This window comes from Dermacentor variabilis, chromosome 10, assembly GCF_050947875.1.
Source record: "Dermacentor variabilis isolate Ectoservices chromosome 10, ASM5094787v1, whole genome shotgun sequence".
In the NCBI taxonomy this organism is placed as follows: Eukaryota; Metazoa; Arthropoda; class Arachnida; order Ixodida; family Ixodidae; genus Dermacentor; species Dermacentor variabilis.
In genome coordinates this window covers 36,797,583-37,085,940 of record NC_134577.1, presented here as the reverse complement: position 1 = coordinate 37,085,940, position 288,358 = coordinate 36,797,583, and the positions used below count along the sequence as shown (strand labels likewise).

Genomic DNA, 288,358 nt, shown 5'->3' with positions numbered 1-288,358 from the left:
CGCGGAGCTCCTGCGCATGCTCGGAGTTCTTGCGCATGCGCGGCGGTGCGCCGTCTCAACGAGCGCGCCAGGCACGTAAACGGTTGTGCCGGTGTGCGGTGTCTCCCTGAACGTTGGTGTCTGTGTATGCGTGTCTTCTTTGTGGCATCACAAGTCAACTACATTGAATGGTAAGCTTTATCAAAGACGTTTTGCGTCAATACCTCATGATTATGTGAGCGCATTTCGTAGCGCGAACCGGCTGCACATAGCGCAGGCGACTCGGGTATAGTGTCGGTTTGTCGTTGACATGGTTTGATAACGCGCTCCTGTTCTCGCTTCTACTATACGGAATGTTTTACGGCGAGCGATCGCTCGTGCTTGTTGATTTTATCATTATAGCTTAGGTGCGTAAAAAAGGAAGTACACCATGTTTTAACTTGATACTGAGCTACCACTAAGCGGATTGTGTGTGTTGGGCAGCCAGTGTGGTAGATCTCATTTAGTGGCGCTTGATCCGGCCGCGATAAATGCTGCACCGTATGTGTAGCGAAATTCTCGTGACACGCTTTACGCATATATCTCGAAATTGTGTTAGCATCAAGAATTTTCAAACAGACAGGCATAGTTGAATAACTGCTAGCGTACTAGGATGAAAGGCCGTGTTTGCGGGGCATGCATCAGCAGTGTGTGCGCTGCCGTTTTCGCATAGTTTAAAAGTAGCAGTATTTTTAAGGTTCCTGGCAACCAATCTAAATAATTTTGGGAAGTTACAGTAAGCAAAACACGAGACTTGAAGAAATATCTAGTAGAAATCTCTAGATTCACCCAATCTATTTATATGCAACCACAAACGCTTTTGGAGCATGAAACCTGCGATAAGCTTAGTCACTTGCAGCTCCGCAACTTAGCCGAAAAAATTAGAGAACAATAAATTAGTCGCTCCGGAAACACCTTTACACGTTTCAAACTGAAGGCATTGAGTTTGACGGTAGTTGGAAGATTTGTTTTTTGTCTCTTTTTTAAACAATTTAGCAGCAGAAGTTATCTTTCGAGCTATATGAAAAGCGCTAAGCGGCTTCCGATGCTTCGGCGTTCTGTAGTTTACGTGCTCTTAATCACAAGGCAGCTGCTGGCGCAGATTCGCATTGTGCTAATCGTGCATGGTATGAAGCCATTGTCGTGCGTAATAAGTGTTCCGGTTTTCATTACTGTTGCATGTAGCGCCGTCGTCTTGGACAGACTGCATACAATATGCGCTGTACAAAAGAAAAAAAGAGCCAGATTATCAATTTGGTGGTCTTTTCTAAGTAGATAACGCAAGATTATTCAAATAATTCAGTGGGCATTGCATTTGTTCTACTCTTATCAACACACCTAAGAGATCGTAACATGTTTTAGTTGATAAGTAACCTGATCAGTACGCCCCCATTCATGTGCATTCTACTGAAAGTGTGGCAAATGTATTCATCTCGAAGTATGAGAAAAGAGACATTGCAGACTGTTCTAAGCGGAAGTAAATTGCAAATCTTAACGTGATTGTTCAAAACTGCAGTCAGTATGCTGAGCATGTTCGTTCGGCACGGGCATATTGTATTAACACCTGAAAAATGTGCACAGTCCAGCCAGGTATCTTTGTTTCAACAAGTATTATTATAGGAATCGTTTGGGATTCTCGCATTTCTTTTATTTTTATAAGTACACTGTGTGTCACATGAACCTGTCTTAAAACGAAACGTACCGTTGCTGGCACCGGCGACAATTACGGTTGTCTAACTGCTTATCATACTGTAGTATAACGAAACATCATAATGGTACTGATTAATATTCCCATGTAGTCTTTAGTCAGAGGTAAACAAAGTTAACTAGAGGCATAAGTGATGAGAGCAAATTATATTGAAAGCTACTACTGAAGCGTAAAAATAACTAATTGTATAACTCATTGTATAGTTTTTCCTCACATTGTTGCATTTGCTTTACGTGTGTCTCTGTGTCTTCCGTGCTGTACTCGTGTGGCCATCAATTACGAACTTGCCGAAGCCCTTGTCAGCTTTATTAATCAAGGGATTCAAGTCAGTTGAATCTAACACTGCATGTCAAGTGACTGACGTGTTATTCGTTTTATCTAAATATTATGGACTGGCAGTACTTGGCAAGCATTAAACCACAATATTTTTTTTATTGCACTTAAGCTGCAGGCGTCATAGATTGCCAGAAAATTTTCATGAGAACAGCCAGGGAAGGCTTGGAAAAAGATCGGGAAATTTTAAAATGGCCACATAGGTATGCTGTCTTGTTATATGTCATACAAAGTTTCCAGAGAATCTCTGAGTTAAATATATTTTTAAAACGTTTCACCTGATAAAAATTGAAGGAAATTGGTTCCATTTATTGAAAAATAAAAGAAAGTCAAGCTTACTGACAAGGCATTTCTTACTCAATATGTGTTTTTTTTGCGTTAACTAAACGTCCTGAACCTCGATAGCCTAGAAAAAATTTTCATCTTTCAAAGCACCTTAAATAATTTACTGTAATAGAATTCATTCGAACTATACTATCAGTTCTGTTTCCTAGGAGGTGCATATCTGTCGTGCCATGACACAAAGTGCTCGTGTGGTATTTCGGGTGCTCATGTGGTATACCTAACTTGGAAACCTGTTAGCACGCCCAAGAGGCCTCATTAACTGTAACAAATTAAGTGACCATATCGATACAATCAGCCCATCTGCCTTCCGTTGAAGTTATGGCCAATCACCCATTCATTTAAAAGTATGAGAAAGACATTTAAATGTGTATTAAGCAAAATAAATTACAATCTTAGGCATGATACTGTGAATATTCCAGTCACGTCTTCTGAAAATATCCCTCTGCACGGGCATACTTAACTACCAGCCAAAAAAATGTACAGACAGCCCAACTGGGTAACGTTTCAGCAATAAATATAGAGACCATTTGGGATAAGTACAATAATGCATCATATATGAACGTGTCATAAAAGGGAACATACTGTTGCTGGAACGAGCAGCAGTTGTGACTGTTTAATTGTTCACCATACCATGCAATAAAACATTCTATAAAGGTGCTGATTTGTATTGACAAGCAGCCATTAGTCATAGTTAAACCGCATTAAGTATTGACTTCGATGGTTTGAGCAAATATATTAAGCTGCTTAATGAACACACAAAGAATATACACTTGTTATTTTTGCCTCATATTGCTGCATCTACTTATTTGCAGCATACACCTGCAGCACCTTTGGGACTAATGACACAAAGGTCAAGGCCAGCCTGGCGACCATGCTTGCCAAGGAGTAGTGTAAATATTTAATCTGTTTCCATAATAGCATACGACATGAATTTAAGGAATTCATCTATTATATCGAGCAATAAAAACGGTGAATGCATTGCTGGCGCATTTGTTTTATTTTTCGCACTGCATGATTCAGCACTATATAAATTCTTTCTGTTTGTGCAACATATATGAAAGTACAGCTGGTTCAGAAGCATTATTAATCTACTAACGGTAATGCATAAGTGCAGATGAAAAGGAACAGGTGCACATGCATAAATACCTTCAAAACTTTTTGCTACCGCATGTAAACAAAAATGTAAACTAACTTGTAGATAGCCGCTATGGAGTTATGGCCTTATACACTCTTTGTAGACTTGTCTATAAGATGTCTGTGTATATAGAGTGCCTATAGATTAAAAAAAATTCATATTTGTTAACAAATGTCTGCAGAATGTCATAGAAAAAAAGTGTATCGGACTATAAAGTTCTGTTTTCGTAGACTGAAGTCTATAGAATGTCTATAGACTATCTATATACATTTGTATATAGACATTCCATAGACTTCAGTCTACAAAAGTAGAACTGTATATATAGTTCTACTTTTGTAGACTGAAGTGTATAAAATGTCTACGGACAAATCTCATCTGTAGACATTCTATAGACTTCAGTCTACAAAAGTAGAACTGTAAGCCTATACACTTGTCCATAGACAGTCTATAGACAGTCTATAGACAGTCTATAGACTCAGACTTCTTATAGACTAGTCTATAAAAAGTGTATGGCCATAAGTCTATAGACCGTCTATAGACAGTCTATAGACTCAGACTTCTTATAGACTAGTCTATAAAAAGTGTATGGCCATAAGTCTATAGACAGTCTATAGACAATCTATAGACTCAGACTTTTTATAGACTAGTCCATAAAAAGTCTGAGTCTATAGACTGTCTATAGACTGTGTATAGACAGTCTATAGACTCAGACTTTTTATGGACTAGTCTATAAAAAGTGTATGGCCATAAGTCTATAGACTGTCTATAGACTAGTCTAAAGAAATGTCTATAGACAGTCTATAGACTCAGACTTTTTATAGACTAGTCTATAAAAAGTGTATGGCCATAAATCTATAGACTGTCTATAGACTAGTCTAAAGAAATGTCTATAGACAGTCTATAGACTTCATAGACAAATGTCTATAGACTGTCTATGGACTTTCTATAAAAATTTTTGTAAGGGAAGACTGTTTGTTGGTGTTCACATTCGGTGCACGCATGACGTTCGCTATAAAATATACACGGGAACGTTATACGCAACGTTAATTTTTACAAGCCTGCAATGAGAGCGTAGTCCTCGCGGAAGGATCCTACTTGAGACAGGATCCAAGTTACTTCTAGGAAGGATTGTCCTTTTCTCAACATCAAAATTTCTCATAAAGTGATACTCACGACCACACAACGATTCGTCAGCACAGCGTAAGTAAAGAAGTGCAAGTGTCGACAGGACCTTTTAGAAAAAAAAAACCTTTCGCGCTCTGAATTATAAAACAGGCACTCAAGACAAGCTACAACTACAAGTGGAGCTGGCGAACGACAGAAGAGTATCCATGCATATCCCTCCCTTTCACCATGCGAAAAAAAATACAGAAAAAGATAAACGGCAAAGCCAACTGCAGCTACAACGGCAGAAAAGCCGGATAAAATTAATATCGCAATAGAACGGGGTAGCGGTGGATGCGAACACAGCCGCGACGGCATAGGCACACGCGGCAATGGGAGGAAATGACAGAGGGTGAAGCATACAATGGCGGGAAGGAAGGAAGCGACTTGTTCCGCGGGGGAATTCCCTTTTAATTGGGGCACGTCCCTGTCGTCCCGGAAACAATAAAAGAGATTGACGGCCCTGACTCGCCCTCGGGAAAGAGACGCGACGCGACGCACGGCGGCGACAACGCGACGGACACGACAGGCGGTAATCAGGCGGACGGGAGCACTTCTACCTGAGACGCCATCTTGTCGCAACTGAAGAGGGAAAAAAAAAAGAAGTGGAAAGTCAGGGAACAACAACAAAAAAAGAAAAAAGGGTGGGTTGTGAGTAAGCACGCTCTGCGCATTGTAAAAAACAACAGCGTGCATTTTTTTCATTATTTCTATCTCTGCTTTTATTCCCGTGAGTTTTTTTTTTTTTTTTCTTGAACGTTCTCAGCGGGTGAATGGTAGTGTGGTACTCCTCAGGTGGGACGCTGAACTGCGGGGACGTGAACTGAGAAGTGCTGAACTGATGAGTAATCGCACGAGGAGGTCACCGTGCTACCCGAGAAAACGAAAACCTTATAGGGGCCCGAAAAGGAAAAAGTTACGGCACACAACTCTTCCTATCAGGATGAGACACATTGCCTATTCTTTCCTTGTCTATTCTTTATTCCCCTTAGATTCCTGCTCTCTCACTTCTTTCTTTTCTTCATTCCATACTTCCTATGTTCTGCCTTTCTGTGTTGTTGTTGTTGTTGTTGTTGTTGTTGTTGTTGTTGTTGTTGTTGTTGTTGTTGTTGTTGTTGTTGTTGTTGTTGTTGTTGTTGTTGTTGTTGTTGTTGTTGTTGTTGTTGTTGTTGTTGTTGTTGTTGTTGTTGTTGTTCGGTTTTTTTCTACCGCACCCAGTGAACATGAGCAGCAGTGCGGAGCCTAGCGACAGAGTATGGCGTGAAGACAACTGAGAGGTGCCAGTGTTCGTCCGGTGCTGTGGTCGTCCCAGCAAGAGGTATCACCATCAGCTTTAGGACTGACCACCCAACGACATCTACATCTGCGGAACTAGCTGCTCTTCGCGCTGCACTTTGTTTCGTCAATCGGGAACCACCTCGACAATGGTCAATTTTCAGTGACTCAAAAGCAGCCCTACAATCTATGCTATCAGCTCTGCGTCGCGGGCCATTCGAACAGCTCGTGCTCGATATTAGATGCCTCCTTCATATATCACATGAGAAAGGACATCACGTGACGTTTCAGTGGCTGCCAAGTCACTGCGGCGTCATAGGAAATGAAGACGCCGATAAAACCGCTCGGACAGCTCTTGAAGACACACAGGAAGAGGCCATACCACTTTCACGGTCCGACGCAGCCAGAAGCCTTCAAGTGCTTACACGGGAGATCACGCTCTCTCTATGGTGCACACCAAGCAGGCAGACCAACCGCAGCAATCATCAACACGACCTACCCTCATTGATGCATCTGTGTATGCCAACTGGACTCCGCCGAAGTGAGGCCACCCTGCTTTATCGCTTATGGCTAGGGGTGGCCTTCACGAAATCCTACTCGTTTCGCATTGGAATGGCCGACAACGCTCTCTGCAATGCCTGTCTTTGCGAGGAGACGCTGGAACACATTCTGTGCGACTGTCCTGAATATAATGTTCAGAGACAGTCCATGGCGTCCGTTCTAGCGCACCTGGACAATAGACCATTGTCAGTTGCAACCATTTTCACATATCGCCGACAGAAGACATCGCAGCTGAAGGCGACGCAGGGACTACTTCGGTTTATGAAGGATACGGGCTTGGACAAGCGGCTGTGACAGTGATGTCGCGTACCGCGCAAGAGTGACGGACTGTAATTGACGATGTGTTTGCTGTGTTATGTGCTCTCTCTCTCTCTCTCTCTCTCTCTCTCTCTCTCTCCTCCCATCTTTCATCCCCCCCATCCCGCTCCCATGTGTAGGGTAGCAAACCGGTTACGCTACACTGGTTAACCTCCCTGCCTTCCTTCTCCACTTTTTCCTTCCTTCCTTTTACCTTTATTTTTGCCACATCCGAAATTTGATTATGCACACCTGACAACGTGTTAATGTTACTCTAAACTAAACCCGTCTTTGTTCGGACCCACTGCTGTAGCTCAATGGCTACGGCGTCACGCTGTTAAGCTCGAGGTCGTGGTTTCGAACCTGGCGGTGGCGACCACGATTCTATCGCCGACGAAATGCGCGAATGCTCGTGTAGGTAAATATTGGTGCACATTAGCTGACCGCACCGTAAAAATTAATCCGGAGTCCCCATCTATAGCGTGCCGGATGTTCAGGAGCGCTATAACGTAAAGCTATTCCAAAATTTTTGAGCCACCACCAAGTGCTCCTGTCTGTCACGCAACCACGAAAACGCCCCATTTGATATAACATGTGCACACTGATTATGCATGATTGGACTGAACAAAAAAAATAATTTCTGATTCGACACTTTTTCACCACTAGCGAAAAAGGGCGTCGTTTGACGAATTGCCATTGGTGGAACGTTTTCGGGTTACGCTCACTTTACCTGTCTGTAACGTGACGTCACAAAACCACAAGAGCTCACCACGTCAAAGTGACGTGCACGCGTTAAAGACGCATTAATATCCCGAACAAAACTCAAAGTTTTTTCTGAATATCTGCAGACCGCCCCGTTCCAAAAGGAATAGAAGATGGCTGCCCGCAGAACGCTGTGTCACTGGTAACTCGGAGCTGCCGAGGAGCATGCATTTATCTGCGTATAATAAATGATTTTGCGGGTAAGTATAAGGTTATCCAGACCTTTCGGCACGTATATGACATCACTCTGCCAACTCTGTTTTGCTGAGGATCCGTTTTAACAGCATTTTTAACCTTCGGTTGCACGCCGCCGCGATTTTCGACCAGCCATCGCAAGCTAATCAAGGGGAAGTGGACCAATCGCAGACGCTGGCACCACCCTCCTCATCAGGCTGTCTACTTTCACTGCGCTGGCTCGGCCCCATCAAAACTCTCTGCGCATGAGCGTGCTCCTCGCCTCTTTTTTTAATTTTTTTCTAAAGTTTCAGTTGCTTTATTGATGCGTTTGAAATGTTGTACAGAAGTAACTCTAGGATGTCCCATAGTCAAAGACTGGGGAGGGACCTCCAAGCCAATAAGATAAGAATAGCTTCTGAATGCACGCAATGCTATTCGATTTCAAAGGAAAATAAAATGGCAACCTATAAACAAGAAGCGTGTTTGATTGGGCTTCTCAAACAAGCTCTGGGTTACCGCCCGATGCTTGCGTCAGTAGTTGCCTAAATTTGACGTCAGGAAATTGGAATAAAAGCAGATTTGAATAGTCTTAGGTTATAGGGCCCCAGATGGTGGTTTCGGCACGTAAAGCCCCAGCATTTAATTAATTTAATCGTCTTTTTTTTTCTGGAGAACGCCCAACCTTGGCCATTCTCCCACTTTGGGTATGCACGACAGTAACGCACCTGTTTACAGTCAGGTATGTGGCTATACTTTTGCTAACGATTAGACGAAGCTCACAGTTATTAGTTATTATAAAGAGTTCGCGAGCGTACAGAATGAACGGCTGAAACGATGGCTGATCAGGAGCTGCCGGAAATATATCGTGGGAAAAGGTGCTCCACCAAGCAGCAATAAATCAAGTAGTGACCTAATTCCGACCCTATGGAGTATGAGAGCGAAAAAACTTAGATCACATATAGGGGCCCGTAGATATGACCTGTATAATGCACACAGGAGCTTCATATCGCGTTTTTTGCTGTGGAAGAGTACGCAAAGACCACAGGACGGAAGATGCCAAGGGGTACCATCATTCATTTACGAGAATAGACTCAGATCTACTTCAAAGTTAGCACCAACAAGAAAAAATAAGAACTGCTAGTCGCAACCGATACCGTCTTCCTATACAGCAGCTTTCCGCGCAGCTGGTAGTGTCCATATCTCCTTTCTTTTTTATGTATTTAGCGTTAGTTTGGTTAAGGGAGAAGTAAGGCCCCATATTCATGCGCATATTATGAAACTTCGGCGCATTCAAACGAGGTTTCAATGTGCATGATAAATGAAGGCGCTCTCGCAGAGAGGTTGCTGGAAAAAGAAAAAGAAAAAAAGGCTGCAAGAGTAGGGGATTAGGCAACCGCCGAAGTGAACTGTTCTTTTTAGCCAACTCGCATTGGAAGCGACGATAAGAAGAAAGATATCCGAAAACCGAAGAAGCAACGTCGCTGTGAAATAAGGAAAAAAACGTCGGCTTCTTTCTATACTTAATGAAGACGTTTAGAGGAGTGGAGCAGATAAAACGCGCGCGACTTCGCGGAGAAGAAAAATGAATTTATAACGCGAACAAAATTCTACTCCCTCAGCTTTTCGTCGTCGTTAGGCGATGCAGTCAAAAACGAAACACGAAAGTCTAGTGACCAATGGCTGCGGAATGTCGATTTTAGGGTCTCATACATCTTACACGCATAGAAAAAGATCAAAATTTTTAGAGATTGTGAAAAGCGAAATCGAGACCGTCACGACTCGTACAAACACGCAGATAGCGTAATTTTATGAAACTGTGCCAATTAAGATTCAAAGATCGAAGTTGTGGCGCGTCCTTCGTGGCTTTAACGAACACCGGCATTTTTGCGAACGTAACTTTCGCGGCACCCACGTAACTGATGGAAGACGTCGCCTGTAAAAAAGCTTAAAAGATTTCTCTTGCGTGTCAGACGTGACAAGAGCATTAACGCCGCGACACGTTTATGAGACAAAAGACGCGGGCAAACCACGCAACTGTAAAAAAACGCGAGGAAAGCACTGCAGTGCACATGAAAGAAACGCAAAGACCAGAACACGAGACACCAGTGGCCCTGCTTTCGCCAGGGGAGACGGAACTTTTAATTAATACTAATGGCAACACACACCCGCCCGCACATTGTATGGCTCGCAAGTGTGAGCCACTTTTTAATTACGTTAGAAATTACGGGGAGGAAACAGATACACTACAGGACGCGAACTTTTTCGAGGTCTGTCATATCATGAGAATGGGCGCAGATTCCCGTTAGCGATGGTTCTGTTTTTTCTATTTGAAAGCAACTACTCTTCTTCTTTTATTTTCTTTGCCGATGAACCTGTACGTGTGCGCAATAATATACACCTTTCTTTTTCTGATCTTCTAGGAGCTGTAAGACTTCATTTGTGAGTGCACCCCCCACGGTATCCTGTCTTTTTTTGTGTGTGTATGCTTGTTTTGTATGCGCTACAATGGCTGCGCCGCATCAAGTGTACCAAGCTGTCGCATACGAGAGCTCATTGGCCAGTTGCCTTCTGCCAATCTCGCGCACCAGCTGACGCCTGAGCTATAGAAATTACGTTCTGCACACTCCGCCGTGCTCGTGAGTTGTGTCGCTAGTTAACACTCCCAACGTTTCGTAATGTACACATGCCCAAATACCCAGGAAAGTAGTGCAATTTGGAAGATCGTAGCCCGCTCAGTGCAAAGACGAGAGTTTGAACCCGCGATCTGGGGCTAGTTGTTTTTCTTTCGTCCGTTTTGACTTTCCTTTAATTTACTATGTCTACGTTTCAATTATTAAAAGGGCTAATTTGCCCTAAGCTTTCCTTAGTTTCATCCTCTGTTGGCTTCATGTGATAGTGGGACCCCGCTCCTGTGTCCTCGTTCATTGCCCAAAGACAAGTATTTTGAGGATAAAACAACGCGTTCCTGGTCACTTTTCGACAAAGCGCCAAAGGGGCGAAGGCACTTTTCTCTGTGGAGTAACTCTCGAATGCAGAGAAGAAAAAAACGCCTAGGAGCCTGCGCCCGCATAACGTGCGAAAGTGGGTCTACTTCTTCGCACGACGACGAGGAGTAGGCGTATAAGCCGGCAAGGCGGAACCGGAAGTAGGCACCCGGAAGTGATGAAACAAGATAAAAAAGAGAGATAAATTTTCAAGGAAAACGCCCAATTTTCGTCGGTTCTTATCATCCCGAGTGCGTTGATTTGTTCCTGTTCGCAACCCAGACAAAGCAAACAAGGAGTTTAAAAAAAAAAAAATCTTAGAGACATGTCTCGTCCTCCCCTTTCTCAGCATCTGTGCTGGAGGATCTAAGGAGGAAGCTTCGGCTCGAGCCCAACTCCGACGCCGCCTATTCAAACACTTGCGAAATGCAAAAACGCTTTTCTGAGATCATCCCACGGCCGATTTCAATAAAATTTGTTGCGTTTGAAAGAGAAAGTTAAGTTCTAGTGACTGGTGGAAGCTAAATTTCGATTTAGAGCTTGAACATTTCTATAAAGCTTTCGAAAATTGGTAGCTCTGAAAGAAAGGAGAAGCACAAAGTTTATAAATTCGTAGCTCCGCACTTAGTACAGGAATCGTAGTTCTGTAAATGTATCCATTAGAGCATTCAAAGCGGACAAATTTGATACGTCAATTTATATTTTACGTGAATCTTTCATTGTTTACGAGGGTTTAGCAAAAGTTCTACTCACAACTTAGTGACTTCTTGAAAGCCATGTATAATATCCCCTTTAAATGTACTATCAGGTGCCATTTACAGAACTGTGATATCATTTTTCATTGCTGAGTTAAAGAGTTGTGAACTTCATAATTTCGTTTTTTTTAATTCACGATTTACACCAATTTCTATTAAAAAATTCACGAACTAAATAAAAAATTGGAAACAAACACTCACTAGATTTTAACGTTTTCTTTTAAATGCAACAAACCTCATCAAATTTGGTGGCGTGGTTTCTGAGAAAACCAATTTCTCATTTCCCATGTATTTAGATAGGGGGCTCGGAGCAAAAGCTTCCTCGTCAGTCTCAGTCTCTTGTGTTCTCAATTTCTAGAGCTCCTCCTCACTTCTCGAAGGATTTTAGCAGACGACGCTCCTGGGGGACTTTCGCAACAAAAGCACGAATATATCGCTTTCTCTATTTGGATCCCGCAAGATACCGGCTACATTTTGTTCCTATGAAGCCGAACGGAATATAATTGGAGGCTTTCTAAAGAAAAGGCTAAATAAAAAAGGTGTCTTGATTCCTGAAGAACTGGTACTACAATGGGGAAAACAGTAACAGAGTGTGGAGTCCTTATAGCAGCGACAAGCAGTATTCTTAAAATGAAAGAAAGAAATATTTTTTTCGAAAGCTACATAGTTAGTATGAAAGCAGGTTCTGTTTCAGCCATGCCTACAGCGGACGATGTTGGTCTCAAAAGACGGGATATCTCGAAAACAGAGTCTTGCTTCAAAAGCCTCACTTAATAATGACGTGTTTCATTATTCCTACTTTCTGTGTTCGATTGGCGAATGAAATAGCCTTCCGTCATTAATTATTTCCTCTTTATCAAATGACGCTCCTTATTATGCGTTAACTGTTTAACCTTTACAATATTCGCGATGTGTTAGATTTCCTAGTCAAGCCCTCGACCTCCTCCTCTGCTTTAACGCCTCTGCAGGTGATACAGGTCGAAACATCAACAAATATTACTTATTTGTCTACGTTGGACATGTTTTAGCTTTATGAATCAAGGCAATGAAGGGGACAAGGTCTGAGATTTCATGCAAATATTTGTAACTGCGAAACGAAGTGGAAAGAACGCTCTATGCGGTAGGTCGTGCTAGGTGGGCAGAAAATAACAGGAGAGAACAGGGGGAAACAGGGGGGGGGGGGGGGGGGGGGGGTTCATTTTTAGCGGTCCAGGAAAAAACATTATCCGTAAAGTTCCGGTATAGAATTCCCGTTTACCGAAAATGTCAGGCAACTAAGAAGCAGCAGGAAGCAAAATTAAGCTGCAAGCATTTATAACACAGTGAAATTGTTTCGCCTTCTCAAAAGTAGGCAGCCGCTTGCAAATCAGCTTTTAGTATTTCAATCGAAGGATTGAAATTCAGTAATGTGGGTTGGGTGGGTTGGAGACTACGTGAGTACACGCGAGAGAAGCAATGGTGTTTTGTGTAGATTGTAAAATGCTCAACAAATCTACATACGCTACAAAGCATTTCTTTTCCCTTTCATAAGAATGAGACGTCTCATAAGAATGAGGCGTCTCCTCAAAGGGGAGGAAACAAATAAAAAAAAATTACGTCGATTCCACGCACTGTGTGAATCGATGTTAAACTAAAAATTTTGTATCTAACTGGTTGTTTAGCGATCGGAAGTGTAAGTTCACAACCCGGTATTATCTAAAAGAAATGGAAGCAGATACTGCAAATCGGATGCGAAAGATTGAAACAAAAAAAAAGTCATGGAGATTTATTAGAACGGCAAGCAACAAGTCATGAAAGAAAATTTTTACGATAACACGAAGGGCACTGACTTTCTTCTCGTGACCCAAGCAGGCTTTCCTGATAACGAAGCTTGCAGGAGCAGATATTCACAACAAGATGCTGAGGCACATACGACTGCTGCAAAATGAAAACCGGAGGTAGATCACCATATTAAAATGGAATTCCAAGATTTTCACCCGGTCAGGACCACGAGGAACATCTACCTTCCAGAGGCGGTGAAGTTCAAAGCTCATGGGAGCTTCAATTGGTAAGCCATAAAGTCTTTGCCAAGTGACAAGGAGTAGCCGGTGCCACCATAAAGGCGCCAACCTCTCCTAATATTCATTTCAAAAAAAAAAGGAAAGGCACAGATGTTCACGCTGTTGGTAGAAAAAAAAGAAGGGCAGAGGGTGGGCCGTAGTCGTTACAGGCATCAGTGACTTCACAAGATATAGTAGAGCTATGTAAAAAGCTAGACTGCAAATCAGTATTTCTCATTAACTTTTGTAATCTATCTATCTATCTATCTATCTATCTATCTATCTATCTATCTATCTATCTATCTATCTATCTATCTATCTATCTATCCACTCACCCACCTCTTTTTTTCTCGACTATGCAAGTCTCAAATCCCACCCTTATGTCAATCCATAGAAATGTGAGCATTTTCACTGCTAGTTCCCATCGTTCTCTTGTCAATTTCGTGAAAAAAAATCGAAGCCTAAGCGAAAGCGTCCACAACCTTTGCCTCGCCGCTTGCGTTCTTTGTTCATGAACGCGTGCCGCATCACGCAGACGCATTCCAGTCTATCGATCCACACACGCTGAGGCTCGCGCGTTACGCGAGAAAGCCACGACGAATCGGTAAATGGTAAATCAAATTTCCGCGCCGAACGACAAGTTGTTCTTCTTGTAGCCTCAAAACAGCAAAGGCAAGCAAAGAGGTACCCGCATCCGTTGCTCATTTTTATCTTCGCTGCTGTCCTCGTCTGCTTTCCGCACGAAACCTTGTTTGCCACACTTTTCAAAACTCGGCCAGCGCCGCATACGGACTGTTCGCGTCACCACTCACCGTTTCATACCCGACAGCCCTTCCCGACAACCGCCGCGCGCCTTTTCCGCTCCGCCGCTCGAACTGGATACAAGCTTTAGGGCGTTTCACTCGCCAAACGTGGCCGCCGTGTGTCGTCCACAGCTTCGATGTTTCCGGTTTGTGTTTACCCGCTCCTGTCACTCTTCCCGTTTTTATCGGAAGAAGCTGCCGGCCGCGTCGGAAACGTTCCTGGGGCATTTTTTCGCCTCGCGATTCACGTTTTGTTGTTTCGTAGTTGTCAGGTGTTAGCAGCAAGTACGCTTTCGCAGCAGGGGATTCGTTCGTACCGCGCGGTTATCTTCGGAAACATTGCGGAGAAGGAATCACGTCCCCCTTTGCCGTTAAATACTCGCTGGCAGATGACACGCGTTACCGTCTTCTCTTCGGGCTTCAGCTCGGCTGCGTATGTAACGTCTTCCCCGTCGCATTTCAGCTTCCGGTTCCACAAGCCGACACGCGGAAAGGAAACACAGGACACCAGGTTTATAGCCACATTTCTTCTCGTGAGAAAGCGCGCACGTGGGTTTACTAGTGTACCACCAGTGGTGCTTACAGTTCGCGTAATATTTTGCTGCGTCAGTAGTCGTTCCGCACCAAGGTTCCGGTGAACATCGACGAGGGTGGCGATATGGGCTTGTTGGTCGGTCATCATTGAAAGGTATATCATCTGTATAGCGCAACAAAGCAAGGACACAATGATTAATATCGCTGTGCACGTGGTGGCTTGGGGGTATAAGTAAGATCGATCCCGGAAGTAAATTTTCGTTGTTGATAGTTAGCACTTGTCTTCGTCTTCGTTTCTTTCTGTGTCCTTGCTTTGTTGCGCTATACGTATACCTTCCGGGGAACATATCTGTCGAACACTTAACGACGGTAATCAGTTCCACCGAGAAACAATTTAAAGTGTCCACAGACATTTTCTTCAAAACGCGTTTTCTTTAAAACTGCTATACGAGAGATACAGTCTTGTTAAGTGTAATCAATGTACATCGGTTAAAGAAAGACTGAAGCAATGTGCTTTAGATAAATCTGCTTTTCTGAATGTTTCTGTTTCCCTTTTCCAAGAGCACAGCGACACCTTAAAAATAAGTAATAGGATAATAGGATAATGTGTGGTCGACAAAATAGTGTTGATGCTCGTACAGTAAGCACGACAAGACGCACGGGCTTTCATTAGTCGCCTCGGGGGACAAATGATGTCTATCAGCTGGAACAGTTACTATAACAACGCGCAAGAGAGAGAGAGTGAGAGAGAGAGAAAGAGAGAAGACTACAGAGAAAGGCAGGGAGGTTAACCAGAGGTAGTTCCGGTTGGCTACCCTGCACGGGGGAAGGGTTAAGGGGGATAAAAGGAAAAAAAGAGTGGAAGGGGAGATAGAGAGAAAGAGAGACGAGCACAAACAAAGCGCGTGCACTATAGAGCGATAGGGGGCGGCATTCTTAATGTCTATCGTGAAGCCCCGTGGACCCCAGCCACCTTAAAACGCGAGTAAGGCCTTCAACGCGGATGTTCTTTCGGAGCACTGGCCTGAAGCTTTCAGTTCTGATAGTGGACGATTTTCCAACTGGTCCAGTACTTTGCACATCACTTGTCTCTGGGCACTATATCGCGTGCAGACACAGATAATATGTGTGAGTGTCTCATCGATGTTGCATGTGTCGCACATGGGGCTATTGGCCATTCCAATGAGGAAAGCATACGAGTTCGTAAAGGCAACGCCTAGCCACAGACGGTATAGCATGGTCTGTTCACGTCGTGGTAACCTAGGGGGGAGGTGCATCCGTATATCCGGAGACAGCGAACGCAAACGACACATGAAGAAAACGTTCGAGTCCCACAGCGGCAAAGTACAATCACGGGACATCAATCGCCGCCCAGCCGCAGCATCTGTTCGCGAGAGCGGAATGAAGACTCGTTGACCACTTTCATGGGAACAACGCGCAAAAGCTCTGTAGGAACAAACGGCAGGAACGTATGCGAAGTCGTGCGGAAGCCTAAGGATTCTGAGCAGCAGAGTCGGAACTGCCGGTCCGCCTTCTCTCTGACGACGCAGGTTAGGCTCAACAAGGATTGCATTTGAGTTAGCTTCGAAGAAACTGAAGTCACTGCTCCTCTTACAAGGAGAATTATTTAGTGTTTATCAGAGCTCTGGAAGTACTACAGTCGGGCCTTTCCACCGATTTAGATCTTCCCGGCCCTTCGTCTTTGCCTGTCGTGTAGGTTAATTGGTTACCTCAAACAGGCCAGGGGACTATTCGTCGACTCCCTGTTTTGAAGCCGATGCCAATGACTCATAATCATCTATCAGGAAGCATTCAGGCAAATCTTGTTGGTCGCCCAAAATGATCCTAAAATACACTAGATCCATTTAGATGAGTAAAGTACTCTTTCAAAACTGGTTTCGCTCATATTGCAGGAAAGGGTTGGTTTGTAGCGAAAGCAAAGTTGGCGAGATGTTCCTTTTAAATAGCATTTATATAGACGCTCGATGCCCGCTTACACCACCACCGTGCTGTCGAGATATCGACAGCGCATGCGCAGCCCTCGCGTGGTGGGTTAGATCTCTAGAGACGCGAAGTACCTTAGGCTCCAAAAACAAAGAGGTCAGTGCAAGTCTAACCAAGAACTTCAAGGTGGCTTCGATCGCCGTCTCTGGTCTTTTATGTCTTTGCGAGGCTTCCACGTGAGCTTAGGCTGATATTTTTTTCGTGTCCCAGAAGTGTAATTTGGATACCCAGGCCTAATTGAAATTTATTGTTAGTGTCCCAATTTGTTATCGAAGCCACCACTGGTAAATCTGTTTAAAAATAGTTCTGGGGTTTTATGTGCCAAAACCACGTTTTTATGATGAGATATGCCGTTGTGAGGGGCACCATATTAATGTTAAACAGCTGGCGTTAATTAATGGGCACCCAATGCACGGTGCACAAACTTTCTTTTTTCATCCTACCAGAATGCGGCTGCCGCGCGGCCGCGATCGAACCCGCTACCTCGTGCGTCACAGAACAACGCCGCGGACATTGAGCCACCGCGGCCACTGGCAGCTTCGTCTTGACGGTTTCGCAAAGCCCGTTCGCAGGTTTCACCCAAACAATCGTACGAGAAAACCGAAGTTCAAGAGCCACGCGTAGTACGCATGTGATGCATTACCTGTCAAGGAGTCGCGTCATTTGTTTCTGTCATCACATCCTGTGCGCCAAAGATGCAGCCACTCACATATTTGCTTCTTACATGCAACGGACGCCCCTTTCTTTCTTTCTTTCTTTCTTTCTTTCTTTCTTTCTTTCTTTCTTTCTTTCTTTCTTTCTTTCCCGAAGAACGACACCCGGCCTGCTTTGACATGCTCGACAACCGATGTCACTTGTTTCACAAATCCCGTCAACCCTGAGTGACCTCAGGGTCTGCCTTTCCTTTCGTTTTGTACTAGCCGCCGGCAGACTGGCGTCGTGTGAAACACGAGAGTTTCTTGTTGCGTGGACACCGTCTTGGTGTTTGCTCTTCTTCGCGTCCGCCACCGGAGAAAGCAATTACACGGCGTAGTTTGCGTCTTTAAAATCTTGCCCCCTACGCGCGCCAGCACTCCTCCTGCCGCCAACGCTTCTTTCATTATATGCGGTTTTTTTTTTTTTAAGATCTAGCCATCGCGACCTCCACTGACCGTGCAAGAATTCATCAACACTCTACCCGAACAGCCCTACCCTCGCTTCTTACCCGGGCAACTCGAGATGTCCACGAGCGAGCAAACTTTTTTGGCCCTTCTTCCGGTCACGTCTTCCAGGCTACGGAACGAGATAGGTTGTTTGCACGAACGTGGACACAGATAAATAGTGTCAGGGAAGGACATCGTATGTTCGAGAAAAAAAAATAGGGACGAGAGTGTGGAACCCCCTTCTTTAACAGTTTTGTTGGCGTCGCTAAAGTATAACTTCCCCGTAATGAGCTATAGTCCAGCTTTCGTCACGTGGTCGCCCCGCTGAGTTTCTCACCGAAGAAATGGTCATCGTCTGTTTGATAAGTCTGTGCAAAAGTTCGCACATTTACTCTTAAGATCGCTTTTCAAAATGCAATATCCGTTCTTATCGTTAATATCTGTTTAGTGGGCAACATGCCAGATAGCTGAGACTCAACTCCTTTTCCTTAAAGACGTCTCTGAGAAGACAGCCTCATGCTTCGGGCTAGACCACGAACCCTAGAGCTCGCGTTGCCGGAATTCTTCATGCAACACCGCAACAGCAACCGCAAGAAAACTACATTACATAACGATGTTACATATTCAAGAACTCGTAACAAGACTCAAGCAAAGCGGCAGTGATGGTTTCTGCCCGAAAGCTCGCAACAAACGAAATAAGATGGCCGGTTGTCCGTGTGTGCGCCTGTGTGTGTGCGTGCGTGGTGTGTGTGCGTGTGTGTGAGTGTGAGTGTGAGTGTGAGTGATCGCAGGCGTGTTTACCATTTCGTGTCGCAACCATGTATTCTAAGCAAGCATGAATTCTGGCCTCTCCCGTAGGCTGCGGACTCGCCATCCATTTATCAACACAAAGCACATGCCTCACCGGTTTCGCCGAGAGAGGCGCAGGCGAAGCGAGACGCTTACTCGTTGCGAGTCTCGTCCGCCCTTTCGAAGTCGTCGTCTGCTCCTGTGCACTTCTTCTAATCAACGCCAGCGCAAGCCGCTCGCCTCTCAACCATGCGTGCATTACGCAACGAAAGAAGTGCGCCCATGTCGCAACGACCTCCCTGCGGAAAGCACAGAAGCAGCGGTGCCCCAACTATGTGCGCGAACGTACGTCTATCTGCTCTGCACGTTTGTTTTCGTACTCTGCTTACAGCGTCAGCCAGCCAACTTCATAACGCGCCAAGCGCGCCCTTCGTCTCTTGGAGTTGGCGTGTCTCGAGCGAAATGAAATTTCGGGCGACCGCGCTTTGGTTGTGCGAGCTGCGTTTCTTTGTGCGTCATCGCAAGCAAACCCGGCGTTCACGCGGCGTCGGCTTGCGACGGACGGCGGCCGTTCTTGCTCTGCAAAGCGTGCTTCTCCTGAGATGTGTGCTCAATGTGGCAAAACCAGCTTGCCGTGTCGGCGAGCACGCTGGTGCAGAGGCTGGTGCCAATGCGTCCGAAACTCGCATTGTTCGTCGAAATCTGCCCCTTAGTGACGCCCCGATGAAAACGAGATACCACTCATTCTGCCAGTGCTTCCTTTAAAAGGCGTGTTGTCGTGAAAATGTGGGCATCGCAGGCATGGTTTAGTCTTACATACTACAACCTCCTGTACAGGGTGTCCCAACTATTATACACCAGGTGCAAAGAAGACGAAGACGAAGTTACTCAGTGCTAGAACGCATCTGTCCCAGCTAGCCAGTTTTCGTCAAATTTTCATCAGTCTCTGGGGCATTTTCCGCGTCCTGGCTTGAGGCGATGGACGCGGAACGTTCCGCAGGCCCGTGCTGCCAGAAGTCTGCAACGGCAATCTCTTCTATGAGTCAAGGCACCTGGTCAACCACCAGTGACCACTCAAGAGAGACTCCTACTCCTGTGGCCATGGATGCAGAGCCTATTGCCGGCCCGTCTGGCAAGATCACTACATTAACAAGTTCCTCAAGGAAACGAGGCACCTGGTCCAGCACCAGCGAAGACACAGAGGTCTACTCAATCACAGGTGACGACTCATCTGATGACAGCTTCGTGTCGGTGAGGAGCCGAAGGGCTAAAAGGAGGCTTATCAAGGCGTCGTCACCAGCGAGTACGTCAACCATGCAGGCAGGTAGTGAACGCTGGCCGCACACCATCCTCTTCATGCCAGTGGATTCTTCTGTCAACCTTCGAGTATTGAACAGGCAAGCTCTCTCTGTTTTTCTTGAGGGAAAGGCGCCAAACGAAATCAAGGAAGTCCGGCTGAACACACGAAAGAATGTTCTAGCTGTCGACACAACCCGTGGAACCACGCTGGAGACGCTACGACAGATAACAGATTTGGGCAACATAAAAGTACGATCGGTCATACCTATGGATGGGGCCTGCACTGCAGGTGTGACCTACGATGTTGACTTGGCTATTTCGAACTCGGACCTGCCAATTCTGATCAAACCGGCATACGAAGGAATGGTCATCACGCACGTATGCCGACTTGGCAACAGCCGTTGTGTGAAGATTGTGTTCAAGGGGGATTCCATCCCTTCGCACGTAAACGTCGGTCACTTCCGACATGTCGTACGACGGTTTATCCCAAAGCCGCTTCAATGCCACAAGTGCTTTAAGATCGGACATGTTAAGGGCGCCTGCACAAACTCCCCAATATGCCCCCGGTGCGCGGAGTCACACACGGTAGATGTCTGCCGTGCCACAAACTTAAGGTGTGGCACCTGTGAAGGCACCCATGAAGCGACGTCTAAAGAATGCCCAAGAATCAAAAAAGAGTTCGAAGTTCTGAAGCAAATGGTGAGGGATAACTCAACCCATAGAGAAGCCTCAGAAAAGATCCGGCGTCGACGTCGTCATCGACGGAAACGCTCAAGACAGGGTGGCGCTCGTGCGCCGCTTGCGCCAACGTCATCATCTTCATATGGAACGCCCGAGAGCACAAGGAGGCCTCAGAGGGGAACTGCTGCCCCCGTGGAGGAGTGGCCGGCGCTTGCAATCTCTCAGTCTTCTAAGGAGCCTACACGCTTGATCATCCCACCGAAGCCCGCTTCTGTTGGTGAGGCTTCAACAGTCGACTGCCAAATGATCCCGGTGCTGCGATCCATTGTGAATGTCATCAGGGCCATGTTGACAAGCATGGACACTCCATCTGCTCGTAGTGGACTACAAGTGCTCGACGCGCTGAGCCCCGTCCTAGCAAGCCTTGAGTGAAGCCATGACTGACAATCACAAGTCATTTCGTAAGGAGGTCAGAGAAGCGTCGATCCTTCAGTGGAACGCGAGAGGTCTAAGATCTCGCATCGCCGATTTTCGTCAATTTGTTCTCACTAACCGCTTTCCAATCATTGTCATCTGTGAACCAAGATTATCCCATCCAATGAGACTATCCGGCTACGAGACAATATTCTCATCGAGCGACATCAAAAGTAGCAAGGTGGTCGTGTTCATTCGCCGTGAACTCACTTACGTCGTCCAACCGGTGCAACATCATGACGACAATCAGTATGTGTGCATGACTGTTAAAAATAGGAAAGTCACCTTTGCACTCTTGGGGGTGTATCTGTCTCCATCAAGTCGATTTGACACCAAAAGACTAGGAGACATCTTGAAAACACAACCTGGTCTATGGATTATCACTGGGGATTTCAACGCTCACCATACCATTTGGGGAAGCTCAAAGGTTAACGCGACGGGAAGACGACTAGCTTCCTTAGCTTCCAACAATGGTCTCTACCTGCTGAATGACGCGAGTCCAACATTTCTGCGGGGAGTAACATACAGCAGCTGCCTCGATTTGACTTTCGTCTCCCACCGCCTCGCCACACATGTTAAGTGGTTTTTGGACATTGAAACGCATGGAAGTGACCACATCCCCACCTACCTCAAGATCAAGGGAATGTCTGACACGTATACGTTCACCACGATACGAAGAATAGATTGGTCTGTCTTTAAATCCCAGATTGAGGACGCTTGTCACAAAGGCCTCTCTTGTGGACTTCAACAAGCTATTAAGAAAACGGCACATACTGCCACGCGCACACTTACGTGTTCTCCAAGGTATTCTGAATTCGACCTGGAATTGGAGCGGCTTCGTGCGATTCGCCGTCGTGCCGAAAGGAGATATCGACGCACTAAGTCAATTCAGGATCTCAGAACAGCCAGGCGAATGCAAAAGAAGATACAACGGCGCATGGATAAACTAGAGGCTCAGCGTTGGTCGAAGTTTTGTGCGTCGCTAGATCCCCGCAAACCGCTATCTCAAATATGGAGAACTGTGCGAGGTCTACGTTCTGTTCCGGAACAGCGTTTCCCGTTTAAGGCCCTAGCACTATTCCAGCGCCGACAAGACATTGATGTGGCGGAAGACTTCTGTGCTATGATTGCGGGCCAACCAACTCGCACAGGTTCGCTTACATTGAACCGTATTCCAGATTCACGCGATTCACGCATGGATCTGCCTTTCACGACGCAAGAGCTTGACGCGACGCTCGCCCTCTGTAATCGGTCGTCGTCGCCTGGTCCGGATGACATATCTTACCGCATGCTATGTCACCTTGGTGAACGGGCACGAAGTGCACTCCTTCATATCTATAACGAGTCCTGGCAAGAGGGCAAAGTTCCTCAAGATTGGAAGCTCAGCCGCCTGGTACCGCTTCTTAAGCCTGGCAAGTCTCCCTTAGAGATTACTTCATACCGACCGATTGCGCTGGCAAGTTGCGTTGGGAAGGTAATGGAGCGAATGATCCTCGCCAGACTTGAGTGGTATCTTGAACATTACGCAATCTACCCGGACGCCATGGCTGGTTTTCGACGTCACCGATGTTCTATCGACAACGTTATCGATCTGGTAACCTATGTTCAACACCAAAAGACGTGTAAGAGATTATCTGTCGCAATGTTCTTAGATATAAAGGGAGCCTACGACAACGTTCTTCATGACGCCATACTTGAAGCATTGGAATCGGTGGGCCTAGGCGGTCCATTATATCGTTGGACTCGCAGTTATTTACATAGGCGGTCTCTATTTCTTAACACTGAAGCTGGCCCAACCTCGGAATATTGTACGCACCATGGAGTTCCACAAGGTGGTGTCTTGAGTCCAACGCTTTTCAACCTTGTACTCATTGGTCTCGTGGAACGACTTCCGAACACAGTTAAAATTTCAATGTATGCCGATGACATCTGCGTGTGGGCATCTGGTGTGACACGGCCGCAAGTACGCGCCAGGCTTCAAAAAGCTGCCACGTCAACATCGGCCTACTTAAATGAACAAGGCCTCAAGATCTCGCCAGAAAAATGCGCATTGGTCGCGTTTAGCCGGAAGCCAATGAGATCATACGATGTCTCTATCGACGGTCAAAACATTCCTTATGTCAGGACGCACCGATTCTTAGGAGTAATCATTGATCGCGACCTCTGCTGGAGTCCTCATGTGGCCTACCTAAAGAAGCGCCTGACGGATATCTCTAATGTGTTTAAGTTTCTTGGAGGAAATGTCTGGGGTACTTCAGTACATGCAATGATGCAACTGTACAGGACGCTCTTTCTTGGGTATTTGCGATACAGCTTGTCTGTGCTGACCAACACCAGCAGAAGTAATATCCGTACACTCGAAAGCGTCCAGGCCCAGGCGCTAAGAGTGTGTCTTGGCTTGCCGCGGTGTTCGTCAACGGCTGAAACCATTGCGATTGCACACGATTTCCCAGCCAAGACCCATATAGTCATGGAAGCACTCAGAGCACACGTAAGACACCTTGCTCGAGCCCCTGCCCATCATCTAGGCTCACTGCCAGAGGATCGACCACGTGCTTCCTTTTGTGAAACTGTCCTGCCCTATCGTGCGTACCTTCCATCAGGTTATACAGCTCCAGCGAGAGTTCCGTTTCCACCATGGTGCTTGGCTCAAGCAAAGGTTCGACTTGTCGTACCAGGCATACGAACAAAAGCCCAACTCTCGTCTCCAGCACTCAAGCAGCTTTCACTGCTCTTGCTGTAGGAGACGTACAACGATCATCATCATCTGTATACTGACGCTTCAACCACGGTGAATGGGTCTGCAGGATCGGTGATCTTTCCTGCAAAACCTTCCACCATAAAGATTCGACTCTCTCACCAGACTACATCGACTGCCGCGGAGCTTGCTGCTATTCGTTGCGCACTTCGTGTAATTTCTGAAGAACTACCCAAGAAATGGAGCGTGTTCACTGACTCCAAGGCTGCACTTCATTGTTTGGTTTCTGCCTTACGCCGAGGACCCCACGAACAACTAGTTCTAGAAATCAGACTGCTGCTTCACCACCTCGTCGAGCAAGGACACGACATCACGTTGCAGTGGATTCCAAGCCACTGTGGCATAATGGGCAATGAACTTGCCGACGCAGCAGCACGACCTGCACATGAGGAGGGCTTCCAAGACTCCATTCCATTCTCAAGAACAGACGCTGCAACGAAAATTCGTGTGCTTGCAAATGAATCCATCAAAACTTTATGGAACACACCAAGCTTACAGCATACACGTCTACACCGACTGGACCCATCCCTTCGACTTCGACCCCCATCTGGACTCTCTCGACTAGAAACAGCAGTACTTTGCCGACTGTGGCTTGGTGTCGCCTACACAAGATCCTTCGCCTTCCGAGTCGGTATGGACGACAGCGCGGCTTGCAGACACTGCGGCGGCGAGGAGACCATCGAACACGTGCTCTGCCACTGTCCTCAATACAGCGCGCACCGGCTGTCACTAGCGACCACGTTGGCACGCCTTGACGACAGGCCACTTTCAGAACAGTCAGTTTTGGAATGCCGACGTGAACTGTCGTCGCAGCAAAAGTCGGTCAAGGCTTTGTTGACTTTTCTACGTGACAGTGGCCTATTAGAAAGACTATAAGGACCCCATTTCATCCCTTTTCATATTTTTTTTCTCACGCTTTTATTTTTGTCACGCTCTTCTTTCCGTCTTTACTTCCCCTTTCCCTTCCCCTAGTGCAGGGTAGCAAACCGGAGGTTTTAAGTCTGGTTAACCTCCCTGCCTTTCTCTCATTTGCATCCCCCCCCCTATTATACACCAAGATTTAAAAACATGCAAATGCCACGTAGCTGGACAGAACCAACGTAATGTTGTTTGCCGTCGCTTGGAGATACTCAGATTATTTTTGCATTCCGCCTAACTACATAATTAGTCTTACAACTATTGAACATCTAAAGTATTGTAATTAGAATATAAGTGTCAATGAGAAAATAAAAGGGCAACCTGAAAAACTCCCGATACAGCTTTCTGTTGCTCAATACGTGCTATATAAATGTGTTTTTCAGAGTGGGAAAAAAATTCGGTTAATACACGCAGAATTGCCGCGCGACTGGCCGCTCGAGCACTTTGCACTTTCCTGAATAAATTATCCCCACAATTATGCCACAATTATGCTCTGAAGCCACTCCAATCTTTTCCAGGCACAAATTCTCTTATTTCGTTTTACTTTATTATGTCTTGTATTCTTCTCGCGTAACGAATATGGGATTTTGGGATAGCCGGCTCTGATTTAGCTTACCTTTCCATGCTTCTGCATCTAAACAAAAAAAACGTACCTATTCCCGATGATGATCCCTAATGGCAACACTTTGAATTGGGATAGCGACAAATAGTCGTCTAGCCTGTGTGGGATAACCATATGCCACTGTATGCATTTTATTCTAGCGTTCTGTATGTTTCTAATTCATCTTGTAAAGTTGAGGATGCCTGTGACGACTATGTGCCATCTTCTTCCCAGGTTTTCTTTCATGATGATGGTGACTTACTGGCGTCCTGACCTATAAGAGGCGGCGACAAGCTGCCTCTAAGCCTGCTTGATCTAATCAAGTTTTACTACATCTACAGCAATCTAGAGTTGTGCCTACATCTTAGAGTGATCTTTTCCGTCTTCATTAAAACATCTACTTTTTATATTGTACCGTAACCTATGCATGTAACGACGCCGGCTTTATTGATGTCTTCCCTGCTTTTTTTCACGAATACTCTAAAGGTCTCTTGATTATGTCGACCGCTAACCATCCAATGCTTCTATTCGCGTTGAATCCCAGCACTTCTGGAAATTGAGACGCCGGAATTTGATTATTATTATTATTATTATTATTATTATTATTATTATTATTATTATTATTATTATTATTATTATTATTATTATTATTATTATTATTATTATTATTATTATTATTATTATTATTATTATGGTGGTGGTGGTGGTGGTGGTGGTGGTGATTATTGGCATCTCCTTTGAAACGGAGCGTAGGCGGCTAGCCACCTAGCCTGCTTGCTTTAATCAGATATGCTGTACATGTTTTTCATTCCAGCATTTTTTGTAGACACCTCCATATTCAGTTTCTTTTTCTTTTCCTCAATACTTCTCTACTTATCTTGCATCGCTACCTATGCCGGTAATCGATCCGGTTGTATCAATTTCTCCCCTGCTATTTTTCTACCAATGCTCTTACCGTCTCGCTTATCTCGACAGCTGACCAGTCGATGTTTCTGTCCACGTTAAATCTAAGTGCTTCTGGAAGGTGTACGTTACCTTCCGGTCTCAACTGGGTAAATCCCTTCGCATTCCATCCATTAGGATGTGCTGAGTGGTCTCCGGATTTTGGCTACAGCGTACACACGTCTCATCTTGTTGCGAATATTTGCTCCAGTATGTTATTGTTCTTAGCCAACCATATCGAGCCTCAAATAGCAAGGCACTTCCCTTTGTGTTATCATAAATATTTTCCCTCCTAATTTTTTCCCCAATTCTTCTAGATTTCCATGGTCATTTTTGTTTTCGTTCTTTGTATCCAATTCACTGTCTCTTTTTCTCTTACTTTCTTTCTGATGACTCCTGGTTTTCTATTTACACTTTCAATTACCTTGTACTTCACTGCCAACTTTCTGTACCTCTTCCTCCACTCTGTGTCCAGGATTTTGAGGTACAGATTCTTGTGCACTTTAGCCGACAGCTTATTTTGAGTCATGTTCCTGAGTCTTCCTTCAAAACTAGTTTTCCACTGCGCTTCAAAGAGGCCCAACCCACGTTACCCTTCACTGCCTCGTTTGAGGTTTTGTGGTGGGCTCCCGACGCCAGTCAGCCCAGCGATATTTGGTTAACTTCCAACCCCGACAAGCCGTCCAGTTTGAAGCACAGAACGGCGCTTGCGAACGTTTGCACCAATGAGATGATGGCGCCGTCTAGTGATAGAGAACGATACCACAGCGTCGACACTGTGCCCTCCGAGACTGGACGACGCAAGAAGTCGCGCCCCGTGATCGCGACGTCGTGCCGAGACGAAAGCTCGGTGCGATTACGGGTGCAGTGTGGCTACGAGGGTTCCCCAAGGTAACGACCCTGGGGTACGGAAACGGCAGCATTCGATTGCCGGAAACTCTGTTCGTACCAGGTGCATTCTTCTTCTTTTCATTTCTTTTTTTTTGAAGGGATGGAGGGAGATAGAGAGACATTTGACTCATCCTAAACGTGTGATGAAAGATGATGCAGAGACCCTTCAAGTGGGCTGGATTTGATGTTTTGCACAATTTACATAAATAGGTGAGGATCGGCAATTGTAGTATTCTTTTCTGTATTGCCTTCTTATTCAGTTTTGTACGCGTATTATGTCTCCATCGCTTCAAAATAATCCCTTGTGTGCATTTCATGTATTATTATTATTACTTTATTTTGTATGTTCACTTAATGCAGCGCTATTGTTGAATTCCGTATGCTCTCCAGGTCTTATCAAGTAGTCTGTGGCAACTTCTTGCCTGGGGCAACCCAAATTTGCGCGTTGAAATTAAGGTGGTTCGGCTTGGTTTGGACCATCATTTAAGAACACCGAGTTTGGGACGAAGGGCAAATTCAAGGTAACTTGATTTCACTTCGAAAGTGACTAATATAATGGCACCTCCAACGCGCAAAGATCCGTAATGTAATATTGCTACTGATCCAAAAGTTCCCCTGCTTGATAACCTGCGAATTGTTGCATACTGTACTGGACCAGCCACATTGGGCTATTGGTGTAAATGTAGTGTGTGTACATTTTAGTGTGTTCTTGAACATATGAAAATAAACTTCCATTCATTCATTCATTGAAAAGTAGTCAATAATGTCACTATAACGCAATTCAGCGAAAGCCATGGCATGTGTGGACGCACATTCACAAACCTCTGTCAAGTACACCCTAAAGCATTCTCCCAGCCACCTGAGATGGCATAGTGCTCCCAACATCACGCGACAAAAAAATTATGGCGTTTAACGTCCCTAAACTGCACAACAAGTTAGATGACTAACCGTCATGTTCTCAAACCATCTTCGACTTGAAGGCCTTCCACCACTCCAAGGGTGGATGGATGGATGCTATGAGCATTTACGTTGGAGCGGGGTGGTGGGTTGCGTCACCAAGCTCTTGTTAATATATTGCCTAATGTCCTAGCTATCAAAAAAGAGAAAAAGAAAAGGAAGAAACCCCCACGAGGAATTCCCATCGCCAACTTTCTCAACCCCTATTGGGAAGTTTCTTTCTGCACGCCTCCACTGTTTATCGTTTGCCTACTTTTCTTCCAACAATCTTCCAATTGACTCTTACTTATCTCTATTACAGACATGTTTACTTTCCACTTGCTCTCGCTGAACCCAAAGACTTCAAGGAGGCCAGAGGTCTCTAAATCGACCACTGGGCACATATATTCACATTCTAATAAAATATGCTCCATCGTTTCCCTAGATTTACCGCACCAAGCACATGCTGTGGTCCTGAAGTGGTCCTCATATTACTCTATGAAGATTAACGAAAATAAAACAAAAGCAGTCATCTTTCAGGCCAAAAATAAGCCAGTCGCTCCTCATGCCGATATTATTTTTAACTCTCGTCTTCTTGATATTGTTGACCATTTCAAATGCCTTGGTGTGACATTTACTAAACACATGTCCTGGGAATTTGATGTTGACTTTCTCGTGACAAATCTAGCTAGAATAACTGGAATAACCGGTCGTCTCTGATGCATTCTTTCTGCAAAACTTAAAACATTGATTTATAGTTCTCTTTTGCATTCACGTTTTAACTACTGCCAACTTGTTCGGGGTACAACTACATTCTCCAACCTACAAAAAAATTTACGTTATCCAGTAACGATACCTACGCCATGTTTACAATGCTGGTTCTGATTCAACATCTGCAGGTTTTTTTTCCATAGTGTGCATGTTATCACGGCTCAGAAACTATACCACTACCGTTTGAGTACTACATTTAAATATGATGTGATATATAACATAAACAACCTGCGTACTCTGGCACATTTAGAAAAAAATGAGCAATATTACACTACCAGACACGGTGAATATTGGAATGCTGTTGCACCTCGTTTGAACTCTGGCATAAAACGCCTATGTTATTCTTTGCCATCACTGTTAAACCATTATCAATCTGCTAATTTTGATTATTTATTTGTTCCCCTGCTGAACTTAGATCTGTGTATGAAGAATAAGAAAACTGATTTTACCTATCCTGGTACCTATTATTTTGGAACATTATGTTTTGCTTTTGTTTTGCACTGATCAAATGCTTGCATTTGTTCATTGAATGTGTCTTTTTTTTCATTGTTGTGGCCCAAACGCCACTCATAACGTGGGGCTGCGGACTCGTCAAGCTGCCTGCTAGCAGCTTTCTTTTTTCGATGTCCTGCATCTGTAATGTACATGGTGTAAACAAACATTTTATTTGATTTGAACACTGTTAGTCCCTTCAAACGCCCCCCCCCCCCCCTTCTTCCTGTGACCCGTTCTCGTGTTTTTAGGTCTAACAGTCATCTAGTTAAAATTAAGAAGGGGGCCGACAGAGGGAGTAGCACACTGTTGTATAAAAATTGCAAGCAGGGATAACATGCGTCAGAAAGGCTGTCCCACGTTTTGATATGTGGACCTATATTCGTCAAGAGATGGGCCCACCTACCGAAACGTAGGCCAGCCTTTCTGAGGCACCTTATCATTGTTCGTAACTTTTATACCACAGTCCTCAGGTCAAATCATGAGAAGCCAACAAACACTGACACCAAGGACAAGATAAGGGAAATGAGTTGTGCTTAATAAATGGAATGAAGAAACGATAAATTAATTAGTCATATCATGAGAAGCCAACAAACACTGGCACCAAGGACAACATAGGGGAAAATAATTGTGCTTAATAAATGGAATGAAGAAACGATAAAAGTTAACCCCCTTTCTTCTCGTTTAGTCCTCTAGTCAAGTAAGTTAACTGGGATCTTCACACACGTCCAGCACGTCCGGCAAGTAATTTAAGTACGTTTACGTGCGGGTGTCCCCAGCCCTAATAGGCAAAAAACTACGAGGCTTGTGATTGAAGCTTATCACATTACGCGCAGTAATGCGTGCATCAATCAGTCATTCGTCATCATCTCGGGCAAGAAGGTGCGATATCTATCTAAGCATTAATTTCATATCTGTGTTTACACATGCCCTGATGTATCTACTGCACTTGACTACATTTATCTGTTAGATCTAGGGTGTCGTAGTTTTTGTCATTTGCCAGATGGTTTCGCTGATAAGTATATATGGAAAATTTTCCCTGATTTACTTTTAGTTGTGACTGAGCGCTCGTTCGTTTTTTTTTTTTTCTACCTTCGTCTCTTTTTGACTTAATAGTTCTGCGGAAACTTGCAAGGCGGAGAGAGGTAATTAATAAAGGGAAAATCAGATATCCACCCGTTTGTAGCAATTGCTACAAAGGAAACCCATACGAGTATCCTTTGTAGCAATGGCTACGAACCGGTGGATGTCTGATCTTCCCTTTATTAATTCGACCCTTTTTGCGTTGCGCGCATTCGGCAAGGGTAGAATCACACACCTTCACATATGCCGACTGCAAGAATGCCACGAAGGTAAGTAACGAATGTCTTCAAACAAAGTGGCCTATACAAGTCAACGCTATGTAGAGAGCTAAAGCTTGGATGTTGCTTCGCACTGCCGCCCTCCATTCATCGACGGAGGACTTCTCACATATGGTTGCATGTGGTGTCCCGTACATTTCCTGCCGCACAGCTGCTCGGTCATGCGATGCCAACACATCTTTAAAAAACGTGTGCTCGAAGCCCGCATGTGGCTGCCGTTCGTTTTCATTGTTTCTGCACACATGCGCGTGGGCTTCTCGGCGGGCGATGTGCGGCTGCTGTGCCGCTGCGTGTTCCGGCAGAAAGGCATGGAAGTTGAGACCGTATAAGCTACCCAGATGTCGGACATCCATCTCAACGGACTAACAACATCATTCCGGCCAAGTTGACGTCCCCACATCAATTGGAACATTGCGAGGTATTCTTTTTTTTTTCTCTTTGCGTCCATCTTTCATGCTGAAGCAGTGTCGGAGGGCGTTTCTAAATCGCAGCCCACAGTCACCGAGAAGACCAGATTTACAACTCGAGCCATTCACGCGGCATGGACTGGTGACTGCAGTTTCGGAGCTCGGTTACCGCTCAACTATTCGCGTAAAAGTGCGAACGATTTGGATGAAGGTAAGCGTGTTAGCTGTTAAAATATGCATTTAATAGTTTGTGCAGACAAGTTGAATCTTTCGAGAGTGCAGTAACTGTTAACACGACTGCACGCGTGTACATTTTCTGTCCTTCTTGTCGCTTCGATTGATAAGATTCAACGTCCTAATACAGCACACTGCATGGTTCATAAGGGACGCTTTATTGAAGGGATCCGGGCCAATTTTGCCACCTATCGAGATGCGGCCGCCGCCGGCGGGAACCGAACCCGCGACCTGGTGCTCAGTTGTGCAAAGCCACAGCCACAGACTCAACACGGCGAGTAATTTTCGTATTTCACCTAACAAGATACGTGTCCGTGTTTTCTTCTTGCGTTATGCACAGATTTAAAAGACGAAAGGACGGCCGCAGTAAACACGGACTTGATTTTACTCTTGCCTTTCAATCTGATTTTTGGCTTTTTATATATGCACGACCTGACACTAATAAACCAGTTGTAACATTGCGCAGTATTCGTTTGTCCGCGTTCTTCCGAACCCATAATTTCGTCATTCCGGTTTGTACACAGCGCAAGAGGAAAGTATAAACATCCGCCAACTAGCCCCTGTCATCGTCCTCTTGAAGATATCTGTACATGAAGTGGCGCAGTGAAGCACTAATATTAGCCATTCCTCTTATTATTACTTCCTGTCTTCTCTCCTATTTTCTTTTTTCTCATTTGGTTTGGTTAAGATCATGCGAACGCACTGACTCTACACTTCTCTGTTATCCTGTGCGAAGTCAATAAAGCGGGGAGGGGGAGGGAGGAAGAGAAGAGAGAGAGTTGCCCGAAAGCTTCGCTTTAAAGCTCTGCGACGTCTGTTAATGTTGCAGGGAGAAAAGTATCAGGCAGGCAGAACTTTGCAACTTGTTGTGCCCGCAGCAGATGTCACAGACACGCCCCGGCCGGCCAGTTCATGACGTCACGCTACGAAACACGCCTACACGTTACTCTATGCCTCCACCATTAGGCTTCCTACAAAAATTACTAGACAGAACTCTGACGCTATAGTGTCTAAGGCAGCTGCAGACAGAGCGGTTCAGTCAGCAAGGAAATGGCGGTTAGCACTTGCATTTGCCTAAACTTTGTCTTTTTGGCTTCAAGCGTCTTATTTGGTTCTCTTTATTATTATGAAATGAACGAGAAGCTGGTACCATTATGGGCGCCGGCAGCTTCTTTCCGCAGGACAAGCAAAACATAAAGCACAAAAAAGTGATATGCACTGGTGACAGTCAAATACCACGAACACTTGCAAAGTTCTATCCACACAAGAAAGCAAAGGGAAACTAGGAGACGCCTTTGTGACTTCACAAACTGCTCACTTCAGCAATATATTTCGCTATAAGTGCAATCAATCTGCAGTGATTATGCATGTACCGAGAGTCTTATTGCCTTCTACGCTCATAAAGATGGGATTTCTTCTGAATTCATGTCAATAAAGGCAAGTGAAGCGTTGTAGAAGCAGTAACAAGAGCGTCCGAAGTCGTACGCACGAAAATTAAACAAAGCTACGCACTAATCATAATTCCCATAGTAGCTGCGCGATTGCAGCGTCAGAATTCCTTCTGGTAGATTTAGTAGGAAACTGCGGGGCCTCCGACACGGCCTCCGAGATCGGGCGCACTGAAGCAATCCCGAAGGCCATGCCTCCAACATCGGGCTCGTGCCATACCCGCCCAGAAAGAACGACGCAGAAGAAGGGACATTCTAAAACGCTCGTGCGACGCTGTCATCGCGGAGCAAGCAAGCAAGCGTTTGCGGTTATCCTGCCGAGCGTCGGTCAGATTGCACGGTGGCGTCTCGACGACCGTATGCGTCAAGATGATGTTCCTCCAGCCAAAGCGCCGTTACGCGCCCAGCCACAAACGGCTGTTCCCCGAAGCTTGGAGAGATTCCACATACAGCGAAGATGAGCGTGCCATGTCGGTAAGCGTATATTACGGGCACTGAATGTGACGATCACAACTCCCGTTTCGGAAACTGTGTCGTCAGTGTGGCTTCGCTGTGCAATTTGAATTATTGCCACCTCTTTATAATTTTGAGCAATTAAGTGTGGTAACTCCTTATTTCACAGAAACGCACTTGGGCGGAGATGGGGAGGGGTTGGTTGGGCAGCTTGTATGCTAACACAGATACTTCGGGGGGGGGGGGGGGGGGGGTAGTTGGATGTTCACACCCCGACCGGGTCAAAGTTTAACAGTCGCGTGATCTTCACCCAGCCTGTCGGCCCATAATCAAATATAATTATCCGAAATACAACCTTCCTAGCTCTTAACAATCCGCAACTTACAAAGGCGTCACGCGCCTCTATACCTTTAATAGTGAGGCCGTTCTATGATTGGTTAAAGGGTTCCTGAACCACCCATCGGGCTTGAAGAATAAATATAGACCGAGGATAGCATACGCTGCAGTGAACATCGATCTCAATCAAGTTTTGCAGTAATGCGCGGTGCATGGAGCTGGCAAGCGGAGCGGGAAGTCACCTTTCTCTCAAACGCTGTCTTTTCAACAGAAGGCTGCTCTTTTCTGGGCACTTTATTTCGCAATATAGCAGATTTCCATGCGTGGCTGTTATTGGCCGATAGTGGACATCGATCAAGAAGGATGTTTGGATCAGTGGGCTTCTTCCTACTCCTACTATGCATATTTATTGAAGAAGTTCAGTAAACATACCGAAGTAAGCGATAATCTGCCTTCGAATTTCGATAATGATTGCGTAGTTCCGGAAGAAGTCGACTATCGTCTGCTCACGCTCGACCGCGGGCGCCCACGTAGGAATTAAACTTTAGCGAACCTGCTTATCAGTGCTGTAACCGCCGGGTGACGCTAATTTCGACTAGTTTCGAACACCGAACTAGCCTCGAATGACGAGAAACTTAAGGTCAAGTCGCACGCACACTTTCCAGCGCGCGCTCACTCCTGTCCGCTCCTGGTTAGATGGCTTGGCAGACTTATTGATGGCGCTTCGAAATGCGCAAGTTGGATGTGGTGTTACGATCGGCCTGCAGGGGTACTGAACTGCAAACCATTCACAGCCCGCTGCAGTTGTTTCGATCAACCTGCAGTGTTAGCGATCTTCGGAGAAGCGACCTTCGAACCCTTCCCGGCCCGCCGGGACGATTCGCTTTGTAAAGACAGCAACGCGCCTCCTCGACAGCCCAACGGCACCGGCATGTCTAGCCATGTTCGGCGGACCGAGTATTGTTAGTTTATTCTCTATCGCCTTCACGGTTTGCTTGGAGCAAGATAACTCCTGGAAAAGGGTGTTTTGCGCTGCTTTCTCACGGGCCCCAGAAGTCGTCACAGTCAACGGACAGACGCGGCGGCTATCGGCGGGGTCAGCTCTGGGATCAAGAGGCGCCTGCTTGGGTCAAGCGTATCAACCCCTGTCTACGAGAACACTCTCACCTCGGTGTGTTCAGTGAAACCAAAGTGCAGAAGTGAGTGTGTGAACCCTCCCCCTCAAAGGCTACGATGACTTTGGACGCTCCCATTGGACGAAGGTTGAACGGCAGTTTTCCCTCACCTAGGGATCTAAGGAGGACAGAGGGTTTTTAAGCAGCCGTTTCCGGCTGGTCGGTGTGCTTTCTTTTTCAGTCATGCTAGACTGATGAAATGTAACGTTCTCCACCCTTCATGTAGATATTGTAAATAAATCCCATATTCCTCGTTCTCGATGAGAACAAGTCCCTCCCTTTAACAACGTCCTTAGCGTGGATGAGTCGGACGACTGCAGGGGCCAGCTACCGCTTATTTCATGCCTGACCCCAACTCTTTCAGTGGCTACTATCCGTCTCAAGCTGCTGAATGACAGAGCCGGTCCGCACTACGTAGCACGGTCAGACTGGAGAATACAAGCGTGTGAGCACGCACTCAAACCTTGCTGTGCACAAAAAAAATGCTGCGCATACGCACTACAGTTTCTTGTAGCTGCGGTCTGCTACGTGGCATAGATACCGCGGCCGCCGCGGGGTGCCGCCGTGAGTCTACCGGCTAAGTGCACTGCAGTACGCTGAGGACAACCACACTTGGCTTACGTTTTGGTGCGTTGTAGAGGCCAGAAGCGGGAGTAGTGGCATATATTTACGTTAACACGAAAAATCTCATTCTGAACTGCGCGCCATGATGATGTGCAGTATGCAGAGCGTTATGGGCACGTCCCGCTCCGCCATAGCCTTCGCAATGCAAGGGTTTGAAAAAGGAGCAGAAGCACCGCGAAGCGCATGTTTGATTTGCCAATAGCTCCGCTGCTGCTTAAGTACTTTTTGCGGCGAACTACTTGTGAAATAGCCTAACTTCAAATGGCATTTCTCCAACTTCGACAGAAAGCGGTTCAGGGCGCCTTTAAACATGTGTTTTAGGGCTCCTTAAATGCAAATAACAAAGCACGTCCAGGATGTCATGTCGCTAATATTTTAACAGCACAATTCTACTCCCCTTCCCAGGGTCCCCTGTGCCCCGTCTTCGTCGGCGTTCTTCTGCTGACCGCGTTCTACGTGATCAGGACGTACGGCCCCGTTCAGACCTCTCCGCGAGAGGGCGGCACCTTCAACCGTGCGGCCGCCGCGTCGAACGGCTCGCAGAGCTCGGTCGCCGACACCGAGCTCTCCCCGTTCTGGCTGACCTTCGAAGAGGAGAGTCGCACCGACTACGCCGTCTGGCGGCTCAACGCGTCCATTCGCTGGCGTCAGACCCATTCGTGGGCCTACACGTGCGGTGTGTTCGTGGACCAACGCGTGAGGCCCACGCTCGTCCGCTTCCTGCTGCTGGCTCCGACAGAGCAGCTGGTGCCTTCGTACGGCCTCAACGGCACCAACTACGGGAAATACGAGTGCATCTTCCTCAGAAGGTGAGCGGGGCACCGAACGCGTTTGACTGCGATAGCAATGATACGGTGTCACCCGAGGCGCGTTCGCCGTCGCCGTGCTGTCACAGTATCGACGGGGCACGTGCGGCACGTTTTGACGGCAACGCGAAAAGGGAACGCCATGCAGAAATTATCCTGGGCTGACCGCCGAGACGCAGATGCAAAAACGAAACGACGCTTGGCGACCATGACGTATATGTGTTTTTGGCTCCGCCAATCGCTTCCGGTGCTTGCAGTATATAGAATAGCGTGTATTTCGAGATCGGCTTCCGTTACTCCGAATAGGCCGTTTCCGGGGGGTGTGGTTTCATTTCTTCACCACTTGGTGTTGCCACATTGCTGCTTTGCGTCGAAATGCGGCCCCCGTGACCGGGATTTGATCCCGCGCCTTCGGGCTCAAGCAGCGAAACGCCAAAGTCACCACGGAGGGCATAGCCGCCCCCTTTTAAAGCGAAACCTTCATCATCATCATCAGCATCAGCATCATCATCATCATCAGCCTGGTTACGCCCACTGCAGGGCAAAGGCCTCTCCCATACTTCTCCAACAACCCCGGTCATGTACGAATTGTGGCCATGCCATGCCTGCAAACTTCTTAATCTCATCCCCCCACCTAACTTTCTGCCGCCCCCTGCTACGCTTCCCTTCCCTTGGGATCCAGTCCGTAAGCCTTAATGACCATCGGTTATCTTCCCTCCTCATTACATGTCCTGCCCATGCCCATTACTTTTTCTTGATTTCAACTAAGATGTCATTAACTCGCGTTTGTTCCCTCACCCAATCTGCTCTTTTCTTATCCCTTAACGTTACACCTATCATTCTTCTTTCCATAGCTCGTTGCGTCGTCCTCAATTTGAGTAGAACCCTTTTCGTAAGCCTCCAGGTTTCTGTCCCGTAGGTGAGTACTGGTAAGACACAGCTATTATATATTTTTCTCTTGAGGGATAATGGCAACCTGCTGTTCATGATCTGAGAATGCCTGCCAAACGCACCCCAGCCCATTCTTATTCTTCTGATTATTTCCGTCTCATGATCCGGATCCGCCGCCACTACCTGCCCTAAGTAGATGTATTCCCTTACGACTTCCAGTACCTCGCTGCCTATTGTAAATTGCTGTTCTCTTCCGAGACTGTTAAGCATTACTTTAGTTTTCTGCAGATTAATTTTTAGACCCACTCTTCTGCTTTGCCTCTCCAGGTCAGTGAGCATGCATTGCAATTGGTCCCCTGAGTTACTAAGCAAGGCAATATCATCAGCGAATCGCAAGTTACTAAGGTATTCTCCATTAACTTTTATCCCCAATTCTTCCCAATCCAGGTCTCTGAATACCTCCTGTAAACACGCTGGCAATAGCATTGGAGATATCGTATCTCCCTGCCTGACGCCTTTCTTTATTGGGATTTTGTTGCTTGCTTTATGGAGGACTACGGTGGCTGTGGAGCCGCTATAGATATCTTTCAGTATTTTTACATACGGCTCGTCTACACCCTGATTCCGTAATGCCTCTATGACTGCTGAGGTTTCGACAGAATCAAACGCTTTCTCGTAATCAATGAAAGCTATATATAAGGGTTGGTTATATTCCGCACATTTCTCTGTCACCTGATTCACTGGCCTTCACTGGCCGCGAACTTGCGATTTCGCCGTGACGGTGCTCCGAGGAGGCACATGACGTCACACCGGGTTCCTCGTCACACCGCGTTCCTCGTCGTTGCGTTCGCCTCCGCTCGCTTCGCCAGCTGCGTCGCATGCCTGATAACATGTCGGAGGACTGAAAAGGAGAGCTCGCGTGCGTCGCAACCACAGTTGAGGCGGCAGTATGGACGGCGACAATTCCGATAAGCAACAGGAGGCCTGGAATGGACATCGGAACGAGATGAAGAGGAAACTAATCGCCCAGGAAACAGACGAACAGCGCGCCGAACGACTGGCTAAACGCCGCAACGTAGCTAGACAACCAGGCTAACCTGGACTTGCAATCAAGATTAACCAAGGCTAACCATACTATGCATTAGCTTTCGCTACGTATATCCTGGCATGGCCGAGCTAAGCCACTGCCAATTTTTTGGGGGCTTCTTCGTACGACACGATCCCTAATCGACGTCCAGACGCTGTGAATCGCAGCGATAACGAGACGGCGACGATGCCTGGCGCAGGAACGTCACGCCCCTGCGAGGCACGTTCTTGGTCGAGACGCGCGGTCGCCACCCGGACGAAGCGCACGTGCCGGTCTACCGGAATGGCAGCGCCAGGATCGAGCTCTGCGTCGGCGACAACCCTCGGACCAACAACTGCTCGTACCTGTGGAGCACCGAGGTGGTGGCGAAGAGCGCGGCGAGCGTGCCCGTCGGTGGACTCGCGAGCGCCCCCTACGAACCTGTGCTCGTCACATGCGCGGTGCCCGAGGACGCCAGTGAGTAGTGCACACAAGCGTCCCGTTCGCGTCTTCAGTTTCAGTTTCAGTTCGTTATTCTTTAAATGCAATGCATACATAGTATGCACGTACGCCATTCAAGGATACTCCGCGACTTCCAGTTTACGGCCGCGACTATGCGCGCACCTGTTGATAAGGTTCCCCAAGATGGCGGAAGGTAGCGGAAGCAGACGACAGCAGCGGATGTGACGTCACGTGCATACTATGTATTGGTAAGATACAGTATACAGACGAGGGTCCCAAAGTCAAAGAGTGCAACGGGACCCTCGGTTAATAGTAAGAATGTAGGGATGTGTTAAAGAAGAGAAAGCTAACTAAAAGAAACGAACACGAAGAAACGAACACAGCCGTTCAAGCTCAAGTTTACTAAAGCTTTACTTTTGTTTTTTGTTACAAAATGAACATAATGCAGAGTAAAGTTCCAAATTAAAAAGAAAGAAGCTGTCGAGTCGGCCTCCCGTCAGCACACTTCTAAAATTAAGAAGGTGTACGGTTAGCAATAGAGGTTTAATTAAAGCAGCGAGTGAATACGTGTCAGCATACTGGAAGTAAGTAAACAAAACAGGTAGTTCAAGAGGACACGGGAACGAGCAAAAACAATTTCTACGTAGCATTGTACATTTATAAGGGCGACACTAGTGGTACTAATCTAGTAGCGTAACTGTTATGTGAAATCAAAAGTACACGAACATTGCAACACAGCCACAACGCAGTTTATAGGCAAATAATTATTCACGAACACCAGTTGAGTACAACAATAAAGCAATCACACAGTGATAGTTCTTTTTTTACATAGGTAAATTGGGCAGTTAGTGATAACTGTTTTAGAAGCCCACGGAAATAGTAATGCGATAGCGGTTATTTATTGATCAGTGGCAGAGAATTGCAAGGTGAAATGACTGAACGAGGGCTTAAAGTGACACTAACAGAAATACCAAGTTTATTTTGTTACAATTTTTATGCTCCTACTCAGTGGTTATGTAACATGTTTTTCTGACTCAAATATTACTAGTTAAAAACCCATTGAAACACTGACAGCCTTCACGAATTTAATTAGGTTCTTCGTTTCGACTAGTACTCATTCCGCAAAAAAAGTTGAATGATATGTACTGTTGTATTGTAAAATACGCTTACCTCATTTTTCATACATATTACAGAATAACAAGCAGTTCACAGTTCAAACCGCTTCGCAAGTTTCACCCCGATAGGTTCTTCTCCTTCAAGGAAAACGTAGGCGTGTATTGTTACGTTTCGCCTACGACGCGCGGTTTAGCCGGCGCGATTGCAACAAAGCGGCAGACATTTTGGCCCGTTCGGCGTCGCCGCTACGCTCCCCGCCAGGCGTTTCCAGGCGTTTCCAGGCGTTTCCAGGCATGTTCCGATGCCACGTGTCTTCATGTGCGTGTGTGAGTGTATGTGCCATTGTGCCCGACCGGCGGCGATGCGACAGCAGGGGGTCACCTTCTCCTCCCAGTCATTGTGCCCGACCAGAGGCGCTACGAGAGCCGAGGTTACCTTCTCCTCCCAGTCATTGTGCCAGACCAGAGGCGCTACGAGAGCCGAAGTTACCTTCTCCTCCCAGTCTTTGTGCCCGACCGGCGGCGCTACGACAGTGTGCGTCACCTTAGCCCATTGTACAATCACGTGCTCGTCTATTGAGGGGTTCCTTCTTGCCCTCAACTGCGAGAGTATAAAAACAGCTGCCCCCGGACGCCAAAAGGAGGGCTCCGATTTCTTCTGTTGAGTAAAGTGCTCTCCCGTCTCTCTACTTCGGTCAACCTGACCACCAACTCTTTGCGATGTTAAAATAAACAAGTTGTTTTGTTGTTACCAGTCGACTCATGCTTTGCCGGGACCTTCGGATGCTTCCAGTTGTACCCCAGGCCGCCAGGCCAACGCTACCCTTGGGGCTTGCGACCCAGGTACAACCACGGGCGTCAGCGCCGAGTTCCCAACAAATCGTACCAGCGGGTACGACCACAACAACTCGTACCAGCGGTGCGATTCAAACAACTGTCTGCCAGCGGTGAGATCGCGACAACGGAGGCCAGCAGCGAAGAGATGCAGTTGACTGTATGCTGAGCAGCTCATCGACGATCCGGGAGCAGTGCAACGAGCCCTGTGTGATGACTGGTTGCCTGCAGCGGAACGACTGCGCTGGACTCTTGGCTGCGAGGTTTGGTGAGTGCGGGACTTTCTTCTTCTGAGCTTTGCCAGGCTTTTGTTAGTGTTAGAAACAGAGCTGGTAATTGTGGTTGTCGTTGCTGCCGGGTTAGTTTGCGGCAAGACAATAGTAAGCAGTAGAGAAAGCAGCATTCAGAGCAGCCATGGATTTGAAGTCGTTGCGCAAACCGAAATTGCTGGAGCTTGCAAGAGAGTTGGGTCTGAATGTCTCGGACAAACTCAGAAAACCAGAACTGCTAAGGGCTATTCTTGAGTTACAAGCTGAGGATGACGAGCTGTCGGAATGCCTTGAGACCATTGAGGAAAGGGAGACTGCAAAACGACAGGAGCGCGAACTTAAAGAACAAAAAGAGAAAGAAAAAGAAGAGCGCGACCGTCAACACGCTTTGGAAATGAAGCGTCTCGAGATAGAGATAGAACGCGCTCGTAATGGAAGTCAGGCACACGGTGCAGGAGAACGCGTATTGTTCAAAATGACTGACCTGATGCGGCCGTTTAAGCTTGGAGAGGACATTGGTTTGTTCCTGGTTAACTTTGAGCGAACGTGCGAGAAGCAGGGGTTCTCTCGGGAAACGTGGCCACAGCGCTTGCTCACTTTGTTACCCGGCGAGGCGGCCGACGTAGTCGCTCGCTTGGATAGAGAGGAGGCAGAGGATTTCGACACAGTGAAATCGAGTCTTCTAAAAAAGTACCGGCTGTCTGCGGAGGCGTTCCGTCGGAAGTTTCGGGAAAATGAGAAAGGCAAAAGTGAGTCATATACAGAGTTTGCGTATAGGCTTATGTCAAACATGCAGGAGTGGCTCAAAGAAGAGAAAGCGTTTGGTGACCACGATAAAGTTCTGCAGTGCTTCGGGCTAGAACAGTTTTATAGTCGGTTACCGGAGAACGTGCGATACTGGGTCTTGGATAGGCCAGACGTTTGTACGGTGGCTAAAGCCGCTGAGCTAGCCGAGGAGTTTGTGACGCGTCGGGCTCGCGGAGCTAAGGACGGTCAAAAGGGTGAATTTGGCTCGAAGTTTGAGAGGCCGAAGTTCACACCCATGAGAGCAAAGGGGGACACGCGTAGTGAGGATGCGAGTGAAAGCAGTCCGACCAAACGTAAAGAGACGGCGGCAGCCAAACGCAGAAAGCGGTTCGAGATGAGGCGAGCGCGCGTGTGTTATACGTGTCAGAAGCCGGGTCACTTTTCGGCGCAGTGTCCGGAAACAACACCAAAAGTCGTGTTTTTTTCATTAGGCAGCACTGACGAGAACATGAAGCTTCTCGAGCCTTACATGCGAGACCTCCTCGTGAACGGGAAAGAGTGCCGAGTACTTCGCGATTCCGCAGCTACGATGGATGTAGTTCACCCCTCTTACGTAGAACCCCATATGTTCACGGGCGAGTGCGCATGGATCAAGCAAGCCGTGGAAGCTCATAGCGTGTGTCTGCCGGTAGCAAAGGTGCTTATTGAAGGACCTTTCGGAGCGCTTGAGACGGAGGCGGCAGTGTCATCTATGCTGCCCCCCCAGTACCCGTACCTATTTTCAAACAGGTCCGATCACCTCCTGCGCGAGAAGGGGCTTTTGTTTGGTGAGGCTAGCGTTCAAGCCTTAACCAGATCGAAGGTTCGGGAGCTCGCTGCAAAGGCGGTAGTTGCGGGGCCGATGTTATCAAACAACGAAAAAGGGTCAGAGGCGCAGCAAGCCGATATTCAGAGCACGCCCGAACTGAATAAAATTGAGCCTGTAGCGTTGAAGGCGCCAGATACTGGAGAGGAAACGCCCGACACGGGAAAGTTAGAAGAGCTATCTACTGATTTGCTCATCGCGCCTACGTCAGACGGACTTGATAGGTTGCTAAAAGTCAGCCGGTCGGCTTTGATAGCCGAGCAAAAGAAGGATGGTAGCCTAGAAAACATACGCTGCAATGTCAAGGAAGGTATCGCCAGGAAAAATGCGCGTTTTGTGGAAAGAGGTGGAGTCCTGTACCGGAAGTATCTAGACCGCAGAGGAGTGGAGTTCGATCAGCTGATCGTGCCTCAATGCTATCGTCAGGATCTGTTGCGCTTGACGCATGGGGGTTCGTGGTCCGGACACCTAGGAGTTAAGAAAACTAAGGACCGTCTCTTGCAAGAGTACTATTGGCCAGGGTGTTTTCGGGACGCAGACCACTTCGTGAGGTCATGTGACACCTGTCAGCGGGTGGGCAAACCAGGGGACAAATCGAGGGCGCCGTTGAAATTGGTACCTATCATTACGGAGCCTTTTAGACGGCTCGTTATTGATACAGTGGGACCTCTGCCGGTAACAGCCACGGGGTACAGACACATTTTGACTGTGATCTGCCCAGCGACAAAGTTCCCTGAAGCAGTGCCGCTTAAAGAACTCAGCTCAGTTGAGATAGTCAATGCACTACTGTCCATATTTGCGCGAGTTGGTTTTCCTGCAGAAATCCAATCAGATCAGGGCACAGTGTTTACTAGCGCTTTGACGACAACTTTTCTCGAAAGGTGTGGGGTAAAGCTGCTACACAGCTCAGTGTACCACCCACAGTCGAATTCCGTTGAGAAGCTCCACTCCGTCATGAAGCGCGTGTTGAGAGCGTTGTGTTTTGAACATCGAACTGACTGGGAGCTGTGTCTGCCTGGGGTGATGTTTGCTTTAAGGACCGCGCCGCATGCGGCTACGGGGTTTTCGCCAGCTGAACTGGTGTACGGTCGCTCGCTTCGATCTCCGCTTCGCATGCTTCGAGAATCATGGGAAGGTAGGGGCGACGACCCAGTCGTGGTGGAGTACGTGCTTAAGCTCCTCGAACGCTTAAGAAGGGCACAGGAGTTGTCAGGTGAAGCAATGGCAAAGGCCCAGCAGAGGGCCAAGGTTTATTATGATCGGACCGCCAGGGCCCGTCGTTTTGAGGTGGGCGATGAGGTCATGATATTGCGCACATCGCTAAACAACAAACTAGACGTGCAGTGGGAGGGCCCAGCACGAATTGTTCAGAAACTGTCGGACGTTAACTACGTGGTAAGTCTGCCAGGAAAGCGGAAAGCACAGCAAGTTTACCACTGTAATCTGCTCAAACCTTATAGACAAAGGGAAGCAGTGGTGTGCATGATGGTAAACGTTCCTGAAGAGCTTCCGGTCGAGCTTCCGGGACTAGGCTCAGTGACGAACAGGGAAGACACCGGTCAAGTCATTAGTGACCTTATCAGTAAAGCACCGCTGTCGCCTGAGCAGAAAACCGAACTACACCAGCTCTTACAAGAGTTTCAAGGTCTGTTCTCTGAGAGGCCTGGTAGGACTTCTGTACTTACTCATGATATAGAACTTACCTCCCCAGAGCCAGTACGATCCAAGGCGTATCGGGTGTCACCCCGCCAGAGCGATATTATGGAGGCTGAGGTAAAGAAAATGCTACAGCTCGGTGTTATTGAGGCAGGTGAGAGTGATTATACCTCCCCTTTGATTTTAGTTGAGGTACCGGGCAAGGAACCTCGTCCTTGCGTCGACTACCGCAGGCTTAATTCCATCACTAAGGATCAAATTTATCCGATCCCTAACATCGAGGAGCGCCTTGAGAAAGTTAGTAGCGCTCAGTTTATTTCCACCCTAGATCTTGTCAGGGGTTATTGGCAGGTTCCCCTCACAGAAGAGGCTAGTAGGTATGCGGCGTTCATTTCACCAATGGGAACATTCCGTCCTAAAGTGTTGAGTTTTGGTTTGAAGAACGCGCCATACTGTTTTTCAAGCCTCATGGATAAAGTGTTGCGGGGACAGCAAGAATTCGCTTTACCGTATCTAGACGACGTAGCGATATTCTCCGCATCCTGGTCTGAGCATATGGCACACTTGCGGGCAGTGCTAACCCGCCTGCGCGAAGCGGGCTTGACAGTAAAGGCTCCTAAGTGCCAGTTAGCACAGGCCGAGGTTGTCTACCTCGGTCACGTGATTGGTCAGGGTCGTCGCCGCCCCTCTGAAATAAAAGTGGCCGCTGTGCGAGACTTTCCGCAACCGCGCACAAAGACCGATATTCGGTCGTTCTTAGGTGTCGCCGGCTACTATCAGAGGTACATCCCCAGGTACTCTGATATCGCGGCTCCCCTGACGGATGCTCTAAGAAAGTCAGAGCATCAAACAGTCGTCTGGGACGAGACAAAAGAAAGAGCTTTTAGCGCCCTAAAGAGTGCCCTAACAAGCTAGCCTGTGCTACGATCGCCAGACTATACAAAAGGGTTCGTTGTTCAGTGCGATGCTAGTGAGCGAGGCATGGGCGTTGTACTGTGCCAACGGGTAAAGGGAGAAGTAGAACACCCCGTCCTGTATGCTAGTCGTAAGCTGACCAGTCGTGAGCAGGCGTATAGCGCCACCGAGAAAGAGTGTGCATGTCTCGTGTGGGCCGTTCAGAAATTGTCATGCTATCTAGCCGGCTCGAGGTTTATCATTGAGACGGATCACTGCACTCTCCAATGGCTGCAGACCATCTCTCCCAAAAATGGCCGCCTCCTGCGCTGGAGCCTCGCTTTGCAACAATATTCCTTTGAGGTGCGTTACAAAAAGGGGAGTCTCAACGGTAACGCCGATGGCTTAAGTTGAAGCCCCTAACGTAGGAATCAGCCTCAAAATTGTTTGTTACTGATGTTTTTCTTCCTGAGGCAGGATTGTTTAACATATTGCTTTTGTTTAGTGTTTCAAAGTGATGATATGCTTTCTAGTGCAATTTTCCAATTTGTGGACGCGTTCTGAGTGATGCTAGACTACTGTAAGGAACTAGGCAGTGGTATAAAAAGGGGAAAGAGCCTGGCAGGGCTTAGTGAGGGTTGTGCCGTGCTTGCTGACTGAGCGGTTGAGTTTCAGCGTAGTTCTAACGCTTGCCGGGAACGAGAACAAGAATGTGAACTCTCCCGAAGTCACTTTGCAGTGTCCTGTGCGAACCTGAACGAGGGAACGAGGCCTTCTCTGTGCGCTGCGCTCAAGAAACGTCGAGGGACGCCCGACTTCTGTTATGAGCATCATCGAGCGACATCCCTCCGGACAGCGGATGCAGTCCCCTGTCCATCGGGATCTCCTTCCCCCGGCGGGGCGGTCTGTTACGTTTCGCCTACGACGCGCGGTTTAGCCGGCGCGATTGCAACAAAGCGGCAGACATTTTGGCCCGTTCGGCGTCGCCGCTACGCTCCCCGCCAGGCGTTTCCAGGCGTTTCCAGGCGTTTCCAGGCATGTTCCGATGCCACGTGTCTTCATGTGCGTGTGTGAGTGTATGTGCCATTGTGCCCGACCGGCGGCGATGCGACAGCAGGGGGTCACCTTCTCCTCCCAGTCATTGTGCCCGACCAGAGGCGCTACGAGAGCCGAGGTTACCTTCTCCTCCCAGTCATTGTGCCAGACCAGAGGCGCTACGAGAGCCGAAGTTACCTTCTCCTCCCAGTCTTTGTGCCCGACCGGCGGCGCTACGACAGTGTGCGTCACCTTAGCCCATTGTACAATCACGTGCTCGTCTATTGAGGGGTTCCTTCTTGCCCTCAACTGCGAGAGTATAAAAACAGCTGCCCCCGGACGCCAAAAGGAGGGCTCCGATTTCTTCTGTTGAGTAAAGTGCTCTACCGTCTCTCTACTTCGGTCAACCTGACCACCAACTCTTTGCGATGTTAAAATAAACAAGTTGTTTTGTTGTTACCAGTCGACTCATGCTTTGCCGGGACCTTCGGATGCTTCCAGTTGTACCCCAGGCCGCCAGGCCAACGCTACCCTTGGGGCTTGCGACCCAGGTACAACCACGGGCGTCAGCGCCGAGTTCTCAACCGATCGCACCAGCGGTGCGACCACAACAACTCGTACCAGCGGTGCGATCCAAACAGTATTCAAGGTTGAGTGACTATTTCTAAGTCGGCACAGTGCCTCTTCATAAAACCTCTTACGATTTCTGCCGCTTTCTCATTCTCGAAGTGTGACTTTAATCAAGTGCCGCATTTATTTCACTCAGCTAATCCCATTCTGCCCCAATCAGGAGAGGTTGCTTGGAGCACACCAGAAAAGACACGAAAACGAAAAGCAAGCAGCAACGCCACATCAAGGTTCCAGCAAGCAGTGGATGCCTGTGACGGCACGGATTCTTACGGCGTCTCCTCGAAAAATTGTTTATCTTGTGGCGACGAGCGACCACGTAGACTGGTAAAGTCTCGGGCTGTCGCAGGAGAGGAAAAACCGACGCTCCTTCTCTTAGCGTAGCGTTCTTTTAATCTGGTTCGGAACGCTAGCCCGTGCCAGCCGCTCGTGCCTCGTGTAGACGCGAGCGACTACGTAATTCTCATGCGACGCCGATGCTGCTGCCGCTGCAATCTATTTAGACTGCGGAATTAGATCGCATTAAAAGTAAACCTGCGTTTCAACCAAGTAAGTTGGGGCAATGTGAGCAAGTACAAGAAAATTGATTCAAATTCGTGACGTCACACTGACCTATCGGCGCTCATGTTTCCGGTGCGAAAAAAAAAAGAAGGTTGAATAACCACTCTTTTCCCATCTTGTTAATAAAAAAATTCAGTCACTTTAGCATAAGCTAAAGAGGATGAAGGCGAAAGCATGCGAGCCCAAGAGGCATACATTACATTACTTGACATTTTCATTCTAATGCGTTGTTGCTTCCTATTACTTGTTTTCTCCCACCAAAGGTAGTGGGTTCGAGTGCCTTAACTCTACCTTAATTAACTGTTCCTTAATGAAATTCGCCTTAATTAACACCAAAGAGCGTGCGTGCGAGTGCCTTAATTAACTGTATATTAATGAACGGTGCCTTAATTCACCTTTGCCGTAATTAACACCAAAAATCGTGTGTTCGACTTCCGCCAACGGTCGAGGGTTTCACCGCCAATTTCGGGGTCATTGAAATTTGATACCACAACGCCGGACGGTCAAATTTACGTTCCATGAGCCGTCTGAGGCTTCATAATAAATAGTGTTTTAAAATGATATTTTACCAATCTACAGCATACGTTACTGTCATTCTTTAGTGCCGCTTATGGTTTCCTTATAGTAAGTCTCTCTTCCCACGTGGCCTCCATGCTGCAGTGTACTAGAATACTTCTAGTACAATACTTCTAGAATGCCTCTTGTTCACTGTATCCGTGCTCCGTTCTTTAAAATGGCGGTTCGTCTCTCTCCGCAGGCGCTCGCCTGGTGTCTCTCGTGTACCGCCGCGAGGAGAGCGCCTTCTGGTTCGTTCCCCGCAAGCTCCACTTCGGCGTCAGGAAACAGAGAGCCTCGGTCGGCGTCTGCGTGCCGCCCTGGATCTCCGAGGATGGCGTTAAAGCACAGCGCGACCTGCTCGAATACGTGGCCTACTACGCGGCGCTAGGGGCGCGCCACTTCAACGTCTACGTGAACGCGACCGACCAGCGGACGTTGGCGTTCCTCCTGGCGCTCAGGAAGCGAAGCCCGGTTCGTGGGAAAGCGATTTTCCGGCAGCGGCCGGGCACATTTTAAGCGTTCGCTTCTTCGCGACGTTCCAATCGTTCACTCAATGGATGGTTGGTCGGTCTCTGACCGCGAACGTTGAGAGACAGGATCATACCAACCGGCTTACATAGAAGTCCGTGCTACTTCTACAAACGTATCGGTGACCGGCTCCGTTGTCTAAGTAATTTCTCAAAGACACAAGAAACTGTGCCTTGATGTGCTCGCTGCAACAAACGTACGCCTTCGTGCGCATAATTCCTTTATTATAACGAAGCTTTCTCTTGCCTTCTGCTCCTTGGTTTTGCGTGTCAGCTCGGTCGATTTCTCGCCGAGTAGCGGGGGCCGATTCCGAAACAGCGTAATAGTACACTGCGTCGATCTCGGAGATGGCGTAACCAAAAATGGGCCAATCCTACGGACAGCGAAATTAGCGGTGGCGCGGGTCGCGTGGTGGGGTCACGTGGTGAAGTCGCTGGGTATCAGCCCACTCTCGCTCCGTTTGCATGGTGCGCTCTCGCTTGCTTCGTCCTTTATGCTGTTTATAAGATGGCGCTCAACGGAATTACTGTGGATTGAAAGAAGCTTACGCATTTCACAATCATTATCAATTATTTCTAACACAATTTATAGCCTCGTTTCTCGAACATAAATGTGCTGCGCTGCTTGCCTAGGATAGGAACGACAGAAAGGGACCTGTCCTGCACAAATGGCATATGCGCAGAGAAACTGTGTGATCCTTAGTACGATTGTATGGTCGTACAAAGAAGACAAGACACCCACCAAAGTTTTAAAGAAAGAAGACTTTGCATCCTTTAACTGGCAATTTACTTCGTAAGAAAGTGTATAGCTTTCTTTTATTGTTATTACAGCAAACTGTGGCAAATTATGTGACGATTCGAAGTATTTAATGCTGCGTTTAGCTCTTATATATTGACCCAAAGTATTAATAGAAGGTGCATGCTCTGAAGAAAAGACTCCGCCTCAGCAGCACACGTGTAAGGTTCCAACACAGTTCTCTGAACCGATGATAACGAAATGAACTAAAGCCACCGAAGAATACGGTAAAAGGTCAAAACTTTAATGCAAGATCCAAACTGAGCTGACAAACGCGACTCGGCTGCAAGCAAATCGGAAACAGCTGTGACATGGATGAGTATACGGCTCCTCTTTGGTTGATATAATTTCAAACGCCACGACGGGTACAGCTCAGTCTCGGTGGTAAAAGTGTTAACCAGTTTCGAACAGTTTATTTAAAAAACGTATCCAATAGTCTGACGAGTAGTCTGACAGACAGGATTGACGACACGATTCCGGAAGTACGAGCTTCAAAGTACGTCCGGCAATCCCATCCAACGAGTCTCAAACAGGATTCACAAATCTAAGCAGCCATCTTTCTAACGCACCGCAATTCGTGTTTGGACGCCGTGTCCATACTATACGTGACTCGTGCTTGAAATGCGGAACGCATGTTTGTCGAAACCATTCGAACAATCGGACAAGACGTCAGAAATATAAGCCGGTGTAACGATTTATTCCGCTCAATTCTATTCCTTTCTTTTATCACTCGCTGCTCACGACTCGCAAATCCTAGTGGCAAATCACACGCGGCGCGCCCTTTTTAACTGCTGACGAAACGCAACCAGGAAGATAAATGGAAAAAAGAATTAGTACCTCATCTCGAACACGTTGCTCCGACCCAAGAAGCCTGCCGAACGCTGTTGGAACCATTCTCTTACCACGGCGAAACTTTGCATATTTAACTGCTATAGGTTCAGAGTCACACGTGCGAGTTTACTGCATAGATTCCTGCAAATCTCCCATTGCAGGAAATATTTCGACCTCTAGCAGTATGCGTCGTAGCAGATTGCGTCCGTGTTCTCTGTCCCAACAGGTGAGCCTCACCTACCGGTCGTGGCCCGGCGTTCCGGCTGGCAGCAGCCTGGCTTTCGCTGAAGCTGCGCTCGTCATGGACTGCGCCTTCAGCTACGCCGACACGCCCATCGAATACGTCACCACAGTCGCCCTGCGAGAGTTTGTCGTCCTACGTAAGGTACGCATGTGTCTACACACCGCCATTTATAGTTCATGCTTGCGCTAGCAAACCATACGTCAAGTACATCGCCAGCCCTGTGACTGCGCGACGCGTTCAGTGACTTTTCACGAGTTGAGTCAGTAAGCGAGCCGTTCTATTTTTAGCCGCTTACGTCACATGAATATTCGCACTCCGCTACGGGGGTTCTGCCAGCGAGCGCCTCGCTAGGATTTTGGTATTAATTGTTTAATTAAATGGTTCACCGGCGTTGTGTGAAACCACTCGGTATGCCAGTATAGCGACTTTGGTAATTAATGGCGGCTTTAAAGTTTCTATATTTCAAAACTCCTAGCAGTATATGTGCCCAATGGCTGCATCGCTTCCTGCAAAGTGACTTAGTAATAACTCCTTTTTCTGTGACACTCGTTTGAACCGTTGAGTGGTGAAAATTGCTCTTTATGTTGATGGCCTGCGAAGTGGAGCATCATCGCATTCGTCTGCTCTTTATGCCTGCACCTAGTATATCAATGGCCGCACAAAAATTTTTGATGCCAAGTTAGCTTCTTTGATGAATGAGACCTTACGTGACTAGGACCAGACTGTATACCACGTGCGTCACCACGCCTCATGTTTACGAATACGAAGCGTGTCTAAAAACGGCGCAAATTATTGGAAATTTGTTTCAATTACATTTCTTGCACCTTTCTGGTCACCAAACGAGTATACTGCAGCAGCACAGACAGATAACTTAAGATTCTTCAGCGATAGCTTTGTGAGTTGTACGAAATGTTGACGGCATGCGTTGGCTACAGGAATGTCAAGTACGAGATGAACCGTACATGTTGTTCAGCATACTTGGAAAGCAGTCCAATTAATGCCACTTGCAGAAACATGCCCGATGTAAAACACCGTCAAAAGAAATGAAGCGAAACCCACCACATGACGACACACTGGCACCGAGAGCCGGCACCAAGGCGTCTATACCTTCCGACTCCGTTCGTTAAAGCACTTAGTGCGTATTATTCAGACAGCACTAAAGGTGTAATCGGAACTTTCTCAAAACGAATGCGCCGCGTTTTAGACGCACCTATTTTCGTGTGCCCTCTCTGCTGTTCTTAAAGGGACACTAAATAGAAAAACGATTTCTTCTGCATCAGTAAATTGCCTTTCTATGGCACTAAAAACAACACTCTTACCCCAATAAGACGATTGGCAAGCAAAAAAAAAAAAAAAGCGCAAGAACGAAAGACCGGTGGCGACGCTTCCTTGAAGTTTCCGCACCTGGTCGCTGTGACGTCATGAATTTTGATGGCATCTTCTAGGGCCTACTTGCTTATATAGCGGTACAGATTAACTACATTGTGTTCTAAAGGAACCAAATATTAAACATAGCAAGCTTCGGGAACCTTTACTCAGCCAACGCGGCCCAAATGCGAAAACATACTGACGTAGCGGCGTCGGTCTTTCGGCGCGAAATTCAAATACTGATATTTCGACCTTCATTTTCTCAACTAATAATCAAACTGTTATTTTGAAATGACTGCCTGCGGGGTTCTCAAATGACGTTTTATTAGTCTAAACTGATTTGTTGTTTCGCTTTAGTCTCCCTTTAAGCGCTATCTCGGCGTATGCAATTGTGCACACAGCGCCTCAAGAACCTGCACTCAGGGATGTCTGGCGCTGCGTGCAGGCGTCGAGCTTCGGTGACTTCCTCTCCAAGGTGGCGTTCGCCAACGTGACCTCGTTGACGCTGCTCAGTCAGCCCTTCACCACAGAAGGATCGCTGGGCGTGGACGACATGTTGCTAGCACAGCGAGACAGGCTGCGCGTGCGACCCCTGCTGGATCCACCGGGAAGAACCTCGAGAGTATTTCTCAAGGCCACGCGCATTGTGGAGGCCGACGCCGCCCAGGTCTACCACGCACTACAGGTGACGAGCAGCGTGCGCAAATACCTTTTCTTGTTTAAAAAAAATATTTGGCTACATGAACCCGACGTGAGCACGTCGATTCGGATGTCGAGCTCGGACAGCCCGACTCGACAGTGCTGACACGGACTCGTACATGGTGGGTCGAGGTTGCTTTTACAGCCTGTGTTGATTCGAGAGGATTACACAGCGTGTACTGTTTCATCGCTGCTTACTCCGGACCGCTGATTCGACTTCCCTCCGCGTTTACATGCCGTACCCGTTGGGTCGTGCAACCTGTGCGATCGGGCTGACTCATGGCGACTCGACGCTCGCTGAGCGGCCCGGCCGGCTAGCGTTCGATGAGGACGACAGCAAATCTCAGCCCGACAAACCGACTCGATACGCTTTCGTCGGGTTCACGCGAGCGCCCCGTTTGTCAAACGTTTCGAAGCAACTCCGCCAGCGCCAAGAACGCCAGTGCAGCCACCGTACGAGCCGTACAGTTTCCCACAAATTTTACTAAAGAGAACCCTGGTACTATAGTGTCTGCGGGAGTTGCGAGTGTGGAAGTTTATAGCCAGTGCGGCGAATGATTGGTAGCACACGGATTTCGTCCAACGGCCTTGCGACTCTGCAGAAAATATTCCATTATAAATGCAACAATTCGCAATGCTAAGGCATGTGCGCAGAAACTTGTTGCCTTCGTGCGCTTAGAAAAATATGATTTCTCAAGTATCTGGAAAGATGAAGCGTAAGAAATAACACCACAACGTCTGAAGCTACTCACAAGCGCGAACTATATGCAAATTACTATATAAGGGATGTGATCGCAGCGCCGAGCTCCACCTAGTAACTTATGTGAGAAACTAGAATAGTGTCTACAGGCGCCGCCGGTGCAGCACTTCATACAGTAAAGGGATTCGTTTAAACTTCGTCCTTCTGGCTTCGAGCATTTCGTTTTACTGCAGTAGTGTCATATAAAAATTGGGCGTGTGGCGTCAATTAGCCTTCTGTACTCATCTCCATAGATTATCTGCCATCGTATTGCTTTTATAACGTTACATATAAATACAACTCCTTAAGATCACTAAGATAGTAGATGACATGGCAACTGTAACTGCCCAAAATCCATCCATATTTAGCGACACTCATACTCGGAAGTGCCGATTCATAATGATGCCTAAATGTGCATAGTTTCGCGCTTAAATGCCATTTTAACGTAGCTCTAGACGTGGAGTTGTTAAGAAAGATCCAAATAAATGCTATATGACAGGGACGCAGTATACTTATCCAAAAATAACAATGAAAGCTGCCGCAGTTTGATTTCTCAGCGAATCCATGCCAAATCCGCTGAAAATTCCACGTATTAACCATCATTTGTATGTTGGTTGAAATACTTTATAATAGCATCATTTTAAATTAAATAAACAAGTTACTTCCCCTAAGCCTTCCTTGGTGTCATTGGCTGTGGCCTTCTTGTAATAGTAACTTAAAGCTCAGACCCCTCTGTTTCCTTTCTTCTCGTTCATACCTCCAAAGTGATTGAAATCGGCCTATAACGCTATCGCATTAAAAGTAAATCACTCTAAATAGCAATGCCTTTTGATTATGTGTTCCCCACCTTTACGCCAGCAATAGGTGGTGTCCACATCACACACTCCAAAGACGGCTCTTTCAGAGTAACGGTAGCAATCTCGAAGGTCATGCTTTTGCGTATTTCAGGCGCCGGAAAAGCATCGCGTGTCGCTGCCGTAGAACGCAAAATGGCACCCGAGATTACGCAGCGCAAATAGGTCACGCGTGAATTCGGAGGCCACATTAACTTGGAGCAGTCGACATAAATGTCATCCAGTTCTCGACTGTTTGATTTTGAACGAATGTTTTTTTTTTTTCTGTAACCGGCCTCGTCGCAGCCCAATCCAATCACCGTGGACAGCGAGGAGGCAATCGTGCTGCGATACGTGACGACACCGAATGACGTCACCGGAAGGGACGAGGCTGTCGCCTACGTTGACTTCTCCAACTACACGAACGAGGACTCGAGCCTGACCAAGTGGCAAGCGCAGATGTCAAGCCTGTCGCCGCTTCTGTGGTTCCGTTGGAACCCGAGGAAAAAGAAAGACTGGCGCTTAATTCCAGACGGCACGCCCCTCTAAATGGCAAACTATATAGACAGACCGTTGGGACACGCCTACAAAATGCTCCACCCAAATTGTTAGCGGAAGGAAACAGTTCAACGGCGGACATTTATTTATTACCGCGGCTTGAAGACAGAAAGAAAACAGAATACTTGGTCTTATCAATGACCGGAGCTTCCGATCTCTTTTTTGTTAAGGTAAGTATCACGACGCTACAGCTTTAGAGTGCAGTAGAGCTCAGTGCTATCCGCTGCTGAATCAGGCATTCAAGTTTCGTAAATGCAGTGAATTCGGTCTGTTGCAGACGAGGACAACGAAAGGACTGGACCGCTTGCTCCGTGAACTGGGCATACTTCTGTTCAGTTACTCCTTTGTCCGTAACGCACTGCGTTTACCACTAACAAGTCCAAAGAACAACACTATTCGAGTTTTCGTATATATCAAGAACCGTGTGCGACCTTTTACTCATTGCGCCAAGGGAAGTCGATTTATTGCCTTTATAAAATTTGAGCTCGCCTGCACAATGATCCGCCCATAAATTCTTATCGGAGGCAGTTCAACAACTGATCATTTTCAACGCGACTCCTTAAAGACAAAGAAAAGAGAATACAATTGCAATACCTGAAACACTAGAATACTTGCAATATATATACTTGTAGCTTTAATAACCAAAGCTGCCGAGAACCTGTTTGTTAATGTGTGTATCACAACATTGCGGCGTTAGCGTGCAGTCACAGTTTGCAGCTATCCCCTGCCGAATCGAGCGTTCTGTAGTTTCGTTAGAGCATTGGCAGTAGCACTTTACATAGAACGAGACACAAGAAAAAGAACCGAACGACTTGCTCCGTTAAACATGGGCACACGTCTGCTCAATTCCTCCTTCGTTTGTCCTTGTCTGCAACGCGCTACGTTTGCCACACTTATCGATCACCGACAAGTCCAAATAGCAAGAAGTACAGCGAGACAACTGTGGGCGTGTCACGTGCACGCATTTAGGGACCGGCTATATATATATATATATATATATATATATATATATATATTGTAGCGAAGAGATTGTAGAAGAGACGCTAGTGGGTTCAGCGCTACTGGCTCTAAACGCTAGTGGGTCGAGCGCTCCTGCTCAGCAACGGCTCTCGTGCTTGGAAGCTGTGACTGCCCTGCCCGTCGACGTTGCGCTGCTCCCGAGCTCTGCCAAATAAACACCTTTAGAATATATATATATATATATATATATATATATATATATACGGTGAGAAAAGCAAGAGTGTGTATTTATAGAATATGTCCAATAGTACAAAGCAGCCAAGCCGACTGCGAGCTCTTGCGGCGCTTCTACACCAACTCGTCGCCTTTGCACTATAAAGGCATCGTTGTCACGTCCATGCGAAAGCGCCGTGTAACAATGTAATTAAGGTATTTATTAACATCCCTTAAGGTAGCCTACCTAGAATTAAAGAATATCAAGATTATTAATGATCTCCGTACGTCGAAGGCGGAAACTTACCATTAATGTTTATCCAATCAATCGTACGAAAAAAAATTCTGCAGCCTCTTCTTAGTGATTGTAACCCGATAAATCTAAATGCTGCTTAACTTAAAAATAGTTAGCTTTGTCACTTAATTATGTGACAGTTTGAAGGATGTTTGAGTCATTGTAGCAGTAATTCCGGACTTCATTCGTGAGGCTTGTCTCGTCGGGAAAAGCGCTCCTACAAATTACCAGAGAGTTCCATAAAGCTATAGAATTTCGTACAGCGGTTATCGGAGGGGGCTGTAACCACTGTGATCCACCATGAACTGTGCAACTGTGAAACTGTGATTCACCGTCACAAGGGGTGCTGAAGAAGCGCGGTTGGTCCATGTTGTTCTGAATAGCAGTCACTGCGACACTTTCCTTCCTCAATTTCAACGACCGTGTTCATTAATGTGCCCGGCTCCTAAGAGCCAATTTATCATCAGGCCGCACAGAACTGCTCAGTCGGATACCGATATCGTGGCCATTTTATCACGCCCAGCGCTGATGCTCCATACGAGTGAAACAGTACTGCATAAACTCGATTCAAGATGGCTAAGCGGAGTCTCCAGAAGTCGCCTTCGTTGAGCGGAAAACCACCGGCAGCATAAAAAGTGATAATCAATTCTAGTACATTGGAGGTTATAAAACACAAAAGACCAGATTTGCGTAATTAAGCGATGAGTTACGAGAGCGCAAACTTGTCAGAGGGGCCTTGCACCCCTCAATTATGCAGGTGGTTTTTATTCCACGTTTGCTTGCTCCGGGACTTGGCGATGCCTACAGCGCCAGTGGGAACGCTGAAATCTGAGTCATTTGATATTTTAATTTGCTTCTGAGGTCAGCTTCCGCGCCGACCACAGTGTCATACATTAACCCTTTTTGGCAGCGGGACTGACGCAAAGGCAAGTGGCTTATGCTGTTCGTTTTTATTGCTTAGGCACGAAGAATTTGTGCGTGTTTATGCTATACATACAGCTACGACTTCAAAAATAAAGATACACTGACGACTACGATACTCCCTAATGCAAAATTTGAGCGCAGCTCTGTACGTGTTTTCGTTTCGCGATATATTGGCTGGCGCGGACAGTGTATGTCTCGCGCGGCACGTTCCAAACGGTGCGAGGTGCGGCGCTACTGCCACGATAATCTGGAGATCGCGAGAGGCAGCGCGTGGCTGAGTGAGTGAGTGAGTGAATAAACTTTGATTTGGTCCAGCAAAGCGCGATAAAACGCGCATCCGGCTAATCCCACGACGGGACTGACAGATCTAGTCTGCTGGCCCGATCGCGGGCGCGCTGGACGGCCAGGATTTGGTCCTCAAAGACGGGACTTACGCTTGGGCGCGATTCGCAGCAGCCGCTGCAGACAGACCTCCGCTCATGCAGCGCTTTGGTGAACAGACGACGCGTAGAGTGCCTCGATGCGCGCTCCTCCCCCCCCCCCCCGCGAACGGAGCGGAGACGAGCTAGCGCATCGACGCACGATGCGCGCCACTCTGGCGCTGTGGCGTAGTCGTCATGCGTGGCGCGGCACTACGCTTCTCACGCTTTCGCCATGCCCTCCTCCTTCGCCTTTCCTCCTCGCGCTCTTTCATCGCCCGCTGCGCTGCGCGTTCGCTCTCATCTTTCGCTGTGCTCGTTCGCTCGGTTACGAGGTACGACACCGACGCTTGCCGCAGAAACGGGCACCTAAGAGCTGCGCTATAAAGCGTGTTCTATATTTTCTAACGCTAAGAAGAGGGTGCACATTTGTGCAATACCAGTTAACTTCTTTTGCAACTGACACTAGGTGTGTTGTCCAACGGTATGCATTCGAAATGTAGTAGCGCAAGAATAATTTGCTCGTAACAAGTGCGTATGAACAGTGTGTAAGGTTCATTCTGTACATCTTCAGCCTCGGTCGTGTCGGCGTCGGTGTTGGTGTACGAAAAAACATACATTACCTACTCTATATTAATGATCCTATTTAAGCTATTTGTAACGTGTACAGCAAGATATTTATATGACATGACGGAATCTAAAGGAATGTTGTTAAGCTGGTAAGTACTAGGATCAGAATTGGATCTGGAAACGCGCATTATTTTACATTTGTTAATTACAAATTGTTCATCTACAGTTTCTATGAAATCAATAACAATTAAGGCTATACCTGCACCGTAAGAAATGGCTAGAGAAAGTAAGTTCACACAACCGACCTACTCCCCACTTCTGACAAATCGCTAAATACAATTTTTCTTTCTCATTAAACAGCAGATGACAAACCTGAGCAGAGTGTATTCCAAAAAAGTTTTTGAAACATATTCGAAGTAAGACTGGCGTAACACTCAGCCAATCAGCAGTGGACGAGCAAGGGAAGCCTCAGCGTGGGAACTTGTCTTTGTCACGGTCCTCACAAATGTGCTTGCTTGTTGAGACGTTGGCTCCAGGCTGAGGCTTCCATTGCTCACTCTGTTACTCAATTGAAGTGTTCATCTCCTTGCAAGCTCTCTTCTTAGTTTAAATACACAAATCGAGATCTTTTTTTTCAACTTGAAACTGCAAATTGCATTTTACAAAGATCCGCGAGCATTAATTGGGCTTGCATATATATGTTTATTTAGCGTACCTGTTTGTTCACACAGTATGTGCTGAAGGCCTGTAAGCATTGTTGTCTCCATGAGGCTCCTTGCTTTCCTGCGAGTACTGTACTTGCCTGAAAGCCTTTACTGCCGCACCTGAACACTAAATGTGCAGCAGAAGCAGCAAGAGCAGACAATATGCCCTGTAATATTTATCATAACGGCAATCCCCCGCCCCTACACTATGTGCATCTTGCCAATGTGTATTGAAAACAAAGGCGCATTGCAGCTCGTACTTATCTTGCTCACAGTACATATTTGCTTCTTTGCCAAACACTTATGTTTCTCTTTTTAATGCAGCTGAAATTGTTGGACGCAGACAATATACGTACAGTATGTAACACGTCAAGCAGCACTGTACGCAACTACAAGTATGAGGGTATACCCCAGCATAAATTTCGTTGTCTGAAGCTCCGTTCTGCCTGCTTTAGCGTCACGCCGAACACGATCAGAAAACTTCACTCGATTTCAGCTTTCAATTGCATTAAGTAGATGGCTCTCTGTGTTTCTGTATGTTGTAAACTGCGTGACTGACAGCATTAAGTCCACCCGACCTGTACGAAAATTGTCAGCATATACTACTTCATTCACCACTGACAATAAACAATGTACGCTTACTTGTTTGAAGTGTATTGTTTTTTATTTTTATTTTTTTTCACCAGTTGAGGCGTCTCGGTCAGCTGGCCACATAATAAACATATCTGTAGTCGTGTAAACTGAGTGACTGACAGCATTAAATCCACTTGACCTGTACAAAGAGAGAGAATAAAAAAATTTAGTAAGCCTTTGAAATGAGAAGGTCGGCGAGTGGGATCCCATTGGCGCGGGTTTCACGAGGTTTCACGAGGGCCTCTTGGGTCTTCGGATCCGAGCTGGACCAGAGCTGCCTCCCACCCTTCTCCTGTAAGGTTGTTTCCTGCGTTGTCTGGATGGATTATCTTGACATTCCTATACCATGTGACACAGAGTGGCTGTTTGATTGTCGCAAAACCCGCGCAGTGTTGTGTATGAGTGTCCGGATTTATCTTAGCATGTATGGGTTGGGGTAAGAGTATGTGTGCAGGCGATGCCACGCTACCTGGAATACTTTACTGAGTTTGGGTCCCGGGGGCGGTAGTTTCCGTCTTTCGAGTCTTTGGTGATGAATTTCGCTGTATGTGAGAAGCGGGTCCATACGCATAGCAGAGGGAGGGTGCAATATGACGGTGTCGGAGGCTCGGAAGAGTAATTCTCGGGCCGAGGCATGAGCGAGCTCGTTGCCTCTAACTTCGCAGTGACCGGGTATCCATATCAGTTGTTTCCACTCTCCCTCTGAGCGTCGGGAAGGTAGCTGTGTGAGAATTCGGTGCGCAATGGGATCAACCTGGCCTTCGCAGAAATTGCCGTAGGCTGCTTTTGTGAGTCCGCAGGACGAAGGTAGATCTGGGGTTTCGTAGGGCAAGAGCAATTCCTGCTTCTTCCATGCTGGTTGCGTCTGTGTATTGGAACGATACGCAATCAATCTGTTTTCCTTGGTGAATAACGTTTGCTGTGTATTTGCCGCAGACTGGTCCAGCCGCATCGCCAAAGAAGGCTAGTGTCTGGATATTTGTCGGGAGCCCTGGCGCGGGCCCGACGTCGGTGTTTGTGAAACCGCGGGTGCATGTTGCGTGGTAGTGGTTTGATGATGACATCCCGTCTCTATTCGGGTGGGATGCGTTGTTTCCCTCTCGTCTGGATGGGGGGCGGGGGGGGGGGGGGCTCGATGTCAAGTTCTGATGGTGCTTTCCGTCCGTTTTAGCGATGGCCAGGCGTGCATCACTAAAGTGCCCACATACGTACCTAAGTTTTCGTTTGGTTTTTTATTTTATTTTTTACAAGGCTAAAGCTTTCTATAAAGGGCATGTTGCTGGTGCATGCGGACGAGCGAGTGAACTGAACGACGCGGTGATGTTATTCCCCGGCTTATTGCTCGCAGCCCCAGCGTTGTTTTTGACTGTTTGCGTGTACGATTTTCTCTGCGCCCACTGGCTATATTTGCGGCAGATGACCGATTGACAAACGCTGAAAGTCGGCGTTTCGGCTTGTTTGTATTCACGGTCCACGTTCGCTTTCGCTAACACCAATCCTTTCAGTAAAAGCCCTCTCATACAGAGTGGCCTTCAAATCTGATCTTCCTCTTTTTTTTTTTTTAATCGCATGGCTAAAACCTATGGCTAAAACATTTGCTGAGCGTTCCGGTGTTGCAAATAACGCATCTTTCCATTCTATGTTCTCCGAAGAACTATCACCCTTCATAGTAAAGCATATCTGAGCTGCAAACACTTCGTGATGTTTGCATCGCGCATTACATTAAAAATTAAAACGCGATGCAAAATGACCGAAACGCGCGTGCTAGCTGCCGTGCGCCGCCCCCTTCAAACGCCGCGAAAGCTGCCCACCAGCTGCACATAGCGCCACCTATAATTTCCATCGCTCCTCTGTGCGCTCTGCCGGCTCCGGTCTGCTGCACTTCCCACTTCTACCACTTCTAGCCATCATAGTGGTAGTCATAATATTCTCTACGTAATGATGATGATATTAGTTTTGATTTTGCCAGCGCCATTTTTTGCTCGTATACTTTAGCTTACGACGCCACCACTACTTTTATTTTTGTTCTACTGTGGCAGGTATAGAGTTTCCTATTTATGTAGGAAACTCTATGGTGGAAGGTACAACTCTCATTCTGAAAGTTTACATCTGTTCTATGATATGCTCTCCACGTAATGATGATGATATCAGTTTTGATTTTTGCCGGCGTCATTACTCTATCGTATAGTTTAGTTGACAACATAGAGTTTCTCAGCATAATGAGAAACTCTGTGGTTATTTCCGTTAGATTGTGTAATATGCAGTTTTTCTACTCTAATTTTATATAAGTGTACTGTGATATTGCTTTTCACGTGATGATGATGATGATGTTATTAAATAAATGGATGGATGTTATGAGCGTCTTCTTTAAAACGGGGCTGTGGGTTGCGCTACCAAGCGCTTGCTATATTAGTTTTGATTTTACCAGCGCCTTCTCTCGATTGCATACTTTAGTTTGCAACGCCACCGCTAGTTTTGTTTTTGTTGGACCGTGTAAGGTAGCGTGTTCTGTGCTCGTACACTGTGGTCGCCGTGGTCGCATGGTGCTCGCAAATGCTTCTTGCGCGAGTTCGTTGTCGCCTGTAGGTGTTCCGTGGAAGCCCTTGTCAGTTTGTGACCGCCGTCTACACCCTCGTTTCGCGTTTCCGCCGCTGTAGTTCCGCTGTCAGGAACACGGAGCAGGCGCTATGAGATGCGTCGCCGTTGGTTGTAAAACAGGAAGAAAAGGAGGTTTGCGCATCCATTCATTCCCGCGTGATCCCAAGCGCAGGCTGGAATGGGCTGTGAAAGTGAACATTGCAGAGAACGGCAAACTTTGGGTGCCAACGAAAGACAATAGCTACGGTGTGTGTGAGGTAGGCTCCTTGGTGTTTGTTTCTTCATGTGGTAGGCTACTTATGCTGCCATTAATACTTCATAAAATATCAATTTTGATCCACCTTCTACTCTAGAATTGGGAAATTGTCGTTTTGAGTCGCCGCTGTCGCCGTCCTAGTTTCGCGCCACCTGGTTCTTGGCCAATCACCCAGAGCTGGTAGTATGTGCCACTAACAAGCCGTGGCCTCCAAGATGACCGATGGTCGCGGTGTTTTTCGTACTCTTCGCTGCGCGGTCTATCAGGGATAGATAAAGGCATGGATAGGTAAAACGATATATCAAGTTTCGAGCGCGAAATATTCGCCGCGTTCATCCTTTTCGAATCGAGCCCGATCAGGGTCGAATGTCTTGGCCGCGATTGGCTCCTTGGTGCAAGCTGCCGGAGGGACCCAATGGCGGTCGAGATTTCGATCCAGATGCGCCTCGATCGCGATCGAAAGTGGCCGGGTGACACCGGTCAGTGGTAACAAGCTGCGAATATATGTGCATGTTACGTAGCTCCTTGGAGTGACCATAGCGAACGGCTTATTACTTAGTTCGCAAGGGTGCTTTTGGGTCATTACTCAATCATTCTAAAAGAACCGTTGCTTATAAATGTGCAATAGCATGCGGAAAACAAAATACTCAAACGTGTGCCTCAAGTGAGCACGTAGAGCATATGTGCTCAAAATTAGTTATGCCACTTTTTCATGTCCGCACGGATTTTCACTGCTAACCACAGCTTGCACAATGCACAGTACGAGGTCTACTTCACTGAACTGGTTTCAAAACAAACTACAACTTTGTTTAAACATGCTACTAGTAGTGTGCGAGTAGTAATTTTTCATACCAAATCAAATACAATTTGAATATTGTAAAATTGTGTAAGGAAAGCATATTTAAAGGTCGTCTCAAATGCCACATTGCTGATGCATCGGGCAGGTGGGTGCTCGGACGTTGTCTTACTAAATGATGGAAACGAAATGCAACACTTTAACACAACTTCTCGAAGCTTACTACACTGACCACAAGACAATGATAACATACAAAAACGAAAATAAACATGCCGCAACAAGATTGTAAAAGCAGTCATATTCAAATACTAAATTATAGGGTTTTACGTGCCAAAACCACTTTCTGATTACGAGGCACACCGTAGCAGAGGGCTCCGGAAATTTTTACCACCTGGGGTTCTTTAACTTGCACCTAAATCTAAGTATACGGGTGTTTTCGCATTTCGCCTCCATCGAAATGTGGCCGCCGTGGCCAAAAATTCGATCCCGCGACGTCGTGCTCAGCAGCCCAACACCATAGCCACTGAGCAACCACGGCAGGTAATTTTCAAATACTAAAATGTTGGACAGCTCAGAACAAAGAGTATTAGCATAACCCTTTCGCCAAACAGCTGTAAACATAAAGTTCTAAGAAGCTATGCAATTATCTAAATAAATCAGCTCTGCTTAGATATAAGGAGTCAGAAATTGCTGTACTCTGTCCATGGAGTAGAAAGAAAGCTGTGTACATCACAAGTAGGATAACATCAAAACTCATTGATCTAAAGAACACTTTTTTTTTGTTCTCTCAAATGTCACAGAAGTTATAGTTATCATTCAAATGTTATTTTAAGTATTTTATTAGTTTTTAATTATTGTTTTAAACTTATACATTATTCTTTGACCCCCAGAAACAAGAACACTAACCACTGGTTTCTTGTCCCTTCCGTAGTGAGTGAGCACTCTCATGTAAGGAAAAAAACGCACTAGCAAATATGGTGGTCTTCACTGTGGGGGAAGGCTGCTGTCGCAGTAAATGAGCTCCAAGCCAAGGGAATCGCTGAAGTCAGCTTGCTTTTTTTTTTTTTTTCTTAGCATATACTTAGTGGAGTTTGACTGCCGTTATTATTAGCTCCTTTTGCAGCAGAATCTATGCAAGAAAAAGTTGGTGCACTGTTTACAGGCCTTAAATGTCTGTTTGCTCTATCAGATATCTATTGTCCTGTTGAAGTTGACCTTAGCAGATTTTCTATTGTTCTTTGACGCAGCCTTTGCCGGGGAAAATGAAAACACCGAATGCGAGCGCCATTTTTACGAAGATATTGAATTACAAGAAGCAGCTATTTATCACAAGTACATCAGTGGTGGCTCATGGGATGCTGGCAAGGACATATCTGAAGGCTGTTGTGCCCTCTACTGTTGGGCAGCCAATAGTCATGAACTATGAACATACAAATTTATTTATTCATTTTTGTTTTGTTCTGTTACCGTATTCTGCAGGCACACTTCGAAGAGGACCAGTATGAGCCCAGACGCACGGACCGTAAACTCAAACCATTTGCTGTGCCCACTCTGTTCAGCCACCGGAAAGTTCCGAAACAGCGCCGAAGGCTTGTACGGGGTGGTCCCACAAGCAGCATTACGAATGTTACTACTGCTGTTGACGCCGTTGCTAAGGTGGATACGGTCATCTCCTCAGCCACAAGTGTTGCAACGGTCTCTACGGTCATGACACCTGTGGTTTCGTCATCAGTGGCCAAAAGTCAGCCAGCTCATCTGCAACCAGGTGGACATACGTTTTTAACCTTGCAACAGCATAGGCTCTTGTCCAGATGTTTTGTAAATCTGCAATTAGCACTTCATCTGGAATGAAAGTCAAGCTAAATAGTTCAGTCAGTGGCTGTTACGAGTGCCCTTGAGGTAGAACAAAAATAGGCCTCTGTATTATAATAATAATTAGTTACTGAAACCTTCCTTTCAGTTCTTTGTATGGGCGGAGACAGAACCCGTTGTTTTTCTTGGGTTGGGATAACTTGACGGTTCTATTACAATGCCATCTGTCTCATTATCCACTTGCGACATCAAGTGGATCAGCTGTGAGGGGAACACTGGATGATAAAAGTGGCATAGCATCAATTGAAAGGATTCACTGCATTATACCAGCCTAGGCCGTCATTGATTATATTTATTTTACCCTTACTTAGGGCCTTTAGGCATTAGAGATAAGAGTAGGTTACAGGAGAACCAACAGAAGGGTAATAAAGTATGAGACTATACACATTATTAGCTCATTATACCACATTAACTGAGAGTTTGTTAAATACAGCGCATCGTAAGAACAATTAACATTAGTTCATACATATGCTTGTTATGAGTACACTATACTAGCTAATGCTTTTTGAAAATTCGATATAAGTGGGAAGCTCAGTGCATTATTTTGATGTTTATGCAATAAATTTTGGTATTAAAAAAGCATGCTGCGTCACACACACAACATTTAACTTGATGCCGATGATCAGTGTGCCGAGGTAAGTAATGTGATCGTGAGATGAATTGCCGATGTAGAGCAGGGTGATGATATAGCTTATGAAAAAAAATGATAGATGAGCAATCCTGCATAGTGTTGCGAGTGAGTGAAGACTCGGACTTCATTTCATCAAAGATATGCTTGCAGCACCGTTGTAGTCCCAAAGAATGAAATGAGGTATTTTGTATTTGTTCAAGACAATGTATAAGGTATTTGCGAAAAGTGTTTCACATAGCTGTAGCACTTTCTGATATTGGCCTTAACCGATTTTTAATAAGCAGTAATTCTAAAAGAGATGAAGCACTACCTAGTCTTCTGCCGTCCTTGACTGCGTTTGCCTTCTCTTGGTACCCATTCTGTAACCCTGATGGTCCAACAATTAGCTAACCTGCACATTACATGACCTGCCCAGCTCCATTTTTTTCTCCTAATGTCAATTATGATATCGCCTAAACCCGTTTGCTCTCTGATCCAAACCGCTCTCTTTCTGTCTCTTAATGTTATGCCTAGCATTCTTCGTTCTACCGCTCTTTACACGGTCCTTAACTTGTTCTCAAGCTTCTTTATCAGTCTCCAAGTCCTTGCACTATATGTCAGCACCGGTAAAATGCACTGATTGTACACATTCCTTTTCAATGATAATGGTAAGCTTCCAGTCAGGAGCTGACAATGTCTGCCGTATGCAATTCAACTCATTTTTATTCTTCTATGAATTTTCTCCTCATGATCAGGGTTCCCTGTGATTAATTAACCTAGGTAAACATACACCTTCACAGACTCTAGAGGCTGACTAGCAGTGCTAACTCTTGTTGCCTTGCCCAGTTGTTCATCATTATCTTTGTATTCTGCATATTAACCTTCCAACCCCACTCTTACACTCTCTCTGTTGAGGTCCTCAATCATTTGTTGTAACTCATCTGCAATGTTGCTGAATAGAACAATGTCATTGGCAAACCAATGGTTGCTGGGATATTCACCGTCAATCCTAACTCCTAAGCCTTACCAGTTTAATAGCTTGAATACTTCTTCCCAGCACGCAGTGAATGGCATCGGAGAGATTGTGTCTCCTTGTCTGGCCCTTTCCTTTATAGGCATCTTTCTGCTTTTCTTGTGTAGAATTAAGGTAGCTGTGGCATCTCTGTAGCTATTTTTCAAGCTATTTACGTAAGCGGTCTGTACTCCTTGATTACCTAATGTCTCTATGACTGCTGGTATCTCTACTGAATCAAATGCCTTTTTGTAATCTATGAAAGCCATATGGAGAGGCTTATTATAGTCTGCAGATTTCTCGATTACCTGATTAATGACATGGATGTGATCCATTATAGAGTATTCCTTCCTGAAGCCAGCCTGTTCCCTTGGTTGGCTAAAGTCCAGCGTCACCCTTATTCTATTGGAGACTATTTTGGTGAATATCTAATATAATACTGGGAGTAAACTAATCAGCCTATAATTTTTCAATTCTTTAACATCTCACTTTTTGTGGATTAGTATAATGTTTGCATTCTTCCAGTTGTCTGGGACCCCTGCAGTCGATAGACACTTCGTATACAGAGCCGCCAGTTTTCCAAGCATTAAGGTTATGGCACAAATATCTCGGAAAGCAGCTAGCTTTGTTAATTATATATTCAAATGATGATTCAACATTTGTTTAGTGTTATTGCATGCTTAAGTATATATATATGAATTTGTCATTCTCATTTCTAAAGCTATGTTATTCAAATAGTACACAGGCACGTTACTGTTACATCGAGATACTCTCATAAACTTACATTTCTTAATTTTAAATTCCATTTGTTAGACATGGCACCAGTTACTGACGTTATTAAGGCTGGCCCAGGCACGTACCCAGGATTTTTTTTTTCGAGGGGGGGGGGAGGGTACCTTTACTAGTACAACCGTGACTAATGCCCATCGTTCGGCATAAAATACGAATAAATCTGCAAACGAGGAATAAAATAAGGTGTCCTGTGAGATACATCTATCCTTTACTTGGCAAACAAGGGACCACATCAAATGAACTTATGCAGAAAAGAAACAGAGGCAGGACACTACCAAGAATAAGTATACAAGCGACAGTTTAAAATAAAGATTTCTAGTAGTGTTCTTTGCGTTAGCTCTGAAAGAATTAGAGAAACACGTATTTGTGGAACAATCACAGTTCTTTGGATCCATCGTTTACTGCTCTGCCAAGTCAAGTGCCAAAACCGACTTGTATTGTTATTTGGGAAGTTGCGTAATGATGTGTGACCACCACTCCCACACAACTGTATAGAATGCAGGACACTGTGGTTCTAGACGTACTGCACCCAATCGGAGGGTTAGAAAAACACCCACATGAGCATAGTAGAGAAGTGCCTACATGGGGCGGCTCGGCTGATAACTGTAGAAGTGTCATTCAAGACATACGGAATCGTTGCCCACTTGCGGTAGATTTTTTCTAATTCCTTTTTAAATATAAAGGTTGTGATCCATAAATATTTTCACAAGCAACAGCTAAATTTACTCATTTTTGTTTTTCCTTACTTTGTGGCTGTTGCCTCGGCTCTCTCCCTTAGTAAATCGCTTAATTTCTCAACTCCTTGTGACTCTTGTTTCCCGTTGCCAATTTTGCACGAAAAGTGCTGCACAATTAGGGAAAAACCAGACAAGGTGACGGGTTACTTTCATATTGCTTATGGGTTTAATGGTTATTGCGGGGTTTGATAATGGACGCTGTTTCACCTGATTGTATTTTCCACCTTACTTAACCCATATCACGGGTATCTGGTTCCGAGGATCTGCCACCGTCGCGGTGAGCCGTCACTCGAGGAAATAATTAAGCGAAAGGAAAAGTTAAACTCAACTGGCCTTTTCTCCATTCACAACTCGTTCCACCAGCATACAGACCAGCTGATTACGGTCCTTAGTTCAGTCTAGGCAAAGAAGGTTGAACTAACGAAGCAACAGAGATGCTTGTGACCGTTGCAATAGACGGTGACAGCTGAATTCATCTCGACCTAATCGCGCAGGCACCAAATCGATGAGAAAATTCGTCTTCACACTCCAGGAAATGCCAATAACTACCGCCATCCAAAAGGTGTGGAAAAGGCAGTGGAATCCACATATAGGGGTGCAAAATTCCACCAAATTTTTTTGCTGACGTGGACAAGAAAGAGCTGCCTCAGACAAAGTTTCGTGCTCGAAAATCGTTTGGGATGCAACATTGTCACGTATACAAAGCCTCAAACTAAGACGAAAAAGAAGCACTGAGCTAATTACAAAAACCTTGACTACAAAAAAAAAAAAAATAGAGAGAGACAGATCTTTCTACCCCATTTCACACAAGATCGTAACAAAATTATTTAATGAAGCAAGCACGAAGTCCAAATAGGAGTAAACTGAAACTTGCACAGGGGAAAAGCAAAATACAGTGCTTCATTATTGTGTTACATAGTATGCACCATCTTTGCCACATACATTAGTTACGCAGATGAAGCCGCTGCGAAGAATATACACCGAGAGACACGCATACAATATATATAATTGAAACAATGAAATATTAAGCATTGCACACACATCAGTAAACAGTCCCGTCACCAAAATGGACAATTTAGCAATACTAAAAAATCTATACCCTGTTACAGATAAGCATTAGCATCAGCACTGCAGCTTTATGTCACTGGCATTTTATAAATTAGAAGAAAAGAGCTAATCACGTCGGATTAGCCAGTGATGGGACCTCATCGCCTATAGAGTGCAGCTTCAACATGCATCAGCAGTGCTTACACGCCGCCTACTGGTTTGTTTGGGTGTCACCAACTATAAAAACTGCTCTACAAAGCGGCGCAAAAAGGTAACGACGTCGACGGCAGAATCTCCCGTTGGTCGCACGAGAGCCACACCAGCGCTTTCTTTCAGTCATTTATACCTCGTACAGCAGCAGAGTGGATGGAATCACCTTCCCGCACCGACAGCCACCATCAAAGATTACCAGCTTTTCAAGAACGCCTTAGCTAATATTGTATGAGTAGAGACACCTGTTAACTTTTTATTGCAATACTCCTATTCCTTGTATCACATTTCCTATTTTTTCTTGTTTTGTATGCCTGTAACCACTCCCCTCTCCAATGCCAATGGCCCTGAGGGTACATAAAATAAATAAATAAATACTGTAACAGCAGCCCAGTGTTGACCACCGAATAGCTGTAAAGTCTCAAGATTGATTTGGCGGTGCTTTAGGAATGTGTTTGAGGAGTGGTGGCGTGGGGAAGGGGAGGGGGAGGTGTGCTGCTTAATTTTGGAGAAGGGGAACCTCCCCCCCCCCCCGGGTTACGTGCCTAGGCTGGCCTGATGCAGGGCAATGTCATGTTCGGTAATTATTTCTCTGAAGATAAAACAGTCATCTGCAAATAGATGGATGTCAGCTGTTATTGGTTCAGGTAAGTCATTAATGTAGGTAAGGCATAAAAGATGTCTCGGGGCAGAGCCTTGTGGCACTCTAGTCTTTAACTGTTACGAACCGGAACTTATGAATGAGAAATGACTCAATCTGCTTTAGAAGGTTGTGATCAAGGTTTAATTTGCTTAGTTTATAATGTAATTGTTTATGGCGCACTTTGTGAAAGGCTTTTAAAAAAACCTAAAAAGATATAATTGACAAGGAAAAGAGGATCAAGTAACAGTGTAGTTTGCAAGTAGAAGTTACTTATTGCAATTCACATGAGAATGATTTGCAAAACCCATGTTGGGGTGGCCTGAAAAATTACTTATGCTCAAGAAAGTCTACAAGTTTAGCAAATGCTATATGCTCAAATAATTTGCAGCAGGTACTGGTTAATGATCAGGGATGATAATTTGCAGGTGACGTCCTACTGCCAGTTTTATGCAAAGGAACAGTTTCTTCCTGCTTTTCATTCACATGGAACAGCGATTGCTGGAATAATTTAACTAATATAGTGAGCTATAAGAGCAGGTATTATTCAGAAATTTGGCACTGACTTTATCAAAATTGGGTGATGAATGTAATAGAGGTTCATCTATTAGTCAAATCACACTGGAAGTTTGAACAATTGCTGGAGGTATGGTCAAATAGTTAGTAAACACAGTTCAATATCGTCAATGCACGAAAAGTTTTTAACAAAAACATTATTCAAGAGAACTGTAAAACTGTAATCTTGGCATGGAAATTTGCAGCTGCTTTCAATTGGGCAAAATTGGCATCAGCAGTGCTGCTGGAAAAGTCACGGTGATCTAGAGACACTGTGTTGCTCTTCAGTTCCTGCTTTTCAAGTTGCTGCTGCTTTGTGTGCCGTGTATCAAAGTATAAATACTATTTGCAAATGAAGCGTGCTTGCACCTCGCAAAAAGTGTGTGCATTGGCCAAGCTTTTAAGAAAAATATGGATGCTAGACCCCATATCCCCTCTCACCTGCTCTGTCATGATGTGGGATTTTTTATGATCGTTATTCACAGGTCGGCTGGTATGCATACCGCACTGCACAATGTACATGTTCTGATATTGTGGATGCCGCCGTGATGCCCTTTCTCATGCAGTTGCCGCCACCAACCATGCCAGCCGAGCCAACCAGGCACAGCCCACGCAAGTCACTCCATCAGCAGCGGCAACATTGGCGAAAGCACCCATGAATACCGGTCCAGCCTTCACTGTGACCACTTCGGGTGGCAACATCATCCTGGTTCCCACCACTGCGCAAGGCGATCACCGTTACGTTGTCGGCAATTCTCCCGTTGTTCCACCTGTTGTGGTGCCTACAGTGGTGCCCAACACCGGTGCTCCAAATGCTAACCCAGGTTAGTGGTACTTTCTGCTGCTTCGTGATCACAGTATTATACTTGCCATGTGCAATCGCTGCTGGACCTCGTTCGTTCACCTTGTCCGCAGGTCTGTGCTCCATGCTCAAGGCACCTCAACCCTAAACTTCAAGTTGTGGGTTGATTCACCTTAGCTCTGTGATCTGCTAGCCTTCTGGTTACCTCAGATAGTAGAGCAATGGCCCTGGAAAGGCTTTGGTCCCAGGTTCAGTCTGTGGACCAGGTCAATCTTTTTGTCAGCTGCAAAGCTTCATTTTCTAAGAAAGCAGTATTAGGTTTCCTTTGTAGGTTCAGCTACTCTGGCATGTGCAGGCTTGTATGTACATGATAAATTACATGTAATTAATTACTTGTAATCAAATACATTTTGGTACTTATGTAATTGACTGATTGCTTTATTACCCTGAAATACTCCCTATAATTCAGTTACTTTCTTCAGTAACTAATTACACGTAACCAGTTACTTTATTGATGGGACAAGCTGCAAAAGGAAACGTACATTTGAGCACTTCAATTTGGAGTGAACTGCAGCAGAATGCCTGCGGGCATGTCACGCATCAGTCTCATGGATGTGCAGTGTTCAGAGAGGTAAACCCAAGTGTTCAGTACTATTTCTTTCCTCATCTTAACATTCTACCAGCTGTTAGCCGACAAAATGAACCAGTGTTGCTCTGACTGGATAGTGATGGCCACTTAAACATTAATCTCGGGAAATTGCCTATGCACAATTTTTTTTCACCTTTTCATTCACCCTACCAGGAGTGCCTTCTCCGAGCTCCAGCAACAATAAAGCACTGCATCTCATAGAGGACCCAGATGCGAGCATAGTGCCATTGAGCAACATAGTGCCAACATAATGACTGAGTTGTTAAGGATCAGTAACTAGACCATTGCAAACAAGTTATCGTTAAATTCTGAAAAACATAATGCGTTACTTTCCTGTATAGAAGAAAGAATATTGATACGTACTTCATCAATTAGTCTCTTATCTACGCAACAAGCCAATTGAACAAGTTGCCTCTTTTAAATACTTAGCAGTGTTTCTTGACCAGCGCCTGCACTGCAAGGAGCAAAACCACTGCATATGCTGGAAGGTGCCACATGGTTGTCATATGCTAATTAAGGCATGCCAATGTTTTCCCCATTCTGTGTTTCAGTCGCTGTACTTTGCATTTTGTCATTCCCGCATAAATTATTGTATAGGATCATGGTTTGTAACATATATGACGCATCTAAAACCACTACAGCGACTACAAAAGGGAGCACTAAGCATATTACATAGTAACTGTGTGAATGCTAAAATTGTAGCACGGTGGCTAGCTTGGCGAGTCCATATGTCTGCATTATTATTACTTACAGTGCACACCAAAAACACGGACAAAGAAGAGAGATTAAACATGAGCGCTGACTGACGACTGAAAGTTTATTGCATTCAAACAGCCGTATAAATAGAAACTCACACATGTATACACTGTTGTGCCATTACCACAAGCCCGGATTCCGAATCTGCAAGATGGAGAATTTTCCTGCGAGCGCCCTTTGGACAAACCCGGGGCTGCGCCGAAAGGCACAGCGCCCTAATTCTCCCTTGACAAGTCAAGATGCTGAGCCGTCAGGCAGTGGTGTCCTCCGGAGAAGCATCGGCGGGCAACATGTTCAAACGTGTCGCCAAGTGCCAGACAGCCCGGCGCCGTACCTCCCCTTCCCTGGAGGTCACCGCGCCCGCCAGTTTTGAACGCGGTGGCCAGCGTGGTCGCTGATTGGACCCCCTCCGACGACCGTCGAGTGCTCACTTTGTATTGGGCCGTTTGAGTGACAATGGTTTCTGGGGGCGTATAAGCCGCGGCGCGCCGCCTGGAAAACCGGATCCGCCGACCCACCGGGAGCAGAGTGCCGCTCTCGACTGGAGTGAGATGTGTCACGCGTTTTCGCCGGACGTCGCCGTGCGAGAACAGTCGCGTTTGCTGTGAGCTCTCGGCCCCAGTGCCGATCCCTTCATGTCCTGTATAATGACCTGTATATAGTGTATAAAGTCCCTTTTGTTATTCTCACCGACGCCTGACTCGGAGTCTTCGCTACCAACGCTCTGTCACGAAACGGGTGACGAGCGCTACGGGACCACCTCAAAGTCGTAACAGTGGATGGCAGCTATGGGATTGACCGGCATCAGCTACCTCGGCGCGGTGAGTGCCTGAAGTTTACCTCAAACACCAGACTTTCTCTGACACAGGTTATAGTAGCTTAGGGAAGGATTTGGTGTTGCATTGTGATAACCTTGTGTGTTTCAAGCCTAGTAAGAGTGTTTTGAAAACCAGGGGATGCTGAGGGGGTAAACAGGGCAGTGTGTGAAATACTTGCATATGTCTTACTAGTAGCATTATAGTAGCGTACGGCAGGTATATTCAAAAAGGGTAAACAGCAGGAGGACAGTGTGAACGATGGAGAAGTACAAGGTGAAGGAACTTCTCGAAATTTGTGAGGAGTTGGGCATTGAGTTGGGCTCAACCAAAAGAAAGAATGCGATCCTTGAGGTCATGAGGACTGGGGACGTAACGGCTGAGGAAGCCGCAGAAGCCTTGGCGGGTATCAATGAACGTCGGGAAAGGGAGGAGAAGGAACGTTGCGAGCGGGAAAGGAAAGAAAAGGAACGTCGCGAGGAGGAAAGGGAGGAGAAGGAACGTTGCGAGCGGGGAAGGAAAGAAAAGGAACGTCGCGAGGAGGAAAGGGAGGAAAGGAGAGAGAGAGAACGTCGCGAGCACGAGCTTAAAATGAAAGAGTTGGAGATCCGAAATAACTCGCCCGCGCCTGGTCTCACTTCTAATGTTCCGAGAATACGCGATCAACTTCCACCCTTTGTCGTCGGAGAGGATATGGCCAAATACCTCGTGAAATTTGAGCACGTGTGCGAACGGAATAGCATTGAGCGATCCCTCTGGGCACAGAATCTGTTAGCCTTGCTTCCTGGGGAGGCATCAGACGTAATAACTTGCTTATCGAAAGAGGCGTTTGAGAGCTACAGTGATGTGAAGGAAGCGCTACTGCGGAAGTACAAATTGTCGCCCGAAGCTTTCCGGCAGAGGTTCCGGTATGCAAAAAAGGGCAAGGAGTCGAATGTTGACTTCGCGTTTCGTCTAAAAGCCGACTTGGTGGAATGGCTGAAGGGCGAAGAGGTTTACGACGACCGCGACAAAATTGTCGAATGCATCGCGTTGGAGCAGTTCTACCGTTGCATTGATGAGGATGTCCGGCTCTGGCTGCAAGATAGGCTAAAGGAGGTTAAGCTAAACAAGGCAGCAGAGTTAGCGGAAGAGTATTACACCCGCCGCAGCTTGCACAGCAAGGCAGTGCGCGTAGAAAAAGCAGATAGGAGAGATGGGTTTTCCGGGAAGCCCGACGAACGGAAGCAAATCACGCGTCGCGAGTTTCGGAAAGACGAGTCCCTTACCAAAAAAACTGTAAGGGAAGGACAGAATACATCTCAGAATGCTAACGATGGTCCCAAGCAGCGAAACGATACGACGCGTTCTTTTGAAAAACGGAAGCCGTTAATTGCTACAATTGCAAAAAGCAAGGGCACATCGCTGCGAGCTGCCCAGAGAAAATTGCTTTTGCAACAATACGGGAAACTAACAAAAACATACGACTCTTGGAGCCATATATGCGGGAAATTAAGGTAAACGGCAAGAAGTGCCGAGCACTTCGGGACTCTGCAGCAACTATGGACGTTGTCCACCCGTCTTTCGTCTCCTCGAATGATTTTACGGGAGAGTGCGCTTGGATACGGCAAGTGGCCGAGGAGGAGAGTGTCTGTTTACCGATCGCAACGGTTATCATTGAAGGCGAGTTTGGGAAACTTAACACAGAAGCCGCTGTGTCTGCCGCCCTCCCGGAGCACTTTCCCTACCTCTTCTCAAATAGCTCGGAACAGCTGCTGAAGGATCAGGGCAAGTCATTCTTTGCCGACGTGGCTTACATGGCCCTCACGCGATCCAAAGCGCGCCAGCTGTCGAGGGACTTGACTTGACTTTGAGTCGGTGAGCGAACAGAGGTGCGGCACACGGACTGATCAAGGTAACTTGAGTGGCGAGCAGGCACGGGAGAGGCAGAGCGCGGAGGCTAGCCTGGTCGAGCGTGTCCTGGAAGTGACTGGGAGTGACGCGTTCCGTGCTAGCCGCGATATGGACACGACGCCGCAGTTAGGCGACGCAGGCTCCATACTCGCTCCGGTTTCCGCCAGCTGGCAGGAGCTAGCTGCAGTTGAAAGAGAAACTCTGATTCGCGAGCAAAAGGAAGACTGTTCAATAGCCGATCTGATGAAGAGCGTCAAACTGGGAGTGAAAAAAAAAGAGGGTTTCATTTTACGAGGAGTCTGGCTTATTGCACCGCCGCTACACGGATAAGCAGGGTCGCAAATATGAACAGCTTCTTATTCCTCGGAAATATCGCCGACAGTTACTGGAACTCGCGCACGAAAACGCGTGGGCAGGGCATCTAGGCTTGAAAAAGACCAAGGCTAGAATGGCTCAGGAGTTTTATTGGCCGTATTGTTGGAAGGATGTCGAACAATTCGTGCGCTCTTGCGACACCTGCCAGAGAATCGGCAAATCCACTGACAAGTGGAAGGCACCGATGAAGTTGGTGCCAGTCATATCCGAACCTTTTCGGCGACTAGTAATCGATATTGTAGGCCCTCTGCCAGAATCAACGAACGGTTGTAGGTATGTTCTGACCGCCCTGTGTGTCGCGACCAAGTTCCCCGAGGCAGTACCTCTTAAGGAGCTAAATTCCTCCCAGGTCGTGGACGCTCTGCTCTCAATATTCGCACGCATCGGGTTCCCTTCCGAGATTCAGTGCGACAATGGCAGCGTCTTCACCAGCTGCCTAACTTCTACTTTTTTGGAAAGATGCGGCATTAAGGTAGTGCACAGTTCCATCCATCACCCGCAATCTAACCCAGTAGAGCGTATGCACTCGGTGCTGAAGCGAATATTGAGAGCCCTGTGCTTTGAGCGTCACTGTGACTGGGAGGCCTGCATTCCCGCCGCTATGTTCGCCTTGAGATCGGCTCCCCATGAGAGCACCGGCTTTAGTCCCGCGGAGCTTGTATATGGCCGGAGCCTAAGAACTCCGTTGCGCATGCTGCGAGAGTCTTGGGAAGGCAGTGACGACGACCCAAATGTAGTCTCGTACGTCCTTGACCTCCTCCAGAGGCTCGGGAAAACCAAAGATATTGTAGAGAGCCACATGAAGGCGGCGAAAACCTTGTCAAAGGAATACTACGACAAGTCAGCAAAAAAACGCACCTTCGAAGAAGGTAGCCAAGTGATGTTGCTGCGACCGTCGAAAAAAAACAAGCTCGAGGTTCATTGGGAGGGGCCCGCAAAGGTTGTAACTAAGCTTTCCGATACCAACTACGAAGTTAAATTAGGGAAACGGCACAACAAAATTTACCACAGTAACTTGATGAAACCCTACATTCAGCGTCGCGCGATTATAAGCATGACGATAAATGCTGACGATGAGGAAGGGGCCGAAATCCTGACGACGGCTGATATGAAGGTATGTGGTTTAGAGCTAATGGTGGAACAGCTGACGTTGGAAGCGCGTCTAAGTGCCGCCCAAAAGGAGGACTTAAAGGGAATCATTTCAGAGTTTAGGGAGGTTTTTTCGAACCGTCCCGGAAGAACAACGGTCCTAGAGCATGACATCGAGTTAACCTCTGATCAACCGATCCGCAGTAAACCGTACCGTTGTTCGTCCGTGCAGAAAAATATCATGGCTGAGGAGATTCAGCGCATGCGTGACTTGGGGGTTATAGTACCAAGTGAGAGCGACTACACGTCGCCCTTGATACTAGTCCAGGCTCCAGGAAAAGATCCTAGGCCATGTGTCGATTATCGGCGTCTGAACGCGATAACCCGAGATCAGACATATCCGATACCGAACCTGGAAGAAAGGGTAGAGACAGTGTCGAAGGCAAATTATATATCTACCCTGGATCTCGTGCGAGGCTATTGGCAAGTACCCCTTACGGAACGAGCTAGCCGCTATGCCGCCTTCGTTTCCCCGCTTGGAACGTTCCGGCCACTCATGTTGAGCTTCGGCCTCAAAAACGCGCCGTATTGTTTCTCTAGCCTGATGGACAGAGTGCTTCATGGTTTAGGCGAGTTCGCATTGCCGTACCTCGATGATGTTGCCATATTTTCGGACACTTGGGAATCACATCTGGAGCACTTGCGAGTCGTGTTGAGCCGGTTGAAAGAGACAGGTCTTACTGTGAAACCAGCTAAATGTCACCTAGGTTGCGGTGAAGTGACTTATTTGGGCCATGTGGTGGGGCGCGGCCGGCGTAGACCGTCCGACATCAACGTAGCTGCTATTTTGAACTATCCCCGGCCAACCACGAAGACGGATATACGGGCCTTTTTAGGTTTAGCTGGATATTACCAACACTATGTGAGAGACTACTCTGACCTTGCCAGCCCGCTAACCGACGCACTTCGGAAGTCGGAGCCCGTTAAGGTGACGTGGGACTCAAAGAAAGAAAATGCGTTCCAAATGCTGAAGCGAGCATTAAGCCATAAGCCGGTTCTGACGGCACCAGACTTTTCGAAAGGTTTCATCATTCAATGCGACGCGAGTGATCGCGGCATGGGAGCGGTACTATGCCAAGAAGATGCTAGTGGTCATGAACGACCAATTTTGTATTTAAGTCGCAAACTAAGTTGTAGAGAAGAGGCATACAGTACCTCTGAGAAAGAGTGCGCCTGCGTTGTGTGGGCCGTTCAGAAGCTGGCTTGTTATGTCTCCGGTTCTAAGTTTGTTGTGGAAACAGACCATTGCCCTCTAACTTGGTTAAGTAGCATGTCCTCTAAAAGCGGCCGTTTGCTGAGATGGAGCATGACCCTCCAGCAGCACAGCCTCGTTGTCCGTTATAAGAAGGGAAGGTTGAACGCGAACGCTGACGCTCTAAGTCGTGCATTCTAGGCCTCGCTTGTTTCAGTGGCCTACTCGTTCCTACTCGTTACTTACCTTCTCTTGCTTCGCGACGACCTGTCCTGTTCACAGGGAGATCGGGGGAAAAAAATGAATGACCTCATTTGCTTCCTCAGTAGTATGTTTTCGGTCCAAGTGATTTCAAGGGGACCATTCTATTTGTCATTGTTATTGCTGATTATTAATTGTTCCTGATCTTTGGTGTGTTGTTCATTTGAAAAAGGGTTGTTTGAGCCTTGTATACTAGATCGTACACCTGCCTCTTGTTGCAGCGGGAGCAAAAAGGGGGATAGCAATTCAGTTAGGTTGATTTGGATTATAGCCTTGTCTGGTGTTTGACGGGAGACAGAGGGCACTTGTTCGTGTTGGGTGTTGCCTTTTGCCGGTCGGTTTTGCAAGCTGCAGAACGACTAACCGGGACCAGTGGCGAGAAGCAAGGGCTTAGGAACGACCCGAGCGGAGCTGGTTGAGGTGCCTTGGCGACAACGCGGTGAGCCGAGCTCCTGTCCTGGCGAGTGGGACCTGGGCACGTGAAGTGACCTGGCGTCCCGACACTGGACGTAAACTTGGACGAGCCTGACGAACGTGCGCGCCCGGCATCCGAGCCACGTGGAGGCAGCTCGTCTTCCCGGCGCCTTATCTGAGGGCGGGGATGCTGTTGTGCCATTACCACAAGCCCGGATTCCGAATCTGCAAGATGGAGAATTTTCCTGCGAGCGCCCTTTGGACAAACCCGGGGCTGCGCCGAAAGGCACAGCGCCCTAATTCTCCCTTGACAAGTCAAGATGCTGAGCCGTCAGGCAGTGGTGTCCTCCGGAGAAGCATCGGCGGGCAACATGTTCAAACGTGTCGCCAAGTGCCAGACAGCCCGGCGCCGTACCTCCCCTTCCCTGGAGGTCACCGCGCCCGCCAGTTTTGAACGCGGTGGCCAGCGTGGTCGCTGATTGGACCCCCTCCGACGACCGTCGAGTGCTCACTTTGTATTGGGCCGTTTGAGTGACAATGGTTTCTGGGGGCTTATAAGCCGCGGCGCGCCGCCTGGAAAACCGGATCCGCCGACCCACCGGGAGCAGAGTGCCGCTCTCGACTGGAGTGAGATGTGTCACGCGTTTTCGCCGGACGTCGCCGTGCGAGAACAGTCGCGTTTGCTGTGAGCTCTCGGCCCCAGTGCCGATCCCTTCATGTCCTGTATAATGACCTGTATATAGTGTATAAAGTCCCTTTTGTTATTCTCACCGACGCCTGACTCGGAGTCTTCGCTACCAACGCTCTGTCACGAAACGGGTGACGAGCGCTACGGGACTACCTCAAGGTCGTAACAACACCCACGCACCATACATTCCCTCATCCAAAAGCGAAACAAGACACACTAGCGGTAAAACAAAAAGTGTGATATTTTTAATGATTAGATGCTTGTAAAAAACATTTTTCCTTGTGTAGTGCAAGTGACGCCTGGCTCACGCACCTGTTACCACATTTATTGATTAGGTAGGCCTCTGAAATTTCGCGAGCCTTTTCATTCTTTCTTTGTCCAGATTGGCTAAAATTAACACTATATTTCAGGGACAGCATATGCTCTCAGTTTGAGCACTTCATAACTATAAAGCCGCGCTCTTTATTTACAAAATAACAGGCACTACCTTTCCTCTCTCTGCTACTCTTTTCACCATACCATCTCTAAACACTACACAAGTACCAAACGGCAATATTAATTTGCCCACTTGCTATCATTCATATGGAGGATGATTAATTGAATTCCGTGGGACAAAAATTTGGAATAAGCTACCCTTTGAAGTTGAGGTAGCAAGAAACTTAAAATGTAGTTTGAAAATATTTTGTTTGCAAATTAAAGATTTCTAAGCAGTTTATGTCACTTGCAGTCGCCTGTGTATTTTACTTATGTTACCTTTCATCTATTGTTGTGATGTGATTACGGACGTGCCTATTTATTAGATTTTTTTTTTTTACCTGTTTCACATATATTTCACTGCAGTGGCCACCAGCCAATGTAGACTGTCGGTCCAGATGGTTTGTATCCATTTCTTGCAATTTATCAATGAAATTGTATTTATGCTAATGACTGAAAACCAAAATTTGTCGGGGCAAACGTAAAATCTGTCCTTTATCTGTTTGTCACCAGTATATCTGTTTATCTGTGTTTATCTGTTTGACCAGTTCATGTCTGCCTGTAAGAGTCGGGCAGCACAAAGTGAAATAACGTGTTTCTCTTGTCTTTCAGTGCTGCCTTCAGTCAGCTGCCTTCCCAACACTGGCCCCATCATTCTGGTGCCTGTGAGCAAACCCAGTGGGCTTCCTGTGCAAAGTAAGGTGACAAGCCCGAGTACTCAAATGCCAGTCATCTTATCGGTTCAGTCACTTGCACCTAACACAATGCCTGCTGTCGGCAAGCCGTCGGATTTGACACCCATCTTGCCTAGGTGAGCTGTCAGTTAGAGTGAATTTAATTTAAAAGATTGCTTCGATTTGGACCAATTGTATGGTTTTGGCAAACATGTGCTCTGTTTTTCTGTGACATCAAATGCTTAATAGTGTGGTTAAATTTGGCTGTTGACTGCTTGATTTTGACAAACACCAGAAGACAATGTGACAAGTGCAGTGAAGATGCAGTAGACTTCCGTTAATTGACTCCGGTTAACTCTATGTTTTGGTTATTACGATGCTACCCAAAGGTCCCGTCTGGCACCCATGCATTACTACGGGCCCCACACGTTCGTTATTTCGATTCTAAAATAGGCCTTTGCTGGATAATTCGAACATGGACAGTCAGCATGCATGGGCCTGACCCCTGCAGTGGCCCCAATATCGACACCTTTAGTGGCAGCATGTGCAAAGCTTAGGGGACGGCGAATGCATTGAACGCATGTCTCTAGTTGAAAACACCTATTTTCGGCCTACCCTAAGAAGCTATTCAAGAAATAACAGTAGCTCACAATTTCTGATTACAGTATTTACCCGAGTCTAATGGATGCATATTTTTTAACAAAGAAAATTGGGCCAAAAATTGCCTGTTTGGTGCAGTTGGATACAACATCAAATACTCCACTGCATAAAGCGGTGGGTGCAAACGTATTGTCAGCAGTTCATGTCTGACCAGTCTTATGGTTATGAGGTGTGTCTTGCAGACACCGCAGTCATACCTGCCTGCACAGTCATTTGTACATGTGAATGTGGCATCACCGCTTAGGTGTTTTATGGACAGAGTGGTTTGCGTTCTTTCGTGTAGTGTAACTGCTTAATAAATTAAGCAAATCTGCTATTGGCACTTTGTATTACAGGAGGGTATGCTTACAGCTGCATATTGAGTGGTCCGCAGTATTTGTCCAATCAACCCATTTCTGCTGTGCTGCAGTTTCAAGGCATGCTTTGCATATCTGGGAGTTAACACTCATAGCTGTAGCCACCATTGTGAGTCTGTGGACTCTCAAGGTTGTGCTCTAGGATAATGAGGCTAGACCACTTTTTCCCACGGTCTCTAGACTGAATGCACGGTGATCTTGCCTTTAGTGACTCTTCTACCCCCGTATATGCAGGCCTCCAAGCTATGAAAAGCTACAGGAGGAGGCAACAGCGTTGTGGCATCAGTCTGATGAACTGCGACGCAAGGTGGTCGACTTGTCTCAACAGACCGCGCGTGTCAAGGCATCACTGGCCCGCCAGACGGAGCGGCTGAGCCGCTTCCTCCATATGGACCAAATTGAGTGCCTGCAGAAGCTCGGCAATGACCAGCCCACAGCGTGGACTGAGCCCACGCTGCAGTTGGCACTCGATATCTACCGTTGCTCACCCGAGGCTTACCGCAGGCTGCTAGTCGCCCAATATCCATTTCCAAAGGAGACAGCTCTGAGGACATTCTGCATTGAGAACGGGATCTGTGAAGGCGTGCCCGCTGAGTTGATGCAAATGGTCACGTTACCTCAAGTGGATGAAGAGGAGGAAGATGAAAACGTGAACATTGTTTGGTTGTGAATTAGCCTCTGACTGTTGTGATTAGTTAGCGACCACCTGGGTGGCAAGCTCACTGATCATAGTTCATGAATGGTTAACTGCCAAGAAAAAAAGGTTGCTCAAATCATGTTACTGTGGCCAGTTGCATTTCATATTTGCAAGACTGGGGGGAAGAAGAGAGGGGGGTTTAGAAAAGTGTTATTTTATTAAATTGAATGTTGAAATCGGCAAGCACCAAGGCCCATTCTGCAGCATTGTAATAGATCATTGCAGCATGCAAATTAACGAACATGAGGTTGTTCAGCAATTTACCCCTGTGGAATACATGTGTGTGTGTGTGTGTGTGTGTGTGTGTGTGTGTGTGTGTGTGTGTGTGTGTGTGTGTGTGTGTGTGTGTGTGTGTGTGTTTGTGTGTGTGTGTGTGTGTATATATATATATATATAAATGAAAGAATGAAAGTTTTTATGTATGGCTTATTGTGCTTGTATGAATCAGTCACACGGTCTGGTATATAGCGAAATGACGTTAGTACTCAGCGCTCAAGTTTTCCTGTAGTTGTCATTTGTCATTAGTATATTTAAGCCTCCATATAACAAAATTTTAAGCCTCTATATAACAAAATTCTCAATATAACGAAGTATTTAACTTTTCATAAACCATTGTCCATAGAACACCATGTATATAGAAACTCAATTTAACGAAGTGTGTTTGTATGCGATTTCAATATAACGAAATTTTGCGTCTGCCACAAAGGAATGCCGAGGCAATAAATAAACACTTCCATGGACGCAGATGGTCAAATGACTGAATTACAAGCGGGTGCTTGCAAACGCACTTCTCAAATCTCGCGCAACGGGACAAGGGTGACCGCCGAAATGGAGCCGCATCATGTTCATTAGAAGTCCAAGTGTGATAAAATCCTATCGAGCCCCGCGCACTTTGTAGCAATGGGGAGCCCCCCTCCACGCCCACACCACCACTCCTCACACACATTCCTAAAGCGCCGCCAAATCAATGTTGAAACTGGACAGCTATTCGGCGGTCAACCTTTTGCTGCCTTTTTCACTCCTTTTGGATGGCGGTAGTTATCGGCATCTCCTGGGGTGTGAAGGCCAGTTTTCTCATCGATTTGGTGCCCACACAATCAACCCGAGATGCATTCAGTTGTCACCATCTTTTCAATGGTCACGTGCACCGCTGTTGATTTGTTAGTTCAACCTGCTTTGTTTAGTCTGATCCAGGGACCAGGAAAGGGATTCAGTTCGTGGTCAGCTTGTCTGTTATATATTCTCTTGGAATTAGCTGCGGCCGGAGAAAATGCCAGTTGCGTTTAACTGTTCCTTTGCTTCATTATTTCCTCGAGTGACGGCTTGCCGCGACGCTGGCAGATCCTCGGAGCCATATAGCCACGATATGGGTTAAATAAGGTGGAAAATAAAATAATGCGAGACAGCATCCATCATCAAACCCTGCAATAACCATTAAACTCATAAGCAATAGCTGTTACCCGTTACCTCTTCTGGTTTTCCCTAACTGTACAACACTTTTCGTGCAAAATTGGCAACTGGAAAGAAAAGTCGCTAGGAGTTGAGAAATTAAGCGATCTACTAAGGGAGAGAGCTGAGGCAGCAGCCAAACAAGGACAAGCAAAAATTAACACATTTAACCATTGTTTATGAAAGTATTTATGGATCAAGACCTTTTTATTTAAAATGGAAGTAGAGAAAACGCCGCTGGAAGTGGAGAACAATTCCATGTGTTTTCAATGACACCTCTACAGTTATCAATCAAGCCGCCAGATGTAGCCATTTCTCTGCTGTGCTTAAGTAGGTGTTTTTCTACGTCTAGAACAGCAGCATCCTGCGCTCTACACAGTTGTACTGGACTGGCGGCCACGCAGCGTTACGCAACTTCCCAAATAACAATACGAGTCGGTTTTAGCTCTTGGTAGAGCAGTAAACAAGGGATCCAAAAGAACTGTGACTGTTCTGCAAATATATGTTTTTCTATAATTCTTCCACTGCTAACTCAAAAAACGCCACTATAGTCGGATACAACTTATGTCTGCAGTGAAGCCCTGCCCATGCCCTCGTAACTGCCAGCCACTGTTCCTCCGCATGGCTGCGAATAATTCGTACTTCAAACTTTTTTTTGTTACCCAAATAAGGCGGTAACCACAAAAATAAAATTATTAGTGCGTAATTTTATACGTTTTCCCTCGCCTATTATAGTGGAATGGCGAAAGCCTAATTCTTTATTGAACTGAAATGAAATGCTTGCTACGCTGCAACTATTTATTGTCAAGTTTCACTTCAATTGGCAGTGAAGTTTTGATGCTCAGACTCCATACACTTTGCCCATGTCTGTTGCACACCTCATTGCTTCCGCCGATGAAAAGACTCTTCGAGAACAGCAGACACTCCGGGGGTATCAAGTACGATGCCATGTTGAAAAGGCAGCATGATGACGATTTTGCTTGCTTCTGTGTTTGGCTGGCAGATTAACACAACACCATGCGGTCCGTGTGCCTTGGTTGCCAATTGCTGTTTCTGTAAGTTGTATTCTACCACAGTAATCTTTATTTTACACTTTTGCTTGTTTACTTGTTCTTGACATTTTGATTCCTGCTTTTATTTCCTGCGTGAGTCCATTTGACATGGTTGCTTGTTTTCCAAGTAAAGGAGAGGTGCATCTAACAGGTACGCCTGTGATACACACGTTATTTCATTTCTCTTTTGCGGCTTTACGCATCTTTGTGGCAAATGGTGTGCGTTATTCACATTTGTACTAGTAGGAGTAACCCCCCCCTCCCTCATTTGCAAAATTACCTTGGGTTGCCCCCCCCCCCCCCCCCCGAAACAGAATCCTGGGTATACGTGCCTGGGTGGGAGTGAAAGTGTGCGAGGGTGAGACAAAAAAGATGGTGGCTTCTCGAGTGCCGCCTCGGGAGCAAAGGGAAAAATGGCGAGGTAAGCGAGCTCGCAGTAGCGCGATCAAGCGCGCACGAGGGGCTGGGGCCACGTCTCGGCCGTGGCTGCGCATACGCATGCGCGCACCCTGCTTTAGGGGTAACCTGCTGCATGTGCAAAGAGTGGGCGTGCCGAGACGGCGTGGTATCATGTAAGCTATCTTGCCGTGCGTTTAGTATCGGGAGGTGCATAATATCGAGTTTCGGCGACACGTTGGAGCGAAAGACATACGAAGCATTCACTCTCCGCTGCCGGGGCTTTCCATGATAACGCCGTCTCAGTAAGGGCGACGTTTCGCTTAATTTGCACCGCCGATGTGAAGATATCGTCGACGTGGCACGAAACCGTATCATTCGTCGCCGACTCCCAGATTCATCAAAATTGTTTTCTCACTCAAATATGCCTTATTTTTTCGATTGCCTGATAATTCGGAAAATTCTGCGGCCCCTTTCTCTGTAAGAAAAATCGATCGGCGACTGTACTTATTTGCATATAAGGTTGAATTTCAATACAAAGAAATTTCGATATAACGAAGCAAACTGCCAATTTTGCCTACTTCGTTATATCGAGGTTTAACTGTACTTCCTTTGGAGAAAGCTTTTATCTCATTCCTTAAAAGCACTATAAATATTAAAACTCTATCAGCAGGCAACTCCCGAGCTGGTCTGAATGAAATTTAGGAAAGATTTTAAGAATATGGTCACAAAATTTCAATTTACTCCTAGGAAAATTTGGGGGGAACTTGCAGTTATTGCAAAACTTTAGAAAAGAATAGGAAATTTCAGAATAGCAACTTCATAAATGTGTAGCAGAGGAAGCTACCACACTTACCAGAAGTGTTACCGGTAGCTGACAAATTCAACATCTTACTTTACAAATGTGCATAAGTTACCTCAGATATGCGAGTGTTGCTCAAGTCACATTTGCTAAACATGCTGTAGCTTGAAACTATGTGCAACATGCCAGATTTGCCCACTTTGAATACTTGGTAGGGCAAGAGGTGCAAAGAACAGTACCACAAGAAGACAAAACCAACAGGGTGGATGATTTACCTTCTCTAAGTGCCAATCCTGTCTGCTGGCAGGCCTGTTTTTTGTACTTTCTGCCCTACCACACGTTATTGTGATGGAACTTTGAAAGCTCTACTGGATAAAGTTAACAGTATTGCAAGTCTGAAAATATGTAGGCTGACTGAATTTTGGACATGAAAGGCACCACACGAGTGTGTAGGAAATCAAAGTGCCAGGAAGAACAACTTCTACAAAAAATTACCGGGGAACTCCTTTCTCTTTTTGCCTTTCATCGTTGTCTTGGATGTCACCACCACGAGCCACTCACCACGACAGATGGTATGAAAATAATAAAAAGTGAAATGGATTGTCAGAGGATACAGCACCTGCTTAACTTTTATCAGCCACGTATTACCATAGGCAGCCACCACCTGTGTTACTGCATAGTCTCTCTGGGCTGTGGTTTGCAGTGAGACATGACTATGGCACGGCAATGATGACGGACGATGGCTCGACAGTGACAACACAGTGTCTGCAAAACAGCTTGTAGCAACATGCAAAGTATTAAAGAGCATTGAGGTTTGTACCAAGATTCTTAAAGGGACCCTGAAATTATTTTGACAATTTTGTATAAGCGTACTGAGTCATTTGGGTTCGTCGTTCTGATCATTAAGTGACACATTTAAATGCTCCACATGAAGTGCGTAATTTCCTATAACATATTAAAATGTGCATCGCTACCGATCGTGGCGACACGGCTCCCGCGAGTTTTGAGTCACCCTGTTACAATCTCCGCATAATTATAGCAATTGATGTCAGTTGGGCGAGCTATCTGATTGGCTATCCAGCTTGCGTCATCGATAACGTTACCTACGTTATGGTGAACAAATGTTATTCACAATAGTTGGAAAGTTTGCTCATTTGTTTCTATAAACAGTAACGAAAAGAGAATACACAACGAAAATCTGTCACTGCATTCGGCACTTCCATCACACAGCATGTGCCATCTGCTTGTGTTACGGCGTGCTCCATATTATTGACGCGAGCTGTACGGTCAGTATTGGTCCGGAGGTTTCTTTTCGCGAGAACCATGAATCGCTCTTCTTGAGTTGTGGGCTGCAAACCAAACTATTGGCGACATGTCAAGCTGCGACATCGCGTCCCTCGAGGCAATAACCAGGCGAGCGGAGTTTCTGCAGCGAATTGAGCTGTTTGTATCCGATTGGTACCAGGATACACGAGTTTGCGGCCGTCACTTCACGCAGGAGGATTACTACCACACACACAAAAAAAGTTCACGCATAAACTCCTCTGGGAATTGCCTAAGTATGCATAAGCATTGTGCCACTTGCTCATCTCCACGCCATCCGGTGTCATTATCAATGTTATGAAACTTGATCCGACTGTTTTGAACAATTATCAACTTTTATGGCTCGTTATCAACGTTATCGTACCCGATTTGAGCCCTAAGTGTCAACCGTTATCGGCCGGTGTCAACCTTATCACAATCGATCCGATTCTTATGAACCCGTATCTGTCCTCATCAACCTTATGGGGCTCTTGCATTGCCCAGGGGGCGCTGCGAAAACGGTGCTAAAAAGCGCCCTCTGCCCTGAACTGGGTAGTACCAAGCTCGGTCGTCTGCTTCGGAAAGCACGTTTACAATATGGACCCGCCACTTTCGGTTTTGTTGTACCACGGCTTGCAGCGAATATCGGGCGCAGAAGAGTTTTTCACAGGTGGCACGTTGCGTAAAGGCAAGAAATTATGCAACGCCGAATACGTACGTGTACGCCGTTCAAGAAATAAGCGGCGAAGTTTTGGCGCGGTGTCAATCGCAAGTGAAGCGAGTCGCGTACGAAGTTGAACATCAGGTAAGGTTGGCACACTGCTAGATTCAGGCGCACAAAGGCGAGAAAATGCTTGCTATAAACGAATTCACAGCAGCGATAAAGAGACATCATGTGTACGGAACTGCTCGAGCGCTCGACGGTACGCGCCGTGACGGCAGCGGTCTTTCGACATGCCGCGAAACGGCGGACCTCCTGCAATCTTTGTTGACTGCATGCCGCTAGACAAGTAGTTATGCCGGCGGTGTAGTAGCGGCCATCTGTCCCTTTAGCAGCTGATGAAAATAACTGATGCAATGCATATGAGCTCGCAGTAACGTACGTGCGAATCGCGCTGCAGCGCGAGCTCGTGCGCTGCTCGCTTGATGTACACTATAGCTTTTAATGACAGCGCTCGAACATCGATGTGCTGCAATCAATACTACCTTGCTGCGCTGCCTCAACGTGCTGGCTTGAGGGCAAGTATGAGCACATTTAACTCTCTAACCTGTGTTGTCTGTAGTGCGGTCGTGAATTGTCACCGAATCAGTCCGACCATCTGTGCTCATTTGCACACACCTGGTCACTTTAGCACTTCGCACCGGTCCAATTGTTAATTGTTGCTGTGGCCGGGTCTCGAATCGTGAATCACTAGCCATGCCTGCTGCTATGTCAGTCTGCCGTCGGGCCTTTAGGTGTAAAAGACCGAATTTTAGAACGAAGATAATCAAGCAAGCTTCAAGACAGGCGAAACAGTCAGCATGGCGCGAAGTTTCGCTTACCCAGCGCGATGAACTGCAGCTATCCAGCGCGCACGATGCTTCGCTTCGTGAGGCCTTGAAGAAAACGGTAGAATCTGATGTTGGGATTCAGGCCTCCTTGTTCATGGTAGCGCACGACGTAGAACTAACGACGGTGACGCTTTCTCGAGGCTGAACTAGTTCTCTCCGGATCGGCGTCGCCGATTCCTTCTGCTTCCAGCATTACGTCTCAAGGAGTCCGTTTTCGTTAAACTACAGGCTGGGGCTAGCTCGCAGCGCGGTCTGTGAGAAGTGACGAGTCTTTTCGCACTCGCAACAGGGCAGAAAAAAGTGCGAATCGATGCAAAACTCAAGCTGGAAACGTGCTTCGCCACTGCCAGGGATCAATACTACCCAAGCTGGTACTACCCAGATAACGTTTCGCGCGCCGCCACCAGGCGCCGCTACTATACCTCAAACTCATCTTTTGCCAATGCAGTTCTATGTATTAGAACAGAGACCCGGCAACAGTTGGAAATTAGGCAAGGTGGTGTGGGTAGGCTCGCCCTGGGAGCACATGGCAAGACACCAAATCTTGGAGTGCAGGGGGATCTGGGATGGTCTTCTTTCGAGGGCAGAGAGGCTAGTAGGAAGATAGCATTTAAGGAGCGATTGAGAAAAATGGGGGAAATTCGGTGGGCTAGGAAGGTTTTCAGTTACTTATACACGAGAAATGTTGACACGAGGTGGAGGAAACGAACTAGAAAATTGACAAGCAAATACTTGGGCAGTAGTGGGCGGACAAGTAAGGAATCATCTGTCAAGAAAAAGGTTAAGGAGACAGAGAGGAGTATGTGGAGTACAGAGATGCAAACCAAATCGGCATTGGAGACATACAGGACGTTTAAGCAAGAAATAGCCAAAGAAAATATTTACGATAACTCTAAGGGAAGCTCGTTGTTGTTTGAAGCCAGGACAGGTGTACTGCGGACTAAAACGTACCGAGCCAGATACCAGGAGATAGATTTGGTGTGCGAGGCGTGTGGAGAGGAGGAGGAAACGGCTGAACACCTGATACTTGCTTGTAAACAACTTCACCCTGCAGTTGAATCTAACGGGGAACTATTCAAAGCTTTGGGTTTTAAAGACAGTGAAAGTAGAATAGACTTTGAACAGGTAGAAATAACTAAACGGAGACTATCTGATTGGTGGATAATATCAACGCAAAAGTAAAGGAGTAAATTCATAGGTATGCATGCATATAGAACCATTAAAGGCTAGGTGGCGCGCGCCGCCGCCGCCCGATTCAAAGGGTTGAGCCTCAATCATCCATCCATCCATCCATCCATCGTCTGGGTAACCTAGGTAGGATATTAGGCAGCATAGTAGCAAGAGCTTGGTGGCGCAACCCACCGCCCCGTTCCAAAGGGGACGCTCATAACATCCATCCATCCATCCCTCCAGCGCAAGGCGCCCATCGGACATGATCCCACCGTTATGAACTCTTGTCGGTGCTTATAGACCTTAAAAGGCTTGATCCGACTCTCATCAGCCCTTTTTCAGGGCTTATTAACCTTATCAGGCTTACTCCGGCCATTATAAGCCATTGTCATTCTTTAGCACCTTATCCATTCGCCTCAAACTATTATCAACCATAATGAGACCCATGTAAACCCTCATCACTGATTATCATCCATATAATCTCCTTGACTGATTGCCCGTGTGTATTGCTGACAAGGAAATTTATTCACCCCTAGGCACGCTTACAACTGTGGTATGAACGAAAAGTACAATATAAGGTACAGCACATGTAATACATCATACTTGATGTAAACAAAACAGATTAGCAAACGAAATAATAAATGATGTCTGCTTGACACTGGCTTTGCCAAACAACAACAACAACAACAAAACTCATTACAGCGTCCACGCAAAAGCATTATTGTCAACCTCGAATTTGTGAAAGGTACCCGGGGCACATACAGATACAGTCTGAACTCACGCAACAGAATTGAACATTATTCTGGCTGTAGAAAGACTTTGCCTCGGGAGACGGTTATGTACCGCGTAGACCAGCAGCGAAGAAACTCGGCTTCACCGAGTTTGAACAACTGTTCTTCAAGATGACCCCATACTATCACCCGTAGTTTTCGCATTCTGGGGTACATTGCTCTATTTGACTGCCGAGATCGTTCTGCAATGTTGCGGAAGCACCACAAAACGTAGCTAGCGCTGTAGTACACGAGACTAGCAAAGCGATCTCGGCGCTGTGGTGGCCGCACGATGGATATTCCGAACATTCTTGCAACTAGCTTCCAGAAGGTGCGTGCTACAACGCAGTCCTTTACTGCATGCGCGTTGGACTCTGTTTGTGCGCAATAAATGCATTTATCATTCACAAAAGCCTACCGTGCACAAAAGCCTACCGAATGTAACTATGCACGGCAAGCTCCATCCTCCGCTGGATTTCGGCAGACGCAAAAATTGCTGCGCTACGTATTGCGACTTGTTTAGCCAGAACCATGAGAAAATAAGTGAGTTTACTACTCGTACTGTTGGTGACGGCGGGAGAGCTACCCTTGCAGCAAACCACAGTTTACTGCACAATACGTTCTTAATGAAGAAAGCCCTTTCTGCCAGCGGCAGTGGCGACGCAGTCATTGCTTCCGACTGTTCTTTAATGCAGCTGACAATGTCTCGCCACGTGTGAGGTGAAACACCACTTGCACAAAATTCGATACCTAGTATTTGCATATGCTCGGTTTGTTTAATGTCCCCTGGTAGCGTTATTTCGGCGCGGCCTAAATTTATTGCTTCACATTTTCTCATACTTATTTTGCCCCCTGACATTGAAGCATATCGATTATAAATACGAAATACCTCTACAAGACTGTCCCCATCCCGTAAAAACAAAGTGATGTCATCCGCATACGCTGATACTTTTATGCACCCGGTTCCCGGCATAGGAAGACCTCTTACGAGCGGGCTCTCGCTAAACCGCCTTAACAACGGGTCAATCGCAAGCACAAACAATATGGGTGACAAAGGACAACCCTGCCGCACTCCCCTTGTCACATCAAATATAGGTGTTAAAATGCTGTTAAGCAGTAGCTCAGCTGTTGTTCGCGAATACAACATCCGCAGGATGTCTACAAACTCTTCAGGGAAGTTATAGCATCGTAAAACCTCAAATAAGTACTGGTGTTCTAAGCGGTCGAACGCTTTGGCTTGGTCCAAGCTTACTAATACTCCTGAAGCTTCACGCGCTGTTGTGTATTGTATGATATCACGTGTTAAGTTGAGAGACGAAAATATACTCCGACCCGGCACGGAACATGTTTGATGTACACTGACTATTTTCGGCAATAGTATCTTCATGCGATTTACAAGAAGGGTTGTCAATATATTATAGTCTGTGTTGAGCAGTGTTATAGGCCTCCAGGATGAGGGTTCTGCAAGGTTGGAGTCTGGCTTTGGCAAGAGCAATACGCGGCCCCGAATAAACGATTTAGGAATACCTTCCCGTGCAAGAATGCCGTTAAGGAGCGACACTAAGACAGTGCATACTTCCTCCAAGCAAGATCGGTAAAATTCGACTGGTAAGCCATCTGGACCGGGTGTTGATCCGCTGTTCATAGATCGTATAACATCAAAAACTTCTTGCAAATTTGTTGGAGACAATAAGTTCTGGCCTTCTGTATCTTCCACTTGAGGTAGGTTAGCGCAAAAGTCCGGAATTTCTTCACTAAAGAGCTCTGCATTGTAAATCTTTTCTGATGAAAATGCATCTGAAAACCAGTTCCAAAAAATTCTTTCGATATCTCGCCTCGCATCGCTCTCTGTGCCATCTTCTATTATAACCCTTTCAATGAAAGAGCTGCCATTTTGCCTCTTGCTGGAGGCTTACGAAAAGGGTTCTACTCAAATTGAGGACGACGCAATGAGCTATGGAAAGAAGAATGATAGGTGTAACGTTAAGGGATAAGAAAAGAGCAGATTGGGTGAGGGAACAAACGCGAGTTAATGACATCTTAGTTGAAATCAAGAAAAAGAAATGGGCATGGGCAGGACATGTAATGAGGAGGGAAGATAACCGATGGTGATTAGGGGTTACGGACTGGATTCCAAGGGAAGGGAAGCGTAGCAGGGGGCGGCAGAAAGTTAGGTGGGCGGATGAGATTAAGAAGTTTGCAGGGACGGCATGGCCACAATTAGTACATGACCGGGGCTGTTGGAGAAATATGGGAGAGGCCTTTGCCCTGCAGTGGGCGTAACCAGGCTGATGATGATGATGATGGACGCACGAGCCAGCCGCAGTACCTCAGGGTCAGAAATTGGTCTGTTCGTCATCCACGCCTTTGCAGAGGTGCGAGAGTACCAGCTCATAAGTCTATGGTAGCGTTCACGCTGATGATCTAGGTATTCGCGCATTAACTGTGTTTGGGAGTCACCGTCTCGTATTATTCTTATCCTTCTCAGGCACTCACAAAGCTTTTCGGTCTCTTTTCTTTTTCGTTTCCTGCTAGCTGCTATGCATACTGACCTCCACCTTTCCTTTATTGTATCCCATGCTTCGATATTGCATTCATAATCGCAAACTGTTGTAGCTACTGATGCTTTTAGTTCGGTTAGAGTCGCCTGGTCACGCAAAGAAGCAATGTCTAGTCTCCACATATCAGTGCGTTCACCTGGCCTTCCTTCAAGGTTCAATATGACAGCGAAAGGGCGATGATCTGAAATGTACCCGGCGTCCGCGGGGAGATCGAGGATGCTGCACTGGACAATTTGCGTTGTTAGCTCAGGGGGGAAATACATTCGATCTAGACGACATTGCGATTGCCTTTGCTGCCATGTGGTGCCAAAACTTCCGCCATGCATATGGACCCAGGCATCCGATAAATTGTATTCTTTCACTATACGAAATAATTCAGTTGCGTGCGTATTGGAAGCGTTTTGTCTTGGCGTTCGTGTGTCGCGCATGGGGTCGAGCACACAGTTAAAATCGCCAACGATAAAGAATGGGTGGTTGTCTAACAAAAAAGGGGAGAGTCTGGCAAAGAAGTCATTGCGGTCCGACCGTACGGCGGGTCCATAGACATTCAATGCCCGAACTTTCCTCTCAGCCCAGAAAAAAATCAAAAGCTATTACACGACCTTCCAAGTCAAAAAGGCGGTGACTTCCATGTAGAAGTACCCTATGAAAAACCACCGCTCCTACACCACGACATCTCCCGGGGCTATATGAAAAATAAGCTTTAACAGAAAATTCATCACAAAATCTTTTAACTTCCTGCTTGTTTCTCAAGTTACACTCCTGAAGAAAGAGGAGGTCGACTTTTTTCTCGCGGGCGAAATGAATTACTTCTCTCTGCTTATCTCTGCTACGAAATCCTTGTGCGTTAAAGTGTCATTATGTGCAAATACATGGTGAGTTAGTTGCGTACAGAAATAGACTAAGACAAATGGCTTACCACAAACTAGTTGCGAACTGAATCGGCGTCCTACATCAGTGCAACAGCCAGAACACGGCAAAGTCAGCAATGACATAAGAGTATCACAGCAGCGAACGCTAAACGGGCACTGCTCATGTTCTTCACACAAGTTAGCCGGAAGCAAGCTGATCACTAAAATAATGAGGGTGCAGACGCTCGCACAGGGACGGGAACGCGATGTCTGCGCCAAACACCGTTCCGCCAACGCTGCCTGAGCTTCTTAGCGGGGAGTAGAGGAAAAGCAGCCCTTACGGGCAGCAGAAGCAGTGTAAGGCGCCATTGTTAGTACGTCTCCGAATCGGAGACAACGTCCATGGTAGTGGTGTCTCGTGGCATTTTCTTGCATTCCTTGGAGGGTGTCACCATTGGTTATGATGACGTAGAGCTCTATGAAGAGAGCATTCTCTTGGCTTCTTCAGACGCTGTTTGCGAGCGCGTGCGTCTCTCATTCACCGCTGTACTAGTACCACTCGCAAGCGCGGTCGTTGTCTTGGCAACCGGCGTGATCCTCGACGGACTGGCCGAGACTTCGGGGAGGCCGCGATGGCGTCCATCCGCATCCTCGCAAGCGTTCGGTGTTGTAGCACATGCAAGGAGCCGTTCCAAAGCCACCTAGAAAAAAATGTTTTCTAGGTGGCTTTGGCCGTTCCCACTGTGATAGCGTAGACTGGGCATCTAACGTAGGCTCCTCGTCGTCTTCCGTGGAAGACGACGCCATTGTGGCAGGTGGCGTCGCGTTGCTCTCTTCGTCAGTAGAGAGAGAAGACGCAGCGTCGCTGGCATCGGGGGACGCTGGCGTCGGCGCCTCTGGGGCACTTTCTTTTCCTGGTTGATCTGTGGCTTGCGCCTGTGCTGCCTCTTCAGATGTATTCTCTCCCAGTCGTGGCTGGGCGGGCGTCACTGATGTCACTGCAGCAGCATACGAACGTGGCAACACACAGTCAACAGTGGCGTGCTCGCCATTACAACGTCTGCATGGCGCGTTGCACGTTGCAGTCGCATGGCCGAAAATGGCACATCAGGCGCATCGAGCTGATACGCAGGTGGCCCCAAAATGACCTTCTGCTCCGCACTTGGAGCACAATCTCTTCATTCCTTTGTATTCCAGCATTACTCGAAAGCCAGTCACCATGACGAAATTCGGTGGAGGTTTTACCATCTCGAGCTTGACCAGTCGGCTGCCATTGCTGATGTCCGTCCTGTCCTTGAAAACAACGTCGGAAATGCCTCAGCACTTCCCATACGGTGCAAGTGCAGCAATCAGGGCGTCGTCACTGACACAGGGTGGAAGACGATAGACCGTCACATAAACCACTGGAGTGCCCATGCGTTCCAGCGGTACGACCTTGTTGGCGAGCAGCAGGGAGCCTTTTGCCGCCATCTTGGCTGCCTGAGCCGCGGAGCGGACAGCTACCAAGAACTTGTTGCCGCCGTGACGTTGCAGATACTGCAACCCTCCGGCACATATGACTTCTTCGATGGAGTCGATGATGGCGTCAACCGGCGTCGAAACCGGTACGTTGAAGAGAAAGCACTGGGCTTTCGTTGGGCATTGAGCAGGCGCTGGTCCGCCCATGGCTGATTCACCTAAGCAACCACGACGCAATGCAGGGTGATGACACGCACGAAAAAGGCACCAGACCACTGAGAGATCGTTTGCATTTCGGTCGGTGAAGGCACACGCCAAGGGAAGGCACATCCCGCGACCACCGAAACGCATCTGGTAATATGGCGCGTTTGGCATTAAATTTTCGCCAAGTCGGAATTTTCCAGATGTCTACAATGCTCCATATCAGCTCTACATGTGGTCCTAGAGATGGCTTTTATTCCGTCTGCACCAAATCTTTCAACAAAGCCTTCAAAGAAAATGTTCTCATTTGACATTTGTTTTGTACCGCTGGTACAACACATTCGTATGGTTCAGATATATTCCTCTATGCACGCGTGAGTGTTTAGCCTTCTGAGCGTGAGGTCGTAGGTTCGAAACTTGCCACCGCCGTCGTTTTTCCTTTCGACTATATTTTGTTTTATATGTTATTTCTTTATAGCAGTTCGTCTTACTTGATGGACGGGCGGACGGGTTTTTTCGTTGGGTAGGCACAGAAATGCTTCCGCATCTAAAGTTGGGCTCCAATACAGGCTGTGAAAGTGGTTGGCTAGCGAAACTGTGGTATCACATGATCTGTGCCCCAAGCACTCCGTACTGATCCAGTGAGCCAGTGAAGCTGAAACATGCGGCCGCGGTGTTTATCACTGAGTTAATCCCAAAGGTTCATTAAATGACGTCTTGGTAGGCTGCCAGATCCTCGGTACGCAGTTGCTGCTTGCGCTGGGCTGCACGAGCCTGTTCTTGTGCCCGGGCTGCAGCATCGGCACGGTGTAGACGAGCTCGTTCCCGGTTCTACTCGCGGCGTTGCTGATAGAAAGCTGCCTGCTCATCAGTAGTACATATGACGCGTGGCCTAGCCATTTCAGAGCCGGGGAGAACCTGCTGCGCGCGCGTGCTCGTCTGCGACGGAGAGAAACGACATCACTGGCGCAGCCAATCGCGCGCCTCTCTCTCTCTCTCTTTTTTTTTCGCGCACGCGCATGGGATTGCGCGAGAGGTGTTTTCGGCGTACAGGCGACAGACAGACGAAAGAATTGGCTAGCCGTATACAGCTTCGCTGTAAAAGTCGGCCCCTTCGGTTTCCTTTCTTCTCGTTCAGTACATAGCGAGCGTTTCGAGTCCGGCTGCTTTGATGCCTTCAGGTAGCATGTGTCGGTTTATTTACCAGTTGCCTGCACCCAATAAAGTTCACGTAGACATGACTCCTGCGGCAAAAAGCGTGTTCATCCGCCGCCAAAGCCTACCAAGGTTAGTGAGTGATGGCGCTGGCTAACATTCCAAGGGTTCCAGTAGATAAACTCAAATACCCCAGAAAGTGGATGGGAAAGCAGCGCCGCGGTAGCTCAGTTGGTAAGACCATGGCACGCGTAATGCGAAAACGTGGGTTCGTATCCCACCTGCGGCCAGTTGTTTTTCATCTACCTTCATTTCCATCATTTATAATTTCTTTAATTCAATTAATGATTATAAGTAACTTCCCCTATGCTGTGCTTATAGTATCTTTGTTCGTTGGCATCTTATGATATGACTACTGTTCCCTTCTGTTTCCTTTCTTCTCGTGTGTGTGTGTGTGCATGGCGCGGGTTCGATTCGGCCTAGAACTAAACAAATTTTAGGGAAAAGTTAAAGGGGACCTTGAACCACTTTTTATCGAAGCGGAGAAAGGCATCTGAAGTGAAAGTACGTTATTTCAGAAATACTTTGCCGCAAAAAAAAGTACTTCATTGCATTCAGCAGAAGCGGAGTTATTGGGAATTAAACACGGCCTCCGCCGTGCTCCCATTCCCCATTCAATGCCTTGCACTGCGAAGGCTACGGCGGAGTGGGGCGTGCCCACAACGCTCCGCCTTCTAAATGTCACCGTGGCGCGCAGTTCGAGTTTCATTTGGATAACGTGGACTTCCAAGACTTCCAATTTTGGTGCCTACGAAGCGCTAAACGTACAAACGCGGTTGTCTTCAGCTAGCCACAGTGCGCTTATCTAGTGGACTCGTGGAGGCACCCTGCGGCGGCCGCAGTATCTACGCTACGTAGCCGACCGCAGCTACCAATAGCATCCGTGTACGGGAGTCCGCTTCATTACGAAATAAAGCGTCCAGAAGAGAATGAGGAGCAGGCTTCTGTTGAAAGGAGAGTGTTTGAGAGAAATGTGACTTCGCGATCCGCTTGCGAGCTCCGCGTGCAACAGCAAAACTTGGCTGAGATGTTCACAGCAGGGTGTGCTTCCCGCGGACTATGTTATTTCACCAAGCATGAGGAGTGGTTCAGAGCCCCTTTAAGGACATATCCAGTGACCCCAGTTGGCGTGAAAGAGGGTCAAATTAAAGAGCAGCACTTACCTATTGTCACATACCCAGTGACTGGCCATACGTTTGGTTATTGAAACCCGGTTCCCTTAGCACAGCAGCCAAATGCTCCATGCACAAGACCATGGAATATCCAGTAACCAAAGTTGAGCGTGAACGAGGTTAAATATAGATATACCACAAACTGGGCAAAGTTCTGAAAGAATACTAATCCGCCGCGAAGGCTTGTAAGTGTTAGCGCTGGCTAACACTCCCAGGGTTAGTTTTAGTAGTAACACATAAATACCCCAAAAAGTGGATGAGAAGATGGCGCCAGCTGAATTGGTAGAGCATCTCACGCATAATGCGAAGACGTGGGATCGCTCTCCACCTGCGGCAAGTTTTTCCATCTACTTTCAATTCCACTAATTTATCATTATTTTAATTCAATTAGTAAGTACATGCAATTTCCTCTGTGTTGTCCATGGTGTCTTTGTTAGTTGGGTTCTTATGATGTTTTTTATTTACTGTTTTCATCACACACAGCGAACAAAGTCATCCTAGGCGTTCGCTGAGTCTGGACAGGTGAGTCGGTTGAACTTTTCCTGCAGTTCCCATTTCTCGTCGTCAGGTAGAAAACATGCGGATATGGCCGATCGATTCTGTTAGTAGACAAACAAAAATGAATACAAAAACATATACCGTTAAATGCACGTGTGAGGCAGGAGAAGGAGAGAAAGGAACAAAAAGAAAAGCTACAACTTGCACGACATATGCCTGTGGGTTCTACGTCGCCAATTCCAAATTCTACTTGCGAAATCTTATTTACGCGGCTATGACGAAAAATATAAAGATTTGTTAACATGCCTATGGGACCCTGCTGTAACTGAAGGTATTAGAAAGGAAGCACAAAATGTTGGGAAGGGAATTGTAAGTATTTTCATTACAGTTCATCAAGTAGGTATTGCGGCACATCAAGAATCGACAGCTCACGGATTACGGCGGGTTCGATTCCCGACAGGGGCGGCATCACTCCAGCGGAGGCGAAGTGCAAAGGCCCTTATGTACTTGCTGCACTAACATAATTGCATGTTAAAGAATTGCAGGTGACCGATGTCATAGACCGCCACTCTATACGGTGATTCTTATACCTCGAGGTGTTGCTTCGAATGCCACGACTCAATAAACAGATTTTCAAGAAGATGGCTACCGAGGAAAGATGGAGCGCACTCTCGACTACAATGGCCGCAAGGTTTCACATGGCAAGCGCACTCACGCATTGCAGCAGGTCGTCGGGCGTCAGTCCCAGCTTCAGCGCCAGCCGGTACTCGTCGTCCAACGTCGTGTGCGTGAGGGTCGGGTTGTCGGTGTTCAGAGAGAAGCTTGCGCCGTCACGTCGAAGCCTGCGTATCGTCGCGAAGGACGCACTTGTGCGCGAACCTTCAACAATCGCACATCGAATCTTACACGGACGCGCCCTGCGTGTATGATCGGTAGCCGGAATACACCTAATTCGAACACACATTATAAACGCATTTCTGCTTCTCCTGTGGAAGGCGCTGGGTATACTTCTGGTATGGGTGCCCTGAATGCTATAGCCTTAACGGACACTGAAGAGAAAAAAAAAAATATTTCAGCTGTACTATAGCATGTTGCCCCACTACATGCAACACCAAAAATAAGTCATTTGCCACGAGAAGTGGCTTTGTAAGCCGGGAAACAAACAGTAACGAACGAAGTTCTCGTGTCGTCTGGAATTTCCTGCACTGGCAAGCAGTGGCGTAGCTAGGTCGTCTGGCACCCGGGGCCCATAGGTCTTCTGTCACAGACCGCCCCCCCCCCCCCCCGGGTGTAGCCGGCGAAAAGAGAGGTGTCTTCAGACGTATATGACACCTCCCCCCCCCCCCCTGGCCCCTTGCACCCGGGGCCCACAGCCCCCCGCAACCCCCCCCCCCCCCCCTGTTGCTACGCCACTGCTGGCAAGACCACACATGCTTATATTCTAAAAGAGCTAAATGCTAAACTTCGCAGTTATCACGAACTTTCGTTTAGTTAGTTAGTTAGTTAGTTAGTTAGTTAGTTAGTTAGTTGGGGTTTTGTGGCGAAAAAACGACTACAGTTATGATGCGCCAACTTTCACTCAGCCACAATAAAGTTTGTTGTAGTACCTAAAAATTCCTGGCGTCGTACTGACGCACCAGCAATTGACTTTAGGAGCGAAATTCGAGAAATAAAACTTTCATATCCATTTTCTCTTCTATTATAACCAACAAGCATTAACGCGAAATTTACAAAACACGGCTTTTTCAGACTACTTTATCAGCGCTAAGTTGAACGAGTGCTTATTCTTAGTGTCCCTTTAACGCGTCTTGTTTCTAAAGTTGACTAATCGATGTTTGCTCGTTGCATCGAGCTTTGTTCATTTTAAGCAGTTCGCTAGAGAAGTGTATTCCTTGTTCTGGTTAAGCCTGACAGCAACTGTACAGCCTCCATCAGCCCTGGGTACAGAGAACGAGAAGGGCCTGTACCGTTCTTCTTCCGCGCGGTCTGCCAGAAGTGGCGTTACAGAATTTTCGGAGCGACCGTATCCTGGAATCTGAGTCTATCGCGACGCGGTGACAACATACCGCAAGTCTACTGAGCACTATTTGCTATCACTGACAAGTGAAAAGCGAACGGGAAAGTGTAGAGTAGATAACCTTATGCGAGAAATGCCTGAGTCCGATTTGACGTCGATATGCGTATTCGGCCGTCAAAGGTGGTGTTCGCCCCTATGGCTTAAACTAAGCGTAGAAGCCGACATTGAAAACGCATCACGCCAAAAGACGAGAAAGTGGAAATTTAGGGGGGAAAAAAAGTTGCACTTAGCTGCAACTTGTCTGGGCCTTTCCTTCATGCGCAATGGTAATTGTCCTATTACGTCAGACTTCACTTTACAATGAAACACCATGCCTTTCCAAGCGAAAGCTGGTGGATATACTATATGCGCTTATATAAGCCATAAGTCATTTTTAAGCCAATTAAGAAACATGACTGCTACCCGGTTAACATTAGATTTGAAGGACGCTTGCTGGAACAGGTTACTGAACAAAAGTTTTTAGGTGTCTGGTTTAACCACAACGTCTCATGGAATACTTACGTTATTCAACTAAAATCAAGCCTGTCTCGCACCATTGGGTGCATTTACAAAGTACAACATCTAATACCCAAACGTTTAAAGCAGGCACTATACTATTCATTGGTTTACTCTAGAATGAGCTATGGAATCTTGACTTGGGGAACAACAACAGCTACTAATTGCTACAAACTTAATGTATTACAAAAGCAAATTTTGCGCATACTGGAAAATTTTAAAGGCAACAAGCAGTTACTGAGAACACAGCCATTATTTACCAAATATAACATGTTGAAGGCTGACCAGGTGTACTACTTTAAGCTATTGCAATGGATCAATAAATACAAGTTACATATTTCCGCAGTGCCCAACTCAAGTTCATACAGTACCCGACACCCAAGACGAAAAATGCGGCAAGTTAGAACCAACTATGGAAGGCAAGCATTATCTTTTCAAATAACCAATGATCTAAACAAAAAACATATGCAAGTAGACTTTAATGAAGGTGTACAAACATTTAAGAAATACTGTAGGAAGTTTCTTGTGAACAGTGACATTATGTTTTCATTACTGTAAATTACCTCAAAAAGTGTGCTTTGTTCTCCCTTGCCATGCTCCTCTCAGCTACTGCAATTTTGATACACGGCTGTGAAATTGTGCTCGGTTTCTGTGTCTTGGTTCTTGTGATGAGTGCCCCGGCTATGAATGATGTTGTTGAACGTGCTGACTGGTAACTGAATTGCTGTGTTCTGTATTTATGTTGTAGACTTTAGGTTGCGTATGTAAATATTTTGTACCAATTATTTGCTGACTTTATATTCGAGCAGTGACTAGCCCTCTTTTTAATATTGCCCACTATCTGAACCTATGACGTCTGTCTGACTGAACTTTGTTGTTGTATTTTGTCTGCGTATATTGTGCAAGGGGGCCGGGGCCCTTGTCAGGTGCTCTGTCGCCTTTAGCCTTGGCCCCCTCTTAGATTGTGTCTGAGGAAACAATAAAGAAAGAAAGAACCATTATGCAAGCATTTTTTTATCAGTTGGTTGTCACGTGAGCTATGGGCGTCAGAATCAGACACAAATCGCCACGAGCAGCACAACATGAAACAAAAGAAAAGGTTCTTTAGGGAAATACGCAGCAAGCAAAATGAAGAAACGGCATTTACATTGAGCACCTTTTCTCTATAGCTTACCCTCATATTCAGCTACGAACACCTGGTTTATAGGTGACGACGCAGAGCAGAGTTTCCCTTCGTCATTCACTGGTGGCGCATCAATCAACTATTCTATAAAACCCCTTAAACTTCGTAAAGTAGCGACACTCTCCTCCTCCGCCTTCACTCCTCCTCGTTTCTCCTCTCTTTCACGCTCCCTCCTCTAGCGTGGCGTCGCCTACACTGCTCGAGCGTAGCAACGGCGCCAACATGCGCTCCTCGCCACTCCGTAGACGCTTCTCGAGCAAAAATGGCGCTGAAGCACGGCGCGAGGGCCCACATGACGCCATTAAGCCAATAGCGACACGGCGTCGGCCTCGGCCAGAGCGCGCAAGGAGGAGGCGGCATCCTTCAAAGCGTGGCACTACTTTACGAAGTTTAAGGGGCTTGAATATTCTATAGAACTTCTGCGTATGCGCCCACAGGAAGCATATACATTTAATCCTATAATCCCTTAACATCGAAATTCGAAGCAGGGTTTCGTAACTGTTACTGGTTATTCAACGAACATATCTGTATGGCACAATTTAATTTCCTAGTGTCCTGTCACTTATTTCGTTTCACCTCATATTCAAAGTTTTATTATATTCTTGACCCATTCACCGGAGCGAAAATCAATCAACCAACCAACCGGTATGATTCAAGCATTCATTAGCCAAGCTTGCCTCTCCCGCACAAACACCTACTATTGAGAGAGACAAGCGTGTAGGCGTGTGCTTGCCATACCTCAGTATGGGGTGCTCCGCAGCGTTGCGATCTACGGCACCGGTGAGGTAGCTGCTGGTCGGGCAGCACTCAAAGTGGACCCCCGCCGCCAACGCTTGCCGGTAGGCGTCGCCACCGTGAGCGACTGCCCGGTAGCCGTGGCCGATGCGTTCGGCATGGAGTTCTCGAACGGCACGCAGCACGGTGACCGGAGGTCCCGCCTCAGCCGCGTGCACGGTACGGTGCACGCCCCAAGAGACAGCACGCTGCGTCGAGGCAAGGAGCAATGTGATTTAACAGACGTCATTTGGGTACACTCTCATTCTCCCGACATAGTGCCCACCAGTGATCGTTTTCTCCCAGCGACAGGGAAAGAGTGTTGTGGAGTTTCGAAGAACCTCATCGCCGATTGCGAAGGCGACTGTGGCGTGCTCACATGCTGTGTTCTGGCACGGCGAGCCGCTCCCGCTGCATTATGGTGGCTGGAACTCGTTCGGAAAATGGCTTCCGCCTCAAATCCAAAATCTAGCTCCTTCACCCTCGTGGTGTTGAAGGCCTTGCTTGAGGCGCTTGTATGGAGGATGCTGGTCGGCTGAGATCTGAACTCTCACTATAGGGGACAGCGCATTTTTCAGCTGCCCTAGCTTTCCTCCATCTGACAAAGCAAGGGGGTTTAACGGGGGATTCTTAGTATACTGCCAGTTTTAGCCCAACTTATCCCTCTTATGTCCAACGTATTATATATGATACGCTGAGTTTGATGCCTCGAAGTGCTGATAAGTCCATCACACATAGTTGCGTTTCTGATACACAGAGGTATGGCTGGAGTTAAGTTTCAGCTGCGGATAGTTTAACGAACGAATTATCAATTAGGTACTGTGCGGCTTACCCTATAAATTAGCATTTACTTTTTTTGTGCAAATGTTCTTATTGGCCAGAAATGACAGTGATCAATTTGTTCCACTTTTCCTTGGTGTGGAACGGCGTTTGGGCATTACATGTTTATTCACATACATATGAACCACAAATATTTTCCCTCTGCAACGGCTCAGTGGATCATGTTTCTTCTTTAAAAAAAAAAGCGCAGCAAGGAAACGTCAAATGGTAGTGATTGTTGAAAGTAGCGCAGGCGTGCCTTCAAGTTTTCTTGTTTTCAATTTTGAGATAAAAATTTACGCCTATGTGCGAACATTAGCAAGTCAACCCAAGCCTCAATCTTCCTGTAATACTTCCTTTGTGCTGCCCTTCGTCAAGTGTCCAAGTAAACCAACATAACGATATGTGGTTTATACGTGAACTCGCCTGGAAAGTGTTGGTGATCAGGGGGTCGGTGACCTCTTCGCCGTACTCGCTAGCATTAGGGTGCACCCACGCCGACTGCCCTTGGACGGGGAGGACGACGCCACAGACGTCGATGCCGACCACGCCTCGGCCGCTGTACTCACGGCAGAGCTCCAGAACCTCGGGCGCCCACTCTGCAAGACAGTGCGCTTTTGTCATTGTCGCGGGAGCTGTGAGAAGCGAACGAACGTAGAGCTGCGGGAATGCGTAAAGGGTTGAGACATGCTTGAGCCGCCATTGCTGTCGTTGTAATTCCTATGTCGACGTGCCGTCTTCTTGCCGTTGTCGTCCAACGCATCGTTTTCATCGCACACACAACTGCAATCGCCTTACTCGGACTCACTCTGCCACCTATGTTAACACTTCGTGCAATCCCGAAAGAGGCGCTAGATATAGACATGTAGCCGCAAAACGTTTTGCATAATATCGATTCCCACATTGCTTAGGACCTGCATCGTTATCCCTCCCCTTTTTTTTAATTATTGTTACTGAGTGAGTTAAAGTGGTTCTGCGTTAGTGTGCGCGTGTGCTTACATGTGTTTAAAATCGAAATTATAGGGCGTTACGTCCCAAAGAAACGCACCTGCTTTGAGATGGGGTCTGACTTTCGATACACGAACGCATTTTTGCGTTCCACCCTCATCAGAATGAAGCTACCGCGGTGAGTTTACCTCTGAGACCTGTGACGTTCTGCTCGGCAGCAGAACGTCATGGCCGTTAAGCCACCACTATGTTAAACAAAAAGGTACATGTAGTGTAAAGCGTCCGACAATATGAGGAAGCCTGCGACAGCATGAAAAAATAGGGCTGAACTCTACCTAGACATCTCTCATGGCCAAGGCGCAACTAACCGGGCGTTCCGCGAAGGCAAGACAGGATGAACCTGAACTTGGCGCCCGTCTCCAGCTCAGCCTTGCGCAGTCCCGATAGCGCCGCGTCCAGTGCCTGCCTGGTGCTGGTCATGCTCTCCGGCATCCCTTGCCATCGCAGTATGGTGCTCGAGGAGGCGAAAATCTGAGGACACAGAAACATCTCGCTGTACAGCACGCCCATGGTCGCCTGGTCGATGGCCGCCTCGTACGCCACGCGCTCCAGGGCCTCCCGGTCGCCTCTGCGTCGGAGAAGGGAACGCCCTATTTAGAAGGTGCTCCCTAAGAGGGAGTGGAGAGTCGGAGTGTGTTCATAATACAGCAGCGCAAAATAAAAGAAAGAAGATAGGAATCTGACGAGGAAAGAAGGGCCAGTATGCAGGCACTGCCTTTAAAACGAAGATTTATTGGAAACAAGACAGTTCAAGCAGGCAAAACGGAACGCTCTTAAAATCTGAAATCATCCTTTCTTTCTTTCTTTCTTTCTTTCTCCCCTCCTTCCTTACTTCCTTTCTTTTTTGTTTTTTTTTTCGCTGCTATATTACTATGTTCTTAATGAGCTGAACAGAAACGTTCGCGCTAGACACAACTCTGATTTCCCTATAGATATTGTATACAGAATGTCATGCAGCAAGTTACAGTACTGGCAAGTGTTCTTACGTCACCTGTATTTTATGGGCATAGCATAGAAATGATAAGCTAGAGGGAAACGAAAGTGGACGAAAACACTGCCGGGCCAAAGCGTTCGCAGCTGGACTGCACAAAAAGGCGTCTTTTTCCTCCGGTGAAATACCATTTTATGCGAACAAGTGTGCTATTCACAGATACTTTGAAATTTCACTAAGTTTGCGATCGGGCCAATCGGCTACAAGACGTATAGCCACCTTGTGAGCCTATGGGGAGTGACAACATGACCAACTTGACATTACGGCGGAATTTAAAATTACTCAAGATACAACGCCAGTCTGTAGATGCTTTTTCTTTTTTTAAGCGGCAGCTCTAGTTCGGGACGAGTTCCCATTTCCATATTCAAGTACATGTGAAACACAGAAATACTCTCGTGAGACAACCGCTTAACAAATTTTAATGAAGTATGTTGCATTTGAAAGAGAAAGTTGTTCTAAAAACTGTAGGAATCTAACTTGATTTGGGATCTAATAATGGGTAGTTCGAATAGCGAAATTGTGGAGCGAGTCTAATACAAATATTCGAGAAAAAGGGACTATCGAATATCGAATATTCGCTTACCTCTAGACCTCACACTACTTCCAAAACATTACCTAAAATCGGCAAGCTTCAAGAAAGAGTTTAATCACTAAGTTCACAAAGGGAGAATTCGAAATGGCACAAGAGAAGACACTATAGACACCATACGAATAGACCACAGGACAGGTACCTCAAGCAATCTTATTTTCTCATCGCAGATTTTACCTTAGAAATGGGTTAATGAGAGATCGATATCTTTGTGCGCGTGTGAGATACCGTACCTCGGTTATGTTTTCCATGTGGTATCGTAATGGGGAGTTCGAACGTTTGTATACGGTGCGCATGCGCTGTGGCTAATACGCATATAGGTGTTGCACTGCCTTCAGAAAATATAATGGTGCCTATCCTGTCGTTTAGCCTTATGTGTTTCATTTTGTTTCGCCATTTCTTCCCAGAGGGACCCATACCAACTAGTCAAACAACAAGTCTTACACTACGACCTTGAGGAAGACCAAGATTTCCTTCAGGTAATTGGCGAGTGTGGTGGCCTCTTTTGGTCTTGTCTTTTCTCGGACATCTTCCACGCTCTTGTACCCCAGGTCCAAGCTTTTCTGTCTGTTCAGATCATGTCATGAATAGTAAGAGGGCAGTCATTCAGTCAATCAGCATGAACCAATCTCCTGCGCAACATTAAAGAACGGTTTGAGATAATGTACTCATGCAGCCTTAAAAAAGAACAGGGACAAGGATAAGGTTGGATGAGACGCGAGCATTTCGTTTTCTTCGCCTCTTTTCTCATTGCACATTACGAACATATTACATGTCGCTCACTTCGCTATTCTTGTGCGGCATACATATTCAATGGCTTTTTTATATATTAGTGTGCTAAGAGCGACTTTAACAACCCCAGCTGCAGTAAGACAACCATGCAGTAAAAGTAAAATTACTATTTTTTCTTCTCCGAGTCCTTTTTCGCGTTGTACATTACGATCTGTAAGTGATGTTACAGCTTTGACACTCAAGGCTACCTACCTATTTGTAAACAGGTCTCTATCGCCGAATTGGCCGATGCAGTTGCATTGGGGTAGCCGCATTGTTTTGTTCTCGTATTGTATACATATTACCCTCTCCCTTCTCTAAAGCCTTCGAGCCTTGAAGGTATTCAAGGAAACAAATAAATAATAAACGTTACCTCTGGCATATATTTCGTTTCACAGTCTTCACTTCGAAATATTTCGTTTCACAGTCTAGCCTGCGAAACGAAATATTTCGAAGTGAACCTGAGTAAGGCAATTGAGCTTTCCACGTCCTTAATTAGTCAGAGGATAGGTTGGTGAATTCGGCTCAGGTTCAGCGTTGGAGCGTACTCGCACTTGGGAAGCAAAATGTTCTGGCGTAACGCCCACGCCAACCTCCTCAAGGCGTTAATTTACACGTGGGAAGGAATGTGGTAAAGTTGCTACTCTATCGGCGCCTCGTATGATTCTGTAATGTTAACTAGAAAATGCAGTCCTTGCGCTGAGGGACCTTGGTTCAAAACACAGCGTCAGGCACGTGGTTGTTTTCATTGAAGAGTCCTCAAACGAGGCAATACGGGAACATATCGCAACGTACCTGGCAAGAGGCGAAAAACGATTCGCATTAAAATGTGAGAAAAGTGAACAGGGAGGGGATAGGAAGGAAGGGATACTTAAGTTAGGTAAGGCTAGGTTAGTTTAGGTTAGGTTCTGCGTACACCCTGTGCTCATTGGAACCGCGTTGGCGGTGCATCCAATTCTCAGCTGGAAATGCTTAACTGTATATAAAGCTTGAGCACAGATATCAAGCACGAGAGCTCGACGTGGTCACGTTGTGCAGATCACACAGACGCAGGCGGGGCGCAAATGAAAGCAACTTCACTTCTGAAATGAGAATTCCCGTCCTCTCCGCCGACCCATGCGCCGGTGAATGGTTACTCAACTGTGCCAGCTCCCATATCGTCGCGTGACGCATGCATGAGTCCAGATGGCTATGCAGCTGAACCTGAAAACGAGAAGAAAAAGAAAGAAGCAAAATAACCAGAGCACAACTTCTCTCGTCCTTCCGGTCGAAGCACACTTTTTCCTTTAATGCGAGCAACTGTCGTATCGGCAAGCACATGAGCAGCAATATTTCAGTTTACAGCAGGAACGTACGCCTTCAATACTCTATATTACTTTGGAATATTATAATAATTTTATTACAGAAAAAAATCAGCGATGAATTTTCCTCTTCAATTTCTTCTTTTCTTCTTGGGGAGGAGGGAGGGTAGGGAAGGAGGGAAGCGGTCGATTTCATGAAGAAATCAGGAGCGTGATTTTGTAGCGATTTGTTCGGATCGATTCTATGTCACTCTTAGGCCTTATTCACACAGTTGTTACACGCCCCCGTCCCGCCCCGTCACCGTCACGTCACCGTCGCCCGTAATGAGACGTTTCCTCGCCGGTTTCTCCTCAAGAGCGCAACGAGGATGACGTTGACCGATGCTCTTAACGCCGACGTCATCCCATTTTGCAAGGAGAAATCGGCTTGGAAACATCTCTCACGACCGACGCCGGTGACGTGGCGGTGACGTGGCGGTGACGTCACGGTGACGTCACGGTGACGTGACGGTGACGCTGACGGTATGGGTCATGATGGCAGTGTGAATCAAGAGCCTTATCATCCACCGTTCACAGCGTGCTGGTCCCGTTGACAATGCGGCTGGAAGCGCCGCTAACGAAGCGCGAAAATAAATTGCGTTTGAAATATAGGATCGTTACACATTATCCCGGCCCTGAGCTCCGGTTGCTTAGCGTGACGTCACGGATTTTCAGCCATTCTCCTGTATTGGGGCCATTTTGGCGCATGACAATTTCTTCAAGCTTGCTATGAGTCCGTGGTTCGACCCTTCGAAAGCATGCAACGAATAGTAACGCCGATGAAACAATTTAACTAACAAGAATAGACGCCAGCAAAATTTTTGTGCGCTTTGCGATCTGGCGCCGCAACTTTGGGGATATATTTTTAACTATAATTAGTTATAACTATTATAACTATAGCTATAGTCGGATACAAATTTAGAAAAAAGGCGAGGCCCCGCACAGATGACCGAAGCGCGACAGCCGATTGCCTCCGCGATTTAAAATAATCCCGCTCAAAAAATCGTGCCTCTGAAACGCGCAATTCTCGGTATAAACAATGACTTTTGTATTTTGATGGCTGGTTCAGTAGAGCTCTCATGTGCTACAGCACATGCCGGATTGCGACAAAAAAATAACCCCGTGCATTCCACAACGCTGCCCGTCGTCTGCTCTTTAGCTTCATTGCAAGTGACAAAAGTAGAAAGAGCAGCTCTGCGTGGCTTTTGCGCTTGTTTACATGTACACGGCACATTCACTACTCCTTTTACGAGCTTAAAATGAATCAGTTGCTACTGAAGAAGTACTTATATAAAACAATGCATTTATCGCAACCATTACAAACCTGGGGCGCCAATACTCGAGGCAGGGAAGGTACAAAAATGCTTTTCATCGTTTTAAATAAATACTCCTGGTGTTAAATAGCATAAAATTTATATTTCTTGGTTTTTTGGTTTCACAAATTTTTTCCTTCTCACTCTTTTTTTTTTTTTTTTTTGCGAGCCTGCAATCTTGCCAGTTCGCGCGAGGCATTCCATGCGAGTTTTCCGGCATGGAGCCCAACGAGGTGACATCGGAATGCGATCCTTTGTCCTATGGACCTATAACTATAGGTCTGTCGCTGCCATCCTTCAGCCCTTATGGGAATGATGGTTAGTAGATGCATTTGTCTAACCTTCTGCGCCTGTAGCTTCAGATGTTCTTGCCCCGTTATTCACAACGCTAAAGCTGATTTTATAGGCCTAAATCTGAAGCGATCACGTTTTACTAAACGCAGGGAGGCAGAAAGACCCTGCGCACGCGCACAGTCATCGCGCATTGCCGAATTTATGAGACTACACTTTTGCAAGAAGTGAGCAGCTTCAAAGTCGCAAAGACCTTTGAAGTCAGAAGGTCGATGTTTAGACAAATACAAGTACAAACCATCATTACCACGCTGGTGGAACACTCGTATATACTTGCAGCGCCCGTAAACAATAGCCGCCAGAGCTGCATACCGCGGTATAACAATACTGGATATAACAATGCATGTGAACGTCCCATTTAAATACCCGTAGAGATTCATATTGCAGTACATGTAATAATAAATATAATGAATTAATGGATATACCAAAGTAATCCTGTCTGTCCTGTCAACTTCGCTGTTACCGAGGTTTTACTGTAGTAATTTTCGTATAGGATACTTTATGGCAAAAAAAAAAATTACGCTGGTCCAACGTGAAGTTTCGTGAAGTGGCTAGTTGAGTGTTTTAAACAACTGTACATTTTCTGCACCGTGTTTTGCGCTTTATAGTGATTACGTGTTCACCACGCGGCGCACGGGACATATATGCGCGACTACGGATTACACTGTCTAATGGATCGGCCAGGTTTTCATTAAACCATATCCGAGATCAACCAAGTTTGCTATTGCACTTGCTCCAGGATTGGCCCACTACATTGGGTGAGAGCGCGACCGTGCAGATACGCACGGTTGTTACAGGTACTGCAATATGAATCTCTACGGGTATTTAAATGGGACGTTCACGTACATTGTTATATCCATTATTTCGTTATATCCAGTATTATTATACCGCGGTTACACTTATGTGGAACTCTGGCGGCCATTAGTTACGGGCGCTGCAAGTATGAGTGTTCAAACAGCGTGGGAATTACGGTTGGTACGTGGATATGTCTAAACGTCGTCCTTGATATGCCCACGGGAGAACGCATATCAAGGTTCGCATTAAAAAAAAAATAAATTATGAGCTTTTTGAAAGTATGTATTTGTTTTCCATGAGAATATTCAGGTGCCAGTTGTTGTTCCATTGCGCAATCACCTAGAGAACACTGTCGTGCCCCAGCACATCTCTAGAAGCAGTAGAAATGGCTATATGGCGCGGTGATCATTTTTAAGCCTTACGTAATTTTTTTAAAAATCGCCCAGTTGCAGGTAACATAATTCCAGCTGGATTATTGCGAGATGAGGGCACTACCTTACACGGAAAACCAAAACACATACTCAGCTATTTAACAAGAATTCACTGCTTAACTTCTTAATTAATTACTTTACGGAACATATTGCAGTTTACGAATTGTGGCCGGTGAGTTTGCAAGGCGTATCCTCTTGGAATGAATTCCCAGAATGACACCAGTTTCGAGACATGTGCCATCAAACTCGCCGTAAGAAGGCACTGTTGTCCCACTTACTTTTTTAACAAAACGCTCATTATGCATTGAAACACAAAAGTAACTGGAACGCAAATGTATTTCGACCCACACTTTGGGAAATAATGTCTCCAAACTGATATGTTATCCTGGAAATGTGGATATGTCTTGCAAACTCGCCGGCTACAATTCGACAATTTCAATATGCACCGTAAAGCAATTAATGAATAAGTTAATTAGTATCTTTATTTATTTTAATATGTGTTTTGATTTATCGTGCTAGTAATGTCTGCCTCCTCGAATCATCCTCATCATCAGCCTGGCTACGCCCACTGCAGGGCAAAGGCCTCTCCCATACTTCTCCACTACCCCGGTCATATGCTAATCGTGGCCATGTTGTCCCTGCAAACTTCTTAATCTCATCCGCCCGCCTAACTTTCTGCAGCCCCTTGCTACGCTTCCATTCTCTTGGAATCCAGTCCGTAGCCCTTAATGACCACCGGTTATCTTCCCTCCTCATTACATGCCCTGCCCATGCCCCATTTCTTTTTCTTGATTTCAACTAAGATGTCCTCCTCGAATAATAAAGCTCAAATACAAGAATTACGATATCTACCACAGGCCACTTTTTAAGTATCCCGTAAACCTTAAAATTTATCATTCCGCACACTACAAAGAACGGCCTTAATGTCCGCACTCGTGCAACATTCACCAACTGCCGCCCTTTGAACTAAGACACGTTCTTGGCCCATGCATTACAGCAGCTGTCTTTGCATCTCGCGCAATGAAGGCACTTTTGAGTTTCCTTGTAGAGACACTTCAGTTGAGCGTTGTGTTTTGTGCATGTTGTGTATCTGTGCTGTGAACTGTGATGATCATTTGGTTTGTCATCATATGTATCTGGAATAGCACATGCTATGGGCATACCGAGTGGCAAACCTCTCCCTTAAAGTATACTCTAAATCTGTCTCTCTCCTCTCTCTCTTTGATGAAGCGCTCCAGGAAGACAGTCAGTATATGTGCCTCTACAGAAAAGACGCATACCTTGTACTTGGGGAGAGCCATTTTCCGGAGCTGCCAGAGCGATGTGCGTGTTTCCAGCTGCAGTTGCCAGTCCCCACGGTTTGGCCGAATTGCACGCTATATGAAAGACCTGATATCGCTTCCTGTTGTGCTCGCTTCTTTCTATTTTTAGCTCTTCCTCCCCGCCCGTCTCATTCCGTCACACAGCTGTTAGACCGCCGCGCCATTTCCTATCGCGCATTCCTGTGTTTCTCTAGCTTGAATGCTGTGGTAACGTCCCTTCCTGCACAAACCAACTGGTTGTTATGGAAGCGGTACAGCTAGCTGCAGAGGTTCGACATGAGAAGCTGTATCTTTTTCTGCATATATGCTGCTTGAGAGCGATTCGAGAGTAGGTCGCCGATGTAGTTTGGTCATGTATATACGTATCTCCGTCTGCATGCGGCGCTGCCACTACCGCGACGCGAATGAGTGCCATGCTCGGCCGATCTGCCGTTCTGTATGTTAGCGTCTCGTTCGTATGCAAGCCGTTCTGCGATTAAGATTGTTCATGCAGTCGCTCGTGCGCGTGTTTGCTATCGAATTGCGTCACCTGCATGCTATAGTTCGCCGTAAATTCGCGCGTTGTCTGTCCAATAAAACTGCACCACAGGAGCGGCTCCCGTGAATAGCCCCAGTTTGAGACAAGAAACTGAGAACTATGGCGACTAGCTTACTAATACAGGTTTCATTCTATGTAGGAGGATGTCACCTCCATATATGTATTGTTTGAAAGGAAATTTCACAGTTGCTTTGTTTTCACTGTCAAACTGCATGCAGTGTGCGCAAAGGACGGAAGGCACAGGAAGTTAACAAAAAAAAAAAAGAACTTCCTGTATTCTCCGTTTTCTTTTTTCGCACCAATTACCAACTCGCCCAGCTTGGTTTGGTTTGGTGCCTATATGGTATGAGACAACCTACTACGGCCGGATCGACTTTGTAGTTGTTGTATTGTCGTTGTCTGTTTCAACTGTCGGCCGTTTGAATTCTTCGAAGTTGAATACAAAGCGCGGCAATTGATTATATGAGGTGCTCTATGGAAACGTATAAATAATTACATTAAATTCCATGGTTTCACATTACAAAACCACGATAGGATTGTGAGGCACGCCGTAATGGGGGACTCCTGATTGGTTTTGATGTCCTGGGGTTCTTTACCGTGCACCTAAAATTAGAAAGTACACGAGCACCTTTGTATTTCGCGCTCATTAAAATGGCGGTCACTGCGGCCCGGTTTGAACCCGCCACATTGAGCTCTGCATTGAAACTCCCGTATACACAACTGGTTGCACTGGAGTGTTCGAAAGGCTGTACGACACTAAGACCCAAATCTAGAGAGGTTCCAGCGCGCGTAGATTAGGTAGATGGATTAACCGCTAGGTGGAAGGGTGGGTGGACGGACGAACGGATGGGCGGACGGATGGATGGATGGATGGATGGATGGATGGATGGATATTTTACAGCGAAGCTGTATGTGGCTAGGGTTACATGCATTTTTGTTCTCCGTGAACAAAAACTATCATCATCAATGGCTCATACCCCCGTAAGCATTCATGTTTCCGTAAGCAAGCAAAAGATACAATGACTCATAGCCTCGTAAGGTAGAGGCTACAAGCACTCAGAAAAGGGAAGCGAACAGTGCTTAAATTCTTTCTAATCACGAATACAACATACAGAACAGCGTGTAAAAAGCTGTCATCATCAATAACTTATACCCCCGTAAGCAAGCAAAAAATGCAATGATTAATAGTCCCGTAAGGTTCATGGCTACCCACTTTGCGTGAATTAACTGTGATGATCGACACTACCCCTGTTGTCGTTGTCGGTGATTTCAATGGGGATGTGTCGGTACCGAAAAGGGAGCGGTTTGCGCCTTCTGTGTAGCAGACGTATCCCTTGCGATGCCACATCGATCCGGCCCAACCGACCACTCAGCGGCGTACGTGCATCGATTTGACATTATCAAAGAACGTGATTGCAGTTGAGAGTGAAATAATGAACATCGACCAAGACAATAAATCAGTGTGTGTGCCTTTCGTCACGATGACCACCCATCAAGACCATAAATGAGTTCATACCTTAGTTCAAAACTGTGTCACCTCCATGTCGTCTGCTAAAAGCTTGGCTGGTCAACCACCTTCACAAGGTAGAATGGCTCGTGATTTTTGTGCATACCCTTTAGAAAGTGGGTGTGTTTCATGGCTGGTGCTGCCAAGCTGGTAACCGTATACGTTTCTGTTGCATTTTACTCCCTCCCTTTGAAGGGCCCCTCACAAGGTACCGAAGGACAATTTGTTTATACACAGGCAGTTGCGAAGCACCGTTCATGGGGAGCTTTCCACCGCGATAACATTAAAAAGGGTTTAATAGCAGCCGATATAGAACCAAATGAAACGGCGGAAGCGACAGTGAGAGTAGGCTATAGCTACACTCCCCACTCCAGAGGCCCTCCCCTACAGCCTCGACCAGCGCCTGCAAACGACATTCCTTTCCTGGCTAATTTTCTCGTATTAAAGCTTCTTCATCCTCGTACCGCCTCCGCTTTTGGGCACAAACGTGTACGGAGGGGATCTTTATCTTACATTTAGAGCCGACCGACTCGTGCTTGCACGACACCCTGCCTGTCTCTCTCTATCTCTCTATCTCTTTCTTTTTGACCCTTCAACACGTGGTGTTAGTACACCCATACCGGGAGAAAAACAAGACGAAGCTTTAGACCCACCACAAGCCATCGAGAGATAGAGAGAGATAATTTAATTGAAAGAAGGCAGAGAGGTCGGCTTGAGCTAAGGTGCTCTAGCCTGCTACTCTGCACAGGGGGAGGGGGAACGGGGACATAAAGATGTGATGAGGGGTGGTGATGACATAGCAAGAAGGATGCGCAAAGGTGAAAGCAAGTTCAACACTCTGATGATAAACATTCACAAACGTCATCCATGAAGCCACAATCAGGTTTCGCCTAAAGTCTGTAGACAAGCCACCGAAGAAACGTGGGAGGCAGTGTTAACGGCACATGCAGAGCCTGGAGGATCACCGAAGTCTGGAGGACCGGGCCCGGGCCGTGGCTTTAGCCGACGGCTTTCTGGACTGAGAGAGGCGCCCACCTATGCCGAAGAAACAACTTTCTCGCTGTTTCACACAATAAACGTTCATTGCTGCTCCTAACCCATCTTGCGGCACGGCGCAAGTTCAAGCGGCTGTTCTGCGCGCTCCGCGTTTCAGGGAATCCCCGATCTCGCATCGCTGCTGGCTATTTGTGCGCAGAAGGCGTTATGTGCGCGCACGCAAAATGCATGCAAGACTGCCGCGCCACTGGCCACTCGAGGCACTTTGCGTGTATTCGCAGGCTTCTTTCACGCTCGGGAAAACACTTTTCTGTAGCACGTATTGAGGAACAGAAAGTGGTATCGGGAGTTTTTCATGTCGCTAAACAATTTTCTCATTTACACTTTTCGTCTAACTATAATATTTGAGAAGTTGTTTGATTATATAAGACTTATGTAATTAGGTGGAGTGGAAATAAAATTGTTTGAATATCTCCAAGCGACGGCACAATACATTTGTCCTGTCCAGCTACGTGGCACACACACACACACACACACACACACACACACACACACACACACACACACACACACACACACACACACATATATATATATATATATATATATATATATATATATATATATATATATATATATATATATATATATATATATATATATATATAGGCCGCGACTCGTTGTATAAGTGTTGTCGTCCTGTGTGTGAGCTTTTTGGCAAGACAGCAGCAGCAACCACGATCAGCAAAGTCCAGGAGACTTGACGTAGACAGATTCGCTTTAGAATGAACAAATAAGGCACCTTTGTAGAACAAGCCACTTTGGTACACAGCGCTCCATCTATACACCAATACACCTGTAAGCTAATAAACCAATACAGGCTGTCAGTTTTGTTAGTGTATCAGGCATATTGCATAACACAATATAACAATACAGGCTATCAGCTTTATTGGCGTTTCAGGTTTACCGCTTCATAATCCAGTAAGATTCATCATCATCAGCCTAGTTACGCCCACTGCAGGGCAAAGGCCTCTCCCATACTTCTCCAACTACCCCGGTCATGTACTAATTGTGGCCATGTTGTCCCTGCAAACGTCTTAATGTCATCCGCCCACCTAACTTTCTGCCGCCCCCTGCTACGCATCCCTTCCCTTGGAATCCAGTCCGTAACCCTTAGTGACCATCGGTTATCTTCCCTCCTCATTACATGTCCGGCCCATGCCCAGTTCTCTTTCTTGATTTCAACTAAGATGTCGTTTACCCGCGTTTGTTGCCTCACGCAATCTGCTCTTTTCTTATCCATTAACGTTACACCCATCATTCTTCTTTCCATAGTTCGTTGCGTCGTCCTCAATTTAAGTAGAACCCTTTTCGTAAGCCTCCAGGTTTCTGCCCCGTAGGTGAGTACTGGTAAGACAAAGCTATTATACACTCTTCTTTTGAGGGATAATGGCAACCTGCCGTTCATCATCTGAGAATGCCTGCCAAACGCACTCCAGCCCATTCTTATTCTTCTGATTATTTCAGTTTCATGATCCGGATCCGCGGTCACTACCTGCCCTAAGTAGACGTATTCCCTTATCACTTCCAGTGCCTCGCTACCTATTGTAAACTGCTGCTCTCTTCCGAGACTGTTAAACATTACTTTAGTTTTCTGCAGATTAATTTTTAGACCCACTCTTCTGCTTTGCCTCTCCAGGTCAGTGAGCATGCATTGCAATTGGTCTCCTGAGTTACTAAGCAAGGCAATATCATCAGCGAATCGCAAGTTGCTAAGGTATTCTCCATCAACGTTTATCCCCAATTCTTCCCACTCCAGGCCTCTCAATAACTCCTGTAAACATGCTGTGAATAGCATTGGAGATATCGTATCTCCCTGTCTGACGCCTTTCTTTATAGGGATTTTGTTGCTTTCTTTGTGGAGGACTACGGTGGCTGTGGAGCCGCTATAGATATCTTCCAGTATCTTTACATATGGCTCATCTACACCCTGATTCCGTAATGCCTCCATGATTGCTGAGGTTTCGACTGAATCAAACGCTTTCTCGTAATCAATGAAAGCTATATATAAGGGTTGGTTATATTCTGCACATTTCTCTATCACTTGATTGATAGTGTGAATATGGTCTATTGTTGAGTAGCCTTTACGGAATCCTGCCTGGTCCTTTGGTTTACAGAAGTCTAAGGTGTTCCTGATTCTATTTGCGATTACCTTAGTAAATACTTTGTAGGCAACGGACAGTAAGCTGATCGGTCTATAATTTTTCAAGTCTTTGGCGTCCCCTTTCTTATGGATTAGGATTATGTTAGCGTTCTTCCAAGATTCCGGTACGCTCGAGGTTATGAGGCATTGCGTATACAGGGTGGCCAGTTTCTCTAGAACAATCTGACCACCATCCTTCAACAAATCTGCTGTTACCTGATCCTCCCCAGCTGCCTTCCCCCTTTGCATAGCTCCTAAGGCTTTCTTTACTTCTTCTGGCGTTACCTGTGGGATTTCGAATTCCTCTAGGCTATTCTCTCTTCCACTATCGTCGTGGGTGCCACTGGTACTGTATAAATCTCTATAGAACTCCTCAGCCACTTGAACTATCTCATCCATATTAGTAACGATATTGCCGGCTTTGTCTCTTAACGCATACATCTGATTCTTGCCTATTCCTACTTTCTTCTTCACTGTTTTTAGGCTTCCTCCGTTCCTGAGAGCCTGTTCAATTCTATCCATATTATAGTTCCTGATGTCCGCTGTCTTACGCTTGTTGATTAACTTAGAAAGTTCTGCCAGTTCTATTCTAGCTGTAGGGTTAGAGGCTTTCATACATTGGCGTTTCTTGATCAGATCTTTCGTCTCCTGCGATAGCTTACTGGTTTCCTGTCTAACGGCGTTACCACCGACTTCTACTGCGCACTCCCTAATGGTGCCCATGAGATAGTCGTTCATTGCTTCAACACTAAGGTCCTCTTCCTGAGTTAAAGCCGAATACCTGTTCTGTAGCTTGATCCGGAATTCCTCTAGTTTCCCTCTTACCGCTAACTCATTGATTGGCTTCTTGTGTACCAGTTTCTTCCGTTCCCTCCTCAAGTCTAGGCTAATTCGAGTTCTTACCATCCTATGGTCACTACAGCGTACCTTGCCGAGCACATCTACATATTGTATGATGCCAGGGTTCGCGCAGAGTATGAAGTCGATTTCATTTCTAGTCTCACCATTCGGGCTCCTCCACGTCCACTTTCGACTAACCCGCTTGCGGAAAAAGGTGTTCATTATCCGCATATTATTCTGTTCTGCAAACTCTACTAATAATTCTCCTCTGCTATTCCTAGAGCCTATGCCATATTCCCCCACTGACTTGTCTCCAGCCTGCTTCTTGCCTACCCTGGCATTGAAGTCGCCCATCAGTATAGTGTATTTTGTTTTGACTTTACCCATCGCCGATTTCACGTCTTCATAAAAGCTTTCGACTTCCTGGTCATCATGACTGCATGTAGGGGCATAGACTTCTACCACCTTCAATTTGTACCTCTTATTAAGTTTCACAAGACCTGCCACCCTCTCGTTAATGCTATAGAATTCCTGTATGTTACCAGCTATTTCCTTATTAATCAGGAATCCGACTCCTAGTTCTCGTCTCTCCGCTAAGCCCCGGTAACACAGTACATGCCCGCTTTTTAGCACTGTATATGCTTCTTTTGTCCTCCTAACCTCACTGAGCCCTATTATATACCATTTACTACCCTCTAATTCCTCCAATAACACTGCTAGACTCGCCTCACTAGATAGCGTTCTAACGTTAAACGTTGCCAGGTTCCTGTTAAACCTACAGAAACCAATAAAATATTTCTATCAGTATTTTTCCTAGGGCAGAACGACATACTTAGCAGTCGCAGAGGTTTGTGCGAAAGTCGACGAGATCATGGTCATGGGTCGCGGCGTGCAAGTATTAATCGGTACTCGTCTATGTGTTCAAGACAGCCGGGATCCCAGGACGGCGACGCAGATTTCTACAACGACTCCCGAACTTCCACAATTTACCTTAACGAGGTGGCTTCGATTGGAAAACGCAGAACTCGGCGGAAACCTATGTTCTGTGATCATCTCATAGACCTCGTACGTTGTCTATGTACACGACATAGTTAACTGCGTAAACAAATCGTTGGTTGAGCACAAGCTTAATTTTATCCACGCGAAACACAAATGATTTGTGATAGGAGAAGCAACGGCTGACTTACCAAATACGTAGCGGGGCGCATGGGCCAAGGCTGCTTTTCTGCAAATACCTTATCACTATGTCGTGCAGCAGGAAGTCACTTTTCGATAACACTCAGTTCGGAGGAAAGGCACGTAGTGCACCGTCCTTTCTTGTGGGCCTCGGAGACTCTTCGGATAGCGCGCCATGAGCGCGCGGTGGGCGCTTGCGGAACAGCCGCTTGCGTTGCGTGCAAGTGAAGCCGGCGTTGCACACGACACGCACGCGAGGACGCCTGTTCCATGGCGGCCGTGCAAAGGCGTGCGCTCTACGGCCCACGGGTGCCATTACTCAGCACAATTCGAGCTGCCTGGCCAAGCGAGCGCCACGTCAACAAACGCCTTCGCTGAAGCGCAGTCGGAAGATACATGTGCCGTGTAAGAGCCCGACGGAGAGCGCGCTTGCGCGTTCGCAAGCCACGAGCGTCGGCTGTGGCGTAGCCAAGAAGTGGCGCACCGGACACCTGACGTAGCCCCCTCCCCCCCGAAATTTCTTTGTTAATGTGCGGCCTGCACAGCCTCTCCCCCCCCCCCCCCCCCTCTTCGGTAAAATCAGGAAAAAAATTGGTTACGCAAATGGGCGTCGATCCATTGTTCGCACTGCCGATGCGGTCCTCGCGATACGCTCTGGCGTGTTTCCTTCCCCTTTTACAGCATGCTTGCGAAGGAGCATCTGAACAATCTGGAAACAGGATGAATTGTACGACATCCCTGTTAGTTGCGCAGCATTTAAGCGGCCGCTTCACTAAAACTAAAGGTGCTATATAAAAGTAATAATGGTACCATAGCAATTTAAGGCACGTTAACTGTGTCATTGTTCATTTTATTTGTGCATGCGTGGTTTACGTATGGCGGCGGTCCCGGCCGCACGCTTTCAATTGAATTTGGCGTTGCTTTTGGAGAATTCATTCGTAGCATATGACTGTAAACGGCCTTAATTTCAAGCCGCTTCGACAACAGAGTATTATGAATAACCTTGCGGATCATTCGAGATCGCTTGTCGCTGAAATCAAACACATCGAGGCCTAACGAGAGAAAATTCCGGGATGGCTGTGCCACCTATCGGCAAAGTTGAGCAATAGGCGCGATATGCCATATGCATGGTTTCTGAGATCGGGATACCTCGGAGCACATGGACGACAGACGTACTGATTTCGCCGCGGATCGGCAGACATGGAAAGCACAATTCCAGATGAAAAAAAAAATTCAGCGCGAACACACAGGACGACCCACAAAGAAAAAAACGAGACACGCACTGGTGCTGACGAACAACTTCAATGAATGGCCCCATACATTGAAGTTCCACAAATACGATGCGCTCCCGGCTTTGATTGCGCTGCGGCAAGTTTTGGCGAATAAATGAAATCCCTTGTGTGCACTCGGTATGCGAAATTTAAAGCATATCATGAACAGCCTCCTGCACGAAAAGTACACTATCACCCCATACTAAAACCATATTTGTCTACGCTAAAACTATCTTCCTTCAAAGTTCGTTTGAGGAACGGTAACGCTCTTTCCCGTATACTGCATTGACAGCACTTCCACAGGCACCAGCAACTACAGCATCCGCAAGATGCGAGCCAGCTGCCTCTGTGTGCGCTTTAACAATGGACCTAACGGTACCTACCGTCGACATGCCAATTTATAGTCAAATTTCATTAATCCAACCTCAACGTGTGACCATCGGAATTTATCGAATTATCCGGTATGACGAATTAAAAGAAATGCAGAGCTACTTTATTTGGCAGTGTTTACCCGATTCAAGCACTCTCCAGGATCTAACGCGCAGCCAATTTATGTAGATCCGTAGGAAAAAAAAGAAAAGTGTGCGTGGCCAAATCTTACACTCACCCGATTTTATAACAAGAAAAACGTGTCCTTCCAATTCCGGCAACCGGAAAATAGGTGTAACCTAATAAAAATTGACTCACTCTTAGTTTTCATCGTCGTAACTTTCGGACGGTGCTGCACTCTAAAAGAAGTTTACGCCCTTTGGGTGGTATTTTGTCTCCAAACAATAATCATCTGGCTTGCGCGCATTTCTTTTCTTTAACGCCGCGAGCCCGGTACTTCCTAGTCACGAACGGTTTGCGCGTTATCAACTTGACACAGCATTCCAGACCGGGAAATAGCGAGCGCGGAGTTTTCAAGAGAGGAAAAGCAAACAAGGCAGATGACGATTATTGTTTGGGGACAAGACAAGCCCCAAATGGCGTAAACCATTTTTTTAGAGTGTGGGCAGTATCGGAAATAAATGTACCGGATACTATCTTAGATACTCTTAATTTGGCTATCTTGTATCTGTTTCACGACTGGCAAGACGTCTATCAGTATCTGTATTTCCGATGCATGAAAGAAGTGAATCTTAAGATATTGCTATCGCAACATCACCGCGCGAAATTATAACCGTTGGCTGAACACTGCTTCTCAAGCTGATACTAAATCTAAAGGCAGCGACATTCTTTTATCTTTCCGCCAGAGCCCTCCAGCTAGGGCAGGTGATAAGGTCGGCGCGCCCCTATTGCTGGAGCCGAGTCACGTGGTAGCGCTCGCGGCGTCCCGAAAAAACAAGCGCGTGAACGTCCGCGCACAGCGACCTTTTTTCTTGGTGTTTTGTTTTGTATGGACACTCCGGGCGCATTCTTTCCGTCGCCGACGGCGTCGCCGTGAGGTTCCGTATAAAGCCAAGGGCGACAATATCGTCGCTGCGCGCCGTATGCTGTTTGTGCGAGCGAAAGCGTGCAAGGATGAGCCGGCCATCGCGGCTTAATTCCGCGCACGCAGCGGAGGAAGCGCGCCGTCTTCCGTTGCGGCTTCCGTTGGGAGGGTATGGAGGGGAGGAGGCGCATTCTACTCCGGGAGGCCGTGCATGCCCGCCCGGACCGCTGCATCTTGAAAGCCACCTGCGACGGGCACAGAGTCCGCCCTGGGCTGTGTTTTCGCGGCTTAATTCGCGTTGATGCGAGCGGCAGCACGGAGGTCAATTCGCTCGCTGCTGCTGCCGCACTTCCTCACTGCAGCGTTTTGACAGCGAGTTTCCACGATCAGCGAGAGAGATGTGTTCATGGTTGCTTGTGCGCGCGACGCTATGCTTGTTAAGTTAGTATGCCTATGTTAACAAGTTTAACGGCCGATGAAACTACTACCCTGACTTTGTATAGCTAACTGTCCACTAATTTGCTATAGCAATCGATACTTCGCCTTTCGGGCGAAACTGCTACTTCTTTTTTTTTTAGTTGCGTCGGTGTCATGACACTTGCTCGTAGCTACCGTACTGTGCTGCGTACGCCAATGCGTGCGGCGGCTATCACGCAAATTCTGATGCCGCTATATCGCCGTTATCGAAGTTCCTCTTGTGTTATGCTTTGTTACAAAGTCTGAAGAATGCAAGACTGGGGTTGCCTTGCGTTTAGTGGCTTTCACACATCAGCGATTTGGAGGATCTCGTGGATGGAAGTTGCGAAACAAAGCGTGGATGGCGCTGCTTACAGGAACTTGTGCACAAGCCAACTGTTTTGTGTACGTGGTTGTTGCTCGCGAGCACCAAAGGCAATTTTTGGACTACCTTACATACGTAAACAGTAATTTTATGGACAAGGTAAAACTTCACAGCAGACATATTTGCACTATTGTGCAGATGCTTTTTATTGACGTTCTTGTAATTAGATGGTGATCCGCTAGCTGGTCGGCAAGCAGAGCAGCGACTCACATCAATTACAAAAGCGACAAGCACAAACCGCTGACAGCACAGCGTATAAAGAACTTTCGTGTTAAGCAGTGAAAGCAACCTCGATAAATTGTTCCAGAACGAAAATATTATACTCTGAGCAAGAAAGACAAATTTTCAGATACTAATAAACATTCCATTCAAATTAAACAAGGTTGGTCGTAGTTAAGGAATTTTCAAGCAAACATTTTTGTACATACGCATTTGCTGCTACATTATACAGATATATAGGAAATTTGCGAATGTATTGAAATATCTTGAGATACATATGGAAAGTACCGTATCGGGTACAGTAATTGCCCCCCCCCCCCTAGTATCTTGTATCTGCATCTGAAATACTTCTTGCCCAAGTATCTTGTATCATGTGATACAATTACAAAGTATCTTTGCCCAGCCCGGCTCTCAGACAATGTCTGTCACTATGGGCCACAGCATATGTCATCCTTCGTGCGGCCCGACCACAGCGCTGAATATTCCGCATTTCTATACAATTTGTCAATTGGTCATAACACGAAAGTGAAACGTGTATTCTCAGAAGCAGTGGCAGCTTTGTTGCACATTCACAAATACAAATCCATAAATGTGCAGTCCTTTATTAATTTCAGTTTTACTCGAACAGCGAAGCAATGACAGCGATTCCAAGCAAGCAAGGCCTGTGCTGCTGTGCACGCAGCATAAGCAGACAGCACCCCAGGGGCAACCAAGAGTCATAGGTATATCTGACGCTACGGCAAGTACTTATGTGACGAAACTGCGTCATTACGAGTTCCGGTGGCATCACGCCCGCCCCCATACACGTTTAGAGGCGAGTAGATGGGCATTCGGCTAGCACGCGCGCTTATCTAGTTCCATCTCAATCCCCTTTCCTCCTTCCCCAGTGCCGGGTAGCATACTGGGCTCAGCCTGGTTAACCTCCTTACCTTTCCCTTATGACCTCCCTCTCTATGGGCTGAAGGCTAACATTCAGTGAAAAGCGAGCGACCTTGGCAGCACGGGAGCGCCGTTTCCCTCCCCTTTCCAAACGCACGTCCCAACCCCCTGCATGTCGTCCTACACCCTTTGACCGTCCCCCTTTCAGTGTAACCACCTTACAAAACGGCAGAGTAGTGTCATCTCGCCGTAATGCCATGAAATTTGCATGATGTTGATTGCGTGACGTACACACATAATAATAATATTTGGGGTTTTACGTGCCAAAACCACTTTCTGATTATGAGGCACGCCATAGTGGAGGACTCCGGAAATTTTGACCACCTGGGGTTCTTTAACGTGCACCTAAATCTAAGCACACGGGTGTTTTCGCATTTAGCCCCCATCGAAATGCGGCCGCCGTGGCCGGGATTCGATCCCGCGACCTCGTGCTCAGCAGCCCAACACCATAGCCACTGAGCAACCACGGCGGGTGACGTACACACATCGGACAGAATTTCGGTGGAGCTCGGTAGAGAACACTGTCATGTTAAAATGAATCCACTGTCATTTCTGACTCCACAATCACTATCGCGACTGTGATGGCTCATATCGGCTAACCACTTCCGACACTTCGCCGAGCAACGCAATACTACGAGCCGCCAGAAGCACGTGACGCTGCTGTTTCTGCTAGCATGGCATGTAAAATAACATTTTTAAATGAGCTTCTGTACTGACAGCAGCGTGTTGTTGCCACCAGTCTATGCAAAAATGTGTTCCATAGCCATCTTGTTATGACAATGGCAACTCAGGAAATATAGGCTACTCTACGAATGCAGTTTTGGTTTCATATCCAACTGTAATGCACAGGCAATTTTTCTTAGAAAACAGGCCTATTTTCTTAGAAGAAAGGTGCACATTGTAAATGGGTAAACACGGTAATCGTTCACTGCGAGTTGTCATTCTCACTTGAAACTTGCACGAGCACGCCAAAAATCCAGATTTTCTGGTGGGAGACAGCATGCCTTTGACAATTCAACTTCCCCTTAAGCGCTGCCAAGACTGACACCACTGGTGCCACGATTGGGCTCAGGCACACGCATTCTCACTGCAGTTAAGTTCGAATTAAGTGGATATGGCAAACTTGTGATTGAAACAACAACACTCTCGGCCATTTCAAATGCACGGGCATTGGCCGGGACCTAAAATTGGGTTCGAGTTCACTAGAGTTTAATTAATCAGATTTTATGGTGCATGCATGATTTGCAACATGCCCTGTGTGTCAATCAATCTGTGTGTCAATCACACACGCATCTTGAGGATATTGAGGCTCTAAATGGCCTGGTACAGGGCTCGTCTTCCCGTGGCACGCACGGCGAGAGAAAGTGTTAAACTAACCTTATCTAACAGTGCTGTGAAAATGTGAATAAAATTCTGGACATTGTGCTCAGCAACATTAAAGCCATAGCCAGAGGGAACCAGCCATGGGTAATTTTACTAACTCACAGCATATATTGCTAAATCTCTTGGCAAAAACATGAGAACTTCAGTGATCACTTGCAGATGCGAATACTAGGAACGGACTGTGATGTTGTCATTTTCTTTGTTTCTTCTATTTAACACATGTGCTGTACCTCGCTTTTTTGCTTTCTCTTTTGTTTAATTTTACATTTTTATTTCTGCCCATTGTATAACGTACAGCTTTTGTAATCAATATATCAACCTATCAGTTTTAGAAAGATTGATTATTCTGCCCATTGTATAAGGTACAGCTTTTGTAATAAATATATCAACTAATTTTAGAAAGACTGATTATATAACACCATTAACTATAAGCCACTCTCATACTGTTATGAGAGGGGTCCGATTTTTTATTTTTATGTATTTTATTCTGTTTGATTACAGATCAACTGTTATTGCTCTCCTCTTGTATGACATTCTTTTATATGAAGTCATGGTCCGGCCATGGGGAGCTACGAATAAATAGACGAGAATTCACTGGTACTTGGCACACAATGAACACCAGCACAAAAGGGGCACGAAAGTTCTTAACTCTTGAACTGAATGATTTTGTCACGTAGTTTAACACCTCAAAGCAACAACTGCTTTACGAGAAACTCGCGAACTCATTGTCATAGACAAGGGCATTTAATTATGGCCCCACACAACATAAGTATGGAAGAGCTTCTAGCAGAGTCAACCAAGCTCAGTTAAATATCCTGCAAGCATGCGGAGTTTATTGAGTTTTACCACAATCTTCCTCTGGGAGCTTCAGAGTCCCTCAGCAGACTCTAAAATATATTGACAATGAAATTTTCTGAAATTTCTTTAGAATAATAAACACTGCTAGTACATACGAAAGCAAGGAAGATTAGAAGAATAAACACTGCTACCTACGAAAGCACGGAATATGACCATACTGCATGAAAACACCAATGTGGTATACTGTATAATGGACATTACCTCGCAGGCATATCAAGTCAAGCAATTGTACATTAGCAAAACAGCAACTTCAACTGCTACTTTCTTCTCTCAATAAGACTGTTTTGATTTTATTTTTTAAAGAGCTTTTAAACATTCTTCAGAAACAAATCAGTTTAGCCTTGTAGACTACTCTTTCACAACTCTATTTGACGGAGCTAGAACTCAAGTTCATATTTGATGGAGAATGACAACTTAATTTCACCTTTTGAATTTTGTGATCAAGCACCGTCAGTGTCATCATGGAGTTCACTATAGTGTAGCACATTTGTGCAGTTTCTGCACAGCAGAAGTTCTCAAAAGCTTCCAGGATGTGCATTTCCTTACTTTTCAATCAATTCAATCATTCTTCACTTATGAACAACTAACTGGCTCCAAGGAATGTCAAAATCCTCGATATCACAGAAAGCTAGGGCAGGAAGTCTAAGTTGACCTCACCACTCATCTCTCGTTATTTGTTTTTTTTTTTCCTTTCCTACTTACCAAGCCGCTGCTCACTACAAGACTGGCCACCTTGGCATTCCAGACATGTAATTTACCAAAATAACTTCTCTTTAGTATTAATGCAACTACTGCATATGACACAGCAAAACTTTAGAGAGCCGAGTTAGGCTTGCAGCTGCTCATTCATTTTCCTTTCCCTTTGACGGTTAAATAAAACAAGCGCAAGATTAAAAAGCACAGAAACAAGTAAATACAAAAGAAAAACACCACTATGGTAACCTGCCATAAAAATGAAGCAATAAGGTTTAGACAATTACAAGCAATGAAGCTCGATAATATTAAATCAAACACATACGAGAGGAATGTTCCATGTAATTCACAACATATTCAAGAAGCTTTTCCTTCTAACGCAACTCCAATTCATAATATAACACCAGGCCTAAAACAATCTTGCCTGTTTCAGTGGCATAAATTCCACTCTCCTTTCAAATTTGCATAATCTCCTACATGCATTGTAAGCTGGAGATTGAGAGCATGTCTAACGAAAGGACATAAATAATGCAACATGAATTTTAAACACTATTTTATAAAGAGCAAGAAATTCACAGTGTAATTCTGCGGGTTACCAAGAGTACCATATTCTCAAAAATACACAAACACAGAAACAATTGCAGCAAGCATACACACCCTGAATGGTAGTGCAGGCGTTAAAGAACTACTAGTCATGTAACAATGGCTGCATGACTAGTTCATTTTCACAGACCCATTTTTAATACTTCACCATCACTGGGCTCTGTCAGGATTATATGTAAAGGTGTAAATTAAAGTGCATCAGTGAAGAAACTGATAAACTCTGATGAGCTCAGTCAAGACACACAATCGCATCAGGCATTAGAATGTAGTCATGCATTGGCTAAACAGGGGACATTACTGAAGCAGTTCCAAGATTAGAAACTTCTTGTTTATATTGCTTTGCCAAACCAAAGAGCCTGCACAAAAGATATGTCTGCCAAGAAACATAAAGCTCCCATTACACTTTGACCCACGCATTAGGCATATGCCATATTGCAAGATATGCTGCTAATTACAAATTAGCCTTTGTAACTGAAATGAGAACAGTTCAAAAGGCTTCATAACTTTGCCATGTTTGCAACTAAATGCGCAGTCCCCATGCCTGTGCCCGCTACAGTTTTAAAGTTATAGTAGTATGTCAAGGATCTTTAATTTCTTTCTTGTTAATTTTAGAGTTGATTGAAAAAGTGACCCATCTTGTACGGCCACAGTTTGAAAACCTTAGCCTCTGACTTGTGTAAATCTTTCACTGCCACTAACCATAAGTAAGAATAAAAATCTGACAAATAAGTGCAAGTGCTAACTAAAATCAGCATTGCCTTTAACAGGCGGTCAGCCAATTTTAAGACTGCAGGACAATGAATAAAGTAAAGTTTGGACAACATCGTCAGCGTTCTCTAACTTGCTGGGCACTCAACCAGTGCAATGGCTAAACATGTGAACACAGCATATTGCGAGTTTCAGTGTCTTCTGGTTGTCTTAATGAAAGTGCAGACCATGGATTCATTATATAACATGTGTGATAAATATTAAAAACAACCATCACATCACTATACAAGCTCGCAGTACAATCCACAACAAGTCCGTATCCTTCTGCACAAGACTTCCACAAAAGAGGCCTATAAAAATAGAAAACAGACCACTTGATCCAGGTTACTTGTGAACAAACTTACAAAGCAATAAAGCAGGGCAGGTTGAGTTTTCCTTCTAACATTACATCTTCCCCCTGCCAACATTTTCACTGGTTCCTCATTCACGCAAGACAATCGCTTCATGATTCAGCATGTACTTGTCTAAACAGCTGTAACAACCACGTGAGGGTGATTTCTGAATGTGCGATAAGTACAGTAGTCATGCAACACTAGAAAAAAACAAAAACCTTTATATTAAAGTCTTTGTCAACAAAATCTAGCCAAAAGCTCTCTAGTCAACACCAACAAACAATAGAAAGTAAAGTAACTTCTCTAGGACTGTCCTGCATATCACAACACAAGGTAGGGATCTTGCTTCCAGTTTCGAGCAACAAAGGACCATCTGGGGATTTAGCGGCACTACCAATTCGCAATAACACTTGCCTAACCAAAATCGGTTGTATGTGCCTACACTGTACAGGAAATCACAAGCATAAAAAGGCAAACAAAAAGTGGTCACACTTTGAGCCGACGTTTGAAAAATCTGTCTTGGAACGTCAGTGCAAACACAGGTCAAGTTGTGCAGCGTCTGCTATGAAAAGCAGAAGTTCAACGAGACTCTCTTCCTCCAGGCAGTCACCACACGAACATGCAAGTCACTTTAGTTCAGACAGTGGACACACATTCTGGAATTTCTCGGTCTCTGTATCTTTTTGCTGACACAAGTAAGCACTCTGTTCATTGCATGGTCTAGCTAGGGTCCCCTTGTCAAAGACCCATGAGCTTCTCGTTGTAAGGGCTAAGAAGGTGCAGCGCAGTGCCATTCATGCCGTTGATGGGCTTGTGCTGGTCGGCAGTCCTAATCAGTGGATTCAAGTCTTGAGATGACACTGGCAGAGCCTTCCGGGCTGCTTTGTTTGCATCATACTTTGCCTGTCGGTCATCAAAAACACTGATTAGAACATGATAGCACTTCATAAAACTTTGTAAAAAAACTAGTGCTTTAACTATACAGCCACTATTACAATGATGTTGTATTCAAGAAATGTCTTTTAGGCTATCTGTGACATCTGTGGTGTTTCGGCTTGCTTTTCACTTGACTGACTGCAAATGATTTACAGTCTTCTTTGCTTTTTTTAGGCTATCTGTGGCTATCTGTGATGTTTCGGTTTGCTTTTCACTTGAATGACTGTTAATGCAACAATGTGGCTCACTGTTCTGTGTTTCTGATGATCAAGCCCTGTACCCTGTGAATAAACGTCAATTCTTGGTCTATGCTCACTCAGAACAGTGGTCTCTGTCGTTTATAGCATGTTGTGCCTGCAGCTGTTGGGCCAGTTGCATTAAACTTCACCTCTGGCTGTGTCACAGTGATGCAACTACTAGAATATATACTATCAACGAAGTTTGTTAGCTGCAAAACGAAGAGATTACCACATTTGCAACAGCAATAAGCGGGTCCCTCAGTTTTCCTGTTTCTTGTTCAACTACAATACATTTTAACTTCAGCTAACTTTTTTTACAAATGCGTAGCATGTGTTGTCAAAGCACATGGAGGCAAATTTATAGAATAGGCAATTGCATAGCTTTCTTTATCAGCATATAAATAAGCCCTTAGCGGATGACACAAGCACCCAGCAGCATGTGGTGCAAGGTGGATAAAACATGAATCTTAGACATGAACCTTAAAGCAGCATGGTGACTCTGCTTAAATGCAACGAGAAGTAGAGCTCATACTGCTGCAGAAGCTGAATTTGCCTTCTAGAGGAGTGATTAGTACCAGTGTCAGGTTAAAAAAAACTGAGTACTGATTGTGCCTCTAAAAAAGGTGAACAACTGCATTCATACTTCTCTTTGCAGTACATGCTCAGGTACTGCATTGTATACACCTGGCCTATTTTATTATCAATTTTTGTTTATTGCCGTAAAGATTCAGAAAACGCTGCAAGCACTTAATGATGATTGCAAGTATGTGCAAAACAAGAAGCAGAGCCATCAGACAGAGTCAGAGAGATTTACGGTTATGCGCCACTTCTGGCAAACAGCAATGACAGTGTTGTTTTCTTTTCTTCTTCTTTATTCTTATTTGTTCATTTGTTTTGCTTCAGCATCAGAATCATTGATGTTCATAAGCTTTCTGGGACGCACCGATTTGCATTTCGACCACAAAAACTTTGCATCGGGCCTTCTCTGCATCTGAAGTTGGCCTTCAATTTCAAGGTCTTTCACAGGTTTACTACAAGACACACTGAACGCACATAAGGGTCTGATCAGGCCTCCCTGCAATGCAGCAGGAACGCATGACCTGAACCCCAAGTGACCTACGACAGTGCGCAGTAGACTGTGTAGCCATACCTTGTTGTAGCAGAGGACACCAAGCACCGCAGTGAGCATGCCAAATACGTTGAGGGGTGTGACGGGGTTGTGCAGCATGAGCAGGGACACGGTGATGACCGAAATCCGCTTTGTCGCATTGCAGACGGAGTAAGTAAGCGGTGAAACCATGTTGAGCACCGTGAACGCAACCAGGTTTTGAGCAAAGTTGAGTGCCCCATCCAGGAAGAGTAACAGCAACACCGTAAAGCCGTCAGACTGCTTGAACTGTGGTGCAAGAGAGAAAGGTAGGAACAAGCTGCTTTATCAAACAAGGCTGTTGCGACAGGGCCTCCGTATACAGATCAAAATGAGCAGAAAAATTTTCAAGCAGTCAAAGGATTTCATGAACGCAAATACTATACAGGGTGATCCAAAAGTAACAGAAAACATTTTCGCACTGGGTTACAGCTGAGCAAGAAGATGCAAGATGAAGATGCCATTTAGCTGCCTGTGCCCCAGATGAGCAATTTTAGTTCCCAAATCCAATGTGAGGCACAGGTAAACACCATGATCTATGTTTTCTAAACCACGCATGCTGCACACCTCAGAATCACAAAATAATAGAATGCGACATACAGCGCAGTAAAATGATTTCCGAGCACCTAACAGATTTAGTGAAAAACATACACAAGGTATTTCAAGCACATCACACTGGTCAAAAGGAGCAAGATCGGCTGCTTTCACACACAAATTAGCATCAGTAGAATGGTAATGCATTAGCATCAGCTGAACATTGATGCACATGCATAATGTGCTTCGTGTTAATTTGCAACTTGCACTCATATCTGTCAAAGCAATAAAATAAGTGATGCGACAAGTGTATTGTGTTGCTTGTCTAATCAGCCGACCAGTGACCATCACGCAACTCATACGAGGTGACGACTATGATAAGACAATCTTTATGTGAGGCAACGACTACACTGATGATGTTCAAGAACATCATAACACTTCCTGAGAAAGTTTTAGAATTTAATTCATAAGTGCCAAAACCACAATTCGACTCTGAGGCATACCGTAGTTGGGAAGGGGGGGGGGGGGGGGGGGGGGGGCTTCAGATAAAGTTCTGACCATCTGGGGTTCTTTAACGTGCACCTAAATATAAGCACATGAGCATTTTTACATTTTGCCTCCATCTAAGTGCATTTTATTTGCATTTGCACGTGCATGTGTGCGTATACAAACAAGTTTGGCAGCACCTGTGGTAGCATTGTAAAATACTTGTTTGGCAGAAATATTCAAGGCAAGAAACTTCTTAAAATCAGTGGTTTTCAGTTTTCACAGATTTGATTGTTTTACTGTCACATTTTCCGAGAAAATAGTAGCATTGAAGGTCTAGACATGTATAAAGTCACATAAAAGTAAAGCAATGAACGGGGCTAGTTGGTGGACATTCATGATTATATTGCGCTTCGTGTTACACTGACGAACATGATGGACAAGACTCGGACGTACGTAGCGAAACGTTACATGCGCTACGTACATCCGCGTCCTGTCCTTCACGTTTGTCAGTGTAACACTAAGCGCAATATAATCATGAACACATAAAAGTAAAACCAAAGCAAACGGCACAATGGTGTTGCATTCTTTATTACTTTCTCCTTTCACTTTGTTCTGGCGATGTGGGACATGGATATAAGCACACAAACCTGTGGTTGCCAGCAGTAAAGGAAGGTTGTAATCTTAGCGCTCATCCACTCCTTTTCCAGTGTCATCTTTGCCCTTGCAGTGGCACGCTGATTATGCCATTAGTTTTCAGATATCAACCTGCTCAACTTGGTGCACCAGTTGAGCGAAAAACCTGCAGCACATCTCTATCAGCTCGGCCCCTTAGGTGCCAAAGCGCTTTACACACCACGCTGTTCCTACACTAGGCGGCCAAAGAGAGCAAGCTGGGTGGCTCATCACAGTGATAACAGTGGTAGGGTAGCTTGTAAGTTAATGATAACGTGGTGCTAAAGGACTGGATGATCATCACCAGTCTAGTTATGTCCACTGCAGGATGAAGATCCCAGCCGACACCATCTTATACCTGCAAACTTCCTAACTTCATCACTCCACCTATAGTTCTCTGTCATCTCCAACTGTACTTCCCTTCCCTTGGCAACCGTTCTGCACCTACACCAGACCATCGGTTACTCCCCCACGCATTAGGTGTTCCATCCAACTCCAATGTTTCCTCTTAATGTCAACTACAATCCCGGCTGACCCCGTTTTATCTCTAATCCAGACCGCGGTCTTCCCGTCTCTTAACATTACTACAAGCACCTTTTGTTCCATCGCTTGTTGTGTGGTTCTTAGCTTCGTTGTTAAACACTAAGTTTCTGTCGCATATGTTAGTTCTGGGCTGACTGAAGTCAACTGTTGCCCTGATACAACTGCAAATTACCCTGGTGAATATTTTGTACAATACCAAAAGCTAATGGATCTATAATTCCCCGACCTTTTAGCATCTCCATTCTTATAGGTTAGCACAATACGCATTGCCATTAGTGAAAATGATATCAAATCTGGCCTCTTCTGTCTCAATGTGTGGTAGAGAGCATGCCCCAGGCCCTTACCAACGAAGTGTCCTTGCTAAAACGACGTGCATCGAAGAGAAGCCACACCGGGATGAAAAACATGAGCGCCAGCCTCGCAAATGTATGCAGCAGGCGCAGGTAGTGAACATTGGTGTCTCGTATCACCTGCACGAAGGAAGAAGCAGTGTCCAGGTGGCATGAAGCCGCTTCCAGCAACCTCATGCAATGCAAATTTAAAGCACGCAGCATCTAAAGAAGTAAGGCCAACATTAATGAAGCAATTCCTCAAGCACAGTATCAAACAGAGGGCATGAAAATCCACTGTCACATACAGCCACCATAAATGTTCCTTTGTGCAGAGAAATGACTTCAAATATATAATTCAATGTTACACAAAGTAAAAGGCTATTCACTTCAAATACCCTTGAAACTCCAAGAAGGCTGTTAGAAGAAAGTAAGGTAGGCATTGTACATCAAAAACAAAGAATGGGCTGGTGTTGTTTACTATGAAGCTACAGACTTAATTACTTAGCTAATTATTATTTACATGAGTACACATAAATATGCCAGCAGATGTCAATCCCTGCAAAAAAACAAGTCTTCTGCATAATGCAACAAAGTTTTATAATCTCATAAAATTGCAGACTCGCTACTGGCACAATAGACAGAGGCAAATCATATGTCGCCCACCTAATGCAATCACATATCACAAATGCAATCACAACTCTAATATGGCTACCTAAATGACTTCAGGAGACAATATATGAGAGACAAACAAAAAATAGTAACCTTTTTTGTGTATATGTTTTGCAGTGAGAAGCCAATGGTGGATACCAAGGCGCTGATCAGGCCAGTCATGTCGAAGGAAATCTCGGTCATAGTTGCAACCATGACTCCAAAGATAATTGGCAGCAATGACGCATAGACCTGCAAGTATTGATGCTCATCAATTCAAAAAGCCATACACAAACACCGATTGGAACTATTATGTTGAGAAAATAAATTTGTGGAAATGGGATTTATTACGATAATAAGCAGCTGTGAACAGCCGCCAATATCGAAGCACAAGAAAATTGTTCCAAGGAATCAGCAGTGCTACTGTTAACTTATACTATATTAGTGTTTCCGGTCGTTTTTGTGGCACACTACTGGTGTGAGTGGTACCCTTCGCGAAGAGTTAGAAACATAACAGTTACCATGCAGATTTAACTCTGGGCAAAATGGACACCGCAGGAAACCACTGACCAGGTAGACTTGTTGGCGTGGTCATAGTTAAACTCTCTCTTAATAGATATTCACCAGCATTCCGGTTGGTCAATGTGCCTCAATTGATTGATTGATGAGATTTAACATCACAAAGCAACACACGAATTATAAGAGGCACCTTAGTGAACTGTCCACCATAAATTTCAACCAACTGGGTTTCTTTCAGGTACTACTTACAGCTGTTCAAATGTGAACAGTGAAGTGCGCAGAGAGTGTGTGGCTTTTGTGCAATCTAGTAATAACGAAGGGGCACGAACATGTACGACCAATAGTGATGTGTCACAAGAGGACAAGAGGTGTTCATGACACATAAGAGTTTGTCATACGGCTTCATTCTCTTTCCTTTTCTTCTAGGCTGTACAAAAATTGTCAATGTTTGTGGTGCAAAAGGTTAGCAGACGAAAGGGAAAAAATGGGCAGCACTCTTTTTCACTGTTTCTTTTTTTCTTCCGCGACCCTTTCGTGCCACATACATTGAGAGCTATGCACCAACTAAGCCAACATCACACCTTGCATAAAAACCACATGCACTGATGTTTGCATTTGAATGACTCTAGATAGTACACCAAAAGCTCTGTGCATGAGCTTCCTTTCATTCTGCCCCCATCAGAATGTACTTGTCACAGCAAAAGATCAAACCTGTGACCATACGTTCAGCACCAAAAGCCACCAAGTTATTGTGGCATGTCAATGTGCCTCAATACCAGGCACCGAGCATTGATCAGCAGTCTGCACTGATGGGCTAGCTGGTGCACATTCATAATAAACCTTCGTGCAAACAGGACCACACAAGAAGGGGACATGGCAAGGTGCTTGTAAGATGTCAGGACAAGGAGCAAACAAAGATGTCAGTTGAGGAAGCGCCTTGTCCTGTCTCCTCCTTGCACCGTCCTGTTGTTAAGGTTTATTATGAATGGGGCACTGATGCACTACATCTTGCTCGTAAACTTTCCATCACGTGTTGCTGGCTACAGTAAAAGCATGACTTCTGCTTCCATGTCACCGTAGTGGCATCATCTATATATACATTTCAGAGATCAAAGCAGGTGGTACTGTAGCATACAGGGACGACTGTATGCACATCTTCTTGGTGGCTAACTGCACCAAAATTATACTTTGGCTAAGTTGATTATAAATGAGTAGTATTTAGAACAATCAAACCAATACTGGCAAAGATGCAAGTCTGCTAATGGTATTTATTACAGCCTTTAACAGTACCTAAGCATATGAAGCATGCACCTGGTGGTCAGTAGATATGACGCACATTCCAGAACACCGCCTCTGAGATTTTCAGCGACCGTAGATGCCCCCTAATCTTGAGGTCATGCCAAGGTGTCATTTCTACAGAGTGGTAATGGTGACACCTTCTTCAGTTTCGGTATTAAAAGCCTTTCTTTTCGAAAGTCTTTCATGGTGCATACACTAGTACCTCGGACACGAAATTTTGTATGGAGGCTGCTCTATACATAACCAGCCGAAACTAGGCTTTTTACACTGTCCGAAATTATCTTGCAGTTGGTCTTGGACAGACTTCAATAAAAAAGAACGACAGCTAATTTGTGACCATATTAAAACCAGTGCTCCAAGAAGGTTTCAAGCTCTGAGCACACCAATGAGTTGATCTAGCATGAAGAGATTTTGCAGAGTGGCATTTTGTAGCAGTTTGTTCTTGCCTTGCAGCCACTCTCACATGTGTCTAGCTCAACGTATGACCGTAACGCAGACCAACCTTTATCACGCAACTGCTTTTCTTTCAAACACTGGCACATCTAGATGTGCCTTCTAAGAAATGTCACAGGATGGCAATGAAGCAAGCTCTGAAACATTTGCCTGCACTTGAAGGGCGAACTGAGTGACAGAAAAGACTCTGTCTGAGGAACATGACTGATGGTGTATTTCTTGTGTGAAGAGAGTAATACAGAGCTGAAGTAAATGACAGAGGGTATTGTCATGTCATTTGTGAGAGAGGTTTCTGTGCCTAAGCTGCCAAGTGTTCAAAACTTCTCTGCAGTCTTCTTGCATGGGAGAGCTAGGGATAGATAAAAAAAAAAAATAAAAGAAGACCGGGATGTTAACCATTGGAGGAATCGATAGAATCACAGGACCTAGTATAACTGGAAATGCATGCATGTAAAAATATTCCCAGTGTATAATTGCAAATATAACACAGCAGCCTCTTTGTGTTTCACTGGAAAAACAATTACAGTGTAGCAGCGCTATTATCGGACTCAGCCCCGGAAGACAAGGAGAAGAGGACATTTGAGCAGAACACACGCTAGTCGGTGGCCAAGAAAAAGCTATATGCCTGGCCACTCTGCCACTGACGATTCTCAATAAATGTAGCCGTGGTCACCCTCACTGGCAACTTCCACATATTGGTGGCCCGGGTGTGGATCGGAATGCCAACCACATCCTGGGCTGCTACAGAAGGCAGCTTTGTGGACGGTGTTGCCTCGTTCTCCATCTTTCTACAAGAGCAACCCAGTGGCCTGGTTCCTGCAGCTGGAGGCCCACTTCTTCCTTGCCGGGTCAGCTCACAGTGAGACAAATACCGCTAGGCAGTCGAGTTCCTACCAAACAGTCTGCACAAGGAAATGGCAAAACCTGGTGACCAGCGATATGAAGGGCTCGAAACCTTTCTCGTCACTAGATATGGACAGTCCGTCAAGCCATGCTGCTGCCCTTGGCACCTGACTCACAGACACAGGCTATCTGGGATGAAAGTACAACCTCAGTGCTGCGAACACCTGATAATCCCGAAACATTGCTGCTGCGCTGCCGCTTCTTTGGTCATGTCACCATCAGGCATGCAGTTCAACCTGCCCATACCCAAGTTTGAGCCTCGGGACATCGAGGGCTGGTTCGTCTAGCTGGAGCAATGAAGCAATTAAGTACAAGGATGTGCAGCATGTACTTCTGCCTCCATAACCGAAACAAACAGGATAAAAAGGAATACAAGAGAGGAGTATTTTTTCTCCAAATTTTAGCTCATGTATCAAAATTTGTGAATAATCTTTTAACAATGATCCAAGCTGTTCAAATGACTACCTCATCAATGTCTCACTCAAATTGGCCATTTAATGATGGTGTTCTCAGGCATCCAAAGGCCCCAAAAAGTAGGGACAGGAAAAAAATTATGTTTCTCAAAAACAATGAATCAATGTGAATTTGACAACTAATACTATCAGCTTTTAAATAATGGAACATTTGCATGGTAGCATATTTTATAAATTAAAAGAAGCCCACTGAAATAAAACTGAAATGAATTTATGTTAGCTGAGCCCAGTGATCATGGCGTCATTGTCCCAGTTAGCCAGAGAGTGTGGTAAAGAAAATTAGCAAAACTGAATCAAAACTACCACCTCAAGCCATTATGATAACATTACTGCAACAAATATTGCATTGTTCAAATGCACTTAAACTTGGAATTAAATAACAGAAGAAACAGCTTTACAGGGCAATAAATAGAAAAGTAAGGTCTGCTGTATTAGCAAATTATACTTCTACAATACCCAAAAAGCTGCCGTTACTGTAACAGGAGGCTTGATAAGCCAGAAGAGATGCAAGCTGAAGGCAGGTGGAGCCATCACCTTGAAGTGCAAAATATTTTTTAAAATTTTCTTTGAATATACTTGTTATTCTTGGCCTGTCCCATAGCCATATGTCTAGAACTACTTGGCATACTTTGTACATTTCGATAAAGAAATAAATGTTTCCTCCTAAAGTTTTGTCTTATCCTTGAAGGCTAATACAAATATATTAAGCAGCATAATTTAGGTGCACATAACAGATGTGCTTCATGCAAACTTGTGTGTTTTCTGTGTATCTCTACTACAGTATACTAGAATAGGGGCAGTGTGTTCAGGAAGCGCTCGCCGCTGAGGCACTTCATGTAGATAGCACGAGATAGCACTAGAATCATGACATCAACTATGCTGTTGCTGCAAAGCTCCTCTTTGCTGAAGAAGGTTGTAAATATATTCCCTCAAGTTTCTTTAGTACTTCAAAAAGCAACTTGGAGGGATACAGCAATCCTCCCCTGTAACAAATTTGTGAATTTTGAGACTCTGCCACTGACACAAGATCAAGTTCTGCAAAAGAAGAGAGCGGTAGTCCTCACATCTGTTGCGAGTAAAAATGTCTGCGCGACATACCCTGCCATATATAATGGATGAGGCGGTCATCGCTCCTTTTCTCCACATAAGCCTGGTGCTCTGCCTGAGTACTGTTTAGCCCTGCTCTACCAACATTAGATTTCCAGCTTCAACTTACTCATCAAGTGACGCAACGTCCCCTTCCTTGTCATAATTATCAGGTGAGTGAAGTAGCGATACCAAATCTTTACTGACTTCTGTGTTCCCGGTTTGCATTGCCTTCGCCAAGTTATAGAAGGACAGGCAATTCGCAACAATAAAAAATTGAGATGGCGCTGGGTGATCGTTGAATCCGCACGACTACCTCACAAGAAGTTCTACAACTTATATTGGCTTAGTCTAGATGTCAATAGGTATTTAAGACCCTCTCGTTCCAAATATTCTAACAGAGCCAAAGCTCTGCACAATGTCATATGGAGCCCATCTGCCGTCGACTGGCTCAAGAAGCCGCAAAGTCCTTTTGCATTGGAAAGCATATTTAGCACCAGCGAACAAGTACAGAAGAGAGACGACACACCACAATGCACTAACTTCAACAACTTGAATTTCAGCAAACACCCACCTATTTAACCCATGCACAGTTAAATAGGTGGGTGTTACCTGAAAATCAAGTAGCTGAAGTTAGCGCACTGTGGTGTCGTTTCCCTTCTGTCCTTATTCACTGGCGCTAAATATACTTTCCATGTCAGTTTACCAACACGCCCAACAAATGGCAATCCTTTTGCATGTGACTCCCATTGAGACAGAAACTCGAGGAATTCCTTCAGAGTCCTTCAGAGCAAGCACGCTGCAACCGGGCGCAACACACGGTGAACGCGTCCGCATGCGTCTGTACAGCCCGTGCGACTGCAGCGCCGCCACATACATCCGGGACCTGTCTACGGTCCTGGCTTCAAGGCAGTGCGTGGCGCGCTCCGCCGTCTGAACACACTGCCCCTATTCTAGTACACTGTATCTCTACTAATAATGGGAGTGAGACAGCCAAATGAGTTGTGAGAATGCACTATGCCACAAGTGGCATTAGGTTTTAATGGCATAAACTATCATTAAGTATCAGTAGCCAAATGTAACTGAAAGCATTAAACAGCCCATGTCCTTTTCTGTGCCCACATGGCACAGTTATCAAATACATACATCACCTATTTTCGGATCTGGCAGTTGACATTGGGCAGTGATTCAATTTATCGCATAGCTATCATACATTTCCATACCACTTGTTCAGTACAAAATATTTGAAACTTACGTGTACCTGGAGAGAAAGCCTATTTCACTGAAGCAGATGTTTTTAGATTCATTTATTTATTTAAGTATCCTAAAGGCCGAAGACAGCATTACTTAGGGGGAAAGTCATTACACAAACATTCTGTCATTCGTATAAACACATGAACAAAAAAATTAAAAATAGAACAGTGAACTGGATTCTCTAAATGGAAAGTACAATGAATGATTATAAATGTTAAAGAATGCACAGCATACTTTTGAATTGGGACAGTGGGGACAAAGATTTTGTGCAATGAAGACAGAAAAGTTGGACATTTTGTGCAAATACTTAAAGAGCTTAGAATCAAATGGCCATTGCAGTAAGCTCGTGGTCATTATCTCACACATCTACATGCTATATTTTTATGATCACAGAGAAGCAGAGCAGTACAGCTGAAAGAAAATGTCTAGCGTGAGCAAAAAAAAAACTTCCAAATAAAGGAGTGGGAACAGAGGACGCAGGACTTACCGTCCATGTCTGCTTTTCCTTCAGAATGATCCTAGACAATACTACAGTGAACAGAGGCATGGTGGCTTTCACTGAAAAGCAGAACAGAAATAAAGAAGCAAGCAACATTAACACTAGTGTTTCCATGTCTTACACACATTTTTACTGCACATACAAATAAAGTCAGAACAAAGTCTTTCGACTTACTTAAAGGAGCTCTGAACCACTTTTTATCGAAGTGGAGAAAGGCATTTGAAGTGAAAATAAGCTATTTCAGAAATACTTTACCACAAAAAGTACTTCAATGCGTTCAGCAGAAGCGGAGTTATTGGCAATCAAATGCGGCTTCCACTGTCTGTGCTCTCATTCCTTCTTCAATGCACTGCAAAGGCTACGGCGCAGTGGGGCGTGCCCACAACATTCCACCTTCTAAATGCTGCCGCGGCGCGCAGTTCAAATTTCATTTTGGAAACACCACGACTTCCACTTTTGGTGCCTACAATGCGCTAAACATAAGCTAGATGTGGTTCTCCTCAGCGAGCTGCAGTATGCTTAGCCAGTGGACTCGTAGCTGCACTTGGTGGCCACATTATCTACACCATATAGCCGACCACAGCTTGATGTCACCTATCAGCCAATAGCAGCTGTGTAAGGGAATGACGAAATAGTGTGTCCAATGACGAAATAGTGCGTCTAGAAGAGAGTGAGAACAGGGCCTTCTATTGAAAAGAGAGCACCTGAGAGAAAGCTGACTTCGTGATCTGCTTGCAAGCTCCACACACTGCATACGACAGTGAAGCTTGGCTGAGTTGTTTGCAGCAGCGTATGCTACCTGCAGACTATGCCATTTCACCAAGTCTGAGGGGTGTTTCAGAGCCCCTTTAAAACTTGATCTGGCCTGAGATCACTAAACACCTATCCGAGCTAACCTACCAATGGCTTTTTCTTTATTATGCTTCGCATCTTACAAACAACATGGCATGAATGAATGTTGGATTTATTATTCCAAAAGTGGCCCTATGGTCTAGAACATGGAATAAAACTTACTGCACTGCAGAGCAATAAGGAATACATCATTTCACATGCCAGCAATCACTCCGGTGTCGCAAGAGGAGAAGAAACCATGAAAATGAATCTGCACTCTCAAAACTACCATTATGCAAACACTGTCCATGATTTGTCATTGATGCGGTGATTGCCTCGTCACCACAGCAAGCGCTAGCCTGAGTGACATGCGCCCACATGCCAGCAAATTAATAAACATTCTTACATGAGAAAAGACTGGTGAATGCAGGGCCTGTTTTAAATGGATAGAAACGCAGTGAAATACCACTTGATTTAACGTCCCTTGAACAAAATTTTCCGTGCAATGAACAATTATAAGTTGCACATGTTGATAGCAGAACAGGCTCGTTTATTTACCTTTCACTTTAACGAAATTTCCCTTTAGCAAACAGTTCCTCGAGGTCTCTTGAAGTTTATTCAAGTTCTTTTTGATATGAACTCTGCGCTCCATTTGATATCAACAATATTTCCCCTGCCTGTCAGTACATTCTAACATTCAGTGGCATGTCATTATTGGAGATTTGCAACATCCAACATCTGTTATGACAGCGTTTTCAGAATTTCCGTTTTTTTTTCTTCAGTGGTGCTAGGACGCTCACTACTCTATCACTGAATACAAGAATGCTGCCCCCAGCTATCTAACGTGAACGGCCAGACAAAGCACATTCTGCTCAAAGGCAACAAAGAAAATTATACAGAAGCATGCAGGATTTCTCAGGACTGTCCAATTGTTGGGCCCAGTACAATTGTTGCACTGTGCCTGATCGGGTGCATTTGTTATTATGAAATGAGTGACTAATGGACGCAAAGCAAAGAAAGAAAGAACAAAAATACAGCTCCATGACCCTGTCGCACTGCCAGCATACTGCTTTATTGTAGCTACGCTAAACAATACAAACTACTTGGAGAGATGAGAAGTTGCTTAACTATGCTCAGCGGCTCATATGGTTGCGCATACAAAGCAAGAACACGCCACGACACATCTTTCCAATTCATCTAAAATTTGGTTGTGCTGTGCATGTAAGAATTTTCCAAGTTGCCAGTCCTAGAGAGTGTCAAGAAAAAACATCTTAATCGTCACAGAACTACCCTATGTGAAGCGCAACACTTTGCTTACCCCAGTGAGGAGTAGCAGACTAGAGACACCCTCTCCAGGCCGACCTCTCCTTTCTCTTCATTAAATTCTACTCCTCCTTCTCCTCACTTAATAAAGGCAACATTGCTTTTCCTATGCGCTGTTCATCGAGCTGCTGCGTCCTACGGAATATCATCATTTCGTTTAGCCATGGCTGGACATTACAGACAATACAAACAGTTTAGATGCACAATGCAGCCTGATGCTGAGCCCAGCGGCATTGTTATACTATTGGGCTGCCACTGATACAAGCATGACCTCTTGCATCACGGTCATCTTAAAGGGACTGACAAATGGCCAGAACGTGTTGTGAGACGTTGATGGAAATGAAATGATCATGATTTATAGTGACAGAATTCAGCATGCTGTTCGTAATTGAAATAGGAATTGTAATTTTAAATTGGCAAAGAAAGTCTCAAAAACCAGTAAGTGGCGAGGCCTGATGGTGAAATCTCGGTACTTCGGATGTAGCCTGAGAGATTACTGTACATAAGTCACCTGTTATTAAATACAGCATAATTATTGCTCAACATTGCAAATGGCATATTATTAGACATTTGTGTTTTATTCTATGCTTCGGAATTCAAAAGCACTCACGTGGCTATGGCAACACGTTTAACTGCTTATCATATGTAAAAGTGTCATTCTGTTTTAGATCCGACTGGTTTCGTTTTGACTGGTTAAATACCGAAGCAGTTGGACAGGAAGCCATGAAAACACGTAGCTTTTATCGCAGAAATACTTTAACACTTCGGAAAACATGAATCATAGCAACACCGACTTAATAAACAAAATAATACATTCTCACACTATGGCCACACTTCTTGTCTGCCTGCCACTAATGCTGGCGTATAATCGCTATTGCGCTCACCTATCACTGTTCTCAGCATATGCTTCCAGTGAACGACCAAATCCTCTCTGCACATTAAAAAATTCTGATAAAAAATTTTCCATGGAATTTTCTGCATTACCACTTCATAATTACACACTACGACAGGTAAGCATTACTCTGCACTAAAAAAAAAAAAAAAAATGGGTACGATGAAAATTGGTTGCCAGTCCCTTTAATGTCAGCATTTCAGAAATTTCTAGAAGAATGAAATACGACCGGTAATGAACCAAGCTGGTCAGCACAATTATAGAGCCTCCTGGTCCATCAGTTTTTGCGCATGCTAATGTGGAGCATACTGCCATACTGCATTCTAACATGGTGACCAGAAAGGGGTAATCAGAAAGAACCGATTTGCAGTATATGTACGATTACTCAACACAAATCATCAACTTCAACAATAAGGAATGGCACTGCAAATATAATCAATGCTCAGCAGTACGCGAAGATCTTCGTGCACGGTCTTTTTTCTGTGTAGTTTTCTGCTCCAGAGAAATGCTGCCTCTTCAAGATTTCCATTACCAAAACATTTGAGCTACAAACTGCCGCCAGCCGATGTAGAACTCTACTAACTAACCAGCACTGTTTAATATATCGTCTGCCGTGTCCTGTTTAACGTTCTGTCCATTCAGTCATGAACGAACAGGCCGGAATTACCACGACAACGCGGTTTCCAACACTGCGCGAAGAGACAGCTGGATGCACAAACCAGTTTCGGCATTAGCATCCTAGCCATGTAACATCATTAAACTGTCGAGACAAGACGCGCCACGACCGTTCGCAGATCTGCATCGAAACCAGGCGACCTTCCCCTACTTCGATCCCGTAAATGAATGGGCGAAGTATCACCTGTGTGCGCGTAGGAGACCGGCACCTTCCACAGGCTGACGTGCGACGTGAGGGAGCTAAAGAACTTGCCGCACGCCAATGGCACGATGCACCGCATGTACGTGCCCCACTCCAGGTCCAGGTAGGGCCTGATGCCCCACAGCGCAAACGCGGGTCCCGAGTACACCGTGATGGAGAACAGCTGGACCATAGTCACGGTCAGCGGGTAGGGAAAGTTGTTGAGCACCACCTTGCCGACGACGTTGTTGCCCGAGCTGATGCCGTACCAGATCACGCAGAGGAGCACGACTCTGACGATCTCGCCGGTGTGGGACGCGTCCGCTGCCATCCTGGCAAAAGCCGAGAGCGGCGGCGGCCCGGGAACGAAACCGACGACGGCGTATGTCAGGCGCGAGTCCTGCCGGCGAAGACGACGCGCCGCCGACCGCTTCTGCCGCCGCTGTCGGGGCTGGCAGCTGCCGCGCCACGCATAACGGCGTTCGCAGGCCTGTAGGCGTAAGGTGCCGCAGGTGTCGAACGCCGACTTCAACCTTGGCGGCAGCGGAGACCTCGACGTGCGATAAACGCGGCGGCACCGAAGCGACGACGGCACAGACGGCACTCGCCACGTCGGCTCGCGCGCTTGCTGCTCCGGCTGCTCCACTCGCAGGCAACCTTGGCGAAGCGCGACCAGCCAACGCAGCGGAAAACAACGAGCGAACGTTGGAAACGCTGAAAAAAATCTACACGACTTCCGGCCCCGTTTCGACTGCTGCTTCCGCTTTGACGAGGGAGGCGGCAATTTGAAAGCGGACTAAAATTTGCAGTGTTCCGAGTACCGGCGAATTCGGAACCGTTCGTCGGGTGTCATTTTATCGAACAGTTGCCCCCCTTCGTCTGAACGCTACTTCGTAGATGACAGCGCGCCCGCTTCACTGAATGCGCAGCAGCGACTTCAATTTCTACGGGAAGTGCTTCGACGAAATGAGCTGACACACTTTTCTATTCGTAAACACACACCGATTTATCGAAGCAGTCAAATTTGAACTACTGCTTTCACAATTGACAAGGCGCGCTACATATGCCTCTTCGTTACTAAATTCTTGCAAATGCCCCGCCATTCAGGGCATTAGACACGTTCTGTAGTGGTCAAGTTTCGGTCCATAAAGCGTACCACGCGCGCTGGATTTGCCTTCACATTTAAACTGGTTTTCTTCTGCATGCTCATTCAATGCTTGAATGAGCATGCATACTTGGGCCTTAAGACATTTTCAAGTGGCGTTGGTGCCGCTTTTCGCCTAAAGGACCCCTAACTGTCGTTGGAAATAAAGATTTGATTGATTGATTGATTGGATTGATTGATTGTTTGGTTGATTCATTGATTGATTGAATGCTCGATCCCTGTGAATCGAAACAGAGTTTCAAAGAATGTACGGAAGTGCTATAGAGGGACGCTTTTGGAAAACTGTTAAAGGGAGTGTCTGCCGTTTTTCAAGGACCTTCTATATTGTAGCAGAATAGAAAGCCTACAGTTCGAAGTGTCTTTTCCCTGAGACACTCTGCTGCAATGCGCGGAACAAGTGCCGCTTACGGAGAAATTCTCGGTGTTGCTCTTGCAATTCGATACGCCATCCGTGTTCCTGAGGAAGTGTATATATTGACGGACTCGCAACAAGCATGCCGGGCGTTCCTATCAGGACATGGCATCCCGAGAGCGGCGCACCAAATTCTCAAACAGATCCCGCAAAATACACCAACCACACCTCCCCGCATCCACTTACTCTGGACAGCTGGTCATACCTCGCTGCCGGGTAACGAACGCGCACATGCGGTTGCCCGAGAAATTTCCCTCCGTGCGAAATTTCCCTCACCACGCCGGGCTCGGCGTGGTGAGGCGACTAGTAGAGTGGGGGGATCCCTTGCTCCGTTACAAAGACATACTCCGTCATTATACACGCATTCGTCGCACCCACGCCGCACCACCGCCGTCCTTCTCGCGGGATGAAGCAGTGGCATTACGCCAGTTACAAACCGCAACTTTTCCAAATCTTGTCTCCCTCAATAACTTCTACCCACACTGTTGTGCAGATCGTTGCCCTGGCTGTGGCAGCTCGCCCACAATCTTCACGTCACGATTGAGTGCACTGCAAACCTCTTTCCTCCCTTGCCAACTCTCCTTTACCCCCTACGCAACAAAGAGCTGTGGGACGATGCCCTTCGCGACGGACCTCCCGAGGTCCTCCGAGCTGTGATACAACGGGCTCGAAACATCGCCGGAATCATCTTAGAGACCCTGGACTGAGGGTTCCTCCCACACTGCTCTCGCCATTCAAATATTAGAAATAAAGATGTTTTACGCTCTCTCGAAGTGTCTTAAGTGTGCAGTGGTTTCTCTGGAAAACGAGTTGAAATTTCTTAAACAGAATTTTTCAGTCTGCATAAATATGTGTACGGGTGCCGACAACACTGTTTACTGGACGTGGTGGCAATGTCAGATGCCATTTATCAACGCGCCACTCCGTTTATGGCCTCGGAGATTGCGCTCGCTCGCACGTTTTACTCCGGCCATATCAGCATGCTCGTTTCCGTCGTGACACACAGTCTTCTCATTCCCACCCCCCAAACACACGTTCCGGGCAGCAGACGGTCCCTTCCTTTTAACCACGCATGGTGGAGATCAGCACTGCTAACCGGCAAGCATTTATTTAGCAAACTTTGTAGGCTGATATCTCGAAAGTAATGCAAGTCCTAGGATTTCTGCCAAGCAGACATGACCCGATCACTACTACTCGCTTTCTATTTCGCAATTCTTTTTCTTTTAGAGTTAGCTACCTGGACATTGCGACTTGTCGTGGAAGTCATGTGCACTTAATTCCTGAACATGAGGAATTGTGTTTTATAGACATTGCTATACTCATTATGCGAAAGCATCAAATGGCCCATTCAGCAAAAAAGTCGGCATCTGTATCGGCGAAACGGCACCTAAATCTGCACTGGCCGCGACGCCACGTCACAAGCACCCATCGACGGAACACAGCGGGTGAAGGGCTCACCTGCTGCCGCATTCGCGCGCCAGACATTACATAAGGGGAGAGGGCATCGTCGCGACGCCACGTCATCCTCGTTCTCGGAAGCTGGCATGCAGTCTATATATATCTCTCTCAGCCCCACTGGGCTTAGTTGCTGCGCGCCTGCTGGCCTTGGTGGCCGCTGCTGCTTCCTTGGGCTCTCGGCGCGCAGGATGTCAGTGGCATGCGGCGTTGGCACCGCAGACTGCTGCTGCTTGGTGGATCAGGCAGCACATACCGCTATGGAGCCTGAAGCCCCTACAGTGTTGGCGGCCGCAACCTCGGAAGTAGCGAAACGCGGCTGTCCACGCCAGTACACCGCAAAGTAAGGGAGCGGAAGAACGCAGCAAAACGAGCGAAGAAGCAGGCAGCGGACTAGTTGAATGGGATTAAAGACATCGTGGCCACCGAAGACATCGTCTGCTTGACCCTCCCCTTAGACATTAGCGAACACACTGTGTGAAAATAAATGCACTCGATTTCTCCGCAATATCACCCAAAAGATTTCGGTCTACAGTCAGCATGCTAATGCAGAAATGTAAAAAAAAAAAATAATAACCTGCACCAATTTAATTGGTAAACTCGATAACATACTCTACAGCAAAACTCAAAAACATTACTCGCAGCACAAAACTCAAAGGACCGCTCAGCAGCATTCAATAGCGCATAATGCTTTTGCATTCACAATTCATAAGAAGTGATTAGGTGTGACAACTTTATTGAAAATCCTGCAAATTGATGGCCTGGGTCTAGGCTGCACCGGGACAGCAGAGAGACCCTGTTTCCCGGTAGCTCCCCGGCCTTGATGGATGGCCCAAAGTTGGTCCTGGAGATCTGAGCTAGTCAGTGCGGCTCTCCACCATGCCCCTAGTTCATCCGGAGGGGACTGCAATAGGTTCCTCAGAATATTTTTGAACAAGGCCTCCTTAGCTGACTTTAGACTGATATTGCGCAGCTGAGATTTGGCCATCTTGAAACAGACAGTTAGGGGACTTGTAGACATCATATGGTATTAAATGATACCTAGTCATGGCGAGAATATGTAGCAGTAGTCAACTAAGGATATAATAAAAAACAAGTATAAATAGCCCTAAGCAGGGTCAGATGCGAGTCTGTGTGTCGCTGTCGCCCTCTGCCATGCCGCCGCCAAGTGCCACCTAACATAGCTGCAGCACCCAGCACCCTCCGCCAGATGGCGTAGAGTTCCCAAATTCGAAAGTGCCCATTGATTGTCAGAAATACACGAGGAAAAGAAGGGCTGCACATAGCATACTTTCTAACCACATTAACTTATTAGGCCAGAAGTCTGGAACAATACAACATATCCTAGACAAAGATGGAAACAAGCTGGAAGGGGATGTGGCATTACGTTATATCCAAAAAAAAAATAAGAGCTGAATCTTTTAAAGGCAATGATGATGTGGATATTGAGAAAAAAAGAAGAGCATGGACAAGAACAAGACAGAAAAGGAGCTAGTGCTGAGAAATTTCAACTGAATAAGAAAGCCCCAGAGAAAATTCCCAAGTGCACAGCGACAGGGTTAGCCGAGGTTCTCATTATGCTGATTAATGAACTGGGACCAAAAAGTAAGGAAGCTCTATTTAAAGCAGTAATAAAAAGTTACAAGATAGGCAAATACGAGACAGTTGGCAACAAAGTTGAATGCAACTAATTTATAAAGCTAAGGGGGAAAAAGATAAAATTCACTCATATAGACCATTGACTACAGTGATATACAGGTTGGCAATGCAGGTGAATAAATTAAAGAGGCAAGCATGGGCAGAAAATAACGGCATATTGGGAGAACTTCAGAATGGCTTCAGAATCAGTAGGTGTCTACAATTATAGATGATAACTTATTTACACAGTGTATTGAAATATTCAGACCAGTACATGTGGCTCTTTTAGACATTACTGGACCATATAACAACGTTAACAACAACATTCTGTGGGATATTGTGGAAGGAGAAGGCTTAGACAAAGACTGTACACAGCTTTTGAGGGAGATTTACCAAGAAAATACTGTTTGTGTTGAATGGAAAGGGATGAGGAGCAAGGAGAAAGACAAAAACAAAGGTGCCTTTTATCCTCACTGTTATATATGATATACATGGCAAGGATGGAAAGGGTGCCAGAAGGAATCAACGTCAGGTTTAATCACTTATACAAACAGGTGGGCACGATAATAGAGCAGGAGCTCCCAGTCTTGTCTTACGTGGGCAACATTGTGTCGTCAGCTGATAGTCAGGGCTGAGTTTCCATGTTGTCTCTCAATATCGTTTTTGTACAGAGAGTCCTCCGAGTGCCTCATCACTGAAAAGCCAAAACTGAAAGTTTATTCTCATTTTATTAAAGCAAATTGACCAAAAAACTTATTTCTTATGTCGTGTGTGCAAGTAGCCTTAATTAAGTGCAGCATCACGCATTTCATACTTCTGAGCGCAGTCTATGTGATCAATAGTAGCATGCCCTTCAGGAAGTTTAATACCTGAATGAACCAGAGTGTTTCTTACAAATTGCAGGAGGTAGGGGAAATCTGAGGTGAATTAATGGAAACGCTCCAGGTCGACAGGGAGCCGTTTCCAGCAGGTTGTTCCCCCCCCCCCTTTTTTTTGCTCCACAAATGCCAAACGAACGCCACATGGTTTAATTCCCTGCAGCTGCATCACATGTAATACCCACACATGAAGCCAGGTGCGAAACAGTGGTTCTGCGTCTCCTTTGTAGACTTTACACTGCATTCCATTCTCATACGCCCATGACAGGAAAAGTTGTCATACACCTGAAGGTACAAAGGGAACAAAGGGAACAAAGGGATCCCATATGGGTTTCACAGAAAGAAAGCTTTGCAGTTGAGAAAAAGATTCATCCTGGTCTGGGATTCGAGCCCGCGACCAACGCCTTTCCGGGGCAGTCGCCCTAACAATTGAGCTAGCTTTGAGTCTGTGCTTTGGTTCAAAGCAAGATCACGATGAGTGGTGGTGTACGTCCGGCATGAAATAAAACAGCATGGCAAACAGCGGCAAGGCAAGTATCCACATGCGGTGTCATGGTCTTGCCTATTTGTCTTGCCAGTGCTCGAATATTAATTTTTCTTATTATGTGAACAGTGTGCCATGACTCTCAGGAGTGGACTTCCTAACGTGATTATACTTATTTCTTAGTCGGTTCTTTGTTCATCAGTGGTGTGACTAATCTTTCTTTCTGTACGCCTCCATCTTTCTTTCTTTCTTTTGACCACTACCAGCGGTTTTTTCATGCGAAAGCTTTCGTCCAGAGCAAAGCAGCTGTATGGTTGGGTTGATTTTCTCTTCTGGATGGCGTTCTGACAACTGCCATTGACGGTAACCCTACGTGCCAAATTCGTCTTCATCCAATCAATATGCTTCCCCTTATTAGAAATTTGTATTGAGGTGAAGAATATTAAAACAGATTCGTCACTTTGACACACGCTGCCTCAGCCCTCCCAAAACATCGGTTGTTGCTTTTCAAAACACAGTAGTCTATCGTGTGCAAGCCTGATCATCTCTTGGCAGATGATCAAGGCCGCACAGTTTAGATTGCAAACTCTTCTTGATGGGTAAATTATTTTCAAAGAATATGTTCAATGGGACAGCCAGTCTAGTAATGTTGGAGACAGCAGCGTGCAAGATGTCGCCATATCTCTGTCAGCACCATGCCACATGCATGCTTGCTTGTTCCAAAATCTGATAAAATAATTACACCTGTTAATGGCAGTTCTGGCAATGTAGCATGGTTATACCTGCTGACCTAAATCATGATTTTTTAACATCTGAATGCCACTTAACAGCCATTAGCATTCGTATCTACTTTCATCATTCGTGCGCATTATGCCTGGTTTCCCAAACAAAGCAAGCACAACCTAGTGTTAAAGAAATGTGCCACAGGGAACTCCACAATGCGCCAGTTTGTCATGAGAAACAAATTCAATGAAAATACCAAGCATGTAGCTGGTTTTCTTCAACAAACCAGCTGGGTCAAGAGTTCAAGCCATTGCTTCACCGATATCTGTGCCAGCGAAAGCTCCTCACCTGGAGCATTGCTGTGAACACTCTTGCACCCCACCGCACATCAGGCTTTGCAGTTTGAATGCAGACATATTGCAATTAAGGTCGAGAACCTCGGTTTTCAGTTGAAATGTAAATGATCAAGAACAAAACAAAGAGGTGAGAGTGGCCAGAATTTGTATAATGATGCTGCTATGGCTGTGATCTCAACATATGCTCGCTCCACCACTACAGACACCCTCATCGGCGCTAGTTCCGTGTGGAGGGGGCCATGATTTTGACTGAGTGAAATGGGCCCTTGCAAAGGCTGTCACGACACTAAAACAACAATCTAAATATGTTTACACATTTTGGAGTTTAACTGGCTCTCAAACAATGATCATCAGCTGTCTTGCTTGCGTTTGCTTTCTTGAAAGCACTGTCACTTGCTAGTGTTTCCAGCAAATAATATTATGTTACGCTGATAACATGCACGCTGTTTATCACCTGGAAGTATCAAACATACAGCTTTAAATAAGGAAAAGGCACATAAGAAAGATGACTGTTAGTCTAGGAACACGATAAGCACGAAAGGGTGCAAACTTTTCTAACGGTGAAAGTTTTCATGTAGGCTCCCTGTTTCGAACTTTCAAACAGGTATGCAGCACCCCCTTGAGAATATCCCCTGGCACATTCTTTAGTCATTACACGGCCAGCCTGGAGTAAATGCGTGCTTCTAAGAGAGCATGCACATACTCCAGACCGGTCGTGGTCATACAAACTGAGGAAAACAATCGGTGGCTGTTCGGTCAAAGTGGTGGTCACTGACTCTATAGTACAGTGAGTGTCGGGCAAGAGTGGTGAACGAAGTTTCAAGGCCGTTGTTATTTCTGCATGGGTAATTGCCCCAACCAAGAAAGCCATATAATGGAGCCATATCCTTTTATTCCTTTCTTTCTATTAGTTTTCCGTCAAAATACCACAAGCAGGACAAGCGGTGACATTGGATTCTGGCGGTTAGGTGAGCCAGGTGAGTGCAGTCACAGCACTTGCAGCACCAGGTTGTTGTCCTTGTGCTTTTGATTGCGCATTTTGCATCCCAATGCTTGCAACACCAGCTCGTGAAGCACATGCAGACTGGTGTGCCTAAATACCTCCATGCACATCTTTCAAGCGTAATTAAAATGCTGTAATTTCTATAACTTCAATGAAACCGCCTTGGTGCAGTGGTTAGAACGTGGCTTGCAATTGAAAAGTTGGGAGTTAGAATCCCATTGGAGACAAGAATGTTTTTTCTCGAAGGGTTTTTGAAAAGAAGGCATTACACGAATGATTTGTGGAATGGATATTGCCATTCAAAGAGAAAAAGCACCTTACAAATGCTTGGCAAACTCAACTGCATGAAAGAACTGTGTTCATCTACATGTAGTCACAGCATCCTTTACATACATATACACAGGGAACTCTCGGAACAGGGCCCAAGTAGTGTAAGCCGCACAACTTGAGTAAGGATCACGCTCACGAAAGAGCTGCAGTCCAAAATTCTAAAAATATTAGCTTGCTCCCCATTAAGTTCACGGACCCCTCTCGAGTACCACAGCTGCGTACAGTATATCTTCAAAGGATGGAGAGCTTTATACAAGCAGATTCAAGCAGCTTGCACATTCAACCTGAATTCTGCATAGGTTTTTGCATACGCAGGCTACTTGGGTGCCCTACTTCACTAATGGTGGTAAAAGTCACATGCATCTACAGTGTGATCTACTGTTACAGGGAATACAAGATTGAAGAAGGCATATGAACATCCCCCTCTGTCAAGCGTGGAAGCACCCAGCTCTGCAGCAGGTCACTTGCGGTTGGCGATGCCAGCACATCTATACACTACAGTACAGTGCATTGAAAAAGCTTCAGTTGGCACTTGGAACTGGAGTGCCAGGAGAGTGAGAGCAACATGTTGGTCTGTTCTTGTTTGCCTTAAAGGGACCCTGAAACGCTTTTGACGATTTTCTACAAACGTACTGAGTCGTTAAAGCAGGCCCTTCTGATCATTAATTGACACATCTAAGTGCTCTGCGTAAAGCGTGTAATTAATTATAAGGTTTTAAAGATGCACATCGCTGCCGATCGCAGCACACTGCTCGGCGGAATTTTAAGCCGCCCCTACCCATATGACCGAAATCACCCATACGACGTCAGTGGGGCGAGCTATCCGATTGGCTGACCAGGGCGCGTGATCGATAATTTTTCCAACTTTATGGTAAACAAATGATCTTCGTAATAGTTGGAATGTTAGTTAATTTGTTTTTATGATAAGAAAGTAGCATAAAGAGAATGCACAAGAACAATTTTTCAGTACATTAAGCACTTCCGGCACACAGCAAGTGTCGTCTGCTTGTGTTATAACGTACTCCATTTTGACGAGAGCTCTGCGGTCACAGTTGGTCTCAGTCTTTTCGCGAGCACTATGATTCGACTTTGTTGCCTTGTGGACTGCGAACGTAGCGACTGGCAATATGTCAAGCTGCGACATCGTGTCCCTCTGCAAGGCAGCGTACGAGCGAACTGGCTGCTGCGCATCGGACTACCGCTATCCGATCGGCGCCAGGATTTGCGCGTTTGTGGCCGTCACTTTACACCGGAAGATTACTAACGCAACAGCGTTTCGAGAGTCCCGTATTAGGGCAAACGTAAGCGCAAGGGGACAGGGTCCGGCCGCTTGACTGTGCCGTAACGGGATGAGCCGAGATGAGCAGAAGGGCAAATGTGAATGGTCTGCATGGTGCAGCCACCTGGTGGCATAGAGCGCAACCATACACAGTAGCAGCAACGAAGCGTATTCTTCTTTGCTGCTGGTGCGTATTTTTCGCAGGAGTGTAATCATCGACACATTGTTTTCATAAATGTTTAAAATGTTTTACACTTGGTTAGAGCAATATTAGCGCTTTGTTTGGCTGGTTAAGCACTGCGCCAACAAGTGTCTGGACCGTGTAGACCGATCAGGCCGCTCACGTACGTCTACGCCAAAGTTCCTTCATCAGCTTGAGTTTATGCCTCCAGTGATTTGCCGAAATGGCCAGCTTGCCTGTGGTTAACGGAATACCAGACACGTTCGGCGCTACAACAGAATGCTCGCAACGTACGCTGCTTCGATAGCTCTCGCTTGGGGTCGACAGCCAAGCGGCTAGCGGAGGGGTCTCGCGCGGGCGGGGGGGGGCTCCAAAACAACCGGAAGTGGACGATGTGACGTCACATCGTGACGCAGGACCAGCGAAGGCGGAGCGTAGCCCCGCTCGCTCGGCGAACGAGTTGAAGAGGAAAAGCGTGGATGGGGAGGAGGGTAACTTCTAATCGCTTGTAGCTCCATTAATACGTAACGCTTCACTCAAATTGTGGTGCGAATGTTCTACTTAAGCTGTACCCTACGCGTCTACAAAATTTGTCCGAACCGTTTCAGGGGCCCTTTAACAGTAGACTGCACTGTACGAGGGGCGATACAAAGAAGGAGGAAAAAAAAAAGAAGTGGAAGACAGGGAGGTTTGTCTGTGTAAATGCTGAATGGCTATCCTGTGCTTCGGAAATGCGTAAAGGGAATGAAAGGTGATAGATGGAGAGAAAAGATAAGAAGAGACAGAAAAGATATGAGAGAGAGAAAAGAAAGTTGGAAGGCAATTCAATTTCCGGTTGAAGTTGATAAAGGATAAAGTCTTCCTGAGCAAGTTGGGGTTGAAATAGGGGCGGAGTCACTGCACCCGGCGCTCTATTGCATCACCCCTTGCATGAGGGGAGGAGCACTGGACTCTTAAATTTTTTGCCTATACTCTCTTTGGGATCTGCATAGATTTTGAGACTGCACCCACATTCGGGATCTGCCCACATTGTGACGCATAATAATGCTTAACTTTTTATAAATTTCCATGATTTTACATGCAAAAACTATGATCTGATTATAAGGCACGCTGTTGCGGGGGAACATAGTCAGTGGCGTAATGGTTACTTGTCAATATTCTGTGCTAAAGGTCCTCTGCTCGAATCCAGCCATGGGAAAAATTTATTGAATGTTTTATTTAAAAGACTGGCAGCTTGGGTGAACCATTGGCTGTGATAGCAAGGTTCAGCCCTCTGAGTGAGTGAAGTAACTTTATTTTGGTCCAGAGACGACGCAGGGAAGACTCCGCGCCACCCGGCTAGTCCCACGTAGGGACCGCCAAGCCCAGCTTGACGGCCCGATCGCGGGCACTCTGGACGGCCAGGGTTTGGTCGTTGAGTTCGGGGCTGCCCAAGAGCGCAGCCCACCTATCTGCTTGCACTCCTCAGACGGTGTACAAAGTATATGAGGGTGCGACATCTTGGCGTGATGCAACACTTTAAGATACTCCTGCTTGACGTAAATAACAGCACAGTGTCAGCTACAATATTTCTGGCAATGCCAACGCGATAAAGAGTGCCGCCAGTGATGTTGCACGCATCACATATCGAGGATGCACGAGGTGAGACTGACGGGAGACCGTCAGTGTTCAGAAAATGCCCCAAGCATCCCCACACGCTGGCTTGCATGGAGGAAATTCTTAAGGATGTTCTATTCTGCCTGCCATTCAATCTACGTCTTGTGCACATAAATCTGCACATATTTATCTCTCATGTGACAATGTTGCAAAGCTGTTCCGACACATCAAGGATATTAAATTATTAAGATTAATGAGACCAAACGGGCGAGTAACTCCTTACGTATGCATCATCCTCAGTGTATTCTTCAAAGCAGCACAAACTCTTCTTGAAGTAAGTTGCCCTGAAAATAAAAAAACAATGACAACGTAAGTTTTGTTCATAACAATTTGAAAGGAAGATTTGCACTTCCATTCTGTTCAAGTATCACTGATTGTGCCTACCTGTAAACATCAAGAATTGAAGCAACACTACGGGATTTCACTGTAGACTGGCAATACCATGGTTTATGTGACAGCTGCCACACGCAAAAGCAGCCTGTGACAAGTCTGGACATGACTGTGCTGTACTGATGGACTGGCCTGGACCCCTGTAAAGGTAAACGAACAGGGCGCCTGTAAATTATTTGCCCCATAGTATTACACACAAACAAACAAATTGACACAAGATCCCAGCTTACACATACACATTTGACAGGCTCATTTGATTGATTGATTGATTGATTGATTGATTGATTGATTGATTGATTGATTGATTGATTGATGTCCTAAAGTTGCGCAGTAGGCTATGAAAAACCCTGGTGAAGGGTCTCAAATTAATTTTGACTACTTTGTGGAGTTTCATCCTAAAGGGTGGCATTGCACCTCAATTAAGATGCGGCTGCCACAGTCTGGCATTGCCACAAATGAGAAAGCCTAGATCGCATGCATGCAATTAAATAATTTATTCATTTATTTACAGATTAAATAATAAATAAATTAAACAATCTGACTTTAATTGTAAAGCTGCACAGTGGGATACGAGGGAACCCACCACAGAGAGTTCCTTACTAAATTTTATCACCTTAGAGTTTCATCTTACACGCACCGTGTTAGCTCGGTGGCTACAGCATTGTGCTGCTGAGTTTGAAGTCGTAGGTTCGATCCCAGCCGTAGTGGCTGCATTACGATGGCAGCAGAATGCAAATACACTCTTGCACTTACAAGAAGCCAAACATATTATGCTGGCATCTTTTTAATTCTGTTAATTAAGCTATCTTTAGATACACAATTAAGTCTTGACACTTCTAATTGAGATGTTGGATCAAGATGGCTTCTGGGCAGCAACAATCGCCACAAATAACTGCTTTAGACATTTCAAAGAGTTCTTTTTGATCTGTTAATGTCCTGAAGACAATACAATGGCTGTCCATTGCCTTACGCCGAATCTGAGGTGTTAATGACCTGTATTTATTTGAATCTAGGCCAATAGTTGTTCTTTTTCTCAAATAATCACATACCAAACTCTAGGGTCGGCTTAAATTCGAGAATTTTAGAAAATGCGCCAGTTTGTAATTGAAAATGATAAATATGGTGCATAGCTAGCACCATCTAAAAAAAGTCAGTATCACAGCTGCTATTAGCTGCACCAGTAGCTAACTAAAGTACACGAGCGATGTCGCTATTTTGACCTGTGTCGTATCAGCACGCGGCGTGGCCCATGGGGTGGAATTATCGTAAAGGCACCAAACAGGCAATGCCACTATAGTGCCATTTTCAAATGAAAAGTTGTGCTAGCTGCAGAGGCATCGTCAAACGTTCTAGCCGGTCGGGACTTTAGCATCAACGAGAAAAACGTCAGTCATTGCAGGAGGCAACGGGAGACGCTTTTTGCATGTGCCGCAACGAGAAAATGACAGCGATGAGGAAAACAAGCCCGCGATAACAGAGAGGAGCTGTTCACCGAGATTGTGCGACGTTTCAATGCGTACAAGCCGTGCCGCACTGTCTGTGCATGCGTGGGCATGCGTACACAAGTGTAGGAGGCTAGCAGCGATGATGGCATAGAGTGAGCTTGGCATGTTCATATTAAATAAATGCTGTTTTCATTTTGTGAACACTGTCCTCGCTTTTTTGTTCAGCCTACATTCGAGGCAAGGTTCTTCTTTTTTTTGGCTTCGGACATTCGGGGGTCGGCTTAGAATCAGGGCCAGCCTAGATTCGAGTAAATACGGTAAGCTTAAAACAACACAGAAGGCTGTTCAAAGCCATAGGGACAAAGTGCGGACAAATCCATGCACTACTCATCATTCTCATGCTAGACGAAGTCCTCTACCTATAGCACGTGTGGACACTAGTGCCCTCTAGTAATTTTTTTGAAGCTCTATTGACCATGATAAGCTGCATACCATGTATGCTACCCTGTGTGCATCTGGTCCAGATTGAGAGCCCCTTGACTTGGGACGTGAATGTACTGTGCAGAAATGTAATTGTGGTGCATCGATGGCTTGATAGGGACTGCCTCAGTGTATTATTGCCTTGTGGGTCCTGCCTACCAAAAATTCTTGCTTAGCTATCAATTGAACAGGTTGCCGAGCCACAAAAAACTGCAATGTGCCGCTTAACAGCAACAAGACAGACAGAGAGAGAGGGGGGGGAGGGAAGTAGGGAGGGAGGGAGGGAAAGGCAGAGGGATGAACAACGTTGCACATGGTTTGCTATCCTACACTACCAGGGAATGGGGACAGAGAGAACAAAAAGTGTGGGAAAGTGATGGGCACACACACAGCACTGATTGAAAATTCAAAGGCAGTCACATACAACAGCAAAATTATCTCACCGACAGATGGAGCCTTGATATAAGTCTGCACTGCCCTGGTGTTGCGTCTGCGAATACATGTTCGGGCGGCAAACCTGGGCGTCCGGTTTGAGGCTGCCCTTGCTGCAAAAGCTGCTCGCTTGTGGCATTTCTGTGCAACAGTGCCAGCTAGGTGGTCCAGACCACTTTTCTTGCGTCTTTTTGCAGGATGACTGCGTCGCTCTGCTGCACTCGAACTTTTCTGGATGCACTGTTTTAAAGCCAAAAAACAAAGCAGTCTTCAGGCAGTCAGAGGTTTGGAGTCAGTGACTGCACTAAACGAGCCTCACAGCGCAGAGAATGTGCTAGCCTTCACCAGGCTTGCATCGTCGTTAAAAGTTTCATCAAAACAGCCGATAACGCCAGCATGCAAAGATTGAACACAACAATAGAAGCAGGGGAATCTTTTTGCTTATACTCCCTTTCCTATATGTATGCAGCAGGCTATGCTACGAAGGCTAGAGAGACTGCTACGACTGCTTGCATTCACAACCACAAAATATGTACACAGTGCATCACATAAGAAGGAACAAATGCAGGTATGGGTGTCACACAATTCAACGCAACATTGTCTCACACTTTGCGGCACAAGATATGACGTAATTATTATATGGGAGACGTCGCAGACCTGCCTATTTACCACCAAATGACCAGAGTGACAGGTTCGTGCCACCAGGGGCCACTGCATACCACTAGTGCTCGCAACCAAAACATCGTAGGTCATATATTTGGAATACAAAGATGAACAAATAACATGCAATTGGATGTCACCTTACAGCCACAAGTTGCAGTAAGACCTCAAGGGAGTTCTGGTCAAGTCACACTACCAGTAATATCGTATTCATTTGATTTATAAGGCAGCCCCAATTATAAGGCGAGGGTGCAGTTGGGGAAACTGAGAAAAAGAACTCAAGTACACACTAATATGAGGCAACATAGAGTAGTTAATGGATTATTGAGACTCGGCAGGGAGTGCCCGAAATACCAAACAATTGGAAGCCCCGGAATAATCAGTGCGGGTTTGTGATGTGTGGTGCGCAACACGGTGCGGTGATCGGGACGTTCAGGAGCAGACGACACTGAGTGCACGCGCGCCGAGGTGGAAGAAGGAAAACAACGACGCCGAAGAGCGTCCGGCACGAGAACGCGCGGCGCATGAAAGACAACAAAAAGAAGAAAAGCAACCAATTAGAAAAAACCACGGGGCGTCAGGCAGCCAATCCGAGAATGCCAAATCGGCCAGACAGAAGAAAAAGCGTGGTGAGCTGGCAGAGGAGAGGACACGCAGGGAGACGCCGGGGAGACGCCAGGAGAGTCCCAGGAAGCGACGGCAGGAGGAGGTCAACCACCGGAGCGGGCGTTGAAGACGGGCCGTCGGGTTCCGGACCCGAGCCCACCAGGACTTCACCCGACCGGGGCCTCCTGCCAACCTGTTCCTGTGTGTCGCCCGTCTACCCGAGCGTGCCGTCAGCTCCTCAACGCCTGTCAGCTTCTGCGCCAGTGGGCAGGACAAGAACAGTCGGGCTATGGGCCCGAGTTCTATGCCAGCTGCCCGGCCAGAACGCCGCCCCGTCTGTCGTGCCGCCCTCTGCCCGAGGCCGGCGTTCGAGCTTCTGTGCCCATGGGCAGGGCAAGAGCAGTCGGGCTATGGGCCCGAGCTCTACACCCAGCTGCCCGGCCAGAACGCCGCCGCCGTCTACTCCTGCCACCAAGCCGCCTGCTTTTCCTCGCCTAGCCAGAGCGGGCGCACTCCAGTCGCCCAGTCGGTCAGCTTACGCCGCGACCTATGGTGAGACCGGCGCCACTCCTTTCGCCAGCTTGTCGCCGCGTCGAGACTGTTATGCGTCCCCGCCCTCGTGGCAAGCCCGGACTCGCGCACCCGTTAAGCTCATGCAAGCCCTATGTGTGTGTCTTTTGCCGCAATGTCTTCTTGAGTGTTTATTTTAGACATGCTTTCCATTTCCTTCTATTTGCTTTATGCCGCTTTTTAGTTTGATTAAAAGTCTTTGTGTGTGTGTTCAAATCAACGGCTTTGTCCTCAATTGGGTTCTCGGAGGCTCCGCCTAAGAGAACCAACCGAACCTTTGAGTACACGAACCTTTGCCCCATATTAGGGTCATCACAGGGTTATATATGAATTTCGTCCAGAGGTGCCGCTTCACAGCAGCGCAAATTTCACTGTTTTATGTGGATTCAATGCATCATGCACCACGATGCCATGGAGCCACACCAAAAGGAGAACTTTGCATATGACAGTTAAATTTTTAGAATTCTCGTTGCAGGTTATATGCAGAAGAATAGTGTACTGCTTGACCTGCCAAGGCTTATTAATTGCTACAGTTTGCACTGCTGCCTAAAACATGGGTCGCCAGAAATATGGCACTGCCACATTGAATGAGTAAATGAATTTCACCCTCGCATATAAGGCGAAGAGTGACTTTGAGGCTAAGGATTCTGGGAAAGAAACCTGCCCTTATATTCGAATAAATACGGTAAGTTTACAACAATAGTGGCCAGGAGCATATCAGGCGCTGTTCAGATTGTGCAAGTGCAAAAACAGCTCACCTTTAATTATGCCTAGAACTACCTCACTTAAGGTTGTTTTAAGAAAAAAAGAACTATAATAGAAATGTGAAAAATTCACTACTGCTATAAAATGTAAATTACACTTGACAAACACAGCGATGCTGGCAACCTTATGCTTACCCACGTCTTTGTGAACGACATTGCGCGGCTACCAATTTTTTCTGTTCTTTCTTAAAATCGCAACTTTTTGCACCAGACAATTTTGTGAGCCTTCTTTGCTACAAAGTCTGCACAACTTCTAGACCGCCTACTTCGCATGCAGTTGTGAAGCACAGCGGAGCATGACCACGACAAGACAGGTGCAGGAAACCTCACAGTAAACAAGATATATGACACTTCTACATACATTTAAGTTGTGGGCAGCAGCAAGCATAAATATGATCGAGCAGTGCCTGAACTGTTTTACATATCCAACCAAAACCTTTAGTATATCTACAAGCAAGAGTAAACTTAACACAAACAAAAATTAAGTCTTCAATTGTATCTTAAGCACTGTGGGAACAAGGATACTCATTTCATTTGTCAAGAAAGATCACCAAACCCCTTCACCAAAAGCTCCATCAAACTACCTCAGCAGAAGGACAACCGTGTAACATTAAATGCATCTTCCGTGAGATCAAGGCGGAGCTAAAGGACTTCATGGGTGCTCCTGTGACATGGGTGTGAGACAGCTTGCACATCCGAAAGCTTTCAAGGGATCAAAAATTTGGTTTTCACCTGGACACTTTTCTTTCGCAGGTCTTTTCTTGTGTTACACACTGCTTTACGATGAAGAAGAACCTTCATGACCTCATCCTCCTGCGCTGCAATTTCAGTGGCAGTAACACCTTTATCAGGAAGGACACATTCCAGATCCTCTCTGTCTTGATTTCCTTGCCCCTGCATCCAGGTGCAAATAATTAAATGAAGCAACAGTAGCTTTAGGGAAAAAAGTAATCTTCAAAAAAATTGTATACAGTAATGTAACTCTCCGGCATGTTGACTGCACTCTGAATAAGGCCCTCAAATGCCTTTTCTTGAAGCTGAGCAACAAATTAAAATAAGTGCAATGCCTTCCAAAGAACACTATGAATCTATTTTCTGAGAAATTTTGGATAGGGCCTTATATGAGAGAGAAAGAGAGAGATAGATGCTCTTTATTGCAATGCAGAAATTTTTCCCAGGATTCATATTAGAGGGAGCCGCAGTGCTCCCTCTAATATGATATCTATAGGGATCTCTATGGCCCTAACCCCTTCGCTGCCACATAGCTTTGGTGTTTGGTAATTTATGTAGCGTTTCGCGTGCCACGCAGGCTCTGGGAGCAGTGGCCCTTGTGCATGCATTCTGGAGGCCACAAGAGGCAATACATGAAAGGCCAAAGATGAAGTTGTGAGCACCGCAAAGACATAATCCTAATGCTTTAATTATAATGAAACCCACACAGATTATTCATTCTAACACATCTAGATTTGCCAGTAAAAATTATCTTCCTTATTTCTGCACCATAATATGGGAAGCAAACAATCCTGATTCTAAGCCATAAAATTTCGCAATGACTCCCCGGCTTATATTTGAACTGTCACATGCCTAAAAAGTTTCAAACGACTGATAAAAAATGAAGCTCTCATAGTTCATATTATAAATTGCTGTTCTCTGGTCCTTCTCCACATTTCGTAGTTCCCGATGCTTTTTGAATACACTATTTGCTTTTCCGTGCCTTTAATGATAATTTTGTACTTGATCCCTCTGTTCAGTTGCTATTCCAATTAAATTTTAAGAGTCATTACAATGAGTGGTCTCATTACAGTGATTCCTTCTGGACCTGTTTCCATATATTTTTTACCATCCACTGTGCCACATTTCAAACCAATAAATTGAAATTGAACTACAGTTGTTCTTGAGGAGAAGAATGTGGTGGCTGCTGCTACAGCTGTTGTTGTCACAGTAAATGAGTTGAAAGCCAGAGGAATCATGAAGATTGGACAAGTTTTTTCTTTTCTTTCTAGTGAGCACCCTGAAAGGCAAGTTTGCAATTCCCTGATGATAGCGATAGGGGCTTGTTGGTACGGCATATCTTATTTTCTTTTAGCACAAGCTGAACAAGGACAACAGAAAGGCACATCTGACACACATAGCGCTGCGTGTGTCAGATGTGCCTTTCTGATATCCTTGTTCAGCTTACAATGCAACAAAATAAGATAAGTTGTAATTCCCTACAGCCAAATGGTGATAGCGATCCCTTACCTGGATAAGCTTTCCATGTGTGTGTTTTCCTTCACAGGGTAGAGCTGGTGTTGGTGGGCAAGCTGCAGAAATCAAGACCGACAAGTGGCACCGCACTGAATTTTCACACAAAGAACACTACGACCAATCAGAACTGAGCTGAGCCCACTTCCATTAACTAAACCCCAATCAAATTAAATTTTTCCCTTAATTCAATACACACAAAAAAAGCCCCTGTCAGCAGCAATGGAGGGATTACTATGTGCTGTGCCTTTTATTAGATCGACCAACAAAATGACATGCATCAGATATTTCGAAATCTCGGCTGACATATGCATATGAACTTGCATCCGATGGCACAAGTCAGTGAGGGAAAAATGTGGAGGAGTGTAATGCTGTGAGTACTATGCTCACAGAACGAAATACAGCAGGGAAACCTTTAGATAAACTCCCGAATAAGCGAAGTTACCCAAGAGTGCTATGTCACATTGTTACGCGTTTGTTCACCACAGTTGAGAGCTAGGAAGAGAGAGGGCACTGCAGAGTCTGCGGGTTGATAACGAGGGCCAATTTACACGTTGAAGCCAAGAAATCGCCTATGAACAGCTTTTCACTGGTACTATTCGAAGTGCCTTCCCCTAGCCCCAGCAACGCTGCACTTCATAGATGACTCGGGCATTAGCAACTCAGCACTGAGTAATTAATGACTGTACAGTGCATTTGTACGTTAAAACACTTCCCTTTTCTGCAGCATTCACACTAAGCGAGTTTTCAGTGTCCCTGCTGTTGCCTAAAGTCAGGGAAGCAGACTGATGAAAATATTGAAAAGCAATTAGGGAAGATGAAGAACATGTGAAGGGCTGTGGAGGACACTCTAAGAGCCAGGCTAGGTCATTTTATTTACTGCATTTGTGGTATGTTAACATAAGTTGTGAGGGAAGTAACATCAAAGTAATTGATTACTCTTTATTAATTGCTAAATTGCCTTCACAGGTCAATTTTTAATGCAGTAATTGTAGTTGATTGTTTCTTTTCTTTTTTTTATAATGAGTACAGTCTGCTGTCTGTACCTGTAGTCACATAAAGGGACACTAAAGGCAAATATTAAGTCAAGCTAAAGTGACAGATTAATGCTCAAGAATTTCTAAGACATAATTATTATCACAAATAATCGAGAAATTGAGGCAAATGCAAGAGGATATGATTAGAGATTCCCCCGGGACATTCAAGTACTTGCGCGATGACGAAAGCACTCCTCAGTTAAATTTTGTCACTAGTATTCAACCACTCGTTGCAAAAAACATTCTTGTACGGTATTACAATATGAAATAAAATGCTACTTGCCTTGTTTTATTTCACTTTTAGAAAAAAATACTTATTGAAATTATCGTTCAGAATGACACGGGTCGTCGAAAGGTTTAGTTTTTTTCTCAACTATGCAGCGCCCATGCTTTCATGTTTCAGCAGTTTTGTTATTGTGTAGTGCTGCGCTGGTATTTCTGGCTCGTGAAACTCGTATAAATTGCAAGTCACACAGAATTCAACTTCCATGTGATGTCGAGCGATGCCCCAATGGTCTACGCCACTTGACCAAAAAGCAGCTCCACCACTCTGTCTTGGCTCAATACCACCGTCTATCAGGCGCTGTTTAACTCGATGACGGCAGCAAAGGGTGGTGATGGCGTAAGCAACGTCACTACTCCCCTGATTGGGTGGCGGGAGATATTAATTTAAAAAAAGGTATTCGGACCCTTCGGATGAAATTTTCTTGTAAATTAATTATTTTCCTAGCATGAGAAAAGCGCTGCAACATTTCTGGAATGGTATTTAAACAGTCCATGTTGACTTAGTATTTGCCTTTAGTGTCTGTTTAAAGGCATCAACCAAAAAAGTATTTAAGGACTCTGCAATCAAATAAACACTTCTAGAATGAAAAAAAATAATTATGCTGATTTCTTCAGCAACATTGAGCGCAGCTTAATTGTGCGGGTCGCTGTCGGGATCATGGAACACCAAGACCTCATCCGCTGACTCAGAGGAATGTGCAGCTCTGGGAAGTCCCATGCGGATCAGAAATTTGTATCACGAATCGCAGCTGGGTAAAACTAGGTAGAATGCAAGAGTAACACCAAAACTGAACGCACTGCACTTAGCGTATTTTGGCTGTGATTTTTCCAAAATTGTTATCCTAAAACTCAGACCGGCCATCATATCCAATTGTAACAATTTTGTGCTACAGAGCTTATAACTGACTTCATGTACACTTATGCTAAAGCATACATCATTTTCCTTTTTTGTTTTCAAAACTTTTTGCTGCCTTTTCTATACTGTGCAAACATATTCACTGCGATTTTTAAAAATAGTTTTATAGTTGTTTTCGGCTTCTGTATATTCAGCATTCTAAATATACAACTCCCTTCTGTAACATCCTCAAGGAGCGTAAAGGTACCATTGGTGCTTGCACCAAGCTGAAAGACACACCATGACAAACTTGAGGGGATGCCTGCCGCCTTGATGAACCTTCCTTGCCTTGCATCTGTGCAGGCAAGCATTGTGAAGGCATAGCGGTCCTCTTGAGCCTCTTGCGACGAGGTGCCCACACATGTGGGTCTGCGTAACACAGAAGGAAGTGAAGCATTCAGAATATGGGGGGTTCTTTGTGAGTAGCAACAGACCCACTTCCTTATTCGCAAGTGTGCTTTTCTGCATTGCATATTTGCCAGTGCACAATGTGGTTCAAATGAAGACAAAGTGCTAGCCGCAGTTCTTTATGTTATTGTTTACACCTTGCGCATCTTTCCCCAAATATTTTGGCTGTTTTCGTTGCAGTACCAAACACCTTCTCTTTAATTCCGTCTGAATCTTGGCCAATTCCCCATTTTGGATATGAGCCATCAACGATAGGCAAACAAACAAACATGCTGGGACTTGTCTCCTTGTGCATAGTTTCATCACAAGTCATATCTGCATTTTCCTTGTCAAAAGACAAGCAGACCGTATTCCTACATGCTGACTGCAGAAATGACACCGCCATTAGCTTGGCAAACTGCCTCACAGGAAACCTAACTTTACAATTATGAAATAGGTAACTAGTCAATGAAAGTCCGATCCTTTACATAGCAAATATCGTGCCAATTATGTGTTTCTGTGCAATAACCATCTATGCAATGACACATCAATTAAGGCACTGCTTTCCAGACTGTGCTTCTGCAATGACCCAGTGTCTATGGCAGTCTGCCACTTAGCTGGAGGTCGCAGGTTCAATTCCTAGCCACTGCAGCTACATTCTGATGCAGGAAGAATGCAAAGACACTCGAGTACCATGTCTCGGGTGCATGTGAAAGGACCACAAGTGGTCAAGATTAATCCGCAGACTCTCACTACTGCATCTATCATAGCCGATAAGTTATAATGAAATGTTAAACCACAGAATTTAATAAAATCTGTATGCCAGTGACCCCCGGGAGGGGCCCTTTCAATGTACCCGTAAAACACATGCGACAGCATTCATGGATCAGCCTCAAGAATACATAGTTTGGTGCACTTTCACACGACATGCCATATCAGAATCTGATTTTATTCTCTCAGGGACTCCAGACAAAAAGCTAGTCGCTAGCTTGACTGGGTCTGAGGCCCCTGTTTGAATGGCACAGAACAAGAGAGGCAGGAAATAACAAAAACATACAACAGCGAAACGAAATTTACCCACAAGTGGAATATCGTGTTACGTAGTATTTCCGTGCATATAGGTACTAGAAAATGAAATAGATATCAACATATGGGTAGAATATTCAGAAGTAAATAACACCATAAATACACGCAGAACAGCATAAGTACCACTCATGGACAGAAAAACTGCTTATTAGAATGCATGTAAATACAGAGAAAAACAACGCTTTCAAGTAATGCATCAGTTAGGTTGCAAGAAAAGAAACCCAAGAATACGCTACCTATACTGCGAGGGTGTCATGCCCAGCAGCTTTCTAACCCAGCTGATTACTTGGTTTGTTTATTTGTTAACACAAGTTTAGCTCCAGGTATGGTTTATGCGGTGAATTAAGATAACCATAACAGCAGCTCAGTAAACGGTAAAATGGAGCAAGCGCTAGCACCAAGATACCTTTCTTTTACATCTTTTGCTGGTGCCCAGCTTTGTCGCAAGAATTTATTTGTTTACACACCTTTAAGCATGAAGGCCTGAAAGGGCACTACATAGGAGGGGGAATGAAAACAGGATTGAGGACAGAATGCATTTTTTTTATTTTGCATACTACAGGAACACAGTAATACAATGTGAATACTAATAAAATGGTAAATAAAGAAAACAAAAAGCTTACACAGAAGTGAGCAAAATCATACTTATTGAACCTTGTTATTTTGCAAAAACACACGATGCATAAACTGAAATGAAGCTGGCTAGATTAACGTGGCGATACAAGCCAGTAAAGGATTCCATTAGGCGATTGAAAGTGCGAAAAGTGAGAAATGTCATAACAAATAGTGTCAACAAAGATAGCATAAACTTTGTGCACTATCGACGTGAGATTAACTATATGGGGCATGGTGAATAGTTCATGTAAATGAATTACTAATTGGATATGTGGTGCTAGGATATTGTTAAAAGCAAGCAAAATGGGATACTAGAGGACTGGTTTTGTCAGCACACTTGTATCACAAAAACATGTTTCAAGTCTTCCAGTACACTGCTGGAATCTAAAGAGAGAGAGAGAGAGAGAAAACAAGGGTACGAAAGGCAGGGAGGTCAACCAGAACAGCATCTGGTTTGCTACCCTACACTGGGGGTGGGGGAAAGGGGAATAGAAAGAGGGAGAAAGGGAGAGAGTAAGTACTGAGTACGTGTGGGAGGGACACCATACACAATGACACTATAAACGGTCTGTTAAGCCTGTGCACTTCAAGCACCGCACTAGTGCACGAATTGTGGAATCTAAAGATGATTGAATTATTAAAGGACGTGGGACTTGTGCCCATGTGAACTCCGAATGGTCATAGAAAGACATCGCCATTGAATTTGTCAGGCACTTTCATGACGCTGAAAAGCTGCTTTTAGTTTGTTGCCATAGACACAACATTCTTTATGTTCCTTAATATGGCTGTGACTGTTATTTCTCAGCACACCTTCACAAGTTCGAACGGTTGCGAAAATAACCACCGAGACAGCAGTAGCAGCAGTTTTCTCAAGCAGTGAAATGGAAATGCCATGATGTGCCACAAGACAACTGGCCTGGATTGCGTGCCGTGATCTCACCTTCCTGATTGGCTGCAGGGTATCAGTTTGCTGCAGCAATTCCTACCATCGCACAGACAAATTCAGCTATATGTAAGAAGTTGAAGCTTCGATCCAACGGTCTCAATGAACACCCGCGCGAAGCAACTCACCGGCTCGTGTCGCGAGCATGTTGTTGCAAGGCCGCGCTTACAAAAACAAGTCCGCGACAAGGGCAGCGCAAGTCAACACGCCGTAGGCAATTCGCGTCCACGTTAACGCGCTTACCCACGTTGCCCCAGAAGAAGTCACTAGCGACGAAGTGCGCGCTGCAAACTCTCATTGCCGGGGTCACGGGCTTACAGATGCGAAGTCTCGCACACCACTCTTCCTTCTTGGCTGCATCGAGCGGGAACGCATGGAGGCTGGTTTCTCCGTTCACGGCACGGTTCGTGCAATGCGGAACGCTGCAGATGCGATTGCTATTAAACCTATTAAACTTTATCATCTTTCCATCCATGAAAGCTTAACAAAGGACGGAAAATGCGAACACCCAAACCAAAAATAATTGGTACGCGAACGATCCGTCACATTTTACGTTCGGTGGAGGTGCACAGGTGTTCTGTGCTGCGGCGCTGTTGTCAATCCTCTCTCAGTAGCTGCTGCAACTGTTGTTCAGGTGGCACCACCGCTGAATTTCGTTCTCTATGTCACCGCACTGACCGCGCCGCGAATCGGATAACGTCTGCAGCACGGTGGAAATTTTGTAATGGATGTGGCAGTGAATTAGCGGCATTTTTGTGCTCAACGTGTTCAAAAGAGCACTGGTGTACCGTCGAATGATCGAGTCCTAATGGCGGGAAATTTGACAGATTGAAGGATCGAACGTTGCTGACAGAATGTCCTCCGTCGTCGGTATATTCTGTTAAATGTGTCGTCTCGGATTGCCCAACGCGCCGCTATCCACCAATGAGCATATTTTTCTTCGCCAATAGGTAGCGCTAACACTAACAAACCCGTATTTTAAACCAGAAGGCGAGTTAAATTCTTTAAACAGGTATAAGTGTGACGATTAGAACCTTCCGGTTTAGTAGCAAGAAACTCAACGCTCTTAAATTCTTTAAATTCTGCAAGAAACTATCCATACTTTATTTCGTCGCCAAAAGGTAACGCCACGATCATCATATCCATATTCTAGACCCGGAAGTGAGCTCAATATTTGAAACAGGTATTGAGCGTGATGCTGCGGCTCTTGCGGTTTGTAGCAACGTGACGATTAGAACCTTCCGGTTTAGTAGCAAGAAACTCAACGCTCTTAAATTCTTTAAATTCTGCAAGAAACTATCCATACTTTATTTCGTCGCCAAAAGGTAACGCCACGATCATCATATCCATATTCTAGACCCGGAAGTGAGCTCAATATTTGAAACAGGTATTGAACGTGATGCTGCGGCTCTTGCGGTTTAGTAGCAAGAAATTATGGATACTTACTTCATTTTGTCGTGAGAAGATAGCGCCACAATCATTAAATCCGTATTTGTACCTAAAAATACCCGAATTTTTTAAACAGGTATTTCTAAGCGTCATGTTAGAACGTTGCGGTTTAATAGCAAGGAATTGCCGACATTGCTTTATTTTGTCGCCAAAAGATGGCGTCACAATCACTAAATATGTATGTTGTACCCAAAAGTCAGTTTAATTTTTTAAACAGGTACTACTAAATGTGATGATTAGGACATTGCGGTTTAGTAGCAAGAAATTGCCGTTACTTACTTTATTTCGTCGCCACAATCATTAAATCCGTATTTTGTACCCGAAATTTCTTAAACAGGCATTACTAAGCGTGATGATTAGACCTTGCGGTTTAGTAGCAAGAATTTGCCAATACTTACTTTATTTTGTCGCGAAAAGATAGCGCCACATTCATTAAATCCGTATTATAATTTTTACCCGGAAATACCCGAAATTATTTGAACAGGTATCACTACGCGTGATGATTAGGACCTTGCGGTTTAGTAGCAAGAAATTGCCGATACTTACTTTATTTTGCCGCGAAAAGAAAGCGCCACAATCATTAAATCTGTATTTCGTACCCGAAATTTCTTAAACAGGTGTTACTAAGCGTGATGATTAGACCTTGCGGTTTAGTAGCAAGAAATTGCCAATACTTACTTTATTTTGTTGCGAAAAGATAGCGCCAAATTCATTAAATACGTATTTTTACCCGGAAATACCCGAAATTATTTGAACAGGTATTACTAAGCGTGATGATTAGGACCTTGCGGTTTATAGTAGCAAGAAATTGCCGATACTTACTTTATTTCGTCACTAAAAGATAGCGCCACAATCATTAAATTTGTATTTTGTACCAGAAGTTTCTTAAACAGGTGTTACTAAGCGTGATGATTAGGACCTTGAGGTTTAGTAGAAAGAAATTGCCGATACTTACTTTATTTTGTAGCGAAAAGATAGCGCCACAATCATTAAATCCGTATTTTGTACCCGGAAATACCCGAAATTTATTAAACAGGTATTACTAAGCGTGATGATTAGGACCTTGCGGTTTATAGTAGCAAGAAATTGCCGATACTTACTTTATTTCGTCACTAAAAGATAGCGCCACAATCGTTAAATTTGTATTTTGTACCAGAAATTTCTTAAACAGGTGTTACTAAGCGTGATGATTAGGACCTTGAGGTTTAGTAGAAAGAAATTGCCGATACTTACTTTATTTTGTAGCGAAAAGATAGCGCCACAATCATTAAATCCGTATTTTGTACCCGGAAATACCCGAAATTTATTAAACAGGTATTACTAAGCGTGATGATTAGACCTTGCGGTTTAGTAGCAAGAATTTGCCAATACTTACTTTATTTTGTCGCGTAAAGATAGCGCCACAATTATTAAATCCGCATTTTGAACCCGAAAGTTAGTTCAATTTTTAAACAGGCATTACGAAGTGTGATTATTAGGTTGGATCATGCGGTTTAGTAACAAGAAATTATAGATAAATACCTTGTTTTCTTGCCAAAAGCTAGCGCTAACACTAACAAACTCGTATTTTAAACCCGAAAGCAAGTTCAATGTTCTTAAACCGGTGTAACTACTAAGCGTGATGATTAGGACCTTGCGGTTTAGTAGCAAAAAATCATCGATACTTACTTTATCATTGAATCAGTATTTTGTACCTTAAAGTGAGTTCAATATTTAAGGAGGTACTACTAAGCGTGATGATTAGGACCTTGCGATTTAGTAGCAAGAAACTGCCGATACTTTATTTCGTTGCCAAAACACAGCGCCACAATCATTAAATTCGTATTTTAAACCCGAAAGTGAGTTCAATTTTTTTAAACAGGTGGTAGTAAGCGTGACGATTAGGACCTTGCGGCTTATTTGGAAGAAATTACCGATACTTACTTTACTTCGTTGCCAAAAGGTGGCGCTACCATCATCAAATCCGTATTATGAACCAGAGAGTTCAATTTTTTAAGCAGGTATTACTAAGCGTGTTTATTAGGTAGGATCACGTGGTTTAGTAACAAGAAATTATAAATAAATACCTTGTTTTTTTGCCAAACGGTAGCGCTAACACTAACAAACTCGTATTTAAAACGCGAAAGCAAGTTCAATCTTTTTAAACCGGTATTATTACTATATAGTGACGATTAGGACTTTGTGGTTTATTTGCAAGAAATTACCGATACTTACTTTACTTCGTTGCCAAAAGGTAGCAATACAATCCTCAAATCCGTATTATGAGCCCGAAAGTGAGTTCAATTTTTTAACAGGCGTTACTTAGCGGGTTAATTAGGAGAGCAGATAGTAGGGCTAGTTGGTTGTCTTTGCTTGGCATTGTCCTCCTGTCTTCGCGCAAAATTTTTCAGTGGAAATTAGGACCGTGCAGTTCAGTAGCAAGAAATTATTGATAAATACTTTAGATTTTCGCCAGAACGCAGCGCCGCAATCATCAAATTTGTATTTTGGACCCGAAAGTGGATTAAATTTTTGAAAAGTCATGACTAAGCGTGTTTATTCGAATCATGCGGTTTAGTAACAAAAAATTATTGATAAATACCTTTTTTTTCGTCAATATGTAGCACAATCATTGAATCTATATTTTGTACCCGAAAGTGAGTTAAATAAGGATCATGCGGTTTAGTAATAAGAAATTATCGATAAAAACTTTATGTCTTGGCTAATATATAGCGAAATAAAAGCACGTATACATCTGTACTCAAATTTTGAATTAGGGAGTATCGTAATCATCAGCGATTTTTTTTTTTCTTAAGCAAGAGCAGATGGGAAAGCGCTCTGCCCTGACGGACGCCGATCTGACGGGACCGGACGGGGATGATGCCGGCTATGTGAATACGGCCTCACCTTGCTTTGGGTGCACATGAATGAACCCTAGATACGCGGTAAAAATTAATCCGGAACCTTCCACTACATCGAGTTCCTCGTATCCCGTTGTGCGTATTGCGTAAGTGCAAGGACACAAACTGTACTTGGGTGTTGCTGGGACCCAAGCAGCTTGCCTGACAATTGGACACCCATAAACAAAGACGATGCCGAAGCAGGGCAACTGGGCGAGCGAATTCTGAAATTTGTAGCATTTAAGAGAGAGAGAGAGAGAGAGAGAGAGAGAGAGAGAGAGAGAGAGAGAGATAAATTCTAGCAATTATGGGAAGCAGAACTTCTCGGAAACATTATCCTCGTTAATATTGCGATATTAGTTTGATTATTATTGGAAAAGAAATGAAGGTGACTTTTTCGCATTTCGCGCCGAAACATCAGTGATGGAACGTCACTGTGAAGTCACGAGTTTGAAGTTCTTTCTTTTTGTGTATTTGGGCCATGTTGGCCCAGTAAAGGTTCTCGTAACTTGCCATGTTCACAATATCCTGGGTCCTTATTAAGGACATGCCGATTCGTAGTGATGAACAGTTAACTAGACCCCATGAGACGCCATGAAAATCCATGACGTCACGACAAGGCGATGCGGGAACTTCCAAGGCTGTCGTCGCCACTCGTCCACTAGTGCCGCAATTCTGCGTTACCACGCATTTAGACAAAAGCTCGCGGGCTAAAACTTCCTCTTCATGGCCGAGCGTACGAAGAACACACTGCTAATATTATTCCGGAAAAAAAATTCGTTCGCGTTGTGCCCAGTAAAACACACACACACACACACACACACACACACACACACACACACACACACACACACACACACACACACACACACACACACACACACACACACACACACACACACACACACACACACACACACACACACACACGCACGCACACACGCACGCACGCAAGGATTGTAACGTTAGTAACAAACCAGTAGAGCGCCTTTCTGATGCTCAAGGCGAACAGCGACATATGCTACTCCCGAGCTGGGGCTTCCCATGGGATTAGAGTCCAGTGATTCTTCCCTGGTCGGCCTACAGTGACCCAGCGTCTATTGCGGAGGAGAATAGCGAAGGTGGCGATATAGCATGCCGTAGAAGTGCTCATAGATTTTTCTACAATAATTACTATTGTATGAAACCCTATGGCATAATGTGCGAGCTTTCCAGCGCGGTAGCGAACTTACTTGCTGTGGAACTCTACGGCCATCACAACTTCACGTAATTGCCATTAAGTCTACTCCGAAACACATGTTTATTTTTTTATTTTTAGTATTTCAAAATGCTTTAGTTTGTGGTTAACGAGGCCTTCGAAATTCCTTATTGATTCTTTAAAACAGACAAGCGCGCATTTGTGTTTTGACGCTCAATTCACTATATACGAGCTGCGTTATAATTTTATAATTACATCAAGGTTAAAACAGCTCCAAAGTACACGACGAACGAATTTTTATTAAATTTAAAACCATACATGTGGCTCGCGTAGCTATCCTTTACAATTAAGGCCTCCTTTCTTTTTCTTTCTTTCTTTCCTTATTTCGCCAGGTTTTGTCATATTTTGTGATCATGTTACCCTTATGCACACTTGTCGCAACCAAAATATGAATGGCATTTGACCACAAACCATGTAAAACTACTTGATATGCGATATGAGGTATATAATTATATTATTGATTTCATCTGTTAGGCTTCAAGCGCCAGAAATGCGTAGTAGTGATGCACTGCGCCAGGTAAACGCCTTGCGGGAGCGCTAATTACTGATATTAGTTTTGGCTTTGTTTTCTCGCGTGTCCAACATTCCTTTCGAAGCTATATGTATGCCTCTAGTACAGTCATTGGACCGGAAAGGGTATTGGGGGTGCGCTCCACCACTGGAAAAGCTGGCGCCACCGTCGGCGTGACGTGTCATGAGGGATCACGTGGACACAGCGGCCGCGTCGGCTGCTTCCGAAGCGCCGAAGCGAGCTGAAAACTAAAGTTTAAAGTCCTACCTGCGCCGCGGTTCTGATTAAGTGGTGAGGCTTTACCGCATTGGGTGTCTGCTTGACAACATTTGGAAGTACTATAATAGGTAGTGGCTGCCTTTGGAGGCGTGCAGCATGGCAGGCTACTGCTCGGTGCCGCAGTGCCGGACGTACGTAACGGAGCCCGGTGTAATCCTTATTCACACGAAGCCGCAGGGCAAGGAGCTGCGTGAAGCTTGGCTGGCGAAACTTAGAACCGGCACACAGCCATCGGCTACAACTCGGGTATGCAGCAAGCACAGACGCGAGGAAGATTTCTGCTACGGAGCCGGGGTTGCGCGATGTTCGGTGAGTAGACGAAAACGTGCACTGAGACGCTCGACCGCGCCCGGCTGCCCGGCTAATGTCATGACGGTTTGGTCTATTAACTTGTTGATGCTAGATACTGGCAAGTTCACTCGAACGGAAAGGGAGCGGTAAGACGTACATTAAGAAAAGGCATGTCATATGGGGCCCTATAACGTAAAACTATTCCAATATGTTTCTATTCCAATCTCCTGACGTCAAATTTGCGTAACCACCGACGCAAGCACCGGGCGGTCACCCACCGGGTTGTCTGTAAAGACCAATCAAACACTCTCCTTGTTCATAGGAGGTCACTTTTCTTTGCTTTAAAAACGAATAACATTGCCTACACTGAGCAGGCTTGTCGTATTTAATTGGCTGACAAGAGGCGAGGAGAACGCTCAAGTGGAGAAGGATCCGCTGGGGCAGAGCCACTGCACTGAAAATCGATAACCGGAAAAAGAGGGTGGTGCCGGCGTCTGCGATTGGTCGGCTTTCCCTTACTTACCTTGTGGTGGCTGGCCGAAAATCGCGGCGGCATGCAACGGAAGCTTAAGAATGACGCTAAACCTGACCCTCAGCAAAGAAGAGTTGGCAGAATGAGGTGGTAAATGTGCCGAAAGTGCTCGAAAACGTTACACGGTCACGCAAGAAGTTTTATTATACGCAAATACACCCATGCTCTCCGGCAAGTGCGAGTAGCCAGCGTCTTAGTGATCGACGGCAGCCATCTTTTATTCCTTTCGGAACGGGGCAGCCTGGGGCTATTCCGAAGAAAATTAAGTTTTGTTCGGCATATTAATGCATCTTTATCGCGTACACGTCACTTTGACGCGGTGAGATTGTGCGGTTCTGTGACGTCGGGTGACAGGCAGGTGAAGTGGGTGCAGCCCGGAAACTTTTTACCAATAGTCGAGGGCTGATGGCGAAAAGGGGTCGAATCAGAAATAACCGTTTTTCTTTTTTTCTGTCAAATCATGCATAATCAGTGTGTACACATCATATCAGATGGGGAGTTACCGCGGTTTTCGTGACGTCGCGTGGCAGGCAGGTGAAGTGGGAGTGGTCCAATAAAGTTTTTGACCAATCAGGGAGGGCTGATTGCAGAAATGGAATAGAAAAGTGGAATAGTTGTACGTTATAGCGCCCATGGTCATGTTTGTGTTATGAATTAATGCACTGGATTACGAAAAATAAACAGAGGGAAATCGCACGCTGAGAAGACCGAGAAACATACTGTGTGACGCAACTTGAGAAATAACATTGAAATGTCCAAGAATTTAGGAGACAAAAAAAAAATATTGAATCGTCGCGACGGCACATCACAGTCGCCGTAGGCGTCGAAGTCTCTATAACGAAATTATTTTTGAACAGTTCTGATAGCGTCCACGCAACAATGGTTGCTAGCGTGCTGTCATATGCTCATATACTGCGGCATAAAGCTCACGGCACGGTTTACAGGCTCGCCTGCATCCATAAAGGTGGCTTAATTCAGGCTTTGAAATTTACGTTTGGGACAAAATCATGCTTAGGAACCGTGTACAGAGCGATCGCACCTCTCAAACTATTGCGGTTACGTGCAACAGGAGTTCCAATCAGAGTTTCCTCGAATAGCAAAGTTTTAGAGCATGCAGAAAAGAAAAAACGATAAAAAAACGAGGACAGCTTCTAGACAATAACACAGATTGCCGTCGTTATTCTTTTGCTACGCTAAAATATTTCCCTTTTCACTAAATACCTACTCGTTCAAGACATACGCTTGTACAGGTTACAATTCATGCTGATAGTATACGTTGAGAGAGCGTAACCATTTATTTCAAATCAACAAGATTTGAGTCCGGCGTCTTTTTAGTGGGTCTGGGCACCCGCCGCGGACGCGGTTCCGAGACCTTGTCCCGAAGCGGCTTCCTCGGCTCGCTGGACGGCCCAGAGTTGTGCTGTCAGGTCAGAGCTGAGCAGTGCGGTCATCCAGCGTGACTGGAGGCTGGCGGTGGAAGAGACGGAGGGGTCGGCACTGCCCGACTTGTTTGTTAGGTCCCGACACTCCCATAACATGTGATTTAGTGTGGCAACCTCGCCAAGAATGTGAGTTAACAAGGGTTAAAATATTTTAACTAACACGGAGCTATCCGCAGCAGCAGGGTCTCTCATCGTTCTGTACAACAGATGCGTAATTTAGCCACAACTGGTAAAAACCTAACTTGGACGAATTTCGACGGACTGCAAATTGTTCACGGGATTACTCATCCAAACGAAACCTAAACGCACAAGATACACAAGCTTTCAGCGAGGGGGGCGATGTCATGAATTGTTCCCTGGACCAGGTATGTTGTTCAATCAAGGGGCACACCACCGTAAAATGTTATAGTAATTTCAACACAGCGTTCTTTTTCCTTTTTTTTTTCGCTGTAGAACGTGCCATCGCTACGCGGAATTCGAAAAACAAAACATGCGGACATGAATATATAGATAGATGTTAGGAGTATCTCCTTTGAAACGCCATAATAGATTTATTTTCATATACCTGGACATATACTGTTACTGCGACATGCTGGCAAAATAAAATATACCCTGGTTTTCGCGCTATTCCCCGCATTGTAAGCATATGTTCTCGAACATTTTGATCTAGCCTCGAACAGACTGCGCCTTGAAGTTATCCTAAAGCTATTCTCTTTTGATTTTATTATTTCCTGTATGTCCCCAGGGCTCCAGGCTTTGTATGTCGCGTACATGTGCTGCCCCTAACGGTGATTCGATAAACCGCTCCCATAGGACCGCAACTTCCAAATTTGTATAAACAGCTACGTTTCTAAAAGAAATGTTTCCATTTTCTAGTTAGAAGCAGTAAAATGTCACTTCGGTGCTTTTCTTTACTATCTGTGAGCGTGAAGCGAAAAAAACAAGCGCTAGTCGTTGCAGACGTGCTGTAACGCTCATTGTGCATTTGGTGGGCCTGCAACGACCTGTAGCAAGTGTTATGTGTTTGTTATCGGCAGCGTAACTTGCGCATAAGCTTATCTGAGTGCGACTTATAAGCTCATCATTTGAATTAGATCATCAGGCAGCACGTAATTGCAGTTGTCTCACCGTGTTACCGTTATCCGTTTGTGCGCTTCGTTTTTGGCGCCATGCTGCCGGGCAGTTTCACGCCGGACCGTTCGCAACGGGGGTGAGTAGTGACGTTTTTTTTATCTCTTACTTCTTGCAATCAGCAGGCGTTACGAGTTGTAGTCCCCACCATTGAACTATGGGCATTTAATAGCTTGCTGAAGCGTCGTATGCCGCAACGCTGTTAGCTCGAGGCGCGGCGGTAAAATTGAGCAGCAGGACGGACCGCCAAGGCTTGTCCGCAAACTACGCAGTCGTCCGATTCTGGAACCACAGCCGGCTGCTGCTGCGGCGCGACTGCCTGACACAATCATGCCATTTGAAATGAAAGCACACTGGAAGGAATTCTACGTGCAGGTTTTGTTTGTCAGTGCGACTGTTGATTTGCGACGTTCCGCGGTTAAGCTCGTTTTTTCTTTTTTTAATTATGGTGGAGTGATAAACTAGACAGCTTGACGGAGTTTTCCCAGCCCATTTTAGATCGTATGTATGGCGTATGTGCGTGTATGTAAACTTAAGATTCAGCTGTGTACAGTTACAGTAACGATTAATGTTGCCGATTACCTCCGTGACGCTTGTATGAGTGACTGTGTCGAAGCGCTGATTTCGCTACCGTCTGTTCTCAAGCGAAATGATTACTGACTTGCTTCGAGGTGCGTCATAAATAGATACCACCTTTTGAATTAATTGTTACATGTGTTTGCACTGACGATCCTTCTTTCCATACTTTCATGGGCGAATGTTACTTTTGTGGGAAATATGAGAGAGAGAACACAGAACTTTATTTTGAGGAACAAGAACTCATGATGTGCGGAATCGAGTTCGACATGTTAAGCAAGTAGATTTACCGTTTAGTCTCATCAACTACTTTTATACGGGGAATGTGCCTAGCCGCTAAGGTTCTTCGAAGTCAATTCTGACGTTCGATTAACGCTGGCCCGTTAAGAGTCGTGGTGATATGCAGTGTTAGCGCCGGATGCCGTCCCGACGCTTCTTATTTATTCTTTGGCTATCTGATTTTGGACTGGATTTTGTGCAAACGTCATCTGTTCTGGTCTTCAGACTTATGTGACCGCTTCGTTTCTGGGTTCATCGGAGGTCAATCCTTCCTGTTCACTCACACAGTAAATTACGTGGGCATGTTTAACTGAAGTCCATATATTCACTGGACCTGTAATTAAGTGGGCTGGACGCTGGCCCTTTCTCTCGATGTCGTTCTCCTTCAAGACTTCACAGTTGCTCGGGTTTTCAGGCCTTACGTGGCCGCTGCTCTTTGTGGAGTCTGGTCGGAGGTCGATCACCAATTGTCGATCACCTGGATCGCGCGTGTGTGTGTTTTAGGTGAAGATATTTAATCTTTGGCATGAGTATCAGGACGATCAACCTTTGTCGATTAACTTCCATGATTAACGTCTCTTCTTTACATTGTTTGCATTGTTGAGTTTTATTGCGTATTCTTTTTTTTGGGGGGGGGGGCTTATATGACTGGTTTGACATCGATGACCTCGTGTATTGTTAAGCACATTTGAAGGTAAACTGTTGCACGAGCGATCACTTAAGTGCACTAATGCGTGCACTGATCACATCACGGGTAATAATGAAGACGCTTTCGCTGCATGCTTTCTTTTTTTTATTATTTTTTCGCCAGCGTATTATAAGTACGACAGAGCGTAGAAGGATCGCATGACGCACGCGCACTACGTTTTCGCAGTGTCTGGTTGCTTGACTGGGCCTCTGCCACGGGCCTCTGCATACTAACTGACACCGCTAAGACACGTACCGTAGCTATGCCGCCATCCTTGTGACTCGGGGAGTGGTATTTTGTTGCCAGCTCTGCCGACGGCCTCATCACCGTGAAGGCTTTAGTCAAATAGAGGGTGCAGATAGTGAAGAGTTTCATTTGTCATCGGTCGTGCTGCTCACGAAAGTCACGTATCACTCTTGAACTTAGTAAGTGGGTTGAGCAGAGCTACATATGGGCGCATATTTTAGCGCCCCTTACCAGGTCTTGCCATAGGTATTTAAACAGATAAACGTAGCGTACACATCACGCGCTGACAATCGTGTCTGCAGGGGGCGCCGCCGAAAACAGAAGCCTAGAGTTACTGTATATGCTACCAAAGGTATATGCTACCAAAGGTAGCATATACAGCAACTCTACACATACCTTTGGTAGCATATGCAGTAACTCTACAGAAGCCAAACGCCGCACGCCTATACCCTCTCGAGGAGGCTACGCTCCGAGTTTTCGCGAGTCGGTCACACGCACCAGGGCAACACCACGTGGTGTTGACCAAGGCCTCTACGCAAAACGCACTCCCTGCAACGTCACTCACCTGTGACTTCGGTAAACCATCCAATGCGGAACAGGAGATAGCGCCGCCTCGTGCAAGTGCGTCGCGCATTAGAAAAAAAGAAAACGGAGAAGAATTATGCGTGGCTCTGCTGTCGCAAACACCAGAGACCCGTAGAGCTTGGGGAAGGCCAGTAAATGTAGCGCCAAGCCGCACACAAGAGACACGAGCGCCGGCAACCCGTACCTACGGCGTCCGCCAAAGGCGTCTACGACGGCATGTGCTGCTGACTACGGTGCTCGCGATTCGCGTGGCCGACGCCGTAGTTGACGCCGCGGTTGTCTCCACTCTGTACGGAGCGGCGGGCGATGAGGACATCGAGACACCCTAGCAGCCGCCGGGGAAGAACGCTCGGCGAAGCTGAGGACCCCAGCGAGGTTCTAACAGCTGCACTGAAAAAAAAAGAAAAAAAAACATGGGTGGTGGAGCGCCGTGTCATGCATATAGTCGGGCGTGATCATTCCGTGCGACGCCGAGAGAGAGAGAGAGAGAGAGACAAAACTTTATTGCTCAGTTAATCGGAGCTATGGCAGGTTGGGTGGGGCCCTCAGTCCAGGGCTCCACTGGCTCTTGCGGCTCTCTGAGCTTGGTCCAGGAGGGCCAATTGGCTCCCCTGATCATCGCTTGCGAGTAGTGCCTCCCACTGCCGTACGAAGTCCGTGACGCTTAGAAAAGGTGAGTTGACATTGCTTGGCCGAGCCGTGCATTCCCACGTTATGTGGGCCAACGTGGGTTTTGCGCCGCACCACGGGCAGGTGTCGGTGTAATTTGTCGGGTGCTTCTTGTGTAAGAGGTTTAGGTGTGGGTGTGCGACGCCGAGCTACCGTTTTTATTTAAATATAGCTTCCCCGCTATATTTAGCCGACGACAATAAAAATTTGAAAGAGGCATGTCGGCACGCGTACTTCCTTTTCCATTTTCAGGTTGCCGCATGTTAAAAAAAATATTCTATAGGTTAGAGGTTATCGCTAAGCGCGAGAAGTTGCCCCAATGTTATTGCAGGTTCTGTCTGTCGCCGATCCTTGTGCAATCGATTGCATACGCGCCGCCGAATAGTGGTGTACATTCTAGAACTTGCGCGAGCACCAGCGATGTTCGTTGGTGCTGGAATGTTCGTTGAGCCATGTGGGAACAGCCGATGCGCGCGTCTGATCCGCAGATCAGATTTCGACGATCGACGCAGGTGCTCGTTAACTATTGTTCTGCCGTCACTTTTTCTTTTGCACAGGTTCGCCCAATAAAGAGTGTTTTTGCGAACCTCGCCGGGTTTCATATATCCGTAGGTGCTGCGGCCTGGCTGTTCTCTTGCCGAATGAGCCAACCAATCACAGCGGAGTACGCGCGCGTCTGCTCGGTTAATCGGCGAACAAAGCTGGCCGTGGTCTGGGAAAAAGTACAAGTCGAACGCCTTTGTAACAAAGTGTTTGGGAGCCCCCCTCCCCCCCCCCCCCAAAAAAAAATGTTCCACTTCTTTGTAGTAATCGTAAAACGCACGGCTAAAAATAGTACCGGGACACTATTATCCCTTCGTTATACACGTTATTTCGTTGTAGAGGCCCTCGACTTAGTAGCGAATTCAGCCGATCTCGTAGACAGTGCGGGTCGCGCACGGGGTGTAAGGATAGGACTCGCGCGACCGCGGAAAGGAAGACAGAGCAGAATGGTGGAAGCTAGACACTGCCCGATAAGGTAAAAAAAATCACGCAGGAACTCCTCCGGGAGTTGTCTGTAAGTATGCGCAAGCATTGGACGTGCCACTTGCTCATCTCCACGCAGCCCGGTGTCATAACCAGTGTTACGAGACTTGATCCTACCAGTATGAACGACAGCGCTGCGGCGACGCGGAACTGCTGCGGACGGCGGCGCAAGTTGAATCGACGACGCAAGCAAACTACTGCAGGTGGCGTACACCAGGTGCGCTGATGACGCCCCGATCATTATAAGCCGTTATCGCTCTTTACCCCCTTATCCATCTGCGGTGGCCAGTTGTCAACCGTGATCAACCGTACTCCGGCGGCGTATGGTGGGGCCGCTCGGTCCCTGTTTCGAAAAGCGATCTGCGATGGGGACATAGTCCGCCAAGTGCTGATAGCTTCGTGTGCGCTGCGATCTCGTCGCTTATAGTTCGCGCTGAAGCGAGAGGCAGCACGAAGGTGAATTCGCTCGCTGCTGCTCGCTCTATCTCGAAAGCGATCGTCTTACGTGACGGACGGACGGACTTGTTTCCTCGTTGGGTAGGCATAGAAATCGAGGCTGACGCATTAAAAAAAATATAAAGAAAGCGACTTGTGGGGTAAACAAAACAATTGTGCTCTCACTTCGGCGACATGTTTGTGTGAGCCTGTGTGTGCCAGCCACTCCTTCCTTGCTCGAAAGAGGACCGTATGGCGACGCCGTTCGAAAATTCTGAGGCATTACGTGCTAATACCACGTCCGGATTACAATTATGATACCACGAACTGATTATGTTACCTCGACGAAGGCAAATTCCATTATTGAAAGGCTGGCTCGAGAGACCAATGTTGACATTTTCGCTTGAATTGAAAATGAAGAATCGGCTACGTGCTGAGCGAGAGAGGCACCCGCCGTGGTTGCTCGTGGCTATGGTGTTGGGCTGCTGAGCACAAGATGGCGGGATTGAATCCCGGCCACGGCGGCCGCATTTCGATGGGGGCGAAATGTGAAAACACCCTTGTGTTAAGACTTAGGTGCACGTTAAAGAACCCCAGGTGGTCGAAATTTCCGGAATGCTCCACTACGGCGTGCCTCATAATCAGAAAGTGCTTTCGGCACGTAAAACCCCATAATTCAATTAATTTTTTTCAGAGCGAGAGGTGCGCAGCTAGCGAAGCGTCAAACTCTTGCCTTTGCTTCGAGTTGTTGACAAATTCGACTTCGCCCTGCCCCCTGCTAGCCGCCTGGTTATCTCGTATGGTAGAGCGGCTGCCCCGGAGAGGCGGTGGGTGGTCCCGTGTTCCGAGTCCCGGATCAGGGGGAATTTTTCTTCAACTGCGATGCTTTACTGTCGAGGAACCCGCATGGGTTTCGTTTGCAGCAATTAGCTACGTTTGTGTGGATGTCTAATCTTCGTTTTATTAGCTAGCGAAGCGATAAGCGGGTGGGACGGGCGCGTATGCACCCGTGAAAGTTGACCTTGCTTCGGTAGGGAGATTCGCAGTGACAGGCGCTGGCGTCGGCGGAGGAACTGCACGTGGGCTTAGTCTAAGGAAAGGTGCTTAGGTTGGCGCAAATGCGGTAATCTCGTCAGCTGTGGGAAGACGAGTATTCCTTTTTCTTTCTTTTCTCCCTTCCTTTATTTTTTTTTTTTGCGGCACCACACCCTTCCTCGCGCGAGGCCGAGACTACGTGCCAGCTTCGTCCCACGTTCGGGGCCGGAAGTTCGACCACCTCAGCCGTCACCCTTCAGATGCCGATCAGTCCCGTGGTGCCTCATGCTCCCCCGTCCTTTGCTGCGTTCCGTGTACGGCGGTGCAACTTTCAACCCCGTAACGATAATTAACTGCGGTTAGGCGGGGAGCTTTTCTTCTGGTGTTGGGTGGGTGAGTCGGTCGGCCAAAGATGCATCGATAGCTCTTCTGAGGGACGCCGGCGGAAGGTGGGGGGGGGGGGGGGGGGTCCTTTGTCGCGCACAGTTGAGCAAATGCGCGGTTAAAGAGGTTTCGGCGACACCGTGGGTCGTTTGCCTAACGAAGTGAGGGCGAGGTCAGGAAACGAGAGGTGTACACGATAGACGAGAGGTTTTTCAGAGACGAGACGGCGGTAAATGTGTGTGAGTGCGGGGGGGGGGGGGGCGAATTAATCGTGAGAGCCTGGATTGAGCTGATGAATAACTGTGTTTATTGTAATAACTGTGTTTATTTAATAACTGTGTCCAAGTTACACAGCTGTACTGTCTCACTCAGTATGCGCTACAAAGCGCGACCGTCTTAATTTGCTTCGCGCTTTCACATTGTATATATATAGCTCATACTGAGTGCGATATTACGTGAATGCCAATTTTCGGGGTTGCACCGTCGGGTAAGGATTGTTGCTTGGGGCTCGCTGTCTTGGTTGCTTCTGTCGAATAAGAATATCCTAAGAAATATGGCTTCGAATGTCGAATCGAATGCCGAATATTTCATTTAAAAGTCAGGAAGGCAGTAGTAGTAGTAGTAGTAGTAGTAGTAGTAGTAGTAGTAGTAGTAGTAGTAGTAAAGAAATAATTGGCTGTTTTATTATGCTGGTAGTGGAAACGAAGTGAGCAATTTCTTTCAGACCGCCATTAGCTGACGCCGCCGATATAACGTGACATGACGGACGTCGCGTGAAAAACCTTCGAAGCGAAATCTTTGCAGATGTTCCTCGCACTGTGGGAACAGATTCAATTAAACTCCAATAAAACTTGGTGCTGGGCTAGTTGGTAGCGCATTCTTTAAAGCTGATGGTATAGCGCTAAAAGGGGCGAACACACGGTGAATAGACGGCACTAGGACGAGGAAACGCTCGTCCTCGTGTCGTCTCGTCCTTGTGTTCGTGCCTTTTAGCGCTACCATTAGTTTTAAAGAATGATAATAGATGTTCGGTGAAGCGTTTTGCAGGTAGCTGGCTACCCATCTAGCATCGTTTGGAATTCTTGGAAGAGTTGCATGCAGATGAGCCGTCGTGTTTATGGAAGGCAAACAGTTTTGTTTGACACGAGCGTGCATGTGAGGGCAGAACCAAGACGACATCTACGACGACGGTTGTGCGACGGCTTTTTTTTTTCTTTCTGTTTTTAAGCCCGAGAATAAATTCGTTACGACCTCTGGTCCGATTCCGAAGGCGGTACAACGTCGAGCAACGCCTTCGTAGCGGTAATGATCTAATGCGAGGAAGGGTCTCCCAGTGAAATGGTGGCCGATCCCTAAGACAGTGCAGTCTAATACGGGTGTCGCAAGGCGCGCCTTCGGTCCCGATCGAGATCGAATTTTTTCGGTCGCTATTGGCTCCTTTGCTCAAGCTACGATAGTCAGCCAATCGCGGTCGAGAATCTCGATCAGGCTCGATCGTGATCGAAAGTGCGCTGCGCACCGTGACACCGGCATAACGCAGCGTCTGAATGCGCTAACTGCCACGAGGCAAGGATCGGAGAAACTCACACGCTTCCGAAGCAAGGGAAACACGGTGGCAGGTCGGATGCGAGGAATGGGAGCTAGAAATGAAATGTTAAGCAAATATTTGAGAGCGGGCTCGTTGGTTTTCCATGACCGCTAAACGTTAAGCGCAAAGGAGACGACAGGACAGACACGAACTATAGCACGCACGCGCGCGTTTATGGCTCGTGCTATGCGGGACGCTTCGCACGCGACAGTTGTCTCTAAAGAACCGGTTGGCGTTGGCACAAGCAAGAATAAGCATGTGACTGTATGGGTATTCGAAACGCTGACTCCCAAACACGATCGGTTAACGCTCATTTCGTTGACAACAGAGACTTTCTCGTACACCCAAGGGGCTTAAGAGGAACTGGTTCATATGCCTTCATATTTGCGAAACCTTCTACGACTAGAAATGTTTGCCCTCCGTACATTGCACTGATTTATGTCAGAACCGAAAGATTGAAACATAGCCTCTTCCTTCGTGCAATCTAATGTTGGGAATATGTTGCCGGTGACGCTAGGTCCTTGTAGCTGCTATTGACAGTTTGGTGGCATTGTCTTTACGTTTTGATTGAGTATTTCGCAATGTATGTCTTTATCACCCTCCTGCGATAACCCTTTACCCTTTCTAAAGGGTTGCAGTATGTATAAAGAAAAAAGAAAAAAATATCTCCTTACACAGTTGCAAGTCCATAAGTGAATATAGCAAGCCTTATACAGGCAGGTGTATGTGTGAACGTGTTATACTTGCAAGTCTATGTTTTGTTACACATTAATGGAATATCGAAAAAGAAAAAGAAAAAGGGCCTATTGGAGCATCGGGCTGATGCGCTCGGCGTCAGAGGTGCGATGCCCACTATCGGACCCCTGAATTGTTTTAATGAAATACCCGAATTATTTCTTGAACGAAGCGCGCCGTTACAGGAAGCTACCTACTTGGCGCAAGGTTCCCCGGATAATCCAACGAATACTTTGTATTAAAAGCGACGGCAGGGCACAGAGCTACACTCTCCGCTACTGTTTTTTAGGCCGGATGGCCTGTCTGTCCTGCTCCGTCCTGTTGAAATTCATTAATCCGCAACATAACGGCAGTCGCTTTCCCTTTTCCCCGAATCTCTCGCTCTATACGTCACTTTTCGTTCACCGACTAGCCTGCAGCAAGTAAATCCGCTGCCCCTAAAACGAATGCTGGCAAAGTTAACCGGGGAAAGCTTGTTATAGTTAGCTGATATGACACCTAGATTCGTAAGTATACATAGTATAGTGTCCGCGTCTCCAAGTAATCTTGCTAATGTGCCAATTACGCCATCGGCTGCGGGAAATGTTTAATAGGTCCGTTCTGTTTCAGCTAAAACAAATCACCATGCACGCCCACGCTATAACAGAAACGAATAACCGCGGCTAGATCAATGAGTTCGAGTACCATAGTGCATGGTCACGATTCAGCGCTTATTTGCACCAACTGCACCATATTTCACCCGCCGCGGTGACTAAACTGGCTATGAGGCTGCGCTGCTGTGGCAGTGCGAAGTCGCGGGTTCGACTTACGGCCGGGGCGCGGCCGCATTCCGATGCGGCCTGAGTGCACCGTGCGCTGCCATCATAATGAATTAAAGGTCGTGTGTCACGTGACTGGTCAGCTGCCTTGCGCGGAGCTTGCTTCGCGGAAAAAAACTCCTGTTGCTGACGTTGCAGGCGTCGTTGACAGACGCCGGAGGTTGGTCTCGCAACGTGTTCTGCGAACTTTTACCCCGGCAGTAACGTAAGTGCGCGCAAGGCCAGTTGCGCTTCCGCTTTGGTGACCTTAGAGCGAGAAGGAAGAAAAAAAAAAAAACTTTATTTAAGGCCAAGCGAGAAGCGATACTCGGGCGTCCATACAAAACGTCGAGGCGTAATAAGACAGGGGCGGATTTATGCGCCAATCCAGAGGGCGGCGGCAGTGTGAAGCAGTCTTCTCTGAATATAGCCACTTCTCTTTCTTTTTTCTTTTTTCTCTGCAAACGAGCCGGCGGGCGTGGAATCATGCTGCCTCGGTAGGGCGGTCCCGATGATAGTGCAGCCTATATCTCGCCGTTTTCCTAGGCCGGTGACAGCGAATTCTAAAATTATGTGCCGCAGCGCCGACGGACCATGTACCACTGGGATTTTGTTTGCGTTCGGTGTTATACCTTACCATTAGAAACACTGCAGTGTAAAATAATTTGCACCCTTAAAAGTGAAAGAGGGCGTAAACGGACACCCTAAGGGTGTGAGTTATAGACACATTTACACCCTTTTTCACATTTTAGGGTGTAAATTATTTTACAGTGTGTCTCAATAATGAATGCGAATACCTAAAGCCGTCAAGTAATGTCTACATAACCACTCCTTTTGCAGCTCTTAACAATTACCGCAACATTTGTGTGCGATTTTTTGCAAACAAAAGTTTATTGAGCAGTACGTAAAGTGTAAAGCACGTGTGATTTTCTTTTTCTCTAGCATGAATTAATCGCCCGGCTTTGCAACAGACGACTAGGTTGGTGGGGCTTGTGTCTTTCTCCACGTGATGCAACATGATGGGGCATGCGTACGCTGACGCAAAAACCCGGAGACCACTCAGCACATCCTAGTGGAATGCGAAGGGATTCACCCTGTGAGACCCGTACGGAACGTACACCTTCCCGGAGCGGTTGGATTTAAAGTGGAAGGAAGCATCAGCCGGTCAGCAGTCGAGATAAGCAAGAGAACTTTCGAGTATGAGTGGGGGAAAAAAAAAACAGGAAAGAGATTGATACGACCGGATCCGTTAATAAGTAGCGGTGGAAGAGAAGAAGAAAGCTTAAGGAGAGGTATACAAAAATGCTAGAATGAAAAACATGTATTGACCCTTTTCACGGCGATGCCGTGGGCGCTGCCATGTTTGGTCACGTGGTGCCGCGTCCATTGTTTGCTTCAGCTGCCTCCGTTGCCTCTGTGTTTACAATGGATGTACCTGATGTCGGTGCGGCTATGCAAACCTATGTTTCGGCAGATATCGCAGACGGCAACTGAGTGGACGACACGCGAAGCTTAGGCTACAGCCTCAAAGCACATGTAAGCGCCATCGGAGCTCGTTACGCTTTGTCCAAACGGCGCGAGCAGTGTATAAGGTGCTTGAAATAAAAGTGGGGATAAAAATGTTCTCCAAGCTATCCTAATTTTCTGTTTATGAATTGAATCAGTATCAGTGTGCTTATCTCTTCGTTGTTTATTCATCGAATACATTTAAGCAGCGGCTTGTCAAGTTTCTTACTCAGTGAAGTTCCCCGGGCGGTGACTATATCTGGTTGTTTATTTTCTGCCTGATCGCTCGTGGGTGGGCTCAGTTGCGATAGATTTGTTCTTGCAGGGCACAAGGCTTGTATAACGTAGATGCTATATGTACGCTGTAATAGCTTGTAACAAATACGTATTATCGCTGGTCACTCGCTTACTGTGTGGACCGTTACGAAACGTTCAGGCAGTTCAGCTTCGAACATTAGTATGCTGCCGGTATAGCCGCCGTCACCCATGATTCGACGCATTGATTCAAGCGTGCGCCCGTTCACTTATTATTGATACGTTAGCGATAGAGAGCGTCAGTTTGCGTGTGAGTTGGTGTGTGTGTGTGTGTGTTTGTGTGTATGTAGATAACGTGCGAGAAACTGACTATATGCCAATTAAGAAGCGGCAGTACTCCCTTTGCCATCGTATAGCGAGTGGTACTCACTCGCGCAGATGGTCCGGGTTTGAAGCCTTTTCCTAGGAGGTTATAGCTCGACAATTATAACGCTGGCGGATGAGTGAATTCTTTTTTATCCACAAGGGAAGCCGTGCAACTCGAAGAGCCGGCAACACGGGCAGTGCTTATGTAGCAGCGGTCCGTGAACTTGGACAAACACATTCAATTCCATTCCTTAATATGCCAGTCATAATTTTTGCAGCCACCTACTGCACACCTCTTCAATTCACCGCTTCATATTTTGCAGCATGAATGGAACACAGTGGGCTAGCGAAAATCCAGTTCCATTTCCGACAGCTGATCGCACAGAAGCTGGGCAGAAGAGGTAATGGTTTCGTATTCGTGCGCTTTCGCTGAGGCAACGTGTGGCGCGCCGCCGAAAGCGCCATCTCGTTTCTCTAGAGCAAGCTGTTTCGCGAAAAGGGTCAGTAGCAAATCTTTTTAACTCAAGCAGGCTAGGTGACTGTCACCGCCCAGTTTCAAAGGGGATGGCAATAAATCATCATTGTCATCATCGTCATCACCATCATTACCGCCTACGTGAAGCGCATTGCCGTAGCTCCAGCCGGCACTTGCGACCAGGCGGCGGGCAGAGAGAAAGCCGCAAAAAAAGTTTAAGCACCAACCATTGCTCGAGTGACAACAGGCATGTTTGCTATAAAGCAACTGTATTTGCTATAGGCAACCCACGGTGAGGCAGGGACGACACATTTCTAAAACGCAAGGTTTCTTTTTTTTTTCCGAGGTCATGCTTGCTCTGCGAACTGTAACGAAGGCTATTGTATAACACATACTGTAACGCTCCCGCTGAACGGTTGACGCTCTTGTGGGAAGAAGGAGGGGGGGGGGGGGGCAGGTCGGTTTCTAAATCTACAAGAATCCGCGAAAAGTCGCATGTAGGGATTGGCCTCGAAGTCAGGAGACGCGCCTGCTGTGCTCATGCACTTAGCTATGTGAACATTATCTATCTATCTATCTATCTATCTATCTATCTATCTATCTATCTATCTATCTATCTATCTATCTATCTATCTATCTATCTATCTATCTATCTATCTATCTATCTATCTGCTTTCCCGCCAATATTGGTCACTGAGTGGTCCGTGTTCGAATGGGTACCGCATCGGGCTGCTGTGCAGAGGTTATAGAGGGTTCGAAACCAACCGTTCGGTGGTAGTCTCTGGTTCCGTTGCCGCCCTTTCTTTTAATGCGCTAGCATTTCTCGGGGTACTTAACACACTTTCTGATGTATGTATGTATGTATGTATGTATGTATGTATGTATGTATGTATGTATGTATGTATGTATGTATGTATGTAACCGTTTTCCCGCCTACCTGGGTCACTGGGTCGCGCATCGGGCTGATGTGCTGAGGGAACAGGATTCGAAACCAACCGTCGGACCAACTTGCATGGGTGGCTGAGTATGTGAAAAATGCGCACATACGTGCCGCAGCTAGTTCGATCTGTAGCGCGTTGCATCGAAGGCTTACGTGTTTTCGCGGAGATAAGAGCGAAGGGACCGGAACGTTTAGTGAGAGGCAACGCGGACACTACAGCGAGCGAGATACGGCTCGACATCAAACGACGACGTGTCAACGCAATATCTCCGATCTCCGCGCACTCCTCCCTTCCGTGTGCCCCGCGCGTCCTCTCTCTTTCCTCCTCCCGTGCCACGTCCTTTTTCCAGGCTCCTTTGTCTAAACTGTTTTATCTCTGCGACCGCGGCCGCTTATCGGTGGCCGCAGGTTAGTAAAGAATCCCACCCACCTCTCGGCGCGCATCGCGCTCGTTCCTCCGTAGTCTTTCTCCTTTCACCGTCCCTCCTCCTCGTGTTGACTCCCTCGCCAGCCGTGTGCGTGGGTGGCTGTAGCGTTGCGTAGCGGCAGCGGCGGAGGGGACAAAGTCTCAGTGCTCCCCCTCCTCCACTACTCCCCGCACCCGCTTACACACACACACACACACACACACGCCCCAAGCGTTTGCGTACGCGAGCAAGGGCGGGCTAGTGTATCGGATGGCGAAGGGGGGAAGGGCACGTGGGAAAGGGAACGGAGACGTAACTGTACGCACATCGCGACGGAGGGTAAGCCAGCGGCGATACCGCTGGCCGGCCGGCGGACCTTTGACGCAGAGCGGTTGTAGACGTCCACGGTGTAATATCGCACGCACGCGACTCGGGGCGCGTAGCTCACCTATTTTTTTTCCCCTCGCGTCGCATGCAGTGCTGAGTGAAGCGCGCGACCACAGCTGCGAGTGGAATGGACTTTGCCGGTTTAGCGATCTAAAGAAATGCTTCAGACGGGCGAGCCGAGCTCGCCGTTCGTGAAATCCGCGGCCCGTTTACCTCCGAGTCGTCACATCCGCTAACAGAAAGAAAAAAAAAGACAGAGAAGTCACGTACTACCCTGCAACGTTTGCAGGGGGTCCGGCGAGCGCGGCTACAACAACCGGCAGCAGCCCGGCCACAGAAGACGGCGAGGCGCTTCCCAGCACCAGCTCGTCGGGTCGCCGTTGCACTACTACTACGCCGACGGCTGCTACTACCCTCATCCCGGGGCTATGCCGGAGTCCGGGATTCGCGATCCGACGCAGGGTGACGGCCGAACCAGCTCCGTTGCGGCCGGCCACGAGAGAGCAGGCGGATCGCAGGGCTCCTCTTCCAGGTCCTCGTCTTCGGCCTCCTGCGCCGCCGACGCCGCGTCCACCAGGAAGCCCGTCTCGGTCCTCCCGCCGAGGGAGAGGCGTCTCCTGACGCTCATGGACCGAACGGGATACCCCATGGTCCAGGACAACGGACAGCGGCGCTTCGGGCCGCCGCCCTTCTGGCAGGGCGAGCCGCCCCCGAAGGGCTGCGAGGTGTTCGTCGGCAAGCTGCCCCGGGACTTGTACGAGGACGAGCTGGTGCCCTTCCTGGAGCGGGCCGGCCGGCTGTACGAGGTGCGGCTCATGATGGACTTCGCCGGCTCGAACCGGGGCTACGCGTTCGCCACGTACTCGTCGCGGCGCGAGGCCCGGGTCGCCGTGCGCGACCTCGACGAGCGGGAGATCCGGCGAGGCCGCCGGGTGGGCGTGTGCGAGTCGCTGGACAACTGCCGCCTCTTCGTGGGCGGCTTGCCGCGCGACAAGAGCCGCGAGGACGTGCTCGAGGAGATGCGGCGCGTCACCGAGGGCGTGGTGGACGTGATCCTGTACCCCAACGTGGCGGACAAGACGCGCAACCGCGGCTTCGCCTTCGTCGAGTACGCGGACCACAAGGCGGCCGCGGTGGCCCGCCGACGCATGATCCCGGGCAAGATGACCCTGTGGGGAGGCTACGAGGTGGCCGTCGACTGGGCCGAGCCCGAGCCCATCGTCGACGACGAGACCATGAAAAAGGTGAGTCGTTGGGCGCGTCCTGGCCTTGTCCCCGCGCTCGTGAGGTGCGGTTAATTAATTAACGAGAACTCTCCGGAGGGTTAATAAAAGCGAAAGCGAAATTTGGTGTTTCGGGAGCTGCATGCGCGGAGGTCTCGTGTGGAAACCGCGAGTGCTCGCCCCCGAAATAATCGACTTTGACTTCACATGCTCAAAACTTATTCCTTGCTCTTAGGTTGCGAACAGCGCCAGTTGCCTGACAACGCCAATTTTTCTTTTGGGATGCGTCGTCCCTATTGACGGGTCGCTGTTCTAAATAAGTGCAGCACGAAGGGTAGAGGCCGTGCTTGGTCGCCTTTTGCCTGTCGTCGTGAGCATTGTCGAAAATGCCCGGGGACGAAAGAAAGAAAGTAAAAAAGAAAACCGGAAATCAAACTTTGCGGCAAAAACATCTCCGAGCGTTCACTTGTTTACGCATAACCCACGTCTCTTCCATTATACGGCGCCGGTGGGGCGCTGAGTGAGTGAAACTGCGGTGTAGTTGCGGATGCGTTTGGCCAAACATTGGAACTGCGGGTGACGTGTTCGCGTGCCGTTGGAACGCTAATATAAACGGTTTGACCCGTGGCTGTCGCTGTATCACTTTGTGCCACAAGTAGTGTCGCAAAACTGTCGATATTATCGCTAGTTCCCTCTTTTTTTTTTTTTTGAAGTATCGATAAAAAAAAGCGAGCGCAGCAAAAATACAACGCAAACAGGAAGGGAAGACAAAGGCGCCGTCTTTTTTTTTTTTTTTTGCGGTATGCATCGGCAATGCAAGGCCAACCAGTCCAACAATAAATTCTTTAGCGAAGAAAAAAAGACCGCCGATATATCGATAGCGCTATCATATAGAATTGCGATATTTCGCTATAAAACTACCTATGGTAGTACTATCGATATGACTGCGGCTGTTCGCTTATTTGACAAAGCGATCGATAGTTTTATCATTCTTGGCTAGTGATAGCAGAGATATTGCGATAAATGGAAAAAAAGAACACAGTAACTCGAGTTCACTCATTTAAGAGCAGGGGAACGTCGCCAAGTTAATGTTGCAATGTCTACGTGAGGTATGTCGCATGATTTTGCATTAGCGGTAGTGCTCGCAGTATAGTATTATAGATATCAACAGTGCGCTCTCAATAGTATTATTGATGGCGCGCTATCGATGGTAATATCGACAGTAATACAAAAGCTCTTCACTACTTGCTCCAAGTACACTGAATCGCATCATTCGTAGAACGAAGCACTTAATCGCAACCTCCGTTTTTCTCTCTCCTTTTTTTTTTTACGAGTAAGTTGCCACGCTAAGTAGTCGGAACGTAAAGTGTTGTTTAGGTACATCGCTTCAATTGGAAAAGATCAAAAATCGTAACAAAGCACGGCTGGTCATTGCGGTATGCAAGTCGAGGCATTGCGAGACGATATAGCTTTTGAGTTTAGAGGAAGCGGATTTGAATCGCCAGAGAAGAACCGACTCCACTTATTTGAACTTGAAACGTAAGGGAAGCACGAATGAACTTGGGAGTGTGGTGTGTTTCCCTTTCAGCATAGGTGAAAAAAGGTACATTTTAGCACAAAGTTGCAATTAATTATACAATACGAACGCTCTTGATTTCAATTTCGATGGTGCGACCATCTCGACGGAGAGTGACTTATACCGAAGATTGGCGCAATTTATTTAGCGGCATGGTTGAAAGAAAGGTTACCAAAACCGCAGAAGATCGGAAATAGCGAACGCGAGGCGCGTCGAATCGTTTCTGCAAGCGTGCTGAATCGCGTGTCTGCCGGGCTTTTCGCTTGTTTGTGTGCAAAAGTAATAAGCATGCAGTGACCCAACAGTGGTGGTAGAACAAGAGACGTGCCAGGCTGAAGCCAACGTTTCGACCAGGGGACCTCGTCTTCGTCGGGACCCAGACAGAATTGCCTCGACGAAAGAGGTCTCATTGTCAATAACATTGGCTCCAGCATGAGAACTGCCCCGTTCGACCACATGGCAATTGATCACTTGAACTCTGTTTCTTAATTCAAAACATTTATCTCATGAAGTCAGCCCGCAAGTGATCTGTGCAAGTGGCAAGTGGCTGTGTAAATACAAGTACTTGTTGCCTTCAAAGGCAAACATTCGGCAGAGATTTGCCTCGCTGGGAACAATAACCGTATTAGAGGCTAAGAAAACGCCCAACCCAAAATTTACTTTAAAAGCGTAAAATTTTGCAGATCCCATGCTCTGTGGGAATCGCCGTTATGCGAAGAAATTTTGCAGGTATACCTGGCTAATATATCGTTGTTTGGGGTTCCGAAAACCGTTACCAGATGAACCAACGTGTTTGCGTAAATTTGTGTGTGTGTGTGTGGGGGGGGGGGGGGGTCGGGAGCGTACGATCGTGTGACTACAGCAGCACGCCGACAACCACGTCGGAGACGCATCGTACGGCAAGCAAAGGCACATCTACGTCGACCGTTCGAAGCGAACTTTTATAGATGACGGTTGTTGCGTTGTAGGTTGCGGACGAACGTAAGCGAGGGAAACGTGGATTGTGACGTCATCAGCAACGTGCTTGTTATACAATCGTACGTACCTACGTCTACGTCGTGTGGGGTGCGTCAAAAGCGACCACGTCATTTGTACTCCGGCGAATATATATGTTAAAGCATGATTAGATTGGGGCGAACATGAAGTTGGTATACTATACGTCGCACAGTTTCTAGGAAAGAGAGGAGCGTCCGTGTGATCGTGACCTAATTCGTCAAGCGCTAACTAGGCCACCATCCCAGCGCGTATACTCCTCCCGTTCCAAAGTTTGTACTGAAGAAATTTTAATTGGGGCACTAGTTCGTGCGTGCGTGTTTGTTTTGATTTTTGATCTCTGGGGCCGAATTCGCAAAGCTGTTCGTTCTTATGGGATCTTTGCCACAGGCCGGCCTCCTTCGCCGATAGTGTGCCCAGCGTCAGTATTCACTGGAGTTTTCTTTCTTCATAGGAGTAACTATAGCATGAGAGCTTTTTGTGTATGTACGGGCCCTGTTTCCATTGAGTTCAATTCCCTCTCTATTCCTTTATATGAACGTAAGAAGCGTCCTCTAAAAGCTACTATACGTTTAATTTCCTTTTGCAATGTTTGCCCAAGCGTCGTGCACTCGATATCTTTTAGGTCAGTAACACAAGCACCCCCACGCGTCTGTACACTGCTAGAAAGGTGTCGCATTCACGAAGCTCAAATGTCCGCCGAGTTGCGGGGTCGAATTACCGGATCATTTCTTTTTTTTTTTTTAATTCAAGAGCTATTTCCTCCCTCTCCTATTTCTTCGCTAGCGCCACTCGCGTGTCATCTGCTGTATTGCTTATTTACCGCTGCATTTTGTCATGCCTGGCGCGTTCCGCCTCGACGAAAGGTGCTTCACCGGCAAGCACACAATTTTAGGATGCCAGCTTCGCTTCGTAGTCTTTTTTTGACGCCAAAGAGCTCGCGACGATACCAGCGTAACCTCAAGATAAGACGACGCGCATACGTCACTTCTCTGTCTGTTCGACGACCTAGAGCTGACAAACGAAACGTTTTCTGGCACCCCAAAGTGCACTGCATCACGCTGTCTCTCTACAAACGGCAAAGAAAGAAGCTTCCATTCGGGGTGAAGCGGTGGCGACTGCAAACACCCGAGATTCTTGAAATCGCTACAAGCTTGGAGCGCCGACGACTCCCGTGGGAACTGCATCGACCCCTGTTTCACGAGAAGTTGCCTCTTCATTGTATCGTCGGCGGTTTCGAAGGTCGGGACAGCAGAGGCGAGAGCGCGGAGCAGTGGTGCCACTCCATGGGTGGCATTTTGCGAACGAGGACATGGAATTCCCTCGTCGAGCGAAAGAGGGCAACCGACTGCCGCAAAGAGGACCTTGAGTGTCGCGTAAGCCCTTTAGTGTAGAGTGCTCGGACATGTAGAGGCTCTTCGACATGTCGTGTGTTCCAGTGACCAAGCAGCCTTCTTGTGAACACCAAACGTGTAAATTTTGTACGCAAAACTTAATTTTCTCACAGTATAGGACGTCGCTCTGGACCTCTCTTTCGCCCAGCATCTGGCATGGCAGTAGCCATGGTATGCTTACTCGGACCCCCAATTTCACAACAATGTGCAGTAGGCGTCAAAAGTTTGTGGACCGCGGGATCTCAGAGAGCGTTGATTTTTAAAGAAATTTATGACCGCAACTAGATGAACTGCTGAACGCGGTTGTTCGGACACATTACTACAGTAACATGCCTCAGTTTCGAGTATCTGGCTGTGTGTATCGGAGGATGTGGAAATGTGCAGCTTTTTCTGAACATTCCGCGCGGTACGTAAATTTTTGACGCCAACTGCGCTACTAAGAAGGAAGTCATAAGGGAAAGGCAGGGAGACGGACTGCGCTACTAAGAATCACTTTAGCTTATGAATTGCCTTTCGGGGGCTCGCGGATGGCAAACAACGTTTGTTGGGTCGTTGATTCATGCGTTAAGCTACTGTTGCACAATCCGAGAGCCCAACGTGCAGTTTTCAACCACTGCCACAGGAACAACGCGTAATTTGAGCACTGAATGACGTCGGCGGGCGTTTTCAGCTAAGCGAGAACGCGCTTGTTTATACTAGGCTTTGGTTACAGATTAGGTTACAGAGGCCGTGCCTCGTTCACCCCTTCTTTACGACCACGCCCAGAGCGAGAACAGTGTGGACTCTTATATACGTTGGCAGTATTGCTGACACTTCCGGTTAGCTCTCCGAACGATTTCATTCATTCATTCATTCATTCATTCATTCATTCATTCATTCATTCATTCATTCATTCATTTTCTTGCACCCACGGACCTTGAGGAGGAAGCGGTGTGCAAACAAATGGACAAAAGATCCGCAGATTTATGCAAATCCTAGCAACTCTTACGCGAAAGACAACGAAGCTATGTAATTTGAGTTCTCGCGCACTTCGGAAGTGCTAGGAAGTCTGGTTTGCCACTGCCCGATGTCTGCCCGTAACTTTATTACAGGCACGCTACTAGATGAGCTAGGTGCAGTCCATTCGCAAATACGCGAGTATTTTCGAACACTTCACTATATCCGGGCTTGAGACTTGTGCTCTCCGCTGTATCCGACGCGTGTCCTTGCATGCAGCGCCGGCTCCGCTGTTTACAACGCACTTGTGCCCATGGCCTCCGAGATCGCGATCTCGGAGGCCATGCCGCGCCTCCGCTATACCGATCACGTTGCCGCCGTCGCCACCACACGAAAAACATCGTGCTTTCAGTTACGAAAACCACCCGTGCAGCTTGGCCGTAAAAAGAAAAATGCTCGCGAGGTCCTTCGAGTGACCCGTGTTAGCGCGGCGTCTATGTGAACGCGACCAAGTGGCGCACCGCATCGCGTTCGTGTAAACGGCGGTAATCCGCAAGGAAGGCGAATCGCATCGATGCGACATCTTATGTAGTTCGAGTTGGTGTAAGTCGTCTCGTGCGATGTGTGTAAGCGCTGGCGTGTCGCATTGGAAGGGAGAGAGAGAGAAGGCTGCCATCGTGTTCTCTCCCCTCCTCTCACCGGCGGAACCAGTATCGCCGGAAACGGTGGCTCTATAGCTTGTTTAGGGCACAGTGGAATGCGACAGTCTCAAATACTGTCGCGTAGTAGTAGTTACGTTGATGTGTAAAAAAAAAAAGCTTCACGCTTGTTGTCGCATTCATCTAAACCCGCCTCATTAATGAGATGGCATTTATTCCAATCGACCTCACGCACGCCTCTCATTAAACTGCGGCTGAAGCGGAGCGGTTTTATTTTCGCGTCGACAGCAAAGGCGGTACGCGCATCCTGTGTAAATGCTGCGTCAAAAGCTGAACGAAAAAGCTTGTTACTGATTAGTCGTCGAGGTTTGGCGAGTTCTTCTTGATTCTTGATTGCATAATTAATATTTCGTTTTGCTCTGTCGTTTCATTTTCTACCTTACTGTACGTAAGGTAACACGCCGTGGTTGCTTAGTGGCTATGGTGTTGGGCTGCTGAGCACGACGTCGCGGGATCGAATCCCGGCCGCGGCGGCCGCGTTTCTATGGGTGCGAAAACACCCGTGTACTTAGATTTAGGTGTACGTTAATGAACCCCAGGTGGTCGAAATTTCCGAAGTCCTCCACTACTACGGCGTCCCTCATGATCGGAAAGTGGTTTTGGCACGTAATTTAATATTTTTGTGTGCAAAGTAGGAGCGTGCAAGCTCTCCGTATCGCTCGAACGAAGAAGTGATACGCGTGACACATGCGGCAAAGACACGCAAAGGGTTCGCGCGGAGCTCTCCGATGTTTTGTTGGCGTAGGAAAGTGCGCGCTTATCTCTCCCACCTTACAGGTTTGTGACCGCGTGTATAGCCATGCCGGCTTTGTTTGCTAGGTGCCGATAAAAATGGGCCGCGCGTTAACGACAGACTGGTGACTTCCTTGCAACTAAGGTAGACTTCACCGAAGAAGGGATACAGTCTTTGGAAAAAGAAAAAGAGAGAAAGGGTGTAGGACTTTCTTGTTTTCTGTATCCACAATCTGTACATGTTACCTTTACTTTTGTGCTTGAATGCATAAAACAAGGTTTTGTTAAGAAAGTGTAACTGGAACGCCAATGCATTTCCCCGCAAAGTTCGGCAATTAATGTCTCGAAACTGGTGTCATCCTGAGAAAACGTTCTGAAAGCACCAGCCTTGTAACTCCACGGCTAGAATTTGTAAATTGCAATATTCGCCACAATGAAATTAGTTAAAAAGTTAATTGGCGATTATTTGTTAATTAGTCGATTGCGCATTTTGTTTTATTTTTGCAAGTAGTGTCCACCGCTTCGAGTAGACCACCTAATGAATTAGAATTGTGCTATCTGCCACAAGCAACCCTTTAAGAATTTTTGAAAGTGTTCGCTAAAACGCTCTGTATTATGCTACGGGCATTTCGAAGATGTGTACACTTGGATTTGATGGGACGCACCCAGTGTGTGTGGGTGCGTGCGTGTGTGTGTGTGTGTGTGTGTGTGTGTGTGTGTGTGTGTGTGTGTGTGTGTATGTATGTATGTGTGTATGTATGTATGTATGTACATGCGTACATACATACATACATCATCATCATCAGCCTGGTTACGCCCACTGCAGAACAAAGACCTCTCCCATACTTCTCCAACTACCCCAGTCATGCACGAATTGTGGACATACATACATACATACATACATACATACATACATACATACATACATACATACATACATACGCACATACGTACAGGGCATATATATATATATATATATATATATATATATAATACACATACCTATTCACTATGACGACGCCCCTTCGAGTTCGTCCGCTTCGCGGATAGGCATGATACGTGCTCGCAAGCGACCACTCGGCTCACCAGCCGACTAACATCCAAAAGTATCTACTTGGGGATTTTAGTAGATTGGTGAGCCGAGTGGTCGCTTGGCGAGCACCTATCATGCCTATCCACGAAGCCGACGAACTCGAAGGGGCGGCGTCATCGTGAATAGGTGAGGTTGCAATCCGATATTGCGTACACACTTGCGGCGCTCCACTCTTTCGACCGACATTGTTCCATAACGATTAGATAGGCCGAGGCAGCTCCGACGCGCTTGTATATCGAGAGCGGGAGAGGCCCCGATGTGAACGTGTGTGTGTGTGTGTGTGTGTGTGTGTGTGTGTGTGTGTGTGTGTGTGTGTGTGTGTGTGTGTGTGTGTGTGTGTGTGTGTGTGTGTGTGTGTGTGTGCGCGCGTGTGTGTGTGTGTGCGTGCGTGCGTGCGTGCGTGAATGCGCGCCGACAAGAAAACAAGAAAATCGCGCAGAGGCACTGTCGGGACGATGAGGGTCAATGTAAGAAAATAGTCAAACGCTTTCAAAAGCCTGTTTCGCATTACTGACGTTACTTTTCAAGACGTCGCGTTTCCTTACAAAGTTGCGATATCGCGCACAATGTGTCGTTCTCGCGTTCATGCGATACACACCTCGAGTTTTCTGTTGTATAGATGCATCCAAACGGCCTATAATGCTCTAAAGAAATGCGCGACCGATGGTGGGATGGAACCTCTGTTTTCCCGGTCAGCAGGCCAATCTAACCACTGGGGGCCACGATGACGGGCATGCTATTATTATATCGTACCAAAGTATAGCGTTTTAAAACATCTCGCGGCGTGCCTAGCGCTTCAGTTTCTCGCTTTGTTCTCTCGTCGAAGCTAGGGCTTTCGACACGCCTTGTTAGGTTGCACTGCCTTCGCGAGATCGGCCTTCGAAAACGGTTACATAGAAGGAAAGAAAACTGACTGAAGCGCCGAAGGAAGCTACTCGCCTTAGTAGAAGGGCTTTTACTGGAATGTGAAGAGTCGTCATACCTCCATGCTCGTGGGCGGCGACCTAGGCAAGCGAGTGCCATCGCAAAGTGGGACGATATCGGATTACGTGTGTGTCGCATTATAGTCGAAGCAACGAAAAGTCAGAATTACTAACTATACACCTGTTTAAATAAGCGTGACTTCAGGAATATCGCCCGTCGCTACGTCGCTCGGAACTACTGTTTACGTCACCGTCGACAGTCGTCACGAGAGTGAGTTCTACCGTAACACTGCTCATTTGTTTACTTATTTATTTGTTTTGTCGCGTAACAGTGAGTCACAGCGAGCAAGTAAGAGTGACCCGATGATTACCCGGTGATGCTCACTGGTGTACTCAATTCTCTCGTGTCACCGGCGGTGTGCTTTGTTACACCACGACGAACCAAGCGGCCCTATTCCGAGGTGGTTTCGCGGTCACGTTGAAAGCGCTTGCACCGTGTGGCGCCAGAGGCGATAGGTGCGGTGCGAGTAAGCAGCAGCAGCAGCAGCTGGGCGGCGCTTCTCGAGTTCGCCGACGACGCCGCCGCGAACTCGACGCCTCTCGGCCGCCCGCACGCGCTGCGGCGTCGGCGGGCATCGCTTTGCAAGCGGAAGCGGCTGCCGCCGGGCACGTGGCCGCCATGCGTTCGGATGACTTACGCCCTGCGCCGCGGGCAAGCGTGGGCATACATGGTCCGTCGCGCGTCTGTCTCTGATTACCGAGAGGATGCAGAGTTCCTTACAAGTGTACGCGGGGTGCTGTATGCACTGGAGACTCCAATGTGGCCGTACTGTTAGTTAAAGGGAGGTGTAAATACAAACAAAATGATTTCCGCTGCGCGCACACACTAACAGCAGACTGCACCGCAAAAAAAGATGGTGGACGGATCGTCGTTTTAGAGCGCAGCGCTTAAGCCCAGACCACGCGCTTCAGGACGCGCGCCCGCGCATGCGCGGACAGTGCGGTGCGGCACGTACGCGTCTAGACGCGGCGCAACTCGGTGACAGCTCCTCTCCTCGCTCGCTTGAGTTGCTACGCAGCTACGGCGCTGTACATTCAACACTCAGTAAAACAAGTTTATATAATGCAAGAAAATGCTTAATCTGTCCTTTTTGTGCTGATATAACAGCTCTAAATATATAACAATTACGTTTGTAGATGTCGAGGCATTTTGAAACACTTGTCAGTAACAAAGGGCGAAGTGGCGCATTCCAAGGGTTCTACGAGTGATCCCAGTGAGCGCGCGCTGTCGCGCGTCCTTGTGGATGCAAAGCACCATTCCTCGCGAGGCACGGCAGGCGCGTATAGACGCGAGCTCGCGAGCGTACGTGTGGTTTGGGCTTCGGGCGCAGCGTCGGCGTAACTAAGCGAACGAGCGCAGCGGAGGATGAAAGACGCGAGGAGGAAGGCGGAGAGGAGGGGGGAGGCGGAAATAGTTAAAACCCCTTAAACTTCGTAAAGTAGTGACACTCTCCTCCTCTGCCTTCCCTCCTCCTCGTTTCTCCTCTCTTTCACGCTCCCTCCTCGACCGTGGCGCCGCCTACATTGCTCGAGCGTAGCAACGGCGCCAACATGCGCTCCTCGCCACTCCGTCGACGCTTCTCGAGCAAAAATGGCGCTGATGCACGGCGCGAGGGCTCACGTGATGCTATTGGCATTAGCGACGCGGCGTCGGCCTCGGCCAGTGCGCGCGAGGAGGAGGCGGCATTCTTCAAAGCGTGGCACCACTTTACGAAGTTTAAGGGGCTTTAGAATCAGTGAGGCGGAGGGAGGGTATGTCGAAAGCCTGAGCAGGAAAGCGCAGTGTGGCATGGTCGCTACGAAATGGCGCCAGAGTAGCGCGCATCGTCGGGGAGGTCTGTCATCGGTGGCTGCTGTGAATCGCCCCCACGCGTCACCCACGCGCTGCCTCTCGCGATCTCCAGAATGGCGAGGCAGTCGCTCCTCACCTCGCTCAATTTGCGAGATGCCGCGCGAGACACATTGGCAGAGCTAGCCCATATATCGCGAAATGAAAACGCGTATAGTGCTGCGGTAAAATTTCGCATCAAGGAGTGTGGCAATCGTCGGCGAATTTTTTTTTCAGCTTATCTACAACAGCTTGCTCATCCGCGTGAATGGCTGGCTGCTGGCACGATCTCCGGCAGGGGAAGGCATTGTCTCGGTGCAGCCGAACCAAGAAGGACCGACACAGCCAGTACGAGGCTACAGTGAGCTACTGTGCCACCACTCTGCACACAGTGTGACAAAAAAAGCGCAGTAGTTGCCTTTGTAACACGGCTACCATTACATATGGATGCACAAAGGTACTGGGAATGGTTAGGGTCTAGAATCGTGTCAAAGAAACAAAAAGAAAAGCAACTTGGCGACTCGAGCTCACACGTCTACTCGAGCCATACGCCACTTACATTTGGGACGTGCTGGCCCTTTGCCGCAAGGTTAACGATCTCTCGTTTGAGTCTGACAAAGTTTGCGCCACGCGTTAAAAGGCATTGCAGACGACTCGTTCAATCGGCTTGTTTGCGCCAACGTCTCAACTGTGGGATACAACCATTCAATAATATCGGCGGCATGAACCTAACCTAACCTAACCCCAAGAGCCGCCGAATTAACGCAACAGTTCGCCCGGCTTCCAAACGCGGCTACGAATTCGTTACGTTTTCCTTGTGTGACAATATGTGCGCACCACTCGGTCCGTTGAGGTCATGGCCACATGCATGACGATAAGATTTTTTACTGCCTGCGGAATGCGCCCTCTCATTAATTGAGGGCCTTTACCTCTCATGGAACACAGGCGCCGCGGTGCGCAAGGTATCGACTTCTCTGCTGGATGAATCTAAAGAACGTTGGGATCCATCAGTGCATGCTTTATTTATGCGTGGTTCTGGGTTTCTTTTTTTTTTTTTTTTGTTCCGGCGGTTGACGTTTCAGTCAGCTTGGCGATCTCGCGCGTTGAACGCGCCTCGAGTTTTCTGGCTGAGAATTGAGTATACATTGACTAGCGAATTGGATATCCCGCTATCTGATTCAGCTGTTATATCATTTTGGGTTGCCGGATGGAATAGTTGCTGCTAGCAATCTTTCGCAAATCCTTTCTTCAGTTTTCGCATGGTCTAGCGTAAAAAGGTGTTTGTCTCCCTGCCGAATCGCAAATTGGCAGAAAACAAAAGTGTACTTATGAAACGATCTCAAGAGTTGGCATTGTACTTGAAAATTGTATTTAAAAACAATATAATGCTAGAGGTATGTAGAGCAACGTATGTCCATTTCGCTCATGTGCCAGCTGATGCGATAAGCGCCTGCAGCTGCAGTACGTTGCCGCCGACAAGAGGAAGTAACGGTGGGGAGCAGAAATTGCGTTAGGGCTTGTGAGAGGAAGCTCAGAAGAAAAAAAAAAAGCAAAATTAAGGAGCTCATTTTTAAGCACTTAGGAATGAATCCGCTTGCGACAATCCAGTTGTCTGCTTTGTGTGACCGCCCCACAGAGCGCTTGCCAGGCAAGTAATGTCCCGGTTTAGGGAGAACTCGAAAGCCGGCAAATGACGTGCCCAGTGTGGGGTTCGAACCGGCAGCGAGAAACGTAGGGGAAAAACCGGTTGAGCGGGTTGAAAACCGCTCAGGTGACAAAACTATGTAGAACACACCGAATCCAATTTGGAACGTCGTTCATTCGCTGCAAATCTAACCAATAGCGCTCGTGCAACTGTCGACTAATCTAGTCGATGAAGCGGCCATACTGTCGCTGTTTCCCCTTGACAGATCGCCGGGCCCCGTGTGCTATAGCCTATCCCCGAACATCGTGCTGTAATCGACTTCGCGAAAATGCACCGAAGGTCTACGGGAGAGAGGGGGGAGGAGGAGGAGTCTCAAAGCGTATAGCGATAACTCGCCGAAATTGCCCTCGCGGGTTCCGTGTAGGCTTTGAGATAAGCCGCGATTCGCGCGCTCTACCACGTGTGACACGCATCGGCCCTCAAGAGTCGAACCGCCGGCTTATATAACTCCCCTTTTGTCGCGTTGCGGCCAATCTCGATCCCCGGTGTTTACCCTGCCCGCGGCGCAATGTGGCTGCGCCTTTTCTCAACCCGCGCTATCGAGTGACTCGTCGCGCTAGGCTTATCGCGACGCTCGCCGGCTGTGCGTTAGCGTGTGTTCGCGCCGGTCGACGCCCGCTCCGAGCGCTTTCCTCTGTAAATTTTGCAGGAGTCGAAAAAAAAAAGAGGGAAAAAGAAGAGAAAAGAACGGGAAACGGAAGTTGCCTACATCAAAGAGAACTACCGCTCCGCTATCGCCGCAGCGCATTGAGTAATGTAATTATCCGGGGTTGTCCGGCAGGGCAGCCATAGAAACTGTTACCGAGCGCAGAAACGTGACCCGTGACCGGCTGGTAATGGCTCATGGCTCCTTAAAAAGGACACTTTGAACAGGATCACTTTCGTTGATTGATCGATAGTAGGTTGGTTCTATAAAGAGAAAATTACGGTCATAGTTTCATTTTTGAATTTCGCGCCGAAACTACAGTGCCCATACGCGAGTGTGACGTCACGGATCGCGAAGTAATTTTTTTGTTCGCATTTCAGCAGTTGTGGTTCAGTAAAGGCTCTTGAAACTTCCCTAGTTCAGTGTATGGCTCTTTTAGAATTTTTTTTTTACTGATAAAATTTAACTAAGCTCAAGCAAACATCCCCGAAATTCGTGATGTCACAGTGAGCCGATGTGGGAATGTCAAGGCGGTGTCGCCATCAGGGTTCCATTCTTGTGTAGGGAAAGAAAGTCTTGTTGTATGCGTAAAAAATATTTCTGGGCGGTCTTTGTGCGGGTGCATTTGGGATATACGGGGTTGGGTTGGCAATGGCGAGATACCCATTGGATTGGTCTGACGAAGGCATTGCCTGTTGGCAAGGAATAGAAAAAATCATGAAGACACAAATGCATAATTTTACTACAAAAGGCAGGAAAAGGAAGGTCAAACTGATCTTGTACAGATTTTATACTGGTGTTCGAGCAATTGGAGATAATGAATCTGTGCCATGGTTCTGGTGGTCTTACAAGTGTTTTATATGCTAATAGTTTTGTGGTGGCAGGTGCCAAGGTGAGGTTGCAATGAAGATGCGCCAGGGGTTGATTAGCAGAATTAGTAATGTTAACATGTTGGGACTGCGTTAGATCACAGGAAATACGAATGCCTAAGTACTTAATGGTGCTCAAAGTGGGTATAGGACAATTGTATAGGGTGTAAATGGAGGCTATGTAATCATTGTGTTCGTGAAAAGACAATGCTAAGCTCTTGCTAATATTGATGGACATTTGCCAGTTGGCACGCCAGTGATATATTTTGATAAGGTCCCTTGCAAAACGGGAAAGTGAGACATGTTAGCTATGGGGTAGTACGGAACACAGTCGTCTGCAATGAAGTTTTATGTTAGAATCAATGTTGAGTGCCAGGTTGTTAATATAAATTGAAAAGAGGAGGGGGCCTAGTGCAGTACCTTGGGGGATGCCAGAGTGTACACAAGAGGGAAGTCCTGCTAGAGTTAGCAACGAACTGCCGGCAATCAGAAAATCGTGAATCCAGTTGAACACGGACGAATCTAAGAGGAAGCTTTAGCTCGGGTGCTCCTATCTAAATACATGTAAAATGAGAATTCGTTTTTCTCGGCAACCGCTACACCAAATTTCACAAGGTTTGTTGCATTTAAAAGAAAAACTTAAAATCTAGTGACCGTTGGTTTCAAATTTCTGTGTTTAATCGTCAATTTGTTATTAAAAATTGGCAAAATTCGAAAATTTTCAAGAAACGAGACTATCAAGTTTACAACTCTCTAACTCAACAACAAAAATGATAATACAATTCTGTGAATTGAATCTAACAGTACATCTAAAGCGGACAAAATTGATATGTTACACATGAAAAAAAAAATTTGTAATACGTAAATAAAGCTCTTGCAGAACCCTTGCAACCAACGTAACAAATTCATGTAAGATGTAAAATGACATATCAAATTTGTCCGCTTTGAATGATCTAATGGATGCCATTTACAGAACCACAATATCTATTCTTGATGCAGAGCTATGAATTTGTAAACTTCATGCTTCTATTTTTTTCAGACGGTCGAATATTTGAAAATCCTTTTAAGGAAAATCAGGATATAAATCGAAATTCCACTTCCGACAGTCACTAGAATTTAACTTTCTCTCTGAAATGCAACAAATTTCATTAAGATCGGCCCAAGGGTTATTGCAGAAAAACGTTTTTGCGTATTACATGTATTTGAATAGGCCGCGTCGAAGTTGGGCCCGAGCTAAAGCTCACCTCTTAAGGCATGATAGCTTGAGTAATAAGTGACGGTGAGGAACTTCATCAAATGAATTTTTAAGATCAAGAAACAGTGCATCAACGGGAATATTATGTTCAAGGTGTGGGTGAATTTCATGAAGCAAGAATGAGTTGGGTTTCACAAGAGTGGCCTAGACGAAATCTGTGCCTATTGGGGGCCTATTGGGGTGAAAAACGTTGTGAGAAGACAGGAAGCGTGCCGTTTCAGAATACATGATATGCTCCTTTTTTTTTTGAAGCATACAATGGTGATGGTTATGGGACGATAATTGTTTGGTTATGACCGGTTACCTTTCTTGCGAATACAAGAACGACCTTCTAATTCCACCAGTCTGTTGGAACTGATTCTGTATTGAGTGATTGATGAAATATGCGGGATAAAATAAAGCTAGTTACCTGTTTAGTGTCCTTGAGCACTTTCGCGTTTATACCGTCAGTTCCAACTGATGACGAATTTTTTGGTTTATCAATGATGTTAGCAACACCAATTGGGCAAAATGTGATAAGGGTCATCAGGGGATGTGCAGAAGACAGAGCAAAACGTGATATTTAGTGCATGAGCAATTTCATCTTTAGCTATAGAGCAGCCATTAGTATCACATAATGAAGTACCATTTGACTCGTCAGGTTTAATAGTTTTCCAAACTCGTTTGGGATTGTGTTGTAGCATAGATTGTAGAGTGTAATTGTAAAAATGATTTTTGGCTAGTGTAACTGACGCGATGTACTTGTTTATGGCAGTGTAGTACTTCGTCCATACAGAGTTAGAATTAGAATGCTTTCCAGGTCTAAATGGCCTCTTTTTCATATAGTTTAGCAGTGCTAAGTTAGCATTAAACCATGGAGTTTGTGCTCGCTCATTAACTGTAATAGTTGGAACATATTTTGCTGTGAGTCGCAGATTTCATTTTTAAGCAGTCTAGTTGGTTTCAGTGGAGTATGAGTGAAGATGAAGACCGAGATCTTCGCAGAAAATGGCTATAGCTTTTCTGTCATGACAGCCTAGTCAGTTGCCTTTGCCATACAATATCATTACTTTTTTTTCTTTTCATTGCTTTTCTGGTTTTCTTGCTTTTAAGTATGTCTTCTAATGTGCCCATCACATTGATTATCATCTTGCTCTTTCATGCTACCCTGACGCATAGGGCCTATTAGCCCTGAGCGATTGCAGCGTCTTCAAAACACGCCCAAGTACCTCGTGCAACCGGCTGCTTTGCGCTCTCCCTGCTTCTCCGATCCAGCTCTCCTTCGTCCCAAACTCTATGATGATGATGATGATTTATTGGCATACCCTTTGAATCGAGGCGGTGACGAAAAGTTACCTAATCTGCTTGATTTAATCAGGTATGCTGTACATGTTTTTCATTCTAGCATTTTCGCATGCATCTCCATAATGCTTTTTTTCCCTCAAAATTTCTCAATCTACCTTGTATCGCTATCTATTCCTGTAACAGATCCGGTCGTATCAATTACTTACCTGCTTTTAGAGTGCAGCTTGTTAGGCGCCTGTTCTTCTGTTGAGCGTCGGCATAACCGAGCAAACGAGCACAGCAAAGGATGAGTGAGCGGTAATACGGAGGAGAGCGTGAAGAAAAAAGCAGAGGAGGAGTGTGCGGTGGAACCAAGAGGTGGAAAGCCAAGGAGTAGGGTATGGTGAAACCTTGAGAAGAAAAGCGTAGTGCTGCGAGAGACGAGCTTTGCAGCGATGATCTCTATGACATGGCGCCAAAGTAGCGCACTGTCGTGTGTTCACTGATGGCATGAGCGGAATGTGTCCACTGATACCATATATGGAAACAAAGTGTGAGTGGAGGTCTGTCTGCGGCGGCTGCTGCGAATCACACCCACGAGTCACCCACGTGCTGCTTTTCGTGATCTCCCAATTAGCGCTGTAGTCACGCCACACTTCGCTTTGTTTGTACTGTGCCGCAAAAGACAGATTGTTCTGCGCCAGCCACTAAATCATGAAATGAAAACACACATAGAGTTGCGCTCAAATGTCACATTAAGGTGTGCCATAATTCTTGAACTTTTTTTCCACCGAAAGTCTAAAATTCTCTTGCTTATCTGGACTGCTGACCGGTTGATGCTTCTGTCCACTTTAAATCCAAGCGCTTCTGGAATGTGTACATTACCTCCGGGTCTCATTGGGTGGATCCCTTCGCATTCCATTAGGATGTGCTGAGTGGTCTCCAGTTTTTTGCTGCAGCATACACACGTCTCATCTTGTTGCAAATATTTGCTCTGGTGTGTTATTGTCCTTAGGCAGCCAGCTCGAGCCTCAAATGGCAAGGCGTGGCCCTTTATGTCATCGTGCATATTTTCCCTTCTAGTTTCTTACTTTTCATTCTTGTAGATCACCATACTCTTTTTTTATTTCCATTCTTTGTATCCGATTCCTTCTCTGTTTCTCTTACTTTCTTTTCGACTCCTGGTTGTCTATTTACACTTTCAGTTACCCTGTACTCGATTGCCAACTCTAAATTTGGGCACTTCACGCCATCTGGCAGAGGGGCGAGGCTGTTAGTATTTGGCGGCGGCACAGCAGATGGCAAAAGTGACACAGGCACTCGCATCGCAAGGCCGATTATACTCGTTCTTGTGTTCTTAGATGCTGACTATTGCTATGCATTCTCAGCAAGGACAGGTATCATTTAATACCATCTGGATGTTCATACGACTTGTACAAGTCACCTAGCCGACCATTTTTTTCTGCAAGGGGTTGCAAGATAATGAGATCCCAGATACGCCAACCCATGTGAAGCCTGCTAAGACCTGGCTTTAAAAAAAAAAAAAAATTGCAGAGGTGTGCAGTGAGATCTCGCAGACAAGAGCCATCATTTACCGAGTGCATGGTAGATGGTACCAAAATACCATGACGCATGACATCTTTAGTGCCACATAGGATGCCTCGATCTCCTTGCTCGCCGCTTGTATGTTGGATGTTCTCTTCACCCCGTCGCTTGTACGTTGGAGGTTCTCTTTGCCCGCCATTCCAGAGCAGTGATGAGGACATTGTGGCATCCTAGTGTCACAGCAGAGGTTCACCATGATATATACTATTTGCACCTTGCTAGCTCAAGTTTGTCAGGGTGCTTTTCAAGGGGTTATAACGAGAAAGGTTACCTACCACGATGGTATGTCATCGTCATGTGCAAGAGACGTCTGAATTGTGCTCTCGTAAATTGTTTCAATCATAGTTTCATGAGAAAAGCTTTTTTGTTCTGTTTGCTTTGTGCTCAGGCATGTGACATGCCACTTAGTGATTCCTTTTTGCATAGTTTCAGTTAAAACCATTGTTGGAGCGCCCATAATGTTTGTATCTTCCCGCTTCCGTCTTTCAAGCTATGTGTCGATTTATGAGTAGGAAGCTGCTCAATACCAGTATTGTCTGTTGTAGTATGTGCCAGCTATAACCCTGCAACGTCATCATATGTAGAGAGGTGTCCGTACAGCTTTCAGTTTCCTCTAATTGTGTTGGAAAATGGAAGTGACATAATTGATACCAATTGGTAGATACGCTCATTCAATGCCTGTGCCGAGTTTTTTTCTTTTTTATTCATCGGTTTCAGTGACATTTAATTGCAGTACACCCTTGTGCGGGGTAATTGCAAACAGGAAATTACTTTTTGTGTGGACCAATATATGTTCTCCTACATGCGATTGGGCAGCAATCACAAATATCAGCTGGAAGCAAAGGCCATTTAGTCACTGTGCACTCATTCACAATTGTGAGGCACCGGGTGTGATAAAACACCCTTTGTTTCCATGTTCATGATAATGGCGTGATTACAAATCTGCGGTGCTTTGTGGAATTGAGTTACACAGAAAGCGTAGGATGCATTTGCATTTAATTCTGCCTGTTCGCATCGTACGGCCTTTATAGTGTATCAGTTAGCCTTGGAATTAGAGGTCTGAGATGATCAGCGAGTGGAGTCGCGTAACAGTCTAATGCTGTGTGTTGCTACAGCCTGTTTATCGCGCACATGCAGGTGCATGCCCATGGCATTGTGCGAGCCGCCAAACGACCAACGCGTGAGCGAGGCTTCGATCATGGATGTGTGATGTGGACTGATAAGAAAGTATCAGACAATGCCAATAAATCGGCAAAACCAAGAAATTGCTTGAGGCAACTTTCTGGTTTTGTTGCAAGGGCATGCATTTTATTCTAGCTGTTACGTGGCCCTCCCCTTAATCTGGATCCGCCAGTGGGCTAGACTGAGGAATCAATAGTTGTAATTGGTTCGGGGACGAATGCTTCTGTTGCGCGAGAGCATGAGCCTTGTGCATTGGCGCCTTTGTATTGGCGCGGAAGTCCAGTTAACTCTGACCACCAAGAACCTACCACAAATTCGGGCACACCGCAAACAAACATAATGTAAACAAACTGAAGTTTGTGGGAAAGCAAGTGCTTGTTTCTTATAGGTTGTAACCATGTCCTGCTGTAAGCTTCCATGCTGTAATCCTAATAGTCAAGCCTGCTTGCAATGACTCTGATAGTCACTTGGCGCCTGTTTGTTATATCCCGTCGTTTGTAATATAGGAATGAAATGCGAGGTTTATAGAAAGAAAAAAAAAATAAGTGAAAGTAACAACGAAGTGCAGATGCTATAGAACACAAGGTCAACGTACATAGTTGTTCAAATGATTGTATTGTCTCTACTATGTCTCTTTTCCATGTTTATTATTCACTTAATTCGTGTCTTTATTGTATCATATTTCACGGGCAATTACGATGATACCCATCGGGTCTCTTTGGCTGTCCTGCAACGTAGGAGATGCTAGTTGTATTCTTAAGGCACGTTTATAGTCTTTTTTCGGTGCGCAGACGGGCATTAGCTACATATCATCAAAGACAAAGAGCGCCATCGGCTGCTCTTTGTCGGACTATGTACGCGCCTTTATGAGCATCCACCTTTTCTCAGCGTTGCGGAATGAACTTTTCTCTGAAATGCGCGTGCGCCGCCAACAGCAGCCGCCCTGCTAAAGGTTATGCGAAAGGCATTGTGGGAGAAGGGAGTGTGAACAGGCGAGTTTCCGGCAACTGGTGCGGCCCGTGCTCTGGCTACCCATACTGCCTTGCAGCTGCTGCTGATGGTGCCCGCACATTTCTGAAAAGGTCGATTACGCTGCGCTATGCTGGAGTATGAACCTGGAGTATAACGATACGGCTTCCAAGGCTGGCTACAGAATAGATTGATGAAGCCGGCACACCGCTTTCGCATCTGTGTGTGTGCAATGATGACAGTGTGCCTGGACACTCAGGTACACTTCTCCTACCCAGCTCTCCTCCCTCTTGAACTCTAGGTTGCATATTGCCTCGATGTGTGCCCACTCCCTCTTAATGTCTGCGGTGCCACACAAGCAGCAAGACAGCCTATCGTGGTGATGATTTATTGGCACATCTCCTTTGAAATGGGGCTGGGACAAATAGTCATGTAGCTTGCTTGAGTTGTCATATATGCTATAAATACTTTTCATTCAGCATTTTTGTATACATCTCTCTAATGTTCCTTTTCCTCAAAACTTCTCGATGTATGTATCACTACCTATGCCCATAATGGATCCAGTAGTATCAATCTCTTCCCTGGTTTTTTTCCGCCGATACTTTAATCGTCTCTTGCTTATCTCGGCTGCGGACGGTTTAACCCTTAGACCACTTTGAATCCATGTGCTTCTGGAATGTGTACGCTGCCCTATGGTTTTCACTTGGTGACTACCTTTGCATTCCATTAGGGTGTGCTGAATGGTCTCTGGAATTTTGCTGCGGCAGACATGTGCCTCATCTTGTTGTGAATATTTGCTCCAGTATGTTTTTGTGCTTGGGCAAGCAGCTCGAGCCTCAGATATAGCAAAGCACTGCCCTTTGTGTTTTCGCACAGATTTTCCTTTCTAATTTCTTTCTTCCCATTCTTGTAATCACCAGGGTCTTTTTTCGTTTCCATTTGCATCCAATTTACTGCTTCTGTTTCTCTCACTTTCTTTTTGATAACTCCTGGTGGTCTATACATACATTCACTTACCTTGTACTTGGTTGCCAACTTTCTTGACCTCTTCCTTCATTCTGTTTCCATGCTTTTCAGGTACAAATACTCGTGCACTTTGGCCACCCATTTGTGCTGATCCATGTTGCCGAGGGTTTCTTCAAAACTAATTTTGCTCTGCGCTTCTCCAACTTCAAGATAGCCCCAACCTATGCCACCCTGGACTGCCTCGTTATAGGTTTTACCATGGGCTAAGATCTTAGTAATGAAGTCTGTAGGGTGTCCACGGAATAAAATTTAGTGGTTCTTCTGAACGATCTAAAATGCGGTGCCCCTTGTTCATGCACAGAACGTTTTTGTATTGGACTTGAATGTTCAGACCTTGTCCAGATATCTATTGGATCTACGTTCATCTCGTGCCGAACTTCGATGTTCGGACCTTATCAGGATACGTGTTAGATATTGTTGGTCCATTGGGGTTATTGCTTAGTGCGTAATGCTGCTTGTAACTAGCTTTAATCGACAAAATCCATGCCTAGTTATCGGCTACCTGGTGACATGCCAAACCGATCTAGCTGCCGAGAGCTGCCTTGCATTCCAGTCTGCCAGTGCTACTGGCTCCCACATTCTGCTGCACTTTGTTGATGAAGCACATCACTCGTAGTATAAAGATAAATGCGATACGTGCTGCCACGTCTAACCAGGGCCATGATAATATGCTCTGCATGTATAGTCACAGGACGGTATTTTTTAAAATCTAATTTAAATTTCAAATCCTCTTGCCCTACGTCATTGGTCCAGTGGTTAGCAATGGCAGACCCCTCCTTTCCTAGTGGATCTTGCGATTGGGTTGCTGATATTGGAGCTGCTTTGCATAGTCATTCACTTGGGACAGTGGAGTCTGTCTTTTTGAACAGTCTAGAAATGGGAAGGCTACTTGTTTTTTCCTTAGTTGAACTTTAGAGAAACCTGAACTTTTCATTATAATGTGTATATATAGTTAGTGGCAGTGTCTTTTTCCCATTGTATTTTGCTGCTATAGTTTCTGTGCTGTTTGGCGTTCCTCTTCATCGTTGCTGTGCCAGCATTTCTATCTATAATGTCCGATTATCCCAGCACAGCTGGGAGTGAACAAGAGTGATTATTCTTTTCTCTTATTTTTCCCCCCTCTTGTCCTCCAGGTCATGGTGTTGTATGTTCGCAACCTCATGCTGAGCACCTCCGAGGACGTGATCCGTGAAGCCTTTTCCCTCGAGGGCCAACTCAATGTTGCCAAGGTCAAAAAGATCCGCGACTTCGCTTTCGTTCATTACTCAAGCAGAGAGGATGCAACGTTGGCACTGGAAGCAATGAAAGGTAATGTGTTTGCTCCCAATGATGCTTCTCTCATCATTATATTGTTACAGTTTAGTGATAGTGATGAGGCGGATCATTCTTTATTGGGTGAACTTGTGCCCAGATAGTAGAGTAATACTTACTGACAACGATAGCAGTGAGTACACTTAGTTGATGTCTACCCTAATATCCTATGTCAAGTTTTTTTGTCTGTTTGTAAATGGCACTATGGCATTCCATAGCAATTGCTGTTACTCATGTAGGTTTGAGATTGTACAGCACCCCGTTAGTGCTGTACATGAAATCTATTTATAGACATGTCTCTTGTGTTATGAAATTGACAACGTTCAAGGAATTTCAAATGCAGAAAGCAGCGCGTTGTTGCGTTTCGCCTGCGACACGTGGTTTTGCCGGCGCGACTGCGGCGGGGCGGCAGATCGTCGTCGGCAGGTGTTTCCAGGCGCGACTGCGGCGATGCGACCGCAAAGGATCACCCTCTCATTCCAGTCATTGTGCCTGAACGAGGCGAAGCGAAAGCAGGGATCATCCCCTCATTACAGTCATTGTGCCCGACCGGCAGCGCTACAACAGGGTGCTACGAGATCGTGCTCGACATGGTGCTACGGCAGCGCTACAACAGGGTGCTACGAGATCGTGCTCGACATGGTGCTACGGCAGCGCTACGACAGGGTGCTACGAGATCGTGCTCGACATGGTGCTACGGCAGCGCTACGACAGTGTGCGTCACCATTAGCCCATTGTACATTCACGTGCTCGTCTTTTGAGGGGTTCCTTCTTGCCCTCAACTGCGAGAGTATAAAAACAGCTGCCCCCGGACGCCAAAAGGAGGGCTCCGATTTCTTCTGTTGAGTGAAGTGCTCTCCCGTCTCTCTACTTCGGTCAAACCTGACCGCCAACTCTTTGCGATGTTAAAATAAACAAGTTGTTTCGTTGTTACCAGTCGACTCATGCTTTGCCGGGACCTTCGGATGCTTCCAGTTGTACCCCAGGCCGCCAGGCCAACGCTACCCTTGGGGCTTGCGACCCAGGTACAACCACGGGCGTCAGCGCCGAGTTCCCAACAGATCGTACCAGCGGTGCGATCCAAACATCTGGTTGGCAGCGGTGAGATCGCCTCCGACTTCAAACAACTGTCTGCCAGCGGTGAGATCGCGACAACGGAGGCCAGCAGCGAAGAGATGCAGTTGACTGTATGCTGAGCAGCTCATCGACGATCCGGGAGCAGTGCAACGAGCCCTGTGTGATGACTGGTTGCCTGCAGCGGAACGACTGCGCTGGACTCTTGGCTGCGAGGTTTGGTGAGTGCGGGACTTTCTTCTTCTGAGCTTTGCCAGGCTTTTGTTAGTGTGAGAAACAGAGCTGGTAATTGTGGTTGTCGTTGCTGCCGGGTTAGTTTGCGGCAAGACAATAGTAAGCAGTAGAGAAAGCAGCATTCAGAGCAGCCATGGATTTGAAGTCGTTGCGCAAACCGAAATTGTTGGAGCTTGCAAGAGAGTTGGGTCTGGATGTCTCGGACAAACTCAGAAAACCAGAACTGCTAAAGGCTATTCTTGAGTTAGAGGCTGAGGATGACGAGCTGTCGGAATGCCTTGAGACTATTGAGGAGAGGTCAAAAAGACAGGAGCGCGAACTTAAAGAGCAAAAAGAGAAACAGGAGCGCGAACTTAAAGAGCAAAAAGAGAAACAGGAGCGCGAACTTAAAGGGCAAAAAGAGAAACAGGAGCGCGAACTTAAAGAGCAGAAAGAAAAAGAAGAGCGTGACCGTCAACACGCTTTGGAAATGAAGCGTCTTGAGGTAGAGATGGAACGCGCTCGTAATGGAAGTCAGGCACACGGTGCAGGAGAACGCGTATTGTTCAAAATGACTGACCTGATGCGGCCGTTTAAGCTTGGAGAGGACATTGGTTTGTTCCTGGTTAACTTTGAGCGAACGTGCGAGAAGCAGGGGTTCTCTCGGGAAACGTGGCCACAGCGCTTGCTCACTTTGTTACCCGGCGAGGCGGCCGACGTAGTCGCTCGCTTGGATAGAGAGGAGGCAGAGGATTTCGACAAAGTAAAATCGAGTCTGCTAAAAAAGTACCGGCTGTCTGCGGAGGCGTTCCGTCGGAAGTTTCGGGAAAATGAGAAAGGCAAAAGTGAGTCATATACAGAGTTTGCGTATAGGCTTATGTCGAACATGCAGGAGTGGCTCAAAGAAGAGAAAGCGTTTGGTGACCACGATAAAGTTCTGCAGTGTTTCGGGCTAGAACAGTTTTATAGTCGGTTACCGGAGAACGTGCGATACTGGGTCTTGGATAGGCCAGACGTTTGTACGGTGGCTAAAGCCGCTGAGCTAGCCGAGGAGTTTGTGACGCGTCGGGCTCGCGGAGCTAAGGACGGTCAAAAGGGTGAATTTGGCTCGAAGTTTGAGAGGCCGAAGTTCACACCCATGAGAGCAAAGGGGAACACGCGTAGTGAGGATGCGAGTGAAAGCAGTCCGACCAAACGTAAAGAGACGGCGGCAGCCAAACGCAGAAAGCGGTTCGAGATGAGGCGAGCGCGCTTGTGTTATACGTGCCAGAAGCCGGGTCACTTTTCGGCGCAGTGTCCGGAAACAACACCAAAAGTTGTGTTTTTTTCAATAGGCAGCACTGACGAGAACATGAAGCTTCTCGAGCCTTACATGCGAGACCTCCTCGTGAACAGGAAAGAGTGCCGAGTGCTTCGCGATTCCGCAGCTACGATGGATGTAGTTCACCCGTCTTACGTAGAACCCCATATGTTCACGGGCGAGTGCGCATGGATCAAGCAAGCCGTGGAAGCTCATAGCGTGTGTCTGCCAGTAGCAAAGGTGCTTATTGAAGGACCTTTCGGAGCGCTTGAGACAGAGGCGGCAGTGTCATCTATGCTGCCACCCCAGTACCCGTACCTATTTTCAAACAGGTCCGATCACCTCCTGCGCGAGAAGGGGCTTTTGTTTGGTGAAGCTAGTGTTCAGGCCTTAACCAGATCGAAGGTTCGGGAGCTCGCTGCCAAGGCGGTAGTTGCGGGGCCGACGTTATCAAACAACGAAAAAGGGTCAGAGGCGCAGCAAGCTGATATTCCGAGCACGCCCGAACTGAATAAACTTGAGTCTGTAACGTTAAAGGCGCCAGATACTGGAGAGGAAACGCCCGACGCGGGAAAGTTAGAAGAGCTATCTACTGATTTGCTCATCGCGCCTACGTCAGACGGACTTGAGAGGTTGCTAAAAGTCAGCCGGTCGGCTTTGATAGCCGAGCAAAAAAAGGATGGCAGCCTGGAAAACGTGCGCTGCAATGTCAAAGAAGGTATCGCCAGGAAAACTGCGCGTTTTGTGGAAAGAGGTGGAGTCCTGTACCGGAAGTATCTAGACCGCCGAGGAGTGGAGTTCGATCAGCTGGTCGTGCCTCAATGCTATCGTCAGGATCTGTTGCGCTTGTCACACGGGGGTTCGTGGTCCGGACACCTAGGAGTTAAGAAAACTAAGGACCGTCTCTTGCAAGAGTACTATTGGCCAGGGTGTTTTCGGGACGCAGACCATTTCGTGAGGACATGTGACACTTGTCAGCGGGTGGGCAAACCAGGGGACAAATCGAGGGCGCCGTTGAAATTGGTACCTATCATTACGGAGCCTTTTAGACGGCTCGTTATTGATACTGTGGGACCTCTGCCGGTAACAGCCACGGGGTACAGACACATTTTGACTGTGATCTGCCCAGCGACAAAGTTCCCTGAAGCAGTGCCGCTTAAAGAACTCAGCTCAGTTGAGATAGTTAATGCACTACTGTCCATATTTGCGCGAGTTGGTTTCCCTGCGGAAATCCAATCAGATCAGGGCACAGTGTTTACTAGCGCTTTGACGACAACTTTTCTCGAAAGGTGTGGGGTAAAGCTGTTACACAGCTCAGTGTACCACCCACAGTCGAATTCCGTTGAGAAGCTCCACTCCGTCATGAAGCGCGTGTTGAGAGCGTTGTGTTTTGAACATCGAACTGACTGGGAGCTGTGTCTGCCTGGGGTGATGTTTGCTTTAAGGACCGCGCCGCATGCGGCTACGGGGTTTTCGCCAGCTGAACTGGTGTACGGTCGCTCGCTTCGATCTCCGCTTCGCATGCTTCGAGAATCGTGGGAAGGTAGGGGCGACGACCCAGTCGTGGTGGAGTACGTGCTTAAGCTCCTCGAACGCTTAAGAAGGGCACAGGAGTTGTCAGGTGAAGCAATGACAAAGGCCCAGCAGAGGGCCAAGGTTTATTATGATCGGACAGCCAGGGCCCGTCGTTTTGAGGTGGGCGATGAGGTCATGATATTGCGCACATCGCTAAACAACAAACTAGACGTGCAGTGGGAGGGCCCAGCACGAATTGTTCAGAAACTGTCGGACGTTAACTACGTGGTAAGTCTGCCAGGAAAGCGGAAAGCACAGCAAGTTTACCACTGTAATCTGCTCAAACCTTATAGACAAAGGGAAGCAGTGGTGTGCATGATGGTAAACGTTCCTGAAGAGCTTCCGGTCGAGCTTCCGGGACTAGGCTCAGTGACGAACAGGGAAGACACCGGTCAAGTCATTAGTGACCTTATCAGTAAAGCACCGCTGTCGCCCGAGCAGAAAACCGAACTACACCAGCTATTACAAGAGTTTCAAGGTCTGTTCTCTGAGAGGCCTGGTAGGACTTCTGTACTTACTCATGATATAGAACTTACCTCCACAGAGCCAGTACGATCCAAGGCGTATCGGGTGTCACCCCGCCAGAGCGATATTATGGAGGCTGAGGTAAAGAAAATGCTACAGCTCGGTGTTATTGAGGCAGGTGAGAGTGATTATACCTCCCCTTTGATTTTAGTTGAGGTACCGGGCAAGGAACCTCGTCCTTGCGTCGACTACCGCAGGCTTAATTCCATCATTAAGGATCAAATTTATCCGATCCCTAACATCGAGGAGCGCCTTGAGAAAGTTAGTAGCGCTCAGTTTATTTCCACCCTAGATCTTGTCAGGGGTTATTGGCAGGTTCCACTTACAGAAGAGGCTAGTAGGTATGCGGCGTTCATTTCACCAATGGGAACATTCCGTCCTAAAGTGTTGAGTTTTGGTTTGAAGAACGCGCCATACTGTTTTTCAAGTCTCATGGATAAAGTGTTGCGGGGACAGCAAGAATTCGCTTTACCGTATCTAGACGACGTAGCGATATTCTCCGCATCCTGGTCGGAGCATATGGCACACTTGCGGGCAGTGCTAACCCGCCTGCGCGAAGCGGGCTTGACAGTCAAGGCTCCTAAGTGCCAGTTAGCACAGGCCGAGGTTGTCTACCTCGGTCACGTGATTGGTCAGGGTCGTCGCCGCCCCTCTGAAATAAAAGTGGCCGCTGTGCGAGACTTTCCGCAACCGCGCACCAAGACCGATATTCGGTCGTTCTTGGGTGTCGCCGGCTACTATCAGAGGTACATCCCTAGGTACTCTGATATCGCGGCTCCCCTGACGGATGCTCTAAGAAAAACAGAGCCTCAAACAGTCGTCTGGGACGAGACAAAGGAAAGAGCTTTTAGCGCCCTAAAGAGTGCCCTAACAAACCAGCCTGTGCTACGATCGCCAGACTATACAAAAGGGTTCGTTGTTCAGTGCGATGCTAGTGAGCGAGGCATGGGCGTTGTACTGTGCCAACGGGAAAATGGAGAAGTAGAACACCCCGTCCTGTATGCTAGTCGTAAGCTGTCCAGTCGTGAGCAGGCGTATAGCGCCACCGAGAAAGAGTGTGCGTGTCTCGTGTGGGCCGTTCAGAAATTGTCATGCTATCTAGCCGGCTCGAGGTTTATCATTGAGACGGATCACTGCCCTCTCCAATGGCTGCAGACCATCTCTCCCAAAAATGGCCGCCTCCTGCGCTGGAGCCTCGCTTTACAACAATATTCCTTTGAGGTGCGTTACAAAAAGGGGAGTCTCAACGGTAACGCCGATGGCTTAAGTCGAAGCCCCTAACGTAGGAATCAGCCTCAAAATTGTTTGTTACTGATGTTTTTCTTCCTGAGGCAGGATTTTTTTTAACATATTGCTTTTGTTTAGTGTTTCAAAGTGATGATATGCTTTCTAGTGCAATTTTTCAATTTGTGGACGCGTTCTGAGTGATGCTAGACTACTGTAAGGAACTAGGCAGTGGTATAAAAAGGGGAAAGAGCCTGGCAGGGCTTAGTGAGGGTTGTGCCGTGCTTGCTGACTGAGCGGTTGAGTTTCAGCGTAGTTCTAACGCTTGCCGGGAACGAGAACAAAAATGTGAACTCTCCCGAAGTCACTTTGCAGTGTCCCGTGCGAACCTGAACGAGAGAACGAGGCCTTCTCTGTGCGCTGCGCTCAAGAAACGTCGAGGGACGCCCGACTTCGGTTATGAGCATCATCGAGCGACATCCCTCCGGACAGCGGATGCAGTCCCCTGTCCATCGGGATCTCCTTCCCCCGGCGGGGCGGTCTGTTGCGTTTCGCCTGCGACACGTGGTTTTGCCGGCGCGACTGCGGCGGGGCGGCAGACATTTTGGCCCGATCGTCGTCACCGCAACGCTCATCGGCAGGTGTTTCCAGGCGCGACTGCGGCGATGCGACCGCAAAGGATCACCCTCTCATTCCAGTCATTGTGCCCGAACGAGGCGAAGCGAAAGCAGGGATCATCCCCTCATTACAGTCATTGTGCCCGACCGGCAGCGCTACAACAGGGTGCTACGAGATCGTGCTCGACATGGTGCTACGGCAGCGCTACAACAGGGTGCTACGAGATCGTGCTCGACATGGTGCTACGGCAGCGCTACGACAGGGTGCTACGAGATCGTGCTCGACATGGTGCTACGGCAGCGCTACGACAGTGTGCGTCACCATTAGCCCATTGTACATTCACGTGCTCGTCTTTTGAGGGGTTCCTTCTTGCCCTCAACTGCGAGAGTATAAAAACAGCTGCCCCCGGACGCCAAAAGGAGGGCTCCGATTTCTTCTGTTGAGTGAAGTGCTCTCCCGTCTCTCTACTTCGGTCAAACCTGACCGCCAACTCTTTGCGATGTTAAAATAAACAAGTTGTTTCGTTGTTACCAGTCGACTCATGCTTTGCCGGGACCTTCGGATGCTTCCAGTTGTACCCCAGGCCGCCAGGCCAACGCTACCCTTGGGGCTTGCGACCCAGGTACAACCACGGGCGTCAGCGCCGAGTTCCCAACAGATCGTACCAGCGGTGCGATCCAAACAGCGTTTTGTGCCGAGCAATAACATAACTATGATAATTTCATGAAAAGTGCTCATGGAGATCAGTTAAAATAAATGCATGCCAATAAAAGCTGCCGTAATTTCCAGACTGTCTGTTTTTTCCCAAAAATTTTTGTTAGTGCGTCTTATAAAATGGTGTGACTTATACATGCACAAAACCATGCATGCTGGCACAACCAGTATGGGCGTACTTTTTTCCTCGAGCAAGGTATGCCACAGAAGTAATGTCATCGACGTACCTGAAACTTATCGTAAAAGGAATTTAGAGCCCGACGACAGTGACCCAGCTATGCTGTCGGCCAAAGTAGCTGAGCTTTCCGACTCTGTTGGGGAATGAGGCCTGTGATGGCTTGTGCCATAAATGTTGGTTTTCTGCATTTCAGAAGAGTGTTGATTGAAGCTTTTTCTCTGGAATTCGTGGCTCGTAAAAATTTAGTTTGTGGAAATTTAGTGCCCCGAAATGGGTAAGCACGGCACTTTGCAATGACAGTGTCGAAGGGTGCATGATCGCATTTCATCATGCCGACAGAGTTGAAATAGGTGCGTGTTATATACGACTTATACTTGCGACTTGCGACTTATATACCATTTTTTTTTCTCCTAAATGCACGAAAAGTGGGGCGTGCGACTTATGCAACGGTGCATTCTATAGTGCAGCAAATACAGTGCTGAAAATTTTTTTTACAGTGAACGCTTTGATATTGTCTGAAGATTGTGGAAGCCTGTTCGTGGCTATACAGCAATATGGAACTGATATAGCATCTGGCATTGCGAAAGTGCCTGTGCAAGCAAGAAGTCTGCATCTTATGGGGTTAGGTTGTTAAAGGCAGGTAACATGGAATTGCCCTTTCTGTGCTTAAACTGTAAGCTTCACTAAACACAAGGGCATAAGAAGTGTGTAAGGTTCCTCTCTTAACAGCTATGGCTCTCAAGAGAAGCACTGAACCATTTCAGACTGATAAACGTTTGTTTTAAAGTATTTTTTCAATTATTCAAAGCAAGAGCTTTGATCTCTATAAGAGAAAACAAAATCTTAGCTTCTTTAATTTTGATTTCACGTCAAAACCTTCTCACTGGTGCCCTACTATGTTGTCATGGATTTCTATCAGTGTATGCGTTGTCTCGTATTTCATTATACTTATTTGGTGCGTCAGTTTGACGCACCAAAGTACTCAAAACTTGTCCCAGTCAATCTTTGGCTCTTTTTGAATATAATGCACTAGTTTGTCATTACTGATAAAAGGTTAACTAGACCTGAGCAGATGTCATCAAAATATATGACATGACCGTGGGCTGGTATGGGAATTTCTTGACTTGAGTGTCCCCCTCCTGGTAACAGTTGCTTTACTAGCACAGCTCAACCTGTATTTCTCCAGGTGACGTTTTAACCCTTTAACCCCCAAATTAATTCTGGAGATACATATCAAATTTACTAAACTTTTCTTATGTAGTCATAATATTTTCAATGTCATTCTGATTCTGAAAATGTATTACTTGATTGCTTTGTGTTTACAGTCAACGCAGCAAATAAAGGTTGCAGAAAATGTTGTGATATATTATGTGGCACATCATTGTGCTTCAGGTGCCGAGATCGAAGGTGCTCAAATTGAAGTCGCGTGGTCGAAACCGGTGAACCACTGGAGGCGTTATGATCGCATGGCTGGTTCTACAAAGAAAGGCAAAGTGCCCCCTCGTGGTAGCAGCCTTTGTGGAGCCCCCGTGATGATGCCCTCACCCGTGACGGCTGTCGGCTATGGGTTCTACCCAATGGCCCCACACCATGTCCCACTGCCTATTGGATCTGGCAGGTCAGTTTCTGCAGACTTTGAGCACTTGAAAAAAACAAACTGCCAGTTCCTTTATTGGGACCGGGAGTTGTAACTCCCTGTCCCCTACTCTGAGACCTTGCGGCCCCGTAGCTCGCAGGACCTTTCATTAGTTATTCCATCCATCCATCCGGTTCCTTTACTCAAATGCAGCTAGCTGTTGTTCTGAAGCCACTTTGCTTGGCATACTCGTTGCTGTAATCATTAATTTTACTAACCTGTAATTTTTTTGCATTTTTCGGGCCATTTGAGTATAAAATAAGTATTTCTGGCAATGTTGTTGACAACTAAACATCCATTTTCCTCTAACATGACATAACTTCTTGTGCTTGCTGGATTTCTTACCCATTTTTTCATTCTTTTGTAATCTGCGGTTTTTGTTCAGCATTTGAACTTATTGTGTTTTCCCTGTTGTTACATTGTACTTATTTTTGTGTGTTAGCGGGCAGTATTGGCAATTTCTTTTTAGTACTCTCGTTTGTTTATTTCTTTGTTGTTTCTTCTTCCCACTTTCCTCTGCCCATGTTTTGTAGTAATTATCGGACGTCTATTAATATTAATTATTTTTCTCTCGTACTGTTCTAGTGGGTTCACATATTAACACCAGCTAGTATTCCTCGTGTATTGTAATCCTGCGTATAAAAATTCGTATGTGCATTTTTTAGATGTGTTGTGCATGTGTATTATGCATTTTCAAAGATACCGCATGGCACACATTGTGCAGAAAGTCTCCCATGACACCCCCATGACTTAAAAGCCCACACAGCACCCTATAACCCTGTAATGCTCAGGATATTGTCTATGCCGCAGAGTTTAATGCCTCAAAATGCTGGTTTAAGTGGTGTGGGAAACTTAGTGCAGTGCACATAGTTGCGTTTTTGATATGCTAGAGTGCAATTTTCAATGGTGCATAGCTCGACAAACCGATTACTAAATAATTGGTATTGTAATTACGCTATAACTTCATAACATCTCAGTTTCTTTTTTTACATTTGTACACTCATGGTCACAAATAAAGATAAACAATTTGCCAATTTTCCTGGTGTGGAACTGTACTGGGCATTACAGTGAAACTTGTTTTAATAAGTCAGTGATCCAATGAAACCTTCTGGAGCAGATCCAAATTGGCAAAAAACGCAAGTCAGATCAAAAATATTTTAAAATCGTTATTCTTCGAGGTATGGCTCTGAAAACTGTACATGTATGCAATGTTATGTGCTTGTTTCGAATATGACGTCCATTTTTGTTTCTTCCCCTTGGTTCTAATTTTATGCTAGCTTCAGTTAATTAATTTCCTGCGAAGATTTGCAAGCTATCAGTTCTTCAGGCTTTGCCGAATCAGGGTATCAGTGCCTGCATAGAATTTCTTAGAAAACTCTTGCTCTCGCTGAGCAATAAGGTTGGTCTTACGGCATTCCTTGAATTTTACAGAAGCCATTGATATGCTGTTAGGTAAAATCTGAAGAATTTATGCTCTGAAAATCATTGCAGAAAATCAAACAAAGCTTGCATAAAATGGGAACAAAAAAAAATAAACAAAAATGGGCATGATATTCGAAATAGAAACATAACATTACATACATGTGTAGAAGTTTTCAGCACCATACCTCGATGAAAAAAAGATTTTAAAAAATGCTTGTCTAGACCTACGTCTCGACGTACGGCTTGCCATTTTCGGGCAGGGGCATGTGAATTGTGCAGATACGCGATAGATTGCTACTAGCCATCAGTCTTTTACTCGGCAATCTTTAATATGCGTTCTTGGTAGCCATTGTACTGTGCAAGGGAGTACTTTCACCGACCAAGGTCTTCCTGTGTATACCCAGACCTGTGGGCGAGGACTTCCTGCTCAGCCATAATGCAAGGGCTGCCCTCCCTCCTCCAGGCAACGCCAGATTGACATCACGATGTCAACGAGTGATTCAGGTTGGTCCCTGGAAGGTGTTGCTCTGCAGTGCTGCTCGACACCACATTTCTTCCCATCCCTAGACCTTTAAAAGGATGACTGCCACAAAATTTTCCTTTGGCTAAAATAATGGTAATATACACTATATCGAAGTAACTTTATTTGTATATTAATTTATCTTATTTCGAAATACTGTAGATCCCAAGGGCGGGATAATTACAGGAGTGGGTGTATGATACAGATAACATACAGGCACAAGCATTAATTGTACTCGATATATAAATAAAAAATAAAAAAGCACTAAAATTAACAGCACACAAAAAGTTTGTTGCTTTGGCGAGGGAGCCATAGGCAGCATACATTTCTCAATTTCCTCTACAAACTTTTCTACTGTTGGCTGCTTTACATGAAATTGGTCAAGCATGTTCCGTTCCCTGATTACTTGAGGTAAAAAAGAAAAATGAAGCATATTGTTATTACAGAAATATTCTTTGTACATTGAGTCGTGCTTTTGGTGCACTTTCCCTGTATCCTTTATGTTAACAAAAGCTAGGTGACCATTCAGCAATTGATAAAAAAATTTTGGGCGATGCATCTTTGCTCTGTTGCGCAGTGAAGTTAGCTCTGCATGATGCAGAAGCTCAGTAGGTGAATCAGTTCGCTTGTAGCGGTTAAAGTTGAAGCTTACTGCCTTGCGCTGTGTGCTCTCAAGTGCAGAAATACTTGCATTTGTGAACGGAAACCACGATATGTTTGCATGTTCTAGGATTGGTCTGATAAACAAGTGCTTGGTTTCTCGAGTTGCATTGTGGAGGGTTCGTTTAAGGAAAAATTAACTTATTTATTGCTTCTTTTGACACGTGTTGCACTTAGGCTGTGAAACACGTGTCCAAGTGCAATACATGTCAAACTTGGCAAAGCTACGGTGCTGGTAATTGTAAATTCATTATTAACAGTTTTGAAATGTCACCCAAGTGCCTTCAGGTGGCATGCGTGGGTTTATTGACCAGTCGCCTTCACCCAAAATGATCACGTTCTTGTGATGCCTGCGGCAGAAAGGACATTCCATGTCCGCTGCCAAGGTCTGTGAGTGGTGGCGTTGGCTAGCACTCCCAGGGTTTGACTAGGAAACATAAATACCCAAGAAAGTGGATGGGGAAAAGGTATTGCGGTAGCTCAATTGGTACAGCATCGCACGCGAAATGCGGAGGTAGTGGGATCGTTTCCCATTTGCGGCAAGTTGTTTTTTCATCCACTTTCATTTCCATTAATTTATCATTTCTTTAATTTCATTTATTAAGCACGAGTAATTTCCCCTATGTTGTCCTTGGCGTCAGTGTTTGTTGACTTCTTATGATAGGAATAATAAAAATCGGGCCCCTCGGTTAACCCCCTTTCTTCTCGTTCATCTAAGTAGATGACACGTACAGCTGGCGGTTAGTATATGCGATGCAAATCGCAGCACATTGCCTTTGGGGTTCGGTGCTCCGGGGGCGATGACTAATCTCAAGGGATGATGCCAAGGAGCATTGCTGGTATTCATTTCCTGTGAGCAAGAATAGCATTAATATTATGGTCTATTCCCGCTAGTTTGTTGTAATTAATTGACCCATATTCCAGATGTAAAACCTTGCGCAAAGGCTGCTCTATATACTTTATGAAACTAGACTTTTTAAGGGGTCTGAAGTTTAATTGCTGTTGGCCTTCCGGTCTGTAGGTAGAATGAGATTGTATGGTAGTAAGGTGAACCAATCTTGGTGCGAACATGAGAGATGCACTGAGAGTACATGCAAATCTATTGGGTGAGCCAGAAATGATAGAAAAAAGTAAACATTCTGAGAAAATGTATGTACAGTGGCCAATGACGTTTTCACAGAAATGCACGACACAGCATTCCTTTTTTTTCTTTTTTTTTTTGGACAAAAGTTTTGTTTTCAGAATAGTTACATTTGCAACTAACACGCGATGCTCTAGTTGTGTAGGTGCCCCAGTGCTACCTATTGATGCAATTATTCTAGGAATAAAATTTTTCTAATGAAAATGAAAATCCCACGCCTGTGCATTTCTGTGGAAACCATGATGATAATTTGTATACCGTTTGAATATTTGGGTTTTCACTTGTATGACTATTGGATTGCCCCATATGTTGTCTGCTACATTGCTGGCTGCTGCGGGACATGCTGCAACGAGGTATCTGCTAGCTTAACCCCATTGGCTACCTACGCCAGCGAATTGCTGATCTTAACAATGGGGGCCATATTGGCAAAGCTGTCGAATTGACGGGCTTGAGGCTGAAGGTATGGTTAGTTTAAAAATTTATTTATAGATGGCGTGACGGGTAATATACGCTATACTTCATCAGAAATGTTGTTCATAGATGCAAGTACTTGTCCATGATAGAGTGGGGGTTTGATTTATTTATATTTTTAATAATTACTATATAGTGGAAATAGTGTAGCACCCAAAAGTGCCAATATTAATCGGTACGGAGGGCCCTGAGGCAAGCATAAGATTGGGTTAGCCATTTGCTAGGGCATAATTAACCTTTTTTTTGTACATAAGCAATGAGGCCACAACTCGTCAACTGCGCTGTTGTATTTTTTTCTGCAGCACTGAAGACTATTTAACTTCCTCTGTTGCTCAGTGCTTGCTTTAAGTGACAGCAGATGGTGCAAGAAGCCTGTTGACGAGCATAATTGTGAATGTAGATTTTTGTTTTGCCATTTCAAATGGCATCCTCCGGGAGACGAGTGAACACTTCGAATCATGCAGTGAACGTTTCAGTCATGTATAAGAAGACACTAAAGGCAAATAATAAGTTGATGTGGACTGTTTAAATACCATTCCAAAAACCTCACAATGCTTGTTTCGTGGCAAGGAAAGACTTAGTTTACGAGAAAAGTTCATCTGAAGGGTCAAATACCTTTATTGATATTCAAGTCTCCCACAACCCAACCGGGGAGTAGTGACGTTGCGTGCGCCATCACCGCCCTTTGCTTCTGCCAGCGAGTAAAACGGCACCTAACAGACGGCGGTATGGCTTTTTGTACAAAACACGAGCTGGAAAATATAACTGGACAAGTAGCATTTTGTTTCATCTTATAATGCAATGCAATGACGTTTTTTGATGAGTGGTTGCGTACTAGTGACAGGAATTAAATGAGAAGTGCCTTTGTCATCGGGCAAGGACTTGAATGTCCCTGGGGAGTCTCAATTGTGTCTTACTAAGGCTCTGTTCACGATAATATTGACGCCTTCGAGATTCTCGAGCACTAATCTATCACCTTAGCTTGACTTAACATTTCTCTTTAGTGTCCCTTTAGAAGAAAAGAAAGCATGGAGGTTCGCGGAGGTCAGTTTCTTCGAGTGAGAATGATACTGCGATACAGTATTCTGTATTAAAACGGGTTTGCACACCTTGAAATCCTTGGAAACCTTTGGATTTGAGAAAAGGGATTCAAGGGCCCTTAAGACTCCTTGAAAATAAATTTGTTCCTTGAATTCCTTGAAAACAATGTTGGTTGCGACTTTTAACACTCAAAGTAACACTGTATCGGGGCGATTCCATGCGCATTGTCTATCGGGAAACAATCCTAGATATTTTTTTTTGGGAGTGTCGCTAAGCGATGCAGTGTGGCGTGTCCACAGCCACCAATGACAGGCTTGTTTAAATTACCATTGTCATCGCAAAGGTAAATGAAGTCGTATCAGTCAACCAAGCTATTGTTTTTTTTTTCTATTGTTAGTTGGCTCACACTGCAGCCATCATGGCTCCATTTTCAAGTTCTAGGTTCTAGAAATCCTGACGGAAAGTAATATTTAATTATAAGTTTAATTGATTTGGCTTTAAGAGGAAGCTTTGGCTTGGACCCAACTCTGATGCTGCCTATTCAAGCACATGCAAAATGCAGAAGTGCTTTCCCAAGATAGCCATTGAGCCAATTTTAATGAAATTCATTGAATTAGAGAGAGAAACTTATCTTTTATCTTCTAGTGACTGTTAGAAGCATAATTTTTATTTAGCTTGCCTGAATATTTTTGCAAGAATTGCCAAGGACTGGTAAGTTTGAAAAAAAAAAAAAAGAGAGCACTAAGTTTTCAATTTCATAGCTCTGTACCAAAAAGAGACAAGTGCATCTGTTAGAACATCCAATGTGGACGAATTTGATACATTAATTTGTTAGTGTTAACGTCCTACTCACATATTAGTGGTGTACTTAAAAGCCATGTATAGTATGTCATATTTGTCCACTTTATATGTTTCTTCGTCTAGTGCTTTTTAATTGGCGCATTCTTTAAAAAAGTATGCTCAAAATGGGAAACAACTAGCCTCATTTTCAAACTAGCTCCGTTTGAAAACTTGCCTGATGAGCTAGAGCTTAGCAGCTTCTTTGTTGCTCAACATTGCAGCTAAGGTGAAGGATATTTCGCTTTTTTCCACCGTATGTATGTAAATAAGTACCGTATTTACCCGAATGTAACGAGTTTTTTTTTACCAAAAATATAAGTGAAAAGTCACCCCCCCCCCGTGTTACATACGAATACTAGGTATAAAAATGCTAAGAAAGGCACCAAACACCCATTATTAAGCTTGCTTGATGTGCCACATTTACGTGCGTGTCGATTGACCTGCTCCTTCAAAGTCGCGCGCTCAAAATTCAGTGGTCAACCAATACGTGAACCACGGCCAGGGCGAGTCGCGAATGCGGTGCAAACGCAAAAAAGGCAGCGAAAACGACACCAACGAGAGGGTGTGAGCGATGAGTCACCTTGGAAGGACCAAACGTGTGCGAGTGCCGAACGATTCGCGCACGAAATGGATGTGCCTTTTTCTCATCACTAGGTGGTGATTCTAGTGACGTAGCGATCCGCTTGGGCCGCTGGCGGTGCATCCTGGGCACTCGTTTCCACGATAGTACCACGTGACCTACGCCACCGACTCCTCGAGCTGTGCATAGCCGCATTGTCTGTTCAATGCTTCAACATGTTGGTCTGTTCCTGCCTGCTTAATGTGTGTACATCCAAAATGGCGTGCTCTCGCACTCAGTATACCGCTGGCTTCAAACGCAATGCTATTCTACTCGCTGAAAAAGTCAGCAACTCAGCGGCCGCAAGAAGCCTGGACATCAACGAATTGACGATAAGGGGGTGGAGGAAGCATCGCCAGGAGTTGTTCAATTGCAAGTCACAGAAAAGGTTTCCGTGGGCCCAAAAAAGGCCGCTTCCTCGATTTGGAGCTTCGACTTGCGGACTTCGTTGGTGAACAACGCTTCCGGCTTCTTGGTGTGAGCATTGAAATGCTTCAGTGTAAAGCACGTGAACTTGCATGAGACGCGGGTTTGGTGCCAAACCAATTCAAGGCATTGCGTAGCTGGATACAGAAGTTCATGCGAAGGGCCAGTTTTTCCCTTCAACGCACTACCTCGATTTGCCAGAAACTACTTGAGGACTTCGAGTTGAAACTTCTCGCGTTTCAGCGGTATGTCATTGATCTCCGCCGCTCTACCAACATGCCACTTGGACACATCGGGAATGCGGACCAAACCCCCGTGTACCTTGATATGACAATGGTTAGGAAAGTGCACAAGTCTGGTGAACACGAAGTTCGCATTAGAAGCACTGGAAATGAAAAGAATCGGATAACAGTTATGCTCGCATGTTTGGCTGATGGTCGCAACTCCCTCCCTTCATAATTTTTCGCCGGAAGGCTATCCCGAAAGAAACATTTCCGAACAATGTTGTCGTACGCTGCCATGTTAAAGGCTGGTTGCACTCGGAACTCGTCATAGATTGGATTTCCAGCGTTTGGGACCGAAGGCCAGGTGCCCTATTGCTGCATCCAGAATCAATATTGGTGCTGGATTCTTTTCGAGGTCACCTCACACCCGGCGTGAAAGAAAAGCTGCAGCATGACCAAACGCATTTGGTTGTTATACCGGGTGGAATGTCGTCCATTCTTCAGCCCTTGGATGTTTGCTTGAACAAGCTGTTCAAGGATCGCTTGCGGCAGCTGTATTGGGACTGGATTGAATGTGGATCTACCTCAACACCTGCAGGGAGGCTGAAACGCCCGAGTGCATCTACTGCTGCCCAGTGGGTTTCAGCTCCTTGGTACGGGTTGTCTCATGCAACAGTCTACCACGCATTTAAGAAACATTCTATTTCAAATGCCCTCGACGGAAGTGAGGACGATCTGCTGTGGGAAACAACCAGTGACAAAGAGGAGTCCAGCTGTGATGACGACAGCGACGGTGACATCAGTGGCGAGGATGAAGATTAGGCATAGTTTGCAGGTACTTCAATAGAGCCGTTCTTGACTTTTCTTATAGTTTGTTTCCTGCGTTACATTCGTGTTCTATAGCTTCGATTTCTCGCGTTACATTCGCGTTTTTGCATCTTTGATCTTGCGCATTCGCAAAGTTGACCCTCGCTTTACAATCGTATTTTTTTTTTCTCGGTTTCACCCTCACAAAGTCGACCCTCGCAATAAAATTGGGGTCGCATTGCATTCGGGTAAATACGGTATGTATGTATGCCTATTCTTGAATTTTGGCTTTTGGAATCCTTGAATTGTCCTGGAATTTCGAGTCTGAAAGTTCCGTACGAACTCTGTGTAAATACAAAAATCATAAATGTACAGCGAAACCCACCTGTCCCCTTAGAAGCACAAAAATCTCGGCCAGCATAGGTACAAAGATGAGCAATGAGGGCCAATATTGTGCAATGCTAGGCCAACATTAGTACCGTTCTCTGTGGTACCTGGACCACCTTCGTTACAGTGTAAGAAATGTTTTCCCGATAACCTTTGCCTTGCCTTTTTTGCTTGGTTTAGCTTTGTATGACCTAAAGGGTAAATTGTTTATTGGTGGTGATGTAGCACATTATGTACTAAAGGAAGCAGAAACTGAAGCTGGCAAGTTTTGAGTACATTACTGCAGCACAATAACCTAGCCCACAAAAATACCTTCATATGCTGACGTACCAGTGTGCACAAATACTTGTGGTTGTGTGCATGGAGGTAATTAGTTAAAAACTTAATTAAAATTAATGAATTTGAGTAGTTAGTTCAATTTCTTGTGGAAATAATGTCCACCTCTTTGAGTAATCAGGCTTTAGAGACTGAAGTTATATCTGCCACTGGTGATCTTCAAAAATTTTTGGCAGTCTTCTCAGAAACACCCAGTATGCGACTACTGCTGCTGCTACTTGTCAGCGAGACAATCTTCGAAGAGGCGCTAGGCTTGCCGCGCAACTCGACCTTGATGCTGTGGCACGTCCTTGGCTCATGGAAAAGTACCACCTGTGTTGTGTGTTACACGCTATAAAAGCTCTGCGAGCATATGTATAAGGTCCACAGGCATGCATGAAACTTCAGGAATAGTTTTGTGTATGTGAATGTATTTGCTGTTTGTGTGCTGTTCGTGTCTTTACTGTAATCGCTTTGTATATCATGGTCATCCAGTAGCATGCCAGGTGACTAGCCAGGCTACCATCTCCAGCAATATCATTAATGCTTGTATCTCTTTCTTTTCTTATTTAATGATCAATCTGCATCTTCCTTTAAACCTCTGTTTTTTTAATTCGTGCTCTGAAAGAAGGATGGCAAATCTGACCGTCTAAATGTTCGTAGAAGTTGTTTGCAGACTTGTTGCACTTCGCCTTTGTTTCCTTTGGGCACTAAGACTGTTGACTATTAAATTTTGGTGCCTTGCAAGCCACAAAGACGAAAGCAGGGATTTAAGGTTGTTTGTACTCTGCTAAGCTTTTGCCTGTGCCCATCTCCTAGATTCTGGCGGACATGTGTGAAAGGCAAGGATGGGGTGAGCCTCAGTTCCAGCTGGTCACAGTGATGAGCTCCGAGTGCAATGCTCCGGACAGCAGTGAAACGCAGACGCCGCTTCACTTCTTCAAGGTTTGTGTGCAATCGGGTAGCGGGCTTAACGTGCCTGTCACATATAAAAAGGTCTAATATAGTTTGTATCTAACGACATTTGATTTGTCAAATGACATTAAGTGCTGTATCTATTGCATGGCAGAAGGTAATGTAATTTGCTGAAAATGGCAATCTCGATGTGTCGAAAACTATAAGGCACAGAAAAAGTTTTGAGTATGTGTAAAATGATCTTTGATGCTTGCATTTTTAAAATAAAAGCTATTTTATAGCTTGATGGCATTCATCCAGAAAGAATGTAACAAGTTTTGTCAATATTTAATTGGTACTTGCGCATACTAAGTCGAGACAACACTGTAGCCAGGTAGGAATCCAGTAAGATGGAAATGCAATGTGGCTGACATGGTGGGGCGTGACCAAGGTGATGAAGAAGTTGAAGATAAAAAAAAAAGCTAAAAAATGAGAACATAATTGCTCTAATGGAGTCTTTAATTTTACTTTATTTGTTCAGCAAGAGTATTCATTTGGAGAAGTCATTTTTCTGTAATAACATTAGATGTCTCTGTGTTTAATAACGGTCTATGTTATGTGATGGCAGTTGACGCAAAGAAACGAATCACGCTGTGCCAGAGAGCATGACGCTCATCGATGACACAGCAGTGACACCGCACCTCGTTGAAATTTAAAATACTGGAGCTTAGTAGTTAAGCCAAACTGCTATGCATTCGTGTTGCCCTTGTTTTGCTCCTATATTTATATATACAATTTTGGCTATATCAAACTACAGTTAAACCTCAACTTAGCGAAGTAGGTAAAATCGGCAATTTGCTTCGTTATATTGAAATTTTGTTGTATTGAAATACGACTTTTTTTTATGCAAATAAGTATAGTCACCGATTTATTTTTTTGCAAGGAAAGGGGCCGCATAGTTTTTCGAATTATTGGGCAATCGAAAAAAGCAAATTTGAATGAGAAAATTTATTTTGATGAATTTTGGAGTCTGCGTCGAATGGTATGGTTTCACGCCTTGTCAACGATATCCTCACATAGGCCGTACAAATTAAGCGAATCCAGCCATACTTTCGCATGCACTCCACCCCTGCCGCTGATAGCGTCGCCCACACTGGGACGATGCTATCTTGAAAAGCGCCGGCAGCAGGGAGCGAATGCTTCGTCTGCCTCTCGCTCTAATGATTCACCGAAACTCGAGATTACGCAACCTCCAATACTAAATGTGCGGGGAGACGGCTTACATGATGCCACGCCGTTTCGGCATGTCCGTTCTTTGCGCATGTGGCAGATTACCTCTAAAGCAGGGCGCACAGCTGCGTATGCTGCAGCCGTGTGAAGCCACAGCTGGGATGCGCCAGAAATCGCGAAGCCCTCGCACCTGTAGCACAAAGCGCGCGGATCATGATAGGATCTTATCTCATTTGGACTTTAAACGGAACATGATGCGGCTCCACTTAAGTGGTCGCTCTGGAGGCGATTTGAGAGATGCGTTCGCAAGCAGCCGTTTGTAATTCACTCATTTAACCATCTGCGTCCACAGAAGTTTCCATTTATTGTCTCAGCATTTCCTTGCGGCGGAAGCGAAATTTCGTTATATTGAAATTGCATACAAATACACTTTGTTATATTGAGGTTATAAATACCTCAATGGACATGCAAGAGGTTATGAAAAGTTAAATATTTAGTTATATTGAGAATTTCGTTATATTGAAGTTTGTTGTATCGAGATTCAGCTGTATTTGATGATCACTGCACTGTTTGATATAACGTGGTTCGACTTTATTCGAACCTGCCATATCAGAAGAAAAAAAAGTTAAGCAAGGACAATCATTGCAGGTGACTCTGCCAAACGTTTCACCGCCAATGTACAACACCATCACGCCAAACAAATTCTGTCGCACTGTTGAAGAAGCCCGGGAGTATGCTGCCGAATATGCCCTCCACCATCTGCTGCTGAGACTCGAAAGTGAGTGTTCCTGCTTTTTCTTTATCTGTGTAGTATGTGAATGCAGTCCTGAAGCTTAATTACAGCGCCTCTAAACTTCTATGGAACAAGAGTTCAGGCATGTGATGTTCATGATTACTTGAGGGAAATGTGGTGCTGCAGTCATTCAAATATTTCGGGGGTAATGAGTAGTAGTAGAATAGTATTTCCTTGATTATACGCCTATTAACTTGATTACTCTGTTAATACTGTTAAGGGGGTGAATATTTACAGGCGGTACCTTCTTTTTTGCATGGGATAACCTGCACCAAAAATTATAAGTCAAGGCATGAATTATATGCAAATTTCTTCTGTGGCCTCCAAACAGCTGCAGAAAGCAGCTGTTCAGTGAGGGTCGCCGTGTGTTCCAGAGGTGCGGGCAGCGTGTGGCAACCCTCCCTGGATGGCATGTTCAGCAGCTGCTGGCAGGCTGTGGGCGACACACAAGTTTATGCTGGTGCTGTCACGACAGTAGCTTGAATCTCTATGAACAAAAGCAACTTTGCGTTTTCTTCTTAAATACCAGGCAATTAAGCGTGCGAAGTGTTTGAATTGAATGACATAGACTAAAAAATTTCGGTAGACACACTTGAGACTGCGTATGTGTGGGAATGCGAAAGCAATATGATCGCTTTGGAGAAACGTTGTCACTTAGGTATTCATCCGCAAGTCATCGCACACGTTATAAACTTGCGTTCCTTCTGATAAGTGATGGCTGTGGTACACCTCATTTTGTACACTGATGGTTTGGTATCAAGAGTGTTTTTGTTGTTTCCTGTCAAGTATATGGCTCCTACCCACTGTAAGGGATTGGCCAAGAAATGGATATGCGGAGCATATACATTTCTTTTTGAGGAGCGGTGCTATTTCTTATTGAAGTATTGTTAGTGCGTTATAGAAGACGATGATGACAGTGACCCGGACACCATCAAAAGGGTTGTGCAGCAGTGCCTTTTCCTATTGAAGGATCCTTAGAGTTGGTGTGCATGGTAGAAGATGATGATGAAGGTGAACCACTCACCATCAGAAGTGTTGCATGAGCTCTTGCATATAGGGAAGACACAATGCCAGGTTGGGAAAGACATTGAGAAATTTGACGCCAGTCTGAGCATTTCTTGATGCGTTTTTACCCTTTGCGCCATTGCCCATTTTTGGTAATATATTTTGGTCACGCTGCCACTGGATTTTCGCAAAATGGGGTACATAATGCTTTTGCATTAAAATGCAATCTTTCTGTCAAACTTGAGCAAGAACAGTGCTGCAGTAAATGCAAAATCTTTTGTCAAACGTTTTAAGCGAAATATGCACGTCGTGTATTTCCTGCGGCTTAACCTTTAAACTCTGGTGCTTGCAAGCCTGAAGAAGCCATTTTTCTTATCATCGCAATCAGGTCCAGTAAAGAAACTATCCTTGCCATTAGCGGCATGCATCGCTGAATGATCTCACTTGCTCTTCCCACAGTGGGCACTCCTGCCCAGTACCCGCACCTGACGAGCCCAGTGTTCGTGGCTACCCCGGCAGCTGCAGCCCTGGGTCAAGGCTACCCACCGTACACTGCCGTACAACCCAGAGCAGGTAGTGCCGATATGAACGGACCCCCTTGGCAGCAGCAGAACCCTGACAAACCGCCTTCACCTCCGCCACTGTAGCTTGGCTGTGCGCTTTGCTGCCTTGCGTAAGCACTGTCTTGTCTGCTCTGTCTAGTCCGGCTTGGCCGTTGGCTCCTGCTTTTCTGCTTCTTGCGCAGTGTTAAAAGAAAAGATACTAGGGGTACCGTGTATACTCATGAAGGGCCGCACTTTTTTTTCTAGAATCTTGGCTGGGTGCGGCCTTTATGCGAATCAGGCTGATGATGGCCTGCTAAGGTTCGTACTGTTTCTGCAACTGCAGCAGAGGGTAAGAGAGGTGCAAATGACAACGCTGCAGTGAATGACCACAGATGCCAGCCCATTGTCCTCGGTCAGTGCTGACCCAAACAGGACTCCCCTGTCTAGAGGCGAAATGCCACCAATCTGACTGGAAACACTGTCAACACAGCTGAGACAACGTGCCACACAAAGAAATATTGGCGCTGTGGCGCTAGCCTGAGCAGCGTCGACGCAAAAGCGCCTAGCATCATCTAGCGGCAACAAAACTAACTTTGCTTTCCGGTGGGATGTTATTAAGTTTCCCCAATCTTGCCCTCCAAAGTAGGCATGCGGCCCTTACGCAAGTATATACAGTATTTCAGGGTTGAAAACACACTTGAGCAGGGTGTAGGTTTTGGCGAGATGGTAATCCATAATACAGTGGAGCCCCGTTCATACGTTTTTCACCGGACCGGGGAAAAAAAACGTAACAGCCGGGAAAACGCAACAGTGAGGAAAGCTCCGAAAATGAATGAAAAAAAGTGCAGCTTCAACTATAGACAATTTATTTCCACAGAGTGCGCTTAGGACTTAAAAAAAAGTCCAGAATTGTGGCTTGCCGTTTCTTTCGCTCGCTAGAAATCACCACACGTTTCTCAATAGCCTGGAAGGCCGCATTGCTGTTAGCGTCGCTGTGAGGTGCGACGTACCTGCGGAGGAGGTCCAGAGCCGCAACGGCTTTTCGAAAGCTACGATTTGGCAACTCCCCGGCATCATGCGGCTCGTGCATCGCAGTCTGCGACTTCACTCGCGACCGAGATCCCAACGATCTCGGCGATGCTCTGACACTCTGACGTCCCGACAACAACATCCACGGCGAGGTAGTCGTCGTATGTGACCGCCATTTTGGCTTTTGGCGAGTTTTGGCCGGGCTTGGCTATGGAGCTGGCTGCAAGAAGCCGCACGCCAATTCGATGGCGGCCTCTCGAACTGGCGTGCGGCTTCTTGCAGCCAGTTCCATAGCCAAGCCCGGCCAAAACTCGTCAAAAGCCAAAATGGCGGTTGGAGCGCGTTGCCTACTTTAGCCCAGGCGGGTTCGGGGGGCTAAGTTGCGACGTATCATGCGGGAACGTTTTCACAGCTACGACGTAACAGCGGGGTTCCTTATACATTGGATCCTATGGAAGCTATGCCGGGACCGGATGAAAACGACGTAGCAGCCGGGAAAACGCAGCAGTGAGGAACGTAACAGCGGGGTTCTACTGTATCATGATACAGTGTGGTATACAACAGGGCAAAAGTAAATAATAAACTGGGACACACTGGACATACTAATCGTGTTAGATATACCAGTCTTGCTTCATATTGTTGTTTTTTCCGGTACATTCAAACACACCATTTGTTATTGTTTTTTTGGCTGTATGTCTGCTGTAGTACAGTTGAACCCACAGCAGTAACGAAATTGGCGGGGACCTTGAAAAAATTCGCTTTCTGGTGCAAAAGTGAGAATTTCGTTCGAAAATGGGACAGCACAGGTAGAGGCTGTGCTGAAAGATGCAAGTTTACTGTCAAAATTTCATTAGCCTCCTTGTCTTCAAAATTCTAGTCTATAAACTGTGTCTGACCAGAGGTTCTCTCCTTGGTTGGTTGCTTTTCGAGATGCTTTCGGTTTTGTTTTATGTTAGTGTCTGGTTTAGGCACTGATATGATGTGCACCGAGTGAATGATCTGGAATATAGCCCCAGTACAGTGCAGTACAGTACAGTACAGTACAGTACAGTACAGTACAGGGCTACATCAGAGCCCGAGATACTGTTCAATATCTGTTTGAGCATTGTGTGCAATGTTCCTCACACCTTGGTTTGAACACTGGCGTCGTGATGCGTTTGCGGTTTGTTTAAGGGCGCGCGATTGTATTTATTTGGACAATACTATATTTGTCGCTACTGTTTTTTTTTGCTGTATTGCTTCCATATGTTTTCTGCATGCCGCAACGGCGCAGTGTGACGGGGTCTACCTGTCGCGTCACATGTTGCTTGAATTGCATGCATGTGGTTGCCGCTTCAGTCTACTCGCACGAATAGCTATACGCTCGTGTTCTTGCCTGCACTCACACTAGCCGGCATTCACGCGCGTTCATATTGATGTCTACACACACCCTTCATCACTCGCTTGCTCACACTTTTGAAATGAGTATGAGTGAGTGTACTCGTGTGTATGCCGACCTATGGGCGTGAATGCAATTACGGTGCACCTCTTATCCCTCCCCCTTTTTTATAAATTCCGGATTGTGCAGATTGCTTTCTTGTACTGTCACTTGCAGGCTTTTTCCTGAACACAAGTGCGCGGCCAGTCTACATTCCTGCCTATTACAGCACGACGTATTGATGTGCCTTGCACCTCTGGGACTGGCTTCATCAGGATCTCAAGTTTCTCGTGTTGTCCTGCATTCCTTTATGGGGCACCAGAGGGGCGTGGCCACCTAGCCGTGCTTTTGGTTGAGCCACCGAAACTCGCATACAGGGTGTCTCACGGAAGCTTTTTCATGGATTATTAAACATAATGCAGCACGGAATAGCAGAAAAACTTTTTTCGGCAATCTCTCGGCAGTGCACATTGGAACCTATGTGATAATCGGAGATAAGTTTACTGAAAGTCTCAAACTAATTCCTTAATGAACAACTATAAGGGTGCATTGTTGCTTCAACATATTCAGAATTGGGAAGTTTGCCAGTACATAAAACTAGTTCATTCCTGACAATCCTGCGGCCAATGTCGGGTTAGAGAAATGTGTGGTCAAAATATGCGGCAGAATTTCATTGCTGTAACCAGCGGGAAGTTTTCCTTTAGCTGTGTCCATTGCAGTGTGAACAGCATGGAAAAAATAAAGAAATGTTTAAATGGAGTAGCAGTGCATTTTGAACACACGGTTCTAAAAACTGGTGCTAAGTGGAGGATTTGTGTCAAATGGGTGTGCTTTGCATACTGGTTCACTTAATTTAGTGACTAAAAAGTACAACCTCCTGTTTCTAAGTAAAGCGAATAGTGGAAATCGAAGTAGCCATTAGTGATTATCACATAAGCCCTTGTACACCTGCCAGTGCGAATGATGTGTCGTCTTCTCTGTTCTGTTACCTGTTCTGCTCCGTGTTTAGTAATCGGTTGTCTTCCCTTAAAATCTTGTGCTGTATACCTTATTGATGTGCCATCGTTTTATTTTTATCTTTTATCTTCATTGTATCTTTTATGTGTGGAAGTGTACCAGTAGCCATTTGGTCAGCAACTGGTGGCATCAAATGACTATTGATTAGGTATTTTGTATGTTTATGCATTCCATTCGTGTATCGTAGTAGTACAGCCAAGTAGCTGTGGCCACGTTTCTGCCAAAGAAAACCATTATTTATTTTATACCCAATTATTTCATAATTTTTATGTGCACGGGAGGTCTTGCCAATTCCTTTTAGCTCATTCGCCTTGGACAATTGCAGCCTGGCTTTCCCAGGATTGTGATGGGTATATGTATTGGAAAACTTTAGTGCCTACATTGAAAGATGAACTGCACCGACTTTAATGATGATTTACTGTAATGTTGGCTGCGATCAGCCAAGGTTTTCAGGTTAGTGCCTATTGCTTGCCGGAAATATAATGGTATTGTGCATGTGTGAATGCAAGATCAATATTTACTTCAAAACTTAGTGAGGCACAGAAAATTTACAATCTGTAAAATAAAAAGTTGTTTTGTGCATTTTTAAATACGTAAATTTGTGTTCAAAATTTTTTTGTAGAGGAGTCAATAATTCCTCAAATAACATTTTGAAAGATAGCAGAAACAGTCTGAGCGAAATAATAAGTTTTGAAATGCAAATGTATTTTTGGGATAGTGATGTTTGGTGTTTTGAACTGTGCACGTTGTTGCTCGCCAACACGTACAAAAAGGAAGGGTGCCTCTAGACAATCGCCTCACAGAAACAAGGAAATTGGATGTGGAAATGGGTTCTCATATATGTGGGGAATCAGTCTTTGACTATAATCGCTAGAGTTGAAACATCTTTTAAGGTTTGGGGAGGGGGGGCGAAACATCAGTGTCGTGCTGAAAATTTGCAATGGTGCAGCCTTCATCTTTCGTTTCACTCCATATATTGATGCCCAGTTCTATGAAAAGCTTATCCGTCTATTTCTTGTAAAAGAGGGGAAAAAAATATGCTCAAAGCACAATCGCCAGTCGATGCAACTGCGAATGGTGACATTTTTTTCCCTCCTGAATGTTTTACAGCACAAATCTAACGACTGGGCATTCTTTTCCTGTTGCTTATTTCAACTGTAATTTTAACTATTTTATACGACTTGCGAGACCCCTCTGTGCTGTGTTACAAGCTCATAACAGCACAAACTAGTGAATAGTATTGTGAAGCGCACGTACGTTTGCTTCTGGTGCAGGGCACGGGCATCCTGCACTTCTGTTATTTATTCTCTGTGTGCAAAGCTGCAGTTCACTGGCTTGAGTTAAGGAAAAAACTACAGCTCATGCTAAGCTTGTGCGTTTTTCTATTTGTAGTGTGGTCACATGGTACTGTCACTACACTGCAGTGCTGCTACATATTTACTTTTGTGTCTAGTGCTGTTCTATTAATATGCTGTTTCAAGTTTATTATACTTTGCCAAGCTCACTTTTGTTACATCCATCTTGATTCTTAGCATTTCACTGTTCCAGCTTTTCCAAAGAAATGTCCTAACTTAGGGTTTGCTTGGGTGAGTCCATCTAGTCACGCGGTACTAAAGGCTGTCTTATCATAGCTTAAATGCGAGTGCTACATTACATTCTGCTGCTTATTTGAATTGTTTTCGTTTCGTTTATGTGTGCCTGGGTCTTCCCAACTTTTCTTTTTCTATTCATCTCAAATCGTTCTTGAATATGGGACTAACTGCATTCAAGGTTTTACCTAGTTACTTAACACATTAATTTACGTTTTATCTTTGGACTTTTGGAAGTCTCCAAGAAATGTGCTTTTTTTATGATATTTGGGGCTGTGAACATTGCGAGTGCCGCCTTTTGTCACATTGTCGGCCATTGTTGAAGCTCTATGCGAGCACCTAAATTTTCCCCGATAGAAAGTTAGCCTTTGCTGCTAAAAGTCTGCTCTTTATCAGCTTGTGCGAATGTGATCGAATGTGCAAGTTGGTAAAATCATCTCTGTTTTATTATTTGCAACTCGTTCCAGTAATCCTTTTAAAAGGTTGCCTCATTGCATTGTAAAGTTATCAGGTGCAGGCTTAGCGGGACATTGTTTTTCTTGTTTTACATGGCTTTCGTTTCCTGCAAAGTTGACATTTGCAAGCAAGAAAGTTTGTAAATGCCATTAAAGCATTGTTCATCGTTACTGAAATGTTATGAGATCTCTCGGTATTTTAACTGTTTTGATTTTCAAACTGCAGTATTTCTTGGGCGGATCATCTCGCACGATTCAGAACCATCTGTTTTAAATACTTGCTTGGCCAAATGATTTGGAAATTAGCTTTTTGTCATTTGAGTTATTGAAATCTGTCGCAGTCTGCATCTGCCCTGCCTTAAATCTGTCACTTAGGGCATGACATGTGCCTTTGATTTCAATGCTCTTGTGATAAAAATTCTGAGCCAATGGAAACATTGTAATTTGGTTGGATTATTTGATGCATACTGCCACGTGCCCAGATTTAAGTGCAATTTTGGTGGGACACTTGTGCCCCGTACAGTGAAGCTTATAGAATGTCTTTTTTTTTTTAAATTTCCACCATAACATGTATGAGATATGTTAAAAAAGCCTAAGTTTTGTTTCTGTGTACGATGTGAATGTTCATGCTCATTGGTTTTGACTATTTATGCTGTAAAAGAGCAAGAGCATCATCATCACAATATAAGATGTTGCGTGCGTGCATTGGTCATGCTTGGCGTGGCACGAGTGCAATTTGCCACCAAGTTTTTGTCGCAGGGTTTGTCTGCCGATGCGTTATTTATGGTTCTTGAATTCTTCTTGAAATGCTAAATAAAGTTGTGTTTAAGTTGACGTGTAACTGGTTTTCTGAAGGATGTTTACGCCAACCAGGTCTTGCATGGTACTTAGTGGCTTGGTTGACAAGAATGCTGCTCTGTCACATGCATTGTCAGTGTTTTCTTTATAAGGTAGGTTCAATGCATCATTACGTACTTGACCTCTTAGCGGCGCTATGGACGAGACAGTACTGGTTGAGCTTGGAAGAGTTTGGCAGAAGATGAGCTTGTTGAAGCTGGGCACATTTCCAAGGAATACTGCCGACCAATAGAATGGTTTGGACAAGCTCAGCTCATTAACAGCAAATATACCCATTTTCAAAGAGATTTGGACGAATGGAACACATCCTCGTTAGTTTTTTCCTCCTAGTTTTTCATCTCCCCAACACACTACATGGCTGCAAAGCTTCAATGCTTCAAGGCCACATTTATTGCGGTCTTTGTGTTCTACTACGTAGATGGCAGCACTTTGTCAGCACGTGGAAGACTGGTATGAAAACTTGTTCTCGGTGCCTCTTGGCAGGAGGTATTGGAAAACGTGGTGCTAGCCCCATGGCGAAGTCCTATGTGCTGTTCTGTGCTTCATGAAAATCCACACATTTCATGACCTGTCCTTGTAGTGGAAAAATTTGTGAAAAGCTTTCTTTGATGCCGAAATTTCTCTCAAAATAGTTGAATTTTGAAGCACTAAAATAAAAAAGGCATTTCCTAATTTCAGACTACCGTTATATATATATATATATATATATATATATATATATATATATATACATGTGTGTGTATGTGTGTGTGTATATATATATACAATGAAAAATGAGGTTTGCATGTTTAAAGCACGAATTGGTTGAAAACTTATAAGGAGCATTTAGGAAAAAGAAATTTAAAAGTATGCCATAAAAGAAAAAAGATCGCGTTTGGTAATAATAATGGAACACCGAAGAGGTTGCGGCAGTCTTGCAGGGTGTCCCGACATATGCACGAAAAAGTGAAGCCTTTTGTATGTGAACGAAGCTGTTAGCAAACTGGAGGAGTCTGTACAATATATGTCCTGTTCCTAAATTGAAAGGCTCATTACCTCTATTTTTATTGTGATGGAAATTGTATGGGCACTCTAGGCACATTTTTTGCCGTCGCCCCACGTCTTGTGCTGTATGTGCGAGTTGAAGCACGCGAGGAAAGCCTACGATCTCGGCTCAATCGCGCGCGCGCGGAGGAAGAAAGCGGAGAGCAGACGCGCCGTCTTCCATCACGGGAAAGGCCCGTTGGGGGATGGGAGGGAAGGGGGCGGCGGCGCTGTGCTCCGGCAACAACTGCGCATTTCGCGACCGTTTAAGTACCATTCCAGAAAACTCTACGCTTGTTTCGCATCAAGAAAAGACTTAAGTACGAGGAAATTGCATCTAAAATGTTCGCCAATACCCTTATCGCAATTCAAATCTCCCGCCACCCAACCGGGGAGCGGTGACGTTGCGTACGCCGCCGCCGCCCTTTGCTGCCGTTGCTGAGTAAAACGGCGCCCGACAGACGGCGGTACGATATTTTAAACCGAGCCATGACAGAGCGATGGATTCGCTGCTGCTTTGGTCAAGTGGCGTGGACCGTTCGGGCATCCCGCGACATGCAACTTGCAGTTTGCGCGAGTGTCGCGACCTAGCAAAACCACAGAGCAGAACTACGCGATAACGAAACTACCAAAACTCGCACGCCTGGGCGGCGCACAGTCGAGCGAAAACGAAACCTTTCGAGCACCCGCGTCGTTGTCGAGGGTAACTTGCGCTTGTCCTGTTCGTAGTTTACGTGAGCTTGCGAGCACGGCCAGAGTAAATGATAAACGTTAAAGGATGTATTGCAATTGGTGCAATAAGACTTGTCGTAGAGCTCAGGCATGTAATGGTGTAATCTGTTTTGAGTGGGGTATGTGTCTGTTTGTAGCATTCTGAGTGTAACCGCTTGAGCTCGAGTGAGCGTGCGGTGTGGCGTGCTATATTGTCTGCGTTGCAGGTAGTAGTGTTTAGTGATTTCATTGTATGTAGTGGGCGCGTCCTTATTCTCCGAGTGGTCGGGTGAAGCCGCGCGGTCTGTAAGCGCGCGCGCAGCCTCGTGTGCCGCCTCGTTAAGGTTGGGGACGTCGCCGATCTTTGGTCCTAAGTGTGCCGGGAACCAGTATATGAAGTGGTTCTTAATCTCTTTCTTTGAAACAATTCTGAGAGCCTGTGCGGAGACCGTGCCCTTTTGGAAAGCTCTGATAGCGGCTATGGAGTCGCTGTAGATATGGGAAAGATTGTCGTCGGTGAGCGCAACAGCGATCGCAACCTGTTCGGCCTGTTCAGGCTTCCTTGCAATTACCGTGGCTGCATATCTTGTGGATCCGCGGCCGTCCACAAACGCCACTGCGAAAGCTTTGTTTCTCGTGTATGCCGCCGCGTCCACAAAAGCTGAGCGTTCACGGTTCGCCAAGGCTTGGTTAAGAAGGAATTGTCCTCTCGCTTGTCGTCTGCCCCTGTTGTTTGCGGGGTGTATTTCTGGGTACAGGGCGGACCGTGATCCTGGCGCGGATGTCCCGTGGGAGGTCCGCAACGTCTTTTTCTATGTCTCCTTGTGCAAAGCCTAGCTTCTCTAGGATCGTGCGCCCCGGAGGCGTCGTCGAAAGCCTAGCAAGCTGGGCGCGCTGCTGGGCTTCGGCGATTTCTTCCAGGGTGTTGTGCATGCCCAGGTGCCCCAGCTTCTCGTTGCTGGTGCTGGTTGGAATGCCGAGGGCTTGCTTGGTGACCTTTCTGATTTGGGCATTCAGTCTGTCTCTTTCGGATCGTGTCCAATTGAGCATTGCCGCAACGTATGCGAAGTGACAGGTGACGAACGCGTGTATGAGTTTGATGAGATTATGTTCCTTGAGGCCCCTGTGTCTATTGGCAATTCTTCCGATGAGCCCAATAGCGTTGTTGGTTTTGGTGATGAGCTTCTGAACCGTAGAGGCATTGACGTCTTTAGTCTCTACGATCATACCCAGGACTCTGATTTTGCCGACGCACGGTATGGCGTGTCCCGAAGTGGTTCGTGCGATAATTTCGTGATTATAATCGAAGCCTGACGAGTATGGCCTGCGGCCTTTCTTCGTGGGTCTGCGTACGAGCAGCTCCGACTTGGTAGGCGAGCATCTGAGTCCTGTGGGAATTAGAAATTCTTCTATGGCGTTCACTGCTTCTTGCAAGATGTCCTGCACCATGCCCGGGGTTCCTTTGGACACCCACATGGTGATGTCATCTGCGTATATGGTATGCTCGAGCCCGTGGATCTGCCCTAGTTTCTCAGCAAGTCCCGCCATGGCAAGGTTGAAAAGCATAGGGGAGATGACCGAGCCTTGGGGGGTGCCCCTGCTCCCCAGCGAGAGTGTCTCCGTGGAGAGGTCGGCAAATCGGATCGTAGCCGTCCTGTTGTCCAAGAATGACTTGACGTAAGAGTGGAACCTAGCTCCGAGGTTGAGTTCGGAAATGGTGTCCACAATGTATTGGTGAGAGAGGTTATCGAACGCTTTTTCTAGATCCAACCCAAGAATGGCCTTGGCGTTTCTAATGGGGTCAACAATGATTTGGTGCTTGATTAAAATCATGGTGTCTTGAGTTGATAGACCGGGTCTAAATCCGATGAGGGTGTGTGGTAACAGTTCCTTGGTTTCGAGGAATCTGGAGATTCTGTTTTGAATGGCGTGTTCCGCCGCCTTACCCACGCACGACGTCAGTGATATGGGTCTGAGGTTCTCGACGCCCGAGGGCTTATTGGGGTTTGGAATGAGAACTGTGGTGGCGTTCTTCCATTCCGGTGGGGCCCTGCCGGAAGTCCAGACCTGATTGATTTGATCCGCTAGGAACCGGACGGAGTGTTCATCCAAGTTACGAAGGGCCTTGTTACTAATACCGTCCGGACCTGGGGCCGATGTGCCATTCAAGTTTTGAAGGACGGTCCTGATTTCTTCCAGGGTGAAGGGTTCATCGAGGTCGGGGTTGTCCGCTCCCGTGTACGGGGAACCGGATGCCTCGGCCTCGTTTTCGTGGCTGCTCGAGAGTGGCATGTATCTTTCGGCAAGTCTTGCCATAAATTCCTGCTCGTTGGAGTTTTTGAGTTCATGTTTCGCTATCTTGTCAGCCGCCTTGGTCTGGGAGCTCCTGGTTTGACCTTTGTTAAGAAGGTGGTGTTTGAGTAGGTTCCAAGTTTTTCCATATGTCATGCTTCCATCGGCCCTTGCACATACTTCGTCCCATTGTTGGTTGGAGAGTACCACACAGTGGTGCTCAATGTCCTTGTTCAGTAGTGCAATCTTTTTCCTAAGTCTTCTATTGAGTCTCTGGGTACGCCATCTCTGCAGTATGGATCTTTTCGCTTCCAGCATGTGAGCGAGCTTAGCGTCCATCCCGATTGTCTGGACATCTGTTTCTATTTCCTTGGTCGCGTTGCGGGCGTCCTCCTTTAGTTCTTGCGTCCACTGTTCTAGTGTAGCGGGCTTGACTTAATATTTGCCTTCAGGGTCCATTTAGGTTGACTTAATATTTGCCTTCAGGGTCCATTTAGGTGTGGCAAGCGTTACACTGAACGACGCATACTCCAAAATGCGATCCTTCTGCAAAACGTCGGCAATAACAGTGAAGCGGTAAGCACAAATTTTTTTTTTTGAACACACTAAGCAAAACAAGGCAGACCCTGTGTATGCATGCAGAAAATTGCTGGGGAGTTTGTTTATTAATGTACTCTGTGAAAGCGGAATTAACGTGCCTTCCAGTCCTCGGGAAGCTGATGGTTGTCCAGACATGCTGCAATACTTTGGAATGCATTGGTACGGAATTAAAGTTACCAACGGTGCTGTTTAGGAGTTTGCAATAATCAAATCGGCACCGAGCGGCAATTTAGATCGAAGTGAGAGGCCGCATAGAACGTTCGCTTTGGGAGGAGCACGCGCGTTAACAGGGTAATACTAAGGAGGTTAAAAAACAAAATGCTGGAGTGGCAGCACCCGTAGTTACTTGCCAACACGGGTGAAGCCAGAGTTTGCCTATACTTGCACCGCGACAGATGAAATCCGCTCGCAGCTTTATTTCATTTTGCTCACTTATTGTATACACTAGCTTAATTGGAAAATAAAAGCTCGCTGTTTCTAGCTGAAATGTCAACTTCGGCTGCGTATTGATATAATGATTTATCATAAAAAATGACAAGACGTTTATGCTTCCTCCTCAAATCAGTGACAGAAAGACTTCGAACATGTGTACGGCAAAATTAACCATCCTAAATAAGCATGGAGTAGGAAGAAAGCGCTTTGTATAACCGCCGATATTTACTAACAATTGTAGTGCCTATGGTAAGATGGCGGCGGTCCGGCTTCACTTTTGAGACGTCATTGGGGTGACGCCATCGCCATTCCAGGGTAAACAGGGTAATTTTTTTATGTGTACGACGACAACCAACAATACGTTAGGGAAGCGTATCGCATCTAGTGCGCCAAGCGGGGTTAGTTTGAGATGAAGAATGCTCATTTCAGCGGTGCATATAAGCGGAAGCGCATCGCATCGACAGTTATGGCAAAGCATTCACTGCGGGATTACAACCGGCCAACCAACCGGCGGCGGCCTCTGCCGCACTGCGGAACAAGAAAACAAAAATGGCGCCTTACAAAGCGGGCCGCACGCTATTTCTTTTAACTCGTGAGTACGTCACGCGCATTGAAACAGTCTCGAAAAGTGAATGTTTACCGATATTTATACTGCCTTTGAAGCTACTACGAGTCTTGCTTTGCTGTCGCTGCCAATGTTTTGCTATTTGGGCGAAGCTGCAACTCTCTTTTTATCTTTCTGGAAGCGAGGCATTTCTTGGTATGTACCAAAACTACAGTGTGACAAGAGTGTATGACGAACATAAATGATAGGTCATGACATGAATCTCATGACATATGTCATGTAGGTCTTAAACAGCCGCCTACGTCTTGGTGCTCTCATGGTCGTTTCGTTAACTTGGTATGTACTACAATTGGCATAGTATGGTAAGAGTGTATGAGGAACATAAATGTTAGGTCATGCCATGAATGTATGTCATGACATTCGTGTCATGTACGTCATGAAACAGCTACCTACGTCTTGGTATGTGCTAAAACTGGCATATGGTATGGTATGAAGAACTTTATTTAGGTCCTGAGGGATCAGTCTGGGACTGATGCGGGCCGCTCCCACGTCGGTACAGAGAGGCCGAGCCCCTCTGCCATCACACGGGCCCTCTGGACAGCCCTGAGTTGGTCCGCCAGCACTTCACTGTGCAGCATTCGCTGCCACCACTGTTCACCTCGAGAACCATCACCGGCCAACGCCAAGCAGCGCCACAGCATGTGTTGTAAATCGAGCAAACCCCCACACTTACTACAATAGACTGAAACCCCGCAGTCCGGATTAATTTTATTCATGATGACCGGGTTAGGGTACGTCCGTGTCTGCAGAAGCCTTAATGTAACCGCCTGCGGCCTACTTAATTTAGGATGTGGCAACGGGAATGCCCTGCGCCCTAAGTAATAGTGCTTGGTGATTTCGTTGTAGGTTAACAGTTGGTCCCTGTACTCAGGAGCGGGAGATCCAGCCCCTTCAGGGAGTACACGGCACACTAATCCTCGTGCCTCCCTGTGCGCCACCTCGTTGAGGTTACGCGGGGCTCCCTCCACTGTCCCCATGTGCGCCGGGAACCAAGTAACGGTATGCGAAGTGATATCCCTACCCTGCAGCAGTCTGTTAGCCGGTTCCGCAACAAGTCCTCTCGAGAAGGCTGTAATCGCAGATCGCGAGTCGCTAAACACCAAAACTCTTCTAGAATCAATTAGTGCTAGAGCAATAGCCACCTGTTCAGCAACCCCCGGGTCTTTGGTATAAATGGAAGCAGCATTTCTAACGCTCCCTTTGCCATCTACTACCACCACCGAATAAGCATTTTTACCATTAATCCATGCGGCGTCAACAAACGCAGACTCCTCCTCCTGATCCTTTGCCTCTCGCAACAAAGCCCTAGCTCTCGCGACCCGCCTCCCTACATTGTGCACGGGGTGCACATTCCGCGGAAATGGACGAACCATGATATTTGCCCTAAGGTTCACGTTCAACTCGTGTAGGGGCGCCCTATCGTGCGACACAGCCACCGATTCTTCAATTGACTGTAATATATACCTACCCGCTGGTGTACCTAGCAACCGCTCCCTCTGTGCGGTACGTTGAGCCTCAGCAAGTTCATCTAAAGTATTATGCAAACCCAGTCGTAACAACATATCGTTTGACGTAGTCATAGGCAGACCAAGCGCAGCCTTGATGGCTTTTCTGATTAATGCTTCCAATTTATTTTTCTCCCCCCCTATTCCAATTTAGCAAAGCTGCCACATACGAGAAATGACACATAATAAATGCGTGAACTAAGCGCATCGCACCTTCTTCTCCTAAACCCCTATGCCTATTAGAGATCCTTCTTATAAGACTTATGGCCTCCTCCGTTTTCTTGGTAATACGCTGAATGGTTCTAATGTTCGATCCGTTCGCTTCAAGTACAAAACCCAGGACCCTGATTGCTTCAACTTTGGGTATCACCGACCCTTCCCTAGTATGAATTTTAATGCAAGGCTCAACTTCCGGTACCCAACCTTTCGGCCTACGACCTAGCTTCTTAGATTTGAAGATCAACAACTCCGACTTTTTAGTGGAGCACTTGAGCCCCATGAGACCCAGGTACTCCTCCGTAAGCGTTACCACCTGCTGCAGCCTAGCCTCAAGCTCTCCATCACTACCACCGACACTCCATATAGTAATGTCATCCGCGTAGATAGAATAGCCAATATCCTGGACAGTGTCCAGTCTATTAGCCAACTTCGACATCGCCAGATTGAATAACATAGGCGAGAGTACGGATCCCGGCGGAGTACCACAGCAACCCAATTTAACGACTTCCGATTTTATCTCCCCAAACCTGAGACACGTCTTTCTATCCGTAAGGAAAGCCTTGACAAAATTGAAAAGCCGCTGCCCCATATTCAAGTCCGATAGCACCCGTAGAATGAAAGAATGTCGGATTTTATCGAAAGCTTTTTCCACATCAAGTCCAATTAGTGCCTTAGTATCCCTTGTTCGCCGGTCAAGGATCTGATGCTTAATCCTGATCATAGCATCCTGAGTCGAGAGGCCGGGCCGAAATCCTATCATCGAATGCGGAAAGACCCCATTGCCCTCAACATAACGCGTTAGCCTATTTAAAATGGCATGCTCAGCGACTTTTCCCAAACACGACGTCAGGGAAATGGGTCTGAGATTTTCAAGCCCTATGGCCTTGCCCGGTTTGGGTGTCAGAACAGTAGTTGCCAGTTTCCACTCTTCCGGGAAAGAGCCTTCCTTCCATAGGCAATTGATCTGCCGCGTAAGGAACTCAATTGACCCATCGTCTAAATTCCGTAGCATTTTATTCGTAATGCCATCCGGCCCTGATGCCGATCGACCATTAAGATTCTGCAGCGCCATCCTGATATCACTTTCAGTAAATTCCGCGTCCATAGCTGCATTTTCGTCTCCACTATATTCCAAAACCACATCAGGTGTATCGTGCCAGGTCTCCAAAGGAAGGTATCTCTGAGCCAAATCCTTTAGCAACTCCTGCTCCGTGGAGTCCCGACACGCCTGATGGACCAGCTTACCTATCACAGTCCTCTGATTAGACTTAGTGTTTGTCTCATCTAGTAAATGTCTGAGCAAACTCCATGCGCCTCCCCTCTTAATGCGACCATCAATAGAATTGCACACTTCATCCCATTGCTGCTTGCACAGTACCCGACAATGGTCTTCAATTTCCTGATTAACCACTGCTATACGCTTTCTAAGCCTTCTATTTAATCTCTGACCCTTCCATCTCGCTAACATCGACTGCTTTGCTTCCAACAAATGTGCCAGGCGACTATCCATGTGTTCCGTGTCAATATCGGTCTGAACCTCTTTAGTGGACGCCTCAACGTCACTTTTAAGCTGACTAGTCCACTGTTCCAAGGTCAACTCATTTCCTTCATCATCGATTCTCTGCGCTCTTCTTTTCCTAAATGCATCCCAGTCAACCATCCTGAATGTGCGCTCCTTTTTATTAGCCACTGCCAGAGTAATCATAAGTATGTAATGATCGCTACCAAAATCTTTATTAGAATTGGACCAGGACGAATCCACCACCCCCCGAACAAAAGTGAGATCAGGTGTCGAATCTCTACATGTCGACGTGCCACATCTGGTGGGATACGAGGGGTCTGTAATCAGAGTTAAATTCAAGTCTAGTGCCTGCTGCCATAGTCTCTCCCCCTTAATAGTGCTATAAACATACTTCCACACATGATATGGTGCATTGAAGTCCCCTCCAATAAGCAACGGTGCATCCTTAGCCAGATTGGTTGCCTTGGTCAAGAGAGATTTGAAACTCTGCTTCGTGTCCCGGGGGCTACTGTACAGGTTAAGCAGGTAAACATAAATCACAGGCCATGACATGAATGTCATGACGTGTGTCATGTATGAAGGTCATGAAACAGCCGCCCATGTCTTGATGCTCTCATGGTCATTTTGTTAACTTGGTATGTACCAGAACTGGCGCAACGAAGAGACACGGACGAGGGGCGCTTGTGTCGTCTCTTGTCGCTTGTGTCCGTTCGCTGAGCTGCTAGACATTGAGCGGTAGGGTATGCACTTCTTACTTTGGTCTCCCTTCTTATCACGTAGAGTGCTCGGCGCACTGAACTTTTGACGGCACAGCCGCGGTACTGTTGGGCTAGCTGGTTCGACATAAAGCGCAGAAGTACGCGACAACCGAGTAAACATGATGCGAGCGCCAACTATTCATATTTTGCAGAATCGAAGCACAATCACAAGCTGGTAGCGCTCTGTGTTGTCTATGAAGCTGTTCGCGCCATTGCGCATTAAAGGGCCCCTGAAACAGTTCGGACAAACTTTGTAGACGCGTGGGGTACAACTTAAGTAGAACATTCGCGCCACAATTTAAGTGAAGCGTTACGTATCAAGGGAGCTACAAGCGATTACAAGTTACCCTCATCCCTAGCCATGCTTTTCCTCCTCAACTCGTTCGCCGAGCCACCGGCTTAAGCCGACACCTCCTAGACAAGAAGGCCTGAGTGCTCGGCGAGTGACGTCACGGAGAAGGGGCCAGCGGAACGCTCGGGGATACGGGTTGAATGGAGGGATCGCGGCTTGGTTCACCTAGCAGCCGTATGCTTTTACTGACCATTTCACACTTTTTCTTCAGTCGAAACTGCGGAATGAGCAGCAGGCACCTTACAAGGCATTTATGTAGAGGCACAGATACAAAACAGCTTTGTAAAGCTTGTGCAGGTATTGATTCCAGCAGCTTCTTATAGCGTCGCGCTTTATCGTCTTTGTAATGTACGTTTTTTGTGCATTATAATAATAATTATTATTTATTATACCCCACACTTCATACCTATTACTTCACATAAACTGAATCCATAAAAACTTTTCCTTCGGCATTTTTGTACGTATGGTTTTTATGGCGCGGCAATGATGAAGGTAACGCACTCTATTAGCTTCACAATTGCGTATGAACAATTTTATTGGGGACACATGTACTTATTCCAATCTGGATTATGCTTAACCGAATAATTTCGCTTTCAACGCACTAATTACCGCAGTGCACTAATTTACAACTCAAATAAGTATAGAAACGGAATATAAAACATTCTTGCAGTTATTCACAAGGAAACAGCTGCCTTATTCCGCAGAGTTTCAGCTTTTCTCTTCCTTGCCTTAGCATTGGCATCCAATATTTTGTCGTTCATCTTGCAGCAGTAGTTCTTCAATAAAATATTCGTGCTACATCACAAAAGGTGCCTTAACACAAATTCACATTTGTGTCCATCCTCGCAAGCGTCGAACTCTGAGGAATCATCACTGACGAGCAGATCAAGCGTGAGGTCAGTGACTAAACGACGTTGGTTTGGCAGATTAATAAATTTCTCTTTCGCTGATAGTTTCTTAAGAACCACGTAGTAAGGTCTTCGAGGTGAGAGACCTCCCGCTCGATGTCGGCCTCAATGAAGCGAAGTTCACAAACCTAGAGGGAAGTTAAAAGTTGTTGTTAATTTTATTCTAAAATTCCTGATTTCAAGGCACTTTCTGTTATTGAGCAATTAACCTTCCTGTATTTTTCAAAAGTAACTATTTAAAGAATTTCTGAACATCTTACCCTGGAGTGCAGTGATACAATGAAGCTTCTGGGCTTCTTCATCTTGCGGAAACTTGACGTGATTTTTCTGCCCCGATTTGTAATTGCTCCGGCAATTGGCACGCAGCACTTATTAGGCATATCTTGGCATGGCACTCCACATTCCGGGGCAATGAAGACTCGCGGTACACACAATCGCAAGCACAGCACAAGTGTTGAGACTGCATGCACTGGTCACATCTAGAAAAAAATGTGCGTTCGGAAGCATGCGGCAGCATGGCCGAGGATGCCGGGACTTGTTTAACCTTGAACCTATTCAAGGAGCGGCAGGGCTCCTTGAACTAATCGAATTGTCGCCGCCGTCGTCGCCTCGGTCTTCTCTGATTAGCCGGGGTTAACTATTGTATATCTTCCGCGCTTCATTTTCAACACGTCTGCGCCGCTAGAAGCTTCGCAGCGCGCTGCACGGAACTTCTATGTTGGCCTCTTCTGCGTGACGTAGCTCAAGGGGAGAGGGTCAGCCAGAAGGCCTTTGAGTTCTCTAGAGGGTGTTGGTTAAGCCACCGGGCTAAGCTCCGCCTTCACTGGTTCTGCGTCACGATGCGACGTCACATCGTCCACTTCCGGTTGTCTTGGAGCCCGCTCCCGCCCGCGCGAAACCTCCCCGCTAGCCGCTTGGCCGTCGACCGCAAGCGAGAGCTGTCGAAGCAGCGTGCGTTGCGAGCATTCTGTCGCAGCGCCGAACGTGTCTGGTATTCCGTTAACCACACACTAGCGGAGCGTTTCGACTGAACGGTGGAAGCATAGACTCAAGCTGATGAAGGAACTTTAGCGTAGACGTACGTGAGCTGCCTGATCGGTCTCCACGGTCCAGCCACCCGTTGGCGCAGAGCTTAACCAGCCCAAGAAAGAGCTAATATTGCTCTAACCAAGTGTAAAACATTTTAAACATTTGCAAAAACAACGTGTTAACGATTACACTCCTGCGAAAATTACACCAGCATTTGCACCAGCAGCAAAGAAGAATACACTTTGTTACTGCTACTGTGTCTGGTTGAGCTTTATGCCACCAGGTGGCTGCACCATGCGGACCATTCACATTTGCGCTTCTGTTCATCCCATGAAACGACACGCAAGGGGGCGCGGCCAGGCCCTGTCCCCTTTGCGCTTGCGTTTACCCCAATACCGGACTCGCGAAACGCTATTGCGTTAGTAATCTTCCGGTATAAGGTGACGGCCACAATCGCGCAAATCCTGGCGCCGATCGGATAGCGGCAGTCCGATGCGCTGCAGCCAGTCCGCTCGTCTACTGGCTTGCAGAGGGTCACTATGTCGCAGCTTGACATATTGCCAGTCGCTACGTTTGCAGTCCACAACGCAACAAAGTCGAATCATAGCGCTCGCGAAAAGACAGACCGACACTGACGGCGAAGCTCACGTCAAAAACGGAGCACGTTGTAACACAAGCAGACGACTCTTGCTGTGTGCCGGAACTGCTTAAGTGTACTGAAAAATTGTTCTTGGGCATTCCATTTATGTTACTTTCTTTTTATAAAAACAAATTAACTAACATTTCAATTATTACGAACATAATTTGTTTACAATAAAGTTGGAAAAATTATCGATCGCGTGCCCTGGTCAGCCAATCGGATAGCTCGCCCCACTGACGTCATATGGGTGATTTGCGTCATATGGATTGGGGCGGCTTAAAATTCTGCCGTGCAGTGTGCTGCGATCGGCAGCGATGCGCATTTTTAAAACCTTTTAATAAATGCTTTACGCAGAGCACTTAGATGCGTCAATTAATGATCAAAATGACCTACTCTAACGAATCAGTACGTTTGTAGAAAATCGTCAAAATCGTTTCAGGGTCCCTTTAATATAGCATAATCAAGGTGTGGATCAGCGTGTCATTGGAGTACGGTATCACGTGACCGGCAATTCCAGTTTACGCGATGGTGTCCGGCCTCCTGTCTGACGTCCGAAGCCACGCTACTCTTGCGGGCATGCTCTGAACTGTTGACAAAGGGTGATGTGTTTTATTTGTTACACAGCCTCCGGAGGAATTCAGGCTCCACGTAGGGGCGTCTGTAGTGTGCAGGCTTTTGGCGAGTTGCGCCACCACAGACCCGAGCTACGCACAGGACGGTCCAACTCCGGCCGCTCGCGAAATAGACAAGAATGTTTTGTTTTTACAGAACTCCACCGAATGCGCTCATGTTTCGGCAGTTTGCGGTGGGACTCGTACAGTTTAACATGTAACGCGCACATCAACATAGTGAAAACAAATCCCCCGTGGTACATACGAATCGTGTCCCAATGTCCATGCACCGCGTTTCGGAAACAAATAGGGCTTCCGCCGGACGTCCAGTTTCAGGTATCCTACCAGCGACATCCGAAGAATATTGCACACAGACCTTTTCTTTGGCATACGCGTGATTATTCGTCTTCGAAGGGGCTGTTGTCTTTGAGTTTCTCTGTGATAGATTTATGTTTTCTCGCATGTTCGAATTACGATTAGAAGCTATCATGTCTGCAGCTCCTGTGTACGTCATACTTTGCGAATTTTTTCTGACGCAGTTTACCTTGAAAAGTTTAGTCAGTTCGATGAACCACTTGCGTGTGTCGTAAGTCCTAGAAGGATGTCGAGTATGCTGCGCTTCCGCTCGCGCATGTGCGCAACGTGTGCACACAGCGTATCCGTTCTTGATGTCGTCGGCGCTCGGACCGTTGCACCTGTCACACAGCGTGTGCTTCGAACGCAACATACATTATAGCGAACGCTGTGCAAAAGGCCATTTTACATTCGTAAAATGTAACGTGGCATGTCCCCATGACGTCCTTCGCGGACATGCAAGGGATGTCCGCAGGACACGGTAAATGCGGCCGAACGATGGTGAAAGGTGCGTCCGCAGGACGTCTTCGACGGATATCCTAAGATATCCACGTCCTGGCAGTGAATGTCCATAGGATATCCACATCTTTGACGGATATTCTAGGATATCCTAGGATATCCACGTCCTGGAAGTGAATGCTCATAGGATATCCACATCTTCGACGGACATCTTAGGATATACACGTCCTGGAAGTGAATGTCCATAGGATATACACATCTTTGACGGATATTCTAGGATATCCTAAGGTATCCACGTCCTGGAAGTGAATGCTCATAGGATATCCACATCTTCGACGGATATCCTAGGATATCCACGTCCTGGAAGTGAATGCTCATTGGATATCCACATCATCGACGGATATCCTAGGATATCCACATCCTGGCAGTGAATGTCCATAGGATATCCACATGACGTCATTGTTGTTACTGTGAAGCTCCAAAATTTGGTATCATGGGCCCCATTTAAGTATAGTAAGTCGAAAGGCATTGAAAAAAGAATATTTCTTTATTCACTTCGTTACAAGAGCAGTAAGCGATAAACGCTTCCGCCGAACACGTCGCGCACTTGCGACCAAGGAGAACGAAAACGGCATTGCGCGCAAACAAACCGAGGAAGCGTTATTGCTCGAAACGGACCGCAACTGACAAAATTTGTAACAACTGTTTTCGTTTTTGCGATGAACACAGTATGCAAAATACAGCTACACAAGTCTGTCGCCTTGTTCTAGCATGTATAGTACTTGCCATAGACGGCGCTTAGGAAGATTATATTTGTTTTCAACGCCGTAAGTTGCGAGTTACTGTTTTTGTTTGTGAGGCACTGTTTTTACGGGCATTTATGTGCATGCGCTTTGAACCACTGCAAAGAGTAACAGCTTCAATATTTACGATCTGCTTTCCGGAGAAGGAAATAATTTTCTCTGTGTACACTGGCACACAAATCATAAAGATAGAAAAAGTATTTTCTACTAGATACTGTCGTCGGTATGTTTCCAAAAATGAGTTTAAGCGGTTCCTCCGTTTTATCCATTTTATGGTCCTTTGCGGGGACGCACCGTAACATAACCAATAGAACTGCAATTCAAGAAAAAAAAAGAATGAGTGGAAACACGATGCAATACGAACCATTGTCACCTCGATAAATGAACTAGTAAATGCTCTACTGCACGCAAGCTTTTACAAGCACACAAAGTTCACTGCAAAGAACGGCACAAGCAAACTACGCGAGCACTGAACAACACGGACACAAGTGAGCAATACGATGACACTGCAACACGACTGACGTGGCCTGGAAAAAAAAAGACTAAGGAGGATAGTAAAGAGACAGCTATGTTTTCATTATAAGGATAATAGAAGCGTCGGTCTAATTACGCACGGACACAAACAAGCGAAAACTAATCAGTTCCTAGAAAACAAAAGCAAGAACAAAAAAAGAAAAGACTGACTGGAGTGCTACGCAATATTCAATCCACATGTATCTAATGCGACAAAGGATTAAACTGTGGCCTCCGAGATAGAGGTCACTGTCCTTGGTCATCTCGGAGGCTGCGATTGAGCGGCGTCACAAAACGATAATGGCGACGGCTATCTCGTGATCCCACTGTTGTGCGATGTTTGATCCACTCACCAGCTGCCTAGCGACTGCCCTATCTTCGGTTTCCATTCAGAAGTCAATAAATGAAGCGAATGAATGGTCAAACTTCATTTTGCACAGCAAGTAGGTATATAACATTGGCGTAGTAAATATATGCTTGAGAAACTGGGGTATAACGCACATGGAAAATGACCGTGTGATGATCGCTTTCTGGGTGCGGGAATCGTCATAGTTCCGATTAAAGCCTTGGCTCCGTTGAAAAGACGTAATTTAAACGCCTACCTTTGTGAGGCATTCATATACAAACGGTGTAAATTTTATATCTAATGCAACTTTATGAGCGAATTTCTACGTCTTTTATTCAGTAGTTCTACAATCGTGTTGAAACAAGTGTCGAGAAACGTGCAACGTTTTTACTAATTACTTCGGTTTGTACCAACTTGTGCTCTATTGGGTAGCGAGGTCACTTCGCCGATGAAAGGACCCGGCAAAAGTCTTATTTTGTCTTTGGCAATCTCGTTCAGACGCTGCGTGTTGTCGTCGGAGAGTAATTGACAAGTTGCTTTGTACGGAAGAGGATAGTGCTTTCATCAGTCCAGCTTATGTGCTCCGAACCTCACTGCTGTTATACTGACTATTTTAAACCTCTCTGCGAATCCACGTCTCCACCTTGTTTTCTGTCAGTTCATATTTCTCAATCAATTCCTCTTTCATCGAAATCGGTAGCACGATTAACGGCGAGCAAAACTGTCTGCACAGCTCAATACAAGCTCAATCCACTTAAGAAGAGAAAGAAAGAAAGAAAGAAAGAAAGAAAGAAAGAAAGAATCAACTTCGTGTATTCCGTATAAACATTACACCATCGGGTGAGCGCTATTAAAATTTAATCACACCTACCCACCGTGGCGTCGCGGTGGCTATGGCGCCCTGCTGTATAGCACGAAATCGAGGGTTCGAGTCCCAGCCTCGGTGGCTGCATTCCTCCGGGGGCAAAATGGAAAAAAGAAAGAAAGAAGAAGAAAGAAAGGAAAAGAAAACTCTCCTGTACTTGAATTTAGGCTCACATTAAGCAACCTTAGACGGTCAAAATGGATCCAGAGCCTTACACCACGGCGTCTCTGGTAACCCAATGGGACGTCAGTCTCCTGGAATTCATAACCGCCCGCAGCCTGCTCTGCGGACAATACCAGTGCGTGTTTTTTATGCGTGCGCTCTCGCTCATCGACACTGTCGGGCCTTGTTTTTCACGTTACTACGTCGATGGAGGACGCTGCAATAGTTTTCAGTGTCCACCATGAAATGCCCTCGGTGAAAGGAGGGTCCCGATCGCTCGAACAGACTGCACCTGGGAAAATTCAGTTAGCACATAAGGGGGCGAAGTAGGCTTTCCCACATAATGATGATACTTGTGGAGAAGCACGCTTTTAAGGCTGCATTTTTCTTTCTTTTAGCTGCATCCTTTGTGAAAGGGAACGGCATGGTTCCTTCGCAGCTTTAAGAGCGTTAACCTCGCTCTTTTTTTATAAAGGGCGAGCGCCTGGGAAAAGAAGACGGCCACAACATGACCTTCGTAGCGCAAAGACTCGACAAGAGACGTACGCTACAGCAGCGCTCATGTTTCCTTTCCTCTCGTTCCCCTCTGTTATCTTTCATTTTCGAGTTTTTGCGCTAAAAAGATCGCGTAAAGAAAACGCCAACCCGCCCAAGAAGAAGTTATTCTGAAGAGGGCCGCCGCTTCGCTAGAAGGTGCTGCCGGGCTCGATAACGAAACTGAATCGGTTGCGTTCCGTGGTAGCAGGGTATATCGAATTTTCAGACTGAACGTCTGTCCTTGTGCTCTGTGTTGGTAGATGTGCGAGACAATTTAGGGACTTGACGGCAGCTAGAGGCAGCATAATGCACTGAAATTGTGCTCCCCATCGGACTCTTGTCAGGACGTTCACTAACGACAAAAAAAGAAAAAAAAAAGAGAAACTTCTTTTACACCTTATGGGCGTCTGCAGTTACTCAAAGCCGGATTTGAGCAACTTTTCTTTTGAACACCTCGCTTTTAAGCGCTGAAATTTACTTCACTCTGAACTGTGTTTCGCTGGGAATTCCTCCAGCGAAACGCTTGAGCACACGTTCTTAGACTGTCCAACTTTCTGTGTGCTGCCGAGTAAATGTCAGCAATGTTGCAAGAGCTGCGCCTAAGAGGAAGCTTTAGATCGGGCTAAGCTGCGATGCCACCTACTCAGACATATGTAAAACACAGAAATGCTTTTCTTAGATAACCTCTGGGCCGATTTTAATGAAGTCTGTTGCATTTTAGATAGAAAGGTACATTATATTGGTTGTGGGATGCAAAATTTTTCATTTAGGATCTGAATTTTTTTGACAAAGATCTTAAGCGGCCTTAAACGATCTTTTTACGAAGGTTGTTTCAAAAGGAAACCCGAAGTTTAAAAATTTGTACCTCCGCAGCAAAAACAGATGTCGCTGTTCTGGAAACTGCATCCGTTAGAGCGCCTAAAGCGGACAAGTTCGATGTATAAATTTATGGTTTACGTGAATTTATTACAGTGTTCAGCAGGTTGTTGCAAACGTTAAGCTCGCATAATAAGAGTATATTGCAGAGCAGTGTAGAACGCATCAATTTGGTCCGTTTTAGATGTACTATTAGACGTGATTTACGGAATTGTGATATCGTTTTTTTGCTGCTTAGTTACAGAATTGTAAAATAGGTAGTTTCGTTTTCTAAAAATGTGCGATTTCTGGCAAATTTTCATTAAAAAGAATATCGATGTTATAGATGAAAAAATCTGCTTCCAACAGCCACTGGATTTTAACTTTTTCTTTTTAAGTAGAACAAACCTCCTCAAATTCGCTGCAGTGGTTGCCGAGAAAAATGGTTTCTCCTTTCCCATGTATTTAGATAGGAGGTCCCCGAGCTAAATCTTCCTCTTAATGATACATTGCTTCCTAAGGATCGCGCATGAACTCGATATAAGGCTCACAAAGCTGTACCAGAACCCTTGTCAATCGCGGGACTAGACTTGTCTGCAACGCTGGTGCTCTGGGTGTGAATGTGTGATGTATTCTTTAATCCCCTCGTTTCTTTTTCTACTTTCTATCTTGTTTTCTTTGCTCTGGAAACGCTTGGGCCTGGTCTGTCTTTTACAAGGCACTTGCTAGCCTGTTTTTCATTCTCTTCGTTATGCTGGTATACATGTTCACACAAATAATAATAATAATAATAATAATAATAATAATAATAATAATAATAATAATAATAATAATAATAATAATAATAATAATAATAATAATAATTTCTGAACAGAGTGTGGGAGTTCAGTAACGACGTTGGGTAACGATTGCAAGTACAAATGACTTGTAAAATCACAAACGCATTATGGCATTACTTTTAGCTTTGCATGAATGACTGAGAAAAGGAAAAAAAAAAGGGTAATTCTCTCTGGCTCTGATACGCTTGTCTGATAACGGAAGCTCTTCAATATCCCACCACGCTGATGTTCACGGTTTTCTTTCTTCCTTTCTCTTTTTATTTTTTTTTTTGGTATCAAAATGACTACGAATGTCAGGGGATGAAATTTCACGCCAGACAGCGGGCACTTTGCTTTCGCCGAATTACGCACACAGAAGCAATTTTCTTTTTTCAGAACAAGTACGATGCTCTTATTTTTTCTTTTAGATCGCGTCCGCGTTTCATCAGACGAGCGTGACAAAAATAGGTCGATGTAGTACACCTTGCAGTTCTTTACGCATTGTCGCCCAAATCCCGACACGGAAATGCGTGTCGGCGTACATTGTGAAAGACTGGACGACTGTCTGTCCGGGCTATTTACGCATCAAGCGCATGAAATGATTTTTTTTTCGAGAAGCTCTTAAAGAACTGTTGCATGTTGATGAATGGGAGCTCCTCGTTAGGCTCGAAGCTCGAAGTGATTTTCGCCTTTTTCCGGTCGCCTTATTTTTGCTATTCGACGCTGTGTGAGCAGAAGGGTTGTAGTAATATTGGCAGGTGGCATTGCACCACTGTTAAGACATGCCTTTGTAAACGCTGCTGATGAACGAACAACGTTTGTGGAGCAGACGCCGGGGAAAATTCAAAAGAAAGAAAGAAAAGAAGAAGTGTTTGTTTTTTACGTAAATTACCTTCTGAAAAGTTTGCTTTCTACGCTTTTCACTCTTTCGGTCGTTTTGAAAGCAATGCTTAGACGACGCACTCGCTACGCGATTGTCTGTCACAAAGTTGAAGGGATACGAGACGGGTCAGAAGCACGAGGTCGATATTTCGATTATTGAAGGCGCCGCTGTGACTCGCATGTCACCACTCGCGACGCCAACAGAAAATTGACAGAGTGCACAAACGCAGTGCGAACCGCGACATGACGTAGCCATGCGCAAGAAAAAAAAGAAAGAAAGATAAATAAAGAACTATTTGAGACATTTTCGAAAGTTGAACCTCTAGATTGAAAAACAAAGCAAAATAAACCGAAAACTAAAAGATTGTGCTGTAGAAGCAGACTTCGGCATTTGTAGAAAGCGTTCGAGTTGTGGCCCGCTGATTGAATGTTACGGCCTTTATATCATAAATGCGACCATTTCGCTGTCACTTCCTCCAAGTAATCTGCACCGAAAACTCAGCTGAGATTGACGCACAATAGCAGCGAGACTCTGCTGGGGAAAGGGCTTGGTCATAACTTCTGCAGATGTGCCTAACATTGGCGCCTGAGTGTTTCATTTTGATTATACCGTCAAATGGTGCTGTCAAAAATATCGACTGTATATTTTGCACTGTACGATTTGCCCTCAAAAGCAATGGCCAAACGCTTGTCTCTACGCACAGCTAAGCAGAAACGGGAAATGGTGTAACCGGAGACTTCTTGCTTTTAACTACTCCACATGGATTCCCTCAGTAAAGTTAGCTACCTTTCGCAATAGCGGTGTGTACGTACGTTCCTGTGCGAGTAACCAGTCAGAAGCGAATAGCGTTTGGTAAATCCACCACAAACACATCAATGGAGCACATCACTTCGAACGCGCCGGCAAAACAGTGTTCTACACAGCGGCAGACAAAACATTCGAAATATTTGCTCGAAGCAGGAAATGCTTGCTGAGTGCACTTCGAAGCATTTAAAAAAACTTTTTCACTGCCTCTGAAATTACAAAAGAGATCACGAGGCCTCGAAACCAAGTTAGAACATGTCACAACGTTAACATTTAAATATCGTAACCATTGAACACTGCGGGTTTGGTTTGACAGCAAGCTTGCGCGGTGTTGCGATCTCAACAAGTCAGCATATCGAATAGTCTGGTCTTGTGCACCTCGGAGCATATTAAAAAAAAGTGCTCGTGACAATTTGTCGGCCAGCATTCTATTTGGAATTGAGGAGTTACGTACTATTCTTGCTGAGGTAACTCTCAGCAGGAATTCTCACTCAGATGGTTTTTGATTTGTAATCTTTCAGATAAGGTCATGCGCAAGCGAACTCTCGAGAACTGTAGTTTCAACTCATTGGTGGCGTTCAGCGCCATGTTGCATATTAGCGTGATTTGCGTATGTTTCGTTCTGATGATACATGTATATTTAGTATACTGATAAAAATTTTCGATTTCCGTGAGCACGGGATATTTTCTTTATCACACCGTACATTCTTTAAATATTGCGACTCGCAGGCGTTTCAGGGTAGCACGATCGCGATCGAAGGGATTTAAACAGTGTTTACTGTTTCCACTGTTGATATGAGCGTCTCGAGCACTTAAATCGAAAAACGCACGGCCGTATCAACCTCTGGAGAGACGCAGATGCCTTCGGTGCTGAATCGACGGCCTTTCCTTTGTTGTGAGGAAAGGCACGATGCTACAACAAAGCAACACGTCAGTCTTGGCACTACACTGAGTGCTCCAACCCACTTAGCACACCACTGGTTGCAACGGTCGTGCGCTCTTGACACACTGCGAGCAATCGTGTGATCTACTGCGATGCCTGCAGCTGCCGAAACGGGTAGCAAACGCCGGCTGCGACGTACGTTATAGCGTTGCATTCTCAACCCAAACTGAACGTTGCACAAGTGAGGCAGCGAAGCCTCGGTCGCTTGTGTGTTCCCTAGTGCATCTTAGGCGAATCTGGCAGTGCACCTGCCGTATATTTAACGGTGGACACTTCTTTTACCGCGGTACGCTGTACGGCCTTGTACACGGGGTTCACCGAAAAAAAAAATGTCACCACAGGTCACCACTTTCGAAGTCTCACTATAGCGAATCGGATATTCGCGGCCTCGAGCTCTTGTGATCCCGGGGTTACTTCAGATATCGTCCAACAGAGGTCGCCACAAGCGCTCGGTGCACCAATCAGCTTCGAGGAGCGAGGCACGCTTCGAAGAAACGCCTAACCCTCCAACGGCCAAGTCCCGAGGCGAGACTACCCGACGGCATCTTTCGTGTCCTTCTGGCTCGAATCAAAAGAAGCGCCGAGGTTCCGGTCTGCACAACGATGGACGCCGTCTCTCAGCAGCTGGTGACCATGATGCTGGGCACACCGGAAGCACTGGGCGACGTGGCGTCGTCCAGTGACGTAGTCCGGGCGACTCCGCCCGAGGGCCGCACGTCTTCGGCGACGATGCTGAGCCGGGAACGGCGCAGCGAGGAGCTCGGGCTCACTTCCCTCGACCGGGAGGCCGGTCCGCTCGGGGAGCTGGTGGCCACCAGCATGGAGGTGACGCAGTTGCCCAGGCTCACCACGTAACTCTCGCTGCTCAGGGGAAGGCTGTTGGCAGGGGAAAGCACACATGTATGCGTTGTTGTCACGTGATACAATATGCATATCTATAATCTGAGGCGGCGCTGTGACGCGTGGATCAGAAAATGAAAAAAAAGGACTATTTCCTTGATGTAATGCAGTGATTTGGGCTTGTTGGTATGACATCGTGAGGTTTATATTGCGTGAAAAAGACAAGGGCGAAAGGAAGACGTGACAGGAAGACGCAGCGCCTGTGTGTGTCACGTCTTCCTTTCGTCCTTGTCTTTTTCACGCGCTATTTCCTTGAATATTTTACTGTATATAGCGAAGCAAACAGGGAGGTACAAGAACGGAAAACCAAACTTGGCCTTTGTTGCTTGTCGTGTGAAGCGCTGATGTGCGGTCGTGAGCTTAAATAAACGGACCACGGGCTCGCCGAAAACAATTTATTTTCAATTCGGGTCCACAAACTGAAATTAACCAGTGCACTGGAAAATTTCACGATGCCAAGTTTTGAAAGCGGTCCTCTCTTTCACGTTACTACGTTCATAAGAGGAGAATTTTAAAAATTGTCTTTATCGCAGAAACTCTCGTGCGTATACTTTTGCTCAGAGGAGTTCAGTCTAAATGCAGTACTAGCCGACCCAAACCGCCAGCCATGTCCCCAAAGTTGCCAAGAACTGAAACTCTGAAACTAGCAATAACATTTCAACTCACTAAGTTGCAAGAAGCCGCTGCAATACTCCACGGCTAGCATCGTGACAGGGAGTGTTATGTAATAGCAATAAAACGAAAAGAAAGAATGAAGTAAAAGAGAAAGAGGGAGATATAGCAGAAAAATAAATTGGTGTGCTACCCTACACCAGAAAGGTAGGAGATGAGGAGGTAGAAGGTTAAGAAGGAAATACAGAGACAGAGCACATACACGCGAGCACTCTCGCCTGGAAAAAAAAAAAAAAAGCAAATAAAACAGATGAGGTTGAGGTGCAATTTAAATGCATGAAAATTATATACAGAACACTTTAAAAGGAAGTTGTCTTTGAAGGTGTGGTGTATCCTCTTGTGGGCTTTGGTCTAAGTGTCTTTTTTTCCCCCCTGTAGCCTGATTTGCAATGACGACTAGCCTGTTTTTTTATTTTTTGCTGAATTCGCTATAGGACTGGAATGATAACTGGGAACATGAGTGATTGCATTTAATGCCGTGACTTGTTGTTTCAGGTTGTCTAACACTGTATTCGCCCCCCCCCCCCTCCTATAGGCGCCAAGCAGTTGACATCAACAGCAATTAAACCAAGAATAGCATCAATGGCTACGAGGAGCGCAGTGAGTGATTTGCTTGGGTGAAATTGGAAATGTTGGAAGCTATTGGCGTCGCCGGCATCTCTGCAAGCAAAAAATTGTTCAGTGATCAAAGAATGATAGCAGGAGGTGACATGCAGATCGTTCCGGCGATGACACACATTTCGTAAACGTTCTCTTACTGCCAATATATACAAAAACAAAGTGGCCCATTCTGCAAGTAAACAGAAATCAACTAGTCGAGCCAACCGAATGATACAAAATAAACTCGCCACGACATACCAAGTTTTACACAGAGACAGGAGAGGAAAGAAAAAAAATTGCCACCCAGCCGACAGAAGGCGAAGCTTCAACTGTTGATCTTAATTTTCTGAAAAAAAAAAACATAGGTTTTTCTTGCAGCTTCGGATAAAGCCCCTCAATTTTTCAAAAGTAGCGCCATTCTTAGATCTTTCCGCCAACCCGCTGACCCTGGCGCTTCCTCCTCCACGCCTCCTGTCTCCCCAGCCTCCTCCGCTCCCGCATTGGCCAATCTGTGTCACGCGGAAGCAGGCGCCGCGCTTTTGTATATTTTTTTCTTTCCAGAGCGGAGCAGCCGCCGCGCTTTTGTATATTTCCTTCTTTTCAGCGCGCTCCGACTCCATTGTTGGGCCTGCGCGACGAAAGTACGGCAGGCGGACTGACGGAATGCGTTAGCGTAATAGAATGTGTTAGGGCCGAGAACTTAATTGCGATGCCGTGCTGCTGCGCCTTCGGTTGCCGCAACAGACACAGCGAGGGCAAAAAGCTTTTTGCTTTGCCATCCGGCGGGCGCAACGCAAAAAAGAAAAGTGTGGATTCACAGGATCGGGCGGGTTGCCTTCGAGGAAGTGGCAAAGAACGCACCGCTTCGTGAGGTAAGTGCCACGGCTCCTCGCAACCTCTTCTTTTGAGCCTAGTTGACACATTCCGCTTCGAAAAAGTGTATGTGTTCATGCTCTGCGTGGTTTTTAGCGCGTTGAAGTTGACTTTTTTTTCGAATGTGCTCTCTTTCTTTCATGTAGTTTCGTCTTGCGGTGAAAGTGCACGCATCTGCAGTTCGCCTGTGACATAGAAGCGACTTTATACTGGGTGTGTTTTGAGCTCCACCAGAAGTTAGCACATTCTCGATGCTTTTGCAAGGCTCACTATGACTTATGGATGCAGTCTTTTAGCTTCGAATGTACGCCCGCATGTATTGATTTGGTTTGTGGTGATTAACGTTTTTAACGTCCCGAAGCGACTAAAGCTCTGATGGAGGTCGTAGTGCATGGCTCCGGATAACTTTATCTAGGTCGCCAGGGGATGTTCAACATGCACTTTGATCGTAGAGTCGTACGTGGGCCGGTAAATTCCTCGTTGGCGTTTCATAATTCTGGCGCGGGCGCGCTAGCGCTGTTTTAGAAGTTGGCGCCTCAGCGCGATTGTATTTCTTCAATATATCTTATTTACTAGCTGTAACAACGTGTCATTATTTCGTACTCCAGGGCACCAAAGCTGCAACGGGAGCACCAAAGCTAGAACCAAGGATGGATGGGGCTCGCCGAAGCCTGTGCATGCCAAGTGAGTATAAGATAGGCTATGCGGACAGCCGATTTTTGTATGCGAACACTCCCTGCGCCGCCTGCTTTATTGTAATGTCACGTGCTCTTGAGAGGCCTCCGTTAGCCGTTACATGTGCCCTCCTGGAGCAGTACATGTAAAAAAAAAAACAATCTATCGTCACGATTACCAAAGCACCCCGCAATGAAAGAAGCGGCCTGTTGCCAGGCATCGCTGACCGCAGACAGTCGGAATCTCTCACGCGCCCGCCGAACAAAAGTATCGTGCAGGTACGTAAATGAACCTACGAAACCACGTACACATACTTTCACGCTGTCAAAACCTGAAACTTTGGTAATTACGCGCGCGTTTGAGCACACCGCGTGCTTGCGTCGTGTTTCAGCAACACGAACTCTCAACGTGCGCGCACTTTACGCCTTAAATACGCCTTGAATAATAGACCTTTTTTCTATTTCTTCCACAATTCCAACACGACATTTTTAAGGCCAGTTACCGACTGACGAAGCAACATCCGTATTGAGAAAACTGCTCCGCAGGGCTCGAACAAGCTTTTCCGCGGATTTCTTCCCGTAGCGTGTTAGCCGTCGTCTGCTACGGCAGGCCCACCACCGGCGGCGCCACCGTCGAGGCCGCGCCGAGCGGAGGAGGAGGGAAGTGAATGGCGCTACTTTGGGAGATTAAGGGGTTTTAGCTTCGGATACTGTCGGGCGGATGACAATTTTCTTTTTTTCATTTCACGATTTTTCCTCCACCTTGCGCGCTTGCGAGCCAATATCATTTCCAGTGAAGGAGGTTAACAGAGTTCTTGTAACTTTAATAACCCGCACTGCCCTAGTTGAGCACCGATAAGCTCTACGAAGGCAGCGTATCATCAGATTGGGGAGTCCATATAGGGGTTTTGAAGTGTCACCTGGGCCTCTGTATCTGGAGCTTCTCCTTGTTGTTTCCAGTGTACGAGGACCACGTGGAGGTGCGCGTTCGGAGGCTTTGTTGTGCCTTCTTGCGGGCCCACTCCTGGATGGCCGTGTACAGGGTGGGCACCCGACCCAGAAGCAGCACGATGGCACCGTCCAGATTCTGCACCGATGAGGGGAGGGGGGGGGGGTCGTGGTTTAGAAGTTAAAAGGGTACTAAAAAAAAGACTAGGTCTACCTAGATCGATAGATTAGTCGTCTAGAAGTCTATACCAGCGTTTTTCTTTTTGCCAAGGTATCACTTTGTCGCGTGGAAAAAAATTGCCGCCGAAAGGCTCGCTGTCGCTGCTCCTCAATTGGAACCGCGCGTGCGTAAAACGGACGAGTCGGCGCAGTCTTCGCGGGACCTTCCTCTGTGCCGTTCACTGTGAATCGGGCAGTGCTGACGTCACACGAAAGGCACAATTGTTGACAACAGGTGGTGCCACTTCGATTTTCCATTTGCGCATTTCTCTCGTTCACGAAAGCTCTGGTTTCGCTACAAATGACGAATTCGCTATTACAGAAGCCGAATCTTTCAGTCTACCTCGACTTAGCAGTTTCCTTTATTATAGTCCTCTTAAAAGCGATCGAAAACTCCGTGGCTTCGGGAGTCACCGACCGCGAATAAATTAGTTTCGGTTTACTCGCAATGCGTCACCGTTTATACAAATATTTTCTACTGTAGTGACAGCTGTTATGGGCGTCTCCCTGGCTTGTGAACTGACGCGTGCCGTCGAATGTGCCGATAAGAACCACATGCTGATTAGAAACAATCTCGCTTCGTCCAGGGATTCGATCCCGCTTAAGCTGCTGCGTACGAGCGGAACGCTACCGCTGAGCTGCGTCAACAGTGTCAAGGTCCCTAAGTTTGTTCCCAATTTTCGACCACATTTTTTGGATATCCGCCATGGAGCACACGGAAGCGACGGTCGGTGAACAATCATGGCGGTTTAATTGCCCGATAAAATGATAGCAGGCAGGCTGCCCCTTGCGCCAATAAACACCATCAATCATCATCAATACCGAGCTGGCGAGGAATAAGATTTTACGTACCCCCATTAAAAGCAGATGGAAGTCACTTTGCCGTGGCGCCCTTGTAAGGTTGCCGGCGTGAAGATTTTTGATGATGATTGATGATGATTTCTGAGCTTTGTACTGAGCTTTAAAACGGTATAATATGCAAATATAGCTTGCAGATATTTATGTGCAAGTGGCTGCCTTGCTGATGAAGGCAGAACAAACCATCGAAGCGAAATTCTGAAGACAGCGGAGTATTTAGCGATGTGGTATCAAATAGATAAGACCAACCTGATTCTCTTGGGTACAGTGGTAAAGACCATTCTGGTAAACTGACCCAGAACAGTTCCCCGGCTGTAAGTCACCAACACGGGCGTGATGAACCAGTTTAAATTAAGCAAATGCAGGGCGTATTTTTGTAGTCTCCAAATTTCATTGAAGAACCTTTGTCTATATCTGTAGTGAAGAGGTCGAACCTTTGAATTGCTTTGAGTGCGACCACATGAAGTAACACGATGTTATTGATACACACATGTTTGAAAGAAGTTTTGTTTAATGGCAGTAAAGTAAAATAGATAATCGGGAACTTTTTTCCGCCCTGTTGAGTACATATTGGAGAAAATTAAAAAGTGGAAATTTTGTTTGCGCTAATAATACGCTCTTGAAGTGCAAATGCTTAACCATGCCGCATTTTATTGCGATAGAAATTATATGGACACCGCAATCGCATTTCTGCCGTCGCCGTCGCCGTTGGCGTGATGTTCCGTGCAAAGTCCAAGTGTGACAACATCGTGACTGCGCGCCGTATGCTGTGTGTGAGAGTGAAAGCGTGCGAGGGTGAGCCGAGGATGGTGACTCGATCTCGCGCGCCGTCTTCCATCGTGAGCAAGACAGAGGTAGGGGGGGGGCTCTCTGCTTTTGCGGTAGCTGCGTGTGGCGCTGCTGAACACGGCGTCGCGGGCCCTCTCTTGAAAGCGACCTGCTATGGGGACAGAGCCTAGGAGCGCCGAAGGCTGATAGCTTCGTCTGCACTGTGTTCTCGTTGCTTAGTTTGTGTTGAAGCGATAGGCAGCACGAACTTCACTTCGCTCGCTGCTGCTGCCGCGCTTCCTTGCGCCGGCGTTTTGACAGCGAGTGTCCGCGAGTGTCTGGTGATCTGCGGTCATCGAGTCTCTGGTGAATGCCTGGCTGTCTGGTGATCCACTCTCGCGAGAATTGCGTTAAGTAAGGCATGCGTCAGCCGCTCACGTGTATCATCTGTGCGACGTCCTTCTGGTTGCTCTCGCGCACGTTCTGACCGTTGATCTCGAGTATCTGGTCTCCCTGCATGACGCGGCGGCCGTGCCGGGCAGCGATGCTGCCCGGTTGCTGGAAACGAAAGAAAAAGAAAGAACACCTTAGGCTGCATTCGACACATACGAACATACACACTGTGGTTCACTCTTAAATAGAGCACCTAATTAATATTGAAGCCTACGCAAACAACATGCTTGTGAATCGTTGGCTTTCTAACACTAATTTACCGTAGACTCCAACATTCTTCTACCATTGCGGGCCCTTAACGCATGCTTAATTTACGACGCTGAAGCCCTGCAATCGTGATTATTTCTTCCTCAATCCTCAAACTTACTCAAATGCAAGAGAACTAAAAAGGACGCGCCGAACTGTAAGACTCCGTCGCACTTCTTTCAGACTATCGCCTAGCGACGTTTTATAAATGTTGTAGTTAATCACGTCATAGACTAAAGACTTCGTTAAAAATCCGTTGGTAATCTTTTATCGACGTGATGGCACGTGCCAAACAAAAGGCTTTCATTTGTCGCTCATACATTTTTATCCCAGGATTTTATCCCGCGAACATTACGAGATTCGAATAACCTACCATCATACGGTTTGACTGAAACGCTGAAACTGCGTGCCTCGATCGATTTCATTATATTGCTCGCAGCGCCTCGGAACAAGCCATATTGTCGCTGCTTCCCCTTCCCCTCGTTGCACAACTATCTGTAGGACCTTTGCCATTCGCAGTGTTTGGCGAGTCTGTAGCTGTTTTGATTTTGACTCCGTATTGATCATCTTCCGTAATCTATCGCCCGTGTACCATATTGTTTGAGCATGTATCTTTTTTGTTCTTATTCTGTCTGTGCTTTGTCTGTGTTGTTTCAGATATTTGTACTTTAACTGAAATTTACCTTGTCACTACCTTCCTCCCTGTCCCCGTCTAACAGAGGCGCAAGAGCGCAGTTATGCGTACTTTAACGTAATGCTTATAATTTATGCAGCGACACAGAAAGAGACTGACAGTAATGAAGACATAAATAATGATCTGTTTCGCAACGGCCGCTAGAATTTTTTCTTTCATTTGAAAGAACCTAAATCCAAATCTGGTGATCGATTACCAAAAGTGCACATTCTTTTGTTTTACAATGATGAAGGAAATGGAGGTGACTTCCATGTAAAAATTCCTTCACATTTGAAGCTAAGGGACGGTGCAATGAATGCGAAAGCGTTATTCTAGTCTGTGGTAAAACAAAAGTATTTATGTTGCAAATTTTACAATGACAAGCCATCGCTGCAGCGCGTATTCCCTGAGGAAGGCTTCGAGAAAACGAGCTTTTGACGACGTTAAATTGCGGTATAAAGATTCAACGCATCTTCCGGATCCGCCAGTCTGAACAGACTTGATCATGGCAACCTCTTCCGGCTATAACAAGCTCTTAGTACTATGTGAAGCTCTTTCTTCGCTGCGCGACGAGTTCCACCGATGTTTGAGATAAGACCTAGCAAATCGAATTTCACTGAAATTCGAGTTCTACTTACGATGTACGTTATGAAGACTCCCCGTCCATTTCTGGAAAAGAATGTAAGACACAACGTTAGGATCGTGCAAGAACAGTCTTAGTCAAAATGAGAAATGCTTGTCAGACGTGACTGAGCGAAACTTTTGTTGGTTGCCTTGTTTGACTCGTGTTGATTTTCTGCATCGCTGCTGTAGCAGCCAGCAGTCTACGCCTTTATTCCAAGGATGTGCCAAATAACAGGGACTTAGTTGGTTTTAACAAGCAAGGAGATGAATTGTAAGCAGCTTGCAGTGATCATCTGGTAGTTTTGAAAATATCTAAAAGAAAGAAAATAATAACGAAAAGAAATCGTGGTGAAACATTCATGATATGTGTCATCTCTACCGTGTGTCCCAGCTAACGTTAGCCAAGCTTTTAAAAAAAAATAAAAAGATAAATATCACGGTGCAAGATACTATTATCAGATTTGCGGTGTTTGGTCGACAGAGGTCTGATGACCGAACGCCGTAGCTCTTACCATCGTATCTTTCACAGTACCTTTTTTTCATCTTTTCTTCTTTGAACAGCTTGGATATATCGTTATCTGGGACACCCCATATAAGGTAAGAAAGAAACAAGAAAGAAAGAAAGAAAGAAAGAAAGAAAGAAAGAAAGAAAGAAAGAAAGAATAAATGCTAAAGGTGTCAGCCACAGCCCTGGTATATACGGTTCCTGGGCTTCTGCGGCAGGTTGCAGATGCTTTGTGGATGTATTGTCAGCCGAAGTCTGTAGTGGTAATCTAACCGTCAGAACTAAGGCTGTCGCTAATGAAAGCAAAAGTTTTTAGTCGCACCTATGACTACTTATTTTTAAGGCTGAAATAAATGACTGTTTCTATTACTTAACAAACGCGTTAATTGTTGCTTAACCTGGGTCTAACATACTATTGAGGCTTGAAGCGTCATTTACTTTTTCCTGCATTCATATTATCGCTGTCTGAAAATCTGCATTTGTTGCATTACTCTTTAAGTTTGCTGCATTGAATTATCGTTTTTTTCACATTTGCATGCTTTGTTTCGTTTGCTTTTTTGCATTGACTGCTCTTGCTTTTTGATGTGGCACTTCTCAACTTGAATGGTTCTGTCCGCGCGTTTGTTGTCTGGATTCCGCTGTATTCCCGACTGTATTACTCACTTAAGAGGGAGGACGCAAGAGAGACTCATCGCTGATTGGGTCTTCAAGTTTCCTTCGTGTTTTTGTGCTGTTCATTGTAAAGCAAGTATGCGATCAGCAGCGCTTCAAATTCAGGCAAAGTCAGGCTGACAAGCTGAATGGAGCATACTCACGTTCTCTGTATGAAGCTGATGCCCAAGCGGTCCTTGACGCTTGCTTTTCGCATCTCAACCGTGATGAATTTGGAAGGCTCTGTCAGAAGAAAAAAAAGTAGAAAAAGAGGGCAACAGAGAGAGAGAGAGAGAGAGAGAGAGAGAGAGAGAGAAACATTAGCTACACAGAAATGGAAATGCAGTTTCAGGCGTAGCCGAGGTGCACAGCGATTAAAGTCTGTTATCTACAAAGAGGAGGTAAGTGGTGTTGGCTACCGGTACATCTAGCATTGAGAAGCAATTTCTCCGCCCGAGCGTCTCCTCTTACCTTGTGTGAAGCTAACCGTGCCAAAGAGATAAATGTATCGTGAGCGTGTCACGTACCGCTAACGTTGTCAAGTGGAATGAAATGGTTGACTAGATGTAGCGGAGGGGTACGATGTATGCACTCCGTCATTTGCACCCTCGCTGTTCAGTCCAGCTACACTAAGTTAAAAGTGACATTAAGCAAGTACCGACAACCGTCGCCACTTCCTGAACAAACCGGTGTCCTTTAAGAAAGGTCAGTAGGAGACGCAACACTTTCCTCCCGCAAATTCGGTGTCCATGCCGGAATGCTTAGGTCCTCTATGGTCCCTCGTGGAGTCGCTGTGCACTATAGCCTACCAAGGAGGTCTTTTCGTCAAATGTGATAGTAAACGCCCAGAAACTCGGCTAAAATTAAGAGTAGCTAACATATCTTGAAACACTATCGCTATTCGAGGTTTCCGTCGTATCAGCCTCGTGTGATCGAAGGCGTCAGTAGATTAGAAGCCTCCCCACTGCATCGCGTTCTCTGACAGGCAGTGTGAACTCCGTTTTGACGAAGCCCTATAGCATAGTCAACGCCACGCTCATTATGCCACTATCATGGTGATGTGAAACAGTACTTGTTAAACTGGCTAGAGTTGGTTATCTATAGCTCGGGTCATAAGTCGGCAAAGTAGACGGAACTTACTCCGACACACCCACAATATATGTAGATATATTCTTAGGTCTCTCTCGAACTCATACTCGCCCAAAATGCTGCTCAGCCGAGCTCACTCGAACTCAAACGCACCAGAATTATGCCTGGCCGGGCCTCCACTCGGACTCTGCCTCACCAAAATTTTACTCAGCTGTTCTCACTCCGACTCAGTCTCGCGGGTCGGCCTGAATCTCGAGCAAATCTTCAGTGAGTTTGAGTGAGTCGACTGTGAGTGAGTTTGAGTGAGTCTACTGGTATTGAGGAATGCTATTGACCCCTCGATTGGGGGGGCATTTTACTCACTCTCTGTGGTAGTGAAGAGAGTCTGCGGGTTCTCCCTGAGGACCATGAGCCTCACCGGTGACGGCGCCTCTCTCAGGGCCCGCACAGCGTCTGTCGAGCACACGTCTCGCAGAGACAGCTCGTTCACCTGCAGCATCAATGCGCCACTATCACCACGATCATCATGATCATAATCTCTCTTTGTCTACTGCCTTGACGAAGGCCTCTCCCAGCGTTTTCCAATTGCCCTTGTCTTGCACTAGCCGATTCCAAGTTTCGCCTGCAGATTTCCTAACTTCAATTGCCACCACTTTATTTCCCTGCAGTCCTCGACTGCGCTTCCATTCCCTTGGAACCAGTTCTGCAGCTCTAATAGACAGTCGTTGGTCTGTTATACGCCTCAGAAGGCCAGCACAGCTCCGTTTCTTCGTCTTAATGTCAGCTAGAATATCGGCTACCTCCGTTTGCCTTCTAATCCACTCCGCTGTCTTCCCGTATATTAGCGTTGCTTCTACGATCATTGCTGGAACGTAACTACGACTGCTTCACGGCGTTACATAAATAAGACGAGCGGAACGCTCTGAGTTGATGATTTTTCAAACTTGTCTCCTGTCGGAAGCTCAGTGAGCCCGACCGCCCGCAATCGTCTCCGCAAGTCAGTCTTTTCTTATTGGACTCGACGATGTTCTCACTGTGCGATGTTCCTGACGACTAGAAGCGTTTGTTATGTGACTGCAGTCCTTGTGCATCTGACAGACAATTTCTGAAAGCTGAGGTGCACGTGTACCGTGACCCGAGCTTATAAAGTGCTGTAAATTCTGGACCCGTTGAGAAACATTGCTTGCGCATTGTACGCAACGAAAGCACGTTTGACATTTTTTTTTGAAAACTAGAGACCTTAATGAGGCTTTACGAACAGTTTAAGTGCGCTTGTGTGTGTGTGTGTGTGTGTGTGTGTGTGTGTGTGTGCGTGTGTGTGTGTGTGTGTGCGTGTGTGAGGGGTGGGGGTGTAAGTGCCATTTTTGTTTTTGTATAATCACTGCGTAAATCATAAGGTTCGCCCAAAGCTTGGAGCAGCATGCCAAGTAGCGTTCTCCAGCCTTTCATTATACTTAATCTCTATCTCTCTCTCTCAACGCTATTCAAATGCTATGTATGCGTGAGGAAGGTAACTTCAAGTGTGCATCACCTTGTGTAGTAAAAATACGAGGGACTAAGCACCTTCCAGGACAAGTACCAACCTAATGCGGTTAACTCCTTCAATGACTAGATCTGGCAGCAGGATAACCTTAATGAGACACTTACTATGAAGCTCCGTATGTGAAGCTTTTGTAGTGAGGCCTACTTGCTACGTCTTCCCTTGCCCTTACTCACTTCTCCAAGCAATCTTTGAGCCGCAATTTAAGTATATTGCGACGCACCTCCACCAAATGTTACGAAGAGGAAGCTCGATGCGCAAATGTATTTACAACTATTTACATGGGGAAAAGTCAGTGGTAATCGCGCAGGCTGATATAAAGGTCAGAGCTCTAGGAGACGGCCTATCACTGCCTCTTCCTCTACCTCTTGCGCGCACGGTCCTGCCCAAATGCACCGTAACAATATTATTCTCCCTTTCTCTCTCTCTTGAGGAAAGTTCGCCTACTCTCATTGGATGTGCAAAATTTCCAGGTCGTCGTTTATTGCTGTCTATTCCGAGCTGAGGTCTTACTGATACCGCCTTAAACCTCCAATTGTTCGCTGTTCTCGTGAATATATACTTCTGTTGTGGAAGTAAGCATTAAGGACTGTTTTTACTTGAGTGTCCCTTACGAGAGGGATAAGTATCAAATTTCTCAGATCTGTGAAGAGGGAAGCAGAAGTGTGATATGAGGGCTCCGAGAGGAGGTAGAAGGCAGCTCTATTTCTGAAATTTGCCTTCTGCCGGGCATAAAAAAAGTTGCGCGAATCATTCGGTACCCATACGACATTTCTCGGCTCTGTCCTCACGCTGCTGGCTTTAGCGTGAGTTTTACGCCCGAGTTTTATGCCGTTCATTCGCAGCTTCTGTGGCCCAATTGCAATCGTTCCGCAACGCAACCACGCAAGGAGCCTCGTCAGTCCTCGAATTTGCCCAAGTTTGATAAGATTGAGTGAACTGCCAAAAAACATCGTCACGTTATTTTCCTTCTGAAGGCAGGGAAACAGACGAGTACTCCTCTTGGGTAATTTCAAACGTGGCAAGTCGTAAGTTTATTTTTATTGAAGCAGTTTCTTTCCTCCCTGCTCTTAGCTGCGCGCTAATTTTGGGAGCCTTACGCAAGTTACTTGACCGGGTCAAATACGACGTCGTGTACGTGAGCGCATTTTTCTTCTGTTGCAAGAATGATCGTCAATTCGCGTACCACTGCGGCTCATCATCGCCTTAGTCGACGTCGGTACTGAAGCGAGGGGCGTGCCATTAAATGCCGACGTCCGCAAGTATTACGTTGTGCGGATCTGTACAAAATTTCAAATCTACATTCTTCTGGACACTTTGGTTGTCTACGCCGAACGGCGTGACTGAGAGTTGTGTAATTTTCCCGAAAATTGATCTTGAATATAGACATGCTCATCGGCAATCGAGGCACTTAAACCAGGCACTGAACCAGGCACAATCCAGGAACTGAAACGTGGCACAGTGTTGTGCCACGTTTCAGCCAGAGAGCGTATCACAGGAGATGCAGCATCACAGAATGAGAGCGTTTGCCGCACTCACCGCAAGAATGACGTCGCCCTTCTTTATTCGACCGTCCAGGTAGGCGACACCGTCTCTGTGTACTTCACTGACGCAGATGGCTTCCTGGAAGGAGGAAGATGAAAAAAAAACCGCTATAACTAACTAACTAACTAACTAACTAACTAACTAACTAACTAACTAACTAACTAACTAACTAACTAACTAACTAACTAACTAACTAACTAACTAACTAACTAACTAACTAACTAACTAACTAACTAACTAACTAACTAACTAACTAACTAACTAACTAACTAACTAACTAACTTGGTCAATGGCACTGTTTATTTGAGAATTTAAGTGGACATCTTTTAAATCTAGGTAGTCAAATACGTCTTTTAGAGGTCTTCGCCAGCCTATTTATTAGGAGAATGGAATGCGCACACAGCTTGCGAAGCACTTTGTTAACGCACAATCATTAAAAAAAATAAAGGAAACGGGTGTTTTAATACCATTTTATGCACTTGATTTACAAAGAAGCTTGATGCTGTAACTACTTCACACTATGCCAAGCCACATACCCCGCACTATAGATACACAGATGCTCTGACTGCGACAAACCCATCTATCTACACGCGTTCAATACTTCGCAGCCTTCATCCGTAACCGTCGCCCTAAACAAGCACATTGAGAAGCCTCGCTGTCCAGCTTCAACTCGCAGTACCAGCTCGATCTGGTCCGGAGAGAGTGCCGGGCGGCCATGGTTTATGGGACTCTAGGCTGGGGACTCCACTCGCACGCAAAGCCCCTGCGCTTCTCTGCGCCTTATACGCAATAAGTGTTTTACCTCTCTCTCTTTCTCTTTGAACTTATTAGCATGAAATCGACTCGAGCGCAACAGCTGTTCTACAGAAGTTTTCCCATCAAGCTTATCGCAACAGTACGAGTGATATAATGACAGATATTTCTGCGTCATTCTGCCCGTTAAGAAAGAAACGTCGCTCAGGATGTTCGAAATGTCGTCAGAGTTTGTTGTAACGAATGAATGACGACGTTTTGGGAGGCGCGAAAGCTCGAGAAGGACAAAACGCGAGAGGCAAGAGCGCTAATTTGGGGCTGTTTGGTCGAACACCGACATAGTGAAACAAACACCGCAGAGGAACAGGACTGCGAGAATATGACGACACCGTTACTGACATTTAACTAATATCAGTGCTGATAATAAGGCTCGATATCCCGAGCCCGTGTTGTCGTCTTCACGCAGTCCTGTTCTCTGCGTTGTTCAGATTGATGAGAGACAAAACGAGAGATAGATAGATAGATAGATAGATAGATAGATAGATAGATAGATAGATAGATAGATAGATAGATAGATAAATAGATAGATAGATAGATAGATAGATAGATAGTTAGATAGATAGATAGATAGATAAATAGATAGATAGATAGATAGATAGATAGATAGATAGATAGATAGATAGAGAGAGAGAGAGAGAGTTTGCCCAAAGAGAAAAGAAAGAAAAAAACTTTATTTTGCTTGAACTTGCGACCGAAAATTGCGAAGATAAAGAAATCACTCGGCCGCGTTTATAGAGTGACAAGCATTCTTGTCAGAGAGACGCGGCATATTGGGAATATCGTGGAATATGGAGGGGGCATCGATGAGAATGCACACTTACCAAGTAAGTATCACTGCCCCCCATGATACTTATTCCAAGCTCGTTCCGCTCTTTCCTGAGCACTATCGTGGTTTCCACGAAGTCCTGCACAGTGCTGAGGGCAGCTGTGGTCGGGGAGAGGAGGAAGCGTAAGCACAAGTCAAAATTTGTTTTCACTCCCTTCCAATATGTCACTGGAACTATTATTCTTTAATAGACTTCTGTAATTTCTGTAAAAAAATGAAAATGAAGGAAACGAAGTCAGAAACTGGGAAATTATCTCCTTCAGTCATGAAATATGATTGAGCGTTTGTAAGGCCTCCAAATTTATACACTTTTCTGGGAACACGGTGCGAAGTTTGCAGAAAAAATCGTTTTGACATGGATCATGAATGTGCAAGCCACATGAAGTTGGTCCTAGTAACTACGAAAACGATTACAGATTTTCACCTCTTATATACGCAATATATCCGTTATATCCGCTACATTATGAAAAGACCTGAACTATTTGTTACAAGCAGACACACTGGTTATCACTGAGGATTCCTTCAGACGCTATATATATATATATATATATATATATATATATATATATATATATATATATATATATATATATATATATATATATATATATATATATATATATATATACAATAAGATCTGATACAACACAACTAATTAACGGCAGTGATATATATAGCAACAAGTCTTATTTCTCGTCAAGCCTGGCATTGCACTTCTAAAAATACTATTATTTCGCATAACTTTACGTACAAAAGTAACTTATGGCATTCTTTTTGATCAACAGGGCGTTACAATTACCGTGAGAACTTTGTTTAACATATTTACTTGTATCCACCAATGGGAACGTTCACCAGTTTTGATATGGAGACGCAGTAAGCTGCGTCTCCATATCAAAACGCCGTGAATTAAATGGTTAATGTAAGCAAGTCAGCGTATACTACAACCTGATGTTTACGAGCGACTCCGAGCTGCTGAACGCATGTCGAGTTGGCATGATTCGCAAGCTCTTTATGTGAAGCGGATGGGCGGTTAGGCGGCCACACTGTCGTGTCTACGAAGAGTCCAACTTCTACTGCAAGCTTGCTCATCTTTCCCGTTAGCGTTATCTAGAGCCGCAGAGATAACTCGCCCCCACTTTTATCGCCGCTACAACCAACACTAGTAGTGTGGTTTGCTGGGCCAGTTGGTGCACGGTGAACGTATAGGGGGTTCCAGCAAGTACGGACGAGAGCACAAGTAAAAGGAACGGACAGGGCAACGCTGGTGTCCAGCGTTGTCTTGTCCGTTCCTTTTACTTGTAATCGCGTCCGTGCTTGTTGGAACCCCCTATACTGTCACCAACACTAGACGCGTTCAAAGGCGGTGCCTGAGCGGAGCGATGGCCGTCATACATAAGCGAAGTTATTCACGCCGGCTAGCTTTCAGTATTCTTCTCCTCTCAGAAACTTTCTACGCAGATCAAGATTCGCTTTCAGTTTGAAGCGAGTTAGAGCAGGCTTCCACGCGTTGCCTATCTTATCACCTTCGTCCCTGCTGTATTACACGAGAAAGTCCAAAACTCATATGCGTGGTGGTTTAACTATAGAACGGCTCCCCGGACGTTTCGACGTCGTCTGGCTCGGACCTTGACCAAGATGTCATGCTGGGACCAACCGAACCAAGTGTGGTGCAGTCTGATAACAGCACCTTCTTCCCTGATAGAAGCACTCTGCGCCATTGCCCCCGTCCCCACTGGAAACAGAGCGCCTTGAATCAAGCAATGTGAAAAGCACGGGATTTACTAAGGGTGCTCCCGAAGAAAAGAACAGCCCGCCGTGGTGGCGCAACGGCTTCGACGTTGCGCTGCTAAGCTCGAGGGCGCGGGATCGAATCGCGGCCGCGGCGCCTATATTTAGATGTGCTCAAAATGAAAAAAAAAAAAAAACACCCGTGTGCCGTGCATTTGGGTACACGTTAAAGAACCCCAGGGTGGTCGAAGGTATGCCGGAGTTCCCCACTACGACGCGCCTCGTGATCATATCGCGAAGCGCGAAACCCCGAGCTTGATCAAGAAAAAAGAACAGCAAGAACGAACTAACGTGACTGCGCTATTCGCAGCGTCTACGAGAATCGTCCGATGACGTCATCTTACAGTTGCGTCGCTGTCGTGCGTAAACACCTCTGAGCATGTCTGCAACGCCGTCGCATCGTCCCGCGCCGGTTGCTTCCAGGAACCGAGACGCGAAGACACTGTTGGAGCGAGCGCTAGCGGATTGCAATGTAGCACGGCAAACAAGCCCGTGACGTAGGCAGCTGAACTTTCCCAAATAGATGCCTGCGTAGACGGCGGTATTTGTGGAACGGGCCAGGGACCCGGGTAGATGACTGAGGGAATGGAGGAAAAGGCGATGGGGAGCTGCGAAGGTAGCGAAAGGCGTCCGAAATAATTTGAATCGCCGCCGCCGTCTGACGCTTTCTCACGCCTTGAGGAAGGGGGGGCGCTATGTTTGGTCTCAATGCTTCGAGCGGGAGAAGCACAGGTTGCAGCGTTCTCACGGACGAGGTATGCGTGCTTGACTAGTTACTGCGTAGCCGCGGGTGTTATTCAGTTTCAAGTTTCGGGGTACGAACGGCGTCCCCTCGTTTACATCTTTCAATACCATTAAAGGGGTTGAGGACCAGCAAAAATCTGCTGCACGTGCCATTAAAGGGGATTGGCGAGCAACGCTTAGCTTATAGTCCGGTGATTTTGATTTCTTTTTTTTTCGAGCCTCGATTTGCTCGTGTGATTGATTCGTGTGACAAAGGTTGTTTAAAAGCGCGAATTGCCAAGCCCGAGGTTGCGGGATCAAATGCCGGCTGCGGCAGCAGCATTTCAATGAGAACGAAATGCGAAAACGCTTCCGTGTACCGTGCATTCGGGGCACGTTACAGAACACCCAGGTGGCCATAATCAATTTGCAGTGACACGCCTTGGTTCACAGTTCTCCTGTTAAACTCGATGGAAAATTTGGTAGTGTAACTGAATGGAACGAACTTTCACGTACAAAACCTGCGCAATAATACTTTGTATTCGTACTATTAGTTACATTCGGGTGAAAATGAGGCGGATATGCTGTAGCTAGTGCTCGATTGTAAAGAACTGAGAAGAGAAGCAGTGCGCTTGGAATGCCGAATGTTTTCTCCAGCGGCAAATCTCGTTTTCTGAAAAGTTTCGTGTAAAAAAAAAAAAATATTCGGGTCAGGACGACAATGGCGTCCTACACGTGCTTAGCTCACGGGCCACGTCGAGCGATGGCCTCGGGGAATGGTTTGCTGCTCGGTGATCACTTAAAGAACGCCCAGGTCGTTCTACGTGGGTGCTGGGTACGATAGCTGGGAAGCCTGGCGAAACGATTTGAGGAAACGCATTATTGAATAGCGGTGGGCGAACGGCGATCTTTAAAAGCGCGTCGCGTGGCCGTCGCCCGTTTTCCTGCTTCCATGCGTTGCGAGGCCGACCCGCACGGAACCAGCTCGATCCGTTTTTTCGCATTCATACCCTTCTTGAGAATCTATATCTGCACTAGACTCGGTTGCCTCTTAAAATATGGTTTTTGGTTTGCCCTGTAAAGCTTGTTTTGCTGCTAAACGACCAATACCAAGGGAAAGCCGCCGTAACGAAATGACGTCGAAATGGTGCAATACAATGGGTGAAGAGGCGTCGCAGCGATGTTTTGAGAAAAATGCAACTCGGTTTTCGCACGCACACCAGGTCGACTCGTAAGGAGGCCGCAAGTACAGAACGCCACATGGTGCCATTAATAGCGACCATAATGATCATTGCTATTGGCGGCAGCACCACTTTTTTGATCCGTGTTTTCACGGTGCGTCACATTTCGTGATGACTGGCGCTATTTTCGTGTCCCTGCTGAATTGTCTTCTAATTGCTTGACGAGGCACCGTTAAAAATATTTCAACTTGCTTGATAAAGACCACTTGTTTTCATGTTGAGAAAGAAAAAGATATCTCTGTATTAGCGTTAGGAGGTGGAGAAGGGGGATTTGCTTAATACCAGATAGGAAATTATTAAGTTTCTACATTCAGCAATGTGAACATCTGGAACGGTTAGCATTTCGCATAGAGCTGTTTGTTATATTTACTGCACCTTTAGCAAGAGGTTACGGACAGATGCATCGTTGGGAATTCAGGTAACAGACTAAAGTAACGAGGTATGCGAGTCTAACGTTGCAAAATGTTTGTAAGGTTATTTCATTACACGCCTTGCGAGCGTGCAGAGGTTGGTTGCGGGCGCATGAGTTATCACGGATTCGAGTAACGTCACATAAAGTAACACCACCTGAAGACAACGTTCTGCGCTTTTGTTTTGTCTATTTTTGTGTTCGTGCATCTGTGAATAAGGGTGTTGCGTCCACAGCAACAATGGCAAACGAGCTAATTCACCAACAATATGAACTTAATTAGGCGCCTGAGTAAACTCCTAGCTTTTTAATATAAAGCGAGAGTGATGCAATGGTGATTAATTACGCCCTGTTAGTACAACACGATTCACCTCACCTTATTCAAAAGTCCGCCTAATCTTAGGTATCACCTTCACCTCTGCCCTTTTTCTCAACACAGGAGTGGCCAGCCGGTATATACACTGGCTAATCTACCTGTGTTTTCATCTCTTTCTTTCCCTCCTGCTTCACCTTAGCCAAAAAAGATATCTTCTTTATTTAGGATATTTTCTGTGTGCTCGTTGATACACGAGACCCCTAAAGACAGATAAGAACGAAGCGTTCAGACGTGGTGAAATGCGCTCGGGTTATTTCGCCGTTTCTTCGCCAAGTTCACCAGACAGGAACCAGACCACGCAATCTCGTCCCTGTTCACCGGTGGTCCTGTCAGTGATGCCGCTAGCTTCAGTTCCGCCGTTTTGAACCTTTCCCAGGAGTGGCCTCCTGTTCATCCTTCTAGAGACGGCACATAGGTGTCTGTCCTCCAGAAAGTTTGACGCTGCTCTTCTACCGCGTTCATGTATCTTTGGCCATTTCTATTATCAGTTTCTTTTGCTATTCGTTTGTTCGTACAGTGTGGCAGACAAACGAGAATACGGGTCACTTTTTAGGCCGACTTTACTCTCTTAATCGCAGAACAAACACTAGCTCACCGCCCCCCTCCCGCCCCCCCCCCCCCCCCCGCCCTCCCTTTTTTTTTCAGGCGAATGTAACTTCGACTTTGCTTTGTCTAGACACCTGCGAAACATATTAAAGGGAAAATATGTTTGGGGGCACGTACCCCTGGGGAAGACCGCGTGCCGCGGTGAGAGCCGGTTCTGGTCGCACGGGGGCGTCGAGTCGATGTACAGGTCGACGGGGTCGTACAGGGCGTCAGCGTCGGCAATCTTGTAGTTGTCCTTGTTGGTCATGCTGACGCGCACCAGGCGCACAAGGCTGCACCAGAAGAGATGGGGAGGTGAACAAGGGAACGGGACAGTTACAGCGAAACGGAAGTGCTCACACAGACAGGCGAGCGTGCGTGTGTCTCGAGAAAGCATTCGTAGTCGAAACAAGACAAAGTGTTCACTGGGAGACGGACACGTCATCGAATAAGGATATCCACTCCAATGCAATCCAATCCAAGATGGACACTTGATGTGATCGGCAGCGGACGAATGAGGGAAGCCTCAGCATGGAGCCGGCGTTTCGAAAAGTGGGCTTGTATTTGTCGGGGCGCTGGTAAATACAAGTACCCATGTCGAAATTGTTTCTGCTGTCTGAGGCTTAATTAATTCGTTGATTCATTGATTGATTGATTCATGGGCTTTAACCTCCCTAAGCAACACTGGGGGCAAGCGAGACTCCGTGCAATGTAGGGCTTCGGTATAATTTTCACCACCCGAAGTTCTTTACGTGCACTTATATCTAAACGTTACACGAGCGTCCGTGCCTTTCGTCCACATCGAAACGCAGCCACCGCGTTTGGGTATGGAACCCGCCACCTCGGGCTCAACAGTGGAAGGTCACAGCCACTGCGCCGCCGCAGCGGGTGAGCTGAGGCGTCCCCCCCTTTAGCTCCCTGTTGCTAAGAATTACGCAGGCCATCTAATGCGACACCCAGAACAGTACAGAGCCGGGACGTAGCAGTGAGCCTCTCACGATGCTTTGAATAGGTCTTGTCGGAATAAGTGGTGTCGGCACTTGATTTGG

The 288,358-nt window shown here is 46.1% G+C and overlaps 7 protein-coding genes across 14 annotated transcripts in view; 3 read left to right on the top strand and 4 right to left on the bottom strand.

Annotated features, from left to right (window-relative positions):
* The first annotated feature begins 31,484 nt into the window (after positions 1-31,484).
* On the top strand, positions 31,485-54,748 carry LOC142560337 (uncharacterized). 2 transcript variants are annotated; one of them, XM_075672346.1, is made up of 7 exons: positions 31,485-31,567; positions 36,032-36,435; positions 38,610-38,866; positions 48,212-48,483; positions 50,393-50,551; positions 52,224-52,463; positions 54,356-54,748. In XM_075672346.1, the coding sequence occupies exons 1-7, from the start codon at positions 31,562-31,564 to the stop codon at positions 54,596-54,598; spliced, it is 1,581 nt and encodes a 526-aa protein (XP_075528461.1). In that variant the 5' UTR covers positions 31,485-31,561; the 3' UTR covers positions 54,599-54,748. The 2 variants fall into 2 exon arrangements, with proteins under 2 accessions (XP_075528461.1, XP_075528460.1); XM_075672345.1 differs by lacking the exon at positions 31,485-31,567 and adding an exon at positions 33,274-33,512.
* A 7,058-nt stretch (positions 54,749-61,806) lies between these two features.
* LOC142560336 (uncharacterized) lies at positions 61,807-82,605 on the top strand. Of its 2 annotated transcripts, none has more exons than XM_075672343.1 (5): positions 61,807-62,180; positions 64,455-64,740; positions 71,017-71,274; positions 80,531-80,729; positions 81,843-82,605. In XM_075672343.1, exons 1-5 carry the CDS (start codon positions 62,013-62,015, stop codon positions 82,276-82,278), a joined length of 1,347 nt encoding a protein of 448 aa, XP_075528458.1. In that variant the 5' UTR covers positions 61,807-62,012; the 3' UTR covers positions 82,279-82,605. The 2 variants fall into 2 exon arrangements, with proteins under 2 accessions (XP_075528458.1, XP_075528459.1); XM_075672344.1 differs by lacking the exon at positions 61,807-62,180 and adding an exon at positions 62,448-62,467.
* Positions 82,606-98,697: 16,092 nt separating this feature from the next.
* On the bottom strand, positions 98,698-120,626 carry LOC142560334 (adenosine deaminase-like). 2 transcript variants are annotated; one of them, XM_075672342.1, is made up of 8 exons: positions 120,284-120,626; positions 108,602-108,663; positions 107,134-107,256; positions 105,418-105,677; positions 104,528-104,700; positions 103,247-103,491; positions 99,469-99,595; positions 98,698-98,854 (listed from the first exon to the last, which is right to left on the bottom strand). In XM_075672342.1, exons 1-8 carry the CDS (start codon positions 120,302-120,304, stop codon positions 98,753-98,755), a joined length of 1,113 nt encoding a protein of 370 aa, XP_075528457.1. In that variant the 5' UTR covers positions 120,305-120,626; the 3' UTR covers positions 98,698-98,752. The 2 variants fall into 2 exon arrangements, with proteins under 2 accessions (XP_075528457.1, XP_075528456.1); XM_075672341.1 differs by lacking the exon at positions 120,284-120,626 and adding an exon at positions 112,971-113,091.
* Positions 120,627-127,150: 6,524 nt separating this feature from the next.
* Positions 127,151-146,793, bottom strand: LOC142560332 (solute carrier family 35 member E1 homolog). Its single transcript, XM_075672336.1, has 6 exons — positions 145,525-146,793; positions 141,608-141,678; positions 135,248-135,385; positions 134,498-134,623; positions 131,919-132,164; positions 127,151-130,496 (listed from the first exon to the last, which is right to left on the bottom strand). Exons 1-6 carry the CDS (start codon positions 145,850-145,852, stop codon positions 130,332-130,334), a joined length of 1,074 nt encoding a protein of 357 aa, XP_075528451.1. The 5' UTR covers positions 145,853-146,793; the 3' UTR covers positions 127,151-130,331.
* A 3,844-nt stretch (positions 146,794-150,637) lies between these two features.
* Positions 150,638-170,801, bottom strand: LOC142560333 (uncharacterized). 4 transcript variants are annotated; one of them, XM_075672338.1, is made up of 8 exons: positions 170,164-170,797; positions 167,130-167,258; positions 164,670-164,731; positions 163,161-163,322; positions 159,840-160,068; positions 157,466-157,611; positions 157,305-157,365; positions 150,638-150,899 (listed from the first exon to the last, which is right to left on the bottom strand). In XM_075672338.1, the coding sequence occupies exons 1-6, from the start codon at positions 170,393-170,395 to the stop codon at positions 157,529-157,531; spliced, it is 897 nt and encodes a 298-aa protein (XP_075528453.1). In that variant the 5' UTR covers positions 170,396-170,797; the 3' UTR covers positions 150,638-150,899; positions 157,305-157,365; positions 157,466-157,528. The 4 variants fall into 4 exon arrangements, with proteins under 4 accessions (XP_075528453.1, XP_075528452.1, XP_075528455.1 ...); XM_075672337.1 differs by having other exon boundaries at positions 150,638-150,885; XM_075672340.1 differs by lacking the exon at positions 163,161-163,322 and having other exon boundaries at positions 150,638-150,885; positions 170,164-170,801.
* Positions 170,802-179,500: 8,699 nt separating this feature from the next.
* Positions 179,501-245,117, top strand: LOC142560331 (putative RNA-binding protein 46). Of its 2 annotated transcripts, none has more exons than XM_075672333.1 (9): positions 179,501-179,771; positions 193,361-194,315; positions 216,202-216,376; positions 225,193-225,418; positions 227,263-227,362; positions 235,129-235,254; positions 237,082-237,211; positions 238,691-238,904; positions 241,400-245,117. In XM_075672333.1, the coding sequence occupies exons 1-8, from the start codon at positions 179,731-179,733 to the stop codon at positions 238,876-238,878; spliced, it is 1,941 nt and encodes a 646-aa protein (XP_075528448.1). In that variant the 5' UTR covers positions 179,501-179,730; the 3' UTR covers positions 238,879-238,904; positions 241,400-245,117. The 2 variants fall into 2 exon arrangements, with proteins under 2 accessions (XP_075528448.1, XP_075528450.1); XM_075672335.1 differs by having other exon boundaries at positions 179,502-179,771; positions 238,691-238,804.
* A 22,103-nt stretch (positions 245,118-267,220) lies between these two features.
* LOC142559491 (multiple PDZ domain protein-like) overlaps positions 267,221-288,358 on the bottom strand; it is a 23,398-nt gene continuing 2,260 nt past the window's right edge. The window contains exons 2-10 of the mRNA XM_075671082.1: positions 287,442-287,602; positions 282,183-282,286; positions 280,543-280,626; positions 277,827-277,953; positions 276,539-276,617; positions 275,233-275,263; positions 273,661-273,780; positions 271,350-271,516; positions 267,221-267,586 (exon numbers count right to left, since the gene is read on the bottom strand). Coding sequence (XP_075527197.1) covers positions 267,328-267,586; positions 271,350-271,516; positions 273,661-273,780; positions 275,233-275,263; positions 276,539-276,617; positions 277,827-277,953; positions 280,543-280,626; positions 282,183-282,286; positions 287,442-287,577 — 1,107 coding nt within the window. The 5' untranslated portion in view covers positions 287,578-287,602 and the 3' untranslated portion in view covers positions 267,221-267,327. The remainder of the gene's footprint in view (positions 267,587-271,349; positions 271,517-273,660; positions 273,781-275,232; positions 275,264-276,538; positions 276,618-277,826; positions 277,954-280,542; positions 280,627-282,182; positions 282,287-287,441; positions 287,603-288,358) is intronic.

What these genes read in the sequence shown, in the direction of transcription:
- LOC142560334 (XM_075672342.1), bottom strand. Translation starts at nt 120,304, where the DNA reads ATGCGCCCCGCTACGTATTTG. An exon ending in TTGCCTTCGCGGAACGCCCG is followed by an intron (nt 104,701 to 105,417) that starts GTTAGTTGCGCC and finishes ACTGTCTTGCAG; the next exon opens with AGTGGGCGCCCGAGGTTCTG. An exon ending in TGATCACCAACACTTTCCAG is followed by an intron (nt 103,492 to 104,527) that starts GCGAGTTCACGT and finishes GCCTCGACGCAG; the next exon opens with CGTGCTGTCTCTTGGGGCGT.
- LOC142560336 (XM_075672343.1), top strand. Translation starts at nt 62,013, where the DNA reads ATGAGATGCGTCGCCGTTGGTTGTAAAACAGGAAGAAAAGGAGGTTTG. An exon ending in GCCAGCTCATCTGCAACCAG is followed by an intron (nt 64,741 to 71,016) that starts GTGGACATACGT and finishes TTTCTCATGCAG; the next exon opens with TTGCCGCCACCAACCATGCC. An exon ending in TTGACACCCATCTTGCCTAG is followed by an intron (nt 80,730 to 81,842) that starts GTGAGCTGTCAG and finishes CCGTATATGCAG; the next exon opens with GCCTCCAAGCTATGAAAAGC.
- LOC142560331 (XM_075672333.1), top strand. Translation starts at nt 179,731, where the DNA reads ATGCTGCCGGGCAGTTTCACGCCGGACCGTTCGCAACGGGG. An exon ending in CCGGACCGTTCGCAACGGGG is followed by an intron (nt 179,772 to 193,360) that starts GTGAGTAGTGAC and finishes CAACGTTTGCAG; the next exon opens with GGGGTCCGGCGAGCGCGGCT. An exon ending in TCTGCTGCTGAGACTCGAAA is followed by an intron (nt 237,212 to 238,690) that starts GTGAGTGTTCCT and finishes CTCTTCCCACAG; the next exon opens with TGGGCACTCCTGCCCAGTAC.
- LOC142560337 (XM_075672345.1), top strand. Translation starts at nt 33,408, where the DNA reads ATGATGTTCCTCCAGCCAAAGCGCCGTTACGCGCCCAGCCACAAACGG. An exon ending in GAGTGCATCTTCCTCAGAAG is followed by an intron (nt 36,436 to 38,609) that starts GTGAGCGGGGCA and finishes TGCCTGGCGCAG; the next exon opens with GAACGTCACGCCCCTGCGAG. An exon ending in CGCTCAGGAAGCGAAGCCCG is followed by an intron (nt 48,484 to 50,392) that starts GTTCGTGGGAAA and finishes CTGTCCCAACAG; the next exon opens with GTGAGCCTCACCTACCGGTC.
- LOC142560333 (XM_075672338.1), bottom strand. Translation starts at nt 170,395, where the DNA reads ATGGATGGAAAGATGATAAAGTTTAATAGGTTTAATAGCAATCGCATC. An exon ending in ATCCCCTCAAGTTTGTCATG is followed by an intron (nt 164,732 to 167,129) that starts GTGTGTCTTTCA and finishes TGATTTCTGCAG; the next exon opens with CTTGCCCACCAACACCAGCT. An exon ending in TATCAAGGCTCCATCTGTCG is followed by an intron (nt 157,612 to 159,839) that starts GTGAGATAATTT and finishes TTACCTTTACAG; the next exon opens with GGGTCCAGGCCAGTCCATCA.
- LOC142560332 (XM_075672336.1), bottom strand. Translation starts at nt 145,852, where the DNA reads ATGGCAGCGGACGCGTCCCACACCGGCGAGATCGTCAGAGTCGTGCTC. An exon ending in AAAACATATACACAAAAAAG is followed by an intron (nt 134,624 to 135,247) that starts GTTACTATTTTT and finishes TCCTTCGTGCAG; the next exon opens with GTGATACGAGACACCAATGT. An exon ending in GTGTCCTCTGCTACAACAAG is followed by an intron (nt 130,497 to 131,918) that starts GTATGGCTACAC and finishes GATGACCGACAG; the next exon opens with GCAAAGTATGATGCAAACAA.